The sequence below is a fragment of the Colossoma macropomum genome, unplaced genomic scaffold, assembly GCF_904425465.1.
Source record: "Colossoma macropomum unplaced genomic scaffold, Colossoma_macropomum, whole genome shotgun sequence".
In the NCBI taxonomy this organism is placed as follows: domain Eukaryota; kingdom Metazoa; phylum Chordata; class Actinopteri; order Characiformes; family Serrasalmidae; genus Colossoma; species Colossoma macropomum.
The window spans coordinates 9,223,081-9,468,925 of NW_023494799.1; the positions used below are offsets into that span (position 1 = coordinate 9,223,081).

Genomic DNA, 245,845 nt, shown 5'->3' on the forward strand with positions numbered 1-245,845 from the left:
TTTTCTTCTTTCAACCTCTGGCTCATTACCTACTTCCTGTAGAGTGATGACGTGCCCATGTATTTAAAGAGGAGGCTAATTTAGTCGACAGAGCAGTAAATACTAATGTCCTCATACTGTCTGTTCTCGCACAATGAAAATGATGAAACTCAGGTAAAGGTAAAATTCACAGATAAACGTGAATGTGGCACCTGGAAAACATGCAAAAACCATGTTTTATAAAAATAATTAACTAGTTCAGAGCAAATAACTAGTTCATTTCAAGAAACAATATGACCTAAAAACATTTTTTGGTGACACTGCTTCATAATATTGACATAACAATGCAATCATGTCATATCAGATGTCAGACACTGATCAGGCATAACATTATGACCACCTCCTTGTTTCTATGCTCATTGTCCATTTTATCAGCTCCACTTACTACATAGGTGCACTTTGTAGTTCTACAATTACAGACTGTAGTCCATCTGTTTCTCTGCATACTTTGTTAGCCCCCTTTTACCCCGTTCTTCAGTGGTCAGGACCCCCATGGACCCTCACAGAGCAGGTACTATTTGGGTGGTGGATCATTCTCAGCACTGCAGTAACACTGACGTGGTGGTGATGTGTTAGTGAGTGTTGCGCTGGTCTGAGTGAATCAGACACAGCAGTGCTGCTGGAGTTTTTAAACACTGTGTCCACTCACTGTCCACTCTATTAGACACTCCTACCTTGTTGGTCCACCTTGTAGATGTAAAGTCAGAGACGATAGCTCATCTGCTGCTGCACAGTTTGTGTTGGTCATCCTCTAGTCCCTCATCAGTGGTCACAGGACACTGCCCACAGGACGCTGTTGGCTGGATATTTTTGGTTGGTGGACTATTGTCAGTCCAGCAGTGACACTGAGGTGCTTAAAAACTTCAGCAGCACTGCTGTGTCTGATCCACTCATACTAGCACAACACACACTAACACACCACCACCACGTCAGTGTTACTGCAGTGCTGAGAATGATCCACCACCCAAATAGTACCTGCTCTGTGAGGGTCCAAGGGGGTCCTGACCACTGAAGAACGGGGTAAAAGGGGGCTAACAAAGTATGCACAGAAACAGATGGACTACAGTCTGTAACTGTAGAACTACAAAGTGCACCTATGTAGTAAGTGGAGCTGATAAAATGGACAATGAGCATAGAAACAAGGAGGTGGTCATAATGTTATGCCTGATTGGTGTATACTGTCATTTTGTGTCCATTACTGGACATAATCTGTTATGACAATTCATGGTAGTATATGTTGTCTGCCAAGACATGTTAATGATGTGGTTATGTCAATGTTACGTTGTAAGATTTCAGTACAGGGAAACTTTTTACTGCAGAGCACTGTTCATCAGTCTACATGACACCTACATAAGCTTGTCATGACAACTGGCATAACCCTACATAAATATTTATGAATGCTTATTCCAGTGGGCATCATTCGCTATAAAGGCAACATTTGCCAATTTCAGTCAAAGTTAGCTAAAGTAGCCTTTGTGACAGAAGACACCTACTGTAATAAGCATTTATAAACATTCATGTAGGGTTATGTCAGTTGTCATGACAAGCTTATGTAGGTTGTTTTATGAACAGTGCCCTAGAGTAAAGTGTTACCAAGTAAAGTGTTACTATCTTTTCTGGAGTACCTTTTTTTAAATTTGGACTAAAGTGCAGTGTCAAATGGTAAATCATCATTGAAAATTCTATTTAGTCTAGGATTAAGATCAAATCTGGATTTGACAGGCCTACAATCTAAAGAACTAGCACTAACCTTGGTGTACTAATGGACTCTGATCTCAGTGTTAGCTGCCATGTCAAAGCAGTTCCTAAATCAGCATTTTATCACCTTAAGAACATCAACAAGATTAGAGATTTTCTGACTAAAGCACACCTGGAGAAACTCATTCATGCCTTTATTTCTAGCAGCATTTGATTGGTAATCAATAGGACTGATTACTGTAATGGTCTCCTATCTAGTCTCCCCAAAAAGACAATCAAACAGCTTGAGTTGATTCAAAGTGCAGCTGCCAGAGTCTCACCAGGAGTAAAAAGAAGGAAACACATCACCCCTATTCTTAAATCCTCACACTGCCTATCAGTCTGTTACTATTACTTAATCTAAACATCATTTAATGGTGCAGGAGCACAGTATTTATCTGATATGCTGCAGCGATATGAGCCGAGCAGAACTCTCAGATCATTAGGAACTGGTCAGTTAGTCCTACCTAAGGCAAAGACTAAACATGGAAAAGCAGCGTTTAGCTACTACGCTTAAATGGAACAAGTTGACCAAGAGCATTAGAAGAGCCCCGACACTGAACACTTTTAAATCCAGGCTGAAAACGTCCCTATTTGAGCAGCTTTCAGCTCAGATGACCGCAATGTATGAAAGGTGCTATATACATAAACTTGCCTTGCCAAGGATTAGGCTTAATCTGGGTCTGAAAATCTGAACCTAAAGGCATAAAGTAGGCAAAACAAAATAAACAGATAATCCTTATTATCCTCATTATAACACTTTTTACAGTTTTTCTTGACTGCCAAAACACATTTAATGAAACTGGGGTTGATTAATCTTCACTGTCACTTTCTGAGCAAAGTAGAAGTGTCATTTTGCAAGCATGTTTCTTTCCCGTTGTTTTCATTTAGTGTTCAGATACTTTTATGGAACAATTACTTTGGGCTACTGTCATGATTTTGGTCTCATTTGAAAGGTAACACTCTCCATACAGTCAGAATAATTGAATTAATTATTGACACAGAGTAGGGCTGGAATGGAGGACCTTATTTCCATCTGACTCATAGGTCTCTAAACTGATCAAGGCCTATTCCTCTTGGTTAGCTAGCCTACTTCACCTTAAAAACACAACTGAGCCACAGCCACAACCTTTATCTTGCAGATTTGCTAGCGTTTGCTCATTCGGTGCTAATGTTGCAAATGAGATGATCATAACTGCTGTGAATTACAGATCATTAGATGGTTGGCAGGTATGAAATCCTGAGATTTCAAACTTTCTAAGGGTGTATGGCATCATATTGTTGGACGATTTGATGCATAAAAATGATGTAGAAAAAAATGGATTTGTCTGATAAAAATCTACAGTGATCTAGAAAAGGCTTTAACACAGATCTCACAGAAAAACACTGAAGTTTGTGTGCAAAACAAAAGGAAAACAGTGGTGACAGCTTATAGAAAATACCCGCATAGTTATAAATGCCTTCAGCACCTGTGTGAACTACATAGTGCACTATTAATAACCCAGCAGTCATCGGTTGCTGATATGATGTAAGCATCAATAAAAGAGGTTTTTAGACAAGTGTGATCAGATGAGAAACAGACAGTCATTATATAAGACTGATTTACACAATGGCAGATGTACCTACTGAGATTGTGAAACATCGATCGAGACAGTCAAATCTACTGGAGACACTGTCACCATGTTTTCAGGCAGTTTACTGCACATAAAAACAAAAAAAAATATTTTAGAGACAGTTGTTCCTACGTTTTGCTTTTTTTCATACTCATTGAAAAAAGCCGAGAATACCAGAAAGCAGCATTGTCCCAAATGATGACAACAGGAAGCTGGAGTGTGTGACAGTAGAAGGATGTGTAATAGATTTATACATTAAAAAAAAATCAATAAGTAACCCTTTTCTACATAAGTGATGATCTTGTCTGTAACTGTTTGGTCTGAATTTCACTGTAAATTTCAGTAAAGTATGTATGTAAGGCCTTCGTTGGGCCGCCCTGATGCAGTCTAACCCTTGACTGATGATACTTAGGCCAAGGATTTGGCATCATTTTGGACAGTGTTGCCCTTCACCACTGTGACCTTTTTTCAAGAGTATAGAAAAAAGAAAACAGGCTAAATATAATTGTTTCTGAATATTAAAGATGAAACCTTTTTATAACCTTTTTATAAAAGGTTTAGAAGTGTGTGGTGTGTGGGGGGGGGGGGACAGGAAAGGACTCAGGAGACAGGAAAAGGTTTCACATTGTGGTAGTCCTACAATGTGGCTTGTTATAATAACCCACCTGAAAAAAATAGATGGACATGCATTTTTTAATAATTGAAATACATTTCACATACATAGCAATCTATGGAAAAACATTCCAAACACTAAAATGTAGTTTAGAATATATTGCCATATTGGGTCACAGGGGTGGGGGTTGCTGGAGCCTATCCCTGCAGTCATTGGGCAAAAGGCAGGAAACGCCTTGGACAGGTCACCAGTCCATCGCAGGGCTGACACACAGACATATGCAGTCACACTTAGGGGCAATTTAGCATGTCCTGTTGGTCTGACTGCATGTCTTTGGACTGTGGGAGGAAACCCACGCAGACACGAGGAGAACATGAAAACTCCACACAGGAGGGACTCTGGTCACCCAGCCGGAGCATCGAACCCAGGCCCTTCTTGTTGTAAGGCGCTGCCCCTATTGCCATCCTAACCAAAAATACTTTAAAATACATTTATTTTTAAATGTATGGGGAAATATTACACATAAGAATGTACGATTCAAAAAGAAATGTATGTAAATGTGTTTATCAAATACATTTTAAAATGTATAAAAGCAGACAAAATTATTGTCTAATGAACTTGACTGGATACCATTTGAAATGAATTCATAATCCAGTATCTTTATTATAAATATGAGTAAATGAACCTTTAACATGGCAAAAGCGAGTGTTGTAGGTATTGATACTCTGTGAAAATGCAGTTATGATTTGATATCTTGTTCATTTGAAATACATTTTGTGTGTCTCACTGCGTACATACACAATTAATGCAAAGTACAATGCCAATCCCAGAAGTCAGTATTTAGTTATATCTGTAAACTTCATTAAAACTACGTACAACATATAAAATAAATGCATTTAAAAAATATATTTAACAGATTCATTTTTGGCCATTTTCATACTTTGCAAAAGTATATTTGATAAACACATTTGGAATATATTTCTTTTCCATATGGGAAAATATTAGCAGACAGTACAGCACCAATTTACAACACTAAAGACAGCTGAAACCTGCAAAACTGAAAACCTGTTTTTGTGTATATCTGGTTGTTGTTTAGTGAGTGACTGAGGGAATTTACTCTCTGACACTCTGGTTGTCAGTTGTAGTTTGATGGAAAAGTTTGATTTTGTGTCGTGTGTTTAGTGTTTTGTGGGTTATTTTGGCCAGCAAGCCTGTTTAGTATTGTGTGTTTACTGTTTTGATTATATGGCTAAAACAGTGAGAATAAGTTGATTTGAAGTGTTGTTGAGGTTAATAGTGATTGAAGTGATATTAAATATTGCTTTTGTTCATCTAATCTATTTATTTTGCTTTGAACGGTTTCATTTAAAGTATATATTTGAGTTGAATAAAAGCGCTTAAACTGCTTGTAACCAGATGAAACAGGCTGAGGTGTTTTTAAAGTACAGAATATTACTGTATTTCTAAAACTGACTTTCACTTAACATTACTCATTCATGCCCCTTATGCCCAGTTCATACCTACAAACTGATAAACATTCGCATTTATACATTCAAGATCATCAGTCATTAGTCTTAGCCTACTCGTTAGGTGTTAAACTCATAAGTATTAAACTAGCTAAGTTCTTTAGAGGTTCACTCATCACTGATTAGGAACAGTTTCAGTCTGAGAAAGCAGGAAAGGAGAACTCTGTCAACATCAACACGGCAAACAGACACACTGTTACACCACTGATGTAGAGACAAACAGTTCATCAATGTCTGCCTTTAAGCACTTAAAGTACTTTTTAAAGCTCACCCCACCTTCAAGACACATCATCAGAAAGGGGTTTTCCTCTCTTTAAACTGGACCATGATGTCACCATGAACAATGTTGTGACCCCACTGGAGGATGCAACTAAAAAGCACATTTACACCAGATGTACACTATTAAAAAAAAAGATCAAGGGTTCTTTAGTAAAGAAAATGGTTCTATATAGAACCAGGAACACTCACTGTCACCTCGGCCACAAGATCACTGTGATATAGCTGCATTCTACTGTATACTTCTAGTAATAAGCTGTAATTAGAAAACAGCAATCTCCCGTATTTTTACATAACATCTGTAAAAATAATAGCCTGTAGTGTACTGCAAATTTACTTATCAAAAAATGTACTTTAATATAGCACCCAAAAGGGTTCTTCTATTGTTACAATGTCAAGTTTGTAACAATAGAAGAACCCTTTTAGGTGCTATATAGAACCCTGTTCAAAAAGATTCTACATAGAACCATCTATAGCAAATTCATACATATTTTCTATCAATCTAAAGAACCCTTTTACAATGCAGAGAACCATTTCATCATGAAGAGTGTTCATGGTTGTATATTTTTTAAGAGTGTAGTGGTGATAATATTTTTAAGATTGGCCAGATTGACCCTTCAAAGCAAAGTCCAGAACTCCAACACCCAAAGTTCTTAGAGTTCTTTCCCTTTTTACAGTCTTACAGTATCTTCTCATACCACAATATGTTGAAGGTGGTCCAAACTCTCATATTGTGAATGATCAATACAGCAAATGGATTGGCTAGTAAAATGTGATTATACATCGACAAGACAGGTGGAGGGTGATTGGTGAGTTTTTTGCTCATGGCCCTTAAAAATTCAGAAAGAGTACTAATATCACCTCAAACACTTCCACACAGAAATGACCACAGCTAAAAAGTACAAACGCTCTCAAGAGGCTCTTCCACACAAATATTATCTTTACCTGATAAAGTGAACATTCCAGTAAAGTCACAGGAAACACATAAATACATCATCTAAACCGCTTATCCTTCTGGGTCACGGGGGGGGTGCTGGAGCCTGTCCCAGCTGTCATTGGGCGGAAGGCAGGACACACCCTGGACAGGTCGCCAGTCCATCGGAGGGCAGACAGACAAACAGACATACATATACAATTACACACACATTCACACCTAGGGGCAATTCAGCATTTCCAATTGGCCTGGCTGCATGTCTTTGGACTGTGGGAGGAAACCCACGCAGACACGGGGAGAACATGCAAACTCCACACAGAGAGGACCCCGGTCGCCCGGCCGGGAATCGAACCCAGGCCCTTCTTGTTGTGAGGCGACAGCGCTACCCACTGTGCCACCGTGCCGCCCACAGGAAACACATCATATAATATTTTTTACAGAAAATGTATATTCTAAAAGATTTGAGTGTTACATGAAACATCCAGCCAGTTTGGAAAAAAGACAGAAATATAAAGAAACATCAGCATAAAAACAGCTTATTAGTCCTGTAGTGTAAAATATTTCACTGTAAATTACAGTAAATCACTGTACATGAGGTGCCTTACTTTTGCAGTCATTTACTGTAACAGTAAAAACAAACAGCACTGCGGCTCCACAGTCACTTGGGCCACAAGATTACTGTGATGTAGCTGCATTCAGCTATACACTTACAGTAATGAGCTGTAATTAAAATACAGTAATCTTCTGTATTTTTACATAACATTTGTAAAAGTAATACAGCTCAACAGCCTGTAATGTACTGTAAATTTACTTATCAAACCATTTACTTTCATTTTACCAGACCTACGCTTATAAATAAAAAACACAACCAAAAAAAATAGGGTTCTTCTATTGTTAAGATGTTAAGCCTGTAACAATAGAAGAACCCTTGTTGGTGCTATACAGAACCCTTTTCAAAAAGATTCTATACAGAACCACATAGAACACATTCTCCATCAATCTGAAGAACGCTTTCACGATGCAAAGAACCATTTACTCACGCAAAGGGTTCTTTGATTGTTCATGGTTCTATATAGAACCACTTTTTACTAAAGAACCCTTGTAGAACCATCTTTTTTAAGTGTGCAGGACTGGAGTTGAGAACCTTTGTTCTGTTACATTAATTAATGACAAGTGATTACTAAAACCAAGACCGGGAACTGGATTTAAGGTCTGGAATTTAATACCTCAGCCACAGTCAGTAAAGTGAATACCCTCTTAAAAACTTAAATAATGACTCAAATATAATTGTTCCGCTTTTTGGGTCCTTTGTCATTTGTTGCTAAGGCAACTGCTGCTAATGTTTGCCAAAGATTCACATTGAAAGTCTGGATTTTAGAGTTCTGGAAAGAACCGGAAGCTAAGAGCAAATTCCTCTTAGTAACCGCTTTAATTTGCTGCAAGATGATAAACAGCTAAACAGGTTAGCTGATTTTAATAAGGCCTACGTTTGCCTTGTGGCGGACTTTGGAGAGACAGCCTACATTAGCACTGTTCACTCAATAATAGGCAATTGAAATGAATACCTTTGATGTGACATTGATGTTTATTTCATCTCGTCTCAGTTGAATGGCAGCTGGCTCTGAAACAAAGGGAGCGTTCTCATGTGGGTCATTGTATTGCCTCTTCCGTTGTGTTGGAGGTCAAGCTGAAGCAGACCACAAATAAAACCGGAGGTTCTGTCGTGATCCCATTAATGAATGACAATGGGTTGCACCGTAACATGACTCAGTCAATTTGATATCTATTGTTGTGTCTACTAAAAAACACAGCAATTTAACACCTCCACACACAGACACATCTCTGTTTAGTTAAAAGAATTCTTTACCTTAGAATGGGTTTTTAAATCATTAAAACGGATAGTTCCGGTCCTAAAATCTGATTGGCTGAGCCGTGTTTGAAGCCGTTGTAAAATCCACAATATACACACACTTCTGACCGCCTCACAACAAATGAATTGTGTATTACTATGGCACGATAAAAACCCTTGTGCTGTTAATGGAATAATCTTTGTCCATGTTTCAGGCAGCAGTCGCGTCAAACCCAGGCTGAATCCCAAATGGCTCTGTACTCCCTAAACAGTGTGCTAGCTATGAAAGTTTAGAAATTCTCGCCTCTACAGCCAAATAGTGCATCATTTATTGAGCATGGATGTTGCTGAATCTCGAATTTTAGGTATATTTTTTCACCATTGGGGTGCAGGATCCAGTATTTGAATTCCAACGTAGTGCACTATGTAGGGAGCAGGAAGCCGTTTGAGATTCAGCCCCAGCACGAGAAGAGGGGCGTTGCTGGATTAGTGCTCGTTGTGGTAATTTGGTGACCAAAACAAACTTATAAAGCAAAGGTTTTTGCATTATTCAGTGCTGTTTTATCACATGTTCATTCTTGTATGACAAAAAGTTAAAACATTCATGAAATGACCACAATATACAGTGATGAGCGACCGAATGTTCTCCTCATTCAGCGGTCCATGGTTGTTTGGCAATGATACCATTCTCTAAAGGAACTACATTTCTTTGTGAAATACTTCTTTATGTCGCTTATTAATAATAACAAATCATTTTCTGAAAAAGTGTGCATTTTATTATATTTTAAGTTGGCTGCTGTTTTATAAAAGCAATAAGCCACCTGAGGTTGTGCATTACTGCGTTTTTTTATCACAGGGAAGAGAGTTTTAGGCACTCCGCCTCACGTCGCACCTAAGATCACCCTTCCCATGATAAAATCGCAGAATGCATGGCCTCAAGTGGCTTATTGCTTTAATACACGACTGTGCAAAACTCAGAGACCTTTCATTATTTAATTTCCAGTCAAAACATCCATTAAGTTCAAGTTATTTCTTTTTCAGGAGAGATTTTCAAGGAGATTAAATGGAGCAGTTGAATGATTGAAATTTGGGCGGAGCAAGCAAGCAAAGTTTATTAATATAGCACTTTTTACAACAGGTGTTGTCACAAAGCAGCTTTACAAAAAAAATAATAAAAAATCAGCATTACAGAAAGAAATCCGGGTCCAAACCCCCATGAGCAAGCCATAGCGACAGTTGCAAGGAAAAACTCCCTAAGAGAAACAGGAAGAAACCTTGAGAGGAACCAAGACTCAGAAGGGGAACCCACCCTTATCTCGTCGACAACGGATAGTAAACATTGTTAGTACAAAAACGGGGAAAACAGGTGGAGCAATGACTAATTTGATTAGTTTAGTTTATGCAGCAGCAGCATCGGTGGGGTCAGGATGTGAGGGTGAGGTTCTCGGCAAAGAAAAGAAAGAAAGGAAAAACACACAGAGAGTCAGTTCTGTAATGGGTGACTGATCACAGATTTCAGTGTTAGCAGAGCAGCAGAGACTCTGGCAGGTATAGAACTGACAGGGAAAACTAATTAACAAAGGCTTGACTATACAAGTAAGTTTTTAGCCTAGACTTAAAGACTGAGGCTGTGTCTGAGTCCCGAACATTAACAGGAAGATTATTCCAAAGCCGGGGGGCTTTGTATGAGAAGGCTCTCCCCCCTAACGTAACTTTATTAATTCTAGGTACCAATAGTAAGCCAGCACCTTGTGATCTAAGTAGGCGTGATGGTTCATAGTGAGAAAGAAGTTCACTCAGGTACTGAGGGGCGAGTCCGTTTAGAGCTTTATAGGTCACTAATAGAATTTTATAATCAATGCGAAATTTAACTGGTAACCAGTGTAGGTTTGATAGAACTGGGCTGATATGGTCAAATTTTCTGGTTCTAGTAAGAACTCTGGCTGCAGCGTTCTGGACTAGCTGAAGCTTGTTAAGGCTTTTGCTGGATCATCCAGCCAGCAGGGCATTACAGTAGTCTAGCCTTGAAGTAAATAATGCATTAACTAACTTTTCTACATCCTGTAGAGATAATGCATTTCTCAATTTAGTAATATTGCGGAGATGCAGGAAGGCTGTTCTAGTAATGTTAGTTATATGTGCGTCGAAGGACAGATCAGGGTCTATAATGACACCAAGGCTTTTTACAGATGAGCTTGATGCAACTGAGAAATTGTTAAGTTTAAGTGTTTAATTAGACAGTTTGTTTCTAGCTGCTTTTGGACCAAGAAGGAGCACCATAGCTGAAACTCCTCTTCCTTGCAATACAAGGCCTAAAAATTCCGTTTCTCTACGCACCGTTTCCCATGATAAAGACCCAGTTTACACCTGGTCTCTTCATGGGTCGAGTGTCTGGATTGTATACTGATAAGATTTTAGCCACGTGTTTACACTTGGTAGTCAAATGGGATTTGTGGGACTGAATGTGCAAATCTGCATGTTACTTGGCAACCAATGACCAGTAGTTTATCCTTTCAGCCTCATCGTCTTCAGTTTGTTTTGCACAGTAGTGTCTGTCCATATTGCTGTTAAGCATTTCGTTTCATCTGGTTCCCAACTATGCATGTCCTCTATGATTATCTTCCTCGTGGACATGGATCCCATGCCCAGTGGCGTACTGCAGTGGGAGGTTTCAGCTGTACTGGGAGGCAGGGTGCGAAATACCCCTTGGTATTCCGGGGGGTCCCATGATGGCTGCCTACTCCAGCGTTGGCTGGCTGCTAACTCACTCACCATAGTGGTGCTGGTGCTAGCTTCAATGGCAATTAAATGTTTGGTTTAACAGTTCTTCATCTGGAAATGCTCTTTTCTAGTTTGGTAGTGCACTCATTAACTGAGGTCTTACTCATCTGCTCTTTTGTCTTCAGTTTGAGAAATGAGGAACAGTCACTCTTTACCAGTCTCTTGGGAAACTGGGTGAGTTTTCAGATTTACAAAGATGCTAAGGTATATTGTAAAGCTTTTCAGAGGTATCCTGAGCATAGCCACAGTTGCTAGGCTACGAAGGACCAACTGGGTGAACCAGTCTGCTACAGCGCCACCCTGAGGCAGACCAGTGCTGCATATCTAGTTTGGAATATCAGGTACAGATTATGGGTGAAGTAGCTGAACAATGAGCTTTCCCTGAATTTCTATTTGAGCATCTATTTTTTCTTAACAGACAGCATAAAGTCATAATAAGTTTAGTTTCAGTTTTGATTTTGAGACATTCAGAGGGCCCAAGAGGTTAAGGGTTCTAGATCCCTCAGGACTCCTGGTATTTCACATCTTGCTGGAAGGGGTTTTGGTTGTCCTGAAGAGACAGATGTGCTTACATAGCTGTAACAAGTGGCTCAAATGCTTCTCAGACCACGTCCTAAAGAGCTTGAGAGATCGGATTTGTATCGTTTTGCATTTAAACACTTGCAGTTTTATATGGCTTGGTCTTATCCAGATATCATCCTGATACTCTATATTGCATGAAGTGACCAGGTATAAATGGGGACAAAGTATTCACAATCCCCTCCACCCCATCTCCTCCTTGCTCCATAGTTCTTTCTGTCAGTCTGACCACAGTTAAAAAGGGGGATTCAGCCTTCTAGCTCCAAGCAGAAGCCATCCAGAACTCCAGCCCAAGCTCTCAGAGTTCTCTCTCCTCCCTGAATCGACCTCCCCTCATAGTGCCATACTTTAAAGGCACAGTCCGAACTTGCAAAATGTTAGATGCTTTCTTAAGGAAGGGAAAAGTTGAATGAAAGAAGTGAAAAGACATTTTTCCAAAACTGGAGTTCAAATATTATTAAAAGAAGTAGAGAAAATGGAATTCCTAACAACCATGTAAGACCTGGTAGACCACCAAAAGTGTCCCCATCAGATAAAGAGTAAAGCTTTCATCTTTGAGAGAGAGGAGAAAATCAAGCTGTTTCAGATCTGAAAAAGGTGTTTCTCTCCATCCTTCCACTGTGAGAAGGCAACTCAGCGCTGTGAGTCTGAAAGGATGTGTTGCTGTCAAGAAGCCCCACTGAGAAAAGGGCAAGAACATTTGCAGAAGAGCACCAAAACTGGACACATAAGATGTGGAGGATGCTTTTACAAACTCATTAGTCTATATTTGAAATTAGGATTACTTGAATGGAGAGAAGCAGGAAATGCAACCAACTTCTAAGACTGAACTTTGGAGGTTTGTGCAGATTTCTTTGAAAAATTGAAAGCAAGTCTTCTGAAAAGAATGCAAGCTGTAATAAAGAAAAGGCATAGACAACTAAATACTGAAAAACTGGAAAGTATATTTAGCTGCTTTGGCTTCTGTGTGATTTTCTGTTAAATAGACATTTTCTATTTTCCTGACGCTGAAAAAAAAACTGTTGTTGACTGTAAATTGAATAAATGAAGGTTACTGTCTGCCTTTTGCTCACTTATCTATTTGATTTGAACCCTTTTGTTATAAAACCATTATATTCTGAGCAAGTTGACTAGTTTTACCTCTGGAAAGTGCTACAAGAGAGGCCTGTGCCTGGTCTTGGTCAGAGTGATCTCAGTTGATCCTTGTGCAGATCAGCGCTGTTCTCATCCTTTTTCTTATTTCACATTCACTTATTTCAGTTGCAACAACACAACAGCAGTTTGATTATCAAGAATGACTGAAAGTACTGCAGTGCCAGAACAGCGCCATCTACAGCACAGCACACGTTACACAGACATCAAACTCACTCTTGATTTCACTGAATGTCAGTTGAACCCAACTGACTGATGGTATCGCTTCACAATAAACAAACAACATTCTGGATGAAGTGAGTCATGTGACATTGTCAATATATTGCACAGCATTAGATAGTGATTAAACTGCCGCCTACATTGTATCATTACTCTGGCAAATGATGACTAATTTAGTCGTTCTACTTGCTTTGATATTTCTGCTGCACTGCTTGCATTTAATGTGCTTTTTAGTGATCGCCTGTCCCTGTGGATTTGATTAATATCTCTAACTCTGAATATGCATAGATAGTATTGTAGCGTGTTCAAGAAATGGTTTGACACGTTTGTTCTTCAGTATTTATTCAAGGGATACTCTGATAAGGACTCTTATTTTTCTTATATTTTTAGTTTTTTTCCAGGGGGAATATGTGTGAGAGCAGGAATAACTGGGAGTCAGTCAAGAGCTGAAAGCTGAGAGAATAAGTATAGCTTAGAGTGAACTATTAGAGAAAACTCTGCTTATGTATGGCGTGGCTGTGGCCAAGAACAGCTGGATAATAAAGCACCATGACTTGTACGTTTCTTTTAATAGTGGTAAACGCTACAATATAATGTATACTTGGCAAATATACTCTTCTATTCATGGAGAGATTTCAAGCAATATACATCACTTTGCTGTGCCACCGTTTTGAATTCTAAAAAAAGTTTTCGGGGGCTCCCGAGTGGCGCAACCGTCTAAGCGTTGGCCCTATCATCAGGAGATCGCGAGTTCGATCCCTGGTGATGCTACAGCCATCCGTAGCCGGGAGTCCAAGAGAGCACAATTGGCCTCGCTCTCTCTGGGTGGGTAGGATGGCCCCTCCTTCTCCCCCCATCACTCAGCGCAATGCTAGTCAGCGCAGGCGTCTGTTAGCTGATGTAACAGATCTGGCGGTTGGCGCTTTCCTCCGAGCGCGTTCAGCTGTCCAGTGACGTTGCGTGAGCGGCAGTTCAAAAAGATGCGGTGGCGCTTCACAGGTCTCGGAGGAAGCCTGTGTTACCAGTCACGTTGATAGTATCGTGTGACTGGAGGAGTCCTAACTAGCGGGTGGAATTGGAGACGACTAAACTGGGGAGAAAATCGGGAAAAAAAAAGTGTTTCCTGCCTTCCATCCAATGAATGCTGGGAGAGGCTCCAGCTCCCCCAGCGACCCAAAAGGATAAGCAGCTCAGAAGATGGATGGGTGGATGGTTTCCACCACGTCAGAAGGAGTTTGTGTTTGATTTTTCTGAAACAACAATCTGCTTAGATTTTCAAAATCATGAAGTTGGACAGGTTTGAAAATTTCCTCCACAGACGCCCATTTATATCAGTCATTAACCTAATTTTCATATTACAAGCAAAATGAACCATTAAAGTATCTGGTCAGTTTTTAAACTGTAAAGAGTAAAAAGTGAAGTACCTGCTTTGACAGTGAAGGTGATCCACTTTAACATGACCACATTTAGGGTTTGGTCAGCAGAGGTTCTAAGAGGGCTCATGCCTGCATTTTGTGTCTCTTGATTTTTGCCTTTGAACAGAGTAAGAAGCCATATCAAATTTTTCTTGCATTTTATTGTTTCCACTGAGGTCCTTTTGTAACCTTCATGTGGGTTTATGTAACAAAAACAGCAATAATTCATTTTTCATGACCATTTTCCAAACTCTTTTTCTCCCAGGCTGTTTTTGTTACTGTGCCTTTGAAGGGGAATTCCACCAATTTTTCAAATTTTCGGAATAATTCAGTCCTTGAGATATAAACAGAGTCATTCAGAGTGGTTTGATGAGAAATGGTTCACTTTCAAGAAACTTAGAGATTACTCTGATTTCTTTACAGTGATGGTGCTAGAAATGTCTACAACACAAATATAGCTAATTTATTTACAATCCAAAACACCAGTGAACCTGAACGTGTCTTCTGAGTTTTTATATGTAACGTTGATAAAGGTAAAATTGTGATAAATCTAAAAAATAAGTTTTTCTTTGGGAACTACTTTGCCTTACAATGCTCTGCATGTATCTCTCTGCCATGAATGGACAGAAATAGATGGATTAAAATACATTTTAAGCCGAAATCTCATCACACAACTATCATAAAACAGTGTCTCAGACATCAGGCAGCATATCGCTGCTGTCGAAAGACGACCTTATCTCCACTTTTGTTGTTTTTCAGATTTTTTGACACAATTTGAAAAGACCTGTTGCTCTTTACATTGTGTGTAGATTTCACAAAGAATGGACCAAAAGAAACGTCCCAAAATGACTTGAAAGTCTGGTTCCGTTGACTTACATTAAAAGTAAAATATTTTTTTTTCTTTTCCAGTAAAGTTATCATTTTTCTTCTGACAACAGCGAAATATCTAACTATTTAATGTAATAACTTTCTGTGAGGGAGATTTCAGGGGCATTGAAGTCTTCAGACATCTGGTTCCTATCACCACCACTGTGCACAATTCTGACTTGGCAAGTTTTCTAGAACAGAGCATTTCACACCAAACTGCTCTGAATGACTTTACATCTCAACCACTTAATTATGTAGAATTTTTTTTAAATCGGTGAAGTTCCCCTTTAAGAGTGATATATGTAAATTAACACTTATCTGATTGGCTGCCCTGTTTTGTGCCTCATTCAAAAACAGTCCAGGCTGAAACACTACATATAACATCAGTGCAAAAGGGCGTGGCTAAACTGCTGTAGGCTGAATATGTGGATATATTTAAATAAGTTGGCTCTGATGATGTCACAAAAACAGGCAAATCAAAATAGGCTGTTTTTGCACTGGACTAGGGGAGTGAATGGGATGTCTTGAAACTTTTACAATGTTTACATAAAACATCCAGAGAGAGAAATCCGGTTTTCCATGACATGGGCCCTTTAAGGTTTTCTAAAGTATATGTAATTTACAGATTAATAATTTATCATGTTTGATTTTATGACGTGGGGATCGTAGTTAAAGTGATAATATGTCTGATTGGGTCCCACTTTAACAATATTCACCCTTCATTTGAATCATTAGGAGAACAAGATGCTACAAGGAACATCCAGCACTTGTATAAGTGTTTTCCGGCTGCACAAAGAGATGCACCCACACAGCTCACAACAGCCACTCTGCCGCAAGGAGCTCCCCTTTTAGTCACATCTGCGTCAGTACACAGTAACCCCCCCTCCATGGCAGGAAGGAGACCCCACCACAAGAGCAGCAAACAGGGATTAAATCTGCAGGGGGCGGGGGGGGGCTTCATGCATCCATTACGCAGGTTCAGCGTGTGGACTGAATGAATTCTAGCCTGTCACTTAACTGTTCTCTCCAGTCTTTGCCATGAGTAACCTGCATTAGGAGTAAATTGGCTGAATGTGAGATGCAGTGGGTGGCAGACAGACAGGAGCTGGAGGAGCTATTAGACTCACTCGGTGCTGAGAAGGGGGCCATTTGCATCTGAACAGATAACAGAAAGATCAGTCTATTGCTCAGATGCACTGCTTTCCACCCGTAACTTGAATAGGCTGCAGTGACGGCCACTGCCTGAAATAGGCCTCGATACCCTTTGTTTAAAGAAGTAAAATTCAGTTTAAAAAATGGTTACCACTTCATAATAAGATTACCCTTATAGAGGGTTTATTGATGGATATAAATTGGGTCATAAATATCTTAAAATCATTAATAAGCAGTTATGATACATAAATAAAAAGGCAAAAGAACACTGATGAAGCTGGAAGGCTTAAACAAAAGAGGAATAACCAGCATGATCTGAGAATGAACAGTATGAATGTGGGCTCACTATTTGGCAAGCAACAGGTCACTGTTGCCCCTTATGTGTTATAACTGCTTATTAATGATTTTTAAACTTTTTGACTTAATTAATAGGCATTAATGAACTCATTTTAAGCCTTTAATAAACGGTTTGTAAGGGTGGCCTTACTTTAAAGTGGTACCAAAAGAAAAATAAAATCTTTTTATTGAGTTTAAGCAACATCATACGGAGCCCCGCTGGTGACATCCTGTATATATAAAAATAATTTGTGGCCACGTCTTAGTAAGGCATGGGAACAAGATCCTAATGCGTGGCCATGACTTAGTAAGGTGTGGGAACAAGATAATTAAGTTGTGGCCACGACTTAGTAAGGCATGGGAATGAGATCCTAATGCGTGGCCACAACTTATTAAGGCATGAGAACAAGATAATTAAGTTGTGGCCACGACCTTGTAAGGCATGGGAATGAGATCCTAATGCGTGGCCACAACTTAGTAAGGCATGGGAACAAGATCCTAATGCATGGCCATGACTTAGTAAGGTGTGGGAACAAGATAATTAAGTCGTGGCTATGATTTAGTAAGGTGTGGGAACAAGATCCTAATGCATGGCCACAACTTAGTAAGGCCTGGGAACGAGATCCTAATGTATGACCACAACCTAGTAAGGCATGGGAACAAGATCCTAAAGCATGGCCACGACTTAGTAAGGCGTGAGAACAAGATAATTAAGTTGTGGCCTTGACTTAGTAAGGCATGGAGACGAGATCCTCATGCATGGCCACGACTTAGTAAGGCATGGGAACAAGATCCTAAAGTGTGGCCACAACTTAGTAAGGCATGGGAACAAGATACTTAGATACTTAGTAAGCCATGGGAAAGAGATCCTAATGTGTGGCCATGACTTAGTAAGGCATGGGAATGAGATCCTAATGCATGGCCACGACTTAGTAAGGCATGATTTCGTTCTCACGCCTCACTAAGTCGTGGCCACGACTTAATTATTTCATTCCCATGCCACACTAAGTCACAGCCACGCATTAGGATCTCGTTCCCACACGTTAATAAGGTGTGGCCACGCATTCTTTTTATTTATATGGGATGTCACCAGCAGGAGTTTTTTTGTGAGTGTGTGTTTGTGTTTGTGTTTTATCCTGTGGAAACATTCTCAATAGTGAACCAGCTTAAATATGCACATTTTTGCACATTTTAGTGCAAAATTTCTGTTTATTTGCTGAGTTGGAAGAAATAAAACATATTAAATGTGTCATAATCTTCGTACCTGCCACATTTCATTGATATATTTTTCCTCAGTATGTTAAATTCAGCACATAAACAGTAATTGTGCATTAAAATGTGCAGAAGTGTGTTGTCAGTAGAGGATGCGTTCACTTATTTCTATTTAGACAACAAAATTCATTTTCTAATTAACTAAGTAATTTGACCAGGAGCCCCCAAACCTTTGCACACAACTGCATGGCATTCCATATCCGCTATTATAGCCGGGCTTACAGCAGCTCACAGTCATCTTCAGCGTGATATCTAGGCTATAGGATGATTGTTTTCTCCACTTCTCCAGTGGCACTGAATAATCTGTCCTGTATGGTGTGGTTGCATTGTTTCCTAAATGTGGCAGTGTGCCAGGAAGGCTTAGCTGAGCTCCTCTGGATGCACTAGCTCCATGTGGAGAGAGCTCAGAAGCCAGTTTCAGACTGAGACAGCAGTGACACACTGAGGATGATGAGAGATATTACAACTGATTTCTTATCACTTACACAATGAACAAAATGTCAGAAAGCAGCTGCTAAGGAATGAAGTCAATGACTGATCCTTTACCGTTTCATTTGATTAAAATGTAAGATAATGTACTGTTCAGTTTCTGTCTGCTTGTCAATTGACATACTACTCTACACACCGATCTGCCGTAACATTAAAACCACCTCATTGTCCATTTTATCAGCTCCACTTACTACATAGGTGCTCTTTGTAGTTCTACAGTTACAGACTGTAGTCCATCTGTTTCTCTGCATACTTTGTTAGCCCCCTTTTACCCTGTTCTACAGTGGTCTTGACTCCCCCAGAACCACCACAGAGCAGGTATTATGTGGATAGTGGATCATTCTCAGCACTGCAGTGACACTGAAGTGGTGGTGGTGTGTTAGTGTGTGTTGTGCTGGTACAAGTGGATCAGACACAGCAGTGCTGCTGGAGTTTTTAAACACCTCAGTGTCACTCCTGGACTAACAATAGTCCACCAACCAAAAATATCCAGCCAACAGCGTCCTGTGACCACTGATGAAGGACTAGAGGATGACTAACATAAACTGTGCAGCAACAGATGAGCTACTGTCTCTGACTTTACACTACAAGGTGGACCAACAAGATAGGTGTGTCTAATAGAGTGGACAGTGAGCGGACACAGTGTTTAAAAACTCCAGCCATGTCTGATCCACTCAAACCAGCGCAACACACACTAACACGACACCACCACATCAGTGTCACTGTAGTGCTGAGAATGACCCGCCCTAATAATACTTGCTCTGTGGTGGTCCTGCAGGGTCCTGATCACTGAAGAACAGGGTGAAAAGGGGCTAACAAAGCATGCAGAGAAACAGATGGACTACAGTCTGTAACTGTAGAACTACAAAGTGCACCTATATGGTCAGTGGAGCTCGTTAAATGGACAGTGAGTGTAGAAACGGGCTGGTTTTGATGTCATGGCTGATCGATGTATATTATGGGACTAAACACAAGGAGGGGTTTGAATGGAACTTAATGGGGCACAACTTGTGTAAATGTATTTAGCATGAACATGAATATTAAGTGAAGATGTCCTTCTTTTCCCTCATGCAGTCCATCCTCAATGGTGTCAGTTCTGGCTGACTCAACAGTCTTTATTTATTTTTTCATTTATTAATGCATGATTAATCGGTAGGTTGTAAACATTACAAAGTTATTCAGAGATGATTGTTGTGAAATTCTCTGTTCTAGAGAAACTTACCAAGTGAGAATTGTTCACAGTGGTGGTGATGGGAACCAGACATCCGAAGTGTTTAATGCCTCTAAAAGCTCCCTCGCCATAAGTTGATGTATAAAATAGTTAGTGATATGCTGGCTGACGCTTCCATTTTCAAAAATGGAGGATAGCAAGCAGTGTGATGACAGGGCACACACACACACACACACACACACACACACACATATATATATATATATATATATATATATATATATATATATATATATATAAACAGATATTCCTGACACTACTGCTGTAAAGAAATCCAAGCAAATGTTTCTTCAATGCACATTGAAACCACTTGGATCATGAAATGTTGGAACTCTAAATATGGAATCCCTCTTTAGCATTATTCATGCTTTATTTGTTAATAAGATCTGACCATTTGTGCTTTGGCACTATTGTATCCCCTTTTCTCAGGTCTGAGTGAAATGTTTAAATGTGCTCCAAATTTTAAATTCGAACTTTTTTTCAAATTGCTAAACGTCCAGTAGAGGGCAGCATTGTGATAAATACTGTTGCTTCTCAAACAAGCAAGTCGCAGTGTAATTTCTCAAAGGTCCAGGACAATAAGCTTGCCTGCACTGGGAATATCTGACCAAATGTCTTTAAAATGTTCAGTTTCTTCAGCTCTCAGTACTGTTTTTACCCTCTACGTTGTCCAGCGGTATGCAAGTCTATCTGAATGGTCTTAGTATAATCATATACGTTTTTTTTATCTCATTGTAAAGATAAGGTCAGGTTTTTGTCCAGTACATTACTAGTATATATAAGCTGACAAAAAGTGTTCTATGGAGTGACACCCTAGAAGAACCACTTTTAATCCCTAAAATATTTTTTCAATGGATGGTTCTTTCAATCTCAACCCTGGTCCTGGAGGCCCACTGTCCTGCACTGTGTAGTGTTTCCCTGCTCCCAACACACTTGATCCAACTAATTGGCTCATTAAGAGCCCAGAATTTAGTTAAAATCAGTGTGTTAAAGGAAGAAAAGCCCTATAAAGTGCTGAACTCTGGGCCTCCAGGACAAGGATTGAGAAACGCTGCTTTAAATCAACTGTTGTAGTAAAGGTTTACTGTTTAAGGAACCTCCACTTAATATAAAGGATCTATACCAATGAATTGTTTCCCAAAATACTTTGAAAAGGGCATTTCAGCCTAAAACTACTATTTGCTATTTGTTGTGTTATGTAGTAGTGCAGCCTTGCGTGCCTTAGCTTCATTGTTTTGACAGAATTCAATTCTGTATCTCTTTTGCATTGTTGTCCATCAGCGTTCTTCCGCTACAATATCCAGCATGCATTCCGCAAATATGTTATACAACCATTGGGTTGAGTAATGTTAGCTGTCTGGCCTCCTTCTGCAATAACCAGCTAGCAGAAAAAAAAACAAACAAACAGCCCATCCTTATGTATCCATTCCAAACGGGTTTTTCAGTCTTTAAACCAGAAAACATCTCTAGACACCACCGCAGCACTGCTGTACAATGTCAGTAAGCATGTTTAAAACAGATGTAGCGACGGCTGCATTTCTCATTTTGGCCGGAGTTCCCCTTTAAGAACCTTTCTCTGCTTTAAACCTGCTTTAAATGTATCCGTGAAGATGAGTAATGAGAAAAGAAAGAAACAATATGTAGAGAAAAGAATGTCAGGCAATTTTTAATTGCGTGGAAGAAAGATAATTCCCAAAAACATGTTACAACTACGAAAAATGCCTTAGAGTTCCATCTTGGAGCTCAGAGTGCTGTCCATCATAGAAACACGTAAAAGCCGGACCATCCTGCCTACATCACGTGGCCCCTTTAACACTCCTTCGTGGTTCTCAGCTACTGTTCTAGAAAAATCCCTTAACTGGCATCAGACGTTTACATTATGTGGAGGTTCTTCATATTCAAAAGCGTTCTTCACACTCATTCATTCACATCTCATTCACAAAAGTAGAACCATTCAGTGAAAGGTTCTTTTGGGAATCAAAAGTAGTTCTTCTGTGCCATTTTGAGTAATAACAAGCGCATGTCTTAAGCAAGCTACTTTCAGAAAGAGTTGCATATTCTGTGAAAGAGTTACATGAGTCTGCAGCTGCAACAGAAGATGGTGTTACTGGATCAACCATTTCCAAGAAATTCCACAAAAAGGTCTTGAAATAGTGGCAAGGATGAAGCCCTGGCTGATAAAAAGCATATCCCTGCCTGCAACAGTTTGAAAACGTCACCTAGGACAGGAGTTCTCAGCCTTTTCCTCCTCAAGCTCCACCTATTTATCACTAGAAATTTTGAAAGCCCTACTTTTTTGCTTAAAAATGTCTATTTTTGGGACATTTTCAAAACAGCTGTGTTTGGGTGCCTACCCTGCAATAAGACATGTGAATTCACATCAGTGAATATACAATAGCAACAGATTAGGCTAATATAAGCTTGTTTTATAAAGGAAATCAGGTTGAATGGGGCCAAATTAAGTGGAATGTTTTTGCAAGTGGACAGCAGAAATGTCAGGGGGAGTGTATTTTTATAGAGGCAAAAAACCAACAAAGCTGGCTTTGTGCATCATTTGTTGTAGGACTTTTCATTGATACTGTTTACAATTTGAAACCATTTTAGTTCCTTTTTCTGTTAAGTGAGTTAGTTTTTCACAGATGTTTATGAAGTGCCATCACCACCATTTGGAACACTGGGCTTTCCTAAGCACTGGCCATAGGACAACCAAAGGGTGCTTCGTAGCCCATTTGTGGTCCGTGGCCCAGTGGTTGAGAAACACTGACCTAGAAGGCATTTATAGCACTACGCCTTTTTTCAGCCACTCTGATGAAAGTGATTTTTTCCCACACAACAGTATCTTTCTTGACTAGAACTCTCTGTCCATAGGCTGTATTTGGCTGACAAATTATGTAATAAAAATAAATAGTACTGAGCAAAAAAGTCAGAGACATCCTTCATTTATTTCATTTTCAATCATAAAAACAGACGTTTTTTAAAAACAAAAAAATTGAAAGATACAGAGAAAATGGTAGACAATCAAAAATCAAGCTCCGCTCTTGCTTCAGATCTGAAAAAATCCAGATGTTTCTGTCCATCTGTCCACTGTGAGAAAACAACTCAGCACTCTGAGTGTGAAAGGAGGAATACAAAAAGAAGAATACAATTTACAAATTAAACAAACAAGCTGCTTGTTTACTCACAACAACGGACTGGCCACCCAAGAGTCCAGACCTCAACATCACTGACCATATTTGGGTTTACTTGGATCGTGAGAAGCAGAAGATGCAACCAACTTCTAAGACTCTAATCAGGAATGGAAAATATCACCCCCCTCCTGATTAGATCTGTAATAAAGACACAATAAATACTAAAGAAATCATGTCATATTTACTTGTTGAGCCTGATGATGAAGAAGGACTTAATGGCTGTTTTGACTGAAAACTCAATAAATCAAGGGTAGTCTCTGACTTTTGCATAATACTGCATGAAAACGAGTTTCATGTGATTTTATAAATGTATAAAATGTCCCTCTAAACTGCTTCTATCAGGAGAACTATAGGATGATCTTATTATAAGCCTCTAAAAAAGCCTTGATGACAATATAACATAATAAAAAAACATATTTTTTGGTTTAATACACGAGACAAATTTGTCACGTCACTGTGGATTTGTACAGCCAGTATATGTTCTTCATTATCATAAATCAAACTACAGTCTTCTTCAGTAAGTACTTCCCTCACTGTGGTGTCAGGGTTATTTGTTCGCTCATAAGTCTTACATTAGTGTGGAAAGCTGCGCTAGCAGGATGAGGGTGGTTCCCATGAGTTTCTGCTGCTTCCTCAGTGATGAGGCCCGATGATCCAAACCATGTGAGTTGAATGATTGAGCAAGTGGCTCCGTCGGCCCACCCACGTCCAGCACCCTTCTCAAGGTCAGCATTCCACCACGGCCAGGGGGGATTAATGTACAGCAAGAGTGCCTCCGCCCCCCCAAGCTTTCATAAGGACTCTCAGAGAAACAACATGTGCTCCTTTCACCCCCGCAGCCACCCAACCCACCGAGCCCACCCTACCCACCCTCGTGATCAAAGAGCTTTCGGCAAGGCTGAAGACAGATGCGAAGGCGAGACAAAATATTAGCTGGCATGCAATATCATAACACAGCACAGCCTTCGGCAGAGAAAGGCAGGGAAAGTTGCTGCCAGTGGAGAGAAGAACTTCCATCAAAGCTGAAGCTGCTGATATGAACCTACACTCCAAAAATGTTGGATTTGCTTAAAAATATTATGTCAAGTGGTTCAACAATGTTAAGAAGCTCCTAAGATACTTGATTGAGAAATATGTATTGAACACATTCAAGTAGATCACACTAAAGTGATCTGAGTGCATTCTAATGAACTGGACTGGTTATTTTTAAGTATTACGCACAAATGAAATGTTAGATTTACTTAAAAAGTTACGTCAAGTGGTTCCATCCAACTGTGTTAAGTAGCTGTTAAGATATGTTGTGTATGAGTGAAGTATAAAAAAATGCACACACAGCTGCAGGGAAAATGACAACAGAGTGTGTGAGTAAAACAAGTCAAACAAAATGCAAACAGATGATGCCAGTAGCCAATGAAAAAGATGTTGAGATTTACTCAACAAGACTACACTGATCAAACAAACACTTATGAAATACACCGATCAGGCATAACATTATGACCACCTCCTTGTTTCTACGCTCATTGTCCATTTTATCAGCTCCACTTACTATATAGGTGCACTTTGTAGTTCTACAATTACAGACTGTAGTCCATCTGTTTCTCTGCATACTTTGTTAGCCCCCTTTTACCCTGTTCTTCAGTGGTCAGGACCTCCATGGACCCTCACAGAGCAGGTACTATTTGGGTGGTGGATCATTCTCAGCACTGCAGTAACACTGACGTGGTGGTGGTGTGTTAGTGTGTGTCGTGCTGTTACGAGTTGATCAGACACAGCAGTGGTCACAGGACGCTGCCCACAGGACACTGTTGGCTGGATATTTTTGGTTGGTGGACTATTCTGAACACATCAGTGTCACTGCAGTGCTGAGAATGATCCACCACTCAAATAGTACCTGCTCTGTGAGGGTCCATGGGGGGTCCTGACCACTAAAGAACAGGGTAAAAGGGGGCTAACAAAGTATGCAGAGAAACAGATGGACTACAGTCTGTAATTGTAAAACTACAAAGTGCACCTATATAGTAAGTGGAGCTGATAAAATGGACAATGAGCGTAGAAACAAGGAGGTGGTCATAATGTTATGACTGATCAGTGTAGATCAGATAACTCACTTCATTTCATTGAAATAACACAACTGACTTACATACATTTCTTAAGTAATAACAACACCAGAAAACTGATTAAAACCAACAACAGAGTGATTTCATTAGTGTTCTGAAGGCCTTGTCTTGAGGTTAGCTCCATTTTGAGAGGCAGGGATGGCAAGAATGTGGCTGAAATAGCCAACAGGCTCACCAGACCCTGTAACAGGGGTCGGCAACATGTGGCTCCAGAGCCACATGGGGCTCTTTTACTGCCCTGTTGCGGCCCCACGGCAGAATTAGATTTTAGATAACATAGAGATAATAAGATAATAGAAAACATTGCTGAGGGAAAAAATGCATAGTCTAACTGAGGGAGCTCCTCCAAACAGGCGCAAAATTGCATATTATGCTCACTGTGGGTTTAAATGTAAGCCGCTCTGGATAAGAGTGTCGGCCAAATATGTAAATAGCAATACATGTACTTGTGAAACATGCAAAAAACTGTATGATGAAAACCTGAAGAAAAATTTGATGACAGGGTGAAGAAAGCAACGACAACGTGAAGGCTTTAATTTGTACGAGAGCAAAACTAAAAGATGCGTCCTGCATACAGTGCTGGGACCTGTTTGCCAAGATGGAATCACACAATGGTCTCTTTGGTTGAGTTCTAGCCTGTAAGCGCTTTCATGAGAAGACCAGTACATGCCAAGCAGAGCCAAGTCTGTCAGCGCCCTGCCTAAAGCCATGAGAACAATCCTGATTGCATTTCCTCAGTCAGATATTTAAAGAACAGGACCCTCTGTCTAAATCAATGTTCCAAACCGCATTGAAACACTGCAGCTAGGAACTCAACATCGGCAGTACCACAGGTATGGTGTTTGTCTACTGTGTTATGGTTACCATGTTTAACGGTTACCTTAATGTTCTGTACCATGGTTTGCTAAATTAATTCTACTCCACCATCTTTCATATGAAGAGAAGAACAGGGTTAGTCTAATTCCCTTATTTATAAACACCTTCCTTGATGAACACCATGAATTTTGAAGGAGCTGTAAGCCTGAGGCTTTGGCACGGAGGAAGCTCAATGTAAGCTTCACTGAATCACTGGACTGACTGTGGAAATGCAGTTAGCGCTGGTTCGTACACTAGTGCTTAAGTCCAGCTGTGGAAATGGAGCTATTGATTGGTCTACCTCCCACTTTGAGAGGTTTACTTCCAACACAACTGGCTCTAACTATGAGGTGCTCCTGGAGGCCCTGATTAACTAAATCAAGGTTGGAACTATACTCTACAGTAGGCCTGGGCGTTATAATGATGCGACTCGATACTGTTTGTTACTTAATATTAAAAAAACTTTTACTGTGAAAGCAATGAATATTACTTTAATATGCAGGTTCTGCTTTGGAAGTCACTCATTTAGAGTATGTGTTACAGTCAAAAGTTTCTTGTTGGGGGCAGTATTTGAGGCAAGTTGTCATGAACCCACACCAGAAGGAGCTCACAAATGCAAAAAAAGAGACTGTTTTGCTGTTTTTTTTTCTTTTCATATCCACATATTTGCAGTGAATCAAAGATCATATGAATCTATTTAAGATCACATTGCTAGGTGGATATGTAGATACACAGTGTGGCAAAATGTTTCAGTTTCTGAAATGCAGTAGAAATCACTTCAGTTTGTGCCAAAACGGTAAAAAGGAGTCATAAATGCATATGTTTACAGTAACAACTTTCAAAATGAGAGGTGACGTAGTTTCCAAAGATGTTGGGATACTCAGTATTATATTGTCGGCCGGGTCTACTCTCCAGGCTGGTAGACCACTGAGGTTGCCACCTGTCCAGGATTTTCCAGGGCTGTCCTGGACTTTGGATGTCTGTCAAGGACAGATGCCATATGCATTTCCCCAGTCAGGCTGTCAGATGTCCTGAAACCCAAGCGTTTTCATGTTAGCATTTCTTATGAAGTTTAGAACAATGGTTTTAGAAAGGTGCACAGTTGGCGACATGTAGGCACTAGGCAGCACTTCAACGTGATAACTGAGAAGATTAGGTTTTGTAGCTGAATTGATATTAATCTACCTTCAACTGCGTTGTGAGCAAAGCTGCCCATCCACTGAATTTATTAAAACATTAAGCCACTGATCGAGCGTCCAGGAATGAGGTGGCAAACCTCAGGACTACTAGTACCTGACTAGGGCACATCTGGCCTAGAAGACCCCATTAATCTACTCTGCGAGTCTGACATGAGCTTTATATAATGAATACATATCACTAGTGATCACTAGTGTATAATTTTAGGGGCAGAAGAGACACAGTGAATAGGTGCTGGTGACTCGGTCGGAGAACAAGAGAGCGGATCTGATGATACAGAGTCATACAAACACCTGGGAGTGAGTCAGTGATGGGACATGAAGATCACAGAGGAAAGGTTGCAGAAAGGAAGCCCACAGGATGGCAAAGTAAACTGCTGTGACATGCCAGGCTGTGTATACTGCATAAAGTCATTCTTATAAATAAAATCAATCAATCAATGTGGTTTGTTGTGAAATGCCCTGTTCTAGAGAAACTTGAGTGATAACTGTTCACTATGTTAAGCGTTAAATCACAGAAAGTTATAACATGAAATGGTTATAAATATGCTGCCTGATAGTTTCGAGATAAGATTTTGGATTCATTTTTTATCAGCACCATTGTAAAGAAATCTGAGTCAGGAAGTTTCTCTACAAGGAACCATTTCACAATAAACATCTCTGTGTGACTTTTTACAGCTCAATTATTTAACTATACAGAAATTAAACAATGCCTGAATTTCCCTTTAATGGTGTTGAAATACATGCAGGGGGTTGTGAAGGAAAAAAAGTAGTTCCCTAAGAAGACTTATTTATTCATATTTACCACAAGTCTACCATTATCAACATTACATGTCAAACATGTAGGTTAACTGGCCATTTTAGACTACTACTACTACTACTACTAATAATAATAATAATAATAATTAGTTACAATAATTAGTTAAGTTACATTCATATAGCCCCTTTCACAATCTCAAGGTACATTTGTGTTGTGTTCTCCTGGTTCCTATCACCGCCACTGTAAAGAAACTAAGTCATTAAGTTTCTCTACAATAAAACCACATTTAACAATTCTGTGTGATTTTGCATCTCAATTATTGAAATATACACATTATTTACATTTATACATTTCCCCTTTAATGGTGGTCAAGTACATGCATGAGGTTGTGAGGCAAAATACATTAGTTTTTTTTTCATATTTACCACAATTTTACTAACATTACATGTCAAAATGTGTGGGGGTTCACTGACCATTTTGGATAGTAAATAAAATGGCTATATTTGTGTTGTGCACATTGTGACCCCTGACCACCACCACTGTAAAGAAATCTGAGTCAGTAAGTTTCTCTCCAATTAACTATTTTACATCGAACAACTCGGTGTGACCGTTCACATCTCAGTTATTGAATTACACAGAAACTAAACAAAAAAAGTCTGAATTTCCCTGTAACGGTGATGACGTACATGCAGAGGGTTGTGAGGCAAAACAGTTCCCAAAGACTTATTTATTCATATTTACCACAATTCTACCATTATCAACATTACATGTCAAACATGTAGGTTAACTAGCCATTTGCATAATAGATAAAATGGCTATATTTGTGCTGTAGACATTGTGACCCCTGGTTCCTATCAGCACCACTATAAAGAAATCAGAGCCAATAAGGTTCTCAACCCCATTTTACACTGAACAACTCTGACTTTGTTCTCATCTCAGATATTGAAATATACATAAATTAAACAAAAAAAAAATGGCTCAAACTGCCCTTTAATGGTGGAGAGGTATATGCAGGAGGTTGTGAGGTGAAACAGTTTCCAAAGAAGACTTTTTTTTTCATATTTACCACAATTTTATCATTATCAACAGTACATATCAAGCATGTAGGTTAACTGGCCATTTTGGATATTAAATAAAATGGCTATATTTGTGTTATAGACATCCTATGGTTCCTATCACCACCACTGTAAAGAAATCAGAGTTTCTCTACAATGAACCACTTCACATCAGACATCTCTGAATGACTGAATACACATTATGAATTATGCAGAAAGTTAGAAAAGTGGCTGGACTTTCCCTTTAAAACTCAAACGTGAATGCTTATATGAGACCTGTGAGGCCTAAGCTACTGGTTTGTTGTTTTTTCTTTCTTCCACCACAGCAGCGCCATGAATTGAACACACGATTATCCTGTTGTTGAAGCACTGTTTACGTCGTGGGAGGAAGGAATGCAGATGAAGTAGCCCAGACTAAACAGCAGGCGTGTTTTCCACGTATAGCTGTCGAAACTAGCGCACTGCAGCAGCCCGGTTTCCATTAAACGCCCATTCCACTCAGTGTGAATGAGATTAGGTGTGGGAGTTTTCTACCTCATATCCGAGAAGTGACACAGCCAGGCAAGCTCGGTCCACTTGGAGAAGCCTACAGGCTGGAGCTCTGGCCCAGCCCAGCCCATCCCATCCCAACCCAGCAGCATAACTCACTCAGAGCAGGAGGTTTATACAGAGGCGGACCCACATCACTCACCACAAACCCATTCACGTAAACGAGGGCAGCGCTTCGCTAAGACGGCTACAGCCGAGCAGACCTCCTCAGCTCTGTCTGGAATCCTATCACTTTCAACGGCCGTCTGTGTGGAGAACTTCCGTCATGAGCTTCCTCACCGCTCTCCACTGTGTGGTGCTTATTTCGTTCTGTGAAATCCTGGGGAAACACCAAACCAGCGGTAAGTTTCAACACGTTGCACACAGTTTTCTACTCGTTTAGCTCAGAGCTGTAGAGCTTCTGTTTTGTCTGAGAGGGAAACTGGGCGAGTGAGAGATGTTCTGTAGCTTCTCAGTCGCTGTAAAATCCAAAGAGGCTGTAAAATCATGAGGGATGTCGAACTCGGTGAACTCGACCACTCAAGCCAACTTCAACAAAACTTAGGCTGATGAGATGTGCACACTGTGCAGGTGCACGCACTGCTGACTTTACGATGGGAAAAGAATCCTGAAACAGAGCCAAATATCTAAGAAGAGTATTTTAGCCCACTGAACTGTTAAGCAGACTTGACTGTAGGGCAGTGTTCATAAGGCTTCAAGAGCACTAGACTGTAGAGTAGTGTTCATAAGGCAATATGAGCTCTTGACTGTAGGGCAGTGTTCATAAGGCAATATAAACAGTTGACTGTAGGGCAGTGTTTATAAGGCTTTAAGAGCACTAGACTGTAGGACAGTGTTCATAAGGCTATATGAACACTTGACTGTAGGGCGGTGTTCATAAGGCTTCAAGAGCACTACACTGTAGAGTAGTGTTCATAAGGCAATATGAGCTCTTGACAGTAGGGCAGTGTTCATAAGGCAATATAAACAGTTGACTTGACTGTAGGGCAGTGTTCATAAGGCTTTAAAAACACTAGACTGTAGGACAGTGTTCATAAGGCTATATGAACACTTGACTGTAGGGCAGTGTTCATAAGGCTTCAAGAGCACTACACTGTGGAATAGTGTTCATAAGGCAATATGAGCTCTTGACTGTAGGGCAGTGTTCATAAGGCTATATAAACAGTTGACTGTAGGGCAGTGTTCATAAGGCTTTAAGAGCACTAGACTGTAGGACAGTGTTCATAAGGCTATATGAACACTTGACTGTAGGGCAGTGTTCATAAGGCTTTAAGAACACCACTGTAGGACAGTGTTCATAAGGCTATACAAACACTAGACTGTAAGACAGTATATCAACACTTGACTGTAGGTCAGTGTTCATAAGGCTATATGAACGCTTGACTTTAGGGCAGTGTTCATAAGGCTTTACGAACACTAGACTGTAGGGCAGTGTTCATAAGGCTATATAAACACTTGACTGTAGAGCAGTGTTCATAAAGCTTCAAGAGCACTAGACTGTATGGCAGTGTTCATAAGGCTTCAAGAACATGACTGTAGGACAGTGTTTATAAGGTTATATGAACACTTGACTGTAGGGCTACATGATACCCTCATAATCTCTTCATAAAAACCGGATTAAACCTACATTAATCGTTTATAAAGGCTTATTATGACTTGTAAAAGCTTATTAAGGCTTTTTATCCATCTTAAAGGCTGCTTTTGTGAACTTTGACGTCACAGTTTTTTTATTTTTTCTGACATTGGATCGTCATGACACTTTTTTGGGTGAAATGACACATGATAACCGAGTTGCTTAGTGTATATCACAGTGACTTAAAGCTGATGAAGTCACATAGCTTCTTATAAATGTAAAATAAAAGTAGCTTTTTCTGAAGTCCACAAAACATGTTCAGTTTTGTTAAGCTATGTCTTATCATTAGTCACTGTGACATAACCTTTGTTTTACCATAGAAAGTGTCATTACAAAGCAGTGCTGAGCAGTAAAGTGTTACAGAGACATTTTGTTGGCCCAGGTGAAGAACAGTTTAGGGTTATAAGGTCGTATTTATCACACTTTAATTTATTTTGACCACTGTAAGAACCTGACTTTATAAGCAGATCTGTCACACATAGTCGTAGGCACATTATCTAAATTAATAAATGTTTTTAATAGCTTCATAAAACTTTTATAAACATGGCAAATCAAGCAGAATGCCTTATTTGAAGCTTAGGACAGGCCACAGGTGGGCACATTAGAGATACACCAATATGGGAACTGTGGGACTCTGATATTTTTCATGTATGTATCTGCTGATGTAGATACATTAACATTTATTAGATACAGAAATTGAGACTAGGTGCATTTGGATATTCATTTTTACATAATTTGAAAAGAGCAAGCTGCCTTTTCACTGTTGCAGCCTTTCATGATGAATTAAAGAAATGATCCCAAATGACTTGGAATAAAATCGTCTCACTTTCATTGAAAGTTAAGAATGTTTGTGTTTGTGTGTCTTTCTCCTGTAAAGTTATTTTTTTGGAGATACAAAGTTTTGTTCAATAACAAAATGCAGTAAAATTAATACAGACATTTTAGAGCGCTTTTCCAGTGTTATCTAAATGCTCCGCTCTTCTGGAGTACATTAAATAAATCAGCAAATATCTGTTTGGAATATTGGTCAAATCTACTCCATCTGTCCAGTGCCAATAATGTTTTTAAGCAATAATCTACCAATGTGGATATGATTCTAATGCCGTGCACCCCATCATCATATCCTAGTGGTGCTGTGTGGACTAGTAATAGTTGTAATAGTGGCGTTTACATTACAGCCTCAGCACATGCAACAGTATTTATGTATTTACATCTTTATTAGAAGCTTATTTGTATCATGCTAATAATATATTCCTTTGAAATCCAACCAGCTGGAAATAAGTATTGTGTTGGGTAAACCCAACAACAGAAGTAATAGTGTGTATTTCTGTGCGTGCGGTGTGTGTGTGTGTGTGCATGCAGCGGGCATGTGTTGGCTGCAGCAGAGCCAGGAGCAGCGCTGTGACATGGTGCTCATGCGCGGAGTAAGCAGGGAGGAGTGTTGTGCCGGTGGCCGTTTAGACATGGCCTGGTCCAACACCAGCCTGCCCATCAACGAGGTCAGTCTATTGGGTTTCCTGGGCATCGTCTCCTGCAAGCCCTGCAAAGGTAGGCCCCCAATTAGGAATTTAAATAACCCAACTGGTATGCCTTAGCTTGAAATGCCTCACATTGTGGTTTGATAACAGAGCTTGACCATTTGTGCCCAAAAGCCTGTAATAGTAATGCGTATCAGGAATGCCGAAGAGGAATTCCACAAACTTTCCAACATTTCTGCATAGCTCAATTGATGAGATGTAAACAAACTTAGAATGGAGCATTTGGCATCAAACCAATCTGAATGACTTTGCTTACATTTCAGCCATTTAATTACACAGAAATTCCTCTTTAACTAGACGTGCATTTTCAGTTAGAAATGAGGATTGTATTGGATTGATTGCTCACCTGTTGTTAGGTGTTTTAAGATCTTCAAATGGACAGTGGTCAAAGGCATTGTCCAAAGTTGTCAAACTGAGTCTTGACTTATATTAACCTAAAATCCCATGTATTTTATATACTAAGCCTCATTATTCAGTATCCACGGGGACTTCAGTGCAAACTGGTTGAACTGTTCTTTGCTGAAAGAAGTGTATAATAATACTTTGGGCCCACCAGTGGGCCCTGGCCATTGAAGGGTTTAGGAAGGAACACCTTGCTCACCAAACTTTGCCAAGCAGTGATTTGCAAGATTTTTCAGGCCATCAGTCATTTCCATGAAAGTGAGGAACAGCAAGCCCTCTGTATACTGCATGACACTTGTGAATGCTCACTGTATATCAAAGCTATTATAGTGAAGGGAGAAAGAGGAAGGCATATTGAGGGGGAAGTGTGGCAGACCTAGATTCGCGCTCAGACATGCCACGGTTCAGGGCGAATCTGGGGTTGATGACTGAGCTCTTTAAATTTTGTTCCTCAGATTTGAAAAGGCTTGGTATGGATTTAAGCCAGATGTTCTGTGTAACTCCATCCAGCTGTTCTGTGTATGATCCAGTATTGTGAGTCTCGGCCAGGTATGCAGGAAGGATATAGAATGCATATATATATATACATTAAGAATGTGGACAGACATGTCTCTTCAATTACATTCCAGACTCCGGGATGTAATTCCATCTCAGGAAAACATAAAAAAGACCTCTAGAATGATGAATATTATCGTATCAGTGAATGAGCCTTGCTTGTCCCAGAGATCAGCAGGTGCCAAAATAACAGTGAGTGTGATGACTGTGGGGCAGTATGGATGTATATTAATCTGAGGGAAAGGAGAGAATTAGTTAAGCTAGTTTTAAGTTTCAGCTTCTGGAGAAGGCCAGCTGTATTTGCACTTCACATGAGTAAAATGGAATGTGCTCGATACAATAGCGGTTCTCTTCTTCTTGCCCTTCTCTCTCCTCCTCACTCTTTCCGAGTGCTTATTGGAAAGCAGGCTTGTTTTGCCTTCCTCCCGCAGAAATGACTGAATTCCAGCTTACCGCAGCGAGAAATGGCTGCCACATGCTGGAGAAGTCTGGTCCTCATAAGCTTAGAACACAACCAGCGTCATTAGAAACTTCGAAAAAAAAAAGGAGTACAGGAAAGGAATGGGGGAAAAGAGAATGTCTCTTTGATTGTTTGTTCCAGAATACTCTTCCTTTGCCATTAGACTAAATGGACCACCGGACCTCACTTGGTGACTCTCCATGACAAGAACGGTAGAGCATTCCTGAAGGTTCAGCTCATACTGTCTGACTAATCTGTACATTTCCTTACAGTCTGGTTTTCGGAGCGCGTCATGGGAGTGCCCAAACTGTCAACTGCAGTCTCGACGTAGCTCAAACACAGAGAAAGATTGCTGGGACGTCTAGAGGAGGCAGATGTATCTGCTCATGCTGGGAGTGATTTAGTGGTAGTGGGGTACACTCCTCAGAAAACAGGATATTAAAAGGCTTTTTCAGTGGACCGGACTGAGGGTCAGGGCTTTCATGGTCTTGGCATATGTCAACACTCATATTGAAGACATGAGAGAGATTCTGAGTTGCTTTTCTATGGATAAAGTACAGTTCTGTGCAAAAGTCAGGGACCACCCTTCACATTCTGCTTGCATAAGGATGGGGAAGTCAAAGGAAAATAAGTGAAACCACTCATACTTTACTGAGGAAAAGTCAGAGACCACCCTTCAATTTAATTTCTAGTTGAAACTAGGCATCTGTTTTAACTAGAAATTAAATAATAAAGGGTGGTCTCTGACTGGAGTTTAAAAAATGGTTAAAAGATTTAAAGACAATGGGACTCCTAACAACCACGCAAGACCTGGTAGACCACCAACACTGTCACCTTCAAATCTGGAAAAACCCACAGGTGTTTCTGTCCATCTTTCCACTGCAAAAAGGTTATGAGTCTGATGTGTAGCTGTCAAAAAGCTCTTACTGAGAAAATTAAATAAGAAAACTAGGGAATAAGGAAATCTAACAAAGAAGCAGCTGCTGTTCTCAGAACAGTGGACAGTCCTCAAGATCCTCAAATGTGTTTGGGATTATTTGCTTCGTGAGAAGCACAAAATGTAACCAACTTCTAAGACTGAACTTTTTATGTGTGGGAAAATATCCCTGATTTTTTTTAAAAGCAGAGAGCAAGTCTTCCAAAAAGAATGGAAGTTGTGATGAAAGCAAACATTGGACATGCAAAATATGTAAACATTTGATATTGTTTTTAGTAGTTCGGTGCAATTTGTTGTTCAATTGTCCTTAAAAATGAATAACTTTATGGCTAATTTTGACAGATAATCAAATAAACAAAGGATATCGTGGAGTTTTGCACAGAATTTTTCTCTAAGTAATTTTGGACCATTTCTATCGGTCCTTTCATTGTGAATGGATGAGGGCAGCAGTTTTTAGAAAATTTTTAGAATACTGTATGTATTACAGCACAGCTGTGACAATAATTTCAATGAGATGAATGGAATTAGGGGAAGTTTTGAAGACTTTATGAGAACAAACAGCACATTTTGTAGAATGCTAATCAATGTTCTATATAGCCAGTGCTGCATTACACTGTTCGCTTATTCATGTCATATGAAACACTATGGAAATGTTTTCAGTTGTGGTGTTTGCCCTTTTTTTTTCGCACAGAGACGTGTGAAGGGGTGCAGTGTGGGCCGGGGAAGGTGTGTAAGATGAAGGGCGGACGCCCTCAGTGTGTGTGCTCCCCAGACTGCTCCAACGTCTCCAGAAAGCACGCTGTCTGTGGGAGTGATGGGAACTCGTATAAAGACGAGTGCGCGCTTCTGATGGCCCGCTGCAGAGGTCATCCTGACCTGGAGATCATGTACCAGGGAGAGTGCAAAAGTGAGCCTTGCTCTTTTTAGTCACTCACATTACACTTGCTTTTAGTGCTTTATGGTGTCCAGCAGTTGCTATTAGCGTATGGAAAAACATCTAATGACAGGATTTCAACGAGGATCTTAACCCCTTATTATTCAATTAGTAATCTTCCGTCGTTAACATCCACAAATTGGATATTGGAGGGGAATAAAGCCGCTTTTCCACAACATGGTACGGCTCGACTCGACCCAACTCACTTTTGGTACCAGCTGCTTCTTTTTTCACTGCAGATGTAGTACCCCCTCAATGTATCTGGTCGTCATAGCAACACCACATGAAACTACCGTGACATGAAGGAAACAAATTTTGTTCAAAAGAGGCTTATGGTGGAGTTCAGACAACAAGACAATTCTGGTTGCTCAAAAAAGGCGTCGTGAAAGGGCATGCTAACCTGGTAGCTGTTGTTAGCATGTGTTTAGCGATTCTCTCCGACCAATCAGTAGTCTGCAGTGTTTTTACGTCACCTTTTGGTATTGACTCAGCTTGCTTAGATCCTTGATGGAGGTGATACAAAAAATAATACCTACTACCAGTTACCAGATAGTCTACGGTACCATGCAGGGGAAAAGTGGCTTAAAAGAATGAATCCAACCCAGTCCCGTAACAAACCTGTCCTGAAATAGCACACGCTACATTGTGTGATGCCATGTTGTTAGCTGTGTATTTCTTCCTGTGGGGTAGTAGAGTTTTTAGGTACTTTGAGTACGACAGCCCACTTTTAGATGCTCATCTTAAGCAAAATGCTCCTTTTAAAGCTTACTAGTTTTTAAAGAGAAAATATCAGATCGTTATCAGACAGTATCGGTATTGGTTTTGAAAAAGAAGAAGTTGTATCGTGTCGTCGCTATGTAGTTATGAGAGTAAGAAATAAAAGTGTGGGCCCACATTATCGCCTTTGGCATTTAAGCGAGTTGAGAGAACTAAAACAAATGTGCTTGTCTGTAATAAACTAAACTTGAGACTTCACCCCTTCTTTCAGAGTCCTGCTCCAACGTGGTGTGCCCTGGCACCCACACCTGCGTGACAGACCAGACCAACAGTGCCCACTGCGTAATGTGCCGCACAGCCCCCTGCCCGCTGCCCCTGCTCACTGACCAGACCATCTGCGGCAACGATAACATCACCTACCCCAGCGCCTGCCATTTGCGCCGGGCCACCTGCTTCTTTGGCCGCTCCATAGGAGTGCGCCACTATGGACATTGCAGAAGTAAGGACTGGGTCATTGTTCCGGTCTAAACACCTCCCACACAAACACAGCAGACCTGAAATGACATACAAACAGAGAAGACGTGGAGTCTAGGGATGTTACCTTATACAAATATGTAATATATCATTTTGAGTTTACAGAGAATGCGATCTTAACAGATATAAGTGCAGACACTAGGGGACAGGGACGCAGAAAGGTGTTTAAAGTCGTTAAAGCTGAATGTGTAGCAGCATATAGGAGACGCAAACCATGACATCATGGTAAATGCTATACTTTTTTCCATTTCACTTGTTTGGATACAGAGGAACAGAGTGTATGCTAGAGAGACGACAGCACAGATATGCACATATAACCGTCACAGTATCCGCTGATGCACACCCTGCTGTCTCTTGCTGGACAAACTTTATGCAAATCGTATTGTTGATATGAACCCACTTGGGTCACGCCCATGGTGAAGCTACATGTGCATAGCTAATAGGATTTGTACAATGGTGAAAAAAAGGATGGGAGAGGTACAATTTACATTGACTGAAACAGTTTTTTAAAACAAATACTATGCCGCGTTTAAGCAAAGAACTAGCCCATAATTCCTGCTTCTGTTTTAGCGATGTGCCGCCGAAGTGGCCAACACTTTGACTTTGTTCTTAAAGCCTGCATTAACTTAAACAGTGTGGCTACTGCAGATTTTGAACATATATAAAGAACACAAAATAAAAATACAGACTTCACTTTACAAAAAGCACATGGGTCTTTTCCATGCTCAAACTGTTTTCTCTTGTTATTTTTTTATTTTTTTTTTGTTATTGCTTTTCGGAATTACAGTGAAACAGTGCTAAAATCTGGGAGTGCTGCAGCCCCTCAAGACCCCCCACTTCCTGCGTCCCCGCTAGGGGATGCACTAATCGTTTTCTTTGAAAGTTTTTATCTAATTAGTGATGCTTAGTGGGTAGTCTTGCTGGGCCAGATGTTATCCCTTAATGAGAATACGTGCCTGTAGACAACTTAAACTTGCGGAGCTGGATTGCGAAGCAAGGACACGGCCCTTCCAAAACACACCCCTAAATTCCTCTAGTCTGTGCCCTTTTACCGTCTGGAGTATAATCAATAACACAAGCGAAAAGCTAGCTATCAAAATGGTATCATTCGCTAGCACAACTGTTTTTCCTTTATAAGAGGTGCATTTTTACTGCACCTAATGTGCACGTGCGACATCAACGTGCTAAATTTCAGCCTTGCTAACTTACCTTGCAGCCATGGGCTAACAGCGGTTAGTCAAATGCACCATTGCTCCTACGAGCTCCGCCTTCACGAGGCATCGGATTGGTTTATAAATTTCACACTCTCAGTTTTGGTAGTATGGTGTGACTGGGGGAGACCTTGCTGATGGGAATTGGGCACGACTAAATTGGGGGAAAAAATGGAAAAAATAAATTAATAAAAAAGAAAGAAATATGACACAGTTTGTTCCCATGATAATAAATCTATGTTCCCACCCACATTTAACCAACAACTTCTCATGTTGTCCCCAGACGTTCTCATTATGCAGTCACGTCTGGCCCCATGAGGCTATGTAATGGGTAACGCTGCTGCCTAGGCTAGGGTATGATTCCCTCCAAGCACACCATGACAACAATAAGAGTCCTTGGGCAAGACTCCTAATGCTACAACGCTACCTCTCTGAAACATTAATCAAAATAGGATAAGCGTGTTTACAGAAATGCATAAAAGTTGGTGAAATTGCTTTCCTATCAATGCCATGTCAAGTTGATCTGGTTGAGTATGCTACTCGCTAAAATAGAAATACTACATTCTATGTAGGGTATCAAATTCTTGTTGGCTCAGCTAAACAAAAACACTGAATTTGATAAGCACGTCCACTTCCAGTTCAAATCCAAATATAGATAGTCCTATTATGAGCACTAAACGGATGCAGATACACATAGTGGTGTTATGTTACTTCCCTAATGAAGTCCATAACTGCCCAGTCTATCTCAGATTTGCATGTGTTATGGGTCAGCTTTTGCTCAGGAAAGGGCTTACATTTGTTCCCTGCATGGTTCCAATTTGACAAAAAGGCAGCGCTTCAATGATCACCAGTGTTTCACTCGCTGCTTTTTGTTGTTTTGCAGGTGAAGAAGACAGTGAGGAGAATTCACTCTTTTAGAGACGCTGGCTTTGCATGAGCTTCGTTTCCTCGTACATCCACTGACAGCGCAGTTCACGTGAGCGAGTCGTAACTACCCGACAGAGTCCTCTGTTCTAAATGAACCACTGATATACGTAGATGCATGCAGTACATATTACAAGGGAAATGTGTGCCTCTCTTGCTATCTGCTATAGTATTGTAGTGAAGAACTGAAGTGATAAACTGTTTATCAGATTTGGGGCCTGACAATGTGCATATTGTAAATACATTACTGCTATTATTTATTGGAGGAAGCCAGTTCTCCAAAAACATGTTTTTATTTATAGTTCTTTTCATTTGAATTGCATATTCCCAGATCAGCTGCCTTCATGGAGATATTTATTGTGTTATTGTCAGTGTTCATGTGCAAAACAGTTGTAGTTCAATACAGGTTCATGAAAAATTACACTCAAAATTCCTGTTTCTAGATGTATACAGTGTAAACACTTGCCAAAGACAGATGCAACCGTTGCTATGCATTGTTAATAAAATGCATAGATGCTTACATAAACAATTAAACACTGAATCCCTTTTGATAGACCTTTCCATGCTCTGCCCACAAATGCATTGCTAGGTTGAACAAGCTTTACATAACATTGGCAAAAATCTCATTTAACCAAAAAAATAGTAGCACACTACGCAAAGTTCTGAATTTCAAAAATATTGTTTTTTTATCCATTTGAAAGGTTAACCTGTTAGGATGGGTTGGGTGTAGTTGTGTCATCAAGCTAACATTAGCATGGTGGCAGCTTTGTTATTGTTTCCAACCTGCCTACTTTCGACTGAGTAAAACAACGCAGTCTAGCTCAACAGCGTAGTATTGTAAACTCGAAACTGGAAGATGTTATGTAGCGCCAACCAGATTGAACTTATTAGGGTGAATGTGGGTGGGAGTGTAAATCTGTTAGGATGGGAACACACTGACCGATCCGATGTCTCGTGAAGACTGAGCTGAAAGGATTAAGTGATGGTGTGCTCATCAACCTTGTCCAATGAACAACGAGTCTATTGTTAGCCCAAGTTAGCCCTCTTTCTCCAGTTACTGTCTTAAGACAAAGCATTTGAAGTGGTTTCATGGAATCACATTTTTCCAACGAGCACAACTATGACAAAACTGAATCGAACGGTGTTACTGAAACATTCATTTCGAAGATCAACGCGGCAATTACCAAGCTTCTTATGCCTGTGTTATCAGTCGTACTCCAGGGGCCGGATTCTTAAGAAAAAACTTCTTGAGACGAACACTAAGAAGTTCGTATGAATGTTCTTAAGTTCTTGAAAAAAACATAAAAAGTTCTCAAATATTCTTTTAAGATAATCTTATTTTCTTAAGATTTTCCTGTAATGCTACGTAGCATTTTACCATGTACCATAAACGACGCGGGATACATTCTGAATTTGTATTAACTGTTATTTCCGTTTAGACGCTGACCTTCTCAACTCTCACAGCCTAAGACAAGTGTGAGGCTATTGTAAGGTTAAGAAAACATTTAAGAACATAATATTTTCAAGAATACCATTTGCTGTTAGAATTATTCTTAAGAAAACAGAATAACGATTTCTCGTAACTTTTTTCTTAAGAATGAAGTTAAAAACACGCATTTAAGAAGATTTTCTTTCTTAATACACTTTCGTGAATCCGGCCCCAGATCCTTGTTAGCAGTGCAGTCCAGCACTAAAAATTGAACAAGTTGTCCCCTGATGTGTATTCTCGAAAAAAAGGGGTGCTATGGAAGAGGGTAACATGAAATAATTGCATGGGATATTCAGATACTATTTATTTTAAAAAATTGATGTGTGCATCATAGTAACCCTCCTCCTTCCCCTGACATTAGCTATATCAGTCATATAAGCACTATGTAAACGAATTAATCTTCACTACCAGAGCCATTCTATGTACAGGTTATCTGCTGGCTGCAGTACTGGTCTTAGCTAGGACTTAGGCCGAATGTCTAAATGCATTTTCTCTAGAGCTTATATGAGGGTACAAATATTCAAACTGAGAGTGCAGTGCATGAACCAGGCTTTGATTTTTGTATACGTTCTATAAAGCTTGCCCAACCTGGCAACAGTTGCTATGAAAGAACGCATAGGCGGAGCATGGCTAGGTCAACTACACTGCAAGTTGGAAAAAAGGAAAGTGTTTATTAGAATAACAGGTAAGGTCAGTAAATCTCAAAAACCTTTGAGAAACATGGCCTTGGAGCCCTTGAACCCTCTCTCCCCGAAGCGTGCCTCTTTCAGCAAGCCATGTGGCAGTAGAGGCCGAATTCTTACACACTCTGGAGACTGTTTATAATAGAGATAAAGCCAAAAGCAGAGTGCGTGTGGAGTGCGAGTTCCGCTCTCTTCTGTTTGGAGGTGAGGGATTCTGCAGCCACAGTACGAGAGTTTTCGAGCCCCAGATTATGCCGCTGCATTGGCCCAACAGAGCCACCAGCCAAACAGTGAAATTACCAGCTACACTATAAAGGCAGTAGTTTTCATGAGGAGGCTGTGTTGGTTCAAATATGTCCAGTACATTCTACTGTTTTAATGTTTATTGTGTGAGTGAGCATTTGTGGGTTACTTGAGTGCATTATTTTGGTGTTAGGGAACCATTCAGAGCCGCTGTTAAGAGTCAGACTGGTTGATTGCTAGATAGTGAACCTCTACATAGTAATATAGTAATCTGCTATGTTTTGTTTTGTGAATAAATGACAGAATAGTTTGCATTTCTGTTGCATAATCCAAGTTGTGACATATCCAAGCTTGGATATGTATCCCTGTAAATATATTTTCCTGTTTTTCTTTTTTGTTTTGTTTTTTTGTTTTTACAGTACTTGTGTATCTACTGTGAAATTTCTTAATGTATCGACTTATTTTTGTATTTTTATACTTACATTTTATCTCTGATTAAAACACAGATTTCTTGATTTGCTTGTCCGTATCGTTTTTGATCAAAGCGTAGATACTGTTGAAGTTTATGAACGCATGGGTATTGTTACATGTGACCACAGCCAACGTGCATGTTTCCTACTTATTGGTACACAGAGACAAAATTCTGCATCGCATTTGGATATAATACTGAATCCTAATGAAATGTTTTGATGGAATAATCCAGTCCAGTCCACTGCAGTCTGAAAGCCACAGTCCTCCAGTGGTGAGTTAATGCATCGTTTACAGTTTTCAGCATCAACAAAGGCAAACCACAGAAAACCCAGGATTTACCCTGAGGTTTGGGCTTAAGAAGTTACAGACTTTCAGCCCTGACCAAATGGAATCCAGTGACGGCTAAGTTCGGGCTCCAAGCTCATCCTATGACGGTGCAGTAAAACACCAGGCTCTTCGAGGCAGCCTCTGGCTCGTGGTAGGTGAGTTCAGAAATGAGAGGGCCACTGACTCATTTTCCTGTATGGAATAGCTCACTTGTTTTTTTCCCCCAGCCCGCAGAGAGGCACTCCCGACTGCACGCCGCATCTGGTTTAACTTTGGGAGATGTTTATATTCCGATCTCAGCGTCCTTTTATTACGGTGGGACTAGAATTAAATGTTTGCTCAAACAGACCAAAACAATTCCGTAAAAAATGTTGTTTTCTATAGTGCCTCCCTGTCGTTTCTGGGCCTGTTACTTTTCTGCCCATAGCTCTCTGTTCTCGGAGAAGCGTCACATTTTGACAATTGTTGAACTACTTTTAAGCAATCCTCAGTTCTGACTGTTATGATGGATGCAAATAATGAATATACTGTTTCAGTTGAGTCACTACTGAGTCACTGTGCTCACATTGCCGTGTCAAAGGTACAATTTGTAGAACAACCAAATGGTAACACTGAGTTCTAGATGTGACATTAATAGTAGCCGATGCCAAGAAATGTGCTCTTGGTTCAACGAACATCCAAAAAGAAACAGAGGAAAACTGTACATACCCTTACGTTGATGCAAACAAGAAATACTTGGGGGAAAAATTCAGGTTGAGCTTCTAGCAGGCTAACATCAACCACAGTGGTGCTCTAATTATATCCCACGACCACAAAATCATAGGAATCCACAGGATACAGCTCATAAAAACAGGTATAACTGGATAGGTTTAAGGGGGGCTGAGTGGTTGAGTCTTTTCTAATTAATTCCTCTACATGAAGTACATCAAAATTACTCAATTTGCAATTCCTATGGATTCTTCATGAGGTCAGGTTTTGGGGCTCGGCAGTGTTGAGAGTAAAGTCTAAAATGCTTATTAAGGAATGTATGGTTCTAAATATTTAGGTGATTATGTTTTAAGTCCTCTCAAATACACATAAGAATATGTGTATGCCTGAGAAATGGATAGATCTTTGTAATATATGTTAGGCTGGATAGCTTAGCAATCCAATATTGGTGTATCCAAGGATGAAGCTGCTGATGACAAGACTTTTACTGGGACTCCCACAGCAACAGAAACAACAGCATGTGCTGTAATACTCATTAAAAGTGGAGTCTCTCAGTCTGTTCTCGTTGTTAACCCTAGCGCTTCACAAAGCACACCCGCTTAAAAACAGGTGCCAAAAAGGTTTCGCTGGAGCGATGCTATAGAAAAACAACACTTGTGGTCCCCTAAAGAATTGTAGATGGAATAAAATAATCTTTTTTGATTGCTGCCACATTTTTTTTGTTCCACAAGACAAACTCTAAGCGGTTCTTCAAAGCAACTTAAAAAAAAAAATCCTTCATCGTGGATCCCTAATTGATTCCTTCAGATGCAGATGGTTCTTGGAATCCTTCAGCAAAAAAACCAAATTTACTCAATTTTCCACTTACCCCAGATGTAGTTAATCAGTCAAGCTATGGTCTTCAAATTTTGCTTCTTTAGTTAAGCGCTTAGCGCTGGGATAGACTCCAGCCTTACTTTAGCGCTGGAGCTACGAGGCTAATGTTGCTAACAAAAAAATGGTCAATAGTCACCCAAACGTTTCCATGAATGCCCAAAACTTCTCTCAACTCTCTCTCAACCTCATCCAGGTCTTCATTAATGTCTCAAAGACTTGTTGATGTGGTTCAGTACACAGTTCGTTCTCTGAAATGGCTGCTTGCTGCGTTTAGCTACATGATGACGTTCTGTTCATTTTTATCATTTAAAGCCTACATTACATGAAAGTCATACTGTGGCTTAAACCACACTGACAAATCTGTATGACCTCAATAAAGATCTGGATGTGGTTTGAGTGGGATGAGAGAGGTTTCAGGCATGTTATGGAACAGATTTGGGTGACTATTGACTTCTAGTGTTTGTTAGCCATGTTAACCTAAACTAAAGAAGCAAAATTTGAACACCAAATGTCTCAGCTGATCGACTACATCTGGGGTAAGTGAAAAATTGTGTAAATTGGATTTTTTTTTGCCAAACTAAGCCTTTCGGCTATGATACTGAATCCCTAAATGTAAAGGATCAAAACAGAAATACAGAAGTAGCCAGACTGAAAAATGTCCAAATAATTGGCAAGACATTCAAGGTTATTACATATTAGCTAGCTACTGCATTGGTTACCATAAGACCTGGATGAGGTTTTAAACGAGTTAATAGACATTTTTGGCATTTATGGTAAAGTTGTGGGTGTTGTTTGTTAGCAACATTAGCCTTGTAGCTCCAGCGCTAAACTAAAGAAGCAGAATTTGGACACCAAACATGTCTTGACTGATTGACTGCATCTGGGGTAAGTGGAAAATTGAGTAAATATGATTTTTGCCAAAGCTTTCCTTTCAAATGTAAAGGAGCAATACAGAAATAACTCGACTGAACAATGTCCACATAATTGGAAAAACATTCAAGGTTATCAAACGTTAGCTAGCTACTGCACTAGCTACCCTATGCATACTGTTAGTTAGCTTGATAGCTAACTAACCCAACTGTAATGGTAATGACACTAGCTTGCTAGCTAGCTTGGTAGCTAATGACATTAACTTGCTAACTTTTACCTTGACATATGTTTGTGAATGTTAACAACATGAAATCTCACTTAGCAAGTACTTTTTCACCCATTTTTCACTCACATTATGTGTAGGCAGAACAAAAAGCAATGCAGTGAGTGCACAAACAAAGCTAATTTGCAGGATTTGCAGTCGTATAAATTTAATCTTTAAATAACAAGCAGAACCTTCTAGAAAAACCAGCACATATTGTGTTTTGGATGCTGGTATGCTGGTCAGCAGTAATGGAAGCTGGTATGCGGACCACAATAACCAGAATATGTCATGCTTTAGACACGGGTATGCTGGTCAACCAGCATGACCATGCTGGGTGACTGCTTAACCAGCACCAGGCTGGTATAAACCAGCCAGTATAGAATTCATTTTGGTCAAAGCTGTTTTTTTTTCAGGATGGTTGGCCAATTCCACAATATAAGAAGACTAAGAAACTAAGAAAATGTCTTGTAGCGTTTTGCTAATGCATATAGGGCCTGTAGTCTACTTCTTTAGGAGAGCATGTTTATCATTAGGCTCTTCAGGTTGTACACTTTCTGTATTCAACAGAGAGTCTGATTAATTTGACAGACTCTAATAGACCTCTGATGGCACAAAACCTCCTGTAACTGGTGATTACTGAATATCCACCTATCAAATAAAAATGTTTGATCACAAGTTTCTGAACATCTTTAATTAAAAAAAAGTCCAAAATTACTGTTTTTAAGGTCTTTTTTAAAAAGTTTCATGACGCAGCCACCATCTACCTTGTCAATCGTACTGTTTCCCAGTGATTCTTATGAAGGTGGGCTTGCTTTATCGTTACCCACCGAGAGGAAGCTATGTTACCAGGAATTTTCATTCATCAACAACAGGATGAATTTCTAGGAGACCACCCACTCTTCCGTTTGCTATTGCATCCTCAGTTGAAGCAATTCCAGAGCTACGTGAGCAAAGACAGATGTCATGTTCAGTTTAAAAAACTTTCATTTGTATTTTTATCACATCATCTCTGTTGTTTTGATTTTTGCTTAGACTCTGTGATTGATGTGAGATTATGAAGCCAATTTATTGTAGACCTCTTGTGTGTGTGTGTTCCATATTCAGCACCAGTGACATGAAATATAGTTTAATCGATGCAAACAGTACTTTATTATACAGTATCTAGGATGTTGCACCACACTTTTACCAGAAACATGTCCTAAGACCTCAAGCTTTAGAAGCCACCACAGTATGAGAGGGTGCAAACAGCCATGTTGCACTCGGCGGGGAATAGATCGAGACGAGACGGGGGGAGAAAAACAGACTTCGGAAGTTAGGCAACCTCTAATTGTCCCAATTAAGCGTGGTGTACTGAAAACCAAGCAGAGATGCTATCTCTAGACCGCTCTACTGGGACGGTCTGACCCCCACACTCCGTCTGTGTGGTCTGGGTCTGCATCACTTACTGATTTGCTTCTTGGGTTCAACCCATTACAGATGGCAAACAGTGCAATAAAATGTCAACTTTCGATTGCAGTTGCGCTTTGTGGGTAAAGAAGACATTTTAAGGCCCGAGTTCCCCGAAGCAAATCCCATTAGCAGGTTGAATTTCCCTGATGTGAAGGGAATGCAAGATGTTCTCGTGAAAAAGCAGTGATCACCGTCCAACGCTCGTGACATACCACATCCAAATTTACAACAACCCACTGCCCTACTTTCTGATGTACCTAAAAGAAACTAGTTTCTGCTTGGCAGCTAAACATTCATGGTGAATGCTTCTGTTAAATATGATCATATGTTAGCATTATAGTGTCTTAAGAAGAACAGTTGTTTATTCCCCAGGACAGGTCTGCAATCTGAAATTCTGAAAGCAGAAACGTGATGGTGAAATACAGCTTGGCTGTTACTGGTGATCTCATTTGACCATATGGAGTCCATTTTCTTAGAAATCTAGGTATCAACAGAGCTGGCAGTCCCACAGGCTGTCTGGAGGACAGAGCTCAGACCTGATATGATCGTTAGTCGCACACGAGCACCACAAACGCAGTTTGACGAATCGCCTTTTATCTCCGCCATATCTGTGGCATGACTGGTGTGGAGTTAGCCGTATTGTTTTCAATGCACTGGGCCTTGACCAAATCCATTTGACACATCTGCTCCGGCTAATACCTTCCAGCAGGTGATAAGGATCAGCCTCTGCTGTGGCATCATGCCGCCATGCCTCATAATAGCTAAGCGGAATATTTCCGGCAGCACAGAAGCAAACGCTCTGTTTATAGAAAGGCTGATTCTAGAAGCCTAACTCAGTCGAGCTACCACACAATACATTATATACATTTCTATAGTTAAAATGTATTATTGACCACTTTCAAGAATTTTCTTTTTGGCTTTAAACATCCAAATATCCATGCTATATTATGAACATCACCTTTATTGGAGAAATAAAAATATCTTCCAAGAACATCTGTTGTTATTCTTTTCAAAAACTCGTTAGATCTATCGATCTATCTATCTATGCTGACTGCTGGTCACCATAGCAACACAGATGATCTCGCTCAGTTAGTAGCTAACGAAACGGCAAAGATAAAGATTTAAGACAAACATGGATTATTTGGAGATGAATGGACTTATTTGCACTCATAAGAACTCAGCTGTTTTCCTGATACATTTAACCTGCAATGAGAAACAGTCCAACAATAAAAAATTGCGAAACTGAAGTCAACTTCTCATCCAGCTTCTTGTTTGAATTTTCCCGTTCCACCTTAAATGGTGTGGCAGTTCCATTCTTGCGCCTCAGACACCATTTAAGGTGGAACGGGAAAATTAGAATAAGAAGCTGGTGAATGAGAACCTGATTTCAGCCTCGTAAAAAAAATTGAACGTTAAGAGAAAAGCAGCTATAGCTGAGCTAAAGCTTAAGGCAGAGCAAAGTAAGTCTCCGTTATTTTTAGCCTGTACTAGCACATCAGCACAGACTGAGACATATTTACAGCCAAGATGGTTAAATGGACATAAAATGTTGTGGCTCCCAAGGTGGTTTGATTTTTGTTGAAAGAACAAAATGGCTTGCTGACCCCTGCACTAGTCAAATTGTTACAGTATGTTTTTTGTGGGTGGCTGCTTAGTCAACAATGTCAAAACAGCATGTTTTGAATTCATTGTTTTTGTGACGTCACCAAAGCCAACAAATTGGTTCATTCAGCTTACAGCAGTTTATAAAGAGTGTGTCAGCCTGGAGTGCTTTTTGAATGAAGTGTAATACATGGCAGCTAATCAGAGCTCATTTACGTATCTAAGTCAACAGTAACAAGAACAGCATGCTCGATTTTAAGGGATAAAAACAGTTTGGAAAAGGTCAAATTGAATTATGACTGTTTTTGGTGCAGAACCCCAAACAAACATCCTAAAACCATGTCCTAACAGCAAGCCAGCGTTCAAATGTAATATCACATCACTTCCCAAAACTTTCACAATGTCTATGCTGGAAACATCAAGTGCACGCGTCAAGTCAAAACAAACCACAGACCTATCAGAAAATAGCCGCTTTCCTGATGGAGCTGTCCAGCTCTGGTTTTGGGTACTGATTACAAGTCTCTAGCATATTTGCCCTGTTCAAGGATACATCGTCTGAGCATAAAATACAAAGCCCTTTTGTAAGTCGCTACAGTTAAGAACATCTGCTAAATGCCATAAATGTCATTAAACAGTCAGTGGTGACCTAAATGTGAAAATTTGCCAGATTGAAGGGGAAAAAACACTTAATAGGATAACAATCATTTCTGCTGGCATATCTATGAGACTCTAGTAGTATGCTAGAATGCTGTATGCTTGCAGCGATTCACATGGACAGCTTTTAGCTGTCGTAGATTAAACAAAAATATTTTAAACTTGTAAAAGACCTTCGATATCTTTTATTTGGAGCTTGTAACAGATATATTAACATATATTTTACCTTGTAGAAGTTCATTAAGACCCCTGCCATAGAGCTGCCACTTTTTTATTCCTAACATCTGACTGGAACCTGGTCAGGCTATCACTCATACACACAGTCAGTGATGTATTTAGGACTTCCAAAACACATGGAGTGATTTTTTTTTGTACTAAATTGATCCCACTAGTTGGAAAACAAAACATGGTTGATTCCTCTGTCAGTTTCTAAACATGCTAGTGGCTAATGTAACGTGTAGGCCTTCGGTTCAGCTCTTGAACATGTGGGAGGGTTCGCTTGGCTGTATCTACCTAGATACCACAGGAGAAAAAACTTGATTGGGTAATTTTCCACTGAGTGTTTCAAGAATTTAACCCTTTTGTTTTCAACCAAAATGCAGCAATGAAATAAGAGCACTACAAATTACAGACTTCTTTCATTTCTTGCAGAAATCATTAGACCTTCCCTAAAGGCCAAGAAGGCCCTGCAGGTTCCCCACTGGTAAAAATATGAGACAGTTTAAAATAACTTATACTACTTTAATGAAGAAAATAAGTACACTTAAGGCCTTGACTTAATCCACAGCTTTTCGAGTATGGGCAGACTTTTGTTTACTAATTGAGTACAGATGTCAGTGTACCGGCATCTGGACTGACTATCTGCCTGCAGTATGATGGAATCTGTGATGACGAGACACGGTACTTTTGTAACGGCCATAATATTTACGAGGATATGACAAACGTGCAAACAGGATGAGGAGACGTTTGCATTGGGATTGGCAGTCTTTCAAACATGTTAATGAGCACTTGATTATGCGCAAGTGCTGAAGTACTGAAGAGGAATAGTGCGTTTCCTACGCATGTGTGAAGCAACGTTCTCAGCTGGTGTTAAAAGCTCTCAGAATCATATCCGGGATGTTTCACAGTTTGGCCTGACGCACGACTCCAGCTAGAGTGAGTGTTAGTGATAGGAGCCATTTGGTGAGAGCTAAATCACACTAGATAGTCTGGGTGGTTCTTCTGGGATGTTACTGCACACGTACTGTGTGATGTATTATGTGTGAAGTAGAGACCTTTTCTTCGGCCTCTTAAGTCTGAATCATCTCAAAAAAAAACAAAATGACTGGTACCTCACAGTCTTGCTTTAGCTGTGTTGTAATAATCAGTCAGTTATTTATACTGAGCTACTAGTGAATAACTACATTTTATTAAATACATAATATTTGAAAGCTTCTTCTAAATTATTACACAAGAACAATGATTCATCAAAAGCACTGGAAAGAAGATGTCTACGTGTCGCCACATGTTTTGGGAAGGGAATTTCTACTCTTGCATAGCTGCTGGAGCCACATGACCCGGTTTTAACCCCGTGTTTGTGCATGGCCACTCTGTCCAGACGCAAACTCTGTGAAACGGCTCGTGTGCTGACGCATGAGGAGCGCGGGGTACAATAACGGACTTCATGAGCGCAGACACAGCAATGCCTCCGCTATCAGACTCTTCTAATCACAGTCTATGGGACAGCAGTGTAGCTTCTGCTCCCACACACAGCAGACAAAGTACAGCTCAGGAAAACTGTAGCAGACCAAGAGATGACTGTAACTAAATCTCTTCATCAAGGCCACAAATAAAACTCATGGGTTTGAGGCTATTTGAGCGAACATAGCCACACTGTCTTGTAAGCAGCCCTATAAAAATTATTTGAGGACCAGTCTACCAAATTAGCTTAAACTGCAGTCTCACAGATAAAAAGAAACTATTTAAAAACAATTAGCTATGTATATTAGTGTATTTTTTTTAATTAAAAACGAGCTTTTAGCAAACATTTCATTAGTTTTAATAAAATAAGTACAATTAAGGTAAATGGGTCACTCAAAGCAAATAGATCTGCAGGGATATTTTCCCACACCTCCAAAGTTCAGTCTCAGAAGTTGGTTGCATTTTCTGTTTTTCATGATCCAAGTATTCCCAAACACATTCAGTGATGATGTGGCCTGGACTCTGGAGTGGACAATCCATTATTCTCCTTTTCTCAGTAAGAGCTTCTTGAACAGCTACACATCCTTTCATACCCATAGTGCTGAGTCGTCTTCTCACAGTGGAAGGATGGACAGGAACACCTGTGGATGTTTTCAGATCTGAAGCTGCTTGATTCTCTCCTCTCTCTCAAAGATGAAAGCGCTGTTTATCTGGTGGGGACAGTTTTGGAGGTCTACCAGGTCTTGCCCGGTTGTTAGGAGTCCCAAAAAATCTTGTTTTTTCACTTATCTTTTATTGTTTTCCCCTTCCTTATGCAAGTTTGTTATTTATATCTAATCTTCTCAGAAATATCTTCTGAAAAGTGAACTTGGCTGTTTTGACTGGATATGAAGTAAATGATGGCTGGTCTACGAACAGTACTGTGCATAAATATGATATAAAGCAATGTTATTATCAATAGTGACAGTAGTAATTGAGCAACATACTAATTGATGATTAATCAGCAATTTGGGTTTTTACTTAATAGAACAAAACAAAAGTGAAATCAACCAAAAATATATTTTTTAATGAAGCTCAACTGGGTAATCCTGAACATTTTGTATGGGCAAACAAGTCAACGGAGATTAAATCCAGCTTTGCGGAGGATTTTAGAAGGTAAAAGGCTGTTCAGACTATTGTTTAATGTTGTGTGAAAAGAAGTGATGGTGCCATTCTGCCCAATTATTTTAATGCACTTTGGCAACAGCACGTTAAAACTACCCAACTTTGTAAACAACATTAATCTGTTCTATATCATCGGTTCTACAAGGTATTGTCCATTGTTCAGGAGTGTAACAAACTGGAATAATTGGCACTTGGAAGAGTCTATTTGGGTAAATTAGCCTCAAATTCTGAAAGAACGCATTTAAAAGCGTTATACTTCATCGCATAACTGAGACTCATGATAAAATTATTACACTGCACATTCCGCACTGTGGAACAGATCTGTTGCTGCACTTCTGCCAATGCTATTCCAGGTCAAAAGTGTTTTGAACATGCCCCAAAAAAATGATATCTGAAGTTGTGCTCAGGCGAGCAGATGGGAAGGCAGGGATTGGCTGATGGAAAGTCATGCGGAAACTCCTACCGTACGCTCCAACATGTGTTTCAGAAGGTAGTATAAACTTGGTGTGCTTGGAGGCTGGAGAGATAGCGTGCAAAAATGCCTCTGCAAGCCCTAAATCACTACTTGTGCAGCCCTCCTGGGATTAGCTACTGAAGCAAGAGAGGGACAGAATATGATTTATTGCTTTTGTGTACTAAAAAAGGAGTCACTGTGAGAATTACTGCAGTGATGTTTTTCCTTATGAAATAGTAAGTCTTTAAGTAAGGGTTTTAAACAGAAAACCAAGAGGACGGCCCGCCACGTTTAGTCAACTGATACACAGGGTCGTAAAATACAGCTTTCTTTAAACAATATTACATAATGTCATTGTTATGTCATACAGAACTGTGCAAAAGTCAGAGACCACCCTTCAGTAGTTTAATTTCCAGTCACACCAGCTATTAAATACAAGTTAGTTTTTAATTTTTAGGAGATATTTATGAGGAGATTAGATATAAAATAGTTAACTCCTTACATGGTCAGGGCCCACTGATGGGCCCAAAGTGTTATTACACATTTCTATAACCTAAGAACAGCTCAATCAGTTTGTATTGAAGTCCCTGTAGTTACTGAATAATAAGCCTTTTTATGTATATCAGATTTTAAGGGGTTAACTTGCATAAAGAAGAGGAACGTCAAGGGAAAATAAGTGAAAAAACAGGAGATTTTTCCAAAAAATTACAGAGAAAACGGGACTCTATCCTTCCACTGTGAGAAGACAACTCAGCGCTATGAGTCTGAAAGGATGTGTAGGTGCCAAGAAGCCCTTAAAGAGAATAGGAGAGAGACAAATCAAGCAAAGAAGCTACTACTATTCTCAGAACAATAGACTGACCACCCCAGAGTCCAGAACTCGACATCATAGAATGTGTTTGGGATTACTTGGATCACGAGATGCATGAAAGGCAACCAACTTCTAAGACTGAACTTTAGAGGTGTGGAAAAGCTGTCCATAGCTGTTGAGGCTTCAGTGTAGTTTTCTGTAGAATGTATGTTTTAGTGTTTTTTTCTGATGCTGAAAAATGAATAACTTTTACTTCTTGGCTGCTCTGACTGGAAATTAAATAAGAGTTCGGCCTTCTAGCTCCAAGCAGGAACCGCCAAGAACTCCAGCCCAAGTTTTCAGAGTTCTCTCCCCTCCCTCAATCAGTCTCCCTTCATACTGCCATATAGTAAAGGCTCAGTCCGCACTTGCAAAATGTAAGATACTTGCATAAGTGAGGAGAAAGCCAAAGGAAAGAAAAGCCAACCAAACTAGAGTTCAAAGATTCTTAAAAGAAATTGAGAAAATGGGACCTAAGACCTGGTAGACCACCAAAACTGTCCCCATCAGATTAACAGCTCTTAAAGCTTTCATCTTTGAGAGAGAGGAGAAAATCAAGCTCCACTCTCACTTCAGATCTGAAAAAATCTCACCTTCCTCTAAAACTGCAACCAGTCTCTAAGACTGAACTTTGAAAGTGTGGAAAAACTTGAGAAAGGTCCTAAGAAAAAGTCATGACGCGGAATTGTTCACACCTTTGTGCTCTTGAGTGTGTGTAGATTCCGTTCTTACCTAAGAACAAAAGCCAAATGAGTAAACATTGGTGAATGTCGGAATCTTCGTGGAAACTGTGTACGTGAGTTTTAAAAAGAAAGGCCTTTTCTGAGAACGGTTAGTGAATGAGGCCCATTGTTTGTGTTTGGCTGGGGGCCAAAAAGACAAAACTATTTACAAATAAATAAAGTAGACAGGTTTCAAACTGTTTTTTTTTTACACACTTTAGAACAGTACACTATATATTGTTACTTAAATACTTTATATGACACCAATTCCCCTTCAAAAACACAATTGTGTGTGAATTTCATGATGAATGGACCAAAAGCAACGGCCCAAAATTGCAAGTCTGGTTCCATTTACTTGTAAAGTTTACAAGTAAAGTATGTTTTTCCTTCTTCTGTAAAATTACCATTTAGGAGATATGAGGTATATATGTGTATATATACCTCATATATATGTATGTGTGTGCATATATATGTGTACATATATATGTATATATATATATATATATATATATATATATATATATATATATATATATATATATTTATAATATCCAAATACTTTCCAGATGCCTGAATCAAATGTCCCCAGAGGCTGATTTTGGGCCACACTTTGAAATAAAGGAGTAAAATAAAACCATGCTGCATCATGTTGGAGAGCACAGGTAAGTAAGGAGAAGGCCACCATACTTCTGTGGCTACATTTGCGAAGAAGTAAGCAAAAGCACCACCCAGTGGTCATATGTTGAACTTTTCTACTACAGCAAGTCAATGACACTAATGCTGTACTGCAATTAGGAATGTTGTAAAATTCCCTGTTGGCTCCTAAACAAGTTGTTTTCATAACTGTCTGACGGCTCCTGGAATCCTAAGCATGTGAAAACTGATGTGGATCCACATTCACATACACCAGCCCATGCAGTCTTTACTGCAACAATAACTTTCACACAAGCAGTTGGCAGTCAAGGAGTTCATCAGAGAGAAGATCTGGAGGAAGAAAATCGAAAGGAAGACTAAATAAAGCATGCACTAAATCAATCACTACATCAGCAACATCAGCATAGAGAAATATAACGCTGTTATAGGAAGAAAACCTTGTATCTTATTTTTTGTCATTTTTCAGTTTTTGACATAATGTGAAAAAGCCTGTTGCTCTTTACATTGTATGTGGAATTCATGATGAACGGACTAAAAGAAATGACCCAACATGACTTGGAAAAAAGTCTGGTTCCATTTACTTACATTAAAAATAAAGTAGGTTTTTTTCCTTTTCCTGTAAAGTTAACATTTTGGAGATATGAGGTTTTCTTCCGCCAACAGCGATACGCATGTATGAACTAAATAAGTGTGGAATATCATGCAGGATGACATTAAAGGGGAATTCAGCTGATTTTTACACAATTCTACATAAGTAAACCGCTAATGCAATCAAAGTCATTCAGAGCGGTTTGATTCGAAATGTTCCATAGAGAAACTTTTTTCAGAATAGTTCACAGTGGTGGTGATAGGAACCAAACGTCTGAAGAATTTAATGCCTTTAAAAGCTCCTTCACAGAAAGTTATTAGACAAAATGGTTGCAAATACAATGTCTGATGATTGACATTGTTTGACCATAGTTTTGCGATAAGCTTTCAGCCTAAAATACATTTATGGCGGAGAGGTACATTCAGCGTGTTATAAAGCGAAATAGTGCCTGAAGAAAACTTGTTTTTCAGATTTACTGCTAACTTACCATTATAAACATTATACAACACCTCAGTAGCCTCATTGATCATTTTGGATAATAAATAAAATTGCTTTATTTGCATTTTGTGACCCCTGGTTTTTTTCACCACCACTGCACAGTAAGTGTGAATTTTACAATGAACCATTTCGCATCCAACCACTCTGAATGACTTTGATTACCTCTAAAAGACCGAATCTGTGGTCAGATTGTTGTCAGATGTTTCACTGTGGATAGCAGCATATATTGGCACCACACCTGCAATGAGCTTGAGTGATATATTCACTTTTAATGGAAAAACATAATGGCTGTTTTTGTTTTTGAGGATACACAATGGAATTGGAATCATATGAGTTTTGGCAGATAATTGCTAAAAAAACTAGTAGGATCAGAAAAATGTTTGCATTTAAACTGATATTTGATGATGTATTTATTGTACTCTGGAGCAGAAAGTTCAAGCGATGTCAGCATTGTATTTATTTTACTGCATTTGTAACCAACACAAATAAATATTTTCTGTATCCACAGTGCCATTGCATGTAGATTAAGTCCCAGTTTCCCATTTTTAATGCATCAGCAAAAATATCTCCTATTGGCATCGGCCTACAGTTCCTATATCAGTGCATCCCTGTTTGTTTACAGTCAGTAAAGCCAGCCAGCATTAGCAGAAACAACTTGCTAAAATACATACATTACAACAGCAATGCAACCTCGCTCTCCATTTTTAATGTAAAAACAGATACTGTATGATGAACATAAAGGTGCTGGTCATCAATAAGCTTACAGGTTTCTAATGAGAGACATGCCTTAAAGGTGAACTCTGAAGGCATTTGAGATGTAAACAAAGTCATTCAGAGTGGTTTGGTGTGAAATGCTCCATTCTAGAGAAACCTACCGAGTCAGAGCTGGTCACAGTAGTGGCGATGGGAACCAGAGGTCTGAAGAGTTTAATGCCTCTGAAATCTCCCTCACAGAACGTTATTACATAAAACGGTTAGATATGTGCTGCCTGATGTCTGACACGTTGTTTTATGACAGTTTTGTGATGAGATTTTGGCTTAAAATGTATGTCAATCCATTTATTTCAATCTGTTCATGGTGAAGGGAACATGCAGGGCATTATAAGACAAACTAGTCCCCATAAAAAATGTATTTTATCAGATTTATCACTATTTTACCATCATCAGTGTTACATATCGTCACTGTCCAACAAAAAACAAGCATCTCCAAAATAGTAACTTTACAGGAGAGGGCAAAATGTTCTTTAGTTTCAGTGTAAGTTAATGGAAAAAGGTTTTATTCTAAGCAATTTTGGACCATTTCTATTGGTCCAATCATCATTAAATTTGCACACAATGTAAAGAGCAGCTGCTGAGCTCAAATAATGCAGAAAAGTAAAAATCGTAAAAAATGGAGATACATGTTTTTCATTGGACAGCGACGATATACAAACTCAGAAGACATCTGTCGGTTCACTGGTGGTTTTGGATAGTAAATAAAATGGCTACATTTATGTTGTAGACATGGTGACACCTGGTTCCTATCACCACCACTGTAAAGAAATCAGAGTCTGTAAGTTTATCTACACTGAACCATTTCACATCAAACCACTCTGAATGACTGTGTTTATATCTCAAGGAATGAATTATTCAGAGGTTTTAAAAAATTGGTGGAATTCCCCTTTAAAGGGCCCATATCCTTTTTCTCGTATCTTATTTTTTCTGCTGAGGTTCTAACATTTATGTGGTTTTACTCACGGAATCCTAATAATTCATAATTCATTTTAAATGACTATTTTCCCGTCTCTCTTTATCTTTATCTGTGCCTTTAAGACAGATGTATGTAAATGACCCCTAGTCTGATTGGCCGCCCATTATTGCACCTCATTCAAAAAACAGGGCTGAAACAGTCTTAAGCTCAGTGTGAATGTGCAAGGTTAACTGTTATAGGCTGAATAGGTGGACATATGTAAATATGTTGGTGACATCACAGAAACAGTTAATTCAAAACAGGTTGGTTTTGAAGCTTAGCTGCCGCAGACAGATTGTATGGACTGGAGAGTGAATGGTACATTTTGACACATTAGCAGTGTTTACATAGTGCATCAAACTCTTTTATTTCAAAAACAGGAAAAGTCCATTTTCCACAATAGGGGCCCTTTAAAGGGACATTTTTTTGAAGAAAGTTTCCTGCCATAGCAAAACATTGTTTGGTTCCTTTCTCTCTCCTGGGCTTTAGCAGAGGTTCTGTGGTTTCTCTCTCTTTGTTTCAGTGCACGTCTCCTACCTGACTCGAGGTCTCATGCTGGATCTTGAAGCCCATGTGAAACCCAAACCCTGAGAGAGAGAGAGAGAGAGAGAGAGAGAGCAAGAGCGAGGGCAGACAGCAGGCAGTACAGTACAGAAGTCAGTGAGAACCCCTCCCTGGAGGATGTAGAGAGAACAGAAAACAGTTCTATCGTGTTTCATGCAGCAACACTCTCTGTTGTGGTCAGATAAAGACGACTGAGATATTTTAATATTGTTTAACAGAGAGAGAGAGCCGCTCATCCAGGCTAAAGCATGAAAATAAAATGGACTGTCTGCTCATGCAGGCCCGCTGCCAGACCAAGACACCAAACACTCAGTTAGCTACAAACCAGTACGGAATTCTTTGTCCTTTTTTCCAAAGGGAACAGCAGGCTTCACAAAAGAGTGAATAGTGAAAAAGGTTACGAAAAGGCTGTGATAGTAAGTAATCTCTACTGACGCTGAAAGGTTGTAGTAAGTTGATAACTTCAGTCTGCAGAAAATTCTCAACTTAAATTCTAACTATGAATCTGTCTTCTTTCATATGGCTGGATCATGTCTGATTTGTTGGGCATGATGCAATATGGCCTACTAAAGACAGCTTTTCCATTATTCCATCAGTATCCTGCCTCTGTTTATTTAATACCTTACAGATTATCAATTCAATCATTTTTATTTATTGTGTTATTGGGTCTAATTGATTAATTCATGCAACCTTTGACAGAATAAGAATAAAGCATATACTTTCACTAACTTTCCCAAACCCTTTTCTGACAAGGCATATTGTTTGTGTCATGTGGCTCAACAAGTAAAACTCATGTACCAACCTAGTCGGGATGAAATGGGTTTAGCATTAAATGTATGAAAGCCTTACATTTTAAACTGCTAATCAGGCAGCTAACAAACACGAGGGTCTAATTCTCAACCTGGGTTAATCTGAGAGAACTACAAAAAGAATGTGGAACCGCAGCAAAGAGTATGTTGTTTTCAATGTCACAGTTACAGTGACAGTTCAGATTCATAACACCAGGTGGAGCAACACAGTATTAAGGTCTGCTTGTTAATGTGAAAGGGATTTTGCAGGTGGAGTGCAAAGCATTAAACTTTCCGCTCACCCTGATCCCTTGATCCACCGCCCCTCCACCCCCGTCCCCTAATGATAGGCCTCAGTAGGACATTGTGCTATTTGAAGGCCAACTGGAAAGCTGAGTGTCCGCATTAATTTCTCCCTCTATCACAATCCTGCCCCTGTCTCTTGTGAGCATTCAACTTGATTGTGGAATAATACAGTACAGACATTTTCTAATCAACTAAAAGCATAGCCTACTAACCCTAAAAGGGACGCAAACATGCCTTTTATGCAAGCAAGCAGCTGTTCCTGGTCTCAGAGTGCAGTTTGAATGGTGTTAGTCCCCTTATTGAATTGGGCCTACAAGTCAGTATTAGAGACGTAAAGACTTTACAGACTTTAAAGACCACATATGTGGTGGTATTTCTATTTTTTTGTCAGTGCATAGTGATCTACATGTTTTTTTTTTTTTCAACATTAACTGACCTATTCCGTTATCTGTCCTTGTTATATGGACACAACAAGGACGGACAGCACTAACCGTAAAGTAAGTGAGGAATTGTAACTTTCCATGAATTCTGTTGATCTTTTTCTCTTGTATTCTATTGCGAAATATATTCAGGATAAACTTTAGCTGATATATTCTAATGATAAGCCTCTTTCATTCTTTTTTGTTGTGATCAAACCTGTCTGCCTTTAAACTACCTAAAATGAATTCATTGGTTCTCATTCACTATTATTTTCCACATTTTTTTCTTAAAGGTGTTCTTGAGAAAGGTCCTAAGAAAAAGTCTACGTCAGATTCATGACGTGTTAATAAACTGCAGAATTTTTCACACCTTTGTGTTCTTGAGTGCTCGTAGATTCTGTTCTTACCAAATCCCAACTAAGAAAACATTGGTGAACGTCTTCGTGAAAACTGAGTAAATGGGTTTTAAGAAGAAATTTCGGTAACACTTTCTATGAATGTCACGTTTTTAAGCATCTATAAACCCATTCATAACATCTTACAATGCGTTCATAAGGCATGATAAACATGGTCATAAACAATTATAAAAATGAATTACACTGAATTACACTTTTAATTATACATTATGAATTGTTGACATAATGCATTATAAGTAGTGTTAATAACATGTTATACTGTCAGTGCCAAAGAAGTCAGTTCCAGCTTGGAGAGTGTAAAGTAAAGACAAATACACAAAGTTTTTTATGCCATGGCATTTCCAATATTTTATTTCTCACCGCTGGTGCTGTTAGGGCGGCATTTTTGGGGCTTCAGACTGAATATTCAGACGCTCCAAACAGGCTGTCCAGCCTAGAATTATTGCTTTAATGTGCTTTTCTTAACCAGCGCTCTCACTTCAAATGTTACATTACATCACAGCTATCCATCAGGCCCCTCCCCTAAACCCCCTCTGACATCACACAGAGCATGAAGTTACTGTGGAGTGAAGGCCTGGAGAGGGAGAGGCGAGAGTGCTGTCATTGCAATGTGTTCCCTCACTGGTTTTAACGTCAAGCACTAGAAACTCTCACTCTGTAACACCACCACACTACAGTACAGTACTGCTAATTTCTGCTATGCAGTGTTAAGTTAGTGCCAAGCTAACGGTGGTGTACATTGACTTTCCCATATTGGGTAAAACACTACTGATAGCAGAACTAGTTTAAAATCTGACGTTTGAATCTTGTAATGTGCTGTACTTTGTACATTGCAGTGTTTCAGTAAATCCTTCAGTAAATACTTCAACTTGAAGACTCACTCATAATACTGGAGGATGCTTTAGTATAGTATGCTTTACTTTACTTAAAGCAGACAAATACAACTTATGAGCTCTTATAATTTGTTATGAACACTAATTATCATGCATTATGTTAACAATTCATAATGCATAATAAGCATGACTATAACATGTAATGCGTTTTTGTAAATATTTATAGCCATGATTATGATACCTTGTGAATGCATTATAATGTATTATGAATGTGTTCATAGGTTCTCATAGACATTAACATTCATAGAAAGTGTTACTGAAATTTCTTCTTAAAAGTAATTGGTGAAAGAGGCCCATTGATTTTCCTTGACTATAATCAGCATTTTTCCACTAAAAAAGTAGCAGTGATTTGCTAGTGGGTTGCGGAAATCAATGGCAGGTTCCACTCTTTACTGGCATATGGCACTTGAGCTGGCATCTGAGTGGCATGTTAAATGTAATTTTCTTTTGTGCCAGTAGCCACATGCCATTCCACAGAATTCTTCTGCCCCAAGCTAGTTTCTTCAACTGAGTGCAGCTGGTTACATTTTTAAGCATAACACCTACGCTAGCCTGTGGACTGTAGCCTGTAGCGCTAGTTAGCTGCTAAACATAAGGTGGTATCAAAAAGACCACAGCTTTTCTATCAGCTTCATTGAGGTACCCTTTTTCTTTTGCAAAATAAGGTCACTTTAGTCATCTTTCACAACTAGTGACATTCCTGTTGTGCAGCGATGCCAGAAATTCTGTCCCAAATATGGAGGCCACAGCACAAAAGTCACATGACTGAAATGCAAAGCTTAGTGCACTTTTTTCCACTGCTTATTCAAAAACAAGAGCTGGGAACCTCAGCGGGAACCAGCAGAACTGAAAGATGACGTAACATGGACTGTTATATACTATACGGCTAGTATTAGAATATTATTCATGTTATAATTGATGTTATATTAAATGCTAGTATTAGCTATATATCTAGCCTTTATATTGAACTCTTTGCATAATAACAGTTCTACAATTAGCAATCAACATGTCAACATGCCATTCTAGTACACATGTCAGTGTGCTTATTGGTCATATAATAGTGCTTAGTGACTTTATCCTCACCCGTGAAAGAAAAGAATTTGGGGTCTGTGAGCTTCAGCTGCAAGTGCTAGCAAACACAGGAAACTTCCAACTGATGATACACACAGTTGCAGCCCAAATGAGCAGTCTACTCAGCACTACCCTCTAAACATGTTATTACACCTGTTCAAAGTTCTTTTGTTGTTAAGTCTAATGATGTTTCTTCCTGAACATTTTCTGCTTTATTAGTTAACATTAGTTAACATTCATTCATTCATCTTCTAAGCCACGTGTCATGGGGGGTAGCTGGAGCCTATCCTAGTGGTTATTGAGCAGAAGGCAGGGAACACCCTGGACAGGTCACCAGTCCATCACAGGGCAGACACACAAACATGCACATTCACACACACCTAGGGGCTATTTGATATCGCCAATCAGCCTGACAGCATGTCTTTGGACTGTGGAAGGAAACCCATGCAGACACAGGGAGAGCATGCAAACTCTACATAGAAAGGGCGCCAGTTGCCCGGCCAGGGAATTAAACCCAGGCCTTTCTTGCTGTGAGGCAACAGCCCTACCCACTGCACCATAAACATATGCAGAATCACAGTGGAAATAATTGCAACAGTCGTACTTGCACAATGATGCTTGCATCTCTTCATTGTTCCACAAATGTTAAAATGGTGGTATGCCAACAATGAACAGTGCTGCTAGCCCTGTCCTCGAGTATCATTAGGTCCTGTTGGTACCAACCTTGATACAGGTACCTAAAATCATTAAACTGGTCCCTTTAGTAGTGGACACTTCCAGTTTTCTGGTGTCCAATGCTCCCATACTTTGTGCAATAGAAAAGCACATTTATCAGTTGGATAATATAGTGGACAATACAACTGCTAATGGTTGAAAGGTTTGACTCTTTGACCAATAAGAGTCCTTGGTCAAGACTGAGAATGCTACACTCACCCACCATTGTAAGTCACTCTGGTTAAGCAATACATACATGTATTGCATTTTGGCAAGAGCTAGCTGATTCTAGAGACAGTAGAATAGTTTAGACAGTGATTTGAACAGAGGATGACTATTGACTTGTCACTAACATTTTCAGCTTGATGTCTGTCCCCTGTGGGCCTTCTCTGACTAGGAACCCAAGGAGTTCCTTGCCCTCTAACTTTGCCTCTGGTCAGGCAAGCTTATAAGAAAGCAGATGCACGACTAGCTATGTTTCCCACCACTGGTCCTGCAGTCCATCTGCATTATATAGTTTCAGTTCCAGCCTGATTGATCACATTTCAACTTTAGCACGTTTATCACTTACCTAGTGCATAGAATCAGGGCACCAAGTAGTGCACCAACCTGACTTCTTTTATAATGTTAACATTCATCTTACAGCTTTATTTAACATACTAATAGCCACCAAATTAACCAGCTTGTTCATGTTCATTGTTCACCAAATGGACCGTTTTTAACTGTGCTGATTCCTGATGGACCAGTAGATTTACTCTAGGGAGTAGCCTTGCGAGAGTACTAACTAGTACATGTGTCAGGCTCCAGTCCTCACAGGCCGAAACACTGAAGACTTCAGCACTCTGCCTCATTAAACACACACAAATCCAGCTCATCAGCTAATATATATATATGTAAGATATAAGATGCACCTTTAGTCATCTTCGCATATTCCCCTAGCAAAATCATTTACACATTTTCACGGCAATCACACACATTTCTCAAGATTAACCCTGTTTTTATGCCATAAAACTTTTTAAATTGTTCGATTACTGGATTCTGTGTACGTGTCACAGAATCCACAACAATATTACATTAGAATATTATATTAATAACATTTTATAATATATTAGTAAGTAATATTATTTTAGTCACTCTCACTCTTAGCATAGCACCATTTGAATACTCTACAACTCACAGTGAGAGCTAGCCAGGCTGAGGTACGGCCTCCACACAGCAGGATTAGTTTTAACACAGTGTTATAACGAAGCCTCCACAAATAAACATATATACAAATTCAACATGCTTCATTTTTTTGGAACTATGTATTTACAGATTCATCAAAAATGTACTACAGCTGTCATGTAAATAAACTATATCTTATCTATAAGACACGCAGACAGATCATCTGATACAAACCAACACAGAAATTAAATGATATATGAACAATGACATGAGCCTGTGTGTCAAACAATGACAAATGTATTTTTTGTCCAGTGTATGACAGCAAATAAAAACATCACACATCAGTAAAATATGGAACATTGTTTCTGAATAACTACAGCTTTACCAACTGTTAACATCAGTTTCATTAATATACTTATTTAAAACCAAATACTAACATCTGAACGATACTAATAAAGTAGAATCCCTGTTTTCAGATGTTTTCTCTTTTTCATTTTAAAATCTGTGTAAACATATGAAACAAAAAGACAAAATGTACTTTATTTGTCTTTTTTTCCCAAATGTGGCTTAGTTACAACACTGTGTTACAATTAACCCTGCAGTATGTAGGCTGTACTTAGACCTAACTAGCACTTGCTGTGAGCTTGTCACAAGATGGTAATAAGATGATGATTAAAGTAATGTAAAGTTGGATTTTGTCATTTACACAAATAGATCAGTAACTGAAACAAATGATGTTGAAAAAAAAATGAAAGAAAAAAGAATTTCGTCTTTCGGAAGATGATCTTCAGCACATTCAGATTATGCAATTTCCTGCTGAATATGTGCCTTGTGAAATATTTCAGATACTTCAGAGGGATGAATGTGTTCAAGTAATGGGGTTGAGTGAATGCCCTTTGCCCTGTTCTTCAATGGTCAGGACCCCACAGGACCACCACAGAGCACGTATTGTTTGGGTGGTGGATCATTCTCAGCACTGCAGTGACACTGATGCGCCGGTGACCTGAGTGTCACTGCTGGACTGAGAATAGTCCACCAACCAAAAATAGCCAGCTGACAGCGTCCTGTGACCACTGATGAAGGACTAGAGGATTATTAGTACAAACTGTGCAGCAGCAGATGAGCTACTGTCTCTGACTTTACATCTACAAGGTGGATCAACAAGGTAGGAGTGTCTAATAGTGTGGACAGTGAGTGGACAGAGTGTTTAAAAACTCCAGCGACACTGCTGTGTCTGATCAACTCGTACCAGCGCAACACCACGTCAGTGTCACTGCAGTGCGGAGAATGACCACTCAAATAACATGTGATCTGTGGTGGTCCTATGGGGGTCCTGGCCACTGAAGAGCAGAGTAAAAGTAGTCTAACAAAGTATGCAGAGAAACAGTCCGCCTACAAGGGGGCGGGGGTGTACATAACGAAGTGATCTACGAAATAAAATTTCGTAATCAGTGGTTGATCTACGAAACACAGTTTCATTAATATGCTTTTGGCACATTGTTTTAAACTGGAGCTCACAGATTTTATATATAGAGAACAAAAGGATCAAACACAGTAACGCCCCATTCCGGTGGGGTTTAATAAAAAGACAACAAACAAACAAGGAACACAACATTCACGTAGCGAGACTGAGCGGACGTGGTGACGCACACTCCGTCCCTGTGTACGTGCTCGTTCTCGTGCGCGTCAGGATCAAATAGAGGACGACGGAGCCGAGCGCTCACAGGCAGCGAGGACTCCATCATCGGCGCTGCGCCTGAACTTAAAGACGTATTTAACACAGTGTTTCATCCGTGATTAAAACACCGAGCTGAGGGGAGCCAACATGCGGTTGCTGTGGGTGTTTGGTGCCATTTTATTTTATTTTCACCAAGCCTTTCCGAAGACAGGTAAGACCGATGACTTTCAGCTCTTGGCGTCGACCAGCTGAATGCTAGCTGGTTTGGCTAACGTTACCTCGTCATGGAAATTTACGGTTTATTTAGATTTACCAGCGATACTACTAAATGACGAGTTCGTTTATTGAACGTCTCATTTGTCACGTTAGAAAAGGGAAGCGCGTTTTGCTGCGGTAACGTCTGAATAGTTTGTTGCTACTATCCGTCAAAGTCGTTAAGCTAGCTAAAGCTAACCAGCTAGGATGGGAACTTTAGCCGCGGCGCTTAGGCCGCTAGTGCTGTCAAAACTAATTTCAGTGTGATTTTAGAAAATGATGTTAAATCGTTCCAGTTTCAGAATACCGTCGACGATAATTGTGTTTTCGACTTCACTACTTTGAATTAGGGGCAGTAGTTGAGGTAAAATGTTCTTATAACCTCGGCACACTCCCCAGCTAACAGGCTAACAAGCTAATAATATATTTCAGCTGCGAAAGTTACCGTTGCTGTAACGCGAAGCCTGCTGTAATACAGTAAGCCGAAATAATTAGACCTGTTTTGCTAGATAAAACAACATTGTTCAGACTGAATTTAAGTGAGGGGTGTCAGCTTTTTTTTAACTGAGTTGTGCCTATTCACGACAATATTAACGTTAGCTACCAATGCTTTTCGTATTGTTTTTTGTAAAATCCGCGTAGAGTGTTTTTCTTTTAAATTGCAGTTAATGTCGACATTTTAACATCAGCGTAATGGCCACTGTTATCGACCGGGTAGAGGCGCTCGCTGAAAATTCTTCCTTCGTTCAATGACTTGTTCGTCTTTATCAACCACAAACGCGATGTTACGCTTATCAGATGTATTTGCATTTGTATTTTATTTTTTTATTTTATTTTTTCAGGAAAGCTAAAGTCTGTGAAACGCTATTTAATTAAAGAAATGTGACCACCCATGAATTTCAGGAAGGGAAGTGTTTCGAAATTATCATGTACGAGGCTTGGTCAGAGACACCGAGTAGCATCGTTATTCTTGTTATTTACATGGGGTGTTTAGTCGGAAAGAAATGATTCATTATTAACAAAAATAGATGGGTGAACATGGGAACCAAACCAGAATTCTCCATTTAAAAAAAAAAAAATCATGAACAGCTCTGGTGAGATCATAGCCTAGGGGACAGAGACTCCATCTTAAAAGGGAGCTCTTTCTCAAAAACTGTGTAGTTAAATGGTTGAGATGTAAATAGTCGTTCGGAGTGGTTTGGTGTGAAATTCTCCATTCTAGAAAAACTTGCCAAGTCAGAATAGTGGTGGTGATAGGAAGTTTGATGCCTCTAAAATCTATGCTGCCAGATATCTGACACATTGTTTAATGACCGTTTTGGGCTTAAAATCTCTTAGACTAATTATTTTATGGCGAAGAGGTACATGCAGGTTGTTGTAAGACAAAATAGTTCCCAAAGAAAGCTTATTTTTTCAGTTTTGTGACTATTTTGCCATTATTAACACCACATATAAAAACTAAAGATATGAAGGTTTACTGGTGGTTTTAAATAGTAAATAAAATGACTGTTGTGGACGTTGTGACCACTGGTTCCTTTCACCACCACTGTAAAGAAATCAGTGTCTGTAAGTTTCTCTACAATGACCCATTTTACATCAAACCAATCTGAATTACTTTGTTTACATCTCAAGGACTGAATTATTCAGAAAATTTGAGAAATTGGTGGAATTCTCCTTTAAGGACTGCATTTTAGTAAAAACATAAAACAGTGAATACCTTTGAACCCTACGATGTTCAGTAGTAACGTGTGCCTCACATTTAGGTTCACAGGTGGCTAAAGGTCTTACTTTTAAGCATCTAACTGAATATTTGGGACTTTGGCATTCGTAGTAGGTGCAGTGCTGTTAGTTAATGAGTTTGGGCCGTGTTCCGTAATGTTTTTCATGGCTTTGTTAAGCAGCACATGAGACTTAATGTGACAAAACTGCTGGATGACTACTTCACATCGTTAGCATTTGTTGTTAATCACTAGGTGTTGATGATGATAAGTAGGTTTGATTATTATGTCCAAGAGGGCGTTTTGCAGGCTTGCAGCCTGGGAAACTGGTGCAGACCGGTTTGCTTTGCCCATGGGCCCAGGCATGGCAGGCATCTGTGGGGCCTCTGTTCTGCTATGAATTGGATTGATCATGAATGTTATCACGCCAGGCCACAGCCTGTTTGTCTGAACACATCATCTATACCATTGTGATATCCTTGGCTGCTTAAGTTTATGTTAGAAATCAAGTTGTTTTGCTCTCTTTTATATATATAGTAAAGCTTTGCGGTAAATAGCGCAACAATCCAATCTTATGTTGGAAAATGTCGTTATCACTTTTAGTCTTTAAAGAATTTAAGATAAGCTCATAATAATGTTCCAGCAGTGTTGATGGCCAACGTGCAGAAACGCTTGCGAACTTGCTGAACTTGAAGTACTTTCTGAGAACCCCTGATTAGTCTAAACACTACTTTTTATTACATTTTATTAAAAAAATCACTTCTGGTATTCACTTTTATTCTTTAACCTGTTAATGTCCAAATCTTTTGTCTAGATGTCCATGTTTTCACTCAAGCCATATGGCTTGTATAAAGTAGTAATTTGTGTGTGTTGTTTTAAACATTCTTTTTTCCTCTTATATCCAGACTTCATATGAGATGATAAAGAACAAACGAAAGCGGTTCATGTTGAGTTTGAGAATTGCATGTAAAACAACGTAAATCGTTAGATCTAAGCTATAAATATCCAACGTCATCATCAATCAGAACAAGTTGTAGGTAATTCTTTTTATTATACTAAACTTAGTAATTAAGTTGTTGAGTTGAGATTATTAAATTTAGGGTAGTAATTTGGTGAAGATTATATTTGGGAAGGGGAAAAAAGGTTGGTTTATTTGAATAAATGGAATTGCGTGTCTATACTGTAATTTAATTCGCCTTTCGGAGTAGCCGCTGAATGAATGTCAGTCCCTGTTAATCTTCACCTAATCAGCTTCAGGCTGTTAGAAATAGTACCGAACACAGCAGGGAGGCTACGTGCTATTCTCCATAGCTGAGGTAAGCCTTTATTTAAGCCCAGACCCTCCTGTAAACAATGCAATTAAATTGCACTGGGCTGTCTTTGTTTTGGCATCCCCAACAGCTCGCTTTGACGTTTTACGTTATTTTAGAACTTTCTAGTTTGTGCCACAGCAACAGGTAAAGGTTTATTTTCTTTATCTGTCCCCATTATTCCTTGGCATGCATGTTAGAGAATGCCTCAGAAGGCAACTGCACCAGCTCCATAGCTGAGTGAGTCGAGCCACGGCAGCTCTACATCAGAATTAAAATTAGATTTTCCCTCGAGCCCTGTGTCTTCAGCTCGGCACAGCTTAGAAAATTGGGTTAGCAAGAGCACACAGGTATTTGTGCTTGGTTAAATAGGCTTTCCATTTTTTTGTTAGCATGACAGCTGCCTATTGAGTGCCATTTTGCTCTCGAAGTAAGAAAATGCTTGAGGGAGCTTTACTCGTCATGTATCCGGTTTACTTGGGATTGTGTAAGATTGTGAAATGAAAGAACTTGCTGCAATTCACAACTCTGCCATTATAGCTCATTTGTATACTGCAGTTCATCAGTCTGAATACTTGCTTTTAGATTACAAAGCTGTTCACTTTTGACCAGCGGTGAGAATATGCTGGCACCTCACCTACATTTTATTTGTTATTTTTGTTTATGCTGTCACTGTATATGGTGTAGATTTTAGTGTTTTTCTCATCAGAAATATACTGATTAATTAAAAAAAAGACTAAAAAAAAGCCAGGCTGTGTCCCAATATCCTACTTTTAAAATGTCTCTGGATTTTTGTTTTACAGTAGGAGAATCAAGAAACGTGTATATAAAAAGACAGTCTTGTGAATTGTTTGTCTTTCAAGAGGGAATCATGTCGCATCTACGAATTGTTTACTTTCCCCTTTTGACTTTGACCAACTTTTTGTGGGGTGAGGCAAGACTGTTACTTACTGACCGGGCAGTTTTCTTTTTAAGGTCCTGCTAAGACTTTTTCGCTTCTATAGATCTGTTTATGTCCCTGTAGTGATGACTGGATTGGCTTGTTCATTTTTCATGTTTGGGTTTTTGTAGATCTACATGATGTGACCTGGGACAAGTGTTTGCACTAATTTGTTGTAATCTAACTTTTTTATGTGGGGGGGGGGAAGAGAGCTTTATCTTGTTTACTACTACTGAGTAAATAAGTAAACAGCCCATTCGCAGACTTTGATCCCACTGAATGGCTTTTGCGTGCCTGTTAGCTTCTTTGATCATTTAGTGTTGTCAGATTAGCCATGGCCATATCATTAATTTGTATTGTTATAGGTGGACTATACAGTTAAACTCATTATGTGTTTTCCATAACACTTTGACCTACACATGAGAAGCTGAGCAGGCAGACCTTACTTTTGCAACGTGATATAGGGGGAGGATGTTTTAGTCAGTTCTAAAAGTGTTAAAGTTCTGAATGTGACCTTTAATGATGCCTGTACCAGTTTAAAGAGCAAATGATCATGTCAGTGGTAGTACACTAGTTGGACTCGATCTGTGAAGCATGAAGGAAAACAGGGGTGTGCTCAACCCTTTTGTTTGAGAAAATGTACAGTTGCAGCTTAAAGAAAAACAGCCATTGATGTTGTAGGTTTTTTGTGAATCGGATGTACATAAGTTCCCAGCCTGTCTTCTTTGTATATTGTTCTGAGGTAGCTCTGGAATTCCGTTAGATGTTCTCCATGGGGGGTTTAGTTTGACCCAACCTGTTGTGTGAGGGGAATGTTATTCTCTGACATGATCACAGAAATTGTGCTCAAGAATTGCCTTAACCCTGTAAGTTTCTGTAAACCGGACACAAGTAGATAACTGCAAAATGTAAGTTGTTAACAGTAATGTTCTTAAGAATTTGTTACATTTACATGAGCGGTCATCATTGCCTTTGTATCCCCTCTCCTTTCATCCTTTAAGTTTTATTTCAGTTCTCATTGCATTCAGCATTAAGGATAATTTGCTTTCAGGATTTTACTGCATGCCTCAACAGCTGTCATTAATGCTTCTGCTTTTCTTTGATTATGGATTTGGGCATCATACAGTGTTTACACTGTGAGCCAAGATTTGGTCTTGCATTATGATGCCCAAAATTAAGCTGTTTTGAAATGACACCTTGCTTTTTCATCCATTCTAACAATCTCATTTCTGTTTTCTTTGTTGTTCTTTCTTTCTTTTTCTTTCTTTCTTTGCCGTTGCCATCACTCATCATCTCACTGAACTGCCTGCTCTAAATCCAAATCAAACTGAATCCCTGGTCAATTGATGTCCTTTGTGGGCATATTTACAGCAAGCTTCATAAAGTCGCCCATGTCTCAGATGAAGTTCATAGAGGACAGTGCAGAGCTGCACTGTGAGGTTATAGGGAACCCAATTCCTGAAGTGCAGTGGTGGTTTATAGAAGGCGAGGAGCCGGACGAGACGGTCTCTCAGCTCTTTGATGGGGCTCGGGACGACCACGTCCACATCAACACTACCTACATTCACCATGCCGCCAGCACCCTCTCCCTCTTCAATCTCACACTTAACAACACAGGCGTATATGAGTGCCGTGCCTCCAATGATCCTGACCGAAATGACCTGAGGACGACGCCCAAAGTGAAGTGGATCCGCTCACAAGCGAATGTTATTGTGTTCGAAAGTGAGTTGTGAAGTGTAGAGAAGTGGCCAGCTCTGCCCACCATTAGATGACGGAGAGCCCCTTAGATTCAGATTCTGCTCCTTGCCGTGCGCCTCCTGTTTCATCCCCTTCTACCACCGACTGGTCAACCTAGTCCACAAACATTACCACAAACCCTCTCCTTTAGCTGTGCCTTAGCCCTCAAACTGATGCCCTCTGAGTCTGATGCCTTTTTTGAGCATATTAATGCATGGACGAGTATAAATCCTTGGGAGGAATATGTTAAAGAAAAAAATTAGTCTCCTAAATGCTACTGTTCAGAACATGTAGAATGTGTTCTGGGCTACCTAAGTTTTGTCTTTATTTATTTATTTATTTATTTATTTATTTTTATTTTTTTTTAACAAGACTAATTGACCTGTGGTTCTGAAAAAGGGGTCAGATTTTGTCTCATTAGATTGGCTTTCCTTGAGTAAATGCTGCTTTGATACTGAAATGTCAGAAAGCTCTTTGTAGATGAATTGCTTCACCCTTTGTGACAAGTGACTTGCGCTGCTTTGGAACAATGATTCTGTAAGGAACACAGCAAATACACTGCTATACCAATGATGTTTTGCTTCATTATCCAGCATTACTGTAGTGTAAAAAAAAAAAGTTACATTTTTTGAAATCCTTTGTCTTTTAGGTTTTGCTAGAATTATAGTGCAGTTCCTGTTTGATTGAACCTCCCTCACCACAACTTTGTCTGTGTTCATTACAAGATGCTCTCCTTTTTGTTTCCCTGTAGCTTGTAGTCCTAATATAACTTCCCTTCTTGACCTTAAACAGTATTTTCTGGAAAGGGAGCTGTCCTCTTTGGTGCACTTTTCATCTAGTGAACATCTTGGACAGCTCTGGGTGTCTGGTTTATTATTATTATTATTATTTTTACTTGAAAGAGAAATCAGCTGATTTCAGAGTCCTTATACTTTCAGACATACAGGATTTTACCCACATAAGTTATTAACTCTTGCTTGACAGGCTCTCTTAGTACATTTTCTTTCTTTGGTGAAACTTAGGCAGTATTCAGGAACATGTATTTTCTTTTTTATCAATAGAGTAGAAGTTAATTTAAATATAATAAAGATCAAAGTTTAAACAGTAGGACTGAAACATGTTATTTCATATGTTAGTTGTTTGAATAAAACTACAAGAATACTTAAATATGTAGGAAGTTGCTTTCAATCTTACATTTAGGAATGAATTTTAACTATGATCTGTGATTGCTTTTGTGATTATGGGCAAACAGAATTTGTCCTAACTGCTGATTTAACATAGCTGGCCTTATGGTGAAGCAATGTTAATTTTTTTTTTTTGGTGTTGTACCTCTACAGGGGCTGTGATTTTGCTTGAGCCAAATGAGGTCATCAACAAGACAGCTGCTACACTCAGCTGCAACCTCACCAACCCAGTGTCTCCTGTCAAGGGCTTTTACTGGACCAGAAATGGCAAGAAAATCGAGGGAACCCAAAGTGAACACGGACTCCTCTACACAGAGTACACGTATGTTTCCTCTATACCCTCTAAACTATCGTTTCAGCCCACCCTTGATCCACCACACTGCATTCCGGGCTGAACAGTGTGACCCATATTTACCAGGCATGTCATTGTAAAAGCACTGATCTAGGATCAGGACTTGTCTGACCACATAATTATCATTAAGCTGGAAAAGGCAAAAACTGATTCTAGATCAGTGCCAGTAAGTGAAGAGCTTTAAAGCAATGCTGGATGTCAGGCTGGAAACACTGCAGCTATTTTGAGTTCTGTTTAGAGAGGGACGGCACTGACGTGCAGCTTTGCATGTAGCGTAGAATCCGGTAGTGGCGGCAAGGATAAGCACATCCAGCACTCCACCCTCTCTGACCTTAATTCCCCATTAGAGCGAAGAGTAGAATGCGAGCTGTGGTGCAGAAGAAGCCTCTCTTTGTAACCATTGGGATGCTTTGGCATCATGCCAAATGGAGGCCATTTATATAAATTGGTTGCCCTCTCATTTCTTCCACCTTAATCTAGCTGAGTGTGTTATTAAAGGCATGTAGTGTGATGGCACTGGATGTTGTCTAATTTGTACTTCTCACTTTATTCCTCTCCTCCTGGCAGCATTAATAAGATTGATTACCACTCTGCAGGAAAATATTCCTGCATCTTCTTGACTGACCCTGTAGCGGAGGAGAGCATCGAAGTCAAGAGTAAGGCCACTTTCTTTATATTGAAATATGAAGTGTGTAATTATGTAAACAAATGTCTAACTGACTTACCCATTGAGTTTCCATTTTTTCAGATATAAGATTATAGTACTGTAACTGTAATACTCTATTGATATTAGGTTCAGAGATTAAGTGCTTTATTTTGTTCCCCTCATCAGTTCCTCCCCATGTTGTGCCCTACAAGCACTCTGAGAACAGTAATGAGAAGGATAAGGCTGTGCTGGTGTGTGTGGCTCATAGCTACCCCTTGATTGTTGACTGGAAATGGTACAAGCTCAGTGAAGATTCTGAGGACAAGAAGGTATGGATCTAATATGCTCTCTTCACATTTTTGTCTTGCATAAAACGTAGGGGAAGTTAATAGGAAATGTTAAGACAGTGTTCCAGACTCACCATATTTTTAAATAAAGAAACACTTCATTCAGTGCTCTTGGGATCTGCTTTTCTGCAGACTATAGCTCCAGCCCTAATCAGCCGTCCTGATCCACCTGATTATTGCTTTCCAGAGTTCTCGGTTAGCTGAATGAGATGCTTGAGTTGGAGGTGAAACCTTTTGGAAGGTAGATCCTCCAGGAGGATAGTTGGTGACCACTGATCTAAAACATTGAGGTGGCCCCATTCCTGTACATGTTTCACGTCGGTATAAATGTTAGGGATGCGCTATGATTTTAGACACACACATTAGTAAATTGGTAAAAATAACCTCAGCTTTGAACTGATAAGATCTGTTTGAAATATCAGTCAAGTATTTGATTATTTATTGTACTTTGGAAGGGCAGAACGTTTAAGCAATGCTGGGCTACTGTGCTGTAATATAAACATTTTATTAATTTTACTGTGTTTGAAACCCTATAGAAAAAATAACTTTACATTTCTCGGTAATGCTGATCCAGACAAACGTAGTCCAAATTTTTACTATCAGATATATGCCTCTGGTGCATCTGCCTAGAATTCCCATATTGCTGCGTCCCTAATTAATGTTCACTGTGAACCTTTTTAAAATGTTAAGTGACCTTGTGGTTTATCTCCATTTCCCTCAGCCCCTCAATAGCTCTGGGAAATATATGATCAAGAGCACTCCTAGCAATTCAACGCTGTCCATCGATGACCTTGACATGGAAGAGGACATGGGCAACTATGAGTGCTTTGGGGAGAATGAGCTAGGCTTTAAATCTGCCGTGATTCACTTGCGTGTGCGCAGCCGCTTGGCTGCCCTTTGGCCCTTCCTTGGTATCGTGGCTGAGGTCATCATCCTTGTCACCATTATCTTCATCTACGAGAAAAGGAGAAAGCCCGATGAGATTAATGACGGTAAGTGCTGAGGCTAGTTAGTTTAATAGTGCTTGGAGGCCACTGAATGTACAAATTGGTGACTGCACATGTTCTCAGTGATTTTTTTTTTTTTTATTTTCCTTTAAGTTAATTTGTAAAGATGTTGGACCTTTTCATCATGTGTTTTTGTATTTTTATGTTTATTTTTCTTTTGCAAAAGTATTGGCGTTCTTGTTCTTAGTGCCGTAGCTGAGTCTGTTTTTTATTATTTACACTGTTTATTTCTCTGTTTGCTGCTGCTTTTACGTTGTGGTAAGTGCTCAAAACTGCATGTCAGGCTGAAGTGGTTTTACTCAGGCTAGAAATAAGGAGCAAATTTCCAAAGTCCAGATGCGCTTTTTGCATAGACTAGCCGCTCCCAGACGTGTTGAAAAACAAACAGCTCTTTCACTGGTAGCAGGTGGTGGGTGGTTTGAAATGGAAGAAAAAAAAATGAACAAAATTTATTCCTGGCAGTCAAAGAAAAAAAAAACTGCAGTAATCATTTGTGATTGTAGCCACAGCCAGTGAAAGGGTTGATAAAAGACCTAACACGGGTCAGGTTTGGTTTTCCTGTTGCAACGTTTTTGGTGAAATAACCAGGGTAATATTTAAGGGGTTATAGGGCATTTAGTGGCATCGTTTGCATGTTCTCTGCATCATACTTTAATTGCATGAGTTACTTCAGCTCTGGTGAGCTGAACTGCAGTCCTTCTCACTGCTTAGGGACAGTTTGCAAATAACACTAGGGTGGGCAAGTGAAGAGGAATAGCCCCCTTGGTTGTCATGTGGACCGCTTTTTTGGTTTTGAGGGTGTCTGATATGTCTGATGCATGGGAGAACTTACACTGGGTAAATTTTCATCATATTTGATCAGCCATCATGTTGCATGGTCAATCTAACTGCATTATTTTGCATGAATCATTAATAGTGTTTAGGTTATGTCACAGTCATCATAAAGAGTATAGTATAGGTTTTAAGGCTGTTTTTAGTACTATTATGCTGATAGTACTATTAAAATTTGGTATTATTTACAGGTATTATTTACAAAACTGCGTGGTGGGTGCCAGTTTGCTTTTATGCTGAGTCTGTATACAAGTTGATATCTTAAAACTTTAAGCTAGACCTGTTAGCTAGACTTAATTTTTTTCTTCCCAGCTTCCAAACCATAGACAGATTTTAACTCCTTTTTCCCTTCGTGTGCCTGTCTGCTGACTAGATGATGACTCAGGATCTGCCCCACTGTAAGTCGTTTATATTTCTTCTAGATTTCATATAGTGAAACACCTTTGTTCTGTGATGGTTCTTGCTCAAGAGGCATGTAAGCAAAGAAGGAACTCACTGCTAATGTCTTTTCAGAAAGAGCAATGCCGCTACAAACCACAAAGACAAGAACGTGCGACAAAGGAACTCTAATTGAGAGGAGAGCGGGTGAGTCGATCAGAGCAAAAAAGCACCCTGTTCCTGAAAGATGATTTTATTATTATTATTATTAATTATTATTATTAATTATTATTAATTATTATTTTTAGGGCTGTCAAAATAAGTGTTACTTTATATATAATGTATGTATGTATGTATGTATGTATATGCACGCTGTTAACACATTTTCCCAGTTTGACCCTTGAACGATGTGTTTTACTTGCATACAGTGATACAACCTGCCATTGTAGCGCTCTCATTCAAATAGGGCTTTTAATTGGATTTTAAAGTAGCACCTTTTGCAGGCGAAGCTGGACAGTGCTCGCTGGACAGTGCTCACTGGACACTTATAGATCAGTCAGCTAGCAGCACAGTGAAACTAAAGCAACAGTATAGTTTAAGTATAAAGCTCCAATTCCAATCGTGCCTCTACTATAACAAGAATCCACAAGCTGTACGAATGAGGAGAGTTGCAGAAGAGTTGGGATCATTGACTGTATGATGTACAGTCACTGGTACATGCAGACAGTATCGTGCTCACTGGACATTAGCAATAAAAACTGGAAACTGTTTTCACTCTCTGGAAAAGCACGTGATTTTTATACGTGGGTTCATGTGAACCCTACACTTGCTAGGGATGTGCATTCTGACTAATTTTGTCTTTGGCTGAAATTAATGTAGGGCTATAGACCTATCCTTTTTGGATGCAGGACGGAGGAATACATAGAGTTTTTAATGTTAAACATATCCATGATGCATCGGTAGATTTCCATGTTGGATGAGTAATGGAGCCTGCCTCAGATGAAATGAGCTACTAGAGCCAACTGGTATGAAGTTGGATGCTAATGGAGATTCGTCGTCTTCCACATGTGTCTCTTCTCCTCAGTGGACGATGTGTGACGATGTTAATTTGTCAGAAAAATGTTTTTACTTTTCTGGACATAGTTATGATCAGCTAGAGTAGTTAGTGATAGAGCCTCTACTAAACGTACTTCTCAGTCTCGTTTTTGGCAACATGCTCACGTTAAAGCACTCACATTTCGTAACATTAGTAGCAAAGTGTGATGTAACACATACTTGTATATTACTCATAAATAGAAGTAAACTCACCACATTTTACAGTCCTGTAAAACATTGTTAACCTGCATACACTCTTTAAATGATGAAACATAAAAAATTAGATACTGGCACATTGATAGTTAAAAGTACCCTTTGCACATCCCTGGCATTCACATGATAAAAGTTATTGCAAGAAGGCTGTTTTGTCTGCTTATATAGCTGAAACTAAACACAGTGCTTTTAAATTGGAAAAGGTTCTTTAGGGTCAGATTTCAGCAAATGAGACTTGTGACAATCACAATCAGCTACACTAGCTAAAATTGTTTGACAGCCCTAATGTTTTTATTTTTTATTTTTTAAATCACACCCTATCAAAGAAACGCACTGACTTTTCTTTTGATTTCTCCTTTAGGTAACCTAAAGACTACTAATCAAGATACAAGAAAAGAATTAAGTTTCTGAGAAGCACATTATCTAGTGCACCCTGCAATTTCTGAATAATTGTTTTGCTTGAGTGTAAATGTCTTGATGTTGATTGGTCTCCTTTTTCCTTTTCCCAGTATTCCTCTCTGTATTTTTAAAAATGGGTTTAAGGGAGGGAGGGGGGAGAAATTGCATGATTGTATTCTTGCTGTAGAAGTGTGTTTTTAGTGAAACCCTTTTAATGTGGGAATTAACAATTGGTGATTTCTTTCATGTTGGCTTCCTCCACTGTTTGTTAATTCTAGCCTGGGTAACAAACTGTTCGCAATGCGATCGTCCTACCAGCGTCATCTAGAACGAATTAAATTACAACCCACCCATGTTTGTCAGCTGTCATGGCCAGGTTTCCGATCAATCAGGAGGCTGATCTCTCCCTTTGGATTAGGGAGAAATGTGGTCATTTTGTCCAGGTTTCTTTTTACTTCTTTCTAACATGCCAGCCAGTCATTTGAACAATGATCATTAACAATTTGGTACCCAGGCTATTGTAATTTTGCATTTTTTTTTCTAAAATATTCAAAAGCCTCTGTGACGTATTCACTGTTTGGCAGCATGGGATTTGCAGAAGTTCAGATATTCTTGATGTCTAACTGCAGCGAAGCGGCGCTTTTATGTGTTTTGGGATTTAATTTTGTTGGGGTTTTTTTTTGTTTTTTTTTTTAGTAGTCAAGACTCCTAATGTCATTAGTTCACTTGGCAATTTTTTTTCCTGTAAGCCTTAATGTTAATCTACTTCACTGTATATGCTTACTTTGTAGTTGTAGAAATAAAGTTAATTACGAACTACTAATTCAGCGCGCACACACACACACACACACACCCGCGCACACACACTACCACGTCATTTTTGCAGCGTATTGCACTGTTAAAATTAAGACAACCTCTTCTGTTTGCTTAATGTTTTTGGCTGTATTTCTGGACACAGACCAGCTTAAGTCTTAGTCTTAAGACTAGGCTTAGGCCGGAGAGTTACCCTTTGAGATTGTTCTGTTGAAAGGCTTTAAAATACTGGCTCTGTAGTTTCCAAAAGCAGCAGTAAAACCCGATTATGAGGACCAAGTACGAAGTACGTGCCATTTGCCACTCAGTTATGAAATCTAATTTACCTTTCCAGTACTAAAACAGAGGACCTTCAAACTTTTTATGTAACTTTCGATTACTAAGTAAAGGTGACATTTAGTGGAGGTTTTTGTTTTGCATATTAATACTCTTGTAAACAATTCAGAAGCCATACTTTACACAGAGTTGTTTAGTATTGTGACTGAATGTGTGCCATTTCTTTGTTAGGAGGCATGTTGACTATTAACTTGTTAGAACTGTATAAATTATTTTGCCTTAGCAACATAGGAAATCTGAAACACTGTCAACTGTATGGACTTGCACAATCTGAATAAAGTTATTTGGTTTGATTTTAACATCAAGTCGGGCTCTATGCTATTGGTTTTTAATGCTCATGTTTTGGTGCAAGTTTACCTAAAAATACTAGAATTATACTGAGCTTCAAAAGTGTTTATATTAGGAACACCTGCTCACTGCAGTAAGGCATGTGTTTATGTCTTAAACCCATGCAGACATGAATCAAAAGCTTCAGTTAATGTTCATGTCAAACGTCACAATGAGGGGGAAATGTGATTCCAAGTGACCTTTTATTGGGGTGTGGTTGTTGGTGCCAAAAGGGTGCAGAGGTTAAGTATTTCAGGAACTGCTGATCTGGGACTTTAAAGCGCAGCAGTTCTAGGGCAGCTTTGTTGATGAGGGAGATCAGAGGAGAATGGCTAGACTTCTTCAGTCTGACAGGAAGGCTACAGTAACTCCAGTGACCAAAGTGTTTTGCAAATGGTTCTTTGAATGTGCATGGTTTTATAAAGAACCCTTGAAGAACCATCTTTTTTTTAAGAGTGTAATGTAGAAAATGGTTCCATATAGACCCAAGAACACTCAAAGAACGCTTTGCATGATTAAAGGGTTCTTTGCATCGTGAAAGGGTGCTTCAGAATGATGGAGAACGTGCTGTAGAGGGTTCTATGTATAACCTTTTTGGACTGTGTTCAATATAGCACCAAAAAGGGTTTTTCGGTGGTTACAAACCCGACATCACAATAGAAGAATCCTTTTTGGGGCTGTACAGAACCCTCTCGAGCACATCCATCAACCTAAAGAACCCTCTAATTATGTAAAGGGTTCTTTGAGTGTTCATGGTTCTATATAGGACCAAAAGGTATTCTTCTATGGTTACACGCTTGACATCGTCACAATAGAAGAACCCTTTTCAAAAAGGTTCTACATAGAGCCCTCTACAGCACGCTTTCTATCAATCTGAAGAACACTTTCACAATGCAGAGAACCCTGTAATCATGCAAAGGGTTCTTTGAGTGTTCATGGTTCTATACAGAACCATTTCCTTCATTAAACAACCTTTGAAGAACCATCATATTTAAGAGTGTAGAGAAACTTGCTGAGTCAGAAGAGTTTACAGTAGTGATGGGAACCAGACATCTGAAGAGTTTATTGACTCTTTACAACAGTGGTCAGAAAATAATTTCCAATGGCACAGCATGATGAAGCTTGAGGTGGATCGGCTGCAACAGTAGAAGACCACATGGGGTCCCACTCACGTCAGCCCAAAACATGCGACATGCAAATGCTAGGGTCAGAGATTTGGTGTAAACAGGCTAAGGTGGTGGTGTAATGGTGTGGGCGATGTCTTGGCACACATCGGGTACTCAACACCAAACATGGTCATGAGTATTGTTGCTGACCATGTGTGTGCATCCCTTTGTGGCCACACTTTACTCATCTAATTGCAACTCCAAGCAAGACCGTGCACCTTGTCGCAACAGCACAGGTCATTTCAAATTGGTTCCATGAACACGACGCTGAGTTCAGTGTACTTCGGTGGCCTCCCCAGTCACTAAAGAGCACCTTTGGGATGTGGTAGAGCAGGAGATTCACAGCATGAATGAGCCGGAATTCTGTGACACAGTTACGTCAACATAGATCAGAATCTCTCAAGGAATGTTTCTAACACCTTGTTGGATTCAAGCTGTTCAAAGCTGGGTCATAACAGTATTAATGTTTTTCCTAAAAAAGTTAGTTAATAAACTGTTGTAAAACAATGTCTCCAGCATTTAAATCTAAGGCGTATTCATAACCATTCATAACCATTTCGTGTAATAACTTTTGTTGTGGCAGCTTTCAGCTGATGTCTGGTTCCTACCACCACCACTGTGAACTATTCGGACTCAGCAAGTTCCTCTAGAATGGAGCATTTCACGCCAAAGCTCTCTGAATGACTATATCTGAATCACTTAATGATGGAGACATTTTGAAAAATGGGTGGAATTCCCCTTTATCAGGGCTGGATGAATGTGCTGTTATGAAGTGAGGCTAAAAAAGAAATGAACCAATGAGCAGCAACGAAGAAAAGCATTACACAGACCTGGCAGAACATCAGCAGATACAGAATTCAGTAATATCTGAGTCATAGACTGTGGGTTGCTTTGGGATATGCAATTTTTTTTAGAGATGTCTGGATCGCTTTAATCTTAAAATGTAATTGCTCAAATGTTCTGGTATAGTCCAGATGGGGGAACGTATATAGAAAATTATGAACTTTTAAAATGGTTATTGTTTAACTCCTGAGATTGTAAAATCTCAGAAATCTGATGTTGCTCGATTCTGTATCTCCTGATGTTCTACCAGGTCTGTGTTATACTCTTCTACAGTTGCTGCTCATCGGTTCTCATTTAGCATCTATTTATACGACGGCACATTCATTCGGCACTGATAAAGGTACTGATGTTCATCATACAGAAGGTAGAGGAGCTAAAACGGCAATAAAGTTCTTCAAGCACTGTCAGTTCAGTGTAACATGGGGTTGATATGCTTATAACTGTATAACTGAGGTTCACAGGTTCCACCTAAACACAGAGGGGTGTAACCCAGCATCTCGTAGTGTTGGTCCATCATATACTTTAAAGAGGAAATTTACTGCTAATTTTTAATTATTATTAAGTGGTTAAGATATAAAGTCAAATAAAGAGAAAAACCATTCTTATATTGTAACAATCTTGATATCATAACAGTAGAAGAACCCTCTTTGATGCTATATAGAACCCTTAACAAAATATTTCTATATAGAACCAGTTAGAACACATTCTCCATCAATCTGAAGAATCATTTAATGATGCAAAGAACGCTTTAATCATGCAAAGGGTTCTTTTAATGCCCATGGTTCTATATAGAACCATTTTCCTAACTAAAGAACCCTTGAAGAAGATCTTTTTTAAGAGTGTAGTAAAGGATATGGTTCTATATGGGACCATGAACACTCAAAGAACCATTTGCATGATTAAAGGGTTCTTTACATTGTGAAAGCGTTCTTCAGATTGATGGAGAATGTGCTGTAGAGAGTTCTAAATGGCACCTTTTTGAAAAGGGTTCTATCTAGCACCAAAAAGGGCTCTTCTATGGTTACAAGCTTGACACTTTATGCTACAAAGAACCTTTAATCATGTGAAGCGTTCATGGTTCTATATAGGATCAAAAAGGATTCTTCTATGGTTATAAGCTTGACATCATCACGATAGGAGAATCCTTTTTGGGGCTAGCTAGAACCCTTTTCAAAAAGGTTCTATATGGAACCCTCTACAGCACAGTCTCCATCAATCTTAAGAACACTTTCACGATGCAAAGAACCCTTTAGTCACGCAAAGGGTTCTTTGAGTGTTCATGGTTCTATATAGAACCATCTTGTTTACTAAAGAACCCTTGAAAAAGCATCATTTTTAAGAGTGTAGAGAAACTCAGAATTGTTCACAGTGGTGGTGATGGGAACCAGACATCTGCAGAGTTTAATGCCTCTAAAAGCTCCAGAGATCCATCACCAAAAGTTACTACATGAAATGGTTATAAATGTTATACATTATTATCTCACATTATTTAAATGAATGGTGGAGAGGTACATGCAGTGTTATGCAGCAAAATAGCCCCCTAAAAAAACTTAGTTTTAGTTACCACTGCTTCATTATCAACACTACTAATAAAAACTGTGTAGATTGTTTTAGATAGTCTAATTCAAATTCGAGGTTAAGGAACCAGCCCTGCGACCAGAAGGTTCGATCCCCTGAGCCGACAGTACGTGACTGAAGTGCCCTTGAGCAAGGCACCTAACCCCCAACTGTTCCCCGGGCGCTGCGGATAGGGCTGCCCACCACTCCGGGCAAGTGTACTCACTGCCCCCTAGTGTGTGTGCATTCACTAGTGTGTATGTGGTGTTTCACTGCAGGGATGGGTTAAATGCGGAGATGAAATTTCCCCGTTGTGGGACTGATAAGGGTCACTTAATCTTCAGTTACTTTGCATCTCAATGCTGAGCTCTGCAGAACTTTTGAAAAAATGGTGGAATTCCCCTTCAAAGTATATGACACACCAACATTACCAGATGCTGTCTTTAGTTTTTCCATTCTTGCATGCAAATTAATAAAAGTAGTGTGGGTAGGATGTAGAGGTGGGCAATATGGCAAAATATAGCATTGCGATACTTTTAACGATATACAGTATGACACAATATTTTTTTCTTTTCAGATATCTGATCAGTTGGAATTGAGAAAAAATAACCAATAGTGTTACATTTTAAAAAATAACACCAAAACTGTGAACACAATGATTTTTAATTAATATTAAGCACACTGTGTGCACTAAACCCAGTCAAATGGGACTAATTTTGCTCTTTTTATAACAAAACATGAAGTTGGTCAGTGTTCAACAAGTACTGACGATATACACGATATGTTGAGAAAAGAATATCGTAGTGTACTGTGTTATAAATTATCACAATAAAGATATATATTGTCATATTGTCCGGCCCTAATAGGATGTCGCCTGAGGCCCACAGGTGTTCAGAAATGGCCCTGGGAGCAGGTTTGGGTTGGAGGTTCTGCTGGTAGGCCACTGAATCTCTTTTCACACTCAAAACCCGGGATATAATCTGGATCCTGCATCTCCAGGATTCGTCATATTTTTCAAATATTAATAAAAGTGGCTACTAAAGCTCTTAAACGGTAAACTCACGCACATATATACACTGAAGTTAGCTTCTTACTTGCCAGCTTCTCATTTGAATTTTCCGTTCCTCCTTAAATGGTGCGGCAGTTACACTGAGGTGCCTTAAACGATAATTTACCTCAATAAATACAATAATTTACCTCAATAAATACAATAATTCACCTCAATAAATGCATCAACAAATACCTTAAACTTTAGCTTGGAGATGTTTACTGGTCGCGTCTGACTGGCTGATCTAATTTCGCGTCCCAAACCACACACTTCTGTACTTCACCTACACTAATGAGTGCACTTCTAGTGGTACATGCGCTATTTTTCACACACTGTTTAGTGTGCTAGTATGCGGTTTGGGACGGAGCCCTAGTAACGCAACGGGAAATCTCAGCTGTTTAAATTGCAGCGTTCATTTGCTATGAGCAGCAAATCAGATGAAATCAAGGGAATACATTCAAATATGTCAGTTAATACGCTTTAAAATGGCATTTTAATTAAAACAGTGATAAAAATATGTTTTACTGCCTCTGCTGGATCCCTTATGGCTTTGTTATCTCATTACAAACCGCCACAACGCTGCAGTCAGCGTTAGTGAGTTTCTCTACAATGAACCATTCAGTTCAAACCGCTCTGAATGACTTTGTTTACACCTCGGTGACTGAATTATGTAGAAATTTTGAGAAATCGGTGGCGTTCCCTTTACCGTTGCAATTCTAATGTAAGCCGCATGATGGCGCCATTATTCCATCTAAGCTGCCTGGGCGGAGCTGAGTGGTGCCGTTTAGCACTGCAGGCCACGAGACCACTGGACTAGAGAGAGAACCAGAAATGAGGCTTTATGATCCGAGGATGGAATTGATCATGAGGAATGGTATTGTTTATCGAGCAAACGAACGAACGAACGAACGAACGAATGAATGAATGAATGAATAAATGAATGAGTGAATGAGTGAGACTACATAAAGACATAATGGGAAACCCTGTTGACAACTGCAGTAGACTATATTTTGAAAGATGTTCAGCTGAACAGTTTTATCTGTGTTCTACCTTCACGATAATTTCTTCTTCTTCTTCTTCTTATTATTATTATTATTATTATTATTATTATGTTTAATATCGAACAACTATCTCTCTTGCTACAAATTAATTTTGTCTTTAAAGTAGAAGTTTCCATTTTTAAAGGCTCTGTTAAAGCGAGCGAGGCGGGAACAGCTGCAAATGTTGCCATGGCAACGCGACATTTGTCCGGCGGGAGTGGTGACACTGCAGCGAACAGCGAGGAGGGTGAATTTTTCCCCACCCATTTTCAGGAAACCCCGCCCTCACGGACTATCATTGGCTCATACTTCACTCACAAGCAGTCCTCCGTTCTATTACGCCAGCGTCGAACTACGAGCCAATCCCCGCGGAGAGGGCGGAGCTTAGCGTTCTAGAACGCTGCCTGTGGCTAAGCGCTCTTAGCCAATCATAGCACAGATGGGGCGTGGTCTTGGAGGTTTAGAACGGCGGACCATTTGTGAGTGTAAACTGGGGAAGGCGTGGTTTGCGGAATACAGGTGGGACAAAAAACACAACACACATAACGTGCGTGTGTGTGTTTGTGTGTGTGTGTGTGTGTGTGCGAGTGTGTGTGTGTGTGTGTGTGTGTGTGTGTGTGAGAGAGAAGGCTCGGTGCGCGCGTGTGCGTGTGTGCGTACGTGCGTGCGTCCGTCTCCGCGGCGCGTGCGAAAAAAAAACACACATACAAACCAAAAGCTTTTTTTGAAATCCCGTTATGGACGAAGGAGAGGATGGCGAGGAAGACCACGGACTCCACGGGATGAAGAATTTGACGCCAGGAGGGGGAGCAGCGGCGGCGGCGACAGCAAGCAAGACCCCCAGCGGCGGCGAGCACGAGCACGGTAACGGCGAGCCTCGCACGGCGGTGGACGCGCCCGGCTCCTGTGGCCACTCGCCCGGCAAGGCTGGCCGGGACGCAGGCGAGGAAGAGGGCGGCATGCGGCGCGTGCTGAACGGCGACTGCCGGAGAGACGACCCCTCCTCCGCCGCCACCTCCTCTAAGCGCGAGAAGCAACAGCAGCAGCAACAGCAGACGCCTGACCACGACCTCCACCACTACCAAGACATGGATGGCGCCGCTGAGCCCGCGCCCACCACCACTACCACCGCCACGACCACCACGGGCGTCCCGGACAAGAAAGACCCACGCGTGTCCTTCTCCAACGCGCCCAGCCGGAAGGCGTCCGGCCCGTCCAAAGTGCCCGAGGACGGGCAGATCGCCGCCGAGGATGGAGGAGAGGTGCGCGATGGCCAGACGTACATGCAGCGGCAGTTCAGCTCCATGCTGCAGCCCGGAGTCAACAAGTTCTCCCTGCGTATGTTCGGCAGCCAGAAGGCGGTGGAGAAAGAGCAAGAGCGCGTCAAGAGCGCGGGGAACTGGATCATCCACCCCTACAGCGACTTCAGGTAGGGAGCAGCTAAACCTCAGAGGGGACCAGGAAGCGGGGGCTGCTCAGACGAACACACACAACATGAGTTGTTCAGCTTTTGCGCAAAGGATATATAGAACTGACATCAGAGTTAATCAGTTTTTGCGCAAAAGATACTTAGAGCTGACACGAGTTACTCAGCTTTTGCGCAAAAGATTCATAGAACGGATAAAGGGCTACTGCGCTTTTGCGCAAAAGATACATAGAACTGATAAGTTATTGCGCTTTTGCGCAAAATATACATAGAATTGGTGAGTTATTGCGCTTTGCGCAAAAGATACATTGAACTGACATGAGTTATTGTGTTATTGTGCAAAAGAAACACTGAACTGACATGAGTTATTGTGTTTTTGTGCAAAAGATACACTGAACTGACATTGGTTATTGCGCTTTTGCGCAGAAGATACTGATAGATGAGAAGCTGATAGATGAGTTACTCAGTTTTTGCGCAAAAGATGCATTCAGCTGAGGTGAAAGTTATTCAAGTTTTGCTCAAAAGACATTACTCGATCGTTTTAAACTTGTAGAGAGCAGATGGAGGAATGTGGACCACCAGCATGTGGGCATGCATGCCAAAGGTATAACAATAAATAAAACAGATACGTTTCAAAAACGTTCTCTTTCCATTTTACCCCCCCCCCTAAAATTACTTTTGAAAATTAAATACGTTGCAGCAGTTAAAGCATTTCTTTTTTGCGCATTTAGGAAAAACACATTAAATTGAAAGAAGCTAAAGTTTCAAAGTGCTCCTTATTATCTAATGACCCAAAATAACCGAACCCACAACTGCACTATCAATATCACTTTTGTTTTCGACGGTTCAGCAGAGTTTTGAGATTATTATTCATTTTGTGTTACCATACAACACGTTAACAGCCTTTAAGCTCTTTCTTATGTAGAATAGCTGAGCACTAGACAGCACGTGAGAGCTTGTTTGGGCAGTTTTTTAAAAAGAAAAAGTTTTTGACATGCGCAGAGTCATCGTGGCTCATAGCCCACGAGTTTTGGGGCTCCGTTTCGTTTTCTAGCACCTGCTGCTTTGTGTTTAGCTCCTCTGTGGCTCCGTCTCGCTCCTCGGCTGCCTCTTGGCCAGATGGGGAGACGCACCGGTGTTGCACACACCCCTAAAACCCAGCACGGTGGGAGCAGCTTTGCATCCTTAAACGACTCCTGTCGACGGTGTGAGTCATTTCCACTGGAGTGTGTTTCCATGCGAGCTTTTCTTAGACGAAAGGCTCGATTTGGGAGACGCGTTTGATCCAAGCTGCAGCGTTTCACACACTGCAAGCCCTCAAACGGCTGTCGTTTTGACTTTGCTTTGCGTATTAAGGCTGTGTTAAGGCAGAGGAGCCAGTATTGAGGTGTGCACACACTGCAGGGACGAGGCTGCGCGTATCAAGATGCCACAACGTGAATTAAAGACTCGAGATTTCAGTACCACGGACAGCTCAGCCTTCATCGATAAACACAAACGGAATTGAGAAGAAAGCGCAGGGGCAGCTGTTTAGACTGACCAAATCCCTTCACCTCAGTGTCCGCGTGCGTCCTTGCGGTGACCTTGCAAAGGGCGAGGACACTCCACAGGACCGATGCGTAATAGAGGTATCCCCCCAATAACGCCACGATGCATTTCACACAGGCTCCGCGCGGCCTCGCTGCCACAGTGTGAGGGTCTGCGTGTGTGCGCGCGCTCTCAGGCCTCCGGTTATTTATGGGGTGTAACCCTGGCTGTCTCTCTGAATGCCAAGGGACGTGAGCGAAACCATCCCACTGTCGTAAAGCCTCCGGTTCTGCTGAGAGGACAGAAGTAGCCTGTCTGCCAAACGACTGAATATAGTTGTCTGATGTTTTTTCCCCCCTAAACGGATGTTTAAAAATACATATGTCACTTACGCCTAATAATATCGTGCTGTCATTTGAGCTATGAAGCATATAATGACATTAATGCTGATCTTCATTTGCCTTCGCAATTGCTGACTTGTGTTCTGTGTTCATTTGGCAAAATGCTCCACAAATTCTGTGCCAGCAGTGTGAACAGTGTCATTTATACATATGTTGATGCTTTATATTCGCTTCATACATCTGCACGTGTCTTTAAAAGAATATTCAGTCTGCTCTGAAGGTCTGTTTTGCCTTCAGAGAAGTCCCAATGATTTCTATGAAATAAAAAAAAATGTCTGTGGTTAATTTTAATTTAATGTATATTCAATTCTATTTTATATTATATTAAATCACACTATACTGCTAAAATACATATACATGTACTGTTAAGTTTTGCTTGGAAACAAAAGGGTTAAATCACTGACGCAGCTGAAATGATCCAATCAGAATGCCTTTTCTCTGTTGTATCTAGGCAGATTCAGCGAAGCGAACCCTCCCATTGATTAAGACTTAAGGAGCTGAAAGGAAGGCCTAACGTATCTGATTAACCATTAACATAGTCAGGAACCGGAATCAGCCAATCACGTTTTGGTTTACTGTGGGTGGGGCCAATTATGTGAGAAAAAAACGTCACTTCCAGGCCTTCTGGAACAATAAATAAGTAACTGACTGCAGGTCAGTCTTAGTCTGACCGCTTTCAGTCAGATGTTAGAAATGGAAAACAGTGGCAGCAGCTCTGCGCTGGAACTGCTACAAGGTAAAATATATGATAAGGCCTTTTACAAGCTCCAAACGTCTGTGTTGAATCGAGAATGGACAAAAATGTTCATGCAAATGAGCTAACATGCTAATAGAGTCCTGTATGGGTGTTAGCAGAAATTAGCATTGTCGTGGAGGTGTTTTTTCTTTTTTTGTCACTCTTTTGACATTTATGGCCCAAACACCAAAGACTTAGCTCTAATAGTCTAATAGCCACATTATTTTATCAGCAGTAAGGAGATGGGTGGACCTTAGAGCAGCTAAAGTCCTGCTTGAAATATTTTTGTATTGAAACACACAGAAACAAACTGTGTTTACTGCACTGTGGACGTTGCTTGAAAGTAAGTCTAATATTAAGCTTCAACACTGTTATATACCAATAACAGCTAGGCTACCACAGCCAAAGCAACTTAAAGTGGAATTCCACCGATTTTTTACAATTTCTGCATAATTCAGTGGTTGAGATGCAAACAAACTCATTTAGTGTGGTTTGATGTGAAATTTTAGACTAAAAAAGGTTTATTGTAAACTTACTGACTCGTATTTCTTTACAGTGGTGGTGATAGAAACCAGAGGTGGCCACATCTACAACACTAATATAGCCATTTTATTTATTATCCAAAACCACCAGTGAACCTACGTGTATTTTCAGAGTTTTTATATGTAATGTTGATGATGGTAAAATAGTCATAAATCTGAAAATGTTTTTGAGGGACAATTTCACCTTATAGCGCCATGCTTGTATCCCTCCACCATTAATGGATTAAAGTTAATGGATTAAAATACAATTTAATCCAAAACATTATCACAAAACTATCATAAAACAGTGAGTCACACATCAGGCAGCTTATGTCCAACAATTAATGGAAAAACCTTCTGTGAGGAAGCTTTAGAGGTGGACGTCTGGTTCCTATCAACACCACTGTGAGCAATTTTGACTGCAGTTTCTCTAAAATTGAGTATTTCACATCAAACCGCTCTGGCTGACTTTCTTTACACCTCAACCATTTAATTTTGTTGAATCTATGGAAAATCGGTGGAGTTCCCCTTTAACTACCACATTTCCCAAAACTTGCTGGTCTGTGTGAGGTTTGTTGGTGAGGTTGTCTTACGATGTCAGTTCAGTGCGCAGCAGACTTAGTTTGTGTGTAGTCCTAATAGTCATTGGGGCAGTTTACTTTATTGCATGGCCATTTTCTTTTTTTTTCATTTATAAAACCAGTTTAGACTCAGAATTCCTAATTTGGGTGTGACACCAACAAGGAAATGATGACGTGACTTCAGAGGACTATTTTTGAGATTTAGTTGCTTTAAAATATGTCCTCCTCTCTGCCTGAAGTCTCCATTATTTTGCCATCTCTAAAGCCGGTGTAAAACCACCCAAGCTTGTTTTGTTAACTTGTACACTTTTATGTTTCCATCTGTGCCCTATAGGTTCTACTGGGACATCACAATGCTGATGTTCATGGTGGGCAACCTAATTATCATTCCCGTGGGCATCACCTTCTTCAAAGATGAGACCACCACGCCCTGGATTATCTTCAACGTGGTGTCGGACACTTTCTTCCTCATGGACCTGGTGCTCAATTTCCGCACGGGCATCGTCTTCGAAGACAACACAGAGATCATTCTGGACCCCAAAATGATCAAGAAAAAGTACTTGCGGACCTGGTTTGTAGTGGACTTCATCTCATCCATCCCGGTGGATTATATTTTTCTCATCGTGGAGAAAGGGATCGACTCAGAGGTTTACAAGACGGCGAGGGCGCTGCGCATCGTGCGCTTCACCAAAATCCTTAGTCTTTTGCGACTTCTCAGACTTTCCAGACTTATCCGCTACATCCATCAGTGGGAGGAGGTAAGAGCAAATGTGCATTCATACCATCAGTTAACATGTTTAAATGAGAAGTAAGCAGCATTTTTACATTTCAACATCTACCAGGCTCGCCCAAGAAGCCCTTATATTTAACCTTTTAAACCCCAAGTTCCTGTGTGTCTGATCACACTTCAATGCATTGGGTGTGTTTTATAGAACCTTAGCTAGACTCTTAGCAAAAAGTGTTCTATATAGTACCAAAAAAGGTTAAATGATTTAGTGGAACAATAGCGGAACCATTTTTGCTGCTACTTAGAACCATTTAAAAAAAATATATATATAACAGGTTTTTGATCACAGAAAAGAACAATTTAACCATGCAAAGAACCACTTCTGTATTCAAATCGTTCTCTTGAGTGTCCATGGCTGCATATATGTAACTTTCACTAAAGAACCATTGAAGAACCATTTTTATTGTCTAGCTGAGCCTGTCTGGGCGCCTTGTTTTTAGCTTTGCTAATATCACTGGTTAATGTTAGCAGTACACACCTGTTAGTTGCACTGTTAAAATTTTTTATTATGCTGGTTCCCTACAGAACCTTTCAATGAATGGCATGGGCATGTGAAGAACCTCCACATAATATAAAGGTTCTAAAACCAATCAGAGTAGGCTTTTTCTAAAACCATACATCCATACTCTTAAAACTAAAGATTCCAAAAAGGATTCTTTGGAGTGATACCATAGAAGAACCACTTTTGGGTTTCTAAAGAACCGTTCAATAGAGGGGTTTCAGCTAAGTTCAAAGGGCAGTCCACTGAAAAATTCTTTAGGGAACCAAAACTACACCTTCCTCTGCATCGTTACACACTTATGAAAAAGTTCCCAACCTTTCAATTGATTGTTCTTTAGAGAACCATCTTTGTAAATGAAATGTGTACGTGAATAATCTTTTTAAAGTTTAAAGAACCTCCACATAATGTAAAAGGTACTAGGAAGAACCTTTAATTTAGTATACACCTTTACATTGTGTGAAGGTTCTGTAAAGCTTTAAAAGCGTCTTCATACATGCAGATCTCTTCATCATTCAACAAACATGGTTCATTAGTGAACCCAAAGTTCTTTTATGGCATCGCTCCAAGAACCCATTGTGACATCTTTTTAAACAGCGTAGCGGAGCACCTTTTGGTGCTATATAGAATCTTTTTTTATAAAACCAACCTTATTTAATATGTTCTTCATCTTGGAAAAGAAGCATAGAACCATTAAAACATTCAGATGGTTCTGAGTTGTCATTTTTCTATATATAATCATTGCCTTTACTCTTGAATAAACACTTTTCTATAAGGGTGTGTGGGCGGTTCTTTAATGTTTAAAAATAAAAGTGTTCTTCTGCAGCATCACTCTTAAGAAACCCTTTTGGCACCTTTATATTTAAGAGTGTTCAGTGACGTTTCACTGTCTTCCTCTTCCTTCCCAGCAGCATCTGTTTGTCCAGCTATGTGGCTTTATTGCTCAAATCTTATTACTGACCATTTTGCAGACCACTTGAAGTCCTTGATGCACAGACGTAATAGTGCAATCCAATACTGAGTGGATTGCTGCAGCAAGTTTGTTTGGGTACTGCAGAAAACCTCCAGCTCAGCAGAGATCTGAGTCTTAGAATTGCTATTCGAAATGGCACTAATAGCTTGCTTATGACTGAGAATGCTCACTGCTCAGAGCAGGACACGCACATTAACTGTCAACCTTCCAGTACATAAGCTGAATAAGCAGTGGGAATAATTCTCCTCAGTGAGTCTCCTCCCTGTTTTACAACAGCGTCGATCCAAAATGGAAAGCTGGGATGACGTTGTTTCCAGGGTATGCCTGCAAAAGTTTGTTGAACTGTGCCAACAAAACAGTCTCTTAGTCATCAGCTGTAATGAAGATAGTAAAGCTCACACAGATGTGAATTTTGTCAGCACTGTATTGTACAGATGACACAAAGCTAGTGTGCTTATTTGTTTTCATGTATTTCATTGGCAATAAAAAGCGTGATATTTCAACCAGTATCTTTTAAAGGGCCTATATCAGGGAAAACTGAATTTTTCTCACTTTTTTAAAAGAAATAGTTTAACCTGTTTCATGTTTCAAAGCATTCATTTTACTCCACAGTCCATATGCTGCAAATATGGAAATTAAGCAGCACAAACAACCTGTTTTTGAATTTATTGTTTTTGTGATGTCACAAAAAAACAATACATTTACATATGTCTGCCTGTCCAGCTTACAGCAGTTTACCTCTGCCCATTCACGTTGGATTTATAAGAAATGTTTCAGCCTGGACTGCTTTTTGAATGTGGCACGAAATAGGGCAGCCAATCAAAACAGAGATAATTTACATACAAGTTTGAGCACCCTCGGGTCAAATGACATTACACACTTACACACTTATTTGCACAATTTCTGGTTATTTGCTGAATTCAACATATTGGAGACAAATAAACATAAAATATGGCCTCTTTAAAAGTTATGTCATATGTTATACTTTATATTTTAGTTTTGTTCAGTAGTATGTTAAACTGTAAATTTGGCCATGTATGCCATATTTAAGTTGTGATGTCAAATTACATGTTTTGTTGACCAGGATGTCCAAACATACGACTGTAAACGTCTATGATTTTCATAACGTTGCTGTTGTTGCAGGAAACATGTTCTTTTAGCGTAATTTAACATAGCAAGATTTGAGAAAAGAAGTCATTTTGCACTATTTCTATTGTTCTGTTCATCATAAACTTTTGACACATTGTAAACAACAGCTGGCATTTTCATTTCTGGCAGCAGTGATATATTGTAAAAGGGCCATATCGTACATTTTTCTTGGATTTTATTCTGTCCCTTGAGGTCCACTTACATTATTTGTGTGGTTTTATGTACCAAAAGCGGTCATAAATCATTTTACATGACTACTTCTAACCTCTAATTTTTTCTCTTAGTATTAAACTGGCTATTTTTGTTACCGAACCTTTAAATCTGATATAAGATAAACAAGCTCTGTTCTCATTGGCTGTTTTGTATTGTTTCTCATCCAAAAAGCTCTCAGAGCTGAGGAAATTGTGGCTTTCCATGAAATGAGCCGTTTTACCTAAGCAGTTCTGATGAAGTGGATGCAAGGCTTGTTAACTGGCAAACTTCATCCTACTGTTCTCCATGTGCTGGTCATTTTTAAGGCTAGCCAGCCAGAGTGTTGGTCGTAGGCCACTCTGTTGACGGCAGCCTCCACACAAAGTGACACCGTGGGACAAAATGGCTGATTTGCCAGATTCTTTTCTTTTCTCTGTGCTCCATTATGCCCCTTTCTGTAAAATCTTTCTGTCCGTAACAATACACTCACACTGTCCGAGTGCTTCTTCTTAACAGCGCTGTTGAAGAGAAAGGCACGTCTTCTGCCCATTGCCTGCTGCACACCTTCACCTTTTGCCACTTATAACGTTCCACAGAGCAGTTTTAATGGAAAATTCTACTTATTGTAGCAGCTTCACTTTACATTACAAAAGAAGGTCTACTGTTAGTCTCAGATGAGCAACGAAGGTCATCTGCTGGAGCCCCTAGTCCAGGCATGTCCCTTTGAAAAGTAAAACCTTCACATTGTGTGCAGTAATGCAACTCAGTAAGTTCCAGAATGGTCACCAAAGCTGCATTTTGGACTTGAAAATGTTAAAAGAAATAAGATAACGAAAGAAAATGATAATAAAACAAATCTCAAGGTGATTGTAGAATTGCTGTTCTTAAACTAACGCCGTCAGCCTTGTAGTTCCTACTAGAAGCAGCTAAATAATTATTTGTGCCATTGCAGTAATAAAAATTGGCCTGCTTGTTCCTCACTGGAGCCTTTTGTTTTCATTATAGACGCCCTAAATCAAAGAAGTCAGTGGTGATTAAAACACTCTAATGTAAAGCTTTCTTCGTTCATTTGTAGACTTTCCACTCAAGAGACACTGTTTGATCAGTAAAAAATATTCAACATTTTCCGTTGCTGTCTAATTGGACTTTGTATTCAGGTGACTAATTAGGCTTTTGGGCTAATTAACATAGCTGAGAATAATTACTTGTCTGAAATAGTGAAAACATTAGTACAAAAACATCTTAATGTGCCAGTGCTGGAAAAATGGACTGTTAGCCTTCAGGAACACCAGCATGTCAAATTTAATACACTAAAAGCCGGCCTTTGACTTTAATAGAATAAAGAAGAAGAGCCAGTTCTGCTGATTCAGCTTTGAGTGCTCTTTAGACCTCTGACAATTACTCTCCTGATTATAGAGAGGCACTTTGATCCAGATGTGACTCCTAATTATTGGATCAACCTTGCACCTCGTCCAGCGAGTGGCATGGATTTACTTTGCTGGCATTAGGAAGTCTGGAGTTATTGCTGTCATTTTGCAGTTAGTTAGTTGTAGTTGTAGTAAGTGACATGATGAATTACATTTAGATGAAAAATATATTCTCCTCGAGACAGCGCTTTTCTTTCATTCGTTTTAGTGTCTAGAAAGGACAAAAAATGTGGCAGAAGCATGAAAATTGGCAGAAGCGTGAAAATCCTACACTTATTGTGAGAAATAATTCACCTGAAATAACCCAGGCCTGTCATGTTCATTACATTCTAGGTGGCAACAGTTGCCTTAAATAATAAATAACTGTGATTAATGATGTGTCTTTTTCGATTTATTGAAGGTACATACAGAGATGTCTGAGTGGCTAAATAATCCTGCTTTGTGGCTGTCGATACTCATTTTCTCCCAACTGCCGACAGACACAGCTTGAGCTCAAATAAACAAACATTATCCATCCCTGACATCTAAAGATTTTGCAGTAGAAATCAGAACGTTTGTGGTTTTCGTGAGACCCATGATGTGTCTCAGTAAATACATTCTCTGCTTTCTTTATTATCCTTAATCCAATGGAACAAAATGCACCCAATTCACCTTCTGTCTGCTGTAATGTAAAGATTCGATTGTGACTGCTTACAACCTTGGAAAATAGGCCTACTGATAATGTCATCAATCACCGTTTCCATTTATCATGATTGACAGTCACATTGGATGATTTAAATGTATAGAAACATGCGGTTTATAGGCTGTAAACATGCATTTTATTGAATGTATAGCAAAAACTACCAATCCGTACCAAAAACTATTAAATCGAGGAAGTTAGCTTCTGCTGAGTGACATGCAAGTAGACACAAAAGGAAGTGTGGTGTTACCACATAAACAGCCATGCTGAAACAGGTTATAGGAGAAAGGTGCTGCAAGAGGATCCTCAGTCTTTCAGAATAAGCAGCTGCCTGCAGTATTTACCGCTCTTTGTTTTGGTGAAAATACTGAAAACGCACACAGATGGTGTGCTGGTGGAGCAAGAAATCGACTTTTATTTTTTAAAGCAGCCTACCACCAACCCCCTCACCATCGCAAAAATATTCTCAATCAGCAATTGCTAGGGGGCGTGATCGGACGATGGCATATTGCACACAATATCACAATGAAAACAAGCTGGGCAAAGTGTGATAAATAATTGCGATCAGGCAGTTATGTAATAATTGTGGCAGGCTTAATTACCCCATTTGTTCTGCTATAACTGTGAGGATTAAATAATTGTATGGAAAATACACTTTCTCAGATATCAATATTTTTAATCCAGTGGCTTGGGTTAGTGACTGTGGTCTACTGAATGATGTGGCACTGAGCAATAATGAATGTCCAGAGTCAGTGGGATTTCCAGGCTGTGCTATATATATATATGAGGCTTCCTATGGCTCATTAGTCTTGATAACGGTTTGAAAGGTCGTTCTGAGGGCTAGAAGTGTTTGAAAGGAGCTGTCAGACGAGTGACCCTTTTCAGAGAGGGTTGTCATAGGGGTGGGAGAAACAAGACCACTACAGCGAAGCAGCTACACAAGCCCCCATATAGCTGTTAATGGTAAGTGACAGGCTATATGTGTGCTGTAGGGGGAAAGCCTTTATACAGCAACAGAGAATAGATTCTGCAGAGAATCTGTGTTCCTTACTCAGTCTGCATGAGGAAATCCCCACCGGAGGCTAATTGTTAGTTAAAAATAAAAGCAGTCTTTTTACCCTTTACCCTCGCTGTCTTATTTTTAGTCATACGGCAGCAGATTGTAACCAGTGAGACATTACTGACACTGTGCTGAGAGAGCACATATCCACTCATTTAAATGTGCAATGATGGAGTTTTGCACCCACCTTTATGAAGCTTAGATGGAGCAAAATGTTTAGGCTTTAAGTATCTTCATTTTCGTCTTATTCAACCACTTGATCCAGCCAGGGTTGCAGTAGCAGTAGGGAGAGCAGAGAATCACAGAAGACCATGTCCATTGCAACTTCCTCTAGCTCATTCTGAGGGGACCCCGAGCCCCTCCCAGGCCAACTTGGAGATATGGTCCCTCCAGTGGGTCCTAGGACGACCTCGAGGTCTTGTCCCAGTCGACCAGCGGGAGGCAGCCAGGGGGGCATCCTAATCAGATGGTTTGGGCACCTCTCCCCTTTCATCACTCATTGCTTGCTAGCAGCTCAACACAGAGTCGATATTTCACATACAGAAAGCCAACAAAAGTGTTCTAGTTAATCTGATAACAGATGTACTGGGGATTTCCATTCTGCCAGTGGAATGGCCACTAGGGGGCCTGCAGAAAGAGGCTACAAAGGTTTTGCACCCTCAGACCTGTCACTTACAATGAAAGAACCATACACTGAAAGTTCCCTTAGGGTATCTGTGGTTCTACTAGAGCATTGCTCCAAAGACCTCTTGTTTGCAGCTTTATTTTTAAGAGAGCTCCTTTTTATTTTCTTTTAAACATCTATCCCACCAAGTCGTATTCGGCAGACAGTGATCTGGCCTTCCATTTACAGCAAAATCTTGACCTTGTCTCCATCTGAGGCCTTTCTGGCCCAGTTGCTATGTAGGGCACTTTGGCTTTTCTCAGGTGTGACAAAGCCTTTTTCTGGTATGAAAGGGAAGCATCTGCACTGCTGTGCAAACCGACGCAAGGCAAGAGGTCCTGGCCCTGGTCCAGAACACTCAGAGATAGGAGCCTTCTCCACTTTGTAACCACAAACAAACTGCACACACATTGCTGTCTCCTAGGTACCATCTCCATGTCTAGGCTCCTCGCTAGTCTTCTTTAGCTCTACGCAACATTACAAATCATTGGAGCTAGATGCTGCTTCTCTGCCCTTCATGCTGATGTTCAAACCATATACTAATGTTTTATCTGACTATTTTTGATACTGAATCTTAGGTCAGTATCTAAGGTCTGAACCTGCATAACATTCTGGCTATGCCAAAATGCATGCATGTTATCTAAGCTGGTGTTTATAACCTATAGAGATCCACCGGTACGATTTTGTCTTTTATTTGCTTACTTGCTTACTGAATTGATTAATTATGTTGATGATATATTTTTGTGTTTTTTATATATTGTGATATGATTCAAATTAAAACCTTTGGCTGATCATGAATATGAATTACTTTAAACATGCCAGGTCTATATTCATGGATTTCTCCTTCATCACACTGACTTTGGTTCCTCTTGGTTTATTGACAGATCTTTCACATGACCTATGACCTCGCCAGTGCTGTGATGAGAATCATTAACCTAATCGGGATGATGCTGCTGCTGTGTCACTGGGACGGCTGCCTGCAGTTTCTGGTGCCCATGCTGCAGGACTTCCCGTCTGATTGCTGGGTGTCCCTCAACAAGATGGTGGTAAGATTAATCTCCAACACAGCCCTCATGTCTGCACAACGAAACCGAAGTAGCCCTTCTATGACAATGTGACCCTATAAGAATAAATGCAATATTCCGCTACAATGCTAATCTGTCCAGTCTGAATCCAGTCCCAGTTTCTACATTTTATAAATGTTTGTGTATCAGCACTGTCACATCATTGCTGTCCAAAGAAAAAACATCTCCAGAATAGTAACTTTACAGGAGAAGGCAACAACTTTCTTAGCTTTTAATGCAGGTTGATGTAAAGAGGCTTTATTCTAAATGATTTTGGAGCACTGCGTTTAAATGATGTAGGGAAATAAAAATGCATTTGTGGTGCATTTTTCATACTCCTATATTGATGCATCCCCAGTTTTTCCAAAGGTGTAGCGCTGATATTATGTATAATTAAATTAGTTAACATTGTTTAGTAAATATGTCCACCTTAAAATTTAAAATTATTTGTGGATAGTCCATTTTATTTGTTAACCATTGTCACTCAATTTCATTTAATTTTAGTGACCTAGCCACCTCTCTTCCTGTGAAGCATAAACAGTTTTTAATGCTGACCATTATGTTCACATGAAGAGCAAATCAAGCTAACAAACTTTGATTTGGACATGGATAGGTGTGTGTATGAGCTACACTCTTGAAAATAAAGGTGCCAAAAAAGGGTTTCTTTGGAGTGATGTTGTATTGTGGCAGTTCTCAAGCTTTTTTAGTCTAAGGTCCCCTTTGTGGACAGTAACTGCTGCAGTGACAGTGTTTTACTGCAGCTTTCTTCACATCAAAAAGAAGGCAATAACTGTCACAATAAAACATAAGAATTAAACACAATAAAAACATGAAAATTACACACATTTCTGCTGACATATGTATTCCATCAGTGTTGCATAGTTTAACTGACCTCCAAAACAGGTGTAAATTGCATTAATTTTATGGCTACTGCAAAAAAAAAACGTTAAAATAACCTAATGTAAATGCTAATTTGTAAATTAAAGATTTATCCTAGACCTTTACATCCAAGCAAAGAACTGCTTACGAACTTTTATTTTTAAGATTGTTTGGGGTGACGTTTCGAAGAAACAGGTAATCGATTGCTTCAGTGTTGTTTATCCTGCTCTGTGTTAATATGAGAGGCACGTAGTTCTGCTTCAGTTACTGCTTTTTGTTTTTAGGTAACAGGCCTTTCACTTGAGTAAGGTTTATGACTCCTCAACCCACCTCTGCATTTATTAGTCACAGTCTACCGCTGTTCCTCCCTGTTATCCCAGGAAATGAGAGCTATGAGACTCTCACTATAGAGAAAACTCACTAAACCTTACCTCAAAGGCCCTGTCGCTCTGTGAGGAGTTGAGGAGAAGACGAATGTCTTGCAGGCTGTCCCCTGTGTATTGTGTAACTCCGTTCACAGCCTTTGCACTGAATTTTGGAGCAGCTCCTGCCCACCTGCTGATGTGCAAATGTCTAAGGCTGAATAGCTTCACCTTTTTTTCACAGTGAGATAAGACCAAGGCATTATTGGACATTAAATCGGATGACATTAGTACTGTAGTAATGCAAAATATAATTAAGAAATCAGACCTTTTCGTATGTATTTCATTCTCATTATTTCTAGAAAGAACATCTTTTTGAAACAGCTTCTTATGCACTTATTTGTGTGGATTCTTACTCAGCACATTGTAAGTAGCTCTTAGTTTGAGTACCTTTATAGCAAAAACGATTAAGTGCTTCCGCATTTAACCCATCCGGGCACTGAAACACCACATACACACTAGTGAACACACACTGGGGGCAATGAGCACACTTGCCCGGATCGGTGGACAGCCCTATCCATGGCGCCTGGGGTGCAGCTGGGGGTTGGGTGTCTTGCTCAAGGGCACCTCAGTCATGTACTGTCAGGAGATGAAACCGGCGACCTTCCAGTCAAAGGGCTGGTTCCCTAACCTCCAGCCCATGACTGCCCCCAGAAGTAACTAGGTTCTACTGAGTTTAATTGGTATGCTCTCTTAAAAAAGGAGCCACAAATAGTTCTTTGAGCAATGCCATGGAAGAACTACTTTTGGTAACCAAAAGAACCAGAAAAAGATTTGTGAGGATGAAGAACCTTTAAAGAGCTTTCACATAATGTAAATGTTCTATACCTATTTAAAGGTTCTTCCTAGAGCCTTTTCAGTATGTGGAAGTCCTTTAAACTTTAAACATTCACAGAAAGGTTTCTCCAAAGATTGTTTAGGGAAACTAAACTGGTTCTTCGATGGCATTGTGTAAAGAACACTTTTAGAACCCTTCTTAGAGTCTAGAAGCTTCACATAACTTCAAAACGTTCTTCAAACTTTAAAAAGACTCTTCTCGTACACTTATGTCATTTGCTAAAATGCTTCTTTAAAGAATCAGAAGAATCAGAATGGTTCTGTAGAGAATTAGAAATGGTCAGTGGAATCGGTCCAAACATTTCTTGGCACCTTTGTTGGTCACACCTTATTCTGAGAGTCCCTTAAAAATGATCTTATCAAAACAAAAACTGGTGAAATGCTATTGATTATGTACATTATGTTTGTATGTATTATGTTATATTGATTATGTTTAGAGTAGGTTCAGAATTTGGGTTAGCGTTAAAGTTAGGCTAAAGTTTGTTTTTATAGTTGAAATTAAGGTTAGAATTAGGTTTTGAGTTGAAGTTAAAGTTAGGGTTAGGTTTAAGTTTTGGTTTGAAGTTAAGATTAGGATTAGGTTTAAGTTTTAAATTGATGTTAAGGTTAGGTTTAGGTTAAAGTTAGGGTTTAGTTTTTGGGCTGAGGTTAATATAAAAAGTGAGGCTTAAGTTTAGGGTTAGATTTAATAGAATCTGCCACATTCAATTTAACATTCAGTTGCGTCTAATAGATATTTAGTTGAGTGTTATTTAAAGACAAGCTGGGCATAGTGCGGTAGGTTATAGAAAAAAGTAGAAAATCACACCAAAATGTGCCTCTGTATCAAATTAAAAGGCAGTCATTTGTTGGAGCACATATTTTACTCTGTTCTCTCTGCGACAAAGTACTGCAGCCAAGTATGAAAATCACTTTCCTCTCCTTCATCTGATGTCATCAGTGTTTGACAGTGTTAATCTCATGGCATAGTGGGGGGGAACGATGCCATCACCTGCTCCTCTCACCTACTTCAGGCTGCCAGTGCCAGACTCTTGTTACTCCCCCCATCTCCCTCCCTGTATCCTCCATCTGCTATTCGTCTCCTCCCAGCGCTGCATAACGACACTGACAAAAACTTGGAATGGCCTAAAACTAAGATAATCAAACTCATACACAAAGTATGGTTGGGACAGATTCTATTTTAGCGTAGGTTTTGAAATTCATCAAATTGCACAATGGGTGTTTGATGATTTAGGTATCCAGTATGCACGATGCTAACAGATGGCTATTAATGTCCATTACTTGTTAGATACATTAGTTCCTTTGCAAAACTAAAGAAACTAACTTCCACCAAACATTTGACTATTTTTGTTGAGCTACTGTTTTAATGGCAATTCCTTACTGAATCTCCAGCTCCTGCATTTGGAGCTCAAACCGCTAATGATGCTGCATTGTTGAACGCTCCAGCAAACTCAAAGGAGAGCACCCAAGTGCTAAACTCTTCCACACAAGCAAACAAATGCCTTAGAGACTGAAGCTTTGCATAAAGCGTCCCTATTGTCTTTCTGTCCCAGTGACGATGCTGCAGTACTGTGCTTGGAAACTTCTGTCCATAGAGCACATGTGGCTCAGTTTGGACCCAAACCTGACTCCTGCACTGCATTTAGGTAGATTTAGAATACACATGAACCCCATATTACTATCATTCATTTAGGAGTACAGCCATACTAGTCTTTGGTATCATTTAGCAATCAGGGTCAGCAGCTCTGGGAAAGAGGATTGCTTCAAACGAGTGACGCAGCGTTAAATGATCTGTCTCCACACGTCTTCACTTCTGTGAATTGACTGCTTTCAGTTCAGTACAGGAATAAAGCGGTTCAACCACATTAACTCACATGAGAAAGAAAGTATAAAAATAACAGGTGGTCCCTCTTTCCAAATAAAAACCTTATAGTTGTTGATTTTAAGAAAACAGTAAAGATAAGTGTGGTATTTGCTATTTATGTAAGCTATACTTAAAAAAAAGGTGCAAAAAGGATTCTTTGGAGTGATGCCGTGGAAGAACCGCTTTTGGTCCCCTAAAGAACCTTTCAGTGGATGGTTCTTTAAGGAACCATTTTAGCAAATGAGAGTGTGAGTGTGAAGAACCTTTATGCAATTTAAAGAGCCAACACATTTTATAAAGGTTCAATACCGATTGAATGTTTTTTCAAAGAACTATGTTTCTGTGCCAAGAATAATTGAGGAATCTTTGTTTTTATGTGTCAGAGGGGAACCTCTGCCTTATGAGAAACCCTAATGATTTCTGGAAACTAAAAAATACTGTCTGAAAGTTTTATTTATTTTTATTTTTATTCAATACAATCATGCTTGTATTAAAACTATGCAAATATTGTAGTACAGGGAGATTCACTCGAAAGAGGCCCCGAATATTCTGTAATAACTCTCGCTAGGATGAAGCAATCTAAACGAAACAAAGTGCAATGTGCTCCTCAGTATATGGAGCTTTGAACAAGCCAGGAAGCCCCTGTGTCGTAGCGATGAGGTAGGCACCGGACAGCCGTTGCGACGTTTAACCTCCATTCGCAACTTCCGGGTGCAAACCCCCGTACCTCTTCATGTGTCTGGCAGAAAACGGAGATCACTTCCAACATCGCATGTAATGCAATTGATTACACATATGTCAAGGTATGTAGCATATTTTTTGATTCAGATTGCTTCATCTTAATGGGTGTTACAACAGAATATTCGGGGCCTCTTTCGAGTGAATCTCCCTGAACTTTATTGTTAGTTTTTTTGTTGGAAACAACAGGTTAAATTCATTAGAGTAGAAGAGTTCAATTCATGAGAAGGCTTAGAAAACCACTGTGGTACCTAGGTAGCTAAGTGAGCTCTCCCATTGGTTAGGTCTTCAGGAGCTGAACTGAAAGCCTAATGTGTTAGATTAACCAGAAACATAATTAGGAAGTGACAGGAATCAACCAAAACAAAAGTCACTCTGCTACTTCTAGAAGTTGAAGATACATCACTGACTGTGAATATGAGTGGTAGTCAAACAAGGTTTCAGCAGAAAAAGTATCAGCAGCAGTTCTGACTGAAAGAATGACTGTAAAACTGCAACATACAAATCAAACTGTCTAATAATATATTGGTTACACGTTTCAAATAACACATATAATGTCTTTTGCAAGCTTCAAGTGTCCACGTTGAATGGACAGCCAAAAAATGTTCATGTGCATTGCCATTAGCTTAGCACTATTATTTTATATAGTCCCATTGAGGCGCTAACAGAAATTAGCGTAATTCTAAAGACGAGTTTTAACCAAGTTTTGACATTAATAGCCTGAACTGAAGGCCTAGCTTTGTAATAGTCTGGATCCCCACTGTGAAGCTACATATACACACAGTGTTTCATGTTTCAAAGCATTTTGGTCGGTTCAGTAAAATTGCGAGGCTCTACAGATCTACAAAGTTTGGACTGCAAATGATTGGACTGCAGAGATGAAGAAGCAAGACACTTGGAGGGTTTGAAAACTGAAAAATGCGATGACAGGTGTTGTCAAGCTAGTGAGCACAAAGCATGACAGGAGCTTAACAGCAGAAACACAGCTAGACATCCAGGTAGAAAAAAGACGAGGATAAGATTTTTTTTCTTCGGCAGCAGAAAAGTTTCAAGTTCAATCATGCAAAATGACAACCGTAACATGAAAAGCTGCAGCTTGTATTTGATTTTTCCTTCTTATAAGGTGAGCATTGAAAAAAACATAAAAAATAAGCGTTTAACACTGGGCAAGCAAGGTCAGCAGTAAGTAGCTAATCGAAATAACATTTAATTTTGACTTATATAAATTGGATTCAGTTTGAGTGTAATTCGTGCAGCACCTTAATTCCAGTCTGACAGATCAATGCAACACAGAGAAACCCCTTTGATCCTCTTTGATCAATGTGTAGCCTGTGATCCATGACCCAGCATTTTCTAATCTGTCCATAGTGCATGGAAACCATTTAGTACTATGAAGTGCTACACCACTCAAATCCATTACTTCATTTATTGATCATAAGCTCACCAAACATGAAAATAATGTACAATAGTTCATCCAAATAGACATGTTTAAACAACCTCCCTATCTCACACAGACACAAGCAAAAAATTCATTGCACAAAGTTATCCTCTGCTCCACACACTGTGAACGGCCCACACACAGAGACTTACAGGCAAACAGCACCACAGGAGAGCCCTCATGCATTACAGCTAATTAGGCCCTGTTATTTATTCAATTACAAGAGCCATTGCAGTGCCTCGCTGAGCCATCACAACACATAAGAGTTATGGACAGCGCATGTTTCTGGCTTTTCTTCTTTCTTTTTTTAAGTCCACTACAGACCTTCAGCGACCTGTGAACTTGCCTTAGCCTTATGTCAAATACATGTAAGCCTAGCTAACAGCTAAATGTTTTTTCTTTTTCTCTCATGCTGATCATGGCAGCTTCACTAGGCTGAAGGGCCTGCTTAAGCAGTTACAGTAACAGCTCAAATTTTGACCTGCTTCATCCTCTTCAGCTCGTGTTCCCTCCAGGATCTTTCATTTCACAAGTTTTGCATCAAGCCATCTGCACTAGGACCCATGACTGTTAAGCTCAGTATATACACACACACACACACACACATCCTCTAAACCACTTGTCCTTCTGGGTCGCGGTGGGGTGCTGGAGCCTATCCCAGCTGTCATTGGGCGAGAGGCAGGATACACCCAGTATATAGAATAAAAAAAATGTACTTTGTCAGGTGGAATAGAATGGAGTTTTCATTTCACTTAGCAGTTTGCAGTTTGCACAGAATCACATACAGAATCAAGCATATTTACTATTTTCTCCTAAAAGTGCAAAAATATAAGGAAAAACCACTAATTCTCTGGCTGCTAGCACACACACACATCATTTAAACCGCTTATCTTTCTGGGTTGCAGTGGGGTGCTGGAGCCTATCCCAGCTGTCATTGGGCGGAAGGCAGGATACACCCTGGACAGGTCGCCAGTCCATCGCAGGGCTAATGTTTTATATACTAGTACATGCACACTAAGCGTACCAGAATATAAACTGGAGTACTATTTTCGATTTTTGATTTTTAGAATTATCACTTACAAAGTGTGTATATATATATATATATATATATATATATATATATATATATATATATATATATATATATATATATGAGATAGATAGATAGATGTAGATATAGATATTATTAGTGAGTCTGAGGTAGATAAATGAGATGCAGGGTACACAGGGGATAGAATACTGATATAGAAATCTTCCAGATTATACAAAATATGTTGTATAATGTTAATGTGTTTCCCTGTACAAAGAACAGAAATCCTATTACCAAGAAATACGCTTAAAGGTCATTCTACAGAAACATCCACTTTTCTATCAATCCATAGATGTCACTGGTGTTACCAGTCCTCACTGGTGTTACACATAAGAAAGGTAACACCAGCGACATTTTTAATGAAAAATGCATTTTACAACATAACTGCTACAGAGCATCAAACCACATGTTGTCATTCATGGAATATCCACTAAAATATGTAATTTAATCCATTTGTATTCTATTTTTTCACAATTACCTAAGAATAAAGTCGGTCACACCAGTGACTTAAACTAAAAGCTTCATATGAAATCATAAGCTAAATGACAAAATCTCTGATAACTGAAAAGACACAGTGGACTTGGTATGCACAGTATGCTTTTTGGACCATGTGCTTGTCTTCATAGATCCTCAGAAAATAGGTAGAAAGATGTTGTGATGTCATCAGTGTGATTTTTATTTCAAAATAAGAGATTTTTTTGTTACGCGGTAACACCAGTGACACGACTGCTGGGGACCTCAACTTTCATTATATATTTTGTAATATTTATTTGGCATTTGTTTTCTTTGTCATTTAATTTGTATATTCCATAGTCATGTATAGATTATTGTAGTTAAAATTGCATAAAAACGTTTTTTTTTCTTCAAAAATATGGCCTCACCCTTTACACATGACTGTGGGAACAAGCTCTTCTCTGGTGCCTGGAATTCTACATAATTGATTTAAAAACCAATACTGCTAGATTTCTGGCTCAAGAAGGTGTAATTGTTAAAATAGCTTATTGTTTTATTTTAAAATATACATAAATTGTAACCTTAGCATGTTTTTTTTAAGTGTAATATATCTATAAACGCTAGGGTCACAAAAATGGACGTTTCTTGTAGAATGACCGATATACTAAAAGCCAGTGTGCAGGTGCTGAAGCAGCATTATATTCTATTCTATTCTATCTATTACAAATGTTTGTTTCTTTAAGGGGAAAGCACAGCCTTTACATAAGGCCACTAAGGGCAAGGATTTGCATATTGTCCTCGGAGGAGTGTGCCACTGTCCCTGTGCCTCTGGGAGTTTTTCTGTCTATTTACTGAACTGCCACAGCGTGGGCCGTGGCCTGGCAGCAAACTGATCAATGTCTCCCACACAGCTTTAAGAAAGCAGTATCAATCCAATTGATCTGCTCTATTGATGAAGCAAATACATCTCTGTGGCATGCTGTGGCCTGGATCAGTTTCTGAATGTGAACAAACAAAGGCAGCTTGAGCAGGACTATATTACATTAGCTTTATTTACACATGTCTGGTGGACCAGAGACCTTTGACAGTCAGACAACACATCACTGCCGTAACAAGCCTTATATCTCAGAAATGGTCACTTTTTTAGGAGAAGAACAAAAATGTTCTGAACTTTAAAGGGACACTCTAAACAGACTAGAGAGGAACTTCAGATTTTGGGGGCCACAACATTCTGTGTGTTATGCACACATAACCCTCCATCTCTTCAACCCTCCACAGGCAGAGATGGAGGGTTATGTGTGGGTTCTGTATTTGAAATGTGATTTTTTTTTTTTTCTCGCTAGCAGCGAGCGCAGAAGGAAGCCAGATAGCTAACATTACTGCTAAGGTAGAAAACACATTTCAAAGATTTCAAACCACCCCTAAAAATCAGCCCCAAAGCGTTTTTTTTTTCTAAAGTTCCTCCCACCTTCAAGATACATCATTAGGAGGGGGGTTTCCTTGTCAGGCTGGAGTGTCCCTTTAATGTAAGATTTTATTCGAAGTAATTTTTTGAACATTTTTATTGATTCATTCATCATGAAATGTTCACATTATGTAAAGGGTAGATGTTGCTTCTGAATGGTGTAAAAAAATAAAAATGGACAAAAATTATTTGTTTTTACTTATTGTTTAGTTACAAAGTTCTTTATAAAAAAAACTGCATTGCTTTTCTTTCTCCAGCTTTGTAAATTCTGACAAAGTACAATTTTATGCAAAAGTTTGAACACAACTGGTAAAATTACATTGTGTTCATTTTTGTGAAAATGTAGCACATCTTCAACCTGAACCTGAATATGACATTTTCAACATGTTGAAAAGAAAGTCTAAAATATAAAATGTGCCATAGCTTTTGCACAGGCCACATTTTATGTTAGATTTTTTATTCAATATATTCAATTCAGAACAGTAACAGTAAACAATGAACAGTAATTTTGTATTAAAATGTGCAGAAGTGTGTTCTCTGTAGAGGATGTCAACTTATTTCCACCTAGAAAAGTAAAATAAATAGACCAAGGGCGCCTAAACCTTTGCATACGACTGTACGCACCAGAGGAGGGACTGGAGATGGCGAGAGCTAAAAACCCACAAAGAAACTTGATCCACTCTGTTGCTTTCTGTATAGCCTCTGAGGGGACGAGATGACCTCTTTAGTGTCTGCCTGTGAAATAGTCTCTTTTCTCTCATTCCTTATGCGAATGTGAGCAAATGGGAATGCCTATGTGTGCATGACAAACACGAGTGCACTCTGAGTGACTGCCCACTGTAGCCTGTGTGCCCAATGGGCTGTGAACCCGAGCGAAGGGAGGACAATTTCCCAGACGTCTCGGTACCTCAAGTCCTCTCCTCTCCTCCCCACACTATTTCCCTAATTACCCATCAGCCTCTATCCCCAGCATCCCTCTCTCCTTTCCCCTGTTCCTCATTTAAAATCAATCACAGCCTCCTTGACTTTATCTTCTCGATGCAGTGTTCTGATCTCCTCGCCTAACCTCTCCGCGCCTACAGAATGCAAATTCGTGATGGGGAAATTTGCGTAGAAACCCATCAGGCCGGTCCAGGAGAAATCAGCCGCTTTTATAACGAGGCGGCCGGCGGCTCCGAGCAGCAGCTGAGGCCATATGCAGATGTCTTGGAGAGACAGAGACAGAGTGAGAGAGAAAAAGAGAGCCAGGACATAAGCCTGGCTAAAAAGATAAACAGCACTGCGCTCCTCGACTGCCTTTTTAAGGCTGAACAAAAGAGTGTGGGTAATGAATCTATCAGGTTGCTGCAGTATGCAGAAATCAGAGGGCAGACTTTAAGACTCCTAGTCACAGAGGCTTTTTTTATTGAGGATGGCGAGCTCCTCCTGAGCCAAGATTATGACACAAAGGTAAGCATCCTGGAGGAAAGCGAGGTGAGAAACATGTGCAGGCTCCCAGCAGTCAAAAAAGAATTGCTCAGATGTACTTCAGCAGCTGCTGTTCTTGACGTGTTCGAGGATCTGTCCATTCTGTGGTTCAGACGATGCAGGATGCCATACCGCTTCTCAAATGAGTGTTGTTTGAGGAAAAAGATATTTAACCCTTGTCTGGTGTTCATGTTTTTGTTACTCAGTGGTCTGGTGGACCCACCGCATTATTGTTTTTTTTTTTAAATCAATACAGCCATAACAATTTATGTAAAAATACCAAATTTTTAAAATTACGTACATCATTGTGATTTAAGAAACGAATTACCTAGAGAGACCTCCTCCAGAAACAGGTGGAAATTACATTTAGGGCTGCTGTGGAAAAGAGATCATTTATGAAAGAACGACAAAACATTTTCCAATTCCCGTTTCCATTTTTCAGTGTTCAAATTCATTGTTGTTGTCAGTGATGCTTGAGCAATCCTTTGTGACTGCTAGTATGATAACTTGCTGTACCTTGGTCTCCTTCTCTGTTCTCTCTCTCTCATTTTCTGTCTGTGCAGAACGACTCATGGAGCGAGTTGTACTCCTTCGCCCTGTTCAAGGCCATGAGCCATATGCTGTGTATCGGGTACGGGCGCCAGGCCCCTGAGAGCATGTCTGATATCTGGCTCACCATGCTCAGCATGATCGTGGGAGCCACCTGTTACGCCATGTTCATCGGCCATGCCACCGCCCTCATCCAGTCCCTGGACTCTTCACGCCGCCAGTACCAGGAAAAGGTGAGTACGGTCTGGGGCGTCACACGCCCAGTTTTCTTGAAGGTGAACTGTTTAGAGCTTAAATTTGTGTTTGTCAGACTGAAAACTTTTGGATGCAATTCAGCATTGATTAGTACATGAAATCCTTATTTGGTTAGTGATAATTTGGTGACTAGGGCTGGACATTGTTCGAAACCTTTCAAAATCAATACCAAGAAGATATGTTTTTTTGAATTTTTAAGTTGCAAACAGACAACAGGTTTAAACCAGAGCTAAGTAGGAGGTGCTGGCAGTGGATGTATTTACTGACCACAACAGACTATATAATAATGAAGAAGTTCTGCTGTCAATAACATGCATATGGAATGTCATCTAGACAGCTGCTTGTTTAGTCCGGGACACTGATAAGACTGGCTACTGAGGTACTGAAATTTGGTGTTGAATGACATGGAATTTTGATATATTTGGTAGCATTGAAGTTGTGGATTTTTAAACTAAGCCCTGTTGTCACTGTCACTACATGATGGCCTTCAGTTTGGACCATAAATGTCAAAACTGTCAAAAAATAGGACAAAACACCTCTGTGATAATGCTAAATTCTGCTGCCGCCTGAACAGGATTTTGATAGTTTGTTAGCGCTAAGCTAATGCCGCTTCACATTAACATTTTTTGCTATTTGAATTCATTATCAAACAGAGACATTTGAAGCTTCCATGTTTTATCTAAAGCTTGTAACAGGAATATTAACATGTATTTTACCTCCTGGCCTAGAGCTACTGCTGTTTTCCAATTCCAACAACTGACTAATGCGTTGCTGAGCCTGTCATTGGTATTTGCAGTCAGTGACATATCTAGAACTTTCAAAAGGCCTAGAGTAGACATTTTTTTCTCCCAAAGTTGGTCCCACACATTGTAATCACATATAAAAATGTGATTGGTTGATTCCACTGGTTAGTTCCTGATTATGTTGGTGCTTAATCTGACATATAAAGCCTTCAGTTCAGGTCCTGGAGTCCTAACCAATGGGAGAGCTCGCTTGGCTGTATTTAACTAGACAGAGAAAAAATATCCTGACTGAATAATTTTCTTTTGGCTGTTTAACACTTTTGTTTCCAACCAAAACCTAACAAGAAATAAAAGTATTACTACAATACTTGCAGAGTTTAAATAAAAAAAGATCACAATGATTATATTAAATAAACGTGAACTATATTTTTATATTTCACAGTAATCAGCCCTGCTCTGACAGCCTAGAAGGCACTTAGGGTTCCCTGCTGGGAAAGAAGTTTACTACTAAGGTTGAAACATTTGCTACTCAGAAAGGATAGAAATCAACATACTATAACTTAGATTGAATTACTCTGTAAAAACAAACAAACCAAAAGAAAAACTGAGGGGGCACATGCTTGAATGGGCATGACACCTTTTGGTACGGTACTTCTTGTGCAAGGCACACCTGCAGGCGTTTCATGTGTCATCATTTGTTTGATCTAGGTGGATCAAAGACGAAGGCTATGGCCTGTTAAGCTAGGATGTGTCTGCTCAGATGGGCCGCTGATGCAACAGGGAACTCTGGGTATTCTCGCCGACCTGGCATCCCTCTCATCTGATCCGTTGCTCGCTCCTCCCACCACAGTAATTGGTGGCTCTTTGATTCTAATAGTGGCATCTGGCATTTGTTTACCGCAGTGTCCCCGCTTTGCAGCGCCTCTCCTCATGTCGCCAACTATTTGGCTTGCCGTCAGATCTCCATGTTGTTTTGTTTTGTTCTCACTTTTCGATGTACATGGACTCTTCTCTCTTCACGTTATTTTTCCTGGAGAGAGGTAATCATTGCGTTTTCTGGGTCACAGTACGACCTCAAAGAAAAGCAAGTTTCAGGAGACTGTATTTTCCAGAGAGCTGAGGCCGCCATGAAAACTGCAAAGAGTGTATGTTCTAATATTATTGGGGGCTTCTTGAGGTCAGCAGTCAGCTTGAATCAGGGAGGTGACAGTGATGGAGACATTGCAGATAAAAAGGCAAGAGATTTTCCTCTGGATTTGCTACCTAAGGAAATGGAACAAGCAACCTAGTCATCATATATGAGCTCCCACATGTCCTCGTATTGTACATATAAGGTGGAGCTGTGATTTTACACTGGAGATACTGAGTGTTAGCATTATGGATTGGACTGGCCTTTCAAGATGTGCTGCAAGCTAAGACATTGCATAGCCAGCTGGTCAAACGTGACATGCAGATTATGCTGTACGGATTCATTTGAAGGGATAACGATGTATGCATAAGCTTGACGTGGATAAGTTGGCTTGGTGTACTTCTTGAGGGATTGCTCTACACCCTATCCCAGCAAAGAGTTAGTTAGCAACAACAGACTTCCACAGACATCCTGTTATAAAGATCAGAAAAGAAAGCATATTAAAATTTGATGGTCCACTCTGGCTAAAGGCAAGCCTTGTTCATTTAATATGCGCACCTGGAGTGAGGTAAATCAAGTCATAACTAGCACACACATCATTAAGTGGATATTTAGTGGAGGGTGGGTTTCCAGACACAGATTAAGCCCAGTGTTGTGGGCTAAATTTCCCTATTAATGGGGATTGTCCATTGCAAATCCTCATTTTTATACCTGGATTAGGCTTATGCTGCGTCCGGAAACATGGCCTTCAGTCTCCTAGCAGCATAATATCACCACAACGAGAGGCTGTTTCCCAGAATCCCGCTCAGCCGCTCCAGACTGTTTGATAAAGTCTGAAATAATGATGTAACGTAGCACGGCAAAGGGCCTGTCACGAGAGCTCATCAAATCTCCCCACAGGCGACAGACATTTCTCTTTATTAATCATTATCCAGCAGAGCTGCAGAGCAGCACGCAGCCGGGGAGCCGTCTAACGCTCGGACGGTTATGGCAACTCGCGGAACGCTCTTAAGAGCCTGACAAAAGCCATTCTTTGAACAAGATAACATGTACGCTGGAGAAAGCTGCCAGTTTTGTTTCCATGATACAGAGCAAACATGCGCTAATGATTCTTGTGTTGGGGATGAATAGAGCTGAGCAAAGAGGTGGTGGTGGCGCTGGAATTATGCGCCAGAGAAAGCTAGTAATTAGGGAAACTTTGCTGATACTATAGCGGTCTACTTGTAGATAACAGCCTTTAGTTATTAATATAGCTTCAGCATGAGTAAATACAGTTGTTTACACTTTATTGTAGGGCAGTGTAGTGTTCATAAGACTACATGACATCTACATGAGCCCTTCATGACTATTTCATTGCTTATTGTTCTTAATTTTTATTTTTTTGGACCATACTGCAAGACACATGCCCCATAAAAGTAAACTGATAATCTGTATTTTCTGCTTCTCAATATCCAAGTAATCCCAAACACATTCAGTAGTGTTGAGGTCTGGTGTCTGGGGTGGTCAGTACATTGCACTGAGAACACCAGCTTGGATAGATTTGCAAATGTTCTTCTTGTTTATGTGTTACCTTTTTTTTTGTGAGAGCTTCTTGACAGCTACACATCCTTTCAGACACATAGTGTTGGGTTGGCTTCTCACAGTTGAAGGATGGATGGAAACACCTGTGGATTTTTGCAGATTTGAAGCAAGAGTGGAGCTTGATTTTCTCCTCTCTCTCAAAGATGAAAGCTTTAAATGCTGTTTATCTGATGGGAACAGTTTTGGTTTGGTGGTCTGCCATGTCTTGCATGGTTGTTAGGAGTCCAGTTTTCTTTATACCCTTAGTAATTTTTTGAACTGACTTTCCTCTTCCTTATGCAAGTGGATTATCTTATATCTTCTGTCCTGATAAAGGGATAACTTGTACATCATTTTGACTTGAAATTTAAATAAGATAGAAGAATGGTGGTCTCTGAATTTTGCATGGTGCTGTATATTAAATAACAACTATGATTATTGTGAGAAATGATTTCAAAGTTTGGAATGGCAGTGAATAAGGAGGATCAAAGAGGCGCTCATTACTGATATTGAGCACATGGCAGACGGGATGGCATTTGGACAGTGTCAGGAAGTTCATAGCAGACAGTCTGGGCACGGAAGCTTGAAGTGAGTGTTTACATTCCCAAGAGTGTTCCCACTTTGTTCTAGGTACAAACAGTATGTTCTCCACACGTCCAAACAATGCACATCTCAACACACTCACACACATACGCATACACACGTGCACACAAATACACAGAGGGCCTGTTGTACTGAGCCTCTCAGGCCAGGTTGAGCAGCAAATCAGATGCATTTTGCCCGCATGTTCTATACAAACATGGCGTACGAGCCTGAATGTGCAGTTTGTGGGTTGTGTGCCTGGAAAAACACTCTTCTGTTCCTCACGCATATACATTAGAGGGCTGGCCATGTACAAAGTGGGTGGAGATATTACATGTGCGGCTGATTACCTTTTTTGCCCCGTTTACTAAGGTTTGAGCAGCAAATGGCAGCTGGTTTTGAGTCAATTTTCTTTTTTAAAGCCAGGGATAAATTTCTTAGGGTGTCACAAAACATGTTGAGAGATTCTCTTTAGCAATGACAGCAGACGCAGCTGTTAGACAATGGCACAAACCTCAAACATGTGCTGAAAGAATGTTCAGCTTCTAAATAACACTGTGTACATTAGGGCCCAACCAATATATCACTTAGTTGATATTAGTGCCCTTTAGTTATTATCAGTATTAGCTCGTGATATTGCCAACAACGCACTGTTTATTATTATTATTATTATTGTTGAGTGCCATCAAGTCAATTCCGACTCCTGGCGGCCATATGGATAGTGTTTCTCCAGAATCCCCTGTCTTCTGTTTGGGTCTTCTGTTGTACTCGTGAATGGCTGGTTCAGGATTCTTCTGAATGTATCCATCTTGTAACTGTTCTAAGCATAATGGTCTTTTCCAATGAATTGGTTCTACTGAGAAAATGTCCAAAATAAGAGCTTCAGTTTTGTTATCTGGGCTTTGAGTGAGAGATGAGGCTTGATGTGGTTGAAGATCAGTTAAGATCTTTTTATTTGGTTGCAGCACTGCCAGCATTCAAACTCTCCACCTTCTGATGATAAGACAAAACCTTTTCTTTACAGTGGTGGTGATAGTAATCAGGGGTTGTGATGTCTACAACACAAATATAACCATTTTGTTTACTATCTAAAAGGCTCCTGTGAATTACATGTGTCTACTGAGCTTATATATGTAATGTTGTTAATGGTAAAATTTTGGTAAACTTAAAAAACACTTTCTTTGGAGTAGTTTTTTTTCTCACAACACTCTGCATGTACTCTTCCTTCCTGATCAGAGCTATTGCAAAACAATGTCTCAGGCATCAGGCAGCATATTCAAAATCATTATATAAAATAATGTGGTCCATAGATGGTCCAGTTACCTCCCACAGTCCAAAGACATGCAGTCAGGCCACTTGGACATGCTAAATTGGCCCTAGGTGTGAATGTGTGTCTGTGATTGTATATGTCTGGGTGTGTGTCCTGCGATGGACTGGTGACCTGTCCAGGGTGTTTCCTGCCTTCCGCCCAGTGAGTGCTGGGATAGGCTCCAGCTCCCCCCTGTGACCTAGAAGAATAAGCGGCTTAGATAATGTGTGCCTGTTTTGGAATTCTGCTTTGAGATTGTTGGCTTTGTTTAATTGATTTTAGGAATTGTGATATTTAGAACTATATTTCACATCAGTCAGTAAAGCACTACTTTACTAAAACATTTGAAGTATAAAATTTAAATCTAAAAAGTAAATATCAAATTATATTGAAATGATCAGTTTTTGAAATTGCTTGCTTGTTAGTCAGGCCCTAGTTTAAACTCTCAGGACCAGATGTGCATACATAAAAAGCCATGATGCAAATATACCAAAGTGTGGCCGCAGTATGCATGCACAGTGCATGTCACTGTTTTACACACCTTGCTTAGTTCATTTATTAACACTACTATCTCATCACTGATCTTTCTGATTTGACTCACAGCTCCATTGTTTCAATGTGCTTTTTAGACCCTGCGCCTCACAAGCGCAGTTAGTGCACACAGTTTTCATGATAAACTGCAGTCTTAGTAAATTTAATGTTAAATTCAGGCATTGTGAGCACATATTGAAGTCGCGTACAGGCATGCTTTGCGCTGCACCTGCACTCATACATACATCTTGGCCCAGAGTGATATACATAGCTAAAGACTATCTATAGCTGTTGGATGGTCTGCTGGCTCCAGGTTCCACTTCACCACAGTGTGTGTGTGTCTCTGCACCCCCTGTTTTCACCCAACACTGCAATGTGATGAGACAGCAGCACGCTGTCCCTTGTAGTCCCCCACTCCGTCGCCCAATCAAATTTTGGCCCTCTGCGGCTTTGTAAAGGCCAATCCTATGCCAGAGGACATCAGAGGGCTCGGACATTAGCCATTATGTAATGGCATTACTCTCTCTCAGACTGCTGGCACTGCTTCTGGAACAGCGCCCACACCATAAATGCTCATATTGCACATCTTTAGAAGGTAAAACAGCTTGCCTCAGATCAGAGTTGCTGCCATTACTCAAGAGATGTGTCTCTGTTTTACAAAGGCCAGTTGATTCTGACCATGCAGTTTTATAGTCACTTGATATCTATACAATGAGGTACTAAAATCTGTATGTCATGCACACAGTGAGTGAACTATGACAGGACGAGTAGAGTAAAGTCAAATAATATTGAAAAAATCAAGTAGATTATAATAGACATATGTCACACTTAGATATTTATGACAACAGAAGTAGTCCTAGAAGCTAAAACATTACATCATTGGCGGTGTTTGTGAATACGAATATAGACAAAATCTTGCTTTATAATCTTTATGCTGCCTCAGATGTGGAAGTTTTTTTGGCATCCTTTTTTAAGGTATGTAACCTAATTTTTCCACAAAAAACAGTGGAGCGCTTTTCATTTTCAAAGAAGCACAAGCTCATCAAGGACTGCAAGCTTTTCATCCAGAATTACTTCCATTACTACAAAGTTAGATTAAGAATCTCAAGAATCTCATGACGTTTTCCTTTTCCTAATGTTAACATTATTTTGTACAGTGTCCAGTTTTGTTAATGGCCAGGTCATTGTTCCTTTGTATGCTCACTAACTTGACAGTGTTTGAGCAGTAATATCAGTAATGCTAATGTTTATGATGGAAAACCACCAAAACACACCACAAACTGCTATATCAACCAAAGTCCTTCATGGAAAAATGGTCAATAGCCTAATAAGGAATAAAAATAAATGTGTCCTCTAAATCAGAGGCGTTATAAAGAAGTATTTTGTCTACATTCTTATTCATAAACGCCAGCACTACTGTTTTTTAAGAGTTTTGTTCAAAATAATGATTCAGTTTGCAATAATAAGGATTGTCAGCTGCATTGCAGCTGCATGGGTTGGCTAAAAATCTGTCACAGGTGAGAACCAAACATAAAAATTTGAGCTGAATTTAATTAATCACTCTTTGACAAATATGTTTGCTTGGCTCTTTAGCTGATCTAATTCACGTTTAGGCCAAAAGATGTTTGTGCTTTTGCCAATACTTTGGAAAAAGAAACTGGAGTCAAATCATTATTAAGGCAGTAACCTGCTATTTATACCAAGGAAGCAGAATATGTTTTATGTTAACAAAATCTTTGCAGGTTTTTTCTGACATAATTGAAAACAACAGTGCCAAAACTCAGATTTCAAAAGAAAACGAAGAAAAAGGTGTTCCTTGACGGGCATATAGAATTTATATAAATCTTGAGGTCAATGAACAGACTCACAAGCTGCTGTGGCTTTCACACACCCTTGTTGGGTGAGTTCAGAGTGGACTAATAATGCATTTAAAATAAGATATCACAACTGCGCCTAACACAGTCTGTAGAAAAGTCTGCTATGTTCAGACTAAAAAACGTCAATTCTTCATGGAATTACATATTTATGCAAATTTGAATGAGCAATTATTTTTTATTTGCTGAAAATTAACATATTTGAAAAAAAAGAAACATAAAATGTGGCATGTCCATAGAGCACATTTTCAGTCAGTACTTGGTAAGACTCTTCTTGACTGAAATCACAGCCTCCACACATTCAAAAAATAATAATAGGTTGTTGTGCATGCAAATCAGTTTGAGCTTTTGTTGTTTTTCTGATGTTATTCAAGTCTGGAGACAGTTAAGTCTGTTTAAAAACCTTAATCATTTATTTTTTTTGAAGTAGTTTAAGGTTGATGTTGATGTACCGTTTGAATCATTGTTTTGTTGAAATATCCAGTCTCTTTTTATCTTCAGTTTCTTCACTGGCTGACTTAGAATCCTTTCTTCCCTCTGTTCCCTGGACCACTGGCTACCACACAACCCCAATGCATAATAGATCCACCTTTATGCTTAACACTTAGCAAGGTGTTCTTTTCATCAAATGCTTCTCATTCTTCTTGCTTCTGATGACAATTCCATGTAGATAATGTTTGTCCAACAATGCTGCACAGTGGTCTGGTACATCATTCTCGTGCCAGCCAAATATTCCTGTAGGTCCTTGGCAGTGATGTGAGGGTTTTGCTTTGCATATCTGCCTAGTCTATGAGCTGCTTTTTGTTTTTCAGTGCTTTTATACAGTATTTAAAGCAATGAAAATGAAAAGCAGAAAGTGTTTAGATATCTTTTACAGTCTTCTTTTGCTTTGCATGAGTCAGTTATCTTTAGAGTCAGTTATCAACACCCTAAGAGGTTTGAAGGGTCACATCACAATTAATTACACTCTAGAAATGTCCCCTTGGTTTAAGGCTTAATGAGTCAAAAGCACCAAGAATTCTGCATAACATTTTTGCATACAGCTGTAATAGTGAATAGTAAATAAAGAAAAGAAATGAGCCTGTCAAAACACAGAATAATTTAGATTAACTAATGACAACTGTTAGAAGTCTGTCATGTAAGCATATTATCATGAATATGTAAAGATCTAAGTACAGTGTGAGACGGGTGAACAATGTCTGGGGTTGAATAGTTCTGGTTAGAGACCTCACTGGCTTATATAAGCAGGTTTGTCTCTCCAGCAGCCGAGTGAAGACGTGCATGTGCACATTAATAAGCTCCTCTCTGTCACATATAACCACAGCACTCACACACACTGAGGTCACAGGTCAATCCCTCAAAGCCTGACAGCAGCCCTCTTACTGTTTCCATAGGAGTGCTGCTTTTTTGTCACAGAAGCGCCTCCTTTAAAGGCCTAAGCTCCTTGATTTTATTTTTCTTCAAGGTAAACAGAAGCTTGATCATTTTTGATATAGCATCAGTTCAGCTGTAAACCAAACCTTGTTTTCTGTCGAGGGGCTCTGTGTAACAAAAGATCTGAAATATGAAAAAAGCACTTCATGCTTCATATGTCTTCCTCGTATATCAACACAGTGAAGTGTGTCCTGACAAGGCGGCAAGATGTTTTATTTTTTTGTGCACCATTGTGTGAACTTTTCACAATGAATGAAATGGAAATGGTTCATAGTTACTTTATAATATCTTATAACATGGATGTTTTTCACACTCCAATGTATTTACCTTTTAAGTACAGGGTTTTGTTGCGATAGGATTGATATGTGGAGACCTACACCACAGATTGGCACTCAGCAGAACAAGAATGAAGAAGCTTGAAAAGATCTTCAAATGCAACGATTTGTCTCTACAGACAAAGATCGGAATTGTCCAGGTGGTGGTCTTCTCTTTGGTTCTTTATGGATGTAAAAGCTGGACTATAAATAATAGACACAGGAAAAATATTGATTGTTGGCAAAGACTTCTGAGAGAATCTTGGATGGCAAAGAAAACAAATGAATGGATCCTTGACCAAATTAAGCCTCACGTCTCAGTTGAAGCCTAGATAACCAGACTGAAGCTTTTATTTTGGATATATTCTGACAAGAACCAATTAATTGGAAAAGAGCATTATGCTTGGAATAGCTGAAGGTAAAAAAGGAACATCCAACAAGATGGATGGATACAGTAAGAGGAATCATGAACCAGCCATTTAGAAGCCCTAAGACCCAAACAGAAGACAAGATATTCCAGAGAAGCACTACCCATTTGGTCACCATGAGTCTGAACCAATATGACAGTAATACATGATAGTAATAATAATCATAATAATGATAATAATAATGATAATATGGGGCTAGATGTGAGATGGTGAGTGTTAGTGGCGATCAGTGACTGCTAGATATAGGCCTTCAGTTCAGGCTGTAAATGTCAACACTCTAGTTATGTGTTATGAGTAAGCTAATGGCAGCATTGGCACATGAACATTTATTGGCCATTCTAGATTAATCACGGACATAGGTTGGTAAAAGATATTTCACGTTTTATTTGAAGCATGTTGCAGATATATCATATACATTGTAGCAGTTTTATAGTGAAGGAAAGAGCAATGGTGTAGAGCTGACCCTGTTTTCCATTGAAACCTGGTTAAATTGACACTCCTGTTCACAGTCAGTGACGTATGTAGAACTTTCAGAAGTTAAAAAGTTAAGAAGAGCCATTTTGTCTTTTCAACAAAAATCAAACCACCTTGGGAGCCACAACATTTTATATCCATTTTACTATCTTGCCTGTAAATATGTCTCAGTACCTGCTAATGTCCTTGTATAGGCTAAAATAATATAATATTAACGAAAACGCAGACTTACTTTGCTCTGCTTTAAGCTTTAGCACAACTGTAGCTGCTTTTCTCGCATCTCCGGCAGGAAACAAAAGTAGAATAGTTTCTTGTAAAATGTCTCTCGATGTTTGATTTTTTTACAAGGCTGAAGTCGCTTCTCATTCACCAGCTTCTTGCTAGAATTTTCCCGTTCCACCTTAAATGGTGCCTGATGTGCCAGAATGTAACTGCTGCACCATTTAAGGTGGAATAGGAAAATTCAAACAAGAAGCTGGCTTCAGCCTCACAACTTTTTAGTGTTTGAGAGTTTCTCATTGTGGAATAAACCAGCTAAAATGCTTGAGTCCATTCGTCTCCAAATCATCAATGTCCATCATAAATCTTTCTCTTTGCCTTTACATTATATACTAGCTAGGCGAAATTGTTTTCTGCGTTTCAGGGTTAAAGGTTGGTGAATTAGCAGTTGTAGACTACATTAAGATGATTTATTGTTAAAACTGTGTTAGAATGATCAGCAGAGCTTTATTTAACTACAAAGGAGGATTATTTTATTTTATTTTTACCTAAAAATCTAATTCTGCTGTGGAGCCACAACAGGGCAGTAAAAGAGTCATACGTTGCTGACCCCTGACCTAGAGGGATGTTTTTTTTTTTTCTCATGAAATTGGTTCCACCCATTGGAAATCACAACCTCACTTGCTGATTCCACTGTCAGGCTCTGATTATGTTGATGGTTAATCTAATGCATTAGGCCTTCAGTCCAGCTCCTGAAGTCCTAACCAATGGGAGAGCTCACTTGGCTGTATCTAGTGGAGAAAAAAAATCCTGAATGGATAATTTTCTGTTTGACATATCATGAATTTGCCCTTGTGTTTTCAGCCAAATCTTCCCAATGACATAAGAGTTCTATTAGAATATAACTACGACTTACTAATTACTGATTACTATTACAAGCTTGCATTTTTAGTTTGCAGATTTCATTAGGCCTTCTCTGAAAGCCTAGAAAACAAAGGGGTCCCTCTAGTTGGTGTGTGGCAGGTTTGTGTTTTTAACAGCTTGTTACTTGGTGAAATGACCCCTCTGGCAAGTAGTGTGGGCTTTTTTTAAGTCCTTTAATAAAGGCATGAAATGACACCATAAAATGACACTTAAAAGTCATGAAGAGTGCAAGACACCAACTATAATACAGTAACGCATCACTAGACCTTTGGGCAAATGTCTTACTTCCATACCACCTACATTTTCATCGTAGTGATTTCAAACTGACAAAGCTTATAAAAATATGTCCTGTCTACTCTTTGTTGTTTGTGTAGATGTTTTATTTTCCTCCAGATTTTCATTCTTTGGAACTGATAAGCCTTTCCAGTCTGAAAGAAGGAAGAGAGAAAGAAAAGGAACGTAGAGCGGAAAGGGAAATGGTAATGAAGATGCTGTGGGTGTTGCGGCAGATGTGGAGGAGGTTGTCATGGCGATGTTTAGCCGTTCGGGCACGGTGGCGGTCGGCAGGGCTTTTGAAGGTCACACCTCGTCCTCATTTTTGAGCGATTAGATATAACAAACGCGCTCTCGAGGGCCGTGCTTGCTGCGGCCCACCTTTTTCTCTCGCTACAGTGCAGCTGACGATTCTGGTTGTTTTTGAACAACTTTAATGGACCGCAATATCAAGAAATGCAGTGCGTGTAACTTGGCCTTTTACCCACTCTGTTACAATCAGCAACTATATGTGCGCTCATGGAGTGTGCATTATAGAGAAGCGCAAACAGATACACCCACGCATACACACACAGCCCCCCCACACAGACACACAGGGTATTACTCATCATCCCCTCTGGCAGAGAGAGCTGATGTTCAGAGGTGAAATAATGGAAATCCCTATTATAAAACAATTTCATGAAACCTTTTGTTTCTGTAATCCGCATCAAATCCTAATCTAATTAAATCTTAATTAATTACAATTGGATAAGAGCTTTGTCTGAGGGAAATAAGCCAAGAGGCTTCCAAAATGCCCTTCTTCCTTATCCACACGCACTCCTGCCCCGGCCCATCTGCTAATCCTGCAGCTAGGCTCAGAAAAGGAGAAAAAGTCATGACTCTTGTTCTGCTCAACAGAATCAGTAACAATGAAAGCTGCATTTCAAAAGCTAGACTGCAGTCTGGGTGGGTTTCTACACCGCTAACCATCGAAAAGCTCTCCTAATGAGAAGGATTCGTCAAATACAGCCTACATTCTGACACTTTTCGAGGACGCTACAGGAATATCCTTCAATTTCTTGTGTTGCCCATGAAACCAGCTACTACACATTGTTTAAAGAGCCAGTAATATGAATTGTAATATATACAGTACACTGTTACTGTTTCTTTAGTTGTGGATCTTTTTAAGTAGCTGTTGATGGAATGCAGGGTATTAAATACATCCGCATTCAGTGAGATTTTTGTTTGCAGAGCAGCGTTTAATTCTAGATTAATGTTTTCATGCCAGTGTGAATTTCTCAAAGCTTATTATTATTCACATCAATAGAATTTTCTCTATTAAAAATTTCATGCACCTTCTGTTGATGTGACCAAAAGTTGACATTTTCCCTCAGTGTCGCTAAATTCTCTGAAAGATAAGGTCGTTTAGCAGTCAAAATGCAAACTTTACATACATGCTACAAATAAGCGAACGTTCCTGAGCATTAAAATGACGTCACATGAAAAGAATTAATGTACTGTTAAGCTTCAACACTATTATATATACCAACACCAGCTACTCAAACTGCAGCCTTAGGCTGGCTTTATATGGGGAAACTTCCATGCAACTAGTTGCATGTTGTGTGTTGCCCATAACATAATTTCTGTGCAACTTGGCAGTTGCAGGCAATTCAAATCAATTAAAAAGCAGCAAAGTTGCGCACAACACATTTAGTGTCTCTACTAAGTAGCTATATTAGCAATTCATATTTTTACACTGTATCATTCTCACTATTAAGTCATCCGTAAGGTGTAATTTACAGTATTTTTGGATATTTTTCCCATCTACCTGGGGTTTGTTACTATATATTCAAGTTTTTATCTGTTCTTTATATAATAAATCTTTGATAGCAAATATATACATAGCCATTACAGTTAGAGCCTACTTGATGTCTCGCTTATCCTGTCCATCATGGGCCGTGTCTCAGTTTCCTATTCTTTAATCATTTTCACCCCTCAGATGCCAAAATAATCTAAGCTCTGTGTAAAATTAGGGGGCATCAAAAGATCAGAAAATGAATCTAGCTATGTAGACTGCGATGACAGCAGCCTAGAAGGGAAGTTGTTAGCTGTTAAACCAGGTGGCTACAAACAGTTTAGCATTGAGAAACTCTTGTTTGTTAGTTGTCAAGGCTTATGACAGTAGGTTTTCACATCAGGTAAGTAACATAACTGAGATGCCTCAGATGAGCTAAAGAGCTAAAACTACAGCTAACCGGTAACACTGGATGCTGATGGAGACTTGTTGTGTCATCATGTTGATGTGCCAACATGTTAATTTGTCAGAGAACAATATTTTAACCATGTAAAAGCCACGCTTTGAAGTCTCTGCCTTCTCAGAAATGTTCTTAACAGCACATTCTCGAAATCTGAAGTTGATTTTTGGCATTGAAACACACAGAAAACCAAGGCTGTTGATACAGAATGTAAATCAAATGTCAGTGTAATTTCTTCCTGAACTCTTTATGTCATTAAACATGTAATTGTGCAGTTATATTTAAAAAACAGAGAAACATGAGAATTTTAGTGAGTAAGAAGTCTCGACTTCTAAAGATTCATTTATTTAATCAAAAGCGATACTCTACTGCAGTGACGCTGAGCCCCAGCTTCAAACACAAGCAGGTCCAGCTAGTTTCAACAAGCTGGAGAAAGTCTGAGTAATTTACTGTTTGTCTCTCTCAATCAGCGTTTCCTTCTCTTCTCTGCTTCACTCAATCAGGCCTGAGATAAGAACAGGGGTTCGGCCGGAGAGTCAAACGCAATTACCTGGACTCTGTTACAATTACTGCTTGAGCCTCTTTTAAAACATTTCGTGACAAAGTGCATGTTAGACTTTGCTAAAAGAACTTCAGGGAACCTTTCAGTTCGGAGGCTCTTCTCTCTTTTCTCATTTTCTCCTGTTTTCCTCTTTTTTGCTTCTCTTTTTCTCTCTTCTCCTAACCAGTCTCTCCTCTCTTTAACTCTCTGTTCGTCTCTTCTCTTCCTCTCTTTTCTACTTTACTATTTTCTCCTCTTTTCCTCCTCCCTTTTCTCACGTTCACTTCTCTTACCCTCTTTCCTCCTATACTTTTCCTCCTCTCCCTCCCTTCCTCTCCTCTCCTCTTTCCCTTACTTCCTTTCTTCCCTTCTTCTCTCTGTGACTCACTCATTTAGTGGCTCAAACTAAGCATAAAACTCCTTAAGGCGAGAGAGAGAGAGAGAGAGAGAAAGAGAGGAATCTGAGGGAACATGGTGGGTTCATGCTAGAAGCTTTGTCTGATATGCCAGTGATACTGTGTATTGTTTTTGTTGTCGTTGCTTAATTGCTTGCTTTCACTAACTCCTAAAAAGTCTAAAAGTCTAGGCTTAATATTCAGTATAACTGAATATATATATATATATATATATATATATATATATATATATATATATATTGGATATCTTGGATATATTGTTGGATATCAAGAGTCTTTGAGAAAAGTGGATGTATAATGGAAAACACATTTTTCTTTCTCTAATACGGGTAGCATTAATCATAATATACATTCATATTTACTGTGTCTCTCACACTCATAGCATTGAGTTCTCTTCTCTTGGCCATTTTGCCTGAAAATCAAATAAATAAAGGGTGGTCTCTGAATTTTTGCACAGTACTGTAGTTCAGTTCTACCAACATAGTCCCATATAATTTGCCCTGCTTCTGGTGATGCTGTACAGTATATTGGGGTATTAACAACTGTGATAACTAGGCAGGTTCAGAGAGCTTTTAGACCGAGCCTAAACCTATTCCATATACTCTGCTTTGTGCACAGAGAACTACGAATGGCATCAAACTCAAGGCCAAGCACATCAGATTATGCAAGAGGTTATTTTAAAGCTTAACCACTGCAATCACTACAGCCATGTTACAGATAATCCCCTTTATCCTTCCAACAAAACATCTTTACAGTAATTCTATCTAGCTGTAACCTTTAGCTGTATGATAACATCAGTGCATACTTTATTGACTACGCGCTACTACTGTGTAGTAGAAATCAATTTTACCATCAGTTTGGGGGTATTTTTATGGAAAGCTGACCTTTGGCAGTGTGTAGGAGTGACGCATGGATGTCATGATTGTCTGTGACTCCAGGACAGTACAGGACGATATCACTCTGCATCTAGTAGCAGTCCAGTGACAGGTACATGTGCTTCCTCTTGACGGCTACTCATATGAAGCATTTGACCTATAAGAAAACTTGACATTCTTCCACCTATGGTTCGCAGGGCTCAGCTTTGAACAGGGTTCTGTTCTAGAGTGGTGAAAGAAAATAAAGTACCCACACGTGATGGCTTTGCTTTCAGTTTTACTGTCATTTTTTGAAACTTTATAAGTCTTCTTTCTAGTTTTGGTTTTGGTTCTTTATTTAAAATACTTAAATACTTTTAATAGACAATACTTTAATACTTGATATAGACAATTAAAGTAATTTAATAAACTTTACTTTTTTTGCTCAAGCTTTTAAAACAACCTCTTGTATATATAAACAGATTATTATTATTAATTCATTTCAAATTAAACTCTGCAAACACACTCTAAAGACATTCCAACAAACCTCAGCATTGTTAAACACTTGAAAGCTTAGATTTCTGATGGGTACTGAGATCACATCACACCTTGTTCTTCAAAGTCAACCTGGTTAGACTTTCATATCATCACTGTCACTCAACAACTTTGTATCTCCATTTTTGTCATTTTTCATTTTTTTTACTGCAGTTTCATGACGAATGACCAGTAGAAATAGCCTAAAATTACTTGTTAATTGTTAAACTTCTATTACTAGAATGTGTTTCCTTCTCCTGTAGAGTAGCCATTTTGGAGGTACGAGGTTTTGTCCTGACAGCGACGATATGCTATATAATATGCTATATATAGGTCAGAGAACACCCATCTAAACAGTACTTTATCTTTGAGAGAGAGGAGAAAATCAGGCTTCACTCTTGCTTGAGATCTGACAAAATTCACAGGTGTTCCTGTCCATCCTTCCACTGTGAGAAGACAACTCAGCACTATGGGTCTGAAAGGATGTGTAGCTGCCAAGAAGCCTCACTGAGAAAAGGAAAATTTGCAAATCAAACAGAGGGAGCTGCTGGTGTTCTCAGAATAATGGACTGACTACCCCAGAGTCCCGACCTCAACATTATTGATTGTGTGTAGGATTACTTGGATCATGAGAAGCAGAAAATGCAACCAACTTCTAAGACTGAACTGTATGTACTGTATGCACGAGCGTTTTTAACACTTTTGATTAAATTTGGGATCACTGCTCTCCCTCTATATATATATATATATATATATGAGAGCATTGTGTGAAGTATCTGCATACACTTTGAATTCATATGGTAACAAGCAATTTAACTACTTTTATTCTACTCAAATAAATACTTTGAAGAAAACAAACATAGGTTAGATGAACAAAAACAAAATTTTACACCAGTTCAAACCTCAAAAATGCTTCAGATAAACTTTTGCCCAGTTCCACTTTTTACAGAGCAGTATGGCATATTAAGTCTTTCTCCGAGGCATATAGTCAGAGTACACTAGCAAATGGTAGGTGTTTAACTATTCAGTAGGGTAACAGAAATAGAAAAACACTTTCTTCATTTGCGTTTGTCTGCTTTGCCAACGTCAGAATCTCACATGTTTTAGAGTCTACCACATCCACCATAAATAACCCACTCTGATGCCTTCTAAAATAGCACCAAAGCCCATACAGGAAAGCAGCGTTGTCTTTTTAATTATGTAGCTTTACCTGTATGTAATGATCATCAGCAGCAGGCTTCTTGCCCCAGTGAACATTAGGTGGAAAATGACAAGCTGTTGCTCTGACATTCAGAAGTGATGTTTCCTATGAAATGTACATCTGATAAACCTTCATGCTGTGTTTCTGTTTTCTTTTTGTTCTCCTCAGTACAAACAAGTGGAACAGTACATGTCCTTTCACAAACTTCCAGCGGACTTCCGGCAGAAGATTCACGATTACTATGAGCACAGATACCAAGGCAAGATGTTTGATGAGGAGAGTATTTTGGAGGAGCTAAATGAGCCACTGAGAGAGGTAAAATTCTACATTCATCATTCAGATAATTAGAAGGTCTAACTAGTAGAAATTACCTTTTTAATGTAATGATCGCTTTCTAATGGAAGTTATTTCTGCTGCTATAAATGTATTCAACGGTCAGAAATGAACACCTGCTACCCTTTAGAATTTATGATGATTGAAGCAATAAAAATGGCCCAAAAATCCTTGGAATAAAATCTTTTTACATTAACCTACATTTACGCCTGTACAGTTATCATTTCAGAGATATGAGGTTTTGGTATAACAGCAGTTATTTTTATACCACTGACCAAATAAATATCCTGCTTGGATGATAAAGTTGAATTTGCCTCTGTCTGACTTTACCTCAACCAACTAATTTTGCACAACAATGACTCTCCCTTTCAGGAAATTGTCAACTTCAACTGCCGCAAGCTGGTGGCCTCCATGCCGCTGTTCGCCAATGCTGACCCCAACTTTTGTCACAGCCATGTTGACGAAGCTCCGCTTTGAGGTCTTCCAGCCAGGGGATTATATCATTCGGGAAGGAACCATCGGCAAAAAGATGTACTTCATCCAGCACGGGGTTGTGAGCGTCCTTACCAAAGGCAACATAGGCATGAAATTATCTGATGGATCTTACTTTGGAGGTAAAGACTAGGAGAACTCACATTTTAGTTTCATAGTAGTTACTGAATAAGTTTTAATTAAATCCTAATTAAAATTAACTTAAAGGGGCCCTCCAGCCAAAATTAAAAATATAACCATCGCTTCCTCTGTTGTTAACATGCCATACTCATCTCCCACAGTGGTAAAATAGTCTCGTACTTTTTTCTGGTTTAAAGACTAGGCACACTCCCTTCTTATGATGTTTCTTGAAAGTAGGAAGAACTTTTGAAAAACTACAACTACTTTGGGACAGACACTTTATTCCCACAGAAGGATGCTAGCTACTGCTAGGAAACCGATTATCATGTTTCTGTTAGCCTCTACATCAGTGCCTTATTTTAACACCGTGGGGGGAATTTCAAATGGTTTTATGAGGTATGTGTGTAATGCAGGCTGGGAATTGTAGTAAGTGAACACTAATGGACAAAAACAAAAAACACACACAAAATAGTGAATTCTGTGCTGTATTGACCTGCAGAATATTACATAATATGACAAATAATATAGTAAACACTTGTTTGGGGCCCTTTGAATACCCCTTTAATAACAAACCTGCAATTCAAAGGGGTTTAGTTCGCAAAATAGCTAGTGGTTTGGCTGACAGCATGACTGAGATAAAAATAGCCAGATTGTTAGAAAGTTCTAATTATATATTTAGTGCCTGTAGTACTGACTTGGAGACTATCATCTTCTTGTTATTTCATATTTTCTGGCTCAGTGAAAATAAGATTAGAGCTTTGGTAAGCTTCAAAAGACAATAACTGTTTTGACTGTCACATCTTGCCTTGGTTCCCACCTCCACTTTTTCTGAACTGTGCACAGTACACCAATAATGAGACGGAGAGAAAAACAACGCTGACATTTCCACATGACTCCTTAGTATTTCCCTCCGGCGAGCTTTGTCCCACTTTAAGGGGCCATTCCTCCACGCACATTTGGTGGGGTCTGCGCTGTTGATCCAGAAAACAGCTTTTCCAGAGTGTTTAGGGCACAGCCCGAGAAGGGGCAGGAGTTCACTACGGCTGTGAATGGGCTAGCAGCCAGGGGTGCCAAAGCAAGGCCACAGATACAAAGCGCTCAAGGCCGATTAATAACACCTAATTAGTCCAGCCGGATGGCGATGACAGCGCAATTTGTAATGTCAGCCGTGGAGATTCCCCTATTCAAAAAACCATCGGAGCATTAGGTAGCCAACCTTTACAATGCATCACCGAGTAGGACTTAATTAGGATGCCAGCCTAATTTTCCATGGCTCTCCTTTAATTACAATGTCTTGCCTGTACTTCAAACAAAACAATCTGATAGTTTCACTTTCTCAGGGGACACCTTTAAACCTTTTTCACAGTACCCAGAAATGCTGTTTACTCCTGTTTCGGAGAAGATCCATGAAACTATCTATTTCTCTCAATAACTTTGAAGGAATATATTTTGATAGTAATCTGTATGAACTAGATATCCATCTTCTTGGATGAGCAAGTAAGTCAACATTTATAAAAGTGTTTTTATTTTCATAGTTGTACATCATTTCTCAGGAAAACCTGCTGGCTATTTTATCTCAGCACAGCCACCTTCGTGGAAAGGAGTGCACTGTTTTCACAGCAAGAGAATCGCTCCAATTTCATCCCTCATTGCTCACTAGCAGCCCAACACAGAGTCACATTTCACACACAGAGAGCCGACAGTGTCCTAGTTAATCTGAGAACAGAAAAAGTATTTTATTTCATTATATTAATAACATAAATAGCCATAGGGGGCCTGCAGAAAGAAGTTAAAACTGAAATACCAAGGAAACACATTTAAGAGGGTGAAACATGAACTTAAAACATGCACACTTCAGAATAGCCTTAATTAACCGCACTCTGTTCAGAGATAAATGTGAAGCAAGCTTGAGTAAGAAAGCTTCACACATGGTAGTTTCCTTCTATAGGCAACAAGCATCATTAATCTCCTCAACTGAGCTGTAAATATCACATCTGATGGACAGACACATGCACACATACACACACACACATGCGTGGCCTCATGCAGATGTTCAAGGTCATATGTTAATATTCCCCTCTGGCAGTCCTTCTTATTATTTTCCATAGAATGAAGGGCTTTGTAGCAATGTAAAGCACTTGATCTGGCTCTCTGGTTCTAAGCCGGCGTAACACGCAAGGTGTTCAGCTTTAAGTGAATTTGATGGCACATGACCCTCAACTTAACATTACATGTAAACAGTCTTAGGATTTTCTGTCCTGTGTATTTACAGTACTATGCAAAAATTAGAGGTCTTCCCTCACTTTTTTAATTTCCAGTCAAAACAGCCAACAATTATTCATTTTTCAGTGTCAGAAAAAAAACACAAAACACATATTTAAGAGAAAATTATACAAAAGCCTGAATAACTAAATATAATCTTCTTTTTTTCTAACCCAGTATTAAATGTGTCCATTTGTTACCCTTATTACAACTTCCGCTCTTTTTGGGAAACTTGCTTTCAGTTTTCATAGAAATCTACAGGGATATTTTTCCACACCTCCAAAGTTCAGTTTTAGAAATTGGTTGTATTTTCTGCTTCTCACAGTTCAAGTAACCCCAGTTCAAGCTCATTGAATAATCTTCAGGTGTGGACACTGAGGTGGACAGTCCATTGTTCTGAGAACACCAGAAGCTCTTTGATTGTCTTTTTTGTCCATTTCTTTTTCTCACTAAGAGCTTCCAGCAAAATACCGTTTTCAGTTTTTCTGTGTTCATTCCTCAAACTAGTTCGGAGCTGAATTTAATATGAATTATTTCTCACTTTGTACTTCATTGAAACAGGCCAATTGTGCAGATTTTAAATTTTCAATAGATACTACAAATTTCTAAGTATTCATAAGTTGAAAAACATATTTTACTATGATTTGAATTTGATGAAATTATTATTTCTGCATAGAGTCCTTCTTTTGTTTTTTTGTTGTTATTCTGACATGGAAACAAACAGGAAAAAGTCAGAAGTGCAGACTCTGTTACTCATAGTGATACAGAAAGTAAATAGAATGTAAACATAATTCATTGTGCAACTTACAGCGGAATTAAATATGCTTTTATATACTTACATTTGAATAGTACATCAAAAGTAAAATCATTACTTCTGCGGGTTAATACATGGTGCTGTTCTTCTTAAGATCCTGGCAACCATACGCATGGGTCCTTCCAAGAAAGTTCCACTAATTAATAAAGATACAGTCATGATCTATAATCAAATGTTTATTCAGCTTGACAACTTACATCCACAGAAGACTTTGTTCCCTCCAAAGACTTTTGCTAGCAGCAGTAACATCAACTTCAATGACAGTGAGCTGTGCCAGCGCTCACTTTGAAGCAGGGCCACATCTCCGGCTGTGTGGATTCCACTTGTAGAGCGTCCTCTTGACTGTGTGATAATTGAGCTGGCTCTTCTCAGCACAGTGTATCGCCTCCCTGACCTTGCCTGCTCTCAGGGAGAACAAAGGTACCAGAGCAGCAGGGTCGGTTCTGATCATTTGAGAGCCCAAAGCGACATCCTTCGCCCACCTAAACTGTATTATTTTGTGTGCAAGAACGAAGAGGACTTAATCGCTTGTTGATTTGATCATGAGAAAAGTTTAATAAATGCTAATATAAAGACAATAAAATGTTCCAAACATCTAAGGACCACTTTTAAAATAAGATATATTGGCTTTTTAATATTCAGAGTGTAACAAACATAGGGATGTTTTCTGTAATAATATACTTACAGCGAGAAGCAGCCCTGAGGAGCAGGCTAGAGTAAGGCAACAGCATCTCCAGAGGTGTGTAGGTCTGTAACCCCTACAGGGATTGGCTACTCTGATGCTGAAGATAATGAGATGTATTAATTAATGTGCAGCAGAAAAACAGGCTGTTATATGCCAGTGTAAGGGCATTCTGGAGCCTATTTCTGTAAAGTAGCATTAAGATCTTAATTACTAGAGACTGTGATCAAAGTGATGCTTGCTGTAGCATTTTATGATGCTGGGAAACTAACCCTTTAATGTTATTTTAAGCTCTGCAGAACTGGAATTGCTTATCCAGTTTATGAACACAAATTTGAAGCTGTCTAAGCAGTGTACATACACTGTACACACTGTACATACATGTACAGACAAATTCACACCAAAAAATATATAATTATAAAAGGATAAGGCTTTAGGTTGCATTCTTGCTCTGCTATACGTGTACAGTACTATTCAAAATATCATATACAGATTGTAATATTACAATTATACAATGAAACAAATAAAAGTTCTTGTCAGGTTTTCCACTTCAAAACTCGATCACCACTTTTAAAATGCAACGCATTCTGATTACATCATTCTTAATGCTCACTCTGAATTATCAGCATCATATTAAAATAATTTAATAATGTAACTGCAACAAAATTTGTTTTATATGTAGAAAACAGTAATTCCAAGGTCATGAATGATGATTGCAAACTTTTGAACAGTAGTGTATCTATAAACAGTGATGTGATGTATGGTTATTGTTGTGATTTGGTGTAGACCTGTAACATGATCTGTCCCTCTTTTTTGATTTCTCTGGCTCTATCAGAGATTTGTCTGCTAACACGTGGGAGGCGCACGGCCAGTGTGCGAGCAGACACCTACTGCCGCCTCTATTCACTGTCTGTGGACAACTTCAATGAAGTCCTGGAGGAGTATCCCATGATGAGGAGAGCCTTCGAGACGGTGGCCATTGACAGACTCGATCGGATAGGTAAGATAGGTGCAAATGTGTGTCTGTCTGTCTGTCTAACTAGCTGAAAAACCTTTACTTAATCCCTTTATTTTTAAAAATGACAGACAAATATGTGTTTATCAGTATTGTGTAGGTTCTCATTTAGCCTTCATGACCACCTCACTTTCCTGAAGTTTTTTAATGATCTAAACTGCTTCACTGCATTCTTCACATAAATGGTCTGGTCCCACACGTTTTCAGTGGGATTTAAATGTGGTAACTATGCTGGTTGTATCATTACCTGAACTCCCTCCTCTTCAAACCTCATCCTGACCGTTAAGGAGTGTGGAATCTTGTATCGTCCTGTTTAAATATCCACTCACTTTTTTGGTTTCATCATTTTAGTAAACAAAAGGAATACAGTTCTGCTCATAATTTTTCATACCCCTTGCCTAGGCTTTACAGGGGTAAACTTTTATGCAACTAGTTGCATATTGCAGGTTGCATGCAACATAATTTCCATGTATCTTGACAGTTGCACAAAGAAATTCAAAAACAATCAAAAGTTGCACACAACACATTTGTTTAATTTGTTTACTTCACTGGACAGAATATACCATCTTCTGTTTCACGCTCTTGTCCATTGATCAGGTGAAGTCAGTCTCTTGAAATGATGTCATTCGATATGATCATGTGCTGCGTTACCAGCATGATTAGCTGTTTCATGAAACATGAAGTTGTGACGGTTGCAACTGTTGAGTTTCAAGCGAGTTGTGTGTCAGTTGCAAGACGCTTTATATTATGCAATTCAAAGACAATTTAGTTTAATGTAAGTTTCAAGCCAATTAAACCAGCCTAAGACTTCCCTTTTTAAAACAATGTGTGACCAACTTAGACATTTACTTATTAGTATTAGTGGTCAGATGAAGCTATGTATCATCACAGAAATGTGCATGTATAATTAGAACCATAATAATCACTGAAAATACATAGTCCATGTTTTGTATGATCACTCATACTTTTCAAAAAAAAAAAAAAGTGTTGAATATCGTACAAGTTCAGCCAGGTGTACATAAACTAATGAGCAAAACTTTTCAGCCCATCACAACAGTCGCTAAGCATCAGTGTATGACCCGTGTCTGACCAGTTCTTTCTGACTGCCAGTGTATCAATCTGTGCTTCAACTTATGTGTTTGTATATAGCAAAAAGTGATACAATTACATTTGCCATTCATTTAATGACAAAAACAGGATTTTCTTCAGTTTCCGTCAGTGGAGGAGTAAAATCTCCTTTGCCATTAATTTATTCTTACAATTGAAATCCGGTGGTGACAGTATGTAAACATGTAATTTGCTAAGCCTCCATGCCCCCCTCCTCCTCCTTCTACGTCTTCTGCTCCTCTTCCAAGGTCAGTGTGCTGCTGATGTCACTCCGAGTCACATGACCACCTCCGCTGTTTACAGAGGGCCCGCACGGCTGCTGTTGCTATGGCAGCCACATTCCATACATGATCCGTTCAGCTAGCAGATGAGTTGGGATTCCAGACACTGCAACAGCTCATCCTGCGACGCGAGCTCTGCCTTTGGTTATTTGGCATTAGGAGAGTCTGCAGGGGCATGTGTTAGCAAGGCTGTGATAAAATTGGCTAGCTGGTTTTGTTGGATGGTCTTGGCAGCTGTCATGAAGAGATGACAGTGATGCTTTGGATCAGCAAGATGACTGAAATACATACAAACAGGGACGTGACATCCAAAACAAGCACACCTATTCCACAGCTAAAGCAAACCTCGGTGCACATGTTCCAGAACGTGCTACTAGCTGTTGCCCTGTTTACTTAAAAAGACAGAAAGGTGGCTGCAGAGGGATCGGATCCCCTGCAGTGTTATTTGTAAGCGGAGTGGGAGATGTCAGAGGGCTGGGGAGATGATCGAGATAGGGAGAGACGCTCAGGCACTTGTCTGCGGGAGGTAGGTCATTTCAGCTGGAGAATTGCTTTCTCTCAGCAGCGGGAGCGGTGGGCGGGCTACGGCCACATGCTCCCTCTCATGTTAGTATTGGCAGCACAATGACTCAGCAGAAAATAGGGAAAAAAGCGCCCCAGTCTGCTCCTGCTGCGCTGGGTGGGGCACCTGCTGCACGTAGGACTGGATGACTCGTCAAGAGCTGAAATGAAGTGATATTTGCATCAGTGAAAACAGGCTGTCTGCTGACTCTGAGGGAATTAACATGCCTGTAAACACATGAACCTCGAGCAAGACTGCATTTGAATTTAGTTTTAGTTATTGAAATGTTGATGTTTCGTTAAAGCCACAGGCTGAACTCCACCTAGTACTGGTCTGATAAGCAGTGGAAAAGCAATAAAAGTGGAGTAATAACAATCGTATAGTAATAGGAGAATCTAGACCTTGGTTACATAGTACATGTTTGCAAGCGCTTCTGTAGCCCTGGAAATTACTTACAGTGTTTCACAGAGACTGAAATAAAAGGATGACAGCAAATATCAGAACTTATCATTGCAAAGCACGACTACCAGTAGTTTTATTACGTGAACAACTGATCTATCCACTACATAAATGATGGTTTTTCAGGGGTTCTTTAGTAAAGACAATGGTTCTGTATAGACACTCAAAGAACCATGTAGAACCTTTTTGAAAATAGTTCTATATAGCACCAAAAAGGGTTCTTCTATTGTCTAAGTCAAGCTTTTGAAAATAGCAGAACCATTTCATCATGCAAAGAACTTGTACGTTTACCATACTTATGTCTATAATCAGCAGTTTAAGTCCAACTTCCATGTTGTAATTTGGAAACTAATACATTTATGAGAACAGTCTCAATGCATCATATGTACAGTAAACATATAAGAGTTGCTGCACAATTTTCAAAATCTAATGCTTTTTAATACCTTTTTGAGACCTCAGCATAACAATATGGTATTAAACATCGATTTTATTCAAACTTATTGTTTGTCAGTGTTTTTGACCTTATTATCAGTTCTGCTGTTTCTAGTCCCTCATCAGTGGTGAGTTTAGACCACAGGGCTGCTCTTGGTTGGATATTTTTGGTTGGCAGACTATTCTGCATTAATTTAATGCATAAGATGGTCTTTAGGTATCATTCAAATCTGTACAATTTAATTAAAGTTGTCTTTTTTTGCCACCCAATCTGATCCGATTAATATTGAGTGTCAGTCGATACCAAGTCCAATCTGACATTTGTTTTCATAGATTATATACCTGCGCAATTATCTGCCAATTACTAGGTTACTAGGTTACTCAGTTAATTTCACTGTTCATAATGTGACATTCAGAACTGATAGGTTTGATATCTAGCTTCTTTTTCATAATGACAGTTTTGTATTGTGTTGAACATTTGATGATGATTTTGATTTATTGATTGTTTTTTTTTTTACCACTTACTTTAATATACAGTTAAATCTGTTATTTTTTTATTATATTGATAGTATTACATACTCTGAACTGATACCTTTAGTTTGGACTCCTTATGTTAAACAACCACCTTATGGGATGGTGAGTATGCTTCAGTTGCATACTGCTCTAATGCATATGCAGTAGCTGCTGCTATTTCTCATCTTTGAACGAGATAATAATTCTGCTCACATCAGTTTTCATACTAGAAATGGTGCATGCGGCCGGGGAAGAACAATCTGTGGAAACCCTGTATATGTAATATTTGAGTACACTGAGGCACAGGCAAAAAACTGAACTCCATGTACTCCTTCTTCCTCTTTCAGGCAAGAAAAACTCCATCCTGATGCACAAAGTCCAGCACGACCTAAACTCTGGCGTCTTCAACAACCGCGAGAATGAGTTGATTCAGGAGATTGTGAAGTACGACCGGGAGATGGTGAAGCTGGTGGACTTACAGAGGCCCCGCGCTATGTCCGCCACTCCCTCCACCCATGGGACCATGTTCCCTCCTTCTAGCCAGCCACCCACCAGCTCCGCCATCGCCACCCTGCAGCAGGCCGTGGCCATGAGCTTTTGCCCACAGATGGCAAACCCTCTGACAGGTCATGGCGCTCTCCAGTCCCCTCGCATGGTGCGGCGCTTCCAGGTGGTCCAGAGTCTTGCCAGTCCCGGGACCCAGCAGACGCCTCCAGGTTCCCAATTCTCTGCCGGCGCTCTGGCCTCTGCCCTTGCAGGGACGCCCATCCAGAGCCCCTTGGCCACAGCTGGCCGAACGTTCCAGTACAGCTCCAGCCCCATGGGTGCCCCCTCAGGGTCCCAGCTGTCCTTGGTGCAGCAGCACGTCCCCAGCCCCACGCACCGAGCAGCAGCCCCCAGGAGCACAATAACCCAGGACGTCCGAGCCCTCTCGGCCTCCCAGCCGTCCTTGCCACACGACGTGGTGCAGCCGGCTGCCCCCAGCCCGCCCCAATCCACCCGAGTATCTTCCACTTCCATCGGACCCCCTCAGAATCTTCCAGGACCCACAGGCTTCCGGGCTGCCATTCCTCCAAGGATGACGCTTCCACACCAGATGTCTGTGGGGGCGTTCCCGCCCGCCTCCCTGCCCCAAATGAGGCCAAGCCAGGACTCGGGACTGCCCAAGAAGGATTCAGTAATCAGCCTTCCAGACACGGACCATCACGTCAGATCTAGATTATCTTCCAATTTGTGACCTTCTGACAGAGCTGGGGGGTGCTGGCTGTGTGCTTTAGCTGGGTGTTTCTTCCTTCAGCAAGTATGTTTCTCTACTCCTTGTCACACCCCGGATCTTACTCTAAGAATGTATGCAGTGTGATTGGTGACAAGGGGAGGTGACTAGAACTACCAGACTTGACAACTATTAACCATACAAAGTCTGTAAAATTGAAGATTCAAACATCACTGAGATGTTTCTGTTGTACCCACAAGCATAAACATCAATGTAGCTTTCTCCCACACAGTTTGCCTCTCTTCATAATTGCTTTCTTTATTGTGGTCGTATTCTCAAACATTGCAAGAAAAATAGTCTGTCATACTGTAGTCCAAATGATGCAATGCAGAGTGGCCTGGGACGCTGACACAGAGGGGACAGGTGACGTGCTTTTGATTACAATGTAGGAGCCACCTCTTTACAGAAGTCTTTATGATGCTGCACCTAGGGGAGGGGGGATGACATACTTCTAATTACAATGTAGAAGCTGACTCTTTACAGAAGTCTTTATGATGCAATGAAGAGTGGGCTGCAACCAGGGAGGGGGGATGACGTGCTTCTAATTATTCTGTCGAAGCCGACTCTTTACAAGTATTTTTTTTATTAGACAACAGCCCTTTGACCTATAATTCAGCAATATTAAAACTGCTATAGGAAAACAGGCAAAAAGCTACACTGTAAAACATTCTTGGTATTTTACGTCAACCTTCTACGTAGCTTATTTTAATCTTCTCAACTTAGTTTAGCCAAAAGTTTTCCTCTTACTGCATCTTACGATAGTTTGTAGTTGAGCTTACTCAGAACTTAATTGGTTAGGTCAACAAAATACTACTTTAAAAGTAGTTTACTAAAAAAATTGCATATTTTTGTCAGATTTTTTAAAATCACCAGTTTAGTTAATGCTAAATCCCACCCACGGGTTAGGACTTCCCCAACGCACAGTGCCCCTAGCCTGGACAGGTGACAGCTTCTACTGCTCAGAGCTCCTGATGATTAAGCAGTTAGACAGTTGTACCACTCAGTAGCCGTATTTTATGCTTTATTTGTTTTCAATATATTAAATTCGGCAAATAAACAGTAATTGTGCATTAAAATGTGCATGTGGATGTGCTAACTTATTTTTCACTTAGAAAACAGACCAGGGGCTCACATGACTGTAAAAGGTTGATGTAAAATATTAAGTTCTGTATTTTTATAGTTGACAGTGTAGCGTATTTGACAGCTGATCAATCTGGAAGCACATTCTTACTGATAGCAACGTCTTTCTTTTTTTTCTCCCTCTAGACCAAAGTTGGGCCAAAAAGAAACAATATTATTATGTGTTTAAATGAAAAGATGGAAACAAATATAACTTCATTGCCTTGATTTCCACTTAGAAGCCATATTCTTTGTCCAGGCCTGTGTGTGTCTGTATGTGTGTGTTTTAAATATTCAAATATATTCAAATATTCGCCCATATTTACAACCCATGACGGATTTATATAAGTTACTCTTTGTATCTGTCAAACAAATTAAAAATGGTTGTGTTTAGCTACAGTGGAAACAGAGAGCAGTATGCAAAGAGAGGATTTGCTAATAATGGCAACAATACTGTAAATACATTTTTATCTATTCTTATTGGTGGGTGTAACACTTAGTCAACACTTTCGCAGTGTCTGCTGCATCTCAACGCGCTCACATTCCACTTCACACGTGGATATTCAGCGGGAATTAATGCAATTATTCACGCAGGCTAGCTTCTCAGATTCAGTCACGTACTTCCCTTAGTAATGTGAAGAGAATGTAGCAGCATCCAATGTGTGAAGACCCCCCTCCCCCACCTGCGTTATCAGAGTCACATGGGATGTCAGGCACCGAACGCTCCGAGCTAGCTCTGTCCACAGCCATGCCTTGGCGTCAGAAAGGGTGAGTGAGATTACGTGAGCCACTTCTAGTGATTACCTGTTTCCCATGATGAGTCTTTCCGTGCTCATCTGCTGTCTATGGTTCGGCTTCAGCGAATAACTGACTCTCCATAGCTGCGTAATGAGGTGACTTCCACTCAGTCACTTGCTCCATAAAAGCCCTTATTGATCCTGCTGTTTCTTTTCAGCACTGCGTTGTTTGATGATGGCTGGCTGCAACCTCCCATGTGTCCCCCCCACCCTTGATTTATCAATGTGTTGTCTACCCAGACGGATCACCTGTGAAGGCCTGCTATGTGTTATATTCTCAATACATTGTAAAGAGGCCTCCAGTTTAAGATTTATACAAGCCTTGTCTCGTTTATGACCTTAGAGAGTGGCTTATATCTGGGAATATGGTTAAAAGTGGTTACAGATTATTTATTGGGGTGGGCAATATGGCAAAATATAAGATCAAGATGCTTAAAGACATTTTCTAATTTCATAAGCTGGAAAAAAATATCAAATGTTATGGATGCAATGACTTTATTCAATGTTTTGCATAATGCACTGCGCTAAACCCAGTTAAACAGGACTTATTATGTTTGTAATGAAACATCCAGTAATGACAGTATCCACAGTATGCTCAGGAAAGCATATTGTGATTTAATGTGATGATAACGATAAATGCCTTCATATTGCCCACCCCTGATTATTTACAGTATGGTGCAAAAGTCAAAGACCACCCATCATTTATTAATTTCCAGCCAAAATGACCATTTAGTACAAGTTATTCATTTCTATGGGAATATTTTTGAGGTGATTAGATATAAGATGATCCACATGCATAGGAAAGGGAAAGTTAAAGGAAAATACAGGAGTTTACAAAACTGGAGTTCAAAAAATTATTAAAAGATACAGAGAAAATTGGATTTCTAACAACTGTGCAAGACCTGGTAGACACCAAAACTGACCCCATCAGATAAACAGAACTTAAAAATTTCATCTTAGACAGAGAGGTGAAAATCAAGCTTCACTCTTGCTTCAAATCTGAAAAGATCCACAGGTGTTTCTGTCCATCCTTCCATTCGAGGTGCGAAATACAGGGGGTCCTGGGGGTCCAAGATCCTCTATTTAACCTACCAAAATTCTGAGGGGCCCTGAAAATAAATTGCTATTTATTTTAAAGTGTTACTTATTATGGTGTTATTGTAGCATTGTCTAGCTGCTTTACCCACAATCGGCAAACGTCTGTCTTTGGTATTCTTGGTTAATTAGAGCTGCAGCATTGGTCTGCCTCAGGGTGGCACTGTAGCAGACTGGATTACCCAGTTGGCCCGAGCAACTGTAACTATGCCCAGGATACCTCTGAAAAACTTTATATGCTGTAACACATTTGTAAATCTGAAAACTTGCCCAGTTTTCCAAGAGACTGTTGCTCATTTCTCAAACTGAAGACAAAAGAGCAGATCTGTCAGTTAATGTGTGAAAGAGTGCACTACAGCTCTATGGGTCTGAAAGGATGTGTTGCTCACAAGTAGCCCTTACTGAGAAAAGGAAATGGACAAAAAATCAGAACATTTGCAAAATCAAAGAAGCTGCTAGTTCTCCCAACCAATGGACTGAGCACCCCAGAGTCCAGATCTCAACATTACTGAATGTGTTTCAGATTACTTACATTGTGGGAAACAGAGTATATATATATAAGAGTATATACAGTATAACCAACTTCTAAGACTGAACTTTGAAGGTGTGGAAAAAATATCCCTGCAGATTTCTTTGAAAAACTGAAAGTAAGTCTCCTGAAAAGAATGGAAGCTGTAATACAAACAAAGAGTAGAAACACTAAATACTAAATACACACATATAGTTGTTGAGGCTTCTGTGTGACTTTGTTAGACATGTTTACTGCTTGTTTACCTATGCTGAAGAATGAACAACTTGTACTTAATGGCTGTTTGGACCAGAAATTAAATAATCAAAGGGAGGTGGTCTATATATAGGGTTGATTTTACTTGTCTGGTAATATAAACTAACTTTTTAAAACAGTTGCCCTTAACCTCTTCTGCAGAAGTTAAAGTTTAAACAGTGTTGCTGTATCTACCACTTTAGGCTGGTAAAGCAGACCTCAAAATCCTTACATCCCCCAAAAACACTGCTTACTATAATTGCTTTCTTGGACTATGAGATGATCTCCTCTATTGTCTAGTGTTACACTTTGCCAAATTCAAATGTCTGAAGCAATAAAAAAATCTTTTAATGTTTTGTCCAAGAGAGGCAAAGAACGTTGACTGAACTGCTGTTGATCATTGTGAAGAAAATGTGCCACAAGTTTTGCTATGCATTCAGGCTGGGGACAATTTCTTATGTTCTGTAGTTTGATTTCGTCTTTGAATAAAGAGAGGAAGGTTTTGGTGAGTCTTTCTTCCTTGTTGATTTCACTCTGCTATGGTTGTATAAAAGTAGATTCTTTCTACTACACTTCTTTGAATATACTGTAGCTTAGTGTTTTATGTCAGAACTACAGTTAAAAAGTTTGGAATCAATTGTCAAACGAAGAATTTTCCTTATGTTATATACAATAAAAAAATGAACATTTAAATATTATAAACTAAATACCAAAAGTTATTTTGGTGACACTTTACTGAGGGGCAGTGTTCATAAGACAACATGACACCAACACAAGCTCATCATGACAACAGACATAAACCTACATAAACATTTATAAAGGCTTATTCCAACTGGACGTCAACTCTCATAAAGACCGCTTTTGTCAACTTTGATGTCAAGCAGACAAACAGCAGGAAACAGATGAGAACAGCTGCATGCTCACAATATATGTGTCTATTTTAACAAAAAGATGGCCAGTTTAAATCAGAGACGTCATACAGGAGGAGACAGGGATTAAATATGAACAGGAAAGCTAGTAATGCTCAACATGGTGTCTGTTTGTGGAGAAAGTCCTGCCCTTCAAAAAAAAGAACCAATCAGCTTGCAGTTTAGCAGCCAGAACACAGTAGCCAGAACAACCCGAAAAAAAAGTTTTTTTGTATGTTACTGAACAAAATGCTACAAACTAGTTGTGAGGTTTTTGTCCGATTTTATCAGGGATTTCATCTGTTTTTTGAAACAGTGATTTGACCTTCAGTTTCGAGTATTTTGGTCTCTCCCCGTTCAAGGAAACAGGAGCCTCGTCTTGTATGGTGGGAAATAATAACTGTCTGTGATGCAAATATGGCCTTCGAGTGAACAGACTTTCCAGACTTTTCTATATGGACTTTGTTTAAACACAGTAGAAACACCCACATATTAAATATTACACATTCTCATTATTTCCACCTTAAAGTTCTTCCACACTGCAGACATGTTGAGAGCTTGTTACACTCGAGCCTCACTGCTGCAAGTCAGCGAATAATGTCTGTCTATGGCTCCTTTACACAGCAGAGTGAACAGCACAACAACAAAAGGAAAGATCAGAACTGGATCAGGCTTATTTTAACTGATATCTGATCCATTAAAAAAGGCCTGGATCAGTCATCAAATGTAAAACCTCTAATAGTAAAAAATAAGACATTTTTAGACATTTTATGACACATTTATACGACTTTATGCTAGTACACGACTAGCATATTAGAATCACATTCTACGTTTTTCTGCCACAAAATGGCTTTTTTTTTCACTGATTCCAAACTTAGACTCCCTGAAACCCAGCAGATCAGCTTTGATGAACATCAGTAATAATTAGTTTACAAATCTGTGTATTCATTAATAATAAATCAGATGCATGGAGAGAGCTTGATGAAATATGAAGAACCACTACTAGAACTAGTAGCTATCAAGGTGTGAAATACGGGGGGTCCTGGGACCTTCAATTAACCTTTTGGGCCCACTGACTGTCTCAAAATCAAAACTCTGGGGGGGTCTCTGGAAATAAATCATTGTTTATTTAAAAATATTGCTTATTTTGACATTATGCTGTTGTTGTTTAGCTGCTTCATCCACAAGGCAAGATTCTTAACTAATTAGAGCTGCAGCACTGGTCTGCCTCAGGGTGGCACTGTAGCAGACTGGTTCACCCAGTTGGTCTTTCATAGCCTAGCAACTGTAACTATATCCAGGATCCTCTGAAAAACTTTACAATATGGCATAATATAGTTGTAAATCTGAGAACTCGCCCAGTTTCCCAAGAGACAAAGTGAACTGTAACTCAAAGCGAAGGCAAAAGAGGAGATGTGTAAGATCTCAGTTAATGTGAGGAACTTAACTACAACCAAACTAGAGAAGAGCTTTTTGTTGCCAGTGAGATCGTTTACATGCACTTAATAATCCGATAACTGCGGAAAATCAGATTTTGTCAATAATCCGATCAATGCGTTTACATGCCCTTGAGTAATCAGATAATAGGGAAACTCCAGGTCTACATGAGTCGGGCAGTAATTGGATTTCTGATTTGCAACCAGCCAATAAACTCACAGAAGAAGACGTGATGTAAACAATGTATAACATCATGCCGCAGCTTTTTTTTTTTTTTTTAAACCTCGCGACACTTTACCTGAAAATTGAACATACATTAAATCTTTCATTTCATCAAGCATGTAGTTGGATTCAGCATCGCTCCAAAAGTGTTGTGCTGCCATCTTGCGGCAACGCTGCTTGCTTATTTTCGGTATCGCTGTCTGTTTTCGCACACGTGCAGACTGGGAAATCTGAACGAAATCAGAGTAAGAGCACTGAGAAATCTGATTACTGGGCTAAAATCTGACTCTCTTCATCAGATTTCTAAATAGGATTTCTAGGAGTTACTCTGATCTAAGAAATCGGATTGTGCTGTTTACGTGACCATTTGAATAATCAGATAACTGCAGAAATCTGATAACAATCGGATTACTGAGTGCATGTAAACGCACTCATTGAAGCTAGCATCATCACCGCTACGGCGTGTGAGCAGCCAGCCAATGCTGGAGTATGCAGCCAACATGGGACCCCCTAAATATCGGGCTATTTCACACACTGACCACTACTGAAAGTTCCATGGAGCGTCATTAAGGGAAGCTTTTTCAGGTTCACATAGAAAGTTTCTCTTTATTCTGACGTCATGACAAGTTAGACATTTAAATAGCAATAAGAATAGTAATGTTTAATAACTGATGTTATGAAAGAAGTTCTTTTCTCATCTTTTATTCCCTCATTCCTTACATAAATGGAAGACTTTGCCTCTGTGAGACAGAATGGGGTTTCCTGATAATTAAGCCAAAACAAAACAGTGGAAAACTCAGTCTCTTCCGTTTTCACAGCTGCTCTACTTTATGCATCTGAAGTTCTGCCTCCAACTTTCAACTCTCACAGACGCGCTTACAGGGATGTCTAGAGAACTTTTAGCACTGACATCCATTTGTAGATGAGCAGTGTTTAGTTGTAGTAAAAGCTATTGAAATGTCTGCATGATGTGCTTTTAACTGCACCATGGAGTCCTGCAGAGGATACATGTGGCAGCTGGAGAACCATTTAAACAGTAAGCAGACTTCATAAAGTGGCTACAGGCTTTGTGTTCCTCAGCCAACATCACATCAAATATTAGCTGTCCGTATCCTCTACGCTCTGCTGTCACGGCTGCTCCAGGCCATCTTATTAACGGACAGCTGAATGCTGGTCTCCTGCTCTCCTGTCCTTGATGGAGAAACTGCTTTTCCTCTGAAGTCTTCGGAGCGGCTCTGACTCCGAACGCTATAAAAAGAACTTTCTTTTGAGGCTGAAATATTCTCCCAAGATTATCCTCTGCTATACATTCTGCAAGGACCTGAGAGTGAATCAGCAAATTTAGAACAACCCGAGTCAAGAGTGTCAGGTCCAAAAACTCCTTAAAGGGAAACTCCACCAATTTTTCAAAAACTCTACATAATTAAATGAGACGTAAACAAAGTTGTTCACAGTGGTTTGGTGTGAAATGCTTCATTCTAGAGAAACTTGCCAAGTCAGAATGGTTCACAGTGGTGGTCACAGGAACTGTGGAACCAGAGTCTTTTAGATTTCTCTAAAATTTGACATCAAACATCTCTGAATGACACTGTTTACATCTCAAGGACTGAATTATTCAGAGATTTTGAAAGACTGGAGGAATTCCCAAGTCTCTTACCAAGTGGAACCACTGAAAAGGTTTTTTATGAAAAGTTAGCTAGTCAGCTACTGCACTAGCTACTATATGCATAATCATATTTAGATAGCTGGTAATTACTTCTAGCATCGGTTTGCTACTTCATTAGCTATCTGGTAACTCACTAGAGTTAAAAAGTTAAAAGTTAAAAAGTGAAAAAACGGGAAAGCTTTTACAGAGAGAGTCGCGCCCTTCAATAAAAAGAGCCCATCGGTCTGCTGGCAAAACTGCAAATGAGAAAATCCCTCCTTTGTTGTACAGTAACCAAATGAGCATGAGCAGTAACCAAAACAACAATAACTTGTTCTTTGCATTGCACACTTTCCAGTAACTTCACATATGTTTTTGAAGCATTGTGGTGCTCAGTTTTGGTCTGTCCTCATTCAGAGAAACAGGGACCTGGTTTTAAATGTGTGGAAAATAACTGCCCGGGTAGCAGCGGAGTGGGCAGACTTTCCTATAAAGGCTCTGCCACACTCCCAAAGACTCAAGCGTGAAACAGTAATTCCGTTGTACTCTTCTGCGTCTTTCTGGAATCTGAAGCCCTCACTTCGCTTTCGGGCTGGGCGCGACCTCTCAGCTCCGGCGCTGAGTGTTGGTGAGAATGAGACGCCCCAGCAGAATGCACCGGGGACAAGAGGTCAGCCTAAGGATAGGCTCTGTGCTCAGGCCTGGCAGCTCCTCTCCTGCTTCTCACAGCCACTCCAGGGAGCCCTGCTGAGAGGTCGGCACTCAGCAAGCACTGTGGGTCCAGATAGCCGCTGATACCATGTCCATTCACTAATCTCTTTCAATGAGCAGAGGAGACTCTGTCTGGTAGCGGGGATACCGGCTACTCTCACAGCAAATTCCAATCAAACCGTCTTCCTAGTCTTGATTGGTCCTGTTTGATGCAGCCAACATGAAACACCTCAAATCACTACAAATTTGACTTGGTGTAAACGAGCGAACTAAGACCTCTATTTGGAGATGGGACACCTGGGAAGAACTCCAAAATACGAGGGGTGGATACATTGTGTAGTTCAGGGTTTTCTCAACCACTGGGCTGAGGACCACAAGTGGGCTGCAAAGCACCCCTTGGTGGTCCTTGGACTTATACTGAGGGGGGCTAGTGATCTCCCTCAGTATAATGGCATTTTGTCATAAACATCTGTGAAGAAATAATTGACTTAACAATAAAAGTAATATAAAATGTTTTCAGACAGTCTGCCCTGCAGTGGACTGGTGACTTGTCCAGGGTGTGTTCAAAAAAAAATGTGTAAATCTTTTTGGCCCTTTGCCTCTAGAAACACCTGACCTTTCAGTTGTCCCCTCAAACCAATATTCTGCTGATTATTCAGGCCCCCACGTATCACTGTGTTATACATTTTTAAGCAAAATCGTTGAGTCTTGCTTGTTTGTGATGAACAGGTGGGCCTTGAGGTGGGAAAGGTTGAGTATCTCTGGTGTAGTTGATGCAGAATGCTGTAGCTACTCAACCCTATCATTACACTTTGGCTAGTCTGAGAGTGGTCTCTAAGGTTTTATGGGGGGAAAAAAGTGTTTCCCACCAGGAGTCACCACAAACATCCTTCAGTTGGATGATTAAATCAGATACTTCAGTTGTTTATGTACAATGCACTCACATGTCTATTGCTGCTACGTTTGCGTTCAAAAACACCCAACAAATAGGATATAATCGATAGCTGACTGCTGGCAGTAAACCACAACAGTCGTGTCACGACCGCCATGTTTTTATTTACCTCCTACACAAACTGATGAAAGTGACCAGTTGGATCAACGAGTTCCTCTTTGGAGAAAATTTGCACTTGAAAAAAGGTGAACAGCCTCCTGTGTGCCAGTCAGTTAAGCTCAACTGACATGATGTTACACTTTCCTTCCTGTCTGTGTGCAGGTCAAAGCTACATACAGAATGTGCTGTATGTCCAAAAATCAAAGATGAACCAGAGCTTATTAGTTGGACAGACGTGCATGTCAGAGGTTCTCAGTTCTAGCATGTCTGAGCGACTCTCTGAATCATACTTCTTTCTTGAATACTAGTAAATTATTCAGTGTCACAACCTGACCTTTGTCTCCTTCGTCCCAGGACAACCCAGCAGACCAGCAACACCAAGCTTTAGCTTCTCAGATGTCACTGAAAGTGACTGCACTGACAATAGTGACCATTTTTATGTTCCCTGCTCCTGTTTCATTGGGCTCGGGTTATATCCCCAGCGTAAGGGCCCAGCGTGAGTCAGAACAGGGCTTTACATTCGGAGACTGAGATTCCAAATTCAAACTGTGGAATGAGGAGTAGGGAGAGCGGTCACTGTGAGCTCCAGCGCAGACAAAACAGGCGCCAAGATGCTACATGAATTGTAAGCCATGCTTTTCGTTAAGGCGAGCATTCTTGTGCACCGATAGTTTTGGCTGTTTTGAGCATGATGTAGAGCTAAAACAGAGTGTGTGAAGTAAGGAGGACACATTTTTATGAGAATAAAACAGAGGAAAACAACAGTCACTGAAGAAACACACCGACAAATTTCCACAAGCAGTGAATTTTTTTTAGTAGCATAAAAAATAGACTTTATTACACATTGTGAGATTTCACATTTTGATTAGATCTGACTTTTGCACAAAATATATTACACCACTTATGTCTGCCAAAAAGAAAAGGCAAAGTTTACAAAATGTGTTTATTCCATTAAGTGCCTACTAAGTTTCCTTTGAGGGAATCTCTCTGAACAGCGTCCAGAACATTCACAAGAGGTCAGTAGCCATCCTTTCTGCTTTTCCGTACTTCCATGCCTTGTTCTGAGAGCGAGAGCAGCAGGTTGCCATATGATGATGGGGTGAATGAGGACTGAGTGGAAATGGAAGAGCGGGCCTTTGGGTGTGGAAGCACAGATTGATGAGAGACCAGCCCGTGTGCTCAACCAGCCTGGAGTTAGTCCTCAGGAGTGGAGGAGCGGATCAGAGCCCTGCAGAGAACACAGGAGTCCTGCCCCGCACCAGAAACATGTACACACACAAATATACAGTACTGTGTTAAAGTCTTAGGCCAGCCAAGACGACGGTTTAAGACTACTGCTTAGGCCACCAAAAATTAGACAAAAATGGCACTTTTAATTTTTGGCTGAACGTGAAGAAAGGCTGAAATTTTTGCCTGAAAAAGATTACACAGTCCATCAATGAAGTGTCAAAATCAAAGGCTTTATAAATAATTTAAATGCTAATGAAAATGAGAAAAAGTGATTATAAACGCTGATTGTTCCCTTCAGTCCCCTGCGCCGCAGACACACTCAGACACCTTAGACCATAAGAATGCTCAACGCAAGTACACAAGCGCAAATGACTATGCCTGGCCAATGTATTGAAAACGCAAAGTCCTTCAACCTCGCGATGTGTTCTTACGTAACTGTGGCTTTTAAAACACACAATACTCAAGAGGGCGATAGAGGACAAATAAGAATGGGAGCTACTGTCATTCCAACATCCTCAACTACTAAACATGAACAGTTGCTTTAACTGGTCTATAAGAATTATAAGGTGATGATGTAATATGTTTATGTTTATGCGAGCAGACAATTGTTGCGAGAGCCTCGTCCAGCTGCTCGTCTGCTTTGATAGTTAACTGGGGGGGAGGCATACTGGTGGAATGAGTCGGCTCGGCCAGGCTTGGCTGTTGCTTAAGCGCCTCTTGCTGTAATGCTCAGAATGCAGCTCCGCCTGCGTTGGATTATGAAATGCTTTGTGACATTTTAGAACGCAACAATGTACAAATCTGTGCCTGCGTAGCTCGACCCATCTGCATTTGTGCACTTGTGCGAAGTACGTTTCTGGCCTTACGAGCAGCCGAGGACAAACGTAACCTATTTCCAAGTTTCTGCGAAAAACATTAGACAAGCGATTTATAATGTTTGTTCATGTCGAGTACTCACAGGAAGTACAACGTCCAAGAGCTCCATTACAGGTTTGATACATCCTGAAAACATGGCGAACGCTCAGATCAGAATTCATGTGCTTTTCTTTCCACTGCGCGTGCGCCATCATTCAGTGTTACCATGGCAGCAGCGCCAAACAGATGTTAAAGCCTGTAAATAGTGGAAAAGAAGTACATCTCACCCTTTTGGCCTTCATCTTGCTCTAATAATGAACAGATGAGAGCTGATCAGAGTTAATTATCTTAGCAGCGAAGCTCGTTCTGCTCGTTAGTTGGTTTGCTGATGATGCACTTGATGCATGGGATTCATTCACGTGACGTTACTGAGTAGGATGTGTGCATGAGGGTCATTTCAGGACGCTGGTTCGTTCACATTAATGACAGATTTGAGTCACTTACCTAAAAGAGTGTGAACCATTGTGTCAGAGAGATTGGATTTGAGCAAAAAATCGGATTTGAGCAATGAGGCTTGTAATGTGAACGTAGCCGTGAAGTCCCTGCTAGCACAGAGATGCCATGTGTAGCCACAGTTTTTGAAATTATGTGTTTTTTTCCAGTTTTCGGTATTCAGCCCAGTTTGTCCTGAATTTGAGTTTCGGCTAAGGATTTTCATTTCGGTGCATCACTAACATTATTAGTACTTATTAACAGATGAAAAGTAGGGGTATAAAAGGCATTGAGACTAATCTGTCTGAAGGTGATGATTCAACTGCATTGATTTTGGAACATTAGCTGTATTAACTATACAGATTACAATAATCTATTAATTCTATTCGCAAATGTTTATTGTCTATATTGCTAAATTGTACCAAACAAATGAAATGGAATCAAGATGAAATTTGAGATTTCATAATGTACGAATCTTAAACTGAATCCGAAGAATCAGAGATTTACACCCATATTTAATTCAATAAACATTAAAAATAAATCCTTTTTTTTTTTTTAAATGACCAATTGCTATGTTGTGGGTTGCTTAGATGGACGCAGGTTCAGTTCCTCTTTATCTATGGTGGCATGAAGATTAATTAATTACTGTAATTAATTACTGTATTAATGTATATTTGTATTTATTCTAATGTTGGAATTTTTCCAAGCAAATAAAGACTTATAGTCCATTTAAACAGCACTAAATTCAACTTTCTGTGCTGAGACTTTGGCACAGTACTGTATATACAGACTCCTCAATCACGCTCTATGAGGACTTTGTTGAGTTGTCTTTACGATGAGGAGAAAAAACAGACTGAGCACCCACGCACAGTCGCTCAGACACACCATTCGGAAAACATAACCTCAACACACCTCACCAAATCAACATTTACACACACGTCTACAGGGCTGTAGCGTACCTGACCCTGCCTGACTCACTCTCTCCCTCTCACAAGCACACGTCTAGAACTGTCCAGCATCTGTGGATGCCATGACAACAGTAGTAGCAGCAACATTAGCAACTGATGGCTCAGTCTGACGTGCCCGTTCAGTTTGATGAGCTATTTGCCTGGTGAAGTCTCTCTGCCCAGCATGCCTACATGGGGCAAATCTGCACAACACTCCGGCTCAGTCCGTGGAGGCCCATCATTCACTTCAGCTGAAGAAATAGGTGGATTCCTTCACTCTGTGCAGATCAAAATCACCTGAAGGAAAGAGAAAACGATACAGCAGCATTACCACTACATGTAATAACTGCATTACGATCTCTGCAGCTTTGACACTTCACAGGGAGGCATATTCATAGAAAACTGCTGAGATATTGTGAAAATCTCTTGGCAAAAAGCAGATTTAAATGAAACACTCAATTTCACTGGAGGTCTTGTCACTGACAGCATGTATCATATTACAGAATTACAGTGTCATCAAATGAAACAACAGCTTTTGCAGCCAGTCAGCACTTATTAGGACTGAACAGACTGAAGGCAGCACCTCCATAGCTGGAAGACTGCAAGCATTACTGAAGTGCTGATGACCAATATTAACTTTTGGTCTTGTTTTAAAAAGGTAACTACACACTGTAGATCAGGTTCTCAAACTGGTCCTCAGTGTCCCCCAGATGGTCCAGTGCATAAGGATACAGCAAAAATGTTGTCTGTCTGGGGGCCCCTGTGGACCGGTTTGAGAACCACTGCAGCAGACAGCCTAATACAGGGATTCCCAATCTATGGCCTGTGGGCCACAGCTGAGGATGTTTGATGTGGCCCACCTAACCCCACCCCCTCAACCAATGAGAGGAAAAAGCATAGTTAAGTATGACATATAACTTATGAACTTCTTATTTTATCTTTAAAATCACATTTTTGTATATATTTTAGTTATATAATAGAGTACAATGTTATAAAATACATGTTTTACATACTCAATTTGAAATCTACCTTCTTTATCTGTTGTGTCTTTTTGGCTGTTGGACCACAACAGATATTGCACTTCAGTCCCCCTAAACAAAAAGTTTGAGCACCCCTGCCCTTACGTATGTAATTCAATGTAATGAAATCGAAAGTCACAATTCTAAAATCTGACTGGCTGGGCTCATTCATACAGTTCCTGGATTGTTGATTTATCATTAGCTGCTTAAAAGCTGTATGTAAGAAAGGGATACAATCATGGATCTCAGCAACATGCAGCTGAGCTTCAGCCAAGACTACTACAGACGGTTTCAGCCAGACGGTTCAAACTCTGAAAATGCATTAACTATGTTAAAAATTGGGTGGTGTTAAAAATTTCACATTAATGCGTGAAATGCGCCTATTAGGAAAAAGTAAATGAAAAATTGGTGGAATTCCCCTGTAGCAAAAAGCTTGTTCGAGCTTACTGCTTTAAAACTCCTTACACAAGGCAAACAGCTGACGTTGAGGCACAATTTTCCAACTTGGAGTGTGCCCTTAAAACCAGAACATTGCTTTTAAACAACAGCTATAACATCTGTTGTTACATATTCCATTAAAACAGAAAAACTGCTCATGATCAATTCTCTACATATTGTCAAGTCTAGTTACTGATCGACAATTTAAGCTATGGAAAACTAAATGTGCTGGAACATAAGACAGTAAGGAGTTTGTGCCCACACATCAAGGTGCCTGCTGTCACCTGGCTCTGATAAAGAACAGAGGAGTAGACAACAGCCTTATCACGCACACACACCCACACACGTGCATATACACACATATGCTACCTCCAGCTGTCCCCTCTGGGAGCCAATTTCATTAGTGACAATAACAGGGGGGGGCTTTGGCAGAATACTCAAAGTGCTCTTTCTCTGAGGTTATTCAACAACAATAGCTACCTGCTCTACCATCTGGCAACAAAAATGAGTAACACTTTTACCAACGGGATCAACTATGGGTAGCATACATTCGGTATATTACATTAAAATTTCTTCAAGTACATCAGAAAATGTGCTACATGTGCCCAGACATGTGCATATATGTCACAAGGTCAAAGGTGGCAGTGCTGAAGCACAGCACTTCACAGGTTTTCGTTACATAAGCAGATTAACTATTCAACGTAATTGTCGATACGTAATGCAATTTGCGTCTCTGATGAAATGAACCTCTGCAGATGCAGCCTGATGTGGCTCTGAGGAACGAACCATTATTAGCGATTATATAAGACCACAAAGCTGCCTTAAAACTGATGAGCTGTCCATCAAGCGGGGGGCAAAGAGGTGAGCTGTCAGTCAATGGCTGCGCAAACGCCACTCACCTGTCTCTGGAACCTTTGCCAGCAGCTGCATCATCCTCCAGTACTCCAGAAACTTCTTGTTCTTCGTTTCGCCCCTGGAAGCAGATAAAGCAGAGATAATTGTGAAGTCGGTGGGGTGCGCTCCAGCGAACGGGCTTCACAATGCATTACCCAGGAAAAAGGGAAGATTCACAACCCAAATCCCCAGAGCCTCCCTCTCTCTCTCCTCAGAGACAAGCTGCCTTCAGTTTCCAATTAATAGGGGTGGAAAAAGTAGTGAAAATCCCTACTTAAGTAAAAGTACTGTTACTATAGTGATCACTTAACTTGAGTAACAGTATTTACAAAGTAAATTACTCAAGTAAGAGTAAATAAGTAGTTTACTGTAAAAGTACATGAATAATCTAGTTTCGTTTTTGTATATCTGCTATCACAGTCTGAGTTGGCTTGCCTATATTATTGGAAATAGTCTGTACAGACAAAACTACAGCAGAATATGATAATACAGGAGAAAAAAAGTCTTGAGTCTCATCACGGTGAGCTCTGCTAGTGCACATTTACATAACTTTCTGTGTACTGTGTAAGGAACAAGGTTTACATTTAACAACATGCATATCACCAAAATAGAAGCGGCTTCTATCACCACGGCAGTGTTTACACAGCTGCATGCCGCCATCGGTCACATACCCTACATACTACCCCTGTTTCACACAAATTCTACGATAAGACACATAATGTTTTTTCATGCAAATGTGTGCTTAACTGTGATAGCTCCTAGCACAGGCTACTACTTATCTAGGTAGTGAGTTAGACAGATGGTAAAGTTGACCATGGTATAGAAAAAGATCAAAAAATAGAAATATATACAAAAAAGTAACAATATAAGATATTAGAAGAAAATACATAGAAAAAACTATGAGAAAATCACAGTCTTCAACCACTGCTCTACACATCTATGCCTGTAGTTAATTAACTAATACCCACCATGGTATTCTGTCAGCTGCTTCTGAGAATAAAACTCGCTAGTTAGTGGTTGTCCACCTCACTGTAGTGCAGGGGTCAGCAACCCAAATGTTAAGAAGAGCCATTCTGTCCATTCAACAAAAATCAATCCACCTTGGGAGCCACATTTTATGTCCATTTATTTATGTAACGTTTTACCATCTTGGCTGTAAATCTGTCTCAGTATGTGCTGATGTCCTAGTGTAGGCAAAAAATATAATATAAATGAAAACACAGACTAACTTTGCTCTGCTGTAAGCTTTAGCTCAGTAACAGCCGTTCCTCTCGCATCTCCGGCAGGAAACTTTTTCTCAAAAGTAGAACAGTTTCTTGTAAAATGTCTCTCAACATTTGTATTGTTATGAGGCTGAAGTTGCTTCTCGTTCGCCAGCTTCTTATTCAAATTTTTCTATTCCACCTTAAATGGTGCTTGACGCCAGAAGGTAACTGCTGCACCGTTTAAGGTGGAACGGGAAAATCAGAACAAGAAGCTGGTGAACGAGAAACTGACTTCAGCTTTGTGACTTTTCAGTGTTTGACAGTTTCTCGCTGCAGATTATACACATCAGGAAACCAGCTGGAGTAATTATAAATGCAAATAAGTCCATTCGTCCCCAAATTATCAATGTTCATCTTAAATCTTTCATTGCCCTTTCGTTAGCTATTAGCTAGGAGAGACTGTTTTCTGCGTTGCTATGGTGACCAGCAGTCTGCGAGCCAACCTTCAGGGTAAAGGGTGAATTAGCAGTTATACATTAACTCAAGCGTTTCAGACCATTTATTGTTAAAACTGTGTTTGAACGACCAGCAGAGCTTTATTTTACTGCAAAGGAAGATTATTTTATTTTTACCTAAAAATCTAATTCTGCTGTGGAGCCGCAACAGGGCAGTAAAAGAGCCGCATGTTGCTGACCCCTGCTGTAGTGTAATGATTCACAGCTGGCCCCATTAACCTGTAACCAGTTCCCCCAGAAAGAGAAATTCTGGCTATGCCACTGAGTGGTATCATTTACAACGTCATTAAGAAGTTATTTCAAGATAATGTTTCATGAGAACAGCTGTAGCTATTCAGTATTCATTATTCAGTAAGAAATACTTTTCGCATGTACTATTCTAAACCTGCACAAGGTTAAAATGGCGAGATGGCTTACAAAGGTACAAGCCAGCAAGAGCATTTCATTTGAATTCAATAAAAATAAGCAACACTCTCACATTCTGCTTTGATTCCCTTACAATGGCTGTGAGAAACTGCTTCGACATCAGTTTTAAAAGTGCCAGAGACTTTTCATTAGTGCACACAGTCACGAATCCAGGACAGAGATTTACACTGAAACTCACACTGGTCCTGAGCAATATTTCTGCAGCATGAACTTGGACAGGTCCTGGAGGATGGGCTGACTATGGAGGGCCACAAACTGCTCACGGCACACCTGAGGAGAGGCAAGGAGTACACACACAGTCATTATATACTAAAGCTTGAAGTACTGCTCCAAATACGATGGGACCCGGCTGCTTACATCAGGCTCAGAGATCTGTTCCCAAATATGGGTCGGGTTTAAATTTTGGGTTCTCACAGCCTGCCTCCTGGAACTTATCAGGGTTTAAAGTAAATCAAACTGAAATCAAAAGGGCATGGTTCATATCCTCGGTCATATTAAGTCCAATCCATTGTGTCATAGCATTCAAAAGACAAAATTCAGCAGTGACTTTTGCCGGCCTGTAAATGCTTTCTGACGTTTGGTTATGTCACTGGGTTCCAGCGACAGGAAAATATTATACTAACCAATATCCTGCTCAAGTATTCTGTTTTACTCAGAAATACAGGACGTTAAGGAAAAAAAATGCGTTCTGATTTTTAATTCATGTTCATTTTAACTTGTGTGTCTCTGCTTTAGTTTTTCTCCTAATTTTATTCTTCCTCCCTACTTTTATTCAGTTAAACCAGTTTTCAATATGGCTGAAGTCTCACTCATGCTGCTGAAAAAAAAATTGGCACAAATGTCCACAAGGCCCAAACTTATGAGAAACAGGATGTTTATGAGAAAAAAGGATGTTTATATTTAATACGTAAAGGAACAGTTTTAGGACTAGAAAAATGCTGAAAAGCATTAACTATTCAAAGCAGGATTTACACTTAATTTTGGATGGATTATTTTATTATAGCATATTAATTTATATCATTTTATTTAGCAGTGATTTAATGACGACTATTGCTGTTGCTATGCTGTAATTTAAACAGTGCTACCCTGTCATGATTTATTTGGCACTTTGGGTGATGATGGACCGGTTTAGGTCAGTTTTGGGCAGAATTTTGTTGTACTCAGGACAGTTTCAGACTCAAACCTCATGATAAGGTTCCGGTTGGTTTTGGGCAGAATTATTTTGTACACTCTTCAGGTTGAGACTCACAATACAATGCTGTGTTGAGTCAAGCTCAAAGAGAAAATTCTTGGAATACATTCGGGCTCATACCAAAATGATAGGCCCAATTAAATTACTGCTACAAACTAGGGCTGCAACTAATGGTTATTTCTATAACTGACAAATCTATTGAATAATAACTGATTTATAGACGGATCAAACCATTATGCACTCTACTGTTTCCTCTCACGTTGCCCCAGCACATTACCAGCATCATTCAAAGTTGTATGTGCAATTCTTGTTTTATGGTAAAATGAAATGATAGCAGTGGGTAATATGTCGATATTGATTGCTACTGTCATATGCCACAATATGTTTTTGTGAGAATATCTTAAGTACTTATAGAACGCAGATGTTTCATTAGAAAAAGAGCATTATTTGTCGTATTTAACTGGACGCAGTGCAGTGCAGTATGTGCAACACTGAATAAAACTTACTGTTGAAAACTTTTGATAGTATTTTTAATGTGGTGCTATTTTTGGTTTGTTCCAACTGATTAAACCTCAGAAAAATGAAATATTGTGATGCATATCAATTACCATGAAAATGTCTTTAAGTATTGTAATGTCATGAAACAAAAAATGGCACATGCCTACAAAAAAAACAATCAATCAAACCAACTGGAATCACTGCATCATGTATCACATGAACATTATTTCACTTTTTGATTTCACTTTTGTTTTTACGTAAACGTGTCTACATGTTTCCAGAATCAATGTCATTGATTATTACAGCTCAACTACAGAGTTTTCTTGCTTCCAGTTATCCTGTCACGCCTCACACAGTTATCTTACACTTCCCTTCTCTCATTTAAATTTTAAAAGGTGTCCGTGATCACAGAGCACATCAGGGGAATAGTCAGAGACAACAGAAAATGAGCGAGAAAAGCAGAGGGAGGGAGAGAATGAGTTGTCTTAATTCAGCAAGACGAAGGCTTTATACAGGCATAAAACGAGCCATTGAGTTTCACTCCTCCTCAGAGGCAATTTTATGCATGCTTGAAGACACATAAATTACTCTCAGACAGGTTACGGAAGCTTTCAGCAAAGTGTATCCAGGTGTTGACCACGCGAACAATACGCCTGCCTCTTCCATACAGTTCAGTTGCCTGTATAATGAGAAATGAACTGTTCGACTTCGCCACACATACCGTGCTTTGTGAGATAATTGATTCAATTGTGGATTTGAATCTGAGGTCCTGCGAGGTTCATGCAGAAACGTTCTCAAATTAGTGGAACGTGGTGTGCTGTACAGTTTGAGTCGCAGGTTGGTTTAATATCTCAATTGGTTTACGGCTATTCAAGGCCAGCAGAAACTACTTGCAACTCGGGTCAGCTGCTGCGGAACATATGGTGCAGTCACCATGGTAACAGATGCGCGGGGAGACTGAGGTGGTTGGACATGCAGGGTTCCTGAGCAGGGCCAGAAGGGTATCTGGCTCCAGAGGAACACGGGGCAACGCACGAGAATCGCAGCACGGCAGAGAAAACAAACGTACCTTATTCATGGTGTCTACTGTGAGAGCATGGGTCCAGAAGCAGTCGTGCACGGATACGAATGTGATGCCAGCACTGAAAACACAGAAGATAGAGTTATAGAGAGATTGTAGGACCCAACAGATATAATACATTTCATCACAAACATACTGCTTTTTTTTGGTAACACTTGACTTGAACCCTGTTACATGACACAGCCATGCCATAAAGATTGGAGAAACACTACACGGCCTAACTATATGTATGTGGACACCCCTCCTAATTCAGCTCAGGGCAGTGAAACGGAAGCCTCTAGGAGCAACAACACCTCAGCCACGAAACAGTAGTAGACATATGGAATGTCTACTGGAATGATGAATCACTTCATTATCTGCTAGTCTGATGGACGAATCTTAGTGTGTGGATGCCAGAAGAACACTACCTAGGAGGGTAATAGTGCGGGCTGTTTTTCAGGATTTGGGCTCCTCAGTTCCAGTGAAGGGTAATATTAATGCAACAGCATACAAAGACATGGGCCCCTGTGCACAAAACAAGGACCATATACTGCCAAAAAAGTATCTTGTCAAGTGAGATTATCTTAGGTCTAGTCGATCTATTTAATAGTTCTGATTATGAGATTGTTGTGCACTTATTATAAGATTATATAGCTTATTTATAGACATTTTTTGCCTGTTTTAAGTAGTTTTATTAAGTAAAATTATCTCACTATACTAGCAGAAAATTTTTCTGGTTTCTAGCACATTTCTTAAAACAAGCCAGATTATCTTCCAATATAGTGAGATAATTTTACTTGATAAAATCACTTAAAAAAGTAAAAATGTATTGGAAACAAGTTAAAATAATCTTAAAATAAGCTTAAAACAATCTCAACAGGAGAAATATTAGATTGTTTTGACCGGATTTAACATAACTTCACTTGACAAGATACCATTTTTTGCAGTGTAAAACATGGTTTGATCTCAAAACCCACTGAACACCTTTGAGGTGAACTGGAACGCCGAGTGCGAGCCAGGCTTCCTCGCACAACATCAGTGCCTGACCTCACAAATGCACTTTTGTCTAAACAGGCACAACCTCTCACAGACACTCCAAAATCTTGTGGAAATGCTTCACAAAAGAGTGGAGGCTGTTATAGCAGCAAAGGGCCCCCAATGGTCTCCACATTAATACCCAAGCTCATATAGGTGTAATGGTCAGGTGTCCTCACATTTTTGGCCATACAATGTATCATACGCTGTCAGGAGTTGCCATAAGAGATTTTGTTTAGTAATATAACAGTGTCAACAGTGTCACATCACTGGTCATGTCATGACAGATACCATAATGTTTGATGGTATGACAGCTTATGTCACATAATTTTTACTAAGTGTTCTCTAGTTAGCTGTCATAACATCAAACATCTGTCAAGACAGTTAATGGTAGTGGTAACTTGACACTGCTATATTACTGGCATTTATGGCATGGTTATGTCAGTGTTATGTAGCATGGTACAAGTACAATGTTATCCTTTGTTAATACTGGCAACTAAAACAGGCTTCAACAGTTTTATTTAAACTGACTTTATCAACTTACATGTTTGACAACTATCAAATATTTGTCAGTTTTTGGTTTCTTAAAATCAAACAGCAGTGTCTTAAATGATATATGTATATATTAAATTAAGTTAAATAATAAATTATATATTAAATTATATATTAAATTATAAAATTATAAATTTGGCAGCTAGCAAAAACATTATGTACACATTAATATACAGAACTCTCTCTACTACACATATGTACATATTAACGCATATAGTACAAAAGATCAGGTTTGGTGTCGGTGGCAATTACACACACGCATAATCGTACCAAGCAATACATTCGGTAAATGACAAAATATCTACCAAATAACGTAAGGAGAATTCCACCAATTTTCAAAAATTTTAGCATGATTAAATGGTTGAGATAGATGTACTTCACAGTAGTTTAATGTGAAATGGTACACTGCAGAGACACTAACTCAGATTTCTTTACAGTGGTTGTGATAGAAATCAGGTGTTGTGATGTCAACAAGGCAAATACAACCATTTCATTTTGCTATTCAAAATCACCAGGGAACCTACATGTATCATCTGAGTTTGTATATTTAATGTTGATAATTATACAACAGTTACTACCGTCGACATGATCAGATCAGTTAAGAAGCGTTCTAGAAGTGCTGTTATTTCTGATAACAGCATGTTTTTCACAACTATCATTTCGCTGAGCATTAGTTGGTAAGTAATGACTGTTTTGCAGCTACGTTTGTCCTGTGATGGCAGAACAGCATGCAATTCAGCAAACAGGATGTGCAGGAAATGCTTTACAGACTGACTGGATAAATTTCAGCCTGAAAATAAAATTCAATAAATATAAATTAAATTTCAGGTTAATCTGGCAAGTACTGAAAAAGCTGAACTGATCCTGATGTGATGAAAGTGTTATGGCTCTATACGTAACACTGCAGTTTTGTAACGTTGGATTTTTATTGGACATTGGCTGAATTTTCAACTTTCTCTCCTCGATTTCCCATGAAATAAATGATCAAACATGACCAAACCTACATCCTTCTTCTCCTGAGAAGTTGTTCAATTTTACTTAACATATTAGGTTGAAAATGCATCTAAAAAGTGTATAACATGGGTATCTTTTTACATTTTTTTGTATTTGTCTAAAATAATACAAAATCACATCAAATCGCTTGACAGTGGCTTGCCTTAACTGGAATTTGTAGTGGACTATAAGGAAGGCACTACAAGTGATCTTGAATGTACCTCTCCCTGAATGTATTTTAATAAGCATCATTTTTCTCTAAACGACTGCTAAAACAATGTTTTAGGCATTTGGCAGCATAATTGTAACCACTGTTTTGTGAGCGAGTGTTTAGAGGCATTAAGCACTTCAGACGTCTGGTTCCTATCACCACCACTGTGAACAACTCTGATTAAGTTTCTCTGGAACACAGCATTTCACACCAAACCACTCTGAATAACTTTGTTTACATTCTAAACATTTCATCTTGCAGAAACGACAAAAAAAATCTACAGAAATCCTCTAAGTAATGCAGCTGGCTTAAATGGTCAGTAACAGAATATGCGAGTAAAGAACAGTCACCTGTAACAGTAGAGTGCAGTTAGCATCATGTGGGTGGAGTCCAAAGAGTGGATGAAGTTTGGAGGGAAGGCATTCTTCTGCTTTATAGTGTCTGGTCTCCTACAAGAGATAATAAAAAGCATGTACACATGGACATATATCTAGCAATTAAGGTCAAATCTACACCTGTAGCACCAGAGCCCATACATCACAGCACAGGTAGGTCAGACAGGCCTAATGATCAGCTAGGACAGATATACTGAGCACAGAGACTAATGTGGCTGCTTATTATGGTAAAGGGTCAGGCGGCATTACGTTATGTTGCCCCATTTTGCTTTTAGCTTTTGCATTTATCTCTTTCAACATCACACAGGCTAAAACAGCGCTACTCCCTTTGCGTTCTCTCCATTTACAGTCCAGCCCCGGGGCCACTTTGTGCATTCAAGACCATTTTCATGTCTTATTCATTTAATCAACACGGTAAAAAATGATGAATATTAAACAATAAGTGGCTCTGTGGCTGACCACAGTGATGAGTGATGGTTTAGTGGTACTTCTGAGCCAGGAAAAGAACAGAGCTGCTGTAGTTATGATTTACAATATTAAAGCCCATTGACTTAGACAGTGTAGAGGGGGGCAGCTTAATGCTTTCATCACATTTTTCTGAATGTGCCTGCCAAACTCTCCTCAGGGGCACTTTAATGGCCATTGAATGGAGGGCCTGTTAGTGTGGCTCTACTCTACACTTTTTTGGCCACAAATACAGAAGTCAGTTCCATTCTCCCGTGAGGCCACGTAGGCTTCCATTTAAGCCAAGCATGCAAGCTCGGCTCTGCAGTTCAGGATGAAATGAAGCTTATGGCTCACACTGGAAAACCCCACTGAGGTAATCGAAGGGTATCTGAGGGAGCTGTCAGAGGAAATTATCTGACTATGCTTTAACAGGCTTCATAACACTTCACAACACTGATATGGGAGTTACACAGCATACCATAGCTTTAAAAAAAACACACTACTTTGAAGGAGACATCCCTGCTGAATAAAGACCATTAGAACCATTAGGATTAAAACTTGTTGGTTTTACTTGCTAATGTGAATCTGCTTTAAGGTTTACATTAGTGACCACACGTTTCCTCTAGGATACCTTTAGATTCCATAAATAAACCATCAAATGCATCTGGAATCAGTCGCAAAACACAGGTTAAACCATTAGAATCCCTTACACTGTGATATCAACCCATCAGGAAATCACAAAATACCATTAGTGACTACTGGACACCATTAGGAACCAACAGAAACGTTTAATGGTTTCTATGATTTCTTTCAGCAGGGACATTAAACAAACCTGCACTTTCCTTGCCAGTTCACACAGAAGTTCTTTGTCACTGTATCTACTATCTGAGAAATTGTCTTGGCCACTCTGGTGTAAAGTCCGAATGCCCTGATCAAATTACATGTTGATTTTTTATGTTTAATTTTTTAAATGAACACACCCTTTACATGGAACTTCAATATTTCAGATTTTCTGCTATTTGTAGTCCACAATTTCTATTTACTTACGGAGTTTAACAAATCAGGGAAAAAAAAACAAAATATAATTTGTGCCATATCTTTTGTACAGGCCACATTTTATATTTTTTTCCAGTATGTTGAGTAAACAGACAGAAATTGTGTATTAAAATGTGCAGAAGTGAGTTCTCTGTAGAGGATGTGTAACTTATTTTTACTTAGAAAATGACAAAATGTTATTTTACCACTTTTGCACAAGATTGTATGCACACTTGACAAAGTTGACAAAAGCTGCCTTTTTGACAGATGATTCTTACTGGAATAAGCCTTTTTCAAATGTTTATGTAGGTTTATATATGTTGTCTTGACAACCATTGACCAGGACACCCAAACTTTCCTTTCCAGCAGGGGTCATCAACTGCTGGACTGCGGTCTAGATGCAGACCCCGTGAAGCATTTTAGCGGACCAAACCAAGCAAAAAAAAATCTGCTGATTAATGCACGTCAAAATACGGTCCTATTTTGGTCACATATATGAACCTGAACCAGTGCAGCTTCGGTAGCACTCCAATAGCTTATCCAATCACATACTTTTGTGTAAACAACTTAGCCAAAGGCAGCTGATCTGAACAGAGACTACTGGGTGAGATATCAGGTTAGAATGTGAGTAATTTTACATGTTTACTATAGTAACAAAACAATAGAATTTTACATTTATTTGTTATCACGGCTAACATTTAAACAAAAACTACTTTCTAAGTGAATTAAAAGGTTTTTGCATTGGAAAATGCTGTGTAATGACATGCTTGGCTGGTACATGTTCTTGATTTTGTGAATCTTTCTGTTCTTTTGGCCTAAACAAACTAAAAGTTGAACACGTAAGATCTCTCTATACTACATCCCCAGCTCCACCCCCTTTACTGAGACAGCCAATGAGAGCATGGATCATTCACATACAAAACCAACACCCCAAAAATGAGCTGTTCTCTGTTCAAATAATCAATTAACATGTTATTTGTTTTATACTCCTCAAAGTCTTTCAAAAGGCAGAGAACGATATTAAGTACGAAAACAATAAGTAAAATAAGTTACTTATTGTTAACTGCCTTTTAACTGCACTTCTTATTTACATTCATAAGTTGTGTTAATGTTTCTTGCTAATACCCTAAATAGTAATGGGATTCCTTTATAGCCTGTGGAGGAATTTTCCCAACAATCCTATGTTGGGTGGGAACCACGCTTAAGCGAGTAATTTGGGTCCTCGGTCACCAGAGAGCCACCACTAACCACTTAATCTCATCATTAATTCAAGTCTCAGCACTAATGAGCCTCTATTCAGTCACTAATCACCACACTTGAGGGACTTGCAAGCCCTTTAAATGTCTGCCCACGGTTAAGCGAGGTCCACTTTGGTGTTTGCATGTGTGAAAGAGGCTCAGGATCACAAGCTGTCCTTTTAACTGAGAAGTACTGATCATTAAGTAATTCCTAAGCTGGTGCTTTATAGAGGAATTAAGTCTCAGATCAGATAAAAAGTGCAAAAAAAGCTACAAGGTATGCTGATCTGTGATCAGTTTCCACAGCTGAATCCCAAATTATGATCTCAGATTCTTACTCAGATCAGCAGAAGAGAAAAAAAAGATGAATTTCAAGCCTCAGGATAATAGGATAATGTAAATTTAGACAAATGATTAGCGCCTGTGGAATTATCGCAACAAACAATATTCAAAATTCAATTATAAAGTAACATGAGCGTCACAGATCCTTACCCTACACCTTGCATTTTCCCTGATGGTCACATAATTACTAACTGAGCTAGCTTCAAGTATTACTTAATAATTTATAACATGCCAGTTTGGCAATATTTTGGTTTCCAATCAAATGAATGTGGAGAACCTCTGCATGTTAACAGTGTAATATGCAGTCTGTGCAGAGAACAGATTATTAGCAAGGCTGGTAATACTAACAATTTGCAAGCACATCTCAGGATACAGCCTCCAGCTCAGTACGGTAAACTGGGTCTGCTCCATAGCAGAGGACAGGGCCTGTCAAACCAACTCACTGGCACTCTTCTTCTGTACAAGCTCATCCATTTTACTCTCTGCCAGAGAGCAGATCTCATGTACCAGAGTGAACTTGTGTTAATTAATTTACATATTGTGGCTGTCCAAAGAAAAACAAGCATCTTCAAAATGGTAACTTTACAAGGGAAGCCAAAAACTTTCTTTACTTTTAATGTAAATTAATGTAAAAAGATTTCATTCCAAACAATTTTGGAGCATTTCTATGGATCCATTCATCTTGAAATTTTTACACAATGTAAAGGGCAGCTACTGAGCTCAAATTATGTAGAAAAATAAAAATTGCAAAAATTTAGATACTTTTTTGTGGACAGTGACAAAATATTACAATAACCACAATAAGTAGTGATCTTATGTATGTTATTGTGTTCGTTTAACCATTTCTAAACGTCTCCTCAATGGCAGCCTGGTATTATTTGCAGTTATCAATCTGCATTTTTGAACTGACCATAGATTAGAATGATTGTACAAAGGTTACAGGACTCATATAATGGAAAACCACATGTCTCTAGCTAAATAAAGGAGTTTGAAGTAATATGTAAATATTATTCAAGTTTCAAAACACACCATTCACTCCTTAGTCCCTATATGGAAACTAAGCTGCAAAAGCAGCCTGTTTGGATTTCACTGTTTCTGTGATGTTACAAGAACCACCTCATTTACATATATCCACTCTATTCAGCCTGCAGCAGTTTAGCCCTACCCATTCATATTAAAGCTTTAGGGAGTGTTTAGCTCTGAGTGCTTTTTGACTGAGGCACAATACAGAACAACCAATTAGAACAGAGCTCATTTATCTCATTCTTAAAGGCACAGTAACAAAAACAGACTGTTTAATTTTTAAGGATAAAGAAAGGATGGAAAATGGTAATATAAAAATTAATTATGATCATTTTTGGTACTTAAACCATACAAATGTTAGAAAAGGATCTCAAGAGGAAAAGATGAACTACAAAAAAATAAGATATGTGTCCTTTAAATAAAGAAGAAACTAATAATAAAGTGTCAGGTGAAATATAATGAAAGAATGATGATTTGTATCATATCAGCACTTATCAAAGGTCTCTCAATATTCAATTATTCCACTTATTGTTATTTCAAGATGGTGGTTACTAATCTTTTTAGCCATGTGACGACCCTTTTCTAAATTTATAGATAACCGTGCGTCAGAATGTGTCAGAAAGCACGTAAGTCAGTCTTGACTTGACAACTTGGGCAGTTTGCATGATGCTGAACTCGTGGCTATAAGCTTCAATTACTTGTTAGCTACACTGGCCTCGTAGCTCCAGCTACAAATCTAAAGAAGCCAAACATGTCTTAGCTGATCAAGTACATTTTGAGCAAATTTCATTTTTCATTGAACTATTCCTTTTCTTAACTATTCCTTTAAAAGCATACATCAACAGTGCAGGAGCAGAACGTCACAGCAAAGCCTGAACTGAACTTGGAATTCTGTCTCAGCACACTTAACTGGTCTGCACTGAAGACAAAGTTCTAACACTGTTTCATTCAGGCTTTTTGCTATTCCTCTCAGGTTGATACGGAGTGAAATGTCACTGAGATGGTGATAGTCGTCAGTCTAGGTGTGGGCCCCTCTCTCTGTGTGCGAGGCTGTTTCAGAGAGGGGTCTCCCTGTCTCCGGCCCAGCTCCCGTTAATGTGATTCCTGTCTTAGCCATCTCAGCGATGGCTGCTGTCTATCTGAGGCAGTGACAGATGGGTATCAGTGAGTGGAGCTGAGAGGAGTCTTAAGTGGTTTTTAATCAAGACTGCATGGCGACGGGGGAGAACTGCAGGTCACTGGGTTAGAAAGTTAGAAAGCCACAAATGTTCTACACAAAAGCAGAACGGTGTTGATTCATAAAGCCTCGCCATCATTAACTCAGCAGACAACAACTGTGTAGCTGTTAAAAAGGCTGAATACTCACTGAATATAGTCTTCAGCATATGGGAAACCACTTAATTCCTTAATTCGTCACAAACGTCTACAACTTAAGGCTTATTATTCAGTAACCACATAGAAAACAATGCTTACTAAGTTATAAAAGTGAAGAAAGGAATATCTATAATGCTAAAGAGCCCATATGCAACATTTTTGGGAGGTGTATTTTTCCCCTTGAGGTCCACTTATGACGTTTGTATAGTTTTATGTACGAAAAAAAATGATAATCCATCTCCTTTTCTCTCTTTATCCCTTAGAATTAAACAGGCTGTTTTGGTTACTGTTCCTTTAAGACTGATATATACACCGATCAGGGCATAACATTATGACCACCTCCTTGTTTCTATGCTCATTGTCCATTTTATCAGCTCCACTCACTATAAAGGTGCACTTTGTAGTTCTACAGTTACAGACTGTAGTCCATCTGTTTCTCTGCATACTTTGTTAGCCCCCTTTTACCCTGTTCTTCAGTTTTCAGGACACCCATGGACCCTCACAGTGCAGGTACTATTTGGGTGGTGGATCATTCTCAGCACTGCAGTAACACTGACGTGGTGGTGGTGTGTTAGGGTGTGTTGTGCTGGTACGAGTGGATCATCCTCTAGTCCGTCATCAGTGGTCACAGGACGCTGCCCACAGGACGCTGTTGGCTGGATATTTTTGGTTGGTGGACTATTGTCAGTCCAGGAGTTACACTGAGGTGTTTGAAAACTCCAGCAGCACTGCTGTGTCTGATCCACTCAGACCAGCACAACACACACTAACACACCACCACCATGTCAGTGTTATTGCAGTGCTGAGAATGATCCACCACCCAAATAGTACCTGCTCTGTGAGGGTCCATGGGGGTCCTGACCACTGAAGAAGAGGGGAAAAGGGGGCTAACAAAGTATGCAGAGAAACAGATGGACTACAGTCTGTAACTGTAGAACTACAAAGTACTATGTAGGTGGAGTTGATAAAATGGACAATGAGTGTAGAAACAAAGAGGTGGTCATAATGTTATGCCTGATCGGTGTGTATAAACGGCCTCTGTTCTGATTGGCTGCCCTATATCGTGTCATATTCAAAAAGCAGTCCAGGTTGAAACATTCCTTATAACTTCAACATGAACAGGCGGAGCTGAACTGCTGTAAGCTGAATAGGCTGTAGGGTATGTGTGAACAATTTGCTTTTTGTGACATCACAAAAACAATTAAATCAAAACAGGCTGTTTTCGCACATTAGTTTTCACACATGGACTACAGAGTGAATGGTACATAACTTCACAGACTACATCAAACTCTCTTAATTCAAGTGAAGAAAATTCAATTTTCCATGATATGTGCCCTTTAAGATTTTTTTTTGTTGTGCTACTCTTGGAGCTTTGCTTTATGTGTTCATGTAATTCAATATAAAAAGCTAGACTTCATCTTTAATGACACATCTCATCATATTAAATGAGCACTAAAGTGAGACATTGTCCATTCTGGACAGTCCTCTACTGGGTAAATGACACACATGATATTCAGCAGTGACATTTCAGCATAAAATGCCATCCTCCTTGGCTGAGGGGCGGTGTGCCTCTTCTATTTCCTCTGCGTATCCTCCATATGTGATAATGAACAAAGACTGGATGCCTCTCTCTCACTCTCGCTTACTCTCATTCGCGCTGGCTCTTGCTCAACTTCTCTTTCATCTATTTAGTTTCTAGAGCAAACGTTCCAACACTCAACCTTGCCTGAACAGGTCAGTGTTTCTCAGTGGTTGGCCATTAAAACAGCAGACGGCAGTGGGTAGATGCTATATTCGCATACTTTTAAATGGAAAGATTTGCCTTTTTGCCATGAGCAGTAGGGCTGCAACGATTAGTCGACATAATCGACAACATCGATTATAAAATTGTGTCGACTTAGAATTTCAGTGTTGAAGCCTCATTAATTTGTAACTGAAACACACCACAGGAAGTGTTGGGGGCGGTATCACTTCCATTATCTGGCATAACTGCATTCTCTACTAATGAAGAACATATTTAATGATGGCGCAGTGGAGACTGTGAAGAAGGCGAGGCAAAAAAGCAAGAGCGAAACTTTCAAAAGTATGGGAGCATTTCAGCAAAAATAAACCAATTAAACAAGTTGAATGCAGACACTGTAAAGCAGAGTTGTTTTTTCATGGCACCCTGGAGCCGTGATGTCTTACGCTATTCCCAAAGGGTAAGTGTTTTCCACCACTTCGTTCTCTAGCCAATTAAAGTTAGCAATAATGTTATATGTTGTGATTTTACCCGTTGGAAAACAAGGTCTTATGGATTGTACTTGCTAAGAGAAGGCTATTTGAGTTATGTTAGCTAACATGTTAAGTGCAATAGTAAATCAGATTTATGATTTTGAGTAACATAGCATAACTTTACTCTGTCTCGTTTACCCTATTTTTTGCTTGTCTTGATACCAGCGTTCATTGTAAATAGTAAACCTTCTCCACGTAACGGTAGCTAGTTAGTCTGTGTCTGAGCACATCAGTAATTCCCAAAAGCTGCTATTTTGAGTTACATTTTTGCATATTATCAAAAAAAAAAATTATCAACACATTAGTCGACTACCAAAATAATCGTTAGTTGCAGCAGTAAGCATCAGAAACCTGTTCTGCTGCTTAAGCTTACCAGTAGATGAAAACAATAACTGACATGAAGCAAAACATGACAGTGCTGAAAGGCTGTATGCAGGAAATGAGACATCTAGAAAAAGGCACTTACTCATGGATGTCGTGGCTTATCTGGAGACTCAGGAACTGAATGTTGCTCTTTAGCTGCAAAACAAAAACAAAAAGAAGGGTAAAGAAGAATTAGTAAGGAATAAAAAATTAAAACAAACATAAAAACCTTAAAAATCAAGTAGTCATATTGCTACACTATTTACACACTACATGGTCAAAAGACCCCAGACCATCCCCAGACCATCATCCCTCCTCCATCTAAATTCACTGTTGGCACTATGCATTCTGGTAGTTAGCGTTCTCCTGACATCCGCCAAACGGCTCTACCATGAAAACCCAATTCATGAAGCTCTGAATGCACAGTTTTTGTGCTCATGTTGCATCCAGATGCAGTTCAGAACTGAGTGATGCAATGGAAGATAGGCGACTCTTAAGGGCTAAGTGAGTCTGTGTGGTCTACCGCTTTGTGGCTAAGCTATTGTTACTTCCAGACACTTCCATTTCACAATAATGGTACTTACAGTTGACCAGGGCAGATCTAGCAGGGCAGAAATCACAAACTGACTTGTGGCATCCTGTAGGCCAGCTGTATATTACTATGACTGACTCCATAACTGTCAATATGTTTTTGATAATTACTGCAGTCCAGGCTCTTATGAATGGTTCAATATCAGTTACATGAGGATCAAGCGAAAAACCTACAACTAGTTGGCAAAAGTATGTTTAGCATATGCAGATTTGATACTTTTGCCAACTAGTCGTAGGTTTTTCACCTGATCCACGTGTAACAGATATTGAAATGTGCATAAGAGCCTGGAGTGGGCGGTGGCTTCTTGAGGCTTTTTGTTTGGCTTGAGCCAAGGAATCAACAAATGATTATGTCTGCACGGCCCATGGTGTAGGAATTATGGGCCAACATGTAAAACCACCAACCACTGCACCATTCATTTTAGCTCAGAATCAGAATAAGAAGACAAATCCTAACAAAATCAAAAGGTTTCCAGCACTTCATGCTTGGACCATTAATAAAAAATATGGAAAATAACTTTTGAAATTAAAACTGTAATAATTTCTTTTGTACTTTTGAACACAAATGAGTTATTAATTAAAAGCTTATCATACTTCCACTATTTCTATAAGCTATGAGTGAGAATATGAAATCATAACATGCTTTTCTTACTGCTGATAATAAGTGTGATGTTTAAGGGCAAATGGGTTAAACCTCTCTAAACTGAGTCTCCTTCACAGTGTCTTTTAGAAATTGACAAACTGAACTCGGCCAATCTCAATCTTATTAAACTTAATAGCTCAGATTGCACTTCAAGTGCTATGATATTGATCTCAGACCTCTTCATAGCAGCTGAGTGTGATAGATACAGGTCAGATTCAGAGATGGTACACATTTATGGAGGTGAATCATACTTGTACGTGAACCAAAACCAACCAAACACGGCCAGTGTTCTCTGAAACCCTCCTGAACCACCACTCTAATACAGTGTCAACAGAGGAGATGAACTTAACGAGAGCAATGGTTGGAAGGCATGAGGCGAGAGCCATTATTTATGATGACTGACTGCTTTCAGTATAGGATCTGTCAGTGCTCTGAGTTCTTCAAGCACATTTCAGCATGGATTGGTCTCCCAGCTTGGCCCGCAGCCCCTCCTGATGCACCTCAACTCGGCAGACTTCCTGCACAAGGTGACAGCGAGCCAAGTCTGGGCCAGTGACAGACAGAGGTAAACAAGCCTGAGATGACTAAGAGGAAAAGTATGTCTGCTCAGTGAGATTATGAGGCAAAAGGTTCTTACTAGGAACTTCTATAATACCGCTGTACATGACTCTAGTTCTGCTTAAAGGGCTTTAGGTTCAGGAGTCCATTTCACTTAAAGTGCTGACTGGATATGCCAGATAACCGGGGAAACATGAGACAGGGAATCTTGCTTGCTGCTTTCCTCTTTCACAAAGGAATGGTGAGTGAGTTTGAGGATGTGTGATTGGTGTGTGGCCGAGAACGTTCCCACAAATGGACATAGATGGCCATCGATCATGATTTATGACCATTTTAGCTAGTTTAATTGTAGTTTAACTTCATATATGAGAGACTGTTGAATAGCTAATGGGAGAAAACCTGAAATCAGGCCACCTAGGACTGCCAAGACTAAAAGTCACATACATCTCTGTCGGATCATGCTGCATCCCTCTGTGTCCTGTCCTTAATGAGGTCTAATGTAGGGCTAAAGTTTCAAGGGCCATATTAGAGAAATAATTAATTAAGTGTATGAGGTCCAAAACAGTCTATTTCGACCATGTTTGTGATATCACAACTGTGACTTTATAGAAATATGATTGTCCATTCAGCCTACAACAGTTTAGCCTGCCCATTCAGGAGAAGCTACTTTTCTCCTTTGGTGAGACCTATAGAAAATACTAGAATATATGCTGTGCTGTATTCGTTCACACATTTCAACAGTTCAGTGTAGGACTGTCAGATTTCAGCTGTAAAACGTTTGATAATTGTCTGTGGTTTCTCTCATGTGTTTTTACATTGTACTTCATATTTCCTATGATAAGTATTACAGGTTAAACTCTATGTGCTGTACAAATATATTTTCTAGCCTGCTCATTTTCCAGGCATTGTGTAACACAAATAAAACCATGAGAAACAACCAATCGTCAACTAGAAACAACCAATTCTTCCAGACACTCGAATATCTAACTTAGTGAGAACACACATTCCTAGAACAGTGTTTAATGCTTACCCCATTATATCATTTTAACAGAAGTGAAAAACGGTTTTGGAGAGTGAGCTGGGGCCGGAGAAAACTTGCTAACAGGCTAAATTTGGCCTGCAAGATGCTTTTTGATGATTCCAGCTGTAGATAGTCTGCAGCAGTTACTGCAGACAGTCTATGGTAATTATTAGAGCAGAAGATTTTTGCTTTCCTTTTGTGTTCAAGCCCAAACACTTACTATGTCCTTGTCAAAAGAAAATGTGAATACCCTAGAGGGCTGTGCTGCATATCAGGCTCACACAAAGGGTCTCTTGCGTTGTTGGCGTCTTGAGGGAACAGTGTATTCTTAAAAGGGGCATATCATAGAAAATAGTTACCATGAAAACTAAGCTGCAAAACAACTTTTTTTTTCTTCATGTTTGTGACATCACAGCCCTGAACACACCTACATATGACCTACAGCCTGCACCATACACACCCATTTATGATAGTGATAAGGAGTATTGTTACTGCAGATAGCCTGTATCAGAGTTACTGGAGCTGAAGCTAGGGGGATTAAACACTGTGTTGTTTTTGGCTGTCAGTGTGGCCATTCAAAGGATCCACACACTAGAAAGAAGTGGTTTAAGTTTATCTTCTTCTGACATCTCTGAGGATTTCATTATGACAATTTGTTCCACATTTCAACCTGAACTGCCAATCAGAATAACAGTCATTTGCATATAGCAGTCTTCTAGGCACAAAAATAAGCTTGTTTAACTCAAAGGGATAAAGAGAACTTGGAAAATGGTCATGTTTTCATCACATAAATCCACACAACAGACAAACAGTTACATACTACACCAAATCTAAGACAGAACAAATGGCTGAGAAGTGTTTATCTAAAAACAGAGGCTAAAAATCATTAGGAGTCACCCAGTTGGAACCCAATCCTTCAGAAACTCTGGATAAAAGGAAGAGACTGAGGCGAGCTATGCTGTCACCCTGGCAGAATGCCTGCAGCGTGAAAAGAGCTTCCTATCTGAGGCTGATAAGCTCCAGTTTGGACAGCAGCTTGAGCTTCCCCTGCTCCTCATGAGACCACATATAACCCAGACACCACAGTATCTCTTAATGCTGTCTGCCCCTGCAGCTCTCATTCTCTGAGCTCAAAACAAAGAGGGCCACTAACTCCCCAACAATTAGCATGGGCTTTGACAAAGTGGTCTCAAATGAGGACAGTGTGGGAGTTATCCAAGCAAGCCCTTTTTCCCAATAGATTTACCGGTCCATAAACACCCTGAAGTTAGTTTTCACAATCTGCATTTTTAAATGAATAATACTGAAATGTAATGAGAAAATACAGTCTTATGCAAAGTTATGCAAAAGTGCACCCTTGGTAAAAATATGTTTTATTGATTTTCTTATTAAAAAAATAACACATTCTCTTTGAGCAACAAACTTCTACAAACTTCAGTATAATGTGCCATTTCTTTTTATTAGCTGACTTTAACCTGTTGTGGAAAAAAAAATGTTTTATTTTTTCCAAAAATGTTAAATCATTAAAAAATAAACAAAAATGTGCGCTTTGTACAATGTGACGCGTTTAAGATTGTTCCCTTCAGAGAACATTTGAACTTTTTTAGGATTAGAAAAACAACAAAACATATAATTTGACCAGTGGTGCCCAAACCTTTGCACCACTGTATATATTGTTAAATAAAAAAAGATGTGACTATCAGTTGAAAAAAAAGATGTGACTTATCAGATGCCCCACAGAATGATAACTTTAAACTGTACAAATCTGTCATTTTTCTTTAAAATATTCCATATTTAACTCTGTTTTAATAAGTTAAAAATGTATTTGAAATTGCACAATAAAACAGAATTGATTCAATTTTATCTACACATATGAATAACCAAACCCATCCCTAACGCACATTTATAGAAACATGTAGTATATTTATCCCGAGCTTTAAGATCAGGACCTTTTAAATTGTGCTGCCCTTGTAGGGCTGTTATAATGAGCATCATGAGGATTTGGATATAGGAGTGCAGGCTTAAAGTGTGCCGCATGGCTCCGTGAAGGTCACAATGATTTGTCACAGAAATGTACAAAGAGCCTCAAAATAGGAGTATAAATCCTGTGCACTGTAAATCCCCAGCACTGTCGGTCACATGCCTGTCGCAACCCACACTCTGCAGCCACACGGACTAAACGACCACTTAGTCGATCAAATTGGCATACGGCTCCACCAGTTCATCCCAGACATGAAGACATAAAGCAAAGCTGCAAAGCCAACTGTAACAAACCTGTTATGTAAAATCAATTGTGATGTAGTCAGTGTCAACATTTAAACCTTTATTTTCAATGTTAGTTAATGTCACATGACTTTATTCCAAGCAATTTTTGGTCCATTAATCATGAAATTTATATATACACATTAACATTACCCATATATAAAATTATTCCCAAGTAAAACCATTTTAGACACTAAAGTAAACCTACTTTTGTAGACTAACAGTGGTTTATTACTCTAGGTTGTCCCTTCATTTTTTAATAAGAACCAAAAGTAAATCTGAAATATTTTTACTGTGCAAAATAGTTGAAACAAAATTGAACAATATGTGTGTGTATATATATATATATATATATATATATATATATATATATATATATATATATATTCTATAGTCAATATTCTAACATATTCTAATATTCCAATTCCAAAACTTAAGGGGAAAACATTGTATTATTAGCACTCACTTGTGGTATAATGGTTATGACAACTCATACCTGAGAAAGAGTTTCAATTGGTATACAACCCACCGTTATGCTCAGCCACTCTGTGCACATTAATTTGCATGTGTTTCTGTAAATAATTCTCTATGCTATAAATAGTCTGCAATGGCTATAATTTCAAAAGATCGGATTTAGAATCAAATTAGAGAGATAGAATTGGGACACTAACCTTCAGTTTCCAAAGATAGCTGAAAGAGCAACATTTTATTGCAGCCATTCAGTTTATGTAATCATTCTCTACAGGATGCAGAGCTTGGTTAAACTTACAAACACACACATATTTGCACTTTCCTCAGCTTCAATCATGTGGTATTGCTTTAAAGCTTTTACACTTCCCAAACCTTTAACCCCTGCTCGTACCCCTTGACAGCCGACAACAGGCTCCCACGCTAACAAGCACCAGACTGGCCATTCGCCCTATGAATCCACCAAGCTGCCATCTCTTTTATTGATTGCTGCTGTCACTGCCTCAAGAGATTAGGTACAACACTGTCTAATTATTCAGTGCCCCCCAGAGGGAAGCTCGACACAACTCATGACCCTCTCCTTGGCTTATTCCTCTGGGTGTGTCCTTGAAACTTCCAGTGCATTCATCAACACAGCCCTCAAAACAACTGAAGCATCTGCTGCCAGATCAATGCAATGACGATCCACAGTTCACAGGAAGGCACAGCAATGCTGAGCTTAAAACATACCTGGCAGTGATATGAATACTGCAGTGCCTTGTTTTGATCTGACAGAGACCTCAAGAGAAAACATGAACTTCACCCAATTAGAATGATGGGGAAGTCAAAGAGGAACAGTGTGTTCTTAAAGGGCCCATATTGTCCTGATGTTTATAACTTTTCTGTTGCTTACTATACCAAAACAAAACAATTCATCTTTACATTTACCACTGTCAAACATGTCTTTATCATCTTTATACCATTAGAATTAAACAGGCTGTTTTTAATCCTGCACTTGTAAGACTGAAATACGGTACTGTGCAAAAGCCAGAGGTTACCTTTCATTTATTTTATTTCCAGTCAACGGACACTAAGCACAAGTTATTCATTTTCAGGAGATGTTTCTGAGGAGATTTGATGTAAGATAACAAGATAAGGAAGGGGAAGATTAAAAGGAAAATAATGGAGAAACAGGAGTTGCCAAAACTGTTCAAACAACTATTAAAAGATAGAGAAAACGGGACTCCTAACAACCATGCAAGACCACTAAAATTTCCCCCTTTAGATAAACAGCACTTAAAGCTTTCATGTTTGAGAGAGAGGAGAAAATCAAGCTCCTCTCTTGTTTGATCTGAAAAAAATCCAGTGTTTCTGTCCATCCTTCCACTGTGAGAAGACAATTCAGCTTTTGGAGTCTGAAAGGATGTGCAGCTGTCAAGAAGCCGTTATTGAGAAAAGGGAATAGATAAAAAAAGAAGAGAATTTGCAACTGAAAAAATAAGCTGCTGGTGTTCTCAGAGTCCAGACCTCAACATCATTTAATTTACAGATGGAACTGAGAAAAAAAAAAAACTAGTAGTACTACATTTTAAAAAAATGCTATCAAAAACTGTGAATACAATGATTTCTATTCAATATGTGGCATACTGTGTTGCACTAAATCTGGTTAAATGGGACTAATTTTGCTCTCTTTAAAATGAAACATGCAGTAGGTCAGAGCTATTTAAGTTCTGACGATATCATATCATATTGCCCAGCTCTAATTGAATGTGTTTTGGATTACTTGGATCGTGAGAAGCAGAAAATGCAACCAACTTCTAAAGCATGAACAGAAAAGAATGGAAACTGCAATAAAGGCACAGCAAGGACACACTAAATGCTGAAGAACAATATTTAGTTAATGAGGCTTTTGTGTAATTTTCCTGTTAAATATATGTTTTCTGCTCCTATTTTTTCTCATTTTTTGAACTTTTTTTTGGAAACCCCTGTTTTTTCACTGATTTTCCGTTGACTTCGTTATGTGAGTGGATCATCTTATACCTCATCTCCACAGAAATATCTCCTGCAAAAACTGAATAAATTGTACTTAATTACTTGCACTCAGCTTTGACTGGACATTAAATAAATGAAGGGTGGTACTGTATGTAAATGACATCTGCTCTGATTGTCTTCTATAGTGCTTTGTTCAAATAATAGTCTGAGCTGAAATGTGGAACAAACTTAACTTTGGACTAAAATCTTCAGGGATGTGAGAAAAAGTATGCTTTATTCACTTCTTTCAGATGTCTGGATCCTTTGTGAGAATGCAATGATACACTTGTTTCCTGACAGCCAGGAACAGCACAACATTTAACCACTTTGCCCAACAGTTTCCACTCCAACAACTCTACAGGCTGCAGTAACAACACTCCTTATAGCTTTAATGTGAACAAGTGGGTAGGCTGTAGGTTGCATGGGCAATCATATGTAAATGTCGGCATGGCTATGACATTAGAACCATGATTAATTTAAACCGGGCCGCATGCACAAAGGAGTGAATGGAATTTAGCGTTTTTTTATTTAAAAAAGTGAGGACATCTAATTTTTCTGTGACATGGTGATATGGCCCTTTAAGAACATGAACACGTTGTTCCAACAGCACAAGACACCCTTTAAGTGTACCCTTGCGCATTGGGTATACAGTACAGCCCTCGAGGGTAATTACATTTCCTTCTGACAAGGACACAGTGAGCATTTGGGACTGAAAACAAAAGGACAATACAACTGTAAAACCTCCTTTTATATAGGCCATCTTTTTGGTGCAAGACTGTATTCACTGTGTTAAACCAATCAGAAGATGAAAAACAAAAAAATTAAAAACTAAAAAAAAACTAAAGAACCCTGTAAAAAGCTCATAAAAGTGACCCCCGAACTGATTAGTGGTGTACAATCACATTAGTTAGACTTATTGATGTATATCCATACCCTGAAACTCCCACTGTGCAATTTCCTCTCCTCGGGGACATGGCAGCCCACTGATTAAACACTAGCGATTTCACCCTGGCTTAATTTGTTTATTTACCGTATTGATATGAAGCCTTTATCCTCCCATCCTCCCCTTCATCTAATTAATGCTGCATTTCCTATGGAAAGAACATCCAAGGATGGATGGGAGGAGAGAGAAGGAATGAAACGGAGGTGACCTCTGCTCAAGCACGAGCCCTGTAGTTGCCTGGCCATATATTTTAATAATTGTATTTAAAGTGTGCCTACTGTTTACATCGGCAGCAATACATTTTCACGACTGCATTAAAGCAGAACTCTGAAGCCTGTTGTTTGTGCTGCGTGGTTTGAAATTAAAGATTCATACAGCAACAGAGTGTAGATCTACATTCATCTGAGCATCAAAGGAGTCTGGCAGGCCACTCCACGAGTCTACAGATGGAAAGCACTGTAATCTAGGCCTCAACCTATAAAATCAGCCACCGTTGAGGTTTGACAGATTTATTAGCATCGACAGAAATCACTGCAATAAAGCACTAATAAAGGTACTCTTCAAAATGTTATATAAGACGACTTATTTAAATGCTATAGGCTGCTAATTACTCACTTTGTGAGTGTGGAGCACTGATTGACCATCACAGTTGTTTGTGTTGTGAGCAGAGGTGGGTAGGCTAAGAGGAGGTCCACACTGTACTTGTTTTTTTGTGTTTTAATGAGAGAAGCGTGTTTTGTTTGCAGTGTTCCAGTAGCCTTTATTATGTGCTGTCCAAAAAAAGCATCTAAAAAATGGTAGCTTTGTAAGAGAAATTCAAATATGTTCTATACTTTTAATGTAAGTTGTTGGAATAAAATTTTTTTAACAAGTAATTTCAGACCATTTGTATTGGTCCACTCATCATGAACTTTTGACACAACGTAAAGGGCAGCTGTTGTGCTCAAATAATGCAAAAAAAAAGTGACGATTTATATTAGAGTGAAAAAAAAAAACAACCAATTAACCCATCTTTAGCGTCTAGCCTGTGAAATGCTTTGATTGTGATGATTATTCAGACTCTTAATACTGAGTGCAAAATGTGTGAAGCAGTTATGACTGTTACAACAATCCTGCATCACTATAAGGAGCTTTTTAAGGAATTAAATATATATTTATTCACTTTTGTGACCCTATAAAAAATATGTATATATTTCTTTTTGTATCCTTTATAGAAAATGTTGTAGTGTAGTTTCTCATCCTTTCAATGCACAAAAACAATGTACACAGCTATCAGTATTATTTGTAGTTTGCATAGTGGCGAATGATGATTGTGCAATTTGCTATTTTTAGTTATGTTTGTAGGAAATGTTTGTTAGATTTCTGTTTTTCCAGTTACATCCATGTCTACAGCTATAAAGAAGCCAAGCTCAAGCTTTCAGCAACTAATGTTGGTAAATATTGCTACAGGCTGATGATGAGAAAGTGTTAATGAACACTAATTTAATTACTGACTCGCCCTTTTAGGGCTTTTTTGTGAACTAAACAGTTGCACCCTAAAGCACAACACTAATGAACAAATAGGGATCCATTCTGGTCATAGCCACTGCAATGCTGGCTAGCTAGACCAGATGATTGACAGTTACAACACTATTGTTGTTGTTCAGCAAAAACACAATGTGAATCCCTCCAAAGGTGCAATTCACTTCAAATTTCATGCGATACTGTTTAATTTTTTATTATACAAATTCAGATCACCTAATTAATATCATTGGTTATCTAGACCCTTAAAATCACTATCAGCATCTGTCACACTCTTCAGTACACACACTGCATTGCTTCGGTGGCTACTGGCTTGCAGAACTGCTGTTGTTTGAAGGTCTCTGCTGTCGCAGCAGGCCCTGATTGTGATTTTATGGTGTTATCATGGCTTGATCCAAGAAAAATATCACCCTTCAAGAAAAAAAACAGAGCCTCCTGCTCTGTGCCTCTGTGGAATTATGCAGAAGGCCATACCTGCTGAAGACATAAACTGTAAACAAGTGGTCAAACCTATTTATCTAGCTTGTGCGTGAGCAGAGTCCGAGATGTGGGAGCTGGCTGCTTTTGAAGAGGCCGATACTGGAATGCACGGCCACAGTTTGACTCCATGCTTACGGGAGCCAAACAGGATACAGGTAGTGACAGGCCTGCTTAGTCTGGCAGAGCTAAATGCGGCTCATGCACACATTGTCAAATGCTCACAAACCACCCAGACATCACCCAGCGCGCACACACAAACCACTCACCACTATCAAACCACACCAGCTGAAGAAGATCTATAATGTTGGAAAAACCTACAGTCAACTAGCTTAGCAAGAAAAAGTCATTTTAACGTTCAGTTTCGCTCAGTTTCGCTATTTTTCCAAAGCCGAGATGTAAAGCTACAATTAAAAAAGCACAGTGAACTTGAAAGAGGCACAAACAAATGCTGCACTGCTCTGCATTCGGAAAACGGACATTTCGCCAACACTTTACTGAAGGCCAGCATTCGTAAGGCTACATTACATGTTTTAGTGACACACAGCAGCTATGCATTCACAGCTTTTCATGTGATACGGCCAGTCTGAGCAGAGCCGCAGCACAGCAGAAAGAGGAGCAGACAGAGAACTTTTTATTCCTCAAAATGGTGGAAACTCACGGCCACCCAGCTTGAAGAAGGAAATAAATGCTCAGTTTCATAAGTATATGTATGTCTGCATCACAAACTGCACTTAAGAATTTGAATTTAATCTTACTTAAGAACCCAGATTTGTTTAACATCCAAATCCTGTCAAATCTCCAGAGTTAGGCTTTAGGTTCAAGTATTTACTAAATGATTCACTGTATATCTGGAACATAGCCAAAAAGTTACCCAAATGTCTGTTACAAGTCTGTGTGTAGACTCAAGCCATGTCGTATTGAACCTAGTGTGGGGAAATAAACTCTACCACTGTTAGCGCCATTTTTCTAGCTAGTAGAAATTAGCTTTATCGTTGCAGGTGTTTTTTTGATTAACAGAGGCTATAAATAAAGGTTTCCCCTCGAAGCATTGTTCTATAATGACAGGTATGGCATGTACATGATTATTATATGATACCCCACAAAACATGAGGCTTTAATGTTGGTATGTAATAGGTACTATAATGCTTTATGTTGGAAAAGCTGCTCAGCTGTTGGTAAAAGTCATAGTGCTCTAGGGCAGGGCTCTCGACTCCAAGCCTAACTACAAATGTACAGTTTCGTAGCAGTTCACATATAAAAGTATACTTTTATTTTCCAAAAATGACATTCTGAACACATATTTATGACATTAAAAGCATTATGTAAAATATTTTTTACCATTATTGTTATGAAAATATCGAAACCATGATAAAATGTTAGATAATTAATTTATCCAGCCCAGACACGTAACATCGTGATTCGTGTTTTATATTGGCACATACCTAACAGCATTCAAAGGATCTTAAGGTGATCTACATTAATGTACATCGAAACTACATTGTTAAAATATGTTTTTATAGCAGAAAACAACAAAAGACATTTTACGAAGTAAAAACAAACGCAAAAGGAGAACGCTTACCACTCACCATTCATGCCATTATGGTCAGTCCAATTTCTGACTGTAAATGCTAACTTAAGTGACCATTGCATATTTCAAAGTTGGAGGTCTGAGTACAATGGAATGCAGCATAACCCTCCTGCTGAGCTGTAGGGGTAGAGTTGAGAGCCTGTAGTGATTAATGAGAGTCCTGATGTCGCTACATTAATTTAGTTAGCGTGACACCCAAGTGTGATGTTGGGGGGATGGGAGTAATGTCAGCAAAGCTCCTTCTATATCTAACTGAATAAAAAAAAGGGTGATGAGTGGAGCACTGCTAACACTTGAAATGGAGGAGACATGTTTTACAATAGCAGCCTCCACCTTTGACCGCACTGACCAAACACAGAGGATAAAGGGGGTGTGAATGACGTTGTGGCTAACCTGACGTGTTGTGTGTACAATGTATGGGAATCCATAACTGATATAAGGTCATAATACGTCATGACATGGAACTGCAAAACGCAAACAGTTGATAAACAGTCTTCCCTGAGAGGAAGCAATATCTCTAAGTGAAATACACTGAGGGTCCTACAGACTTCGTCACTGGCTATAAATTGCCAAAGACAAGCAATATTCTTGAGTTCACGCTATTGTGACGCTTCTAGATTCTACCGCAGAAGAAATCTGATTACATAGAAATTTATACTGCACCTACTGTCCATGAAGAAAATAAAAGAATTTAAATTTCTTTTCAGAAATATAATGCTTTATTACATATTTACATTATATAAAAAATGCTTTATTATATATTTGTATTATATTTTTTTTTATATTTATATAGCATCCAGGAGAAGTGATACATGTGGAGGGCCAAGAAGAGAGGAAAGTATTATTATTAATAAATAATACTTTCTTGCATATTGTATGTCACAATTAGAAAAAAGGTATTGGAAAAAGTTTTGTGTTGTACGGTAATAAATTCAAGGCATCAGATCAGTATTTAAACATTTTAAATTATATCCAGCCAATCATGATATCCGTGATTACATCACACAATAGGAATTTGATCCATTCTGTCATTGCAGGGCCTAACAATACATTAATAATGGAAACTCATATTGTGGTAATGCTAAATACACAGTTTATCAGCCAGGGTGAACCTCAGCAAAAAAAGGTTTATTTGATTATAAGTACTGGCCACAACAGATGCTGACTATTGGTTATCAATACTGGCGTAGAAATTCCATATCAGAGTATCGTTCACTGCTCCATGAGCAGTTTAGGCATCATGGTGTACATTCATCAATCAGATATGACATTAAAACTACCTCTGTGGCGGTCCTGTGGGGATCCTGTACATTGAACAACAGGGTAAAAGGGGGCTAACAAAGTATGAAGAGAAACAAATGGACTAAAGCCTGGAATTGTAGAACTACAAAGCCCACCTAGATGGTAAGTGGAGCTCATAAAATGGACAATGAGCGTAGAAACAAGTAGGTGGTTTTAATGTTATGGCTGATAGGCACAAATGTTATTAATATATGAGAGCATTGTGTAAAGTTGTTGTAAAGCTGTCTTGCTTGAGGTGCTTAAAAAAACAGTAGAAAAGCACACATGCATTTTAAAGCTTATACTCTGGCCTCAACTGAGGGGGAAGCAGGGGAAGGGGGGTGTTAGAGAGGTGAGTCTGGCTGCTTAAATCCGTGAATAAAAGCAATTAAGTGGTGAAGAATTCATGAGGACACACTGCTCACTGATTAATGATGGCCTTCATCAGAAATTCCATAAATAAGTCCAATAAAATGTAATGACCTGAAATCACAGGGCAGAGTTATGATATCTGGCCCAGGGGGCAGTGGAGCACAGGGAACAGGGAGGTCTATACTGCTGCATTTCAGAGAATGACACAAGGCCCTGGAATGGCCACAGCAGCCAACGGTACAAATGCTTCTCACAGACGTGCACCAGCAGATAGAAAAAGCTGATAACATCTTCCAGACACAGGGAGACACCGTGTCCTTCCTGTGTCACTCGAACGGCAGGCATGACTCCCAAGATCAGCTCTTGGCACCTACGTTAACAGTGTGAGAAGAGATGACGCTCCTCTCCTTTCATGGCATGGCAAGTCCAAAGGTGACAAGGAGCTTACCATAGGCCATTAGGATGACATTCCACATTACGTCCACCCCCTGCCTGTGGTAACCTGCGGTGCAGGAAGCTGTGAAAAGGCCTGCAGCACCACACTAAATGAGGAGTGGAGCGGAGTACAGTGGAGTGAGGAGACATTCACCAACAGTGTGGGTTCTTTCATGCTACACCATCAGAGAATTACTTTGTTAGGGGTGGACGACATACACTACATGGACAAAAGTATTGGGACACCTACATATTACATATTACTCGTCTATCAGACTGCCAGATAGAGTAGCGTGATTCGTCACTCCACAGAATACGTTTCCACTGCTTGTGGCGGTGTACTTTACACCACTCCTGTCTCAATGCTTGGCATTGTGTATTTTGATCTTAGGCTTGTGTGTAGCCGCTCGGCCACAGATCCCATTTGGTGAAGCTCTTAATGCGCAGTTATTTCGCTGATGTTGCTTCCAGAGGCAATCTGGAACTCTTTAGTGAGTTATTCAACAGAAATTAGGCACTGCACTTCAGCACTCAGTGGCCCCACTCTGTGAGTTTGTGTGGTCTAGTGCTTTGTAGCTAAGCTGTTGTTGGTCATAGATGTTTCCATTTTATAATAATAGCCTTACAGTTGACAGGGGCAGATCTAACAGAACAGAAATTTCACAAACTGACTTGTGGCAGAGGTGGCATCCTTTGACAGTGCCATGTTTAAAATCACTGAGCTGATGAGTACAACCCATTCCCCCAGGACCACCACAGAGCAGGTATTACGCAGGAAGGGGATCATTCTCAGCACTGCAGTGACACTGATGTGGTGGTGGCATGTTAGTGTGTGTTGCGCTGGTACAAGTGGATCAGAGAGAGCAGTGCTGCTGGAGTTGCCGGGATACCAGTATTACAAGTATTCATGTGATTCAACAAAAGTAAATCACTTTTGTCAAAATAATACTGACCAATCTTTAATTAATCACATTATTGATCCACCAATGCACTTTTAATATATAACAGAACTTACCAGAATCATATTATTTAGCACTACAATCACGGCAAACGTATTTTGTCTGTATGCAGAGTATTTTACAAATATTCAGAAACACACCCAAACACAGGACACACCATAACCATATAGACAAACAAGACAGACAACATTCAGACAACATTCCACTGTGCCTTCTACAGGAAAATATCAGCCTTAGTTTGCATTTTCCATTCAAACTAGGCAGATTTGCAGTTTGCGCATGGCAACACACATCATGCTCTGGACTATTCAAAACCAGTCAGATCTCATTCAGCAGTGCTAGAGATCTTTCCAATCAGAGGATTTCGTGCCAGCATTCACCAAAATCCACACCAGACATCAGCAGGCAGTGAGCGGCGGTCAGGCAGACGGGTTGCCAGATGCTCTCTGCGGGATCCCCCCCACACACTACAGGCCACTGCTGAGCTGCTGCTGTCACCCCACTAACTCTGCTAATGCTATCTGACAGCAGTGCAGGCTCGTACACATGCAAGGTTTCCTCTTTTACTCTCAGCTGCAAAAGGCCACAGAGAGGCAGCAGAAAGGCTGAGGCTGAGGGCAGAACGACTGCAAGATGGTTGGATGTTAGAGTCTAAACTCAGACTGAATGATTGTGGTGGCCATTTGTCTTTTGCTTCTGTCTTAAAAGGTCTGGCCCTATGCCAGATGGTAGAAAGATGTCAAGAGGACACGGGGAAAGTGTGGTACTGACTCACCAACTGCTGTGTGTTATCTGATAGACTGGGTTTGTCCACAAGACTGTTATAGTAGCTAATGTTGTAATGCTTAGGTTTGATTATAAAATCTTCACAGATCTTCTCGTAAGGTCAGTATAGTTTCTTTTATTCAACCAATTTCAATGCTATGATTTTGATCAACCTCGAAAAAACAGGCACCATATTCCTAACTATTATAAAGAGACTGATATTCAAGCTGCATTCCCATTTTTTGTGCTTTTTTTATTCCCCATGGGAATATTGTCTTACAATGCTAGAGAAAGACTTTGTCACTTAATTTTTAATTTCTCACAGTTTAAACAGCAGTCGGATGTCTCACAGAAAGTTTCACATGATTTAGCTAATTACGTTGCTTTTTTTTCAACCTGTTTTTCACTTAAAGCAGGCTATGTTTCAGTAAATGGTGAATCCAGGGTGTCACAATACAGATTAAAATACATTTGGAAAAGGCAACTGGGAAGTACATCTGAAAACAGAAATGATAATTGGGAAATGTGTCTGGTTATTGGAGGCAATTGGGAAATATATTTGGAAATGGGGAAAAAAGGCGACTGGGAAATATACTTGGAAATGGATAAAACAAACTGGAAAATACACTTGGAAATGGGAAAAGTGATTTGGAAATACAACTGGAAATGGAAGAGGAAACTGTGAAATACAACTGGCAATGGAAATTCAGCCATATAACTAGAAAAAACAGTTTTGATATATATTTGGAAATGGAAAAAGCATTCAGGATATAGAATTGGAAATAGAAAAGGCAATTGGGAAATTCAACTGGAAATGGAAAAGGAAAGTTGGAAATACAACTAGAAATGGAAAGGACATTTTTGAAATAAATTTGGAATTTAAAACAGCAATGAGGAAATACAGTTGGAAAATACACCTTAACATGGAAAAGACAATTGTGAATTCCATACATTCCTTTCCATTTCCAGCTGCATTTACAAATTTACTGTGTCAGCCTGGATCCTCCATATTGGTTTTCTTCATTCCTGTGCTAATAAGTTTTAAAAAAATAAATAATTAAGTGTATTACCCTTAATTTAACAGAAGTGGGTTTAGATGGACTGGATAGAAAGGAATATACTGAAGCTTCAATTTAACAACTGCTGCAGGAATTTTCTTTAGGATATTCATCTTTCACTCAGCCCTGCACAGGCTGCATCTGGAGCAACCAAGAGAGTAATAATAAACAATACAATTTGCTTGAGCTTTACTGAATCGACTGAACTATTTCATTACTTAGGCCTTGTTAAGACAGATGGAGCCCCTCTAAATTTCTGAATATGATGAGGCAAGTCCATTTACGGGACGAACCCTTCTGACCTTTAACTCCAAAAGGTCCAGAAGGTCAGATTTAAAGAAATAAGAATGATCAATAACCAATGTTGTTCTGCTGGGGAGCCTTTAACAGTGCTTTCTAGAGGTTGAAACTCACCACGTGGTTCCTAGTACGATGGTAGGGCTGGACGATGGGCAGTCCAAGTGGGGTCACCCACTCCACGGTGCTGCCGGACTTAGCGATTAGCCTTGCGCTCTCCGTTAGCCAGTCCTGCAACACACAGGCACAAACACATTCCTAACTTCAGCAAGAAACATGAAGTCTAAGCTGATCCAAACAAAGTTCTAACTGTGGCCAGAAAAAAATGATAAAACAGGTGGCTATTTGTTGCAGAGCCTCTGTGTTTAGTGAACCTGCTGATTCGAAGCAACAGTGCTGGCTTCCCGGCATGTCTGCTGCAGATGCGCCGAGTCAGAGCCATTTTCTCTCCCTAAAGGCTTTCCTCCTGAGCGCTAGGGTGGGAGATAAATATCTTCGTTCTCTCTGCATAAGCAGCCCAGGCCCCATGCAGGTCCATCCGTCAGATGGCTCCCCCTGCACTTCCCCTCCCTCCTGCCCCACTTACCTTCCCTCAGGTCCTTTTGCTTCTCTACAGCTGTAGCCAGGTGTGGGAGATTAGAGGGAAGATGAAGTACCTTCCCCACCCCTCACTACTTCTTCCACCTTTTTTCTTCTCTGTTTTTTGGGTATGACCCATTTAGGCTGATAGGCGTATCTGAATGTGAGGTGGGGGGGAGGTTTCAGAGCGTCTGAGCCTGTCTGGGTCTCTCCCATAGGACTGTAGCGGGTTCCAGAAACATCCATTTTCCCCTCTCACACTGTTGCTTGGGATTCACTATGAGCTGCAGGCAGGTGCAAAGCCAGTGCTGATACTTTAGGAACCTATACAAGCACAGCATAAAATAGTGGGGAATCTTGTGTCCCCTCAGCTATGTGCTCCAATTTGTCCTGCAAGGCTGCCAACCATCTGAACTGTATTCTTGGAAATGATGTCTTTCTTAGCCAAGCAAGATATTTAGACCTTTTAGTCAACATAGTCTAAAGTAAGCCTATCAGATATATACTGTAAACACAACTATTTTGGTTTTAAACATTTTGTAACATTTTACGGAAGGTCAGCATTCATAAGGCTACATGACACCTACATAAGTCATTGATGGCAACTAACATAAACCTACACAACCTTTAATAAAGACTTATTCCAACAAGTGTCAGCTTTCATAAAGGTTGCTTTGGCCATTTCGATGTCACTTCATCTCAGTGGTATGACAACTGATGCTTCACTATGGTTATGTAGGTTTATGTCAGTTGTCATGAAAACTTTATGGAGGCGTGTTGTGGACATTTGAATGCTGCCCTTCTGTAAAGTCTTACCAAAATGTTATTTTCTGTAACAGTATTTAAATATGTCGTTGTGTTTAGTTGAGCTATTACAAACAAATGTAGCTATGTGGAACCGTTTTTGGTTTGCTTTACTATAATAACAGTTATTATTTTGATTACCATCATAGTTGTTAGCAATTTGTTTTTTATTATTATTTAAAAATTATTTTGACTACAGAAATCTAATCATTAGTCATAGTTTGTTCAATAACTAATTATTCAATTAAACTATACAACCTGCATACAATTATGAATGCAACAATTCATTATTATTATTATAAATACATACTTAGTAATGGTCTACATCCAGTTTTAACTCAAGTGTAAACGCTTTTCATAAATGTATTATCTTTAAAAGTAGTAAATGACGCAAGTAGAATAAATTAGAGTTCAGTTACAACTTTATAATAGGGGTCCTTATTTGACTTTGACTTATGAGTCTTAAAAATCTAAACAATTATTTTAAAAATTCATTTTGTCCCCTCTCCTAATTAATCCTGCTTCCAGACTCAAACCTATAAAATCATAGAAACAAACTCATTCAGTAGAGGAAAAAAGAAGCTGCAGATGTTCAAGTTATGCAACACACTGTAATGTACCTGGATCTCTCTCGTGCCTGTGAACATTTCCTTCAAGCTACTGAAGACCTGATGCACCAAGTAGTGAGAGGCGTCCCATATATGTTCCTGCAGTCAGAAAATAGCAGCATTAGTTGTACAAACAACAGCACTGGGGGCAAGAACATTTTGGCAAAATGTAGTAGAATATGGCAAAAGCTAGTGAAGACATGTTTGGTGTCTGAAGTTTTGTGTCACCTAACTTCATTCCTAAATGATCACACAGTTCTCTAAAGCCCTAGTTGTCTAAAATCTAATTGTTAAGTAATCTCAAATAGACTTATGTGGGTTCTGACATTTTATGGCATACTGTCATCTGTAAGGATAGCAAACAAACATCACATAGCTAAAAACAGCAGCAGCAATCACACAAAGGCTGAATTTTATTTGTACATTTGTCCTTTTTTATAGCTAACACTATATTAGCATAGGAGCTCCTGTATTTAACTAAAGACGCATGTTTGGTGCCAGAAGTGCATCTCCAGCTTTGAGCTAAAGCTGTAAGGATAATGTAGCAAATAAGAGAAACTTATGTCCCACCAATAAGCATCACGCAAAATGCATGACACTGTTTGACATACTGGCATTTTTTATTTTGCTTTTAAAGAATACAAACCAGGGGAATTTGCAGGTACCTTGTAGGGGGGGCACGGCCTTATTTGGGGTGGATTTTTTGAAATCCAGCATTAAAAGTTTAAAAAGTTGGTCCCAGATGAAAAGTCTCAATACGAGATCATGGCCCAATCCCATTTCACCCCTTGCCCTTACTTCTTAGCCCTTAGCCCTCTGTTTTGCTTGTTCACGCCTAGGAGTAGGGTGTCCCGATTTTTGTTGGGATAGAGAAGTAGGGCAAAGTGTTAGGGTTACATGTGTTATGAGGTGAAAACACAGCAAGATGGCTGTGCAAGCGACAAAAGAAACCCACAAATGTATTTTCTCCATTAAAATATTACAATAACTACTGTATTGTCTTACTTTAATGTCGTTTCAATGTATTATGGTCCCTTTCTTCATAACAAGCAAAAAAATTTGCTAATAGTATGTTGATGTCTCGGTAGCTAGCTATCTAAATTTCCCATTCCGTCTTAAACAGTCCAGCAGTATTGACACCTGAAGCGGCAGAATGTAACTGCTGGAACAAGAAAATTCGAACAAGAAGCTGGTGAATTGCTGACTTCAGCTTTGTATCACTGAAGAATTAGGGGTGGGCGATAATAAGTAACTGTCGCATCCCCCCTCTTTGATGCCCTAAATGTAACTAAAGCCCAGCAGTGAGGTTGCTGAACTTTACCCTCCTCTGCTATCAATGCAGACTGGCAGGGTCGCCTACAGAGCAGTGCTAATAGCCTGTTAATGAAGTAATGCTCTTTTTTATTTGAGGGTCCCATTTCATAGGGGAAGATTTCAACCACTACCCCTTGGGACTCAGTTTCAAGGGGCAAAGTGACACTCGAAAACAAGGGGTAGGGGTAAAAATAAGAAATGGGACTAGTGAAGTAGAAGCTTTATTAGTCTCAAACTGTATTAGTCTGAAACTTTGGACACCATCATGTCTTGGCTGGTCCACTGCATTCAGAGCAGAGGAATATGATTTTTTGGTCAAACTATGGCTTTAAAGCCGAAGAGTGCTGGGATTTGGAGTACGGATTCAGGTGGCCTATTCTTTTGCTCTGAGGCCTCAGGTAATCTCTGCTACCTCAGGGGAGATATTAGCACTGAGTGGACCCAATGGTCTCCAGCTGCTGCCGACAACCCACAAAGCTGCTGAACCAGCAGAGTGGCTCCGTCACACACACACACAGTTATAATCGCACTCTATAATCACACACACACATAGACACACCTTCCTCGCTGACTCTCTAAAGGTGATAATTACATGCTACTTCACTGCTGATCTAGAGTCACTTGTTTGTTTGTCCACACAAGAATACAGTGGGGAAAACGGGTCTGAGGCACAGATTAATTAATTTTAAAAATTCTCTCTCTCTCTCCTGCACAAACAAACAAACGCCTCGTCTCACAACACCTGCCAAGAGCACCAAATTAAAGAGGGCAGGTGGAAAAACAACAAAACCTTCCAACAGTCAAGATACAGACATTTTGAAGACTAGAAAGATAAAAGAAAAACCGTGATTAAACGGAGTTAACGGCAACAGAAAGTCAAATAAAGCTTTGTGTGGTTCAAGCATGATGAAGTCAAAAAGTGTCAGTCAAAATAATGACTGTGAAGATGTCAGCAGTGCCTATATGAATTATCTTTGGCTATGAAAACATTTTTTTTGTTTTATCAGCTTGAGTACAGCATAGCAGTAATGTACTCTTTCACGGTCGTATGCAAAATTTTAACCCCGCCTACCTGATTAAACTACATGTTCTGTTAATGTTCTAAGTGAAAATAAGTTAACACATCTTCTACAGGGAACAAACTTAAACATGTGCATACTGTAAAATTTTTATTTATCTGCTGAGTTTAACACATAAAAAAAAAAAACTAAAATAAAAAGTGCACCATAACTTTTGCAGAGGCCACATTTAATGTTTATTTTTTTAATATGCTAAAATTAAGTGTGTTCTTCAGAGGATGCGAATTTACTTATTTTCACTTAGAAAAACAACAAAACCTGTAATTTGACCAAGGATGTCCAAACTTTTTCACACAACTGTATCTAAAACCATTTCACCACAGAAAATCTTTCAAGATGCTTCAGAGTTTTCAGTCTATGCTTGTGGATGCTCTCCTACAGTTTACCTCAAAGTTTCCAGTGATATTTAGGTCTGGAAACGTATGTGTGGTTTGGAGGCCTGCTTTGCTCTGTTTGAAGAACCATTCAGCTCCCAGCCCAATGTTTTTGTCTAAAATCATCTTGTATTTGTTGGAATCCATGATGCTATTTATCCTAACAAGATATCCTCAAGATCACTGTTCCACCACCATACTTCACCACTGGGATTAGATTTTTATTTTTCTCGCCAATTACCTGAACTCTTTTTACATCAAACACTGTTGCCAAAAGCCATGTTTTTGTCTCATCTGACCACAGAATAAGATTCTAGTGAAGCTTTGTGAACTCTAGGCGCTTATATTTATGGCCTGACGATATCAAAATCTCTTTGCAAGCCTTCCAAAATCTCGTTGTCATGGAAGCAATGTCAAAATGCAGTTTTTGAGGCCAAAGACATAACAAACTTCGCCAACTGTCCAAATCGATTTTTAGAGATTTTTTTTATCTCTCAAACCACTCTCCTCTCTGTTGCATAAAAGCAAAACACACTTCCATCTCTTTCAAACAGGTTCGTCTCCGCTCCAGCTGTTTATAGTGGGGACGGGTGAAGTTTTTTATAGCCACTGCCTGATTTATGATGGTCTGCAACCTTTTGTCTCATTTCATTTGTGTATTCTCTGACCTTCATCGTGTTGATGGATGACAAAGAGTGTTTGCTCTGCGCATCCCGCTGTATATATGCACCGACAGCTCTCAAGAGCTTTTAAAAGGTAACATACAGTATTATGCAAAAGGCAAAGACTACCATTTATTTATTTAATTTCCAGTCAAAATGGCCATTAAGTGTTTAGAAAAAGGCAGAAAACATATTTAACAAAAAAAAAATACACAAAAGCCTCAACAACTTCATATAATATCAAGTTCTCAGTGTTCAGCATATCAGTTCTTTACTACAGCTTCCATTCTTGCCTTCAGTTTTTCAAAGAAATCCACAGGAATATTTCTGCACACCTTCAAAGTTCAGTCTTGGAAATGTGGCTACATTTTTTGCTCCTCATGATCCAAGTAAACCCAAACACATTCAATAATGCTGATTTCTGGACTCCAGGGTGGTCAGTCCATTGTTCTGAGAACACCAGTAGCTTCTTTGACTTCCAAATGTTCTTCTTATTTATCTTCTTTTCCCAGTAACTGCATCTTGACAGCTACACATCCTTTCAGACTCAAAGTGCTGAGTTGTCTTCTCACAGTGGCAAGACTGACAGAAATACCTGTGAATGTTTTCAGATCTGAAGCAAAGGTACTTTTTAACTTGATTTTCTCCTCTCTCTCAAAGATGAAGGCAGTACTTCAAGTACTTACGTTTATCTGATGAGGACAGTTTTGGTGTCAACCAGGTTTTGCACGGTTGTTAGGGGTCCCATTTTCTCTGTAGCTTTTAATCATTTTTTGAACTCCAGTTTTGCAAATGTTTTTTTTTCATTTATTTTCCTTTGACTTTCCCCTTCCTTATGCAAATGGATTATCTTATATCTAATCCCCTCAGAAATATCTACTGAAAAATGAACAACTTGTACTTAATGGTCGTTTTGACTGGATATTTAATAAATGATGGTTTTTGCAGAGTACTATAGATGGTACTATAGTTCAATTAGGTTTTGTTCATATGAATTTCATTGCACAGCAATAAATTTTATTTAATTTATTTTTTATAAGCTTCTCTTCAATGTGCATTTACCAACTACATTTACACCACCACGACAGGTTTACTAACACTGCCTGTCAAAAGTTCTACTTTTGTTTTTTTGTTCTGAATAACTCTCTTAACTGCTACTTTTTCAATTAAGTAGGAAACAATATCTGCAAAGACAAGAAGTACATGCCTATCTACTAAACTAGGCGTCTCAAAAAGTTTGACGGTCACTTTCTGTACAAGCTAAGCTCTTGGTCAAATGCTACTTGTCCAGTTCACCACTTCTGACAGACGTCCAATGCTTCACCAGCCCTTACCCTGGGGAAGTCATCGATCTCCTTGAGGCGCTTTTCGATCTGCAGCCTTCCACCATAGCGTGTGACGCCATACACCACCGTCATTACCGTCTGCTTCACCACCTTCCTGCTGATGAAGCCCTCCAGCACCTGCGCGATCTTCAGGCCCTTGGCTGCATCCCTTGCCCGGAACTCCTCCACCTGTACAAAACATGAGCCTCCATGCTCAGCAGGGGAATCAACTCGAGCAACATCTTAACGTGAAGCAGCCACTTTCTGATAGAGAATCAATTATAGAACATCTCTCCTCCTTTTTATGCTCCAGAGGCAGTGCTCTCATCCTCAGTAGGAATCGATGGCATGAATATGCCGTGAGAGCACTTCAGAGAACTTCATCAAGAGATAAACAAGCTAACTGACCCTGGGCCAACCATAAAACAGCCAGCTCTAGTGGAGTGGACAGGAAAGAGGAGTCGTTAATCATGCAAAAGCACTAAAAACAGCAGTGAATCTGCAAAATCACGCCTTCCTAAATACCACAATTTCAAAAAGGCTGGGATAGTATGTGAAACGCAAATACAAACAAAAAGCAGTGATTTGTTAAACCAATTTGACCTGTATTTAAATGAAAACAGTACAAAGACCATTAATTTAATGTTTTACTTTATCAACTTCATTGTTTTTTTGTACACATAGGTTCATTATGAAATTGATGCCTGCAGCAGTTGGGAAAGGCATATTTAAGACTAGGAACATTGTTAAATGTTCAATAAGCATCTTAAACAGGTGATGCTATCAGGCTTGGATATAAAAGGAGCATCCAGAAAATGTGCTGTATTTTATGAGCAAGGATGGGTCAAAGCTCACCAAAATCTATCAGCAAATAATCCAAGAGTTTATGAACAGCGCTCTCAATGAGCAAGTCAATGTGTGAAATTGTTTACAGAAACAATGGACATCATGTTCTTCAAGCCAAAGAAGAATAGGACAATCCAGATTGTTACCAGTGTAAAGTTCAAAAGCCAGAGTCTTTCATGGTTTGGAGATGTATTAGTGCTCATGGCATGTTAAGGCACCATTAACATTGAAATATTATACACATTTTGGAGCTACATATGCTGCCTTCTAGAAATGTTTTTGGGAACATCCATGCTTTTTTCAACAAGACAACGCCAAGCCACATTCTGCACGTGCTATGGCTGTGTAATCAAAGAGTGCTGGTGCTAGACTGGCCTGTCTGCAGCCCAGACCTGTCTCCCATTGAAAACCTGAGATGCATCATGCAGCGCAAAATATAGACAACAAAGGCAGTTGTATGGCCAGGGTTGGGTATTTTATTTTTACTGGCAGAACTGAGATCTGTGCTGTTTTCCTGAAGATAATCTGGATCAGGTGTTTACCCTTTTTTCCACACCACCAGTTTCTGATCAGACTTTATTCTTGTTTGTTGCTTCATAAAATTCTAGTTTGACTGATTATAAATCAAAATTCTGAAAACTTTATCCTGACAGGTTTTTAACTAACAGTCTGAAACGCAAACAGAGAGCGAATTAAGTCTCCCGAGCGGCAAAAGTTAGTTTCGTTTTCGCTTGTATCATTTGTTTCTTCAGTAGTTTAGAATGATGTATGCAAAATGTTAATTTACAAAATGTGTAAATGATCATAATTTGTAACTAAGACGATCAGCTCCCACTTAATGCTTATTTTAATGTCTATTTGAACTTGTAGGATTTTTGTGGACTGAAGCCACTAAGAGCTGATTAGGGAGTGTCAGAAAACGGCATGAAAAACATCAAAGTCAGATCACGACTCACCAACATGAAACTTTATGAGTCAGTACAGCCTTTTAGATGATTGAACACGCATGATAACCAGTCAGAGTTTTTAGAATGGCCTCTATTTGTGTTTTTTTTATGCAGAGGAAGCATCTCAAAAGAAGATCTCTACCAGATTGATCTTCCGACTTTGGCATGAAAAACAATTCTACATCGATTGCTTGTTCCCCTGCGTTTTAGTCTCAGAGCTTTTAGTTTGTGTGCCAATGTTTTTATTTTTTTTCTTAATTTTCAACTCAAACATATTATACTGTTACACAAATTTGTAATCTGTCATCGTTATATTGTAAATATTTTCATATATTAAGTTTGGCTGCTGTGCTAAATGTGAGATCAGTGAGTGTTTCTGTGTGGCACAGTACTTAGTCATCTATATATCATTCTATTTCATAACACAGCACAGTTTTTGTGTTTGATGTGTTGTTAAATTCTTGTTAAAGGTCTTACTGAAATAATTTTCCCTTTTCTTTATTTAATTAAACACCTTTGATTAAAAGACAAGTAATCCAAAATTAACACAAAGTAATCAGATAACATTACTTTAACACAGTAATCCTCTGGATTAGGTTATAATATTACAATATTGTGTTTTTGTTCTGTTTTCAATTTATTACAGGTTAAAGATTTAAATTACTGTTACAGAATTACAGAGAAACTACAGAAATGCTAATCACTGCTTTCTGTTTTTATTAGCATTTCACATACGGTCCCGACTTTTTTGGAGCTGACGTAGCAGATCTGCTGCCAAAATCCCCAAAATTCCAGACAAAATGAGTTCGCATTTAGTCTAAACTCTTACTCAGCACTTTTCCCATAAGACTCAGACCTCACAAAAAAGTTTGCAATGTTCTCTGCTCGTACAGCGAGAGCAACTTGATGTTTCTGGCAAGAACAGGACGAGGTTTTATTTAGGATCTGCACACTTTTAGTGCTCCCTGCAGAAGTGAAATCGATAGGCGAGCCATTTAAACTATGCAGCCTTCTCTGAACAGGAGGCTTCAGCTTAGTGTCTCACTCTTGCTCTGACTTCTTAGGTGGGGATGAACCTTAAGTCTCTGTATCTCTCGCTCTCATTAAAAGTGATGGCTGAATGAGGCTGCAAAGCTGCAAAAGGGGTCGGATACCCTACGGGCCTTATCTTCGGCCTGAGTTGAGCCTTGACGTAAGTGGACGCGCTGATGGTCCCAGGGGGCAAAACGCAACTCTGGTGCCCCCTGATGGCCTGTGCTCACTGACCTGCTGGGCTACAGCGCTGTAGACGTCCTGGGGTAATTCACAGGGCATCAGGTTCACTGACGTGGCTCCAATCACATCACGGCCCAGGGCTGCATAGTGCTGCAGGCCATTGCAAGAGCCATCCTGAGTCAGAGAGAGAGAGAGATAAAAAGAATAATAAAAAGAAAAAGGAGAATGAAAATCTGATCTAATAACTGATAAACAATGACTAACCAAAGGACACACGCTATTGACTAATATCTAATTTAATAGTCAGTTTCGTTTAAATAAGCGCATCTCTGATGGCAATCAGACTGAAGAGATATACAAAGCATACAAAAACAATCAATTACACCCAAGTGTGAGTGCTGTCTTTACGCTGTGCAGCAGCTGTACTCAGTAATGGAAACCAAGGCAAGGGAGCAACACTATCAAGTTTTAATGGGGTGTCAAATACAAATTAAAGTGAGACAAAGTGTGGCTGTGAGGTGGAGACAAGGTCAGCCTTAGTGTTTTAATTGGAGAAAGCTTTCAAAAATCTTCTGCAAAAAGACCTTATTGACCTCTCTCTCTCTCTCTCTCTCCCTCTCTCTCACACATGCACAGACATAAAAGGCCAACATTCAGCACCTGATGTACAGGGAAATGGGAGATGAACTTGGTGTGGTCAGGTGATCTGGAGGCATTTGCTATTTCCATACAGCAGGCAAGAGTCTGCCAGGGCTCATCAGCATTCATCCACCACTTCCTCCCCTGAAACACAAACGCATGACAGCTCTTTCACACCGGGGAATCGAAATTGCAAGCGATATGAGAGCATATACTGCAAATTACAGGAAATCCAGGATATGGTGCATTCCTCTTTGGACTGACATGAAAATGAATGAATTCCCATCTTCACATGTAGTCTACTTCCCACAGTTACATTGGCCTAAATGCTCTATATACATTACAGAAAGGACAGGACTATATTTAGGGCTGCAACCAACAATTACTTCTAGGGACGTACCAAAATGCCACTGAAAATTTGGTAGGAAACAGCAAAAGATTAAAATGTCTACAATGAACTGTCAAAATCTTACACTTAATAAATCATTTGAATAGTAATGAAAATGATAACTATTGCTGTGTGTTCCATTTTGCTCTCCTGCACTCATCAGTACACAAGCCTTCAAACTGTGACGGTTCACTGCAGCTGCACTGTATATGGTCTTTAACATGCTTTTAATCATCAACTGATTTAATTAAATTATTTCATGAAAATCACTAATAAAACTGAGAAACTTAATGAATGGCTGTTTCTTCTCTAACTGGTAAACACTTGCGTGCTAATCGCATCCAATGTCTGAGAAACTTCAGATTAGAGTGGTTGAAACAGCAAAACTACCATATCAAGGTACTGAAAGATATTTTCATGATATGCGATATGTATCACAAGATTTTGACACAGAGACACAATGCACTAGTAGTGCCACATCTAAAAACACAATGGCTACAATAATTTTTATTCAATGTTTCAAATACTCCGCTGCACTAAATTCAATTAAACAAGACTAATTATGCTCTTTTTCCAGACACATGCAGTTGTTCAATGGTCTTTAGGTACTGATGATATCCACAATGTGCTCAGAAAAGGATATTGTTTATCACGATAACAGTAAAATATTGTCATATTGCACACTCCTACTCCAGACTGCTTCACATATTAAAAACTGGCCATTTTCTGACGTTACAGCGAAGTCGCTCTGGCATTCAGCTTTAGTTAACTTTGGGAAATCATGATGCATTATATTTTTATAATTCTGCACTATTTAATATTAAATATTATTTAGCAAGCTGTTTACAATTACAACTGAAGTATAGTCAGCATCGGGATGCTCATTCAAAGTATAAATAAAAGAGCAAATAAGCAGTAGAGTGCTTTTTAAATGGTACTGAAAAAGTCTGACACAGGATGTAAACTCTACTAATTCAAAATGTACATGCATACAGTCTATGCATAGAAACTAAGTTGCAAAAACAGCCTGTTTCAATATTAAATATTACTTAGCAAGCTGTTTATATTAAATTACACCTCTAGTTCTCTCAGTTCTCTTTCCCAACATGGGGATTATTGCCTTTGAAGCCTTGTCAGCACTGATGCTAACTTAAATAAAACAGCAAATTATATATAAAAGAACCTTTTCTTTCATTTTTCGGCTGTGCCCTGAAATTCGGTTTCAGCTACAAATTTTCGGTGCATCGCTATTTCTATCAACTATTATTCAGTTGATCTAACTACTATGCCTTTTTAGCTCCTCTCCCTCTGCTGTTGCCATCACTTAAAGTTTTAAATACTTTTACACAGCCAACGGCATTTATTCAGTCTACAACAGATCAGCTCCGCCCATTTACACGGAAGTTATGAGGAGTGTTTCAGCCTGGAACAAGGCACATTTAAGGACATAAGAAAAGAGCCCATAAAAAAAGAGCTCAATTACACTTATCAGTCTTAAAAGCGTAGTAGCAAAAACAGATGGTTTAATTCTATAAAGGAAAGTTGAAAATGTTCATGTAAAAATTAATTATGACTGTTTTTGGTACATAAACTAACAAAAATGACACTTCAGTGGCCAAAAAATGAAGAAATATGTAGGATATGAGCCCTTTAAAGTAGGCACGACAACATGTTTTCATAGTCATCATTACGGACTAATGCTTGCTGTTAATGTATTAGGATATATTATTTTAGAGAGGTCACCCACAGTGAGAGGATGGTCTGCTGAGTCAAGGATGTCCTCCATGATGCTGTTGGCATATTCCAGCCTGCCAGCCAGCGAACTGCGCTTCTTCAGACCTGTGAGGTTCACCAGGTGGATCTTCAGCCAATCCAGGCCTTTAGGACCCAGAGGCTTGCCCTCAGCGAACAGCAGGATGGCTCTTGTCACGTCACTGCCCAAGTGGTTGAAGTATGGTGGGCAGGGGTACGTGCGGCCCCTGAAGTCCATGTTGTGAGGGAACCAGAAGACCTCGTCCCTCACATGGTTGGCAATGGACAGCTTGTAGAGTGCATCCATACGCAGGCTGTGCATCTCTCCAAACTTCTTCTTGGCCTTTAACACCTCCCGCTTCATGTGGGCCTTCTCCTGAGGTGTGTAGGATGGGTCATGAGGATTAAACCGAGGGATCTCAGGGGCCTCCGACACGGGCGGCGGGACGTCCAGCTTCTCGCTGCCCTTGTCGTTGAAGATGGAGATGATGATGTCTAGGAGGGGCTTGTTGATCTTCCAGGCACAGCTGCTCAGCTGGTTGAGGGAGTCCAGCACGGCGTGGAGGTCCTCATTCCGGCACTTCTCCAGTAGGTGCTGGTGCTGGATGGCTCCCTCCACTGTGCGCATCAGCTTGGTGGGCGTCAGCAGGTAAGCACCGCTCTTTGGTGATGTCCAGGGCACGGGTGGACACAGCATGGGCATTACGTAGGAGTCAAAGGTCAGCTTGGTCTCCATGGCTTCAGACTGGATTTGCGTCAAGATTGGGTGCGGCTTGATAAAACCAATCTAGACGTGAAAAAATGAGGAGGAGAAACAGATTAAGCAAGCGCTAGTAGATGTTAAGATTTCCATTAACCTCATATAAAACCCCTATACACTATGACAAGCCAATATTAATCACTGCTGCTGCTCTGTGGGATGCATCTGTTTAGTACCATGGCTAAGCAAAACTGAATTAGCTGAAAATGAGAAATACAGTATGAAATTAATTATAAGTGACAGCCACAACAGCTACTCCATAAAGCTAAAAGGGCAGCGAATACACGGAGGGGCTCAGGGCAAGGGATCTGTTCCTACTACACATGCTAAGGTTGCACGATTCATCGCTATCACCATATGAGTTTCTGCAATGAACAGATTGTTAAGGGTTGAAATGACACAACAGGTCAAATTAGATTACACAATGATGTAATTATATGTAGGAATGTAGCATTAGGATCTTTGTCTAGCATCCCTTGAGGTGGCCTCGATCCCCAGTCTCTTGCATGTAGAGAAAGTGACTTAACCACTCTGCTATATAGCCAATTACTGTGTGTGTTCACATGTGCAGAGCTCAAAACCACTCTAACCTTAACCACCGATGATTTGGAATTTATAATGTATGTGTGTTCAGTATCATAACATATTTGCAAAGGAGTCTCCGAGCTTGCTGGGCGTTGGGGTGGTCTGAGCAAGAGGTAAAACATCATATTATATATGGTAATATTATTTTTCCCCACCCACTGGCGCACGGTGATGCAATCAAAACACCATTAACCATTATTCTCACTTCCAGAGCTGTGTGTGAAACTGTCATGGCTATTGTCATACAAATATGTATTACCGCAAAGAATGTTTTAAGTTAGATTTCTTTTTTCTTAGGTCGATATCTGTTTATACAGCAAATAATGAAAAAAAGTTACTCCCAATCAGAGGCGTACTATTTTAATCACAATTTATAACCAATATCCAGCAACTTTAGCAAACATGGACATTATGTCCATATCATGCAGCCATTATACATGCTATGATCAAAATGAGGTAAATTATCAGGTCTTACATTCAGTAAGACTTCAGTGTACAGCAGGTGTCCTGAAAATGTCTTCTTGAAATGTGATGAAGTGTTGCTCGAGTGGCAATAAAGGAAACGCTGTTTTCCAAGTTTCAGCACATTAAAAGATAAGAGTTTTTTCAGAGCTTCCAAAAGAGCCCTTATCATTTATCTTTTCATCCCGTTTTTTGATTTTTAGATGTGAAACAAGAGAAGTAAGGGTACTCCTATAAAATGCTGTCATAAGGGTTGTCAAAAATCAGCAGAGAGCACTCAAGGAAGAGCCAAAAGAAGCAGCAAATGAGATACAGCTAAAAATCTGATCTAAGTATCCAGTTATAATGATTACTTTCCATTCAGAAAAATCAACCAAACAGTGGAGAGTCTCTGATTTTTGACCTAATCACCTGAGCAGCATTAGCGTGACCTGCAACACGTCAGTGTGAAACAAGCCAAGTAAATAGCTGTTCCCTACTGCTTGGACCATCTGCAGGCCCAGCAGAGAGAGCAGGGTTCCATACCAGGCTCAAAACCCCACAGGTTTGACTGACAGGTTCAGGGCCTTATTAAGTCATACTGAGGCTCTGGGCTACCTCTAATTAATCACACCCCTAACAAAGCACCAAGTGATTTATAACAAGATTGAAATCCAAATTTCAGGAAAAAAAACACATGACTAACATTAGCGCTGACGTACATTATAATAAACAATCTAATTAACAGTTACATCAATACGTTTCCCCTTACGACACCCACTTCTGTATTTTCTGTTTGACATCATCCATGGTATGTTTGTCATGACTGTGAATGTTACGCTGATGATTACCTGCCATAAAAAATTGCAATTAACATTTCGTCTTATTTGAAAGACAATTAAATTGTTTTAACATACAAGCCTAAAGTGGCAAAATTGGTTGATTAGCAATCTTGCTTTCCCGCGGTTGATAAGTAGCTCCCAAATGCCAGGTACCAAGGGTTTTTACTGAACTGGGAAAATCTGCTTTTAGTTACAGTGCACCAGCGAGCTGGAACTCACTACAGGAAACCCTACACCTCAGCTCACTGGTGTCACTCATTTCACTGTCATTTTAAGCCTTTACTCTCTAACCACCTCCACTCTGCCTGCAACTGTTTTACCTGATTTTTATTTTCATTATTTTATTATTTATTCATCAGTTTATTTACTATTATTCATATGCTTATTCTTATTTTAATTGTGATTATTTTATTATTTTAGTCATTTTACTTTATGATCTTATTCTCCTCTTATTTTATTTTGATTTTATTAACCTTTACATTTTAGCTATGTTTTAATTATTGTTTCAGATTTTTTATTGTATTTTTTTGTATTTATATTATTAATTTTTCACTTTTTTTATACTTACCTGATATGAGTCTTTTTTTATTTATTAAATTACTTTTATTATTTAATATGTTCTTACACATTATCAATCCCTTGCTCTGTATTAACTCGGCAACATTGTAAATGAGGTTCATCCTCAATGTTCCCCCGAGTTTAAATAAAGATTGATTGACTGACTGATAATCTAAGCTCAAAAAAGCAAACATCACTCACCGCTGCCCTCTAAATGTGTTATAGCAGTTTAGCTGTTTTTGTAAGACCCATGCTGTGTCTCAGAAAATGCATTTTTTGTTGTTTTTATTTACATGAGTTTTCAACATTCCTCAATAAAAACACAGCCATTTATATTCTGTTTTTAGCAATGAAAACGTGTGAAAGATAAATAATTGCAATCAGCTTAAATAACTGCAATAAACTCAAATAATTTCAATTAGGCCTAATACAGGTAAGGTTAGAAAGGGTGGAGTCTCGGCCTCAGATGCTCTGTCCAAGCATAAAGAAAGTGTCTGACATCACTTTAAGCTGGCCACAACTATTGCAATTTTGTCTGTTCCTGTCTGATAAGCTTCTCACAATCAGAATCTGGCACTGTGAGTTTTATCAGTCCAGCAGGAAAAAAAACTTGCAAGTAGCTGCCCTGCTCTGAGACTGAGCCTTTTGGAGTGAGATACAGTCACTGGACTGTCTATTTCACTGCATAACATCTTTAAAAGTTTTTCAAGAGTGTACTTTGAAGCATTCAGTATCTTTTAAATGATACATCCCCGCCAGTTTGTCAACGTGCATTACAAGTTATGTGCAGGTTTTTATTGGTTGTAGCTCCATATTTGGTTATTTTGCCAGTGAAGTGGTCCTTTGCTGTCAACATACGCAGTTCTTGGACACATTAAGGAATAAAATGCAGCAGACTCTATAACGATAGGCAAAAGTCTGGCGTGCGAGACTAGTAGAGGTGTAATGATACATGCTAAGATTTGATTCGATTTAGGTTACTGGGTTCACAAGTCAACATTCTCACAACATTCTGAACAAAACTTGAATGAGGAAAAGTGATGACTGTTCATGTTGCTGCACAAACTACTAATGATACTAGAGCTGGAATGGTGAGAGGAGAGTGGCACATGACAAACACGCTGAATTTAGTTGTAAGCCTTGGTGTTCAAACAATGCATCGGCATTAGTTATCATACTTGATAGAATACCAATGCTCCTCATTGTAATGTGTATGTATTGTGTTCCTCGCTAAAGGCTAAACGCTGAGTAAAATGCACATGCTAATGTTGACGGTAGCTAGCCATGTTTGTGATAGCTTTCAAGTAAAGGTGATATCAGATGCAGGGTTAGAAAAATAAATAAATAAATAAATAAAAATTAAAAAAATCCTTCTTTTTAAATAAAAGGACAAATCTCTATCAACGTGAGCACATCATGTTTACAGCAACCCTAGTGGCCACAGCACTGGACTGCAGCCCCTAAAGTGGGCAATATGAAACCTCTGGCTGGCTATATTCCCATTAGCCTCCACACACACACACACACACCCACACACACACACCCACACACCCACAGTCACACATTTCTACACATGATCCTTGGGCAGTAAATCACCCAGCCAATTAAGAGGACAGTAAAAAAAAGGGATTAGTTTCAGTGCAATCAGTCTCCTCCGCCGTCTCTGTCCGCTCTAGCGGGAAAAATGGTTCCATAATTCATACAAATATATGTGGCTGCGAGCTGGAAAGCTAATATGAAGCAGAATGCAGAAGTAGAATGAAGAAGAATTCTGTATGGTCAATTGATATGCTGATTTTTTCGTTCTCCATTCTCCAATTTTTTGGCCAATTTTTATGAGAATGCACTGAACTGTGGGCTGAAGCTGATTTCCAATATTTTTCATGTAAATGTCTGTTAGTACTGAATCCAGAACACATAAAAAAAGTATTAATTGGGACTATTTCTACCTAGATTGGCATTACAGAGGAATGTAACAATTAACTTGTAGAGGGTTACAAATGCAGTAAAAAAAAAAAAAATTTAGCGCAGTGGACCTATTTTGGAGCACAACAAATATGTCATCAAATATATGATTTATATATATATAACAAATACATCAAGCATTGGTCTGAAATATCGGTCAAATCTAAACATCTGTCTGATGCTTTTTTTTTTTATTCAAATATTTGCTGATACTAACATGATTCCATTATCATTATGCTTCTTAGACTTTTTTTTTTAGACTTTTATTCAAGCCAAAGATTTTTTGGAAAGAAGCAGGCAACAAAAACAATAACACTGGATGTGCCTCATCACAGATTTAATTACAGTTCAATCTGTAAGTAATTGATGCAATTTTGCTTCTTTTTATCTCTTTACTCCAGCTCATTCAAGGGTATTTACTATCTATAATGGGCAAGCCATATAAGAATTAAAGCACTTTTTATATAAGTAATCAGATGATTTTCCACTCAGTTTTTCATGATCTAGCTTAACAATAGCATCTTGAGTCTGTTGTCTCACATGCAGGTGAACTGACATGCAATAAGTTATGTTATAGGATGGGCTGCAGGATCTATGGTACATGATATGTATCATGGGCTGTGCATCCGAGTAGGGACGCGAATCCTGGCAAATTCTTTTAATGATAACCAACTGTTACTAGTTGGTGACAAATCGTGATCTGACAAACTTATAATCACGGATACAGCCCACAAAAACTTCAAGCACAGCGCTGCATTTTATATAAACAAGGCTTTAGGCTCTATTGAGTGAAATTAGGCTCTATTGACAGCCTGATGTAACAGATAGTAACATACTGTACATATACAGCGAGGCCACGGCGCTAGCTTGAAGTTCACATGCACAGTTTAGATAACGATCAACAAAGCTGGTAGCTTGCAGCGTGTAATAGTGCAGTGTCATAGTTATAACCTCTTAGTACTGTGTCATGTAGCTTAATATCCTAGTTGCCACAATGTTGTAAACTACATTTAGGATGGCTTAATCTCTGCGATACCCCTTTATCAACAGAAGAAGTTGTGCATCACTAACTAGGCCACCATAACAACCTGTGCTCCTGCGCTCTCATGCATACAGTTCAAAAATGGTAATCAAGTTTAATGAAAAACCCACCTATTCAAAAACCAAATGTTTACCAAAGTCAAATTTACTTTTTAACCGAAAACACTGGTCAAACATTTATGGATTACTTATGGCTCTCTGAAATGAGGATGACTATCTCACACGCTGTCCAGTGACTTACAGAATGCACTCTATCAGGTTGCTTCTAGTTGTCATAACTGGGATAATCATTTCTTTCTTTTATTGTTTTTACAAAGCAAGCAAGTGATCAATTCTGATTGGATGGGCTTCCAAGCCTACCTGTCGATTGCTGCGGAAGGTGTACATGTGATAGAGCGCAGGGATGAGTTTCTTCTCCTGAGCCGGGTTCAGAATGTTGTTTTGGATTTTCAGTTCACGCACCAGCAGATCCACCAGGAAGCTGCCCAGCTGAATGATCAACACGTGTGTCCAGGATGTGTCATCAGTCAGCAGGGAGGGGCCAGCGCTTCTCTCCGCCTCCAGCCTACTCCACTGTTCCCGCGGCAAGACGCTGCTTGACTGTGACGGCACAGGAAATGAAAATGACAGGATTGAATCCAAAGCTTTGTATGTACACTACCATTCACAAGTATGGTAGCACTTGTCATATTGTCAATCGTTAATAATTGTTGTCATTTAAAATATAATATACAACTTATAGAATGTAGACTTTAAGAAGTTAAAAAGAAGATAATACACTGTAATAATCTATTTGCAAGAATTTATTATGAGCCTTTTAGATGCTCATTTTCATTCTTGATGGTGTACAGCTTTCATGGTTCTTTTAGAAACATCTAAAGCTGTCATGATTACAGCTTCAATCAGAATACCCACAGGTCAGAATTAAGCCGTGTTTAACAGTCTGAAGATTCTCTTCAAGGGGGCACTATTAGCACTCAAATTGCTTTTTTTCACAAAACAAAATGAAACTCATGCGAGCAGGATCTTGTGAAAGCATGTTTGAAGTTACAATTTTCATGTAAAATGGAATTTTTGCTGTTACAAATTGTGTATGTATGAAGTGAAACATAAAAAAAAACTTGGAGACGGCTTACAGTTAACAGGCTACTCCAACAATATTCAGAGGCTCTACTAAAGACTTTAAAACTGCAACACACAAATGAAAGAATATGCCACGTGAATGTCTCTTACAAGCTTCAAATGTCCTTGTTTAAGTAGAGCTCGCCTAGGTAGTACTAAACCCTGTGTGAGAAGTGAACACCACTGCTTGTTATTTTTCAGGTAAGCCCATTTTCATTCATCAATACTTTCAGCCTTTGTTTGAACCATTTAATACATCTGCAACCACACTAGTTTTATATTATCGAAAACATTAATTCCAAACTTTTAAACTTAAGCACACTGTCATTGCAATTCTTCAAACAAAGATATTCTTTTCATGACTGCTCAACTGACTCTGGTAAGGATTCCAGAAATCATTTATATTAACTCTCTAAAGCCTTCTTTAATTACCATCTAGTATAAATATTTTACAACAAAAATCGTGATTAATAAGATTAATCAAGGGGCTGATTATGTATTCTATCTGCAGAAGGCGAGCTATGTACCTTTGTGTCTTTTGCAAGTAGCTCAGCGTATGAATTGTAGATGCAGGCCAGTTTCTCGACCATCTGGCTGTGGCTCTTCTGCTGGATGCAGAGGTTGTTGTGGACTCTGGTGCCCAGCTCCTTCGCCATGTTGAGCAGAGAGTCTCCGCTGGGCGGCAGGTTGGCCAAACCCTGAACAGCAACATCAAAGCAATAAAAAAAACATAATAAATAAAAAATTAAATGTCTGAGCACTGTTTTGACCTGGGCCCTTTTACTTGTGGCTGGTATTTTTCCTTTATACACAACAAGAAATCCAGCACTAGAAAACCAAAGCTGGGCTTATTCCATTAGCCACCTGCCGAGTACCAAAGATAATAATAATGATGATCGAAATACATCTGATGACCAGTTTTACAGTTTTTGGCACAGGCTGAAGACAGATAGCAAGAGGATTTAACCATATTTGAGGGTGCTGTTCTCTGTGTTTGGTAACACTTGCCAACGTAACTCATGCCAACAACAATTTAGTGTACTCTTTGATCTTCTAGGTGAAGATCCAGCCATCAAGCACTATTATATCACCAATAAGTGCATCAGAATTAGGGCTGCAAAGAACAGATATTGTGACATTGGATTCATGTGAATTAATCGACCAATAATCGATGAGTGGGCTAACATGTGGTCTGTAAATGTGAAGAGCTGTTACAGTAAAACATATTGCAATGTTCTGATAAACTGATCAAACTGAGGTACTGTTCACCAAGAGCTAAATTATCACCACTGAGAAAAATGTGGTGCTTTTGTTTAAGCCTTCACATAATTCTGAGCTACTGTAAGTAACTAAAAATAAGTGACACAATAATAAATATGCACATTAATGCTACAGCTCCTCGGGTTGCAGCATAATTTAACAGGCTTAACATTTTAATGTGCTACTTCACTAGACACGCTATGTGTGAACAGGTTTGCAGGACAATGGATGGGATTTTTTTCCCACATTACAACTATGTTAACAAAATGAAAAAAATATTTTAAGCTAATTACCCAATTATGATTTTATACTACTAAAAACACTGATTCCAAACTTTTAAATAGTTATTCTAAACTTCGTACAAGCAGTGTACGTCAGAGCAGTCGTTCAAGTTGACACAGGGACAAGTGACGCGTTTATGTACCTGCAGCATGATGTTGACGTAATCCTCATCGCGAAGGATGCACAGGAACGGGTAGATGTCTGTCTTCCAGTTCCTCAGTTTGCTTTTGCCTAAAATCAGTTTGCTGTCTCTCAGAGCCTGGAGCAGATTTTTTTGCCAGTGGGCGCGTTGCTCTGCTAACAGTTTCCTCTGGAAAGCATCAGAGAACAGAGAATGTTTTCAATGGACTGAACAGATGCTGCATACCAAAACTTTCTGCTGCAGTTTCTCACTGAAAACAACACTTTCAGTCAACAGTAACAGCCAAGATGGATTCAAACAATGGATACATAATGATAATTGTAATCGAGACAAATTACGAAGGTCACTTTGATTAGACTAATTTGATGGCCCACTGTAGATGCTCACCTTGTCTTTAACTGGCATTCAAATAATAATTAAACTTACAGAGACACTCAGGCCAAAATAAAACAATGTAATCGTTACAACTGCTGTAAACGAGCTTACTTGTATCCAATAGCATTGTCGCAGTAGTCTCTAGAGTGAGTCATTCTGGGTTAAAAACTAAGAAAACTTTCTTCTGATGATGTGTCTTGAAAAAAGCAAGGAATCTGAAAAATTACAGGGGAAGGCAGGCAGCTAACGTTACTGTTAGGATGTCCAGTATCTTATGGTAGCCATATAATAGTAGTAACATTCTTCATTCTTCAAATCAACATTACAGTGGAGAGAATGAAAATGAACAAAAGAAATGACTCGTCTGATGAGGCGGACAACAAGCTAAAAGCTTAAGCAAGAAAAGTAGGTACCTGCTTATCTAAACAGACTGGCTTCTTTTCTCTGACTGAAAGGGTGAAAAACTTGTCACTGGCATCCCCTTCATTAAAATAAATATGATAAATATAGTAAAAACGTTGTTTTCTTTATGATTTTGGCCTGAATGCCGCAAACACATACTACGATCCTAAGCCTGACCTCGAAGCAAAAACTAATCCTAAAAGTATCTTGGTTCTAATTCTAACACTGTTGATAATTAACTGTTTTAACAGTTAGTTTGTCAACAATTTCAGTATTTGTAGATACTCTATAGGAGTACATCTAAATAAGGTACCACCATAATTTTTATCTGCATCTGTCAATATATTACATGACATATTTCTCAAAATTGTGCAGGAATGGATGCAAGTCACATTCACCAAGAGTTGTACAACACTGCAGTCATAACGAAACCTCGAAATAGTTGCAGAAAGTGTTTTTTTTTCTTCTCCTATAAAAAAAAACTTTAATGTACATTAAAGTTCTCATTACATAAAGTGATTTAAATTTAAATTCATGTCATTCTGGCCCATTTCTGTTGGCCCCTTCATTATGAAATACCCACACAACATAAAGTGCAGCTAGCATTTTCAAATTCTATGATATGACAAATGGTCTGGATATAACAAAAACGATAAAGACCATAGAACATTATATTCTAAAGCTCTCATCAGTCCGACAGTGATAGATTTGGAGAGGTACACATCGTGAGCGGCTATCTGAGTGAAAGTGGGTTAGCCGTTCATCAGGGGGTTGTTCTCTCCCTGAGCCCAGCAGAGCGAGCAGATGACACAGCGCTGATAGGCTGGCCTCAGTGTCCAAAGGTGACACATTAGAAGGCATTAGTATTCTTTTCAGCGCTGGTGTAAATGCTGCAGGGCCACCAGGGACCCCCTGACCTCTCCAATCTGAGACCACGAGCAGAAGAAGCAGACCAAGTAAATGCCACTGCAGAGAGCATTACGGAACCTGCAGTAATGGCCGTTGTCTCAGAGTATAATTCCAGACTAAAAAATTTCAAACAAACATCTGAGGTTACTCGGACAGTTTAAAGACACATTTAGATCAAAGACTTTGCTGCAAATCATGTAAGAAAACTCATGGGTCTCAAAGGAATGAGAGTTTTTGGCTAAGCGACTTCAAAACTCTATTAGCTCTTAGGCGAAGGCAGTGCTTGACATATACAGTGAAGAAGAAGCTTAACTAGCTTAAATAAAGCTAACAACCTACCAAACTTGAAGCAGCTAACCAATGCCGACAAGTGAGTCTTAGTCTTGTGAGGCTAGATGTGATCTGGTAATGAGAATCTATGTCTAGGCCAACTTGTTAAACTCTGGGTGCTGGATTGCCAAGCACCCTGCACACCTGGGCCCAAACTCTTCTAGCTAGTTATCGCTGTCTATGGCTGTCTATTTGCCCACTAATGGGCAAGCACCCTACACTGTGCCAATAAGAGTCCTTGGGCAAGACTCCTAACACTACCTTTGTCTACGTGGGTAAGAGTGTCTGTCAAATGCTGTGAACAAATCAGTACATAGTGAATACAAATTTGTGGCTAGTCCCTGGTAGTAAGAATATCAGTTCAGTTCAGTTCAGTACTTCGGCACTTTTCGTATTTCAGTAGTTAAAGCGGAAGGACCCAAAATAATATAGGATGTAATGATTGGTTGGACTCTGCAAAATCTTCCTAGCATCCAAAATGCATTCGGACTGGTCATATTTGAGCCAATACATTTAAAGAAATAAGGACATCTGTTTCATCAGTTTGTGCCTTCAGTATTCCGTACAGCAGCTTCCACAGAAGGAGCAGTTTTCCTAACAGTGTTTTCCTACATTTGAATGAGGCTACCATGGAAAAAAGCCTAGTAAAGTGAGGCAGTGGTGTGAAGCCATGCAGCTGCAGGGAGTCTGCTAAGGTAACTTAGCTGACGGTGTAAACTTAAGATTAACAGCTCAGTATTAAACATACTGTGTTTCAGGGTGATGATCCATTGTTTAATATTCGTTGGAGTGTTAAATAAGATGTTTAAATGTGCTAAAATGCATTTTAACTGGCTGTGTAAGTTTTCCCCACTCACATTCCTTCACACCTTCACATCCCTGTGCTTCCCCACTAGCCATTTTTGGGTCGCGCTGAGGGACGGTCACTATTTACACAGATTTAATGTCCAAACTGAGCTTAGATGGTCTTGCCAACTGTTTTGATGGAAACAAGGATATATGACAATGTCTCAGATGTATCCCTGACAAATGACAAGAAAGTGTTTTTTTATTACTCAAATAGGAAAAGTTGCAAGTCTACGGAATACTGAAGTGTATGGAATACTGTGCTCTTATGTTAATACCAACAATATTGACTGGGCACTCACCCACTGTTCTGCTTAGCCACACTGTTGTTTTTAGGATGGGATATTCCAGCCATTTCATAAAAGTTTTCATTTTGTTCACACTGAGACCCAAATACAGTCGTGTGTCAGTCACACATAGCAATAATTAAAGCTACCAAGCCTTTTTTCATTCAATTAACGCTGCTAGCATTGCTAGCTATAGGATTGTCCTGTGATATGTTAGCACCATGCAAATGGTGGTTTACCTAAGCAATTCATGTAGCTAAAACAGTTAGCTGAAGACTGACCAGACATTCAGTTAACATTTTTCTTTGTACGTTGCGGTTTAAGAGTGACCCTTTCAGTAAAGATTTAAACTTAACTCTTGTAACTGAATATTTCTGAAGGAGCCTAATTAGCTAGCCTCTGAGCTGTAAGCTATTAGCCTGTTAGCAGGTTAGCCTACTTTAATGTCATATTTTGTGCATGAAATAAACAAATAAAGTGCAATCCTTGTGAAATACAACATGGTATAGAATATTTTGTTAGGTAGTTAGTAGCAAACACTTATCAAAGCATGTTAGTGAAGTTAAATCAGAGACATGTGCAACTGGTTAGCTAATTAGCTAACAGGTTGCTGTGAACAACTCAGTGAGTAGACATATGATAGTGACAAGTATGTTACTAGAACAAAACCTTTTCTGTCGGTAGTTTTTTTTATTCATAAGTGTGAAAAATAAGCAATACTTTTTTGAGGAGGGGAGGCAAGTGAGAAGCATCCGTCCTCCATTTTAAACTTTACGAAGGCTGAGCTGGAGACGTGACGTGATGAAGTTCCAGTGCACTGTAACGATTTTGGACAATGGGATACCCTTGAAAATCACAGATTATCTTGGCAGCAGTGATGGGGAGTTGACTCCAAAAGAGTTGGTAAACAACTCAGAGTTAAAATGCTTGGAGTCTACTCTTCGATTCCACGTTAGTTCAAACATTAACAGATATACAGTGCACTCTCAGAAAAAAGGCCTGAAACTGTCTCTGGGGCAGTGCCCCTCTTGTCACTGGGGTGGTTCCCTCAAGGGTCCAACTCAGTATGTTTAGTCAGGGAACATAATTGTACCATAATCCACTGATATTATATTGTCTGAGTTGTATTGACTCCACACCCCCCGTCTCGTCTCCAGGCTTTTTATTTTATTGTTCTGTTGTAATACGTTAAATTATAAAAAGGTCCAAATATACACTCTTCCATGGGGAAAAACTTATTTAAGGTTCACAATTTGGCCTTAAAGCCACTGTTGTACCTTTGAAGGAACATTTACATTGTTTATACCTTGATGCACGAAAAATGTACCTGCACAGAACCTTTATTTCTAACAGTGTGGTCCCAAAAAGTTTTGGTTGGTAAACCTTAATGAAGTTCTTTAGGTTCCTTCATAAAATGTTTAACAAAGTTATATTTGTTTCAGAGAAAAAAGAAAACATCATCAAACTGATGGCAGATAGTTTGTGCTGAGAAAGCTTAGAGAAAAATTCCAAACAGAATTCCAACCAGACTGTACTAAGGCTCTACGTAAAATACAGAGGTGGAAATGTCAAAGCCTGGAACTGTTTTTCTGACAATGGTGTCTGTGAGCTTGTGTTCACTGATGGGATCATGATCTCAGAAGTGTACAAAGACATTCTACATACAAATCTGCAGAAGCCTGCAAAGAAATAAAAATCTTAAGCAGACACTTTATGAAAACATTCTTTGCCAAAATGAAAAATTGCAGTCTTGGAATGCTCTGTTTATAATAAATACCACTTGCTATTTTAAGTATGGCACAAATACTGTCCAAATACTCTTTGGGGCCACCGTAGCTCTCATTTTGCATAGCTAAAAACTGAGTAGCAGCCTGAATTATGTCCGCAAGTTTGTTCATTTTTCTAGATAACCAATCATACTGTGTCAGAAATCGGTTAATGTAGTCTTTTTAAGATTAAGCGTGTAAGGATTTATTCATATAGTCTGCACAATACTAATTTCTATTACTTGTTAGCTACATTAGCCTCATAGCTCCAATGTGAAACTAAAGAAACAAAGTTCAAACACCAAATATGTTTTAGTTAATCAACTACATTTAAAATAAAGGGGAAACTGTGAACTTGATTACTTTAAACCACGTACCATTCTGATTATGTTTTCCGTGACGGGCTTCATGGCTTCCACAGAGTCTATAGTGATGGTGTTGGCCTGCTCCAGAGTAAGCTGATGCTTGAAGCGGTCCTGCAGGTCTGCCAGACTGAAGTCCAGTTTAGGATATCTGACCTCTTCTCTCTGAAATGCACAAGACTAGAGGTCAAGAAGATGTTAAGGAAGGAATAGTGCTTTAGTTGTACATTAGCCCTGATTTCCAGTCATCACCCTCATAACTTTGAATCCAGTGATGCACAGAAATGAAAAAAATGGAATGAAATCTTGGCTGAAAACAGAAAGAAAAATGAATGTGTGCACCAACATAATGCAACTTCCTCAACAACAGAAAATGGTCGGTCGTCCAAGGCACTAAATTCCATTATTTTTAGTTATAATTTGTAAATATAATGGTGTTAATATGCTAGCGAGAGCTTTCCTTTCTGCTTCTCGTGTCTGTGTATGTATCAGGATATTGTGTTTTCAAGTGGTATCTCAGGTGTTGGAGAAGTTTTTGGGGGTTGTATCCACTCCTAAGACTTGGCATGAACTCTTGTCCACTGTCACTCAGAAAAACTGTGAAATGGCTCCATGTGGCTGATATTTCCCCTGTGGATCTGCTGTTCAAACCGTCTGCTCTAAACTCATTTTCATTATCATTAAAATTATTTATAAAGCCTTAGATTTGACAAAAGTCTTAAACTCTGACACTTCGTTGTAGGCCTGTTTAATCTTAAGCTTTTTTTACAGCCAAAATATTCAGCTAACAACCACTGCCATTTTGACCAAATTTCCTTATGGAAACTATTCCTGTCAACGGGAATCATGCTTCTTCTTGGTTTTATGTTGGGGTTTACTCTTTAGACAGCAAAATAGCATTTGTGCCATACAGAAACCTTCTAACTCTGATATGGCACATTTAAAGGAAATGGAAAAACATTCTTAACATTCTTAAAAACAAATTTGTTAACATAATGAGATTTTATTTTATTGATGAGAAGATTTTTGGATTTTTGTTATGGAACAATAGAACTGGTGGTTTTAGATAGTGTAAAAAATACTAACTGAAAAGGCAGTGAGAGTTTCCTTATTACAGCAACTATGTACAACTGGCTAAACAGATGTTTTAGAGGAAAGAAGCTTGTTTAGCCTATTTGGGTTCTTCAGCCTATTAAAACATCACAAAGCATGCTGGTTAATTGTTTATTGCCAGCAAATACTGACATCCAAACTAAACAGCATGCACTGCTTTAATAATTTGCTGTCAGCAATAGTGTGTTTTATCAAGTGTGTGTGTGTGCGTGTGTGTGTGTGTGTGTGTGTGTGTTAGGATTGAAACAGTTGGTAAAACAGTGGCAGCCTGTTGACAAGGGAAGAGTTCTGCTCAGGTCACAGTGATAATTTGTGAAAAGTAATGTTCACGTAAATTGATCTCTTAAAGGGCCCATATCACGGAGAAACAAATGTTTGCACCTTTTTTAAATCAAGTTTAGTACGTAAACAGTCAAAGTTTCAAAAGGTACCCCTCACTCCCCAGTGCATCAAGTCCAAATCTGTAGATAAAGCTGAAAAAAAAAGCCCATTTTGAATTCACCATCACAGAACAGCACATTTCCGTATCACTAGCTATTTAGCCCACAGCAGTTTAGCCCCATGTATCCATGCTGAAGTTATAAGAAGTGTTTCAGCCTATACTGCTTATTGAATGAGGCACAGCACAGGGCAGCCAATCAGAAAAGGGGTCATACATGATCTACATCAGTCTTAAAGGTACAGTAACAAAGATCAGCTCAATTCTAAAAAACAGTTTAATTCTAAGAAATAAATAGAGGTCATGTAAAAATGAATTATGACTTTTTAGTACATAAACCCACATAAAATCAGAGAAAATAAAATGCAAGAAAAATGCATGATATTGGCCCTTTAACAAAGAATTGGCAGTATGATTGACTCTGAACTGCTATGCCACATGTGCTGTTTAATGTCAGATTCAGCAGCAACCACATTTCCTGTCACAATCTGATTTGCTGAAGGTCAAATTCCCAACAACTAAAAAATCTATGACATCATGCAAACATCAGCCCGTAGCTTTGATTAATGGTCAGTTAACGTGCCGAATACATCCCATAACTTCACTTGTGTCCAATTAAAGTGAAATAAGCGTTTTCAGGGGGCTCGTCAGGGTCTTGCTTTCAGCACGCGCCAGTGGCCTGGCAGACGGCCAAATGGAAGGCTGTACAAAGAGTACAGACTGTAAATACGCCATATATCACAGCAGCAACTTGCTCAGTGGAGCCGAGGAAGCCATAAAATGAGCTCTGGGCTTAGGCGTGCTGTGGTTTATTATTATTATACAGAGCCGTAAGGACATCTGGTAGTAATCATTAAACAGTACCTACAGAACAAAAGCAGGGCTAAACACAGTTTGGTCTAACATTCTCTGAGGGGGAAAAAACTGGCCTAAAGGCAGTGATGTGGATGGTGGCCAGAGTAAGCAAAAAGATTATGAGGAAGATAAATCAGCCCCGAGACTAGAAGTAGGACTCGACCAATATGACAACATTTTCATTTATACTGACATTTATTTTTATATTTTTTCTTATATACAACTATATTTAAATTTTATAAAAATCGATTTCAAAATCCAGTTACTAACAGTCTCAGCCAGTATCATTCAATATGGTCAAAAATGAAACAAACTGCAAAAGTTTCAGTTAAACATTGCTTTAGTTACTGTGTATGACTGGTAATTGCCATTTGTGAAATATATATATACACACACATATACATATATATACACATATATATACACACACACACACACTATATTGCCAAAAGTATTCGCTCGTCTGCCTTCACACGCATATGAACTTGAGTGACATCACATTCTTAATCCATGGGGTTTAATATGATGTCGGCCCACCCTTTGCAGCTATGACAGCTTCAGCTCTTCTGGGAAGGCTTTCCACAAGGTTTAGGAGTGTGTTTATGGGAATGTTTGACCATTCTTCCAGAAGTGCATTTGTGAGATCAGACACTGATGTTGGACAAGAAGGCCTGGCTCACGGTCTCCGCTCTAATTCATCCCAAAGGTGTTCTATCGGGTTGAGGTCAGGACTCTGTGCAGGCCAGTCACGTTCTTCCACACCAAACTGGCCCATCCTGCATTCAACGCTTTGCATTGCGCTTGGTGATGTGAGGCTTGGGTGCAGCTGCTCGGCCATGGAAACCCACTCCATGAAGCTCTTTACACACTGTTCTTTAGCTAAGCTGAAGGCCACATGAAGTTTGGAGGTCTGTAGCGATTGACTCTGCAGAAAGTTGGCAACCTCTGCGCACTATGCGCCATGAAGGGGCTCGGCCCCTTAGCCCCTTCGTGGCTGAGTTGCTGTCGTTCCCAATCGCTTCCACTTCGTTATAATACCACTGACAGTTGACTGTGGAATATTTAGTAGAGAAGAAATTTCAGGACTGGACAGATGGCATCCTATCACAGTACCAAGCTGGAATTCACTGAGCTCCTGAGAGCGACCCATTCTTTCACAAATGTTTGCAGAAGCAGTCTGCATGCCTAGGTGCTTGGTTTTATACAACTGTGGCCATGGAACTGAATAGGAACGCCTGAATTCAATGATTTGGATGGGTGAGTGAATACTTTTGGCAATTTATATATATATATATATATATATATATGCATGCATGCAGATACATTCTAATTAGCCTACAATTTCTAAACTGCATCTTATTGGATTCACAGTGTTATGTTACAGCTATGCTAACAGGGAGTGTCTCTTGACACTAACAGTCAGAAGAATCCATCCGTTTTGCAGAAAAGCCAAAGATAAAAAATAAAAATAAACAGATTTTATCTGTATTTTTTTGTAGTAGACAAAAAATACTCAAAAGAAGTCAGGTTATTGTTAAAATAAATCTGTGTATGAGTGTAACTACCTAATGTGTGCCTCACAGCCTCTCAGCTGCACAGCACTGCATAATATGTTAGAAAACAAACTAAGATGCTATTGGTTAGTGGAATTATTCCCAGCCGCAAGAACACAGTGACACAACCAGACGTTGGTCAGTGTTTAGAGGCATCAAAAGTCACTATACTTCATTATGGTGAAATAAATACATTTTTCTTTTTTAGTGATATGACACAATGGATTGGGCTTAAAATCACCAAGAACAGGATAAAAAAGTCCATTTTGATTTCAGGTTGACTTTAAACATTTAAGCGTGACCTCAGCCCTATAGCTTATTTCACTGATTTACTGCTGTAGCTGGGAAGGGGCTCTAAAACGTGATGCTACAGTGCTATTGATGGGTTGTTTTTTTTTTGTTGGCCCTTGCATCCAAGCTGTGTAACCACTGTTTAATAAAAACAAGGAGTCTTCATAGACAGTGCTACTGAGGACCCACCATTCTTGGCTGCAGCCTAGATTTTGGAGCACAGAAACATCTCTGCCCATATTTCCCAGATGGAGAGAATCTACACCCATGTGCACTTGAAACCACAGCCTTGGATGTTTAACCCAACATTGCGTGAGAAAGGCAGATGCATTATGGCTGTCCAGTGGGAGGTCAGTATGGAAGTGTGGTTAAGTGTATATCTGCAGCAAGCGTGCAAACGGCAGCTGAGACATTCCTACAAATTCTCTCTCTCCCTTGCTCAATTGCTCACTTGCTTTCTCTCTCTCTGACTATGTGTAATGTGTGAAGTGAAACATTAAACAAACAGAACAAGCTGTGATGAGCCTGAGTTACTGAGTTATGTAATACTGATTCACAGTATCCCACAAAACACAGAAAGAATCATTTTTTCTGATCACAGTTTCTGACTAAGACTGTGCAATGCAGGCGTGTTAGTGTTTGTTCGATCTAAGTACACTGTCACAACATAGCCGCTGCTTTACATCAGTTTATTTGTTGTATTGTTTGTGTATATGTTTTAATGTTTCCCCACTGGTCAAATATTTTTCCACTTGGACATTTAACCCACAGATATAGCGGCCAAGAGTGGATAAGACTCTTCTTGAGCTGGCCATTCGAACAACGCTATATCGCAGCTACAGAGCTGCCTGGAGTGTCCGTTTGTTTGATGCAAGATCGCAACTATGTGGCTGCCTTGGTCGGCCACTTTACAGTAGCTAGGTGGCTGCTAGGGCCAGGGGTATTTTTGCTGCATTTACAGCATCGCAGAGCAGCTACGAGGCTGCTTGGGCTGTGTGCCTAAGTGACATGACATCACAGCGTCTGGCTGCCTGGCCTGGGTGCTTGAGTGACGCTGCATTGCAGCTATGAGGCTGCCTGCAACAGTGGAGAATGCTACCGACTTTCGTGGCCTATGAGGTTTCCTGGGCTGGCTAGCTGCCTGTGTAGCTCTACACTATGGTTCCAGGGCCCCCCAGGCAGAGAGGGGCCTTGCCCCACAGCTAAGACCTCCTTCTCCCTCACCCAGCTGTGGAAGTTTCAGTCAGGTTTTCGTTCTAACCATAGTACAGAGACAGCACTGATTCGCGTTATGAATGACCTCAGGCTCAGCGCTGATGCACAAAATCCTCCTATTTTGGTTTTATTAGATCTTAGTGCAGCTTTTGATATTGTTGACCACAAGATTTTAATCCAGAGCCTTGAACGCCGGGTCGGCCTCTCGGGCACAGTTTTAGAATGGTTTAAATCATATTTAAGTAATAGGCAGGTCAAGGTTTCACTTGTAAATCATTCATCAAAAAGATTTGCCATTTCTTGTGGAGTCCCTCAAGGTTCAGACTTAGGGCCTTTGCTTTTCTCTTTGTACATGCTACCTCTAGGTGACGTCGTTAGGAAGCATAGTATAAATGTTCATAGCTATGCTGACGGCACCCAGCTATACATTTCTATTTGTTCTGAAGATCAAGACTCTGTAGACAGACTAATCAACTGTGTGTCAGATATTTCTTAGTGGATGTCACAAAATTTTCTACAATTAAATCATGAAAAAACTAAAATATCGATTGTTGGTACAGAAACTCAGAGAAAAATGATTTATGAGGAACTTGGTTCTTTAGCTTAATACACCAAACCTGAAGTATGAAACCTAGGTGTGATCTTAGACTCTGAGCTCTGTTTTATCCCGCATGTAAACACAGTCACTAAAGTAGCTTTTTATCATTTGAGAAATGTTGCTAAAGTTCGGCCTTTTCTCTCTCAGAGCGACGCAGAGAAACTTGTTCATCCGTTTGTTACAAGCAGACTTCTGTAATGCTCTTCTTACTGGACTTCTTATGACAACTCGTACAAAATGCAGCAGCGCGCATCCTAGTGAGATCATATCACTCCTGTTTTAAAAGAGCTGCACTGGCTACCTGTATCGTTCAGGATAATGTTAGATCAGTCAGATGTAACAACACCTGTAGGTCCCAATCATTTTTTAAGCAATTACCGGCTGACGCTGATATGATTGTGTTATCATCATGCATTCCCTACCTAAAATATCCACATGTGACTCCCCCAGTATCATTTAGCACTATTTCAGACATTCAGCGGTTTGTAAAAACTAGTGTAGTGCATTATTGTGGCTCCACTGCGCATATTCTCATAGACTCTGGGTAAACTTTCTGAATTCTTTGACCACTAACTCAACCTTCTTACATAGAAAACTAGCTTTCACAAGCAGAACCTCCTCACGCTCCAGTTCTTCTATTTTTCAGGACAAAAATGTATCATTCTGCAGACGGAGTTCTCTCAGACACGCTTGCTACTAGTGGTAAATTTGTCCCGCTGTCAGCTCCTACACCAATAGGAACGCGGCATGTGGTGCTGTGGACTATAAATGGGCTTAGGTGGACCCCAGGTAATGAATCATTGAGAAGGAAAAGCAGGGCACCACGGCCTGAGAGCAGCATCTCCTGTGGTTAAAAATAGCCTGCATATCAGTGTTGGGAGTGCTCATTCATAAAAGCCCAGGCTGAGGCCAATCCCTGTTTAGGCACTTTCATATGGCTGGTCTGCTTACCCAGGACCACTGCCATAAAATAAACATATGCCTCCTGACTCATCTGACTTCCACTGCTCCGTATTAGAGAGGAGTCTGAATGATCAAACTAAACTGTGCGGCTGATTTGCACTGCCCTGTAGCACCTGTGCACTGATGAGCAATTAAATGCAGAATATTAGCGCAGAGCGTTTCAGCATGTTATAAAAACTTTATGGTCACAGTAAAATCCAAATGAAAAAGAGACAGCAGATGGTCTCATCTCGATGGCTGGGTATTCAGACCATTACGCTTAAAAGTAGTTTCACGACCATTTCTATAATGAAAAATCCTGCAAAACAGAACAGAAGGGATTAAATTGATCACTAGGGGCAAAAAGATTTTTAACTTTTAAAGGGGAATCAGGGGTCATGATGTTTACAACACAAAAACAGTGAGTTTATTTACTATCCAAAACAACCAGTGAACCTACATGTGTCTTCTGTTTGTATATATGTAATGTTGATAATAATAAAATAGTGGTAAATCTGAAAAAAATCTTTGTAGGAGTGTAACAAATTCACAAAATTCATAATTTGGTTCAATACAAAACAGAGGCGTCTCAAATTGATACATTTTTCCAAAAAAGCAAAAAACAAAGTCTCTGAAAATATGTCTAATGTTAATATAACAGATGGGAGACTACAGTAACCCACTGCCTGTCATGGGTTATTATTTTAAAAGCCATAGGTCAAACACAAGGCCAATGGGCCGAGTCAGGTCCGTGGCACAATTCTATTTGGCCCACGAAATTATTTTAATTTTCTATTATTATTAGCCTGTTTCACCTTGAGATGCACTATAGTCCTCATCTTACATTGCAACATAATATGCGCTCCGACCCCCTTCACCCAACAACAATCTGTGGGTGAGTGGTTACACAAAAAGAAAAGATGCCTGGTGTCTATCTACCTAAAACAATTTACTTAGAATTACTTTAGAATAAGTATTCAGTGCTAATTCTGCTGTTGCAGTTTTGGCATATTTTGAATAAACAATAGCCAGTTTAGGTCATGGCAAAATGTTAAGTACAAAGGAAGAAAACACAGCTGGCCCTGGACATTTTTTAATATGGCTCTTTTAGTGGTTGACACCGCTGCTAGAAAAGCAAAGCATTGCTTTGAAAGATTGCCAAATGTACATCATAAAATCTGCCCAATCAGCAACTTCTTCTGCATATGGCTTCTGGTTACATATTTTGGTTCTGTGGCAAATATGTCAGAACCCCAAACAAACCAGAACTCAGATGCAACCATGTATCATTCTCTGCTTTATGGCCATGTGAACCGATCTATAGATACAAACGCAATCTAAGAGTGTTATCTAGATCACTGGGCTTAAATGTAGTTTCATGACAATATCTGTCAGCACCAATCCCGCAGCACCAATTCTTAGGAGAGATTTCTTTCTTGTGAGAAAAAACGTTGAGCTTTCAGAGGCAAAAACCTGTTGATTTCTTGACACCTAATAAAAGACCATTCAAATCCTCAGTTCCTTTGCCCTTTACTCCAACACCTTCCAGTGCTTTTATTTTTTATAATATATTTTACATTGTCTGTCTATAACAGCTGTTTTATGTACTTTCTTAGTGTCTTACTGCGTGACTGTTTTCTGTTCTTTGGTTCGTGTTTTTTTGGTATAGTTTTAATTGTGTCTTGTGCTGAGGACACAAAACAAGTTTGCTGGTATCGCAATAAACAAACAGATTTAGTTCTCAGGTACCTGTGTGTAGTAGTCCTTGACCAGAGGCAGGGAGCACAGAGGGTTTTCGGCAGTCTCGGATGGCTCATAGTCAGGCCGTACTGTACGAACAGCCTTCAGCACCATGTCTCTTTCATCCTGTCTGAACACGCACTGCCTAAACACATCATCCACACTCAGGCCGTCCTCCTCCATCTGCTGCAGACACCTGGACAGGCACAAAGAGGGAAGGTGAACAGAGGTTCTGCTGAGAAGCGAATGCTCCAGCTTGTAGAGTTCTCTAGCTGGAAGAAAACAAGAAATGGCAAAACGCTATGTCTAAAATCCAGTTTATACAGTTTTAGAACGTTTTGAATGGCAGTTTGATCGGTGTGAACTAAGAACTAGGCTATTTAATTTCAATAGTTTTAAGGTACAGATCAAATTAATGTGGAGCAGAGATGGGCAGAGCTGGGATGTGTGACAATATACACAATATGCTCAGAAAATATTTAAATATTTGTCATTCAGTCATTGTTATCATTCAACAATCAGTTTCAAAGTTTTGGGACTGATATCGGTTGCAAAAAAAATTTGAACGATAGCCAGCCACAATGATTTAGATTGTTATTTCTTGGTGGTTGGACTTGTTAAGTTATAGGATGTCACTCAGAAATAGGCGTGGTTCTAAAATCTGAATGGCTAAGCCACATTGGATATATAGATATATATATATATATATATATATATATATATATATATATATATATATATATATATATATATATATATATATATATATATACACACACACACATACACACACATACATATCTATGGTTTGTCTTGTACACGCATTCCTCCCACTCAGAGTTTATTAAATATTATACGTTTAGTAAATCTTTCACGTCACTACCACCAGAATTCTCAGCTTGATGGGTGCAACAGGCCCCTGACCACAGCACTGCCTGATAAAGCATGCCGCTGACTGACTCCCAGATGGCTTGCGTACTGCTACACTAAAGGATAACCCTCAGCTAAAGGCTATCATTACCACAAGAGAACGGCTGTTCCTTATATTTATCCCTGTTCATTCCTTTCACAACAACCCAGACTAACATTAACTCTGCAACTGACTACAAAGCAGGATGTGAGGGTTTACTGAATGAAGCCTGGCTCAGGCATTCAGGTGAGGGGCTAACATTAACATATTTTGCACTGTTTGCATGTCGTGTTATCTAGCAGAAACAGCCTCATGGTAGGGGCGTTCTTTACTGCTGATACAACACTGTGTTTAAGAGCCAGTATTGGTGCAGATATTGATATGATATTGGTGGAATTCTTGTTACATGAAACCATCATTTCAACTATTGTTTGTGTTAACACTTGGTTTCAGTCCTGGCATTCCTGAAAACTGTTGTTTACAGCAGCAATGTTCTGAAACTCCTTTGTCTTGTCATGTTGGAGTGTGAACTGAGCTTAACAGCCAGCCAAGCTGGACCTTGTCTGAACTCCTTAAAGTACCAAGAGTAGCCTTAGCAAGCTTGCTTGAAATGTTCTTAAGCTCACACTGGTACGGCCTTGAGGGACAGCGAGCGAAACTGAACCATAAACATTTCATAAGCGTGTGCACCACCCTTTCCTCCTCTGACCTCCAGCTTAGCAGATTTAGCCTAGCAGCAGCAACAGCAGCATGAAAGGAACAGGGTGGATTTCAACGCTCTTCATGATTCTTTGCGACAGCCTCGGAACTCTTGCTCACGCGTTCCTTCGAAAGCTTGATGTCTTGAATGCAAAAACCTCCTTAATGAGAAAACTCTCAAGGTCAGGCAACCTGGCTTGGCAGCACTGACTGTGGGGCTCGTGGGGACAAAATATCAAATATTCACTTTGACACCGAGAGTACAGGACGGAACATTCACTCACGTTGAACATCAGATAGGCCTCAGCCATATGGCCAAGGAAAAACACAGGAGTGATGTTATTCAAATGAAAAGCACCTGAAGGCTCTGGACCGCTCAATGCGGAGAAGTAACGCTGCGTTCTGACCGCAGGCAGAATACTGATAAGGAGCACAAGGGATTCCGTCAAGTGTATTCACAGTCCACTCACAGATGACAATAGAGAAGACTGGAGAATCAAGTCATTTTCAAGATACATCTTATGTCTTACTCAGGAAAACCGCTCAAGCTGTGGGTGGAGGGGATAGTCCTATTGCTTCACTCTAGCGGCATAAAAAAGGGCTGATGCATTGCAGTGCATTGATCTGAAAGCAGCATTGACTGTGGAATGTTAGAATGGATTTGAATTGGTCTTAATAATCCTGAATGAACGGAACAATTCAGTAACACTATACTGAAGGGAAGTGTTCAGACGGCTTCACAACTACATAAATCTTCATGACAACTGACATTTATAGAGGCTTAGTGCACAAAGCGTTAATTACTAAGGTAAAACGACAACAAAATTGACAAAAGCAGACTTTATGAACACAGTTGATAAATGTGTATATGGAACGTTCTACCAAACTTGTCCAAAGTAAGATTACAAAACACATTTCGGACTTTTAACCGAGTCAGATTTTAAAATCGTTTTGCTTTGAGGGACGTTACACTTAAATTATGGTTATGTTATTAAAATAAGAACATGAACATTCCATTTTGTCAATCATAAATCAAAACATTTTTCATTAAAACAAAAAAGTTTACAGAATTGTAGAAAATGTTTCAGTAACAGAAATGCACAGACAGCATTTTTGTTGCTGTATTTTATTCTATTAACTTTTTAACTGCTCTGACAAAATGCAATGTTGACTCTACACTCTCTATTTCAGAGCTTACAAATAGTGTAACTGTAGCTTAAGTTGGCTATAAAATGGTATAAATGTGGACCTTGTACAAAGACAAATAATGCAACTTTTTTTACATATTTGAAGGAATAGTTTAGTGAAAAAAAATCAAATATACACAATTTTCCACTTAGCCCAGATGCTGTCGATCAGGAAAGACATGTTTGCTGTCCAAATTTTGCTACTTTAGTTTAAACGTGGAGCTATGAGCCTAACATTGCTAACAAACACTAGAAGTTAATACGCCCCCAAAACTGCAGCCAGATCTTCATTAAGGTCATGCAGATTTGATGATGTTGTTTGGAGAACACCACAACTTACCGAGCTATAAAATGAACGAACATCTCAGTGTCAAGCTGAACACTGCAGATATGCACACATGCAGGCATGATTACATTTGTGATTTTCTGTTATTTCTATTTACAAATAAGTGTTAATCTCAAATAATCAAACTGAAGATACATGTGTATAAATAGAAAGAACCGAAATCGCAAAAGTAGTCTAGTGTTCGTACGCTTGCTTGGTGTATTTGCACACAAAGGGGAGTCACACTCAGGTAAGTTGGAATTTGGGACAACACCTGTTGTCTACAATTGCTGCCCATAGTGTTCAGCAACACAGTGAAGTTTTGTTCATTTCACATTAAATCACATTGTGTCCTACAGTATGGTAGCTGGATGTGGTTTGAGAAAGGTCTTGGGGATGTATTAATGGAAAAGATTTAGGTGACTATTGACTTTTAGTGTTTATTATAAATAAATGTAGCTCATACACTAAAGTAAAGAAGCTACATTCGGACACCAAACATGTCGTGGCTGATTTGCCGCATCTGGGGAAGTGTAATTTTTTTGTTTTTTTCCCCACAGAACCATTACCATAAGGTACTTTAAGGTAATTAGACCTTGCATGACCACTGAGTACCCTTGAGTTCCTTGAACCTTGGAGGACATAAATGGACCTGTAATGCAAATATATAGCCTGTTAGCAATGTATGATGAGCAGACCTAGCTAGTGGATGCAACTGGCCAGGACTAAATTGAGAAGAAAATTTAAAAATAAAAAATCTCAGCTACTTTCAAACAAAAAAGTTTATTGTCTGTATCTATTAAACTTCAACATAAACAGTTCCTCTAGTCACATTTTTGCGATTAAAATCTAAATTGAATCGATTTTCAGGACGAAGACTTAATCCGTTATTTCACTGCAAGGTTTAGTACTGATTTAGTACTGAGAGTCAAAAAAGCTGAAGCACTGTGAGGCATGTCTGTCAGCAATGTGTTGCTGTGTTTCCAGAGCAACAGGCTTCTGCTGGACCAGACAGATGGTGGCTTCACAGCGCCCTCTTGTGCGCCTCACTGGAACAGACTGATATACAGAGACAGGGAGGGGCACCGAAAAAGAAGGGCATTCCTCCATCTTCCGACCTGTCTGCCAGTGACTCAGTAAGATTCACACTGCTGACTTCTGCGGCTTTCATACAGGAGGATGATATCATTCAAATTAAGTTGGGAACCTTGGAAAGCTCCATTTTTCTTCTTGAAGCTTAATCACTGTGAGGAAATACTTTTATTTAGCCACTTTAACCTAGACCTGTCACCAGGACAAGACTCCCATTCTTTACTCAAACATATTAGATTCTCACCCTATATATTGGATTCATAGTAGTTACTGGATAATAAGCCTTAAGATTAAAGGAACATGCCTGTATTTTCAATCTAATCTCTGACTGAGGCATCTGTTAATTATCACAGACAATTTTAATCATTTCTCTTAGCAATCACATGGGAGCAAACAGAATCCTAGCGTGCAAAGTTAAAGCTTAGTCTTTGTCAAATAAACAACATAAAGCTCAGTTCAGTAAAAGTTGCGTTATATTGCCCTTCTTTAATTTGGCCACTTGGAATACGGTTAAGTGTAATTATCTAGCGATAAACAACAGAAATATGAATGTCACATTAACTTTACTGTCCAATGCTGTGGTGTCTGTCGCTGCTTAGATTAGCCTGCTTAACTTCCAGAAAGTGAACCCGTTTTGTCTGATATCTTGCTGTGAGTCAACAAATCAACAATTTTTTTTTCTTAAACTGATGCTAAGTGAGTTTTTGTGATATGTCAAGGTCCTCACTACACAAAAAGCACTGCGACTGGTTAGAAAGCATATCTGCATATTGCAGCATTCTTCAAGATCAGTTCAGCAAAGTCCAATGCTGTAACAAACAATATATCTTTCTGCCCTTACAAAAAGCTGAGAGTTGACTGGGTTAAATGAGGCAGAATGCCTAAAATAGAGCAGCACCCGGTAACTAAAACCTTGAAGAGCTACTACAAGTCCCTGCCCCAATGTCTCTGGAGCATTAAATGTGTCATCTTTGTTTGGAAAATGACTGACACACACTGTCTCCATCTGCTGTGACGCACAGAGGAGACTGGGAGGTGTTGTCTTTGTGTGGCCGCGATGAACGGAGAGGATGACACATGACGGATAGCAGACTGGCAGTGCAGAATGTGAAGCAAGGAGGAGTATGAAAAGCAAAAAAAATGGGAAAGTAGGGGAGGGAGGGGAGAGAGACAGTTGGAGATGAAAAGAGGGGAAAAAAGTCTGGGAAGTGAGTACATAGAGAGAGAGAGATTGTTTGGAATAGGAATGGAGCCGCAGGAGAACAATGTCATAGCTATTGCCTTACAGCGATTGATCGGCAAACCAGCTTCCCTCCACCCAGGCCTGAACGCTAGCAGTCACCTTCAACATCTACTGCACACTATGCCATCAGGTGGTCTGTTGACAAAGACAAGCTACCACACACAAGCTGATCTTACTTACAAACCGTTCCAGGACAACAATCCCTAAAGTAACCACAAGCAGCAATTCTTCCCTCCATGAAATATTACTTTGTAATTCTAACCCCTTCAACTGTTCGCTTATTACTCAGCTATTAATCTTAAAGGCCAATTGAAACCATGATTTCTTTCTAATTAGGTTAACCCTACTCGTATGGATAGAAAATATACATGTGCACAGTTTACCCTACGAATAACTTTCCTACATCAGATGTATTCCACAAGATTTTCTCCCCTTCACCTTCACCAATCACAAGGTTAATGTCACTTGTCCTACCCATAAAAAATGTGCTCTCTCCATCAAACTCAGAGAAACTTAACAAGTGAAAGCTAACAACCAAGCGAAAGCTAACCAAGAATGCACAAGTGAGCTATCAAGCTAGCTCATCAGTCTGTCTGCACGTCTGTCGTCTGTTTGCTCATCTGTTCATTTGTCATTTTGTCTTTTTGTCCAAATGCCCAGCCTTCCCTGGGATGTGCACCTGGTGTTAGAGTGAATAAAAAGTTTACCTGTTGTCAACACAGTGGGGTCGACAACACCACCTGCATATGCAGTGCTCATTTCACTAATTCCTCTCCCCTCACACAACAGTGCGTAGCTCTGTATGGCACACTGGGAACTTTGGACTCACCTACAGGTTGTTTCATTTTAAGGGTCTAAAGAAATGAGCCCATATGTCTGAAGCTTCTCAGAGTGTTGACACAGGTTCACTATGGCATGAAAGATAAAACCAGATCCTATACTTTGCAAAAAAAAAAAATCACAGACTACACACAATTCACACACAATTTAAACAGTCAAGACTTTGCTTCTTAACTATTACAGGCTAATATAATTAACATGTGATGAAAAGTTATGACCACCATTTAGCAACAGACATGCAGGTTAAAATCATTACGCACATCCCTCAAATCACACTGAGTGAATGACTGCCCTTAGACACGCTTACTTGATGTTGTTTCTGACACTGTTACACAATGGACAAAAGTACATCACATAGACAAAAACACAAAGTAATTCAAAAAACAAAGTTCATGCTGTACATTCCATTACGCTACTAAAACTAGCAGCACATTTTAGCTAGTACACCATTATTCTCACTATATAAAGTCATCTGTGTGGTGTTAGTTTTCTTCTTGCAGCATTTTTATAGCTTTCATATAGTTTTCAACTAGCTGTCATTGCTTTTCTGTATCTATCCATCTGTTTCTATATGTTTCTTTACTAAATATTTAACTTTTAAATCTGCTGTGTGTACATCAAGTTTTGAACGTTTAGCGTTAAAAAAGTTTTACTGTTAAAAAGCCATTACGGTTTTTAAAGCAGCGTTCATCGAGGGTTACATCTGGATTTGGATCCCAGAGGTAGCTGAACTCTGTCTAAAATTAGGGGCTTTAAAGGAAGAGAAAATTAATTTAGCTGCTGTTACTACAATGCTGGCAGGATAAAGGAGAATAAATGGTGGCACAAGCAGCTGTGTAAACAGCTGGTAGCGTTAGTTTGCTGGTGTTTGTTTGTTGTCATGGCTCAGATGCTCAGACAGCATTTCAACGTCAAATAAACCATCTTGTGCTTCACATCCTTTTGCATTATTCAGTAACACCAACAGTTTAAAATAAAATTGTTTGATATGATCACTGATGTGTTTCACAAATCTTGTTCCACAAAGTTGAATTAGGTGAAGTCAGGTCTTTGTCATTCTTCAATATAACTTGTATACATTGTGTACACAGGGTGCAACTGTTGCAGCTAAGTTTTGAGTGAGTTGCAGGGGGCTTTATATTATGCAACTCAAGCGCAATTTAGTTTTACGCAGGTTTCAAGCAACTAAAGTTGCATGGAAGTTTCACTGCATAAGGCCAGCCATAAGAAGTTTGATGTATATTGTGCCACCCTGGGTAATGCGAGCTAAGAGTAATGGCTTTAGCAGAACCTTATTCTGTCCAGGAAAATCCTCTCTTAATGCAATAGTGGTGTGGGAATTTTGTGACTACCTTTGCTTGGGCTGCAGAGTATAAAATAAACCACAGCCCAAACCTGAGCCAAAGCCAACACTCCTCCGATCCATAACAACAATTGGCATTTCTATTTTTGGGCATTGTGAGAGCTCACTCAGGATAATATGTTTGGCACTTGCATCCGAGTGGATCAGCTCTTGGATAAATGTGCTAGCACATCAACCAATGGCAGAAAGATGCTTAAACGCCAAGTCAGTGTGATTTTTAGTTCCAACAGATCGATTTAATGTGGAGGGACATCAGTTTTATTTTGGTCCAGACTACAGTTCTTTCCAACATTCTAGAACTCTGTACAGAGAAACACTGACCCCCAGAGGCCAGAACCAGCACTACAAAACCTTCATAAATATTTTATATACCATTCAGAAGTTAGGAATCACTTATTAATACAATACTATTACAATGTGATTGAACTTTTATCAACTACATATGTTATTTAATCTATCAAGTAAAATACTTTATTAAATTACTATTTACTGAAAATTACACAGTGCTGTGAAAAAGTATTTATCCCATTCCCACTTTCTCCTGTTATGCATATTTTTCACATTTGAATGTTTCAGATCATCAAACTATTTTTAGTATTAACCAAAGATAAAACAGGCATAACCCCAAAGACTTGCGGGATAATATTCTATAGACTGACGAGTCAAAGGTGGAACTTTTTGGAAGACATGGGTCCCATCACATCTGGCGTAAAGCTACCACCGCATTTCACCGTTAGAACATCATACCAACAGTCAAACATGGTGGTGGTATTGTTACGGTCTGAGGCTGCTTTGCTTCTAGAAAACAGGACCTGGATGACCTGTCATAATTGATGGAACCATGAATTCTGCTCTCTATCAGAAAATCCTGAAGGAGAATGTCCGCCCGTCAGTTCATGACCTAAAGTTCAAGCACAGTTGGGTGATACAGCAGATGCTTTACTTTAAAAGGTATTTATACGTTTTAGAATTTTGGTGTTTGTTTTTCGTTACAGTTTTCTACTAATTACTTGAAAGTTGCACAGGTCTAGCATATTGAGCTCATTTTAAATATCTAACTCAATTTTGTTTTATATTGTTGAAAACATCAAACAAACACATTTGAACAGTGATTTCAAACTTCTGAACAGAATAGACAATTCATAATCTAGCCTTTTTTTATATATTGACTTTTGTTGTTAAATCATATTGTGATAAAACATTTACAAACCCAGCTTTATTACTACAAAACAGTCTACCTCTGCATGCTTAAAAGAACCTTCTGGGCTAAACTGTGCTTGATCCTAAGAATTAGAATAGGCTTTGATGTGTGATTCATCAGTCACTATAATACCACTGTTACTGCTTAATCTGTATCAAAAGCAGATCACAGAAAGAACTCTTACTGAGGATAATATTCAGAAACAAACTAAACTCTTATCTAGTGTCATTAATAAATAAATAAAAATGCAACACAGCAAAAAACAGCAGTTTAGTGAGTAAGTTTGATTATGTTTACCTGCTAATGACCCGTGAAGAGCTTTCTGGGTTACGGCCCATGCACTCCAGGGCAGCGCAGTAGGAGGCCACGCTGGGCTTCAGTCCTGCTTCCTCCACTAGAAAGAACAACTGACGTATGTGATGAAGAGATCCCTATAACACAGACAAGAAGCAAGGTTACACACATAACTACAGTCAGGTTGGGCTATTCAAATACAGATATCCAGAATTTGGTCTTAGTTTGTAATTATTAGTAAAGCCACAGTCGCACTAGAAAACTGTAGTTTGTGTTGCCTTGCAAAATGGGTGTGGCCAAAGCCAGACCAGTAAATTAACCAATACATACTGGTGGGATTAGCAAGCAGCTAATTCACTAAACCATAAAAACACAAAAGTAAACTTTATTAGACCAGATTATACATTATTTCGCCCAAGACATTTCACTGGAACTTAATGTTGCTATTACTATTACTAATATTAGAAGCAGTAATAATTACAGTATTATCACTGTTTGTATTATCATTAGTATCAGTACAGCTATAGGCCTGGGCGATATCAAAAAATAATTAGCACATTAAGAATTTGTAATTATCAATCATATCGAACCCCCATCTGCCCCACCTTTCAACCACTACAGATGGTCTGCTACAGCCTAGGCCTACTTTCTGTAAATCTATGAGTTCTAGAAGGTTATAAATCAACAGCTGTTTAAAACAAAAAAAAATAATCTTAAAAAAACAAATCTTAAAAAAAAAAAAATCAAAATATATATATAAAATATAAATAATATAACACGGAGTAACACAACATCTATTGAAAACTACTTAACCTGTTGTTTTAGTTGTTTTTTGCAGATGTGCGCTTATGAGCTTCTTCTGGTGTAGATTCATGGCAACTTTTGTGCTAATAGCACAGCTTACTGGAGGACCTTCAACACTCTATAAACCCCACATGCTTTATATATTTAAAAAATAAATGGTGCCTTCCTTTCTGATAGCGGATGCCCACTGTAAATCAGCAGTAGATGCCTTTGGAAAATCACACTGCGTTATATTTCCACAGTTTTCGTAATTTAACTGATACACTTATCACACTCTGAGAGACCTGCAGCAGAGACAGTGGGGAATGTACTCTTTTGTAGCCTAACGGCTCTTTTAAGGACCCATAACAAACCTTTTTTTTTTTTTCACTGTGAAAGTGAAAAAAACATGTAAATATTATTTAATGTTGGTGTTCAAAGCTGTTCAAAGGTAAATTAGCCCTCTATAGTTTTTTATTGCCCTTCAGGCATAGCCATCGGACTACTTGTCAATCATTGACAAGATCCGACTACACTGCCCTATCGCCCAGGCCAAGTGTTTGACAGTATCATCAATTTCTTTAATTAGAAATATGTAGTCTGGAAAATAGAAATAAGTTGTGTACTGTCCTTCAGTTTAAATTCACAAGTTTTCGACTAACAGCTGATATTGTGTCCTGTGTTAAATAAATGGTGACATCTAAGCAGAGCTATGTATGTAGGCTAAATATTTTAACCAAAAAGATGATAGATTCAAGTTTGTGTGACCCAAAGTTATCATTCTTTAAAACACATACACCTAAAACACAAAGAAAAATTACAATATTAACTGAATAATCAGGTACGGACCACCTTTTAAGCTAACTGTTTTTGTTTTTAACGTACAACAATGCAGATGTAATAATACTGTTTCAGAAATGCAGGTATTTTAATATCAGAAATAATCAGAGCGTCCAATCTGAGGCAGGCTACTGCTAAAAGCAGCATACCATGAATTCTAAGTGCATTCTCAAAGGCACAGACTCACCTTCTTGGCCCACATTCTCATCATGATGTTGTAGGAGTTGACAGTGAGCGTCTTGCGTTTGGAGAGGTTTTGATGGTGGAAGAGCAGGTAGCGCTGGGCTCGCTCCACATCCCCCGTAAACACACACGCCTCCAAGTGGCAGCACACGTTCAGCTGGGTATCAGCATCACGATTCACCTCCTTAACTTCTATAACCTTCTCGGTCCCAGTTGAGCTCCACTGTTTGATCATCTGCTCGAGCTCTTCAACCTCAGTCAACTCCACATCCCTAGAAAGTTCTTGAGGGACAGGAGTGGCTTCACTGGTAGGACTTTCAGAGACTTTTGGCTTAGAGTGAGACACAGGGGAGGCTGCTGGTTTTGCATGCTCTTGTTTGGTTACTGTTTTGCTCCTTTTGGCTGCTGAAATGGACTTCATAGATGAGCCTGGAAGCATCATGCTGCCCTTGCTGCTTTTCGCTGCTTGCTGCTTTTTGTTGCTTTTTCCCTTGCTGCTTTTCGCTGCTTTGTCAGAGACGTTCTGCTGAAGAGGTGATTGTTTTAAAGTGCTATTCCACTTCTCACGCTTAAGCTTCTCAAACCAGCGGCTTGTGTGAGTTTTGGAGGATGGATTGTCCGTAGTAGCTCCTGTTTTACTGGACTGTCCAGCTTTTGGAAGTTCTGTCTTCTCTCCCGGTCGCGTCTTCTGACTCTTGCTGAGTGAAGGTCCTTTTTCTCTCTGCGGCATTTTGAGAAATTCCACCTTTGAATGTTTCACTTCAAAAAGGACATCGGACTGTAACTGTTGCATCCGAGCTTCAAGAACTATAAATAAAAAAAGACAAAGTTGTTTGAAAGACGCACAACAACAGCACTATATCCCAAAAAGGCCTAAATAATGAAAATACTTGTAATGCATTAATATTAAATTTGACGAGCAAAACTGGCTGATGCCAATCATTGCTCCTTTACTTGGGCTTAAGAAGCAAGAGAAAATATGAATATCAAGCAAAAGCCTCCAAAATAAAACCAAAGTGCACTTACAAGGTACACATGAATTCCATGGATAGAACTACACACCTTCATTATGTAGTAATAAATGTGTGTATATCTTATGCTATAAATAAACAATCTGAACATTCGATTTAATATAAGACCAAGAAGGCTGAGAATAATACCATCTAATAAATGCGACTGTTCCCACATTCGTTTGTTTCCATCATCTTTCTTTGGGATAGCGGAGTACTGTCTTCTATGTGATGTCCATGGGTTGTCTGAGAAAAACAAAGAGAATGTAAGGAAACTAAGGATGACCAAAAGTTGGAAAAACTTTTTATATCAGGATTGTTCCACTCTTTATATTCAATGCACTAAATGAAGCTTTATCTAACTCATCACTGCGAAATAGTTTCTGGTGTAAGAATAGCAAATGAAAGTGTTAAGAGGATATGTTTACCAATTTTCTAAATTGGGGCCACATAAATAGGCAATTGTGGAAATATAAAAAGGGTGGTCTGTCCTAAAATTTCTGAATTCTCTGCACTGTCTGAAAATCAGAACATGCGGGATATTTATATACTGAGGGATTTGCTTGAAACTTTCATTAATAAACACTTGCAATTCATGCTTATTTACTGAACATACTTTATTTATTTATTTATTTATTTATTTTATTAGGAACATAAAACTTTTAATAGCCAAGACACATGCAGTCAGCCATAAAATGGCATGGCATCTAATGTCTACACTTCATATTATTATTATTTTTTAAATTTCTCAAATTTGAGAGAGATTTAGCCATCTGTGAACCTGCATCTGTGTCCACTTCTCTCTCTTTCTGGATGAACACAGGAACCAAACCCATGTCGTCTACTGAATGGAACCCAAGCAGCTAGGGGTGGGCAAGTTGGCAAAAATATAATATCACAATACTTCAAGACATTTTCACGATATGCGATATGCATCATAAAATTAAATTTTTCTGGGATTTTGAACAGAGAACACATAACCTGTAGTGCCACATGTAAAAAACATACATACATACTACTACTACTACTACTACTAATAATAATAATAATAATAAACCAACAACTATAATTATTTTTATTCACTGTTTTACAAACTGCACTCCACTAAATTCAAATAAACAAGCCTAATTCTGCTCACTCTGTTATAAAATATGTAGTCAGTGATCTTTAAATACCTGCGATATCCACAATATGTTCAGAAAACCGTACGGTGACATAATTAATCACGATAATGATAAAACATTGTCGTATGACCCACCCCTACAAGCCGCTTTCTTTGATGAGACCATGGACAGAGGCTTCACTATGGGGGGGATAGTAGAAAATCAACACATACATCTTTAAAAGTTAAACACCTGCTCATCAAACGTTTCTTCAAAAATCAAGAGTACAGAGAATTTGGCCTCATTTGCTGCAGTAACAGCCTCTACTCCTCTGGGAAGGCTTTACACTACACATGTTGTTAGATTGCTGGGAGGATTTGATTGCATTCAAAGAGAAGAGCATTAGTGAGGTCAGGTACTGACGTTGGATGTTTAAGTTCTGGATTTCTCCATCTCATCCCATATTGGATGGAGCTCCATCACTCCACAGAATGCAGTTTCACTGCTCCACAGCCCAATACTGAGGGGCTTTATACCCCTCTAGCTGATACTTAGCTAATGCTTGACATGGTGACATTGTGGGCTGGTGATTCTACTTACAACGCTTTTCTACGGGGATTATACAAGCTATCTGTGCGCAACTTAACGCCTGTGTCAGCAATGGCTGCATCTACCCAAGTTCACTAATTAAAAGGTGGGTCTGGACACTTTGGGGCACAAAGTTTACCTCATATTTATGTCCTAACAGACCTACACCTCACATTAGGACTATCTCACTGAGTAATAAATGCGTTGAATAAAAGACGAAGTTCATGTTAGCTTCTTTCTCTAATTTTCCGTTCCACCTTAAATGGTGCAGGAGTTACATTCTGGCGAAAGAGGCGCCAGAACGTCAGCGCTGCATCGTTTAAGGTGGAACGGGGACTTCGAATAAGACAGAACCTCAACATCGTGAATAAAACTGTATATAGTAAATAGCTAAGTTACCATACTGATACAAATATAGGTTAGCTAGGTTACCGTTTTGTTTTCCCAGATATCTGAACCATGTAACCTATCAGAGATGTAAACAGCAGCAAGTTAGCAGACCAACGCGCCCAGCCATAACAACTAAACAGGGCACTGTGTCATTTGAAGACTATTCTGAGTTATTTTGTGCTGCATTAATCGTTATAAGTTTTATTAACAGCTCGTCATTGCCCGTTGTGAAGGACAACATGAGGCGACGCTGCTGAGTCTCCACAAGCTAGAAGTTAACGTTACCTCGTATTCCTCTTTCGTAATTACTCCTGTTCCTGAGGCAGAGAAGACAATGCTCGACATTCAGTAGGTGGCGGACGTTTCTCTCGGACACGAGTCTACCGGCCAGACATTTCGGAAAGGTACAGAGTCTTAAAAGAGACATTTTGCCAGACCGTTAAAGTTCAACAACAACCGCATTCTCTCTCTCAGTAGGCGGCCATTGCACCTCAGACTTGACTAGTCGACTTCGACTGGCGACAGTTGAAGTGTAGGGTTGCTAGTGGATCACAGATATATCGAGTTACGGTTATATGAAGTGTGTCGTTGTAAGAAATGTCGGTTGGTAGCATCTTGTTACTTTTATATACAGATAAACTGGACTTCAGAGCCCCTTTATGCTCTTTATGTATTTTATAATTCTAGATGTTAGCAAAAAAGAGAGGCTAGCCAGTCCCATAAGCTGCCTGTAGGGGTCAGTATTCCTCAATATACATTTGTTTCTGTAAAAGAACGGAGAGGTCAACATCTCTGTGGCTAGTTATAGCAGAGAATTTGCACAGAAGAGAATAGACCAGAGAAATTGTAGAGAGGAGAAATAAACGTATTTAAGTCCAAATTGAATTAGTTAATATGGAGCATTTGAGCACTTGAAAATCATAGTTCATAAATGCTTAAACATTTTAAATATATATAAAAAAAAACATACATTTTATGAACAAAGAACAGCATAAAACATTTTAACAACGCCAATGAGCTGCTCCACTCACCAACAAATCAGCACTCAGTAGCAGTAATGCTAGCTAGCATCCTGCTGCCCAAACCCCATTTGCTGTAGAACAAAGGAGACATACAGGTACATTTTCTTTGCTTTTTGGTGAAATACCAACTTCTACTTTCTAAAATTAAAAGAAAGTTCTAGGCAAGCGATTAGAAACTAATTTAACTTTTCGTTTTTAGCCATTTAGCTCATTCGCCCCCATTCACTGAGGACTCTCTCGCGGGCGCCCTCTGGCATTTTGCAGTCATTTTTTTGATATAACAGGAGAAATAGGAAGAGTCCACATTCCTCAAAAACTGGCTCAGAATAGACACTTTTTCACAAGAAACGGAAGTGTGTAAACTGGGTAAAACAAGTTTCGCTATTGCTTTATGGAGAGTTATTAATCTCAAAAATACAGGCATTTGTCTCACTTCAGCTCAGCTCAAAGGTGTGTCACTTTATTCTTGTCATAGTTGTCAAAATTGAAGTTCAAGGATGTATCCAGAATCGTTGGAAAACTAAACAAACAACAACGTGGGAGTCCTAATTAAATAAAGGATATAAATGCTTTGTGGAAAAATCCCTTCACAGCTCTCAGGGTACAGTAATGTCAGCTCACATTTACAGAGATAAATTGATGGATGGTGAAAATAACTCTAACCAAAACGCCAGATTAGCCATGTTAGCTGGAGATGTTGAAACAGCTTACTAACAATAAGCTAGTTGGCAAAAAGCTTAACATGCACACATCCCGGCAGGGGGGCGTGCCTGGGTCATCACGGTCCATAGCGCCACTGTAGACTATTCCACAAACACTGGCTCCAGTATGACAAAGTTTTTTTCCTTTATTAATTGCACAAACTCGTTTTTCCTCTGCTCATCATCAGCTGACCAACCGCTGAAACTGAGAAAAGGCTGTTTTTGCTTCAGGCTCAAACACTTGAGTTAGCTGTCTACTCATCATTGTTAGTATTGTTATTGCTCTAGCGGAAGCAGCGTTACACCGCACTACACTGAAAAGCTTCCTCCGAGTCATGTGGAGCACCGCCACATCTTTTAGAACTGCCGCTAACGTGACGTCACTGGACAGCTGAACATGCTTGGAGGAGAACGCTAACCGGTTATCTGTTACATCAGCTAACAGACGCCTGCACTGGCTAACATTGCGCTGAGTGATGGGGGAGAGGAAGGGCCATCCTACCCACCCACCCAATTGTGGTCTTTTGGACTCCCAGCCACGGATTTTAGATGGATTTATACTGCTTAGATTTCCAAACACTTTATATTAAAGTAGGCGATATACTGTGAAGCGGGTAATCATTTTTACTCAGTTCCACTTTAGCCATTTACATTGTGTTAATTTGCTTTTGGATTTTAATTTCATTTTGTTCTGTTGGTTCATCATCTGAAACTGCTTTGATATTTCTCATGTCTCTCATTTTCAAGCTTTGGCATTTTTTTTAGACTAAAGGTATCACAAAAAGAGAAAAACAGTAACTAAACAAGTTCAGTTCCTATGCTGATACCTCCTGAATGTACTCAAAGGCTCCATTGCAGTTGTGTAAAGAGCTCAGTACTCGAGTAGTATTTCTGACCTGCTATTTTTGTACCCCTTACTCATGTAGATATATTTTTTTTTGCTAGATACCTTTTACTTCTCCTTCAAGCATGATTTAATTGAGGTAGCAGTGCTTTTACATGTGTGTGGGTTTTGGCTGCTCTGTGATCAGCCATGGTCATGGGTCACCATTTGAGAAATATAAGTCTTTTTAAATGTGTGTGGATGAATATTTACTACACAGTTGTAGCAACAGTCCTGCCTTCTTTGAGTAGGTGATCATAGATAACAGGGCTCGTTTCATACAGCAAAGGTTTGAGCATTTCTTGAAGTGATTTGCGGCCTACGTTCAACCCGCTTAAAGGTGGCCCACGTAAGGCTGTAGGATTGCCACATCTGTTTCAGTGATCATGAAATGTGAAATGGTTATTTGCAACAAAACTAGACTGAATTTCTGTGTGACAATTAAAAATATCAATAATAAGTTTTGTTAGATACACTTTTTTTCTATATTCTAGTATATAAAATAGGTTATTATGCAATTACTCAGTAAATTTAAAAAGGATTCCACTGCTTTTTCAAAATTTTTGCATAAACAAAGACATTTGGTTTGGTTTGTTATGTAGTAATTCATTGCATAGAAATTTGGCAGCTCAGACTTCTTTGCAGTGATTTACAACACAGATATAGCCATTCAAGTTTTTTTATGTAACTTTGAAAATGGCAAAATTATTGTAAATCTTAAAAATTATGTTTTTGGGTACAATTTTGCCCTGTATGTACTTCTGTATCATTAATATATTTAAAAATGCTTACTTTTTAGGCCAAAAACCTTCTATCAAAACCATAAAAAATTGTTTTAAAAGCATCACAAAAAGAAGAAAATACTTACCTTTACTATTTCATTTGAAAGCTTTCTGTGGGGAACATTTCAAAGGTGTTAAACATTCAGATTTACACAGAAATTTACTTACTAAGAATTGTTCACAATTATGGTGATAGGAACCAGGGTTGCGATGTCTACACATAAGTATAGTAATTTTTTTTAGCACTGTCCAGCATGACCAGTGAACCTTATGTGAGTTTTTATATTTAGCATTAGTAATAACTGAATAGTGGCAAATCTGAAAAACACCATTCTTTAAGAAACATTTTGCCTTGTATGTACCAGGTTTTGCCTCACATGTACCAGGTTTTGGCTTAAAAATACTTTTTAGGCCAAAACCTTATCTCAAAACTACTGTAAAACAATGTCTCATACATCAGCCAATGTTTCATGTCATAGCTTTCTGAAAAGTAGCTCTTAGAAGATTTGAACGCTTCGGACATCTGGTTCCCACCATTACCACTGTGAACAGTTCTGATTTCTCAGTTTCTCTGTAACAGAGAATTTCACATCAAACCTCTCTAAATGACTTTGTGTACATCTTAACAATTTAATTACACAAAATTTGAAAAATTGATGGAATTCCCCTTTAAAGGTGTGAGGGGGGTGTGATGTTATCGGCTTTTCAAAAATAGCTTTGCATGGTTCAGCAGTGTGTAGAAACAGCTCAACCTTGGTGTGAATTACATTCTTAACAGATAACCATTACAAACAAACCTCAGCCCTCATCAGTTCAGACAGACAATGATGGTGGTCACCACAGAGTTGTGTGTGTGTGGCTAAGATCGTAGGTGGGGATCAGAGAGTGTTTGCTGCCATGGTTCATGAGTTCAGCCCCCCTTACTGACTGGCCTGTTTGATGTTTTCTGGCCCTTGTCGGCGGCTGCCTCTTAGCACTGGTGTGACAGTCATTGCCGGGTGAGTGACTGTCAACAAAAGGGGAGAAGACAGCCATTCAGGCCCATGATAATAGCTCGGCCGAGGCAAGGCCGCCGTTCTCATGGACTTTGATCACAGGACCTGCATGCACACCTATGTGGGAGCTATTTATTTGTTTTGCAGATGGGCACTGCCTTTAAAACATTCGGTTGGACAGACGCGGCTTTGTGCAAAGCCGGTGTCAGAAAATGCTTTTGGCATCTGTGACCCTCGGGAAAGGTTAATGGAAAAAGGAGCTTGGCATACACACACTGTATTGGCTCTTCGCAGTGGCCTGAAGTCCCTCTGGACACCTCCGAAAGTATGTGCTGACCATAATTTGATGAATAGCACTTTTTTGTTTGTAATACATAATAAGCATGTTTGCAGTACATAATATTGGGCTATTTAAGATACAGTGTCATGAATCTCTGGCCCATGTTCGTGATTCCTCCAGGCAGTATAGACAGGTAGTATAGCTAAGGGCCCATCCTACACTTTCCTTGCATTTTTCTTATGTTTTGTGGAATTAAAACAGTAGTGTGGTTTTATGTAAGAAGACTTCCATAATTCATTTTTACATGCATTAACAGGCTCTATTTGTTACTGTGCCTTTCAGACTGATATAAGATAAATTAGCTCTGTTCTGATTGGCTGCCCTGTATCGTACCTCATTTGAAAAGCCCTTAGAGCTGAAACTCTCTTCAGAACTTCAGTATGAATGGGTAGGGCTATAAATGAGTTGGTTTTCATGACATCAGAGAATTTATGGATTCAAAACAGGCTGAAATTTGTTTTTTCACAATATGGGCCTCTTTAAATGGACACTCTGGCCTAAATGAAAAACATAACCATTGCTATAACTGTTGTAAACATACTTACTTGCATCCTTTAGTGGTGCTGCAGCAGCCTCTATTGTGAGACTTTCCAGTTTAAAGAATAGGAAATCTCCCTTCTGATGATGTATCTTGAAGGTGGAAGGATGCTTGAAATGCATTTAAAATTCTTTGAATACTGAAGTAAGGCTGTAGGCTAAATTACCGCCATGGCTCTACCTTTCTGTTGTGCAGCAAAGCAATATTACCTAGTCATTACTGACATAGATTACTATGATAGAATATTGTATTTTTGGTACAAAGATACTGAACGTGTGTATGTGTTTGCATGTGTATATGCGGGAAAGGCCAGACAAAAATCACGACAACAGGCAGGCAGTACATAAGACAAACAAATAAAGTGAGAATATAAAGTGGGCAGTTTACTGAACAAACACTCCCTCTTATGTTCTATTGCTTTTATACAACAGTTAAAGAAATAAAGTAATAAATAAATAAACTGGGTCATGAACGCGGCATTTAATGTGTTTTAATGTTCGCGGTTCCTTCCACCAAATTATACTTCCTTAACAAGCAGCTCGTTGCTACGTCAGAGTAATAGACACTGCTCACTCACTGCCCAGCCAGCAGTTCGTTCTCCAGCTCCTTACACTAAATTCTCAAACTGTCATTAACACTGAGCAGCTTTTAATTGCGTCAGTTTTAGGGCTCAGTCCAATTTGGTCAGACTCTGAAGATGAGACTACACATTTAGCGAATGGTATTGGGTTCATTTCTGGGCTGATTCCAGGTTGTTTAGCTGTTCTTCTGTCACAGCTGCTGACTGAAAAGCTGCTCAGTGGTGATGACAGTTTGGGAATTTAGTGTAGTCTCATCTTCAGACTCTGACCAAATCTGCTGTTGGTCAAAGGTGATCTTAAAAGTGTCCATTTTCTGTTCGTGGCAAAGTAAGAAGTAAAAATGTTCAAATGGCTTGAGCGTCTCCTACAGCTGTCAAACTCGTTGCTTAGCAACGGCATCTTAGCGGAGTGATACAGTGTTTGTGAAAAAAAACGTGATGTTATGGCGAAATAACAGCACGGTTAGAACGCCTCTCAACCAATCAGCTTGCAGGGCCAGAACTAACTGTTGTATAATACTGCATAATTCATATTGAGTATTGTGGTGATGAATGAAAACACCATCTCAAACTGACGAGGCCACAGTATATTGGATAGCAGAACAAATAACATCCAAAACTTAATTTTAGTCCTATACTCCTATGTCTTTGAACAGGGAGAGACTTGAATCTGAAGGTCAAATTACCATTTCAAAAACATATTTGAAATCACTGATCAAATCTGACAAAAATCCCATATCAGTTTGTCTCAGTAATGCTCCAAAAACATGTTTATTTGTGGTGTTCTTCACAAAGAGGTGGGGCTTTTCCCGCTCACAGTGTAAACAACAAGCTTATTGGCTCTTTTCTTGGAGGGCAGGACTTTCCCCGAAAAAAGATGCCATGTTGCGCGTTACGAGCTTTTCCATTCATATTTCAATCAGTGACCGGCCTCCTCCTTTATAACGTCTCTGTTTTAGGCCAGAATACATTTTTAAGCAGAACAGAGGATTGCTTTATTTAAAACTCTGCTGGAAGACTCTGAGGTCTGACAGAAGGCCAAATTTTCTTTTCACGCTGGCATTTTAAACATACACCTGCCATGCACAGCAGACCTTTGTGGTTTATCCACCTTTGAGGAAGCTTCCCCCTCAACTGTCAACAGCTGTAAATCAGCAAAAATTATGGCCAACACTTTTTCCAAAAGAGACATTTGCTTGAGTTCACACACTGCACAAAAAACGCAGACCGAAACACACACCACATGTAAGAGCCGCGCAGTCATCTGGTATCGGTGGAAAGATCTCCGGCGTTTGTATGAGAGATATGCTGAATCGTCGGCCGAGCAGCTATCAGATCCAGTATCCTCTCTCTTTTTTCTTCAAAAAACGTATCCGTCTGCCTTATCACTCAAATCTCTTCTCTCCATCTTGTGAGGACCAAGACACTCAGAACTGGGCTGCTGATCAGACAGATTGCCCACTTATCACTGATGCAACATACAATGGACAATGGTCACGAAGCAGGAAATGCAAATGGCCTTGTCCTGGTTGGAGGCGCGGTTATGGCCGTGGCGGTCAGGTCCCGAATTAGAAACGGATGTTTACACAATCCGTTCTGCAGCGTGCCACGCAACTTGTCTGGGCCGCCTGCATTGGAGGAAACAGACAGGAGGTCGATGATGGAGATGAGGGCTCTGTGAACTGTTGCATAATTTCAGTGGCCGGGAAACAGAACTGTCTGTGGCACTCTTTTATTAAAGGAATGATATAATGAGAAGGATCAGGGGGACAGATTGGTCAAGTCAGCGTACAGGCAAACACTGTCGAACTTCATACTGGTGGAAGAAAAGAAAAAACAAATTGGTAAAAGAAGATATATCAGACATTTCAAACTAGCAAAAGAAGTGAGAAACTCTGGGAGGGACAGTTTAAAAGACAGAGAGAGACCCGGGGGCACTGGGAATGAGACACTGAGTTAGCAGGAGAGAGAAAACAATTAATAATGGAAGCTATTAGGGGGATATTGTCAGTACTAAGAGGGAGGTCGGGTTTCAGGCTCTTTTTGAGGACTTCGATGGTACAAAACAGGCCTCATTACCGAGATATTATCTCCATTCATACACTTCCAGAGCCGCTTGGAGCCCTGCTGGGAAAGATTAGGTTCCTTTCGCTTGTGAACATCCTTCCTGGCTGTGGAGCTTTTCGAAGCTTGGGGGGCATCCAGACATCACGGGTGATGTGGGAGCTGAGGTGGCCACCACTGAGTCGTTACAGGCAGGGCCATTTCTTGCTATAAGAGGTATAAGCACTTGTTAAGGGCCCCTGAGCCACCACAGGTGCCCTCAGATATGTACTTTTGCAAATATATTCAGTATTTGTGTAAAAAACATATAAGTCCAAATTTTTAAAATATTTTTCCTAATTAGTTATATTCTTGCATACAAAAGACTATTATTGGGGTTGGTCAGGGGGGGATTAGGGTTCCAAATTGTTTCAAAACAGGCCCTCTTTAGAGAAACCTGTCTAAAGCTTCTTAATACTGTCACGTGTTTAATCCAGCATATATTCATATATAGGTGCCAAATACTGATCCTCAAATGCAGTACATTTAATATGGTAGCTTACTGGATGAGATTATATCAGTACTAAACCATAGTAGTAGAGAACCTTCAGGGCCTTCTAGGCCTTCAAAGAAGACCTAATCAACTCTTGGAACTAAAACGAATACATGTGTGTCTATGTGTGTGTGTATTTAGTTCATTTTTCCAAGAATGAGTGAATGAATAATACAAGAGATCTATTAGTTTAATCTAGAACAGCCAGAAAATGTTCATATCCATTGCTATTAGCTTAGTGCTAACATATTACCAGAAACCCATAGGGGCGCTAGCAGACATTAGTATTATCATAGAGGTGTTTTTGCCTTGTTTTTTATTTTTTTCCTTGTTTTTCTGACATTTATTGCCATACAAGCAGAGAAGTCTTCCCATTTCAATGGTAAACAGAACCTCTTTGAACATTTCATCACATACAAAGTGCATTCGGTCACTGCATTAACACTGAGGTCATATTAACCATACTTTTCTGAATGAAAGAAAGTGTTCTTGTGGGCACGATCATAGTAAGA

The 245,845-nt window shown here is 39.4% G+C and overlaps 4 protein-coding genes across 5 annotated transcripts; 3 read left to right on the top strand and 1 right to left on the bottom strand.

Annotated features, from left to right (window-relative positions):
- The first annotated feature begins 29,700 nt into the window (after positions 1-29,700).
- fstl3 (follistatin-like 3 (secreted glycoprotein)) lies at positions 29,701-40,798 on the top strand. Its single transcript, XM_036586742.1, has 5 exons — positions 29,701-30,141; positions 32,796-32,981; positions 36,017-36,232; positions 37,248-37,475; positions 39,605-40,798. The coding sequence occupies exons 1-5, from the start codon at positions 30,066-30,068 to the stop codon at positions 39,637-39,639; spliced, it is 741 nt and encodes a 246-aa protein (XP_036442635.1). The 5' UTR covers positions 29,701-30,065; the 3' UTR covers positions 39,640-40,798.
- A 24,844-nt stretch (positions 40,799-65,642) lies between these two features.
- Positions 65,643-79,501, top strand: bsg (basigin). Of its 2 annotated transcripts, none has more exons than XM_036587222.1 (8): positions 65,643-65,846; positions 72,933-73,101; positions 73,699-73,787; positions 73,964-74,106; positions 74,846-75,116; positions 76,336-76,360; positions 76,476-76,547; positions 78,010-79,501. In XM_036587222.1, exons 1-7 carry the CDS (start codon positions 65,783-65,785, stop codon positions 76,534-76,536), a joined length of 822 nt encoding a protein of 273 aa, XP_036443115.1. In that variant the 5' UTR covers positions 65,643-65,782; the 3' UTR covers positions 76,537-76,547; positions 78,010-79,501. The 2 variants fall into 2 exon arrangements, with proteins under 2 accessions (XP_036443115.1, XP_036443116.1); XM_036587223.1 differs by having other exon boundaries at positions 76,348-76,360.
- A 6,337-nt stretch (positions 79,502-85,838) lies between these two features.
- On the top strand, positions 85,839-140,894 carry hcn2b (hyperpolarization activated cyclic nucleotide-gated potassium channel 2b). The gene is given in 9 exon segments (XM_036587180.1): positions 85,839-86,606; positions 90,704-91,127; positions 98,684-98,845; positions 110,080-110,298; positions 128,063-128,209; positions 128,600-128,668; positions 128,670-128,841; positions 133,433-133,597; positions 137,314-140,894. Coding segments are annotated over 9 exon segments (2,940 nt in total). The 5' UTR covers positions 85,839-85,914; the 3' UTR covers positions 138,204-140,894.
- A 7,882-nt stretch (positions 140,895-148,776) lies between these two features.
- Positions 148,777-237,392, bottom strand: polrmt (polymerase (RNA) mitochondrial (DNA directed)). The gene is made up of 21 exons (XM_036586469.1): positions 237,182-237,392; positions 234,966-235,061; positions 233,810-234,612; positions 232,003-232,136; positions 222,855-223,041; positions 214,115-214,264; positions 208,823-208,990; positions 207,666-207,836; positions 206,377-206,616; positions 199,820-200,611; positions 197,706-197,828; positions 197,097-197,219; positions 194,047-194,226; positions 189,296-189,382; positions 187,410-187,523; positions 170,144-170,196; positions 161,900-161,998; positions 158,768-158,840; positions 156,187-156,278; positions 153,868-153,941; positions 148,777-151,808 (listed from the first exon to the last, which is right to left on the bottom strand). Exons 1-21 carry the CDS (start codon positions 237,321-237,323, stop codon positions 151,759-151,761), a joined length of 3,951 nt encoding a protein of 1,316 aa, XP_036442362.1. The 5' UTR covers positions 237,324-237,392; the 3' UTR covers positions 148,777-151,758.
- Positions 237,393-245,845: the final 8,453 nt, after the last annotated feature.

Bases quoted from the DNA above. Each gene is read 5' to 3' on its own strand.
- bsg (XM_036587222.1), top strand. From the start codon at position 65,783: ATGCGGTTGCTGTGGGTGTTTGGTGCCATTTTATTTTATTTTCACCAA. The intron at 73,788-73,963 runs GTAAGGCCACTT...TCCCCTCATCAG, and splicing joins GGAGAGCATCGAAGTCAAGA to TTCCTCCCCATGTTGTGCCC. The intron at 75,117-76,335 runs GTAAGTGCTGAG...TCTGCTGACTAG, and splicing joins GCCCGATGAGATTAATGACG to ATGATGACTCAGGATCTGCC.
- fstl3 (XM_036586742.1), top strand. From the start codon at position 30,066: ATGAGCTTCCTCACCGCTCTCCACTGTGTGGTGCTTATTTCGTTCTGT. The intron at 30,142-32,795 runs GTAAGTTTCAAC...GTGTGCATGCAG, and splicing joins GGGGAAACACCAAACCAGCG to CGGGCATGTGTTGGCTGCAG. The intron at 32,982-36,016 runs GTAGGCCCCCAA...TTTTTCGCACAG, and splicing joins CTCCTGCAAGCCCTGCAAAG to AGACGTGTGAAGGGGTGCAG.
- polrmt (XM_036586469.1), bottom strand. From the start codon at position 237,323: ATGTCTCTTTTAAGACTCTGTACCTTTCCGAAATGTCTGGCCGGTAGA. The intron at 187,524-189,295 runs GTACATTACAGT...TGTGTGTTGCAG, and splicing joins CAGGCACGAGAGAGATCCAG to GACTGGCTAACGGAGAGCGC. The intron at 156,279-158,767 runs GTACGTTTGTTT...GCCTCTCCTCAG, and splicing joins CAGTAGACACCATGAATAAG to GTGTGCCGTGAGCAGTTTGT.